This window comes from Dromaius novaehollandiae, chromosome 6, assembly GCF_036370855.1.
Source record: "Dromaius novaehollandiae isolate bDroNov1 chromosome 6, bDroNov1.hap1, whole genome shotgun sequence".
NCBI classification, from domain to species: domain Eukaryota; kingdom Metazoa; phylum Chordata; class Aves; order Casuariiformes; family Dromaiidae; genus Dromaius; species Dromaius novaehollandiae.
The window spans coordinates 30,807,890-31,096,247 of NC_088103.1; the positions used below are offsets into that span (position 1 = coordinate 30,807,890).

Genomic DNA, 288,358 nt, shown 5'->3' on the forward strand with positions numbered 1-288,358 from the left:
ATTTCTCCTCCCTCATTTTAATTCCCAGGAGCCTGCTTGCTTCCTATTTGTTATTGTAAGGGTCATCAGCAAAGGAGAATGAGCTTCACATTGCTTAATGTTAATATGAGGGTATGTGAACAAAGGTCCTTACCTGATCCGTAGTGCTGACTGAGTCTTTGTCCTCCAGATTCTTAATGAATCCAGAAGCTGGATTGAGCCTTCAGTGGGAGTGCCCTTAGCATATGGCACGTGATGTCCATATTAGCCCTTACATGCAATTTGACTGAGAGGTGAGGCAGTGTACAATTCACGTCTTCCCTTGTAGCTGATGGTGTCACCCTTCATGAAGCTCATGGGACATGTTCAAGGAAGAGCTCGAATAACTTTTTTATGGATATCATCACTGCAAGGTCAGATGGGAGATCTTGAGCTTGCAAAGAGTGCTGAGACTCATCTACATGGGTCAAGTAAGCATGCCAGGAAAGATGCTCTTATCTACACTCTACACTCTAAATTTTAAGTTTCTTATCTACCCTCTTATCTACACTCTAAATTTTCCCTTGGTGAAGAATGCAGGCAAGGGCTTTCCAAAGCCAGCTTTACAGATGTTCTGCAGGCAAATAGAGTTGGTAGTGGGTGTTCTGGATTTGCAGCTGAATGCTATGCTATGCAACAGCATAGGTGTCGTCATAGAGTTTTGCCTAAGTACTGGAAGATTACATCTTAGGTGTGTAAGTCAGCTTCCAAAAGTATCGATGGAAAAAAATTGTCAAAATTGAGTACTGGACGGGGAAAAGGCTGGGGCATTTAAATCACTGAGATTTTAGATTGTATGCAAGTCCAAGGGTAGTTCTCTGTGACTGTTTCCATAGTGTGAAAATGGAGCTTGACCTGCTATCAGTGAAGTAACTAGAAGTCCCTTAGGGATGTCACTGGGAACAGAATTAGATTCATGTTACATTTGGAAAAAAAGTGATAATGAAAATGATTTAAAAAAATACTTCAGTAGTTAGATACGCTTTTCTTGATGTGTCCATGGGCAGGGAGATGCATGCTAGCTCTGTAGTTAGAGAGCTACATATAGGAGTCACTAAGTACCTAAGCCAGTCAAGACAGCATAGTTTGGGGTGAATTAATACGCAGTTGGAGTGCTTTATATATCAAAATTGGCTCATTTTGTGCTCCAAAGTGTGCTTGAACTCTGACATGAGTCCTGACAGGAACTCTGAAGAAGACTAATATAGTGATGAGGAAGTTTGTTAGAAAAAACATGGAGAAGTGTTAAGCTTTTCGGGTTGAAAGGAACTATTGGCTTAACTTGACTTGCTCTCCTATAGATCCAGAAATGGAAGCCGTAAATCTCAGACACTGTAGTTGCCTTTTGTGGCAGAAATATCTGTGAAGCTTGTTGCTAAAACTTACCTACTCGGTACTGGTTTACGAAGGATGACAGATTTTTGTTACCAGTTACTTAGCACTGAGGTAGGAGTCTTGGTGTAGAGCTAGAGGGTTTTCTCTGTATTGATGAATCACGAGGGTGTCCACATACTGTCATTTCATTTTTTTTCACCACTTTGAATTTAAGAGCCTTATACAATACTGTGAAGAAGAACACTGTAAAATCAGGAAATGCTGAAATAAGGTTGCTTTATATGATCTTAATTCATTGTCATGTGTCACTTTATCCATGGATATCTCTCTCATTCAGTACAGAGAACTCTTGCTCACTAATGAGCAGTGATTTAATACTTTGTTTCCCCTCTCTTAACTATGTCCCTGTATTATTTAATGCACATTGCTCAAGTATTGTTCTGAATATAGAATTCCTTTTTTATTATGAGCTTTTGCATAATGCTTCATTTGAAGTCTTAAGAGTTTGGCACTGCTGTAGATCAGATTCCAAGGAATCGCAGGTCAGACTTCCATTAAATTAGGCATTAAAGATCACAGTTACAGATCATCAGTAGAAAGTTAGGCTTAAACAAACTGACCAGCATCACAGTGTGATGTTGTATGTATGATGTATGGATGTGTAAATGGTGCAGGAATGATACACAGTTCTTGCATGAAATGTTCAACTGCCTTAACTGTATGAAGCTACCTTTCTACAGGCAGACTCCTGCAGTGTTTCTTTACACCTTTCTCAGCTTCTTCAGTAAGTGGGCAAGGTACCCTACGAACAAAAGTCTGTCATTATACAACTACAGTTTATCCCCAAAGTATCACTTCTGAACTAAACTAAATTTAAATAATCTATATGGAAAAATAGTAAATGATCATATATTTAATGCCTGTATTGTAATAGATATCACTGATATGACAAATTAAGGTTGCACAGGTTTCTTGATTTGAAAACCGTTTGATTTTTGAGCATTTTTGATTTTGCAAATACAACATTTTACGATAGCTTGTAATATTGTGCAGATAGCAAGATAAAACTCTAACTTGGTTATTGTGTTTTGGGACATACAGAAATAGGTGTAAGCAGGGTCAACAAATATTTTTTCTATGGGAAAAAACATGTAAAGATAGATGTGGCCTAGTCCTTATTTGTACAGTGTTTGTGTGTTTCTGACTGTGCAAAGTGGCCTTAAAGCAGGCCTAAAATCTAGCCCATTGTGTATTCTCTATAACATCAGTAACTCATATTTTTTCTACTTCAGTAATTCCAACATTTTAACAAAAAAGTTGTGTTTAACATTTGTTCCAGAGCTGTGGTCATGTGGGATTTTTTTTTTTTTTTTTAACAACATTTCCTAAGAATCTCTGCCTGCTGCTGGTGACTTAGACTGAAGGAAGAATGTAGTTTTGTAACTTGCATGTCTGAAGACTTGAATTTCTGAGAATGCAAGTTCTTACTCCTTTCATGGAACAACATTGACAGGAATAATTTGCAATACTCATTGTGCTCTCACTTCTGTATAAGTAGGCAGAAAAGACTTCATCGCGTATATACCTTAGTAAGTGTGATACTTTGCCCTGAATTCTCAAACGAGAAAAGAAAAATTGTTCTAATTTCATTTTAAAGCCAAATTTCTAGTTGTAGAATTTATTTTACTCTTTCCTTTGTCTTTTTAGGTCTTCAGTTAATAACAGTTATCCAGACGATAAATGTATATAATAATAACAAAGCAATATGGGGGGAGAGGTGTTGCTATATCTGTCAGAGATCAGACTAAAATACCTGCTACCTGGTGAAAACCATCTCACAGCTTTAACTAGCGGCAGATGCTGGCACTGCAGCCATTGTAAGAAAGTTTCAGGTATACTATTTCATCAAGATACCATTCCTTTGATTCAGTATTGGCTGTCGAATCAATCTGGCCAGTATTTTTAACATAACATGCCCCAGCCTCAGTACTAGCGTATTTGAGGTTCTTGGAAAATGCAGAGCTTTTGCTCCTCCCACACCCAAAACTTCCTTCTTTCCAGCTTAGATCTTGTTTCAGAATGTGTCTACACTGCAGGCTGCCCAAATCGGTTATAAAACTGATTGGGTGTTGGAAGCAAAGTAACTAGTTTGCTTCCATACAACACCACGAGCATGTAAAAATGCGTCATTGCATCCTGTTTTGGTTTTTTTGCATGAGGCCTCATTTTGTGCCTAGGATGGTCTCATCTCAGGATGAATGGATTGTTTTGTGGAAGAAGGTATTGCCTGTAAAATCCTAGCCTCATTTTATTGATGAAATTGTACCCACGTAATAGGACAGAGAACTGCTAAAAGGAAAAGGGTTTTGGGATGAACATTTATCTGGAGCATATTGTGGTATCTGTAGATCAGCCACGAAGTAACACAGTGCTTGAGTGCTGAGTATACAAAGTGCTCAGTATTGCTAATCACTTTGAAAAGTCTGATACTTAGTCTTGCAAATGGAAGCCTATAGCTACACTTAAGTTTCACTTTTCCATGCCTTTTTCTCCCCAGTTGTAGAATGACGGTGATACCATACCTTTACTTCAGCGAAAATATATATGAAGAACCTAGATACTTACTTTTGTGAGGAGCATCATATAAAGACCAACAAGAAACAAGCAGGTGTCTTAAGAACAAAGGTTAAATGCTGTGGAATATATGAGTGAATAAGGCAAGGACTGTACGCGAATGGGAAGAAAGCTAAGTATGAAGTGGCTGCTTATTCATGGGCTATTGTCCACTGTGAGTATTGCGTGAAATGGTAACCTTCTGAAGAGGTATGTGATAAAATTAAAGGATATGAGAATACACATGGAGGATTAAATCAAGCTTGTAGAGGCAGCAGTAACTTTGCCTTTTGTTAATTTTGAGGCCTTGACATTGCAGTCTTTATGCTCCAAACCTTACATTAGTACTAAGCATAGTAATAGTATAATATTAATACCAATTGAATAACATATTAAACACAGAATTTATGCAATACTGTATATAGTATGTAATAAGGTTTGTGTAAAGTCTGTATGTACATACTTCCTTACCTGACAGCATCTTATTTGCTTCACATATGGAATAAGTATTAACTTGTATTGCACAGGGAAGAAACTGAGGCCTAGCAAGGTAGACAGCCATGTGCTGAACATCTTTCTTCTATTAGTAAGCAGTTAATTCTAGAAGACAGTTGCATTATTTTTAGAAGTAATTGCTCAAAATCACAAGGAAGTAGTTGCAGAATGCAGCTACAGGTGACTTGCTGAGACCTCTACCAACCTTACAGATCTGGGCCCAAGTTGGAGCCCAGTTTAAATGCTTTACTGACAATCCTAGAGAATACTGCCTGATCTAGAACAAAAAGAACAGAGCAGATGTATATAGAGTGTCGGTTTTGGAAAAAACCTTGATTGATGAGTTTTCAAATCCAATAAAATAAAATACCTTTTGAACAAATTAACAACAGTTCCTAAGGAGTTTTTCATTGGTGCAATTGATGTATGAAGACTATAGAGCGTAAATGTAAAATTTAGTGAATTGTGCTTTGTTGTACTGCATTTGTCTTCAGGTTTTAACAGCTGAGATTCCCTCCACTTAAACTGTTTATACAGCATCAATTTAATTTTCACTGCTTGCCCGAAACCTTTTTTGAATCTTTATCCTTTGTGGAAATGACTGAGTTTGTTCAAAGTAGTAGAATAATAAGTAAACTAGTGTGATAGAACAGGTTTCAAAAAGTTTTTTTTTGTCTGTTAAAACTGATTCTGCAAGAATTGAGTTGGTTTAGCAATGAAGCAATTTGCTCGGGCCTTCAATAGTAATAATTTGAAGATGACAGATTTTAAGAACTATTAAGCCAAAGGTGTATGCTAGAGATGTAAAAAAATGATAGGTTTCATAACCACAGATTCTGTGAACAAGCTTATACAAATGTATACATTAAAGACAAAACAGAGATGGTGAACTGACCCATTCTTGTTGGAAGGGTGCTAAATAGTGTTGGCTAGCAATACTTCCATACGTTACTGACTTTACAATATTTTTAATTTTATTTGCACATTGAAAAATACAAACAAAAATATTAACGAAGCACCGAGAGTAAAGCTGAGGAAAAGGACAATGCGTGTTCATTAATCTCAAAAATTCAGGCAGCTTTATTGCCACTAATCACATGAAGTACAGTCCTACTTTCAGCTTGTACACAGTGGTACCTTAGGTTTAGTTGCTTCTGGAGCTGTGCACTTTACAAGGAAATTTCTGAAAGCTGTGATCTTGGTAAATTTAACAAGTGGAATGAGTAGGTCCCTTTGAGTACTCTCACTTTTAAAGTGAGAATGTCCTACAGGAACTCTAAATAGCAGTCAAGGAGCGAGGCTGCGGTATGCAGTTGTTGTTGACGTGACTCTGAATACCCATGTTGTCATAGATGCAAACCACAGATAAGACTGTATCTGCTTTGGCTTCTTCTGTTAAATATGAATGCTTTTTTGATAAAATTACATGGGGTTGAACTTTATGAACTGCATCTCTTACTATGCAGTGGATGTTCTTAAAGAATATTTCCATCATTTTGGATGATCTTCTTTAATACCTGATCCACAAATTTTTGGATGTTGCAGGAAGTGATTAAGAAAATCTTGATCTTAGCAGTTCAGTTTGATTATGAAACTCTTACAATATATTTCAGTTTCGTTGAGTCTTTTGTGTTGTTTTGGCTGTCAATTAGAACGAGGGATGTACGCTGATGGTTCTCTACTATTTCAGCAACACTGTCAAAGCGCTGGATAGAGAAAACAAAACTTAATTAGTAGTGTTAGCTTCCTTTAATACTCTAACATTGACAGTAACTACTCTATTATCTTTTTCTCTTTGGTTCTCCCACCACTGAAGACGGTAGAACTGAGACTCATTATCAAGTGAGATGCTCTGCCTTTAAGTAGCGGCACTATTCCTGTCCTTAAGTCCTGATTCTAATCACACATTAAATTTGGACAGTGGAAGAGATTACTGCCACTAGCTGTCTCATCTCATGCTCCTTTCCCTTTGTGGTTGCTGCCTGCACAAACTGAACCATAAAATTTATAACCTGGCATATTAAACTGACACCACTTTCAGCTTTCCTTAATATACCAAGCTGCAAACTGTGGCAGTTTGGGATCTGCCTGATTTGTGATTTAGCCACTTGATAAAGGGCTGGTGATCTCTGGGAGTAAGACGATACAGACAGCTAGCAATGATAATTGTTTCAGCCATGCAGTTTTAATCCGTTTGTCACTGTGAATTAATACCCTGAATCTGCAAGGTCTGTTGCTTTTCCTTTTGCTCTTCACCCAAATACATATATGGGACTGGATCTTTCACTTTCTCCCTGAGGTCATTTTTGACCCTTTGTTGAGGACCAGATGAGCTCCAGGCTATTATTTGTTCTGTAGCCTCAAAATGTTGCCTGGGAGGCAGATAATTAGGCTCAGGGAAACCTTTCACTTTCCTGAAAAGCCTGCTCTATGCAGTGATAAAACCCAATTTTTATTGGTATTTGGGTTCCAAATCTCTGTGCAGCTGTCAGAACAATTATCTGTGTGGTATAATAGCCAAGCAGTGATTTTTATACTCTGGAACTAGAGTTTAACATTTTCTTTATGTGAAAATAGGATTGAAAGTACACTCATTCTCTTTTTGGTAGAGGTTTGAGGGAGGGAGCAGTGGGGCCTTTTTTTTTCTTTTTTGAAAGTTATTGGTGTGTAGCTGTTCTTCCTTTACAGTTTTCCAAGAAACTTAATTGGAGCCTAGGTAAAAGGTGAAGAGAGGACTAGAAATGGCTGGAGAATTTGTATCTAGTAACTGCAGTTCTGATCCTCATAACTGCTCAAAATGGTTATACGAGTATGTTTTAAACGAGATCTGTGCTTTTAATTAGTAACAGTGTGCAGCAGCTGATGTTACACTGGTTGAATTAGCCTGGTAAATCAGTTATCATATAGGGTATATTTTTATCCTGATGCATAAAGGATCCTTTTTACATACATTAATCCTTGCTTATAAAGCTACAGAACTGAAAAAAGTAAATGTGGAAAAACCACTCTCTCACCTCTTCACCATTTTTTTCTCTGCCCAGTGCATATTGTCGTGTTGATTCAATAAATCGTACAGGGATGTTGTATACTCTTCTGTTATAAAACACAACCAGTGTGTATGGTTGCCTTGAATCCTGTCCAGAACTCTTTCTTATTAGGAAAGAGCCATCCTGAAGAAGGAAAAGAAAATAAATGAGTGTATTCAGTTTATTTTTTCCAACAGCTTAGTCTGTTTTTAGCTTCATGATTGTATCTGTATTAGCATTAAACCCTTTTCTCCTATTAGGGAAACTTCATAGCAGGAGATAGGAAGTAGCATGTATTCCTGCTGTCCAAGATTAGCTTACAGACGTGTCCTTTAAGAGCCACCTTTGCTGCTGCTTCTGCCTGTTCTCTCTCAGCCAGAGAAAGGAAGAAGAAATAAACATGCAGTGTCAGCAGTCTGTTGGGGTCCACAGATGATTAGTAAATTAAATTACTATCAGTGGCAATAAGTAGGCAAGAAAGCAGTGAGAGGTAGAAATAGTTTCTACAGAGCTGTAAAAAGTGCCCTGATCATGATCAGCACCTAGTGTCACTGACAGTGTAGCCCAGTGCTCACTGGCTGGCAGTAGCCTATGCTGGTGATAACCCCAGGGCTCTGCCCCTCTCTCCTGCTCTGTGGAGCGATACAGAAGATAGCTCTCAAGAGTGGAAACGTACCTCGTGCTGAGGATGCAGTGCTACACGTGACTATTCCCTTTTGTGACATTAGTTTCACGTAGACAGACAAAATAGTTAAGGCAAGGACTCAAATTCTCCAAATATCTAAATGCATACTGTTGCTATTTCAAAATGTGTAGCACCATCAGCTTTTCTAAACAGTAATTGTTTTTACGTGAACCATTGGACACTGGTGGTTAATATTTGGGATGGAGGTCATTTAAAAGCCATGGGACTTTGCCTTTCATTTTAGAGAATGCATATGAACTATCAGATCTTCCTAAATTCTCAACTTTCTCTCCAGTACACTGATCTTTGCTCTGAGTTACACTGATACAACTTTGATTGTGTTGGGATGGAAAGTTAGAAGTTAAGAGTTTCACCACAGTAATTTCTTGTTTGACAGCATCTGCATGGGATAGCGTTCTGACCTCTTCAGTATACAACTCACATTCTTAGAATATATCTAGCTGTCTTTCCATTTTTTTATTTGAAAAATTTCCTAAAACAGACATTCTTTAAAAGTCTGATATACCTTATTTGATCGGTACAATGCATCTTCTGCTGTTTTTCGATCACAGGTAGCAGCATACCATGCTTTACTATGAACACCAGCATCCTAGAGAGAGAAAGAGAAAGTGTTACTTGCGTGACATCATTGGATATTACTATCAAACAACACTTGTAAAATAATAATAATAAAAAGAACTTGGCCTATAGGGGAGTTACTTCTAAATAATGATGACTGTGAAGAACTCAAATGCAGAACACTTCAGGAAACACAAAATTCAGACAAGTCTTTGCCAGGAGCTCATAGTTTTTGTTGGATAAAGGCAGTACAGAGAGAAACTATTGTGTCAGAACAGTGGTAATGGATGTATAATAGAAGGCTGATGTATGATAGAAGAAGGATACCCTGAGGAAAGTCTTCAGGTACAGCTGGAGGGTAGTACAGCATTTTTAAAAAGCAGGCGGCTATTCCAGTAGAATTTAAGGAGCACTTTCAGGAAATGTTGAAGAGTAGTATGACCATTAACAATTTAAATGCTGCTCAGTTGTGGCCTAGTTTATAAAATGTCCAGATTTGGTAGGTATCTAAGGTTTTGTGAAGGAAATTTTCCATATGCTTAATGCTATTTGTGAACATAACCAGGATTGCCTCCATCTGGATAGTATGCAGGTAGGCTAAGTGTGTCTTTGTTGTTATTGAATGAGGATAAATGGATGGTGTCCCACAAAACACAGGAAGCATTAATGTCTTCCCTCTACTTACCCAGCAGTTCAGCACACAGTACTTTCACCTGAGATGTATGAGATTTGGATTCAGTTGAGGTTCTCTTGTTGGAATGAGTCTGAATATATCTTCACATTTAAAACAGTATTCCTGACTAAAAGGCATAAGCTACCTCACGTTTACCACGGGTGCCATGAACAACGATTACATCTGTGACAGAATGCAGAGGGGCTGATATTTTATAACATACCTCTTGGGCACCTCATTTCTGTTGGTGTGCCCCTGTCAACACCTCACCAGGATTACCCTTCTCTCTGTTCATTGCATGCTTGGCAAGGCTCTGTACCGTGACTGGATTTGTCCAGTACCTGTTCTTCCAGGGAAAGGCATTGTACAAAGGACTTCATCATGGGGACACAGGGTTGGATAAACATAAAAACCCAAAGATAGGTGGATTCTGTTTTAGAAGATAAAAGATCTACTAGCATAAGAAGTGTAAAGATAAAGAGATGGGAGGAGGTGATGGCAGTTGGGAGTGCGTGTGGTAAGAGATTATGATTTGGGTATAATATGATGTGGTAGAAAACTGGGTAGTAAGATGATTTTTTTGGGTGTACATTTGGGAACAGGAGTGGAGTTTAGGCATACGGTGTGGAGGGTAAGATTAGAGAAGTACAGGAGAAAAGATACTCCATTAGACTATAAGGGAAGGACAGGAATGAGGGACTAGAAACAAAATGAAACCTATGCATTATCAGGCTCCAGTAGCTAGAACTAATAGTTTATAAAACCAGCAATCATAGAAAGTGAGCTCCGTGTGAGGAGGGTGATGCAAAAGCTAACCCCAGTGAACAGACGGGCTCTAGAGATAGTGCTGATAGTGTTTCCTAATGAATACTTCTGGGTACTGGCCTTCCTGCTCATTTGAATGGTTTGTTCCAACTCTAATAGAAAGATTATGATAAAATTCCTTTTCACAGAAGGTTTACGTCTGTCACCTTTGTACAAAACAGATTAAGGATGAAGTTGTGTATTATGGCCGAGCTGGTCATGGCAGAAAAGCATGTTATCTTTTTTTGTTTTTCTTGTTTTGTGTTTGACTGCCAGGTTGGTTTACTGTCAGTTTAATGAGTTGGCTCAGCTCACCGCAGGCTCAGAAGACTACCACAGCACATGGCTGGGAGTGGGGAGGCAGTGAGGAGAGAGCAGAGCCTCCTTTTTGTGGGCATGAAATTCTTGGATTGGCTCAAGCCATATCATATAACTTTACCCTCAAAGTCCTTCAGTGTGTCTCTCCAGTTGCACTATTAATCAGAAAAGGACAGGATGAGAGGAATTGCAAGCATGCAAGGTACTCAGCTGCTGTGGGAACGTGTGCAGTAAACCCACCTTTATTCAACTGAACAGGAAGGAATCAACTGCCCCAACCCCGTTTTTCTTCCTAGCACTATCTGTGGGGTATACTCCGGGAGCAGAGAGCTGCTGCCAGTGTTTGGATGGGAGCCAAAGAGGTAATGAACCTACAGTGGCAGGAATCAGGTCTGTGAGCACTTGGGTAGTACAGCAAATGGTAGTACTGCTGTGTATTGTAATTGGTGGGAAATAACACCAACTTCAACAGTTAATTTTCGTTTTCGTTAACAAAATGGATGTTTTAAGGCTGTGGGTTTGCCTGTGAGTGTTGCATAAAAGCTGTAAATATAATTGTTACAAGCCATTTATTTTAGTGTCTACTGGATTGTTTATTTTAAAGTGATTTTTATAATAATATCCAGGGTGACATACTGTTAAAATTGTTCCAGAACTTTGAGTCCTTTGTGTTCCTCACTGTTGTATTATCTTTGTCATGGCAGGCTTTAGAACATTTAGCGTTACTGGCTCTGCATAATAGAGCCTTTGTTTTGCATTCAACAGAACTATTTTTACCTTGTTTGTGACTACTAGGCTAATAAGGACTGCTTCCTGCATTTTGTGGTCTCCCTTCATCCAAAAGGCAAGTAAGGAGTATAGTGTGGAAATGAAAATAGCTTTGTGTTTGCTCAGGAGAATAATCTTAATGCTTAATGTTGGAAAAAAACAGAAAATAAAATGGTCATAAAACTACCTTAAGTATTAACTGTAACGAGAAGAGGTCCATTTAAGGGAGCAGAAAGGAGTAGACCAGTGTAGGAAGAGGCATCACAGAGTCCACAGAGAGGGGCAGCAGTGGCTTCCTTCTCAGCCCCCACAACTTTGCTGACACCCCAAACTACACTAAACAGGGCAGTGTTCCTAATGGCATCCTGCTGTGTTGGGCTATTCAGCTGAGCTGCTTCCTCTTTCTCCTATAAGTTTATGAAATTTCTTAGCACATCTCATCAGTGCAGGCTAATGCTGTAGCTGCAGATGGCTTCATTGTATCAGCTTGGTGCAAATTTTTTTTTTCAGGACCCTAGCAGGCAAAAAAAGTATAGCTATAAATTAGAAAAAAGGCAATTAAATCTCTTTATAATCAGCTGTATCAAGAGCTAGATTAAATACACTAAACTACAGATTTCCTTTTATCAAATGACATCTGAGTATTCTGAACTGGGGATTTGGTGTGAAACTTAACTGAACTGAGAAGCTTTTGGGGTTTTGTTTAAAATGACTGGTAGAGTGCTAAGTTTTGGTATAATGCTATTTAAGCATTTTTCTACGGTTTGTTGAAGCTCCCCTATGCTATGTGTTCTAAACATCTTGCATGAAAGCAGACATTTAGATTATTTGTGCCATAAATAAGATTTTCACTGCAGATGGGGCCAAAATCCTTATATAAAGGGAAAATGGAATGTGTGCGGCCTCAGCAAAGGAGTATGACTTAGAAATGGAAATACTACTTTAAGTAAACTAAAGGATTAGGAGACTTGTGTAACTTGAATTGCCTTTAGCTAATGTTATACCTGGTCTGCAGTACTTGAAACTGATGAAAAACTGCTGCGAGGGGAAGCACCCAGAGAACGGTTTGCAGCTTCTGGCACTTCTAGAAAAGAGAGAGAACAACACGTATAAGTTTTCAAAGTACATTTTGTTTTGTTATACAAAATTGTAGTGAGAAGTTTGGAAGATCTGGAAATGCTTGACCTGTGGTATCATTCAGGAAAGCGATCTACTTGTATGGACCCTATGTGAGTGCCTTGTCTGCTCACAAGAGGATCCTTGCATATAAAAACAGAGAAACAGTTTGGAAATAACTTGGCTAATAGCTAAAGCTATATTTAATACGCAAGGAAAAAACAATCCTAAGCAAATCAGAGTACAGTAACAAGTAAAGAAAAATCAGGAAGACAATGTGAAAAGTAATCTAATGTGAGAGGTAGTCATATAGGTGAAGGAGTCAGCAAAACTAATGTAGTTCAGAGATAATTTTTCACTTATTTCATCCAAATGAATTGTTTGCACATGTGTGCAAGAAGCCTAGGTAGCAAAATAGAGAGACAGAACTAGTAGGAAAGACTATGAAGTTTGAAAATAACAGAGCGTGGTAGAAAAATGTGATACTGTCTTGAGAAAACAGAGCATAGTAGAAAATAGCTATCATGGCTGAAACACAGATGTTGAAGAACTTGAGAAATCCAGAAGTTAAGAGGAAAATGGTTGAGTACTCTGTTGCATGCTAATGATATGACAGAAATATGGGAAATAAATATAGATAAATGGTTTTCTGGTAAAACAGAATCTTGGACATTAGAGAAATCTCTAATATTAAGAGAAGATGACTATAGAAAGTTGAGTGTTAGAATTGTCAAGATGAGAGGCTACATTTCCTGTTTATTTTACTTATTGGGAAAAAAAGCTACTAGTATTGTTAGTGCTCACCTATTCCTGGATAGGATACTTTGCAGACTGCTTTACCAAATAGTCACTAATATAATTCTGATTTAGATTTTGGTTTCAGAAAGTAGTAAGAATATGATAGTGGTTATGCAGTGATTCAGAGAATTAGAGAATACAGTTGGACTGAAGAGCTCAAAGACCTCTGTGTGAAGTAGATTTAGATTTTCTTTATAGTAAAGAGGCAGTTATCTGGAAGTTGCATTCCAAGTGTGTGGGGGGCGAAAGTTGTAAGGAGCAGTTCCAGCTCTTAGTGAATGAATAATCACCCAAAGGAGGCTATTAAAGATTAAGAATTTTGTTTTCCTGACAAATTTTGACTGACCGGCTGCAAAAGCTGTAGCTGACAATTCCATTGTATGAATAAAGAATTGCCAGAAGTCAGGCTGAATTAGATTTTACAGAGGAAATGAAAACAAATAAGAGGTTCCTTAGCCACGCAAAAAAGAAGAGAGAAAATGGGACTGTCTGCAATAAGAATTGTATTGAGTTTAAAGATAATCTAGGTAGTAAATTAATAGGAGTTCTGGTGCAGGAATGGAAATTTCCACAACCAAGTTGGAAGCAAAACTGTGGAAGCTAGTACATTTGAACTGGCAGGCCCAGATAATCTTTATCCCAGAAATCTGAAGAACTGGCACAAGAAATTACAGGGCTGGTAGCAATTACTGTAAATAAATTTCAAGTCAGGGTGGTACTGTATTACTGAAGAACACCAAACATAATAGCTATATTTAACAAAATGGAAAAAGTGACCTGAGCAACTACAGGCCTTTTTGTCTGACTCAACAGAACACAAGACCCTAGAAGAGAATTTGAAGGAAAGAATATTTTAAAATGTGGAGGTAAAGGGAAAAAAGGCAAAATAAAATCTGACATTTACCCAAATAGATCAAATCAGACTAACGTTATAGCTCTTTCATAAAATAACTAATTTCTGTGAAAAGAGAATATGATACTCTACTCACTGTGGACTTTGGTAGAGCATTTGATAATGTGACATATGGGAAATTAGTGCTTTTAAAGAAAATGAATGTTAGTGCAAGACTAGTGTGGTGATAAGGAAGACACAGCAGGTTGTGCTGAAAGGACATTGCAGATTGGGACCAATTGCATCTGTGATAAAGTTGCTAGGGACCTGGCACAAAACGAGTGTGTTAATGAAATTTGCTTATCAGAGCTTCGTTTAGTACCAGATGACCTCAAAGAACAGAGTAATAGAAATAGTACAAAATTTAATATACCAGTAGTTACACTTAAGAGATTAGCAAGAATTTATGCTACAAGTCGAAACACATCAGTTGCATGTGACAGGAGCAGACAAGCTTAGGAGCATCAGTCCATCACAAGAACATGAACCATTATTATGATTGCACAGTGTAAAAGGAGATGTAGTTGTGACATACATCAAGCAAACGTTTCCAGGAAATATGGGGAAGTATTAACAACAGTGTTCAAAGTATAAGCTAAACCACATTCAGACTTCTGTGTGCAATTCTCATCACCCATGTACATTATAGAAGATATGTTCAGACAGAAACAGATGCAGAAAAGGGCTGGTAGGAAGGTCAGACAAGTGTCTGTCTGCTAAGAAGAGACTAGAGAAATACTAGATCTAATTTACACTTCTCTATGAAAGTGAGTTCATATACAAATTACTTGGTTTGTTTTTAACTGTGAACTGAAAGTTTTCCAAGTGCCTCTTTGAAAGTATTATTTACAGAAGAGCTTTAGCATTTGCCATTATAAAAATACCTTTTTTTTCCCCGTGTAGAAAAAGAATAAATGGTTGAGCGCAACAAAAAATCTAACTTCCAGGCAAAAGAAGCTTGCAACAGCCCAGAAGACATTATATTTGGAGTTTTTCTGTGGCAAGGAAGATGTATGGAATCTTTATTTTGATGGAAATTGACACAAACTGCCTTTTGTAGAAATTTCTAGTAGTCATAAATGGGAATGAGGCACCTAATTCCCACTGATTTACAACATAATCCTAGCCCAGTCCCTTAATTTTACTAGCTGCATTACTAAATGTTATATAGCCCTTTGGATATTTAATGTCCTGTTTGTATGCATTACAGACAAATGTTAATTCCAAACTAACACATACACATGGCATCTGAAAATAATCTTAATTCAAAGATTAATTTGAATTTACAGATTAATCACATCTTAATTCAAAATCTGAACTATACTTACTTGGCAGAGTTGAGGGCTTTTGGAGCAAAGACCTGAAATAAATATCAAGAGATTACAGAAGTGTCTGAGGAGATCTACCTACTTTTGAAAACATTCGAATTGTGTATTTGGAAGCATGCAAGGATAGGACATGTTCCATCTCACCCATTTACCCATTGAGAGATAAGGACCAGATACAGATAATTTTTAAAAATCAGTTCCCACTAGTACAGGCAATTAGGAATTTAAACATCTGGCTTAAATCTTCTCCATCACCTACTTAGAGGTCATATCCACCCAAGCTTTTTGGTGGTGGTTGTAGTATTCGGATACATTTGCTAGGTTTTTATTTTTTGCTACTGTGAGGCTTCAAGAAATGTGACTTTTAAAAAACAGTAGCAGGCTACAGAGAAAACAGTGCTCCCCTTTGAACCTCCCACACCTGCATCCAGACTGAGGGGTAGGAGCTGCTACGCTGAACTATTCAAAAGAAAAGGAAAAGGGATTTTACTTTTGGACACCACTTGGAAAAGGTGGAAGAGGCGGCTCTTGGCTGGAACCTCGCCGTCGCTCTGGTGCTGTAGGTTTCTCTGCAATATGAGGAAACAAACTGTAGAGTCAAGATTTTTTCAGAAGTGTGCTGTCCCAAATATCACAGTCCCAGTACTTGAAGGATTTTTTTTTTTTTTTAAACATGGCAGTGTGCCATTCCGCTGCTTTCTTTATTGACTGATGGCATGCCACCAAATTTTAGGCAAGTAGCTGTGCCCTGACCGCCGTCAGGAATTCAGCGGGAGTTGGTGCCTTCCGAGAGGGGAGCTGTGAGAGCCGGGAAGACCCGTGGGGCCGGCTGCCTGCGGGAACTCAGCTGGAGGAGCTGCGGCCGCCGGGCTGCCTCTCGCCCTCTTGGTAGGCAGCGGCTCCCGCTGAGCGCTTGCCTGGGGGAGCTGCTGCCTCGCGCTGAGCAAGCCGAGTTTTCTGCCAGCGTGAGGGACCGGCTCTGGCCAGGAGCCGGCTCTGTGCGCGGTGGTTCTCTCTGAGTTCGGGATGATGCACTCGCACTTCCTCTCCCTGCTTTGAGCACTTTATGGCACATTGCTGGTACACTGTGTCGTACATTACCCTGCCAGTAACCTCAGTAGTTTTACTGTGGCTGTTTTTAGAGAACAGTGATATTCAGTGCAGCTATGGCTGGCCAGAGCGAGTTCTGTACTGCTAAAGCCAAAAACCTAGAATAAATTGAATGTGATGTTGTGTTTTATGTTTTTAATATGAGAAAATTAAGTTCTGATGAAAGTCAACTTTTTCACAGCAGTGGAGATGGTTTACCTTCATTTACAGTTAAGGCCTCTCTGGATGGTAAACTTGGTTTCTGCAATAAAACAAAAGGAAATCAAATATTAAATGGCATATTATTCATCCAGAATATGATTTTAATAGTTTTTGTTAACCAGTGTACATTTAGAATTGACAGCATCTCAGACAGATTAGGAGATAGAGGATAGTCACAGAATGGCCATGTCTCTAGTGGTATGATTGAGAAGCTTTGGATTTTGCAAAATAGATTTGGAATCCCAGTTTATATGTGTAAACAAGATGGACAAAAGTAAAATCTAGAGATGAATGCTTAATAAGATGAGTGCGTGGAGTCACCCCAGGAGTAAGTTTATGTTTTAACAAATGATTCATTCTGGTCTCAAGACGTCCAAAGATGAAAAGTCCATTCCAAATACTTATGAATCAAAATTTGAATATTCTCATCTTGGTAAAGCTACGCCCACTAAATGTCTGAACACTTCTCTTTACTGAAGTTTAAATTCAGTTCAGCTGACAATAAAAACTGTCCCAGCCTTTCAGTTTTTTTTCTTTTTTTTTTTTCCATTTTGGAACAATGAGAATAAACTGTCAGTTTCAAAACATTTTTTTCAAATGTATTGATTTGAAAACTTCAATTAGTTCTCCCACTTTTTCCCACAAGAGGTTTTGGGATATTTTTCTAATGATGAAATATTTATTGAAAAACTTCTTACTAATTAGTACGTAAAATCCTACATCTTCCTTGAGCTATCATTCTTAAAATATATCCATGTTCTCCATATGCAGACCCTGTAAGATTTCAGCTTATACTTCTGAATGGCCCATGCTCCCATTTATTTCTCATTTTACTCAGTCTTTGCACTGTGCATTTATTGTTATATCCTAGAGTATCATATCCAAACATCTATTTAATCTGTTCATTCTTCTACTTGAGCTTTCTTACTGCTGCTTCATTCATATGACTACACCCAAACGCCTGTAATTAGTTTACATTCTTTATTTCACTCCTTTTTCCCTATTCTTTTCATGCCTTTATGTTGTGCCCAAATTTATGATCAAATTGAGTCTTGCAAGAAAATTAAAAGTTACTTGTAAAATTATCACATAATTATACAATTATAAATCAACTTACTGCATTAGTTTTCTTTCTGCAGAGTGGAAAGAAAAAAGAGCGTGGTTACTCAACAGATGCATGGAATTCATTTAGCAACTGAGCATCAGGTTCAGATACCCAAGATATTTTTGGCAAAGGTGGCATGCAACTCTTTATTGGATAGTGGTAGCAGTAGTAAAAAAGATTAAGGGTATCCGATGTAATGTGGCTTCTCAGTAAAGGTACCTATGGTATGCAAGGAAACTATGTTCTATCCAAGGCCTAAGAAGGCAACTTGGGTGGGGCAGAAAAGTTTCAAGAAAAAGAAACCCAACTATCTTCATTTATAAGCATGCACATGCCATTGCTGCAGTATGTGACTAAATGAAGCAAGCCAGCTAACATCTGCCATCAGTGGCAGGCAGTGAAGGGCAATGGCACTATCATACAAACAGTATTGCAGAAATAATGAAGGATGGCATGGCAGCAGTGATCCTGGCTTGCTTTTACCCAGTCAGGATATGTTTCATGAAAAACAACAGAAGATTCTCCTGAATTCTGGTTGCCACAGGCAAGGATAGGATTCTGCTTCTAATACAGCTAGCAATTAACCCCATCCCCCTCCGAGCAGTAGTTGTATTGTTTTTTACTCACATGACTCTAGGTAATGGAGAAGGAGCTGCTCCAGTGGGAAATCTTGATTCCTGAGTGCTACTGAAGCTATGACCTAGAGATGCATATGATATATTTAGTATACAGTGTTGGCAGTATCTGAACCGTGGGTTTTCTAAAGGTCCACAATGCAATGGTACAGCCATTTCAGTGTTAAAGTAATACAAGTACAAAAAAGTATCCTTTGGTATAAGTTCTTTCTTGACATGTTTTCGTGCTGACTAAACTAGAAAACAGTTCAGTAGCCTTCCTCATTGCTGACTGATAAGGATAAAATTTACACTGATACACTCCACTGCATGGTATATTAAGGTCACCAATAACACTTACTACAACAAATCCCTCTCATATCACCATGTCTTCAAAACAGAATACTTACTTTCCTCATTATTGTTTGCTTCACGGTCCTGTAATGGAAAAAAACCATCAGATCTCACAAGGAACAATTAAAAAATAAATTATTATCTAATGGGAGGTGCATAAATAATCTGTTCTTGGCAAACTGCACTAATGTTTAAAAAGTATTGGTACAGAATGCATATAATATTCAGCATCCTTTTTAATCAGCTTTCATCAGGGAATTAAAAATATTTTAGAAAACAAATTATTTTTGAATAAGCTTGGGATTTCATGTAGCATAGAGAAAAGTGGCCCAAATTTTGCAGCAAGATCTTTTGGTACATGTTTAACTTTTGAGCTGGAATGTAGAAATTTTGCAGAAGACCCAAAAGTTTGGAGTAGGCTGGATAATTCCTTCCTAGGGTGGCTCTTGTGCCGAACTGCGTAACCGCAAGTACCCAGGGGCTGATTACACCCATTGTACAGATGCGAGTTTGTTTGGGAGCCCCATCCTTGGTTCTGTGACTAATCAGTGTGTGGCTCTGGCAAAATGTTCGTCTCTCTTGATTCTCTGTCTGCAAAGCTATGATATCTATTTCAGAGGTGTGCTGTGAGAGTGAACTAATGAGACGTTTCAGGTGCAATATGGCAATAGAGAGTGTTCTGAAACCGGAGTATTCTTGTTAGCACTGATCAGAGTGGAATTGCTGTGCAACGTTCTCCCTTCAGATGGGCTTTTTTAAAATCTTATATTGGTAAGAAGAGCTGAGAAATCAAACTATTTCATAAAAGAGAAGTCCTGGATTTGGCACCACTCAGGAATTGTTCGGCATCTTACAGGATATAGATCAAATTAATTGGAAGAATGTTGTGATCGAGTGCAAGGGAAACTAAAATGCTACTGCTGTTGTATTTAGTGTTGTGGGAAAAACACCCCCCTACGCCCCAAACCAGAAATACTTGGCATATCTAGAAATTTAAAGATTGAAAGTGAGACTATAAAGATGTTCTTATACCATCTGCATTATGTTGTTACCTCAGCATCCAACTTAGGTATGATTCCAAACTCCTAATTTTAAAAGCCTAATTTCTCTGTGTAGTCATTGCTAGAAAATGGTATTGCTTAAGGACGGTTCAGAGCACTGGGCTGGGACAGAATTCAATGCACATAGCTTTTGGCACTGATGCTGGTGCAGTTACTGTCACCTTGATTCTTGGTAATTTGCTCCTGATGTGCACTCTCTCTTGTGCTGGCACAAATGTTAGTGAAGCTATGGTGCAGAACAGTTTAAGGAACCAATCTGGCTGAAAAAGAACCTTTTCTGTATTTGCTTTTGCCCATTTGCTGCTCAGTTAGGTAAACTTCCAACTGGTTTGCTTCATAAAACCTTTGTTCTTGCACACTGAAGGGGACACACTGGGGACAAGGGTAGAGGTAAAAAAGAGATGACAAACACAGCCATAGGAAATCCAAAGCTTATAATTCCTGTCTTTGCAAGTGATATTGGTTACTCAGACTACCCAGTCTGAGATGTCATAGGAAGACTCCATTTTCCAAAAAATATTAATCCTTCATTATCTGAATATGAATGAGGCTGAAAGAAAGTGCTTCAGGTTGGGCAAAATCACTCATTACTACTGAAAATAAGGTTCTTGGAGTGGCACTGGCATTTTTTAGTATAAAAGGTTATTTTTGTGGACTTAGACTTATCCCTTAAGCCACTTAAAATTTTTCATAGACCAATACAGATGTCAAGTACGCTTCTCTTGTCCAAAAGATTAAAGAACACAATTACAATATTAGATCATTCTGAAATTCAAAGTCATCTGTTCCTGTTATCTAATCCAGATAATAAAAAGCATCCATATATAACACAGATACTGGAAAAACTTAACAGATTCTTTTATAGCGGCACATCAGTTACTCACTGCTTTTGGATGAAGACGATTTCTGGGAAGAGGCACAATATTTCTGGAAAATAAACAAAATAGGTTAAACTGAGCCTTTTTTTTCTTTTTTTTTTTTTAATTGCTTGGCTCAGATATGTGTTTCAAGATCTAGAGAGGATGAGGTCTGCAGTAAATGGATGTAGTCACAGCTAGCTACACTTGTGATAACTCATTGCCTGTAGCGAGGAACTCTTGTAGAAGAGCCTCTATCTTGGACCTTGGGTCCCCCATGACTGTGTACAGGGCCTCCCCAAACACCTTAACATAAAATGTTATGGATGCCACCTGCTCTTCCTAGGGCATGTGGCCTATTTTGTACAGTGATGTCCTAGAGATTAGACAGTATCTTGGTTACCTAGCAGCCACACTTCTGGAGTGAAATAGGCTGCGTACTCCACTTTCCTTTGCCTCTTTTCCTCCAGAGAGTTGTAATATAAATTGTTAATTTACTACCCATGTCCAGCTTCTTTACCAGCCCTCCTGTGCCTCATCCCCTGCAAGGGGGCAGGGGATGTTTGCAAGGGTGCAGAGACTGACAATAGGACTTGAGACTGGCTTGCAGAGAGGTTTTACTCCTGCACTGCATCCCTAAAGGTATATTCAAGAAAATAGCACTGATTCAGCAAACTGGCTCGAGTACAGAAGTTGACAAGGAAGCTGAAACTTTCGTTTTTAACTCGTCCCAACATCCCTAGCTTGTTCTGTGTACATGTCCTGACAATTGTTCATTGTCTGAAGGGCACAGAAGAGGGAGGAGAAGAGTTTGTCTCCATTAATATTTGTTACTGACATAAGCTGCTTTTGATTCACCTGGAAGTATCCAACTTGGGTGACATGCTGTGCATGTGGGAGTGCTCCGTATTCTGAGGAGGTGTAGAAGGAAGTGACTTGGTGAACCTAGCAAGAAAGCATTAATTCAGAAAGGAAAATTTTATTTAGAAATAATGAATAAAAAAGCATTTCTCCTCCCCATCCCCTCAAAATCCTAAAAATGCCCTTGAGAGATTTCTTTTCAATATATATTACTCTGGTGTTATTAAAATTAACAGAGAAATGAATTACATTATTTTTGTGAAGATATTCCAAAGACAGAAAGTTATTAAATGTATAGGTATCTAGATGAGAAAATGTATTTTCTGACAAATTTCAAGTAATGCACAAATATTCATAGCAATGGATTACCTGGTTACTGGTGGTGGTGATGGTTTTTCCTTTAAGAGAAAACACACTGAATTATTTGGTTATCTTTAGATTTCATAAAATACATCCGTATGATCATATTTTTGTTATCATAGCAATAACTCAGATTTACTTAGGGCTGACTTTCTGCCTGTCCCATCTTCGTGCAGATTACTGGGCAGAGTTGTAGAAATCTATACCTCAACACAAAAATGTGAAGCCTTAAGTATGCCGCTAGGCCATACGTCATGTCAGTAGCGGCAAGTAGGAAGAAAATGACTGTCAGAAGTGTCGTCATTCCTTTTGCTGCACTTCTGCTTCTAGAAAGCATTCCCTTAGGCTGCTGCTTCCCGGACTCACCACTATCACACAGGACTGGGAAACGTCAAACCTTCCCCATTTATTCTGCTCTCCCATCAAGTTCTAGGTGCAGACAGAGATTTGTTCCCATTTTTCCCCTTTGAGGGGCTAGTAATCTTCCTCCCCCCATCACATTTATGTTTGTCCTCATGGACAGAGGGCAACATGAGTCATAAAATACATAATGGCCTTACCTCTTCTTCAGGAACCTCATAGACTTCTATAGGATAGAGAGGGAAAAACATGTTCTTTGGTTAACAAAAATGCAGCACAGGTTGCCTTAGCAGAAAAACTGGTTAGAATTGTACTTTTGCTTCCAGAAAAATAATTTGGAGAAGTCACTTAAAGCCTGATTCTGCCTGCTTTGTTAAATTGAGCTGATCCTAAACTCTAAGGTAGCCACACACCTATTCTTTCAATGGGAACTTTAGAAAGAGTCCCAGGAAGGCTGCATAAACAGGCACTGTATAAATGAAACTCTCCTTCCCGCCCCCTTTTTGCAAAAAGCAAGATGAATGCTTGTGGTGACATTTAGGCTTTCTTGGACACTCAGGGAGGTCGAGATTAGGTGAATCATCAATCCAAACCCACTCATTTGTGTTGTTAGTGTCCATCCATGAGCTCTGTCTCAGAGATGTATTTTAACTCACGGATATTAAAAGCCAGAAATCACTAGCATCCTTATCTATGTCTAGTTTCTTCAATGAAAAATGAACTACATTTCAATAAATTTAACGTCAGGCTTTGGTGCTTTCATTGTACTGAAAAGTGTTTAGGTCCCCACTAGGGGGGGTTGTTTTATTTTTTTAGTGACAAATCTGTCAAGAGATGGTTGTTGGTCAAAAACTGATTTACAGAAAGGCCAAGATTGAAGAGGCATTAAAAATGTCTTAGAAGTTTGTGACAAAACTTTAAGTCAGTGATAAAAAGCTTTGTAGTTTATGACTTGAAAGTTAAACACATAACTAATGAATATGCACAGCCTTTTAAAGAACCCTGTTAACAGTTTGCAAAGGTTACTTTCCAAAGAAATTAGTATCACAATGAGGAAACAAAACAGCCCAGAGTTAGCACAGCTAAGGGAGATTAAGCAATTATATCTGCACTTTCAAAAAGCAAATGTGATCCCTCTCTTATTTGTTTCTGCTTTTCTTCCTTTTTCCAAATAACTGCTTTTTACAGAACTTACAAACTGGAACACTGTATCACAGGGTGTGCAAAACATCGGTTTATACAGAATTTCATAAAGATTGAATCTTGATGTGATTTTAAAATATTGAGTCTTGGTTTCTACAGGGTAATGAGATTAATAACATACTGAGTCTTGTAACTATTTTAGTTGTATTGATCTACTTGAGTTCTTCTACTAGAGCAGAAGACTAAAAATAAGTTAGTTTGGGGCAAATGGCTTGTTCCAATTTTAGTCATTCTTAAAACAGATTTGCTATTAAAGCTAGGCAAAAAAACCTGCTACAAAACAGAAATACCTGAGGGGAGCATACTTTTGTTTTGCAGAAGTATGTCATATGGTTTATATTTTGAATACATCACATGTAATTTAATATTGTTCATTGTTAGGTTATGCCATTTTAACATATTTTAACAGTGATACAAAATCCACATACCTTGTGTGTCAGAAGTAAGAGAAGGCTTTGCAGGAGTGGGGAAGGCTGACTTTGTTGTTGGTTTCATAAATCTGTTCACAGGAGCTAAAACCAGATATACATAGGTATAGGGGTGTGTGTGTATGTGTATTTTTAAAAAAGTAACATTTACGCAATAAGAATAAACATTAAAAAGGTCCTAGTGATAGCCTACTGTCTTCTTGTGTGACCTTGAACAAGTCAACCAAGGCAGAAAGAAGCTCTCATTTTAGAAGGGAAACATTATTCACAGTGTTCATGCCTCGCTGAATAGGTCTGATATTGTCAGTAATGTCAAAGAGCAGAACTACATACTCTTCTCTATTTGCTTTTCACCATAGAACTGTATTTTCAGTCACCAGCTAAATATACTTCAGATAGTGAGGTTAAAAAAATTAAAGTCTTTATTTACTGAAAGCCTAAAAAGGCTCAGAAAACAGAAGTTTAATGCTGTGGCTCTCTAGAATAACGAGAGAGATCTCATGCCATGAAAAGCTTTCTGGAGGTACCAGGGCTGGACTTTGAAATAGCTGAATGAGAGAGGCAGGAATTAAACATGCTTTCCAGCATACATAATTTGCCTTGGCCTTGTCATGGCCAAAGGAGACAAGTGCCCCTTGGAAGGTTGTATTCTTTTTAACAGCTGCACCTCCTCTCTTTGAACTCTAGAAATAGATAGTAGTTCAATCTGTTTTTCTCACTGTTGTTCCTAACAAGGTAATAAACAGTTATCAGCTTAAATGATTAAAACTCACGTCTTGTAGGTAGTGACGTGCTGCTTTCTGTGGGTTCGATATAGTTATCGTCATCGTTGTCCACTGGCACGATGTAATTGTCCTGTGAGAAAACTACCTGTTAAATCGGCATCACTTCAAAGAACTGTTGGGAATGAAGTCCTGGCAGCAGCCCACAGTAGTTCCCCTTTCACAGTGACTGCTATTTCAGACATTTATCATACTATATATGGATGGGATTCCCTGAGACTGAAAACCCTTCACTAAATAACTCCAGTTATAGACTGGTGGATAAAAGCCCTCCCTTCCCTTCTGTTTCTGGTGTAACGTTCAAAGTTGCTCTCTCTCTATTGCCTGCAGCTTGTTATGGATGAACAGAAACTATTCGGTGCTCTAAATGGCTTCCACGGATACTTGAAGTAAGCAGATATCCACTACAAATTAGCCTGGTACTCACAGATCATTGCTTGTGATGCACAGAATGATCTCAATTATAGACAGAGAGGCTGGTATGGAGACCAGCATGTTGAACTGCCTTGTGGTCTACCTCATGATTGCTGTAGGGCCATCATTCATTTAAACCGTCAAAACAAGTATATCTATGAACATTACCTCATCATCACTGCACTCCTTAGGCTTTGGTGGTACTTTTGGTTTTGGAACAGTAGATGGCAGTGGCAGAGATGGCTTGGATGGTTTCTTTGGTCTGGACGAGGCTGGACTGGGCATGGTTGGGAGGGGTTTGTTGATGGGAGGAGGCTGCTGGTGACTAGTGCGATTGTCTTTTAATGGAAAAAAAGAAAACAATTTTGGTAAAAACTACTTATTAGCCTCTGGATGCTCTTCTACCTATGCAAACAAATCTCTCTACTGTGGCTGCAACTTAAGTTAAAAAGCAGACCCGAGTGCCTGCAGGTCCTGATTTTGAGATATGTCTGCAAACTAGTCCTATGTCAGGGTAGCAACCCAGTCCTCTCAGTCAGGCCACAAAAGCTGCCTAGACACTTGACTTAGGCAAACAACTGTTTCTTAACTCCTCTGGAAGAAGATGGTGGCCAGATGGTGTAGTCCATTAGTTAGCATGCTCTGTGCCAGTGTGATCTTTGGTGATGGGAAGTGACAAAGAACGTATCTGTCATGTGAAAAAATAACTGTTATAGCATAAAGGGTGGGATTGAAATACAAATTATAGCAGGTGTCATTTTTAAAACTCCTCACCTATTCAGAAGACATGTAGGTGATGTGTTTATAAACATCTGTGAGTACATGTGTGGCACTACAGCACTTCAGTGGCTATTCTACAGTCCACAGTCTTACGTACTAACAGCTGGCATCATGCTGATGTTTCTTTTCAAGGCCCAAATCTTCATGTAACTGAAGCTAACTTTCTTTCACTCAAATGTGACCTGCTGAAAAGAATCACTGCAGCAAGAAAGAAGGCCCTTCTGTTGGACTGAAGTAAAATCTTTCTCCTGTCCTGTGTTTCAGTATATTTATCCTACTCACTACCAATTTTGAAGGACAATATGGATGTTTGGGCTGCTTTGGCCTCTGCTTTGGTGCTTTTGGAATAACAATTTGAGCTACAAACAGGATTAAGAAGGGACCCTTCAGAGTCTAGTCTTATGTGCTTAACCTTCAGTATGAATCCCTCATTAAAATACACGGATGAGGCCGGGGCCAGGTCAGTAATACTTCCCCACACCTTTGCTTGAATTTTATAGTTAGTGGATGACTGTCAAAGTCTGTAGGCCTTACAATTACATTAAAACCCTAAGCATTGCTAGGGTTAGCCATGCTAACCTGTTTTGTGCTATAACAACAAATCATACCCCAGAAAGTTGAGCACCCGATTGTCAGAATTAAAAGCAAACTCTTGAGGAAGGGACAGGTTAGTCCACTTGAGGCCATCTCTCTTTCGGTACTGATAAATAAGCAATTGTCAGGCTGACGTAACCAACTATTCCATATCTACCTGCGTATTCACCCCTAGAGATAGGGAATGCTGAGGGAATCTTCTTTTTCTCCTGCTCACTTGGAGGCGGTTCATAGCTGTCATCAGCGTTCTCTTCACTGGGGACCACGTACATCTCAGAGTCAGAGTGGTCATCTGGATTTTCATAATCACTGTCCTAGAAAGACAGAACTTCCTGTTTCTCACTTCATAACACTTATGGCTTCATAGCAGGGTATGACATTCAAATATCCTTGCAGGAGTACAATTAACAAAATTACAAAAACCCATTGAAAAGACAAGTAATGCTCCTCTTCGCTGTTCCCTCCCCAAACAAGTAGGAACTCCACCTGTCTCCCCTTCCCTTCTATTCCAAGTCCCTTCCTGGTCCCCTTCTCCTTGGCACCTCCAAGGACTCTGTCATACTAAGAGCTCAGTCTTCACATTATGGACCAACAGGTTGTTTTTCTTCACAGGACATGTCCTTCCTAGCTCCAGCCAAAACTCTTTATATGTCCTGCCACTTCTTCCTCTCCTATTAAAGAGAGCGCAAGAGCTAACTCCTGAAGGAAATAGGTCACTTCCTGCTGAAGGAAATAGGGTGATAGGTTGTACAGTGTGGCAATGAACTAGCTGTGGAAGACAGCTGGTCATGACTTGCTTCATTCTAATGTTGTCTAGAATCTCATCAGAAGTTTTTCATTTTTAAAAACAAATGTTCCCCCCCCCCAAAAAAAACAGAACTTCCTTGTTTTTGAAATTTTTGTTCAGTTTAAGAAGTCCCTCAAATTGATGTCACTTATTTACTTGTCCGAAGGGCTGAGCATTCATGGCTGCCGTTGACAGTGCTTCTCATGTGTACCTTTAAGTTGAATGTAAAAAACCTGAGGTTCCTAAAAGTCAGTGACCATTCGTAAATAATGGTAATGTCACAAACAAGATACGATTTCAGTGGTATAAGTTCAACTACAAGTAGGTAATTCAAAACTAAACATTCATTATTATCGTTTGTGCTGAACTCGTTGCTAGAGTAACTTCCTACTAGCCCCCCAAAATATACTTACAAAATCATCTGACCATTGTTCCTCTTCATTGTCTGCATGCTCTAAACCAAACAGAGTTATTTAAGGAGATGAAATAGCATAAATGTGCATCTTAAGCATAGATTCAAAAAAACCCTATCATATTCAGTTAAAAAATAAAAATAGTGAAATTTTCTTAAACAGGGGACAAACACATCTGGTTTTGACTGACTAGTAAACTCTCCTGCTTATTTGTTTTTCATAAATTGTTATAGAACTGTTGTAAAAGCAGTATAAAATGGTATAGTAGAATAGTAGAGTGTGCAGTTCACTGAGGTTGTCCTGCTAACGCATCTCATTTCTAAATAGGAGTAACAACTTCTTTGCAACAAAACTAGTTCTGACCTTTGGGTATTCAGTTTCTTTTTTCTCTGTTAAAAGTCCCAGGGTAGGAGGCTAATGAAGAGTGGCCACAATAACCATTGAACAGTGGGCTGATAACTTCCAGCAAGTGCCCTCTTCTGCTTCAGTATTTCATATTGTTTCCTTAACAAAACAACTGCTAACATATAAAGATGGGCATAAACAAATTTGTGGGCAGTGCTGTATACCTATACATATATACTACCTAAATATACACACACACATATATACATACATACTATCTATGTATATACACCTATATACATATACACACATACATATATATTATACCTATACCTATTCATGATGTCATCATTATTATGTTAACAGTATCAAGTGAGTCTGACTCCTATGGTATGGTGATTAATTCAGCTTTTCCCCCATATGTACTTTCACTTTCACTTCACAGTTCCTGGCAGAAAGGGACAAGATGTGAATTCTACTCCATCCTTAGAGCAGCCTACAATATAGCACCCTGGTAAATATTGTTTCTGAGGGAGCAGCTGCTTGCTACTGTTTGTTCATGGTGAGACAACTTGCTATGGTTTTCTTGCTTCACATTTCGTAAGTGAGAGTTATCTTCAGAGTAGCTGGTAACAGTACACTTGTCTTGCCAACAGGAAATTATGAGGAAATGCATAGCTGACCTAATCTTACGCATATAGGCATCAAATACACACAGACATGCACTTTAAATTTCTATTAATCCAGTCTTACCTGAAGCATAATCCCTTTGTGGTACACTTGGTGGTGGTTTTTTTTTTAGCCTGTAAACAATAATTATTAAATTTATGATCTAATATGTCATAATAGCTAGAAGGAAGCCTTACGCACATAAAACATTGATGACAAAAGATATCCGCAGCTGAAGAAATACAGATTATCATTGCAGATGCTTAGCAAATAGCTGTGAGAGAATGCTTTGAAAGGCTCGAAACACACAGGAAATTAGAATCTAACCTGAGTTTTTTTTTTTTTTTTTTTTTTTGGCTAAGAACCTATTTTGAAAGAACAGCTTCCTTGCCCACCCTCCTTTTCACTTTCAATACAGAATCTGATGATATAGGTGTCATCAAAGATAAATACACATCTATCTTAGGAAACCTCTTAAGACCGATCAGATTTTCTTAAGTCTGTAGCAAGAGAAAAGGGTTTGGCACTCTGGTTCTATTTTATAACTACTGTTTTGCATGCACTTTATTTTCTGACTAATGTTTAAATGTATAACAGGTCTCTCAAGGCCAGATTCTGTTTGCACTGGCTATTTTTTTATGGTATACTCTTTTTTTGGCAAGTACTATTATAACCACATTTTTAGTACTGAGTGAATCAAACGATTACTTGCAGAAATACTGACAGGATCTTTGCAGCTTTGTCTTCAATTATAGCTTCCTGTGCTATATCTATATATCTATCTATATATCTATATATATATTCCTGCTTGCTAAATTCAAACTGTCCAGAGAACATACTGAATTACATAGTCAGTTCATATATTATTTCATTAATGTTCTAACATTATCTTGTAAAAAAAGATAAAAATCTGTGTGTAAAGTCAAACCAAATGGTGCATGTGCGACATTACATGCCAGACTGACGTATCTGAAGACAAGAAAAATTTGCTTTTTGTAGCAATATAAAATATTAATACAATTTACATTAAAATGACTCTTTAAAGTGAGTTTTAGACATCATCTGACAGTTTCCCTGTAGCACTGATGGGACCTCACCATGGATCTGAACCGTTGCCACTGAATTGATGGCTTCGATCATTCTTCAGCCATGGAATTTCTTGATGTTATTCATTTGCAAAAATGAGCAAATTACTTACAAAGAATATTGTTCACTGAGAATTTAAAATATTTTCTTGTGATTCTCTGAGCAATAGTAATGTCTAGAAATTTTACTTTACAGAAAGAATTTGACACTTAATATTTAAGTCTTGAGCATACTGCTTCGCTGTTTTTGTTCAGGTAACAATGTAACTTGGGGTGGTGGCACTCTGGCACTAACACATCAACATACAAATTTTTTCAAGCCTGTTTTGAGAAATGCTTTGGTTACTCTTAAGTTGAATTCATAGAATTCAATTGCTCAGATATTCACAGAATATAAACATGCATGAATGAATTAGTGAATTGTAAAGGCACTGCTAAAGCTCAAAAAAAAAAAAAATTCCAGACACATTTTTTCAAAATATTTATCTAGCTTTGTTCATTATTAACAACACTAATGAAGGAGAGCTGCATCTTTCTAGTCTTTAGCTTCCTGCAGCATGAGCATAACTTAGTGTACAAACAGTAAATTAATAAGCATTCTTAACAGCACTGCTGTTGTGTTCTGCCCAGGTTAGCACAGGCATGTTAGAAAGAAAAACCCAGGGCTGCTGCCAGGAGAGATAGCAGCCTTAGATGTTAGGTCTAGAGAGGGCAGACCAAAATCTGTTCATGTACTTTGCAACAAGTCTGTCCTGAGATGTTCAGAGACAGCGGAGACTCGGAAAACAGTGGACTGAGGCAGGAGTCAGAGGCCTTCTGGGTCACAGGGCAAAACATGTGGCCCAGCCCACGTTACACATTTCCAAAGTGCTAAGCAGAAGATTTCAACACTTTGTCCCAGGCCCTGTAAATCCTGGCAGCGGCCCTGACAGAAAGTGTAAATACGTTACAACGAAAGCATACAAAGCACAGAACAGAGCTCTGTGTCTAAGCGACCTATCATGCCACTGTGCAGCTCTGAGGTAGCATACCGATCCCAAGTATCTTTCCCAGTTTTGCAAATTAAGGCCACTTGTTCATTTTGGAACCTGAATATCAATAGAAGAAAAGAAATCACGTTTCCATCACAAAGCTGAAACAGTTCATGGCCACATCTATATTTGCAAATACTTACTGCAAAATTTAAATCCACTTAAAGAAGATCTCACTGTACTGGCACAATTTATTGAGTGCTAGAACTAAAATTCAAGCTCTTTTGAAGTCAGTTGGAGCTTTGCTTTTCACTTTGCTAGAGCCAGAGTTTTACCCACCATGCAAACTGCAATGCAAGCTCAAAAGACCCGATCCCTATGCCAAGGAGTTACCTAGCTATTTCAGATATTGGTGTAATTATACACATAGATGCTTGCAGTGTGTCCGTTTGACTCATTCCTGTTCCCCTGACGTTAATGACAGAGGACTGAAAGAATCCAATCCCATCCAACTGAGGATACATATTTAAGTGGAAGACAGAATGATTTTGTAACTTATCTTTTAACTGAGTTATACAAAATTATAGCAAATGCAATTTCCAAGTAAAATATTCTAGTAATATTCAGTTCTGGACTTAAAGCTGGTGAAATATCTCTGTTCTAGCTCTAATGGAAAAAACCAACAAATAATTCAAGTTTCCATTGACTTTAATAAGATTAACATTTTTCTAAAATTTAATAGAAAATAAGTATTTTCTGGAGATTTTCAAATATCTCAGAGAAATTTCAATTCTAAAGGACTCATCCATAAAATCCAAATACGTTTTTGAGTGTATTTTCAGATTTTTAGAAGCAATGTAACACATCTTACTACATCATTACCTTTGACAAATAACCAGTTAACATTTGTGGCATTTCACGTAACAGGGCCTCATGCTGCTCACACAAGAGCACAATGCACCATGCAGAAACACAAAACAACCTTTAGGAGAACAAATTATTTCATTAAAAAGCCCTATACATTCTGAGATTTCCCCTCTACAGCATGCTGCAGTTGATCCAGCAAAGCATTTAGGCACGTTCTTAACTTTGGTCAGCTAACAAGTCCTATAGGAATTACAGGTATGCTTAAAGTTATGCTTGAACTTAATATCACATATGTGTTTTCCTGAACTATATGGAGAAATTGTAATGAACTGCAGCAGAGGTCTGGGTTTTCTGTTCTAGCAACACTTGTTTTTAAACAAACTGTACCAAGGAAGGCAATCACACTTCTGTAGTAGTGACCCTTTGTGTCTAGCACTTAATTCTTCTCAGATGCATTTCCTCACTAGTGTTTTTGCTCCCTCCCCTAGCTTTTAAGATGTGGCTAAAATCTCTTCATTTTCAAGAGCCCATCCTCTTCTTAAACATTTTTACTTAATAGGATTTACAAAAATTATGTTGACATCCTTACTGAGTTGAGTAATTATAGTATATATTACTCCTAAGTGCACTAAATCATCACACTTGTGATTAAAAGATGAATTAATTGAACTTTCTCCAAAAGCTTTTCAGAATTCCAAACACAAGCAATGTAGCTGGCAGATAAACTTTTTGAGCTGTGTTCTCATGACTCAGTGGAGTAGTTTGTTATAGCTTTGGAATTGCACAAAATTGGTGATTTGGGGGGGAAAATTTGGTGATTGCACAAAATTAATTTGCAGTTGTTTTTAATATTCTTGCTACCCTTTTACACATTTTCTTTACAACATGCTGTAGCATTGAAATGGCATATACTTGGGTTTTGATTTTTTTTTGTTTTACATTAATGAAATACTGTTCTACTAACAAAAATCTTCAGGTTATAACATAAAGATACTCAAACCATACTATTCAGCTACCTGTGGAAATTTATGTTTCTTCAGAATACAGTTAAAACTTACTTATTATACTTTCTCCTGATTTCTTTGCCTAAGTGTGCCACAGCTTGCTTTTAGTACTTTGCTCTCTTTATTTAGTGCATAAAATACCACTTTTCCCTCTGCCAAGGGTTTGATCACAGATATCTTGTGGCTGCAGCTATGCAGGTTGAAGAGACGTTTAGTGACACAACTGCCTGAAGTTACTCCCCCTCCAGCGTGCCGGCAGAGTGGGACTGCGTGAGCACTCCCAGCCCATTTCAGTCAAAGTGACCTGGGATGGTAACGCTCTGTTTAAATTAACTAAGCTAGCCACATTACATGAGCAAATCCGCCAGCAGACTGGACTGGGAGTAGGTTGCAAGTATCTGGGAAGTGATGGGAGAGTATACCTTCTTAAGCTGGTACAGCTCAGGGTGGAAGATGATGTCTGGTCAGGTTATAAGTAGTAAAAAAAAAATGGACTGGACAAATCTGAAGTCTTTCAGTTAGGTAAAGCAGATGAGATGAGGATGCATCTTCTTTCCATTCTTCAGGTCACATAGCCAATGTGATTTCAAGAAATGGACACATTTGGATTGTGTGCAGTTGAATAACAAATATGTGCCGAATTTCAGCTGTTTCTGATGGCTTTGCAAACAAAGTTTCAGTAGGATGTGATATTACACTAAGGTGAGTAACGTGAACTCCTAGTTTCTTATCCAGCACAGTAAGTCAGCATGTACTAAAACTTAAGGGTGAAATCCTGACTTTACTGTATATGCAATATAAATTTTAGCATTGACTTCAATGGAGTTATGAGTCCCCTGAACAAAGCCTCGAGGCTTAAAGCTTGTGATCTACAGATCAGTGCTACATCTTTACAGTAGGTTTCAAACACAGGCAGCCATCCTGCAGAGCGAAACTGTAATTTCTCCTTCTAATTTCCCTGTTTTGTATTACCAAGGATGTGGATATGGACTGCCTCCCCCCACCCATCCATCGGATTGTTTATACAACTTTGGCTATACCTATTGTTTCTTTTAAACCTGAATGCATAATCCTCTTTGAAATCATGATCTTCCTAGCAACCGGGACACCAGTGTTATAAACAATTATGCATGTGATTAAGGGCAAGCAGGTGAACGGCAGCCTGCAGTAGCCAATGGTTTTACTTTTACAATCAGAGAATTTTGAGTGAGGTTTTAAGAACCTTTAAGCAATGAAGAAACTACTCTAAATTTCTTTCCTGTTACCACCACTATTCAGGCTGTTTCCACAGAACTTTAAAAGCTATGTGTATGTTAGGCATACATACACAGCCCCAAAAATGAATTAGCTTGGAGAGTGATGCAGGAACTTTTCTTACTATTGTGTGTGGTTAAGAGCCAACTAGATTTTGGAAATGTCTTAACAAATACTCATAATAAGTCAAATGTATACTGTAAGCCTGAAATTGAAAGAATGATCATGAAATACATGTTGTTTGTGACAAATTAAGGCTTGGAATAAGCAGGTAAATTATTTGACTTCTAAGATTATTTCTACTTATAGTAGGTTCAAATCTGAGCCAAAATGTTTTATTTTTCTCCAGTGTATAGAAAAATTCCAAATCTGTGCTGCAGAAAGCCAAGTTTTTATACAATTTTTCTTGTTTCCATCATGTTTATGCCTTAGACATTACATAAAATAATCATGTAACTCAAGTAAAATGAGTGATCAACTGGATGACTTTTTTTTTTTTTTTTTTTTTTTTTTTAAAGAGAAAAAGCATTACTAACCCCCCCATCCCAAAAAGGGCAAATTCAGTGGAATACAGCCAGTTCTAATTTTGCAAAGCTTAGGATCTATTGTATATATCCTTCTCAAGGTTGTCAACTCAAAGCTTTCAAAGTCTTGCAAGACTCATTATGTTGTGGGCTAAAGATAGAGTTCTTTTTTTCCCATCATCTCATAATTTGTACTCTGATTTCATAGCTGGGAGAGGTCGAATGTGAGCTTTGTGCTGCAGTCACACATTAAGAAAGTTTTTCTAAGCCTGCTCTTTTTGTGGATTTTTTTTTAATCTTGCTAGAATGAAATAATTGCAGCATTATAGCAGCTATCTTGTATCTGACATTTAATGATGGCACCTCTGACCTTCCCAGCTTTAGCTACCTTTAGTTCCTGTTATTTTTGCCTTGTCTATCTTTCCCTTTGCTCTCAGGGAAGGGCATACAGTCAGAGCAATCCTGATTAACAGCAGACCTCACATCTAGGCAATCCTGGAAGACAATTTGTTGCCTCAACTTATAGACTTGAAATGCCTCTGTTGTTTCTGCCACCTGGTTTCCTCTCTGAGGCATTTGCACTGGGCCCATTAAAACATTATTAATATTAACTACACTTAAATTACTCTGACGTAGAAAGCCAAAACAGAAAAAACAAAACAAAACGAAAATCCCTCTACTTCCCACACCTGTCCCCAAACCATCTCCACCAAAAGCCGTGATTCTAGAAGCTAGTCCCTGTGAGCAGGTCCCGAGCGAAGCAAAGGTTTTTGCAGGTAGAAATCTGTCTGAACAGAGCGGGCTATATACACACACACAGTGTTAAAACCAAAAGTGTGCTTAAATTATATCAAAGATCTAAGTAGTTGAAATATAGTCACTTTAAGGGCAATTTTGCTTTTAAGCTTGTGTGGAAATAACAAACATATATAACACGTGACTATGATTTACTGTAAATTGCAAACTGCCTGCTTAAGGTTTATGGACAGAAACAGAGCTGTGATAGAGATGCCACAAGGGAGCTCTTGCCCTGCCTGGGGAATGCCAGCGATGGAGCGGTGGCTGCTGCTCCTGGAGGTGTTTGTCCCCTCTGCCCGCGACAGCAGCTGCCCCGCTGACACCAATGCCACCGGGCTGGCAGCGGGGCCGCGAGCTGTAGCCTGCCCGGGTTGCCACAGCTCTTGCACAGCCAGACTAGGGAGAGCCTTACTGCTGCTCCCACTGGTCTACTGACCGCCCCATAGATACCTAGCACTGGCTCTTGTTAAAATCATACTTTTCATTCTTGAATTGAGCCATCGTGATCGCACTTGTTTAAATACAGTTTTAAAAAATGTTTGCGTACATCTTTTATGTATGAGAGCTGTATTTGTAGAGTTCTTCGATTTGTTCCTCCTGGAAACATGGTAGATGCTGTCTACTAATTACCTTTTAAGAGTACTTGGTACTTTAGTAGTCAATGACCCATAAGTAAAGACATCTGAATGGGGGAATCACATCAAAATGGAAATGCAATGCAAATGAGCTATTTCATTAAAAAAAAAAAAAAAAAAAAAAAAAGCAGAGCACTAAATGGCTAATCGCTTTAAATAGGCATTTGACTGGAAACAGCAAATAGTGTATTCATTTGGGAAGGAGGTAGAACTACTGGAGTTTCACTCCACATATAAATATACAGTATGAATATTTTGTGATACTCCTATGCATGTGACATCAGTATTTATGCTGTTTTGCACTTCTTACTGGAATAAGGATGGTAGGTAATGCTGGGTTTTGTTTTATGGGGCTGAAACACAGGAGGATTTAACATTTTCATGGGAGTTCTGACTGTGATGTCTGACCAGTTGGCTCAAGGTAGGGTTCAAATTAAAATTTAATTGCAGCAGGTAGTCTAAACAGCAGCTTGAGTAAAAAGGCACACACTCAAACAGTAGGCGATGAGCATTGCCAAAGAATACGTAAGAAGGCATTCTACCCAAACAGTGTTTTTAAGTGCTCTAACACAACTCCCCTTTGCAGCCCAGTTCTGTAGCTACTTTGCGAGACTCATTATTATTGATGACAGTTCAGCATGTCAGCCTGGACTGAAGCTCTTAGTATACATTGAAGTACATCCCTCTAGAACGACATGGTTCTATCTTTAAAGTGCTATACGTTATGTTAGTCATCTGAGCTTTAAAAAACTAGGACTGATATTTCAAACTTACTTCTTGAACTTGTTTATTATTCCAGTTTCATTTTTCTTGATGTCATGCACCATCTTTTGAAGCTTCCTGTAAGATATTAAAGCAGGATTAAAATTACTATCTGATTAAACATTTCCTGTATTTTTCTTAATTTATATAAATGAATGTTCATAGTTGTTCTCCTTCCATAGTAAACACAAAAAACATACATTAAGCATTTTTAGTAAGTAGTTTAGTTGCTAAAATCATTTGTGCATGAAGTTTCCCTCCCTTTTTAACACAGCTCTTTGGCATGATATGTTTTATCCTTCTCTGTACTACAACTTGGTTTAAACAATTGAGCTAAGTTCCAGTGCATCAAGAAAGAACTTCATTGCCTAAATTAATAGTTTAGAATATTTTAAGATTAAAATTTTCTTCAGAACTGACTTTACAACCTCTCGCAGCTAGAGCGGGAATGCTATCTGATTTCTGACTTTGCGTGAGTCATTCCATCAGCAGACTGTTCACCTCATGCCCATGGTGTTTGTAGTTATCGGGGGGGATGCAGGGGGAGAGGAATGATACATTCCTGTCCTACTGTGCCCAGGCCATTAGAGGATCTGTGACTCTGAGCTGTAAAAACTCATCATTTCGTGACTCCAGTTACATAGACTGATAGCTGAAACCAAAGCTTGTTCTTACTTTTCAGTTAGTTGCCCTGACCTCATTAAAAATATACTTGTCATCAAGTCAATTTAAGTTGAGTAACTCATTCTTTAGTCCAGAAGTAGCATTTTAGAATCCCACTTCCCTTCGCATTTGAAAAACCCCACCAAAACCAAACCAATTTCAGGAACACAGATATAACATTGCAAAAATACTGATTTATAACAAATACTGTTAGAAGTTTGATCTTAATAGAAACTCCAAAAGATTGCATATATTTTTTTAGTTTCTTCCCACAGTTTATATTCTTCCTATACACCTAAATGAAACATCCTGTATTAGACTTGAGCTGAAGATTTTATCTAAACCAATAGAGAAAGTGATTTTTCAAAACGGGCTTTTAGAAATTCTGCCTTGCATTTGTCATTATAAATAGCCTATGTCATTTCATGTTTTAGTCTTGCCTATCTTATTGCTGAAGCAAGATCAGACTACCAAAAGGCTTTTTGAAGCTTTGCTTATAAAGACCAGTACAAAAAATCAAAGTATTCTTTTTCTTTTTAAAGGTTTCTTTAAACTTGCTACCTTAATATGCAGACGGTTGAGTAACGTGCAGAGCTTTATTAAAAAGAAACATATCTTCCAGCTTCATCATTAGTAACCGTGGTCCCTCTCAAACATTTAAATAACTTTTTCAAAGGAAATTGGAATTAGATGAGCATCAAATAACCAAAATTGGGAAATAATTGCATTAATAATATGTGTCTATTTCTCTGTGATGCATGGATCAGACTGAGCAGACAGGTAGCCACTCTAGGCATCAGATAGTGGTAGAATATTAGGTTTATGCTGAGAGGGCTCTTCCTACCTCCTACCTTCTTCTCAGATCTAGTATGATTTTGGTAATGACAGTTAATCCTTATTTTATGAGACTTGCTTAAAAAAAAGACATTGAGATAGCTTATTTTTCATCTTAACACTGTTTATTAACAGAGCAATCTGATCTTTTCACAGATGGTTGAGGTTGGAAGGGACCTCTGGAGACCATCTAGTCCAACTCCCCTCCTCAAGCAGGGTCACCTAGAGCATGTTGCCCAGGATTGTGTCCAGACAGCTTCTGAGCACCTCCGAGGAAGGAGACTCCACAACCTCTCTGGGTAACCTGTTCCAGCGCTCAGTCACCCTCACAGTAAAGAAGTTTTTCCTCATGTTCAGTCAGACCTTCCTGTGTTTCAGTTTGTGCCCATTGGCTCTCATCCTATTGCTGGGCACCACTGAAAAGAGTCTGGCCCCACCCTCTCTACGCCCTTCCTTAAGATATTTGCATACATTGATAATATCCTCCCTCAGTCTTCTCTTCTCCAGGCTGAACAGGCCCAGCCTTTCCTCATAAGAGAGATGCTCCAGTCCCTTAATCATCTTAGTAGCCCTTTTCATTATGTCAGCTGGAATTGAAGGGTATTTCTCACTTTCAGCAGCCCTGTCATGCATCAGTCCTGCTCTGTTACAATAGGTCATGTATCTGATACATAAGGACTATTCCTAGAGCCTAAATCTTTGCCCAGCTTTCCTTAGAGACCTTTTTAGGTTCTCCATTAAGCAAAGAAATCACAAGAATAACCTTCTGACAAATATTTCACAAGCAGATCTTTAACTTTTGCTCAAACCTCATACCATTAATTTATAGCAAAACAGTATAATGTAAACTGCTGATTCTAAATAAAGAAGGTTTACTTATAGATGTGAGAAACAAGTGAAAAAAATGCTTAGAGATTTGCTGCAACAATTGACTACATCTATCAGAAAAGCTTTATTGTCTAAACTAACCAGATCCATTAAATCTACAAGTCTGAGGTCAAGATCTCAAAAGAACTTCTGCTTTTGTGAGTTTTTCTAAAACGACATTTGGTTTCTGGTTATGCTTGAAAGATCATAAATAGCCATCTTTTGCACTTTACTGTTTCTGTTTTGTGCCCCAGCTGGCACCTGGCAGTACTTATAAATGAAAAGTAAGGAGGAATCAAAAGAATGAGAGGAGAATTAAATGGTTTTAGTTCTAGTTTGGGGAGAATGGTCGTTTGTAAGCATTTGCGTCCTTTTCAAAAAGGCTTGTCAGCCTTTAATTAAAATTGCACGTGAGCATTAGTTATTTTTGCTCCAGTATTGATTTATTGTTAGAGTTGGGGTCCAAAGCTCAATCCAACTTTGGATTTAGATCTGAATGTTGCACATGGCCCATCTCTGGCATTCATATATCTTTAAAATGGCGTGGCTGTATTTTGAAAAAAGTTGTTTCATTTTTCACATGACCGATTTTATTTTAGATAGCCACTTTGGTTTGCATCAGGTGGGGGGGGGGGGCAGGGCTTATAACTACAAGATCCCAGAACAGGTTGCTTTTCATCTGATCATATTTAGGTGAATTGATTAAACTGTCACTGTAATGTTTCATGTGCATTGAATAAGACTATAATTTAAAGTGGCATTTTAATTCAGATCTCTATTAAAAATAAATGGATGCATTTAATTTAGAAATAATTGCATGTGCTGCTGCAGATGCAGTTATTTTTTCCCATGCAGATGGACTGAAACCAAAACATTTCCATTTTTGCATAATTGAATTTCCTAAAAATCTTTGCCTGTTTTTTCCCTCATTGTTTTTCTGGACCCATTTCGTTTTATAATTACAAATTGTGATAAATTGGTGAGTATCCAATATGTTTTTGTGAATCTCCTCACTTTGAATGTGAAGTTGTTGCGTAGCTCTTGTATTAGTTGCTAGAATACTCAGTGTGTCGCCTGGAGACTGCTTAACTTGCAGCAAGCCCGTGCGAGTAGGCAGGTAACCAGTGTGTTGTGTAGCCGTGAGACTACTGCAGTCAGCAGCCAAGGGTGATCTCCAGGCCAAGTGTAATCCCCTTTGACCCATGAAGTTTAACAAGCTGTAAAAAGCAGTCTGTCCAGTTGGCTAACAAAGACTAAGATTTGTTAAGACGTCACCTGATAAAACAGGCTACAACAGGCAGGTTTAACAAAGGGCTGTCTGCCTGGTGGGTGATTTTAGAGAGAAGGTATAAAAGACGAAGAGCAGATAGCAAAGCTGGCCAAGAGAGGGACTCTGCAGATCCCAGGGGACCCTGACCCAAGCCCAAAGGCCCTTCCAGACTGATGAGCAAACTGAAGCATATTCGTACACTTAATATTTTGCCTGGACCTGAGCATCTCACATCTGGCTCTAAAATACTTCTCTTGATTTAGGACAATCTCCTCAGACCTCCTAAGTAGAGAGGATTGTTTGTGGGAGGAACTGAACAGAGCAGCAGCCTTGGGAGTATCTAGGAGCTGGAGTCTGCCGTGGTCCTTGTGGACGCTCCTTGCTTCAGACACTTAACTACAACCTTCTTCCTTCACAAGGCTGTGGAGTCAGGACCTCGCTACTGACTACTGCTTATGCTCTTGGAATGAGCAGATACTAAAAACATTCAAGGCTTTCAATCAGCTAGTACTGTAAATGAAAATAATCAAAGCATTGCTAGTTTTATCTTGCATTGCAGCTAGTTAAAGATAATTAAGAGGTCAAACTTAGGAGTTGTTTCTTAAGCACCAACTCTTCTTTCAACTTTGGTTGAGAGTTTTTGTTTGTTTTTTTTTTGTAGTCTAAAACCAGGCTTGCAGATAAAGGCACAGCCTGTGTTACTGTTAATCTTTTGAAACACTTCTCAGCAAGATAACTATTTTGGGATGCACTTCAGCTATGTGACTAGTGCACACTGGTTTGGACACTTGGATCAGGGACTGGCAGCAGATGGGACAGATTTTCAAACTGCTGCCTTCATTGCTGATAGTAAGCATGCAAATGAGAAGTTTGGAAATCCTGGCTGTAGGTGCTGCTTCTACGAAGTTTTAAGTTTCTAACAAATATGTTAGAAATTCTACAGGTTTTAGGGAATAACACAGAGATGGTTAAATGAATCCTCCCTCTGCATGCACTCTACACTTAATGCTCCATTTTACAGCAATGGATGGCCAGTTAGTTCAGTGGACTGGTCAGGCCTGTTATATAGGTAATAATTCCCTGATGACTGAAACCTTTTCTATTATAGCTACTGGATAGTGCCTCTCAAATTTTAGTTTCTCTCTTAAAACAGCTCTGTGCTGCCTTAGGTTATTAGCATGTTAAAGGCAGAGATCTTTGTTCTTTGTTGGAGCCCAACAAGAAGTGTTAATAATTGGTAGGAAGCTGTCAAGTGAAACAATAGGTATTTTGGAAGCAGTTAGCAGACCACAAGTCCACAACAATTAGTCACTTCTAGGAAAGGGCTTTTTACTAGCTGAAAAATGTGCAAGAAAGATTGCATTCAAATAAAGCTAGCCTATTCCACTGGTCTCATTTGGGACTTTATGAATATAGTTGAAGTATTACTTGCTAAAGGGGAGAAATTGGTCTAGCCTGGGTCTGTTCTTGATGTCTCAGCACTCTCCAAGTGCTCTGTGTGTTCAGAGAACTTCACCAACATACTGCTTTATACTTACTGCACTCTTCTGAGACAGGCAAACATTACTCCCATATTCGAGAAAAAATTGAGGTAGTCACTGGTTAACATGAGAACTAAGTGAAAGATAGCCCTAGGGAGATTAGATCCAGGTTTCTCATTTCTGAATTCCCTACAGACCAAACTGCGACATACGTGATTTTATCCTACCTAACTAAAGCAATGAAAATGCTGAGGAAGGAAGATTATTTTATTAGACAATGATCCAGCTTGGAGATAAGATCTGGAAAGAATGAGTTTAGTGAGCTAGAAAGTATATCTGGGAGAAGAGGAGAAAGAAGGACATCTTCCTTTGAGGTCCAAGGATAAGTATTTCTAAAAAAAGAGATGCCGTTTTGCTCTGTGTTGCCTATTTTCCATATCTTCACTTTTGACCTCCAGCAATTCAGGATTATCTGATATATGGAAAAGGAGGTCACTAGCTGTGATACATATGTAAAGAAAGCTGCAAAGGTTTGCCACCGCAAATACAATATACCTTGAAAGGAGGACTTGCCATGTCACAAAATAGCTGGCTGTGCTCAAGGACTGGCAGAGCTGCCTTGCGATAAAACAAAATGAAACAAAACCACCTCCTCTTTGATCTGGTCACAGCTCAGCATATGAGGAATGTAGGTAAAGTGAAGGAGAATGATTCCTTAGGGAAGAGGCTACCCTATGACATCTATACACTCAAAGATCAGCTGGAAACCTCTGAGTTCTTTGCATGCAAAATATCCCACAAAAGGTTTCCATAATTAAAATAGTAAAAAAGAAAATACAAATAACATTAAGAAGAAGAATAAAGTGTGTGTAAAAATGCTTTCAGCTCAGATGCGAGCTGAGGTACAGAGTCCACAGAATGCAGAAAGAGATCTGTCTTATTTTCAGACAGTTCTGTTTAATAAGAAATTCCCTCACCAGTTAAATGAGTTACTGAGAAATTGTATCTATTAGTATCATAACTCTGTGAGGACACTGAGAAATATATACTATGGCTAGAAAGACTGTAGGCTTGGTATGCATTTCCTAGGAATTCTTCGTTAGGGAATCCCCTGCTTACGCACCGAGCTTTGGTAATTCTGACCTTTGGTACCCAGATCACGTTTAGACTGCCAAGATCATTGGTGCAGTCCAAAGTCTGCTTTGTGCACTCCCTTTCGCAGGAGGGGACCTGTAAGGCCCTTGGTGTGACGTGTGCTCTGGGAACGCAGCTGCCACTGACCTTCCTCGCCCAGCCTTCAGCCCGCTCCCAAAGAGACGGCAGGGAGGAGGGCGCCTGACAGCAGTCGGCACGAGTTGCTCCTCAGCGGCTGCTGCCTCCCAGCGCTCCCGGGAGCGGAAAGGCATCTGTCTGCAAGCGCAGTATGTTAACTTATTCGTGCGCAGTGAATCCAGTACTTTGGACCATCACCACACACACTGGTTGACCGTACTCCAGCTGTGCAGCTGGCTTGGGCACGTGGCAAGGCCAGGCCCATGGCAAATGACACCCCTCTGCTGTAAGGATGTGTTTATACGGGCCTCTGGGTGGAAGGGCTGGGCACAGCTGCTTCCGCGCGTCTGGCTGTGCGCACAGATGTGTGCACTCAGGGTCGGGAGTGGTACTGATCATCGTGTTTTTGGGAACACTGCTGACTGCAGAGTAGTAGGGAGTGGCAGCAAACAAAAACCAGTTTTAAATGAATCACGGGAAGCTTTCTGTGTTACAAACATAGTTACTTCTGTTTACCCAGAGCACTTAAAATTATAACTCTTTACATTTCCGGCACTTACAAGACAGTCTGAATTATCTGTAGTGCCTCTTGAAAAATACCTGTCTGTGCTCTGGGACCCAGTTTCTCTGGGGGGACAAAGAAAAAGAAAGAAAAAAAAGACAGAATTTGAACAGGCTATATTCAGACAGAAATGATAGGCACCTATTCAAGCCTATAAGGGAAACTTGGTAAACAATACTGAGTTTAGTTATGAATCCACACACATTCGGTATGAAGTGACCTGCATGTTGCTTCTCCTCCTCTGAAGTTCAGTTAGATCTTTACTTTAACTGATAAACTTGAAATCGTTCCAAAAAAGGGATTGCAGTCTGGGTTCAGTTCTTGCACCTTTTTGGGTACAGCCTTCGCTCACTGACAAGGCACTGTTTAGTTCTGTGTTTAGAAAGTGTCGTATTCTGACGATAAAGTTACTGCCTCCAGTCACTTAAAAAAAGTAAGACAGTCACCCTTTGGGTGCAACCCTCATTTTCTGTCTTTGAGAAAGACTGCCTAACAGGTCAAGCAAAAAGAAAAAGTAATTATTTCCTCTTTTCCAGGCAAATGCAATGGTTTAGCATTGAGAACCTGGAAAAAGGGGACTTAACAGGTGCAAACTGAGAATTAAAACAAAGAAAGAAATGACCCCCCTCCCAAAGTCCCCCCACTTTTTTCTTTTTCCAGAAAGAAATCATAAAAAGAAAAAACAAGGAAGAATGTAATGGAATTTGGAGAATAAAACCTACGATAAAAACAAAAATTAAAGAACAGAATGTTAAAAATTACCACAACTGCTTCTGTTCTTAAAAATGTGAAGTTGTAAAGGAGGAACAGTGTACCCAGCCCCCTCTTTTACTGCTCCTCATAGCACAGTTATTCTAGCTAGTTCTAGTCCCAGCTGGTCTTTATTTTGTGTTTCTATTAGCTTTTAGTTTTATAAACAGGTGTGCAGGTGACAAAATTAAGAAAGAAGGTTATTGTTTCTGGACAAAGGGGAAGAATCCTGCTTGCTGGGGGGAAAACGTGCTCATCAAGAACGGGATTTGTAGAAGCACCACTTGAGGTTTTGAAAAGCCTGAAGCTCTTACCTTGGGCTATCTTCTCAAACTAAGTGAATGAACAAGATCTCCACCATAGGTACAACAGGCTTCCATCAGCACAGCAACCCTGACTTGCTCTTTGTGCAAGAATACTGATTTCAGTGAACTGGGCGAGAGTATCTTCCTAAGATGCAACTTTGTGATACCTGTGCATCTAGAACAACCCAATTAATTATTTAATACAAAAATTTTTTTTCCCCTGTTCCAGTTGCTCGGTAGGAAGCAAAATGAAACCCCCAAATATGGATGGCATCTAATTCCTTTCTTTGGGCCTACTGCAATTGCCTCAGAGCTCCCCACGCATGCACTGCTGTACTATATTCTACTGGAGCAGTGAGAAGGGAAATGCAGACTGGCATCATGATGGTGAGTTTTCTGTGACCTTTCTGTGACCGCTATATAATGTGGATGTGCAAAGTTGGATTCTTGGGGTGCAGTCAGATACTGGTTCAGTTGCTGCTGGCCTGGGATAGGAGGCTGCTGCCCCTCACGCTCTCTGGGGGCTTATGGCAGCCCACCCCCTGCAATGCTTTTTGTGGTGGGAAGGGAGGAAGTTTGGAGCTAGAGGTGGTAACTTGTGGCACCAAACCATCAGTTCACTGCAATGAGCCTTTGATCTTTATCTGTGAAGGCTATTGCGAAGCTATGAAGAAAGAAGTTGAAAGAGGCTTGCTATGGGGAGAAATCAATTACAGATGCCTATCTGAGAGGAAGCAGGCACAACAAATTGTCTTCTGCTGTGTTCATGAGATATATAAGAGGAGGTGACTATAAATATTTTAGTTTTGTCAAGAATATTGTTTCCTTAAAGTCTGAATAGCATCCTATTCTGCTCACTTTTCAATCATCCACTATTCTGTCTAGAGGCAAAAACCGTAACGGGAGCAGGTGTGTGTTTACATGGTATACACAGAGGCACAGAAAGGCTAAATATTGATTATACTTTTCATCTTCATATGCCCTCTAGGTAATCTTGACATACAAACTGTCAACCTCTCTTTCACTAGTAAGCATTAACACAGACAGAATAAATGAAAGTATGTAGCATGTAAAGGCATATTATATCCTTGGCACAAATTAGTCCTAACATGAAATTAGACAGTAAAAGGGACTTGAGGTGACTGGGAATTCTGCAAATTGAAAGACCTTTCATTTTAATTTGATCTTGACTTAGCCAGGGAGTCCCTATACTTGGCTAGGGCTCATAAGTAATAGGAATAATTATTAATTATATTACCTGTATAGGCATATGCAGATTTATCAATAGGTCTAAGACAACTGAAGCCCTATCAAAGACACTGACTGTTTGGTGCAACTGCTCCCTCATTTTAGATGAAGGCTGAGGCTCCTTCTGAATATGTATGAGCAGTAAATTAATACTAAATACTTCACTTGTTTAAACTGTATTAATTTTTTTTAAATTAATTTTTCTGTGATTTAGCAGAGAGTAGTAGATCTGGTTCCTGCTATCTTTCTTTACTACTTGTGGGGCCTTCACAGATGTTTTTGCCTATCCAAAGACCAGTGAGGGCCAGGCGCTTTTTAGTATAGCCTTTGAAAATAGAAATATCTAATACAGCTCTGAGGGCATTTCAGGTATGGACACCTCTTCCCTTTTATCCAACTTGTTACCCCATTTATCTCATAAAGGAGATGCCAAAAATGTCATCCTTATCCTTCACTGGATAGCAGTCACGCTGCAAGTAGTACAAAGAAGAATTAGCTATTATGATATGCTAAGTGAACATTGGAGGTCACTTTTGGACACAGTAAGTTTGGAGCTATCTTGTGTTCTGCAACTGACTTGCTCTGTTCTGACTCTTCTTGGTTAACTGATCGCTTGTATGCACCGGTTGTCTAGATACTGGATGATGCATTTAAAAAAATAAATGAACGAATAAATAAATCCCACACAGAAACTATATTCACAAAGCCTACTCCATTCTGAAAGGCTTGGAAGCAAAAGAGGGAAACTAAATGTATTAAGTTACTCTAAAATAGAATACAAATTAAAACTCACTGAGCTCCATGCCTCCCTGAAGGACTAGTACTCTACAGTCCTGTGGGTTATAGCAGAGCAAGGACAGAATTTTACAGTAGTGTTTTTTATACTTCACAAAAAAAGAGGAAGTGCAAAGTCATTACCGGGAAGTGAATAAAGACAGAACCTGGTATGGACCCAGAAAACGTCCATCTATCAGTGGTTACATTACTTTTAGTCACAGTTCTACCAGCATTTTTGAAAGCTGAAATAACATTTGTCACTCCTGCAGGCATGCAGGTTGAAAGCATGGCACAGTTGTATAGAAGAAATGAAGGTGAATGGAAAAGTAAGAAAACTGAGGAAAATAACACCTAAAAACATGAGTGAACTGAACATAGAAAGAGGAAAGCTCATCTTTGATTTGGGGTTGGAATAGAGTGAATTAATTTGTTTTTCCTTCTCCTATCTCTTCCACACTTCAGATCTGCCATTTTAGTTCTGGCCACCTACTGAAGATCAACTAAGAAAAAAAAATCCTATGTTAAGTTATGTAATGCTGTGACCAAGATCTAGCCAGATGTTTAAGCACATGCATAACTTCAACTGCCTTAAAGTCATATATTGAAATTTTGTGGTGAGGTCTTACTAGTATAGGCACATAAGAACTGGTATCAATAAATTCACTTCATGATCTGAATGCAGTCTTCATCAGTATCTATGTGTCATTTAAGATTGCTACTAAAATACATTTTCTAAAATAGTGGTTTTAATCCCCTGAGTTCATAGACTTTGAAGAATATAAAATGGTGTGCTTTTTCAATGGGCTGGAAAATTTTGTGGGCTTGATAGTATGAAGGCAGGGCTCCTTGTCTGTACTAGAGAAAAGGAGATCTTGCGCTTTTAAATCCACTTCTTACTCTTCTCCTCAAACCAAAAGTGCATTTTATTCATAATGGTCTGCACTTGCTCAACCAAATAGCACTCTGACAGCTGAATAGGAGAGAGTAGAGATTCTAGATATGGCATTAAACATTCCCATTAACCTGGTTCTAGAGATAAAATAACCCCAGATATCTCAACGCTACCCAATATTTGCAAGTCTGATATTGGTTCCAATGGAATAGCTTTTAGGTAAATAAGTGCTACACACTGAGTAGAAGATGCAAGAAATTAATTCTCTAATTTTAAGGTTTTTAGAAAAAGTTGTATTGCTTTCTGTTAGAGGCAAGATTTGTCTTAAAAAAAAACACAAACAAAAAAAGGAAAAACCTTACTGGTTCCATTCATACTTGCTCAGCATGAACAATAATAAAGGAAAAACCCCAAAACACGCAACTGGACTTTCAGCATACATTTTAAATTGTCCTTTACAGTCCAGTACCTCTTTTTCCCATTCGCTAACACGGTTTTCCTCTCTTAGGCAGTGTTTCTCTATGGGACCACCTGAGCTGGAAGGAGATTGGAATTCTCTCTGGTTCCTCTCTGAAGGATAATATTTTTTCCACTTTCAGTCTGTTCCTTACCAATTAGCAGCTCCAGTGTAGCGACTGATTTCCTTGGCATACTTTTGCTTGTTACATAATGTTTATAGCAAAAATTGCAGATTTTGCATTTTATGTCTTCAGCACTAACTTATAAATTATTAAATGTAATGCCTTTAGTATTAAATTGCCTTTAGCTCAAGTGACTTTACCACTTGTTTAGAATCAACAGAGGTGAGTAGGGAGGTGGACCTATTCTGACATATCTGACGGGGACTAGGAACACTTTCTGTACCTGGGCCACAAGTGTTTTTGCTCAACCTACAGAAGCAGCATATCCAGCACAGACTGCAGGGTGGAGTAGGGGCATCTGCACTGGTAGGGATCTAACAGCAGCTACTCATGGGTCTGTTTTGTTTATTTTGTACTGAAGCATAGCAAATTTTGCTAGAACTTCAGGAGAAGTATTTTGGTCCAGAGTTATATGGACACCTTAATGGAGCCTCCATAGGCTGCTACTGAAAGGGGAAACCCTGCCCTTCTCTGTCCACTTCGTTTTGACTTCAGTGCTTATCTAGCTATGATGGATGAGGGAACACATCCAGCTGAAAAACTAATTTCTTTTTCCTTTTGCCAGTATGGTATCAGCAAGATCAGATCTGGCCCATCGCATGGCTGCGGGAACCCTCCTGCCAGTGCGAGGGCGGCAACCAACGGTGGGGCAGCAGGGAGGGCGGGAGGGGGGCAGAAAGGGACCCGTTCTCTTGGCAGCAGCTCAGCCTTATGCCGAATTAAACTGGCCATGTAACTACAGCTTCAGTAGCGCTTAGCTGCCTCTATGCTTCTTGCACAGATGCCAGTGTCTGTATTTTAAGATGTGAAGGGATCATTTAGCTATGTAGTCTGACCGCTTTTATTCACAGCCCACTTCACCCAGTTACCCCTGTACTGAGCTTGAAAAATACATGCTCGTGTCTTTCATATTTTTGCCTCATGATGCATTATTTTAATTCTTGCTAAAATATTTACTATTTAGTATAGCATTTATGTTGAGCTCATAAACTTGTAGCATTGCACATCTGGCTTCACTTATATCTAGAAATTAAACTTTCCAAAATGTATATACGTATTAATGGATTAGGAACAAAGATACTGACAAAATTTTCAGGCTTCCTTTGCCCCTCAGTCATTTAGTATGGCTGTTACAAAACAAACTTATTTACACATTATATAAAGTCCTTTCACAGTCTACCAAAAAATCTAAGAGGGTTCCCTACAATCAAATAAGAAAACACGATCCCTTTTGGGCCTTGTTTTCTATCAGTTTTCCAATTCTCTGGTCTGCTGAACACATAAAACTGATGATATTTGCTTTTTAAAAGTGATATTTACTTATCTATCATATTGTAACATGCTTTAGGATACTTAGAATAGAAAGGATGTTATATAAAAACTAAAAATCTATCCTCTAATACAATAATCACTGACAACAACAAAATGTATAAGGAGGAAACTATGTAATGAGCACATATGTTTTCTTTTCTAGTGGTCAGGTCTTATAAATCATCTGCAGAAGTGAAGAGGGGTAAAAATGGCTTTCAACTGATTCATGCAGTCAGATTCTTACCTATGACAGAAATAGTTTTGAGGCACTTCCATTAGATATGTGAAATAGCAGGTCACAAATTTCCCTAATTGCAGTGTGCACCAAATATTCTTATTAGAAGGTTTTGTATATGAAATCTGCTTTGAGTGAAGAGGGCAGTATGGCAGACAGCGACAGAATTTGGTCCAGGCAGGATGAGGTAGTCAGGGAGAAGGATTGGGGGTGGGGGACATTTTAAAGGGACCGTTCTTATGAAATGCTTGTGCAGAGAGAACAATGGCAAAGAGAAAAACAATGGAAAGATTCAGTTGGGGAAGTCTTGCTGGGGGTGTAAGAGGAGATTCTCACAGTGGTATTTTGGGAAGTTTGGAATGGAATGAGATAAGTGCAAAGTCCAGAGGTGAGAAACATTCATGAACGGATTAAACTGGCAGAGAGCTAGAGGAAACAAATTATACAGCTTCATCATTTAATCACAACTCCTTGTTTTGTGTGGCAAGCTGGACTGAATAACCCCATAGGAAAAGCTCTTACTTGTACTCATCAGCATGGCAAATTTGGCTGGAGACCTCCTTTTCCCCATTCCTGTGTTCCTTTACTTGTTCCTTTTCAATGTGTAAAAACTATACAAGCAGCACCATGATTTAATGCGACTTTACAGCAGCTCTCGTCTTGTTGGGTTAAAATGCTGGTGTGCCACAGTAGCTGCTGTCATGACAGAAGATGACTGCGTAGTGGAAAGCTGTCAGGAGAAGCTGGAAGGTGAGGCGAATGGGTGCTGGAGGTGGGAACCCCATGGGTGAAGGCCCAGAGGACCGTCATTGCTGTTACTGCCTTTGGGCCTCAGGCTGGAGGCAGCTGAGGCTTTGGCTAGAAAACAGCGCGGGCAGAACAGCAGACGCGAAGGGGCCGCGACTTGTGCGGGAGAGGCAGTGATGAGCAACTAGAAGGGGTCACGCCGATAAATCTCTTAATGGGGAACATTTCCTCCGATTTGGGCTCTCAGGCCACTGAGCAGCACAGAATTAATTGTGTGCATTTGCATATCCTTTCCTCCGCAGCTCTGAAAGGGGAAAAATGTTAAAGCTGGATGTGGATTCTGGTGCCTGATTCTGTAGTGGGGAGCATTCTCCAACTTACTTTGAAACTTGAGTTTCTTTCCTGTCTGTTTATTTTGTTTTTTTTTGTCTTGTTCATTGCTGAGTTAAAATTTGAGTTTAAAAAACTAGAGTAAGTTGCAACTATTTACCATTAGCAGGAAAAAATTAGTAAGATTAGTGTAATAAAAATACTTACTTACAGTGCAAAACTAATATTCAATTATTCCCAATTCATTTTCTCAAAGAGGAAGTATTCCCTATAATAAGATATCCTATACAAAAGTCATCAGTTTACAGTTAAATGAACTTATGGACTTTCAGGAGGAATACCTTTGTAAAACAGAGAGGCAAAACTACAGTCTATAACTTGCAGCTGATATTGGAACTCAAAGAACTCTTAGACCTAGTTTCCACTCTAAAGTTTTGTCATCAGTTATATTGGTTAAAGTTAGGGGGAATATATTGTCAAAGTGCCCTAGAATAGATGAAAGAAGAAAAGACCCAGTAGTTACAATCAAGCTATCTGTATGAGCAGAAAATTAGCAAGGACCATAAATACCTTCAAATTTGATAGACATCTAGCTGACATCTAGCTAGGTCTTAGGGAAACTCCACTTGATTTTAACAGAATTAGGATTTAAGCCCTCCTGTTTAGCAGGTGATAATAAAACAAAAGGATTTGCTTTGTATTGCAGATAAACACACACTTGTCCAACTTCAGAAAAAAAATTAGTTGCTTTTCATAGATTTGGAAGTTACGGTTGGAGGCAGTGATTTTAAGGCTTTTTTAGGAAAAAGAAATTGCAACAAGTTGATGAAGTCATCTGAAGTGAACATGAAACTGTGCTCTTTAGAGTTGGAAAAGTGACCTGTTTTTAATCTAGAAGTTGTCATCTTTATGACCTTAGATAAATGAAAGCTTGTGGCAAGCTTCTGGTTTATGCCATGGTTTGTCTGTCTCTGCAGTGGGGATGGTAATGATGCCTTTGAAAATGGCTTTGTGATACACAGCTGAAAACAACTAAGAGCAAAGGGTCGTTATTAAGGTTTGTGGTCATAACAAAAAATGCAGCAAGCCTGAGGAGATGTTACAGGAGTCATATACAGCAGCTGGAAATTATTTAAAGAGTAGGAATCACAGAATCTTAGTTTAAGGAAGCTGTACCACAAAAGCTTCTGCAAGTTTGGTGCTATATCTTTTGAGTTGCTAACTTCATGTTACCTTTGCCAGCTATCATCCTTGATTACGAGTGCATCTATTTACGTATACATTTGTCTGAAGCATAAAATTATTTTCTGAAAGTTTAGGCTGAAATCAAGGCACACCAAAGCCTGCCCTGCTAACGTGGCTATTGCTCTTGTATTTCACGCCACACTTTAGAAAACTATTCTTTAAGAAGTACCCAGGAATACTTTGTCTGCACTACACAAATTAATTTATCTCCTAATAAATTAGCCTAGCCTTGGAATTCATGCTTTCCTGACTACATGGAAGCAATTAGAATACATAGCGTACTTGGAAGGAATATTTGTATAATACCACGCATACCTTATCACGCTACCTAAAAATAATTCTGGAATTCCATGAAGTCCCAGCATTCCTATCTGATACTCAAGTTAATTGTACGAGTTAATTGCAACTGCAAACAATGTCCGTAACCACAACATCGTAGTTAAAGAGGCACGTAAGACCACTTTTAGTTGTTATTGTTGAGATAAAAAAATAGGAATTGAATATGTTAGTAATTCAGATCTGATGCAAGACTTGCTAACGCAACAAAAAGCTAGGTCTGGTAGATTCAAATATACCCACAGAGAATGGTGAGAGAAAGATTGATATAAGATTATTAAAACCACTTAATACCTAGTTTTTCAGATCTACACTTGGGGAAAAAAACCCCACCTCTAAGCTCAGACACTGACTCAACAGCAATGCTAGTCTTTAGAAAAATATTTGAACTAGAATTATACCAAGTGAAATTTTGTTTTGTAGGAATACATCTTAACATATGGAGAAAGTCAGATTCTAATGTAGCCTTTTCATGCACATAACATTCAGTACAAACTCTGAACCAGCCAGGCATCTCCCATACACACGTGTGCACTGAGAATGCTCACAGATTTGAGCGACAAGTGTACTTCTACGTTCCTTGCAGAACCACAATGAACTGGCACAGAGGAGAAGAGAAAAAGTAGCCTTTGATACTTCAAGATAATAGAACAAAGTAGAGCTACCTGCTCCTCTTCCTTATTTTGCAACAATATTAAAACTTCAATCAAGATGAAGTGTCAGCCAACCTGAAGATGCAGCAGGGATGCAGTGGCATCCCTTTCCAATTTAGTAGTTCTGAATTGGTACACAAACAAGTTGCAGACCGTTACAACCCTGGCATATAGAACCTCCTAAGTATCGGAAAGTAATCCTGTTTTAACTTCTTGCAATGGTGCATCAGCTGCATCCTGGCTACCATTTTATCACAGAGGAGAGTGGGTGTTTTATTTCTTTATATATCAGTAACTGTTCTGATGGCATCAAGTTTTCCATCGCATCACTTGCTTATCATCTTGTGATAACTAGTTTATCCTAATAGTGAACCTTGACACCATTTAGAAATTATAAGGTGATACATTAGAGTCAGTGAAGATATTGACTGTATACTTTCCCAGTGTGTCCCCTATCCGTTGATCCTTCCCGAGAGTCCTTCCCAGGGACGTGGGATGCAGCCCACTAGGCTGCATGCAGTATGCTGTGCAGAGGAGGAGAAGGGCCACTGCAGCTCCGCAGGTGCCCTCCCTTCATCCCCCAGTATTTCAACAGTGTGGAAAGCGTAGCTGTCAAGAAGGGCTGTTCCAAGGGAATATTCTGATTTCCATGAGAGTTTCTGGGTAGAGGGAAGGAGGCTGAGAAAGGTGAGTGTTCAAATATGGGTTATTTTAGAAGATTTGTTTTCCAGCATTTCCTTCTTATTTGTGTGTGTGTAGTTCCTATTTCACTGTAATCTGAAATGAGACTTCTTTTCAACATTAAAAAAAAAACATCATATGATGAAGAAAAGCCTAGGGGAGCCAATTTCAGCACACCAGTCACACTAAAAATACTCCAGTAATGGTCAGCTTCTGCTTTTTCTCTCAAACACTGTATTTAAAGTTTTTCTCCTTCACTTAGGAAGATTTCCCGTTTTCCAGTTCCCTATATTCTGTCACTTCTTTCGAAGGCCGGGAAATATTAAAGGGCTTAACAGGTTCCTGAAGAACTTAGGAAAGCCGCCCTCGCAGGACCCCCACAGGTACGACTAAACCATTAAGCAGCTAATTCAATCCTAACTTACGCAGGGCTCATTCCCCCCCGCCCGCCGCGCTCCGCCGCCGCCTACCTGAGCTTCTCCCCGGCCGGCACGGCCAGCTTGTTCAGCCTCTCCATGCTCCGCGCTGCCGGCCCGCCGCTCCCCGCCGCGGCCTGGCCCGGCCCGGCCCCGGCCCCGGCGCCTCTCCGCCCCCTCGGGGCGCCCGAGCGGCTCCGCCGCCACCTGCCGCCGCTTCCTCCTCCCGCCGCCGCCGCGGCTGCAGCCAGGTGGCCGCGCGGGGGATCGCGCAGCGCGGCGCGGCGCGGCGGCCGCGGCCCCGCAGATAAAGGCTCCCCCGGCGCTGCACCGAGGGCGCCGCGGCCTCGCTGCTTCCCCGCGGCGCCGGCAGAGGAGGGACCCGCTGCTCCGGTCCGGCCCGGCCCGGCCCTCGGCGGCGCGGGGGCGGCCCCGCTGCCCGGGAGCCGCGGTTAATCCTTTCGCAATGGAAAAGCGAGGCCTCGTCCAACCCTCCGGACCCCCCGGTCCCTCCTTCAGAGCCCTCCGCCTCGGGGAGCCCTTGGGAGACGGTGTCCCCGGCGGATGGATGCTCCCCGGTTCTACACGGATAACCTTGGGGGCTGCGGTGGGGCCGGGTGGCCCACGGCCAGCCCCGGCCCCCAGCCCCAGTGTGCGCCCGGCCCTGCGCCCTGCGTGGTGCTCCCCCGGTTAGGATGCGCCGGCTCGCGACACGCTGCCGTGGGGACCTTCCCCTTCCCAAAGGGTCTCCGGCAAAAGTCAGAAAACTGCCCCGATGTCCCCGTCCTTTTGAATGCCGCTGTCAGAAACAGAAACGTTTCCTCACCCTCTTAAGCTAAGGCAGCAGCAAACCCTGATCCAGCCTGGGCAAGGCTGTTCCCACCCAAGGTGCAGGTGGCCGAGCAGTGTTTAACGGCTCTGTTTTATGTCCGAGCCTGGGATTTTTTGTCTAGTCTGGGGCTCAGCCATTTGTTTCTTTTTCAGGTCGATCTCTCTAGGCAGCTGCTTGTTTCTGAGGGGTGAATAAGCAGGGATTCACGGTCGGTCTTTATCCTGAAGTGCTGACTAACGGGCTTTTTGAATTATGTGGCTTCTGTTGTCTCTCCTTTCTATACCTGTGACTTGTCTGTGGCTTAGTTTATAAGCTAGGGCTGCTCTAGGTGGGAAATCTACTTTTTCTTTTTTTTTTTATAAATGTATATCTGAATCATGATAATAACCCTATGGTAAGTGCGATATGTTTTGAGGACATCAGGAGGTGTTTCTTGGGGAGATTCTCCAGCCACTTTGACTAGATTTCCACCTGGATGTGTTTCCTCCCTGAATGTACTGATTGTAGTTGTTTCTTTGTGAAAATGTTGTGGCCAAACACCCTTTCCTGGTTAGTGCAGAAGACTGTCTAGTGGGGAGACAGAGAGGATGCCACAAGATTTGTGTCTCTGATTTTGGCATGGCTAATGATTTTTGTCTCCGAGCTTTCAGCATGGTCGTCGCTGTGTATTTCCATACAGCATTTCTCTAGGGATGGCCGGTATTGAACAAATTGTACTATCTGGGGTATCTTAGAAAGTTCATGGGCTTTAAGGAATAGCATAATAATATCATTTACTATACACATTTCTGGAATTCCAGCTTGATTTATGAACTGGACACCTTCGCAAGTTTATTCTATAAAAGTTATCTTGATGATTAAGGTTGCACTCTTGCAGTGTGAAGAAGTGGGTGTAAATAATTTGCAGTGTCACTTTACTTTTTGCTTACATAATCTTGCTATATCTAAATTTATATCAGAATTTGGGATTTGCTCAGCAGGCCCATGCATTGATTTCTCTCAGACAAAACCTGGCTCTTGCCTGACTAGCAGAGAAATCCCAAATTGTTTCCCTCTGAGATCTTTGGTGGTAGCCTGTCATTCGCACTGCGTACTGCTTTCACCTCGTTTGCCCCTGACTCAACAGTTTACGGGTTTTAATGCGGGGCAGCGCGTGGTGCTGGTGCAGAGGGCTTTCGCCCTGGTCTGCAGAGCGCTGCCGCCTCGTCCTTGGGCTCTGCCCCCGAGAAGGCGTCCCCACGGCTGCCCTCTTCTTGGGGCGGGCCCTGAGGCCGGACTTGGCCTTGCGCCGTGCTTGGTAGCAGCACAGCTTCAGCCAGTTCCCTCCTGCCTGAGCACCACAGATCCCGGTGATCTGCCGGCTCAGGCGTCCACGTAGCTGTGCAGTGAAACAGACTGGGAAAGGAATCCATCCGCTACAAGTGATCTAGCACAGAGTAACCAAAAGTAAAAAAAAAAGAAGTTTCAACTTGGCAGGGTTCTTCGATTTGGTTGAGCGCACACATGCTTGCGAGAGCGCAGCCGGGAGAAACAGGGTGTGTGACTGCTTGAACTGGCACTGCTGCCCAAAGGTCGCTCCTGAGAAAGCTCCCACTGCGCAAGGCTTGCTCGTGGGAGTTTGTGGAAGCTGCCACAGGCCACAGCCTGCTTGTTTTTTCCAGGCACACATGTGGCCCAACGCACAGTCCTTCCTCACGTTAATATCCGCTAGCATCTTGTAGCAAAAAAAGCTTTTCCCACTGCTCCTGCAGGGCTTGTTTTTACCTGATCCTGGAAAGCTGTACAGGGGAAGGAGATAAGCACTTGTCTGAATGCTTGCACAGAGCACATCTTATTTCCCCTTATTTCCACCCCCATCAAGACACTCTGAGTCTTTGTCGGAGGGGAAGAGGCCTGGGCTAGAATTAGCGGAGGTCACTAGCACAGGGTTTGGCTCTCTTTGCTCACGCAGAACGTGGGCAAAGATATGTCGGCCCCGTCCTCCCCAGAAAGAATAGCACGTGCAGGGCCCAGCGTCCCTGCGTTATCTTAAATCTAAAGCATGTGACAGAGACTTTCTCCTGGCCACCTTAGCATATGCTATGCCTGGGAAACTAACAGAGTCGAGCACAGGGTGTCTAAGTCCTGAAATTAAGAGAAGGAACCCTCCATCTCCCAAATCAGATGATGTCAACCAAAGCCTCTCTGGTTATGATCCCACAGTGAAATCCCTCCTCTTCCCCAGTTTAAATGTGTGCCTGCACCTGGAGCATTGGGATCTAAACACTGCAGTCTCATCAGAAAAGACTACAGCCTGCTTAGTGCTTTCTGTTCTGCCTCCCAATCTGCATATGCAGTCATCTATCCCTGGTATTGACCAAGCTTGTCTGGGTAGGACAGGATAGGACAACCACTTAGCCTTAAATAAATAACACACCCAAATCCTGCCAAACGGCCCGAGGCCTCTACTTTTCCTAGCAGATGGTTTCAGAATCAAATTTCTGGCACACATTGGGACTGATCCTATCTGTGGTCAAGAAGGTTTTTGTGTAGCCCAAAATCAGTCTGTAAAAGCCTTTACTCAAACCATACGTGAGGAAAGCACAAAGATGAGCCGTGCTGGTCATCCAGCCGATGCACTCAACAGAGTGATGCGAGGTAGAAAGGGGGCAGCCGCAGTTTCTGGGGAGAAGGAGCCCTGCAGACCAGCGAAAGTGCAGGTAGGTGAAGGGACTCCCTCTCTCCTCGCCTTTCCTTGACCCCAGAAGTGATGTGTCTGGGGCCCTGGGCAGAGGAGATGGGGCAGGGCATCACTGAGCTCGGCTCCCAGCAGCGGCCTTCCTTCCTCTTTAGGAGGCCCGGGATGGTCTGGAGGCAGTTATAACGTCATCCTATTTTTGTAGTTGTTGTCGCCCCAGCAACTGCCCCTCTTTGACTTCATGTGCTCATAAGGAGAATGGCAAAGAGGAACTGGGATCCAGCTTCCTGAGTGGGTGGTATCCTGGCTGCAACCTTGGTTTGCGCAAAACTTTTTCCCAGCCACGAGCACCGCTCCTGACGGGGGGGAATTGTTTTGAGGAATGTGTCACCTGTGCCACCTCTGCACACCCTGGCATGTCCCGTAAGCGCGGCCACCCACTGAGCCCCGGCGCGGTGGCTGGGGCAGCCCGTGCTGCCCGGCGGAGGGGAGGGAGGGTGGCTGCCGCTGTGGCCTGGCAGGTATCCGCAGTGCTGGCGCGAGCGTGCTGGGCAGCTCGGGGACACGTGGTTGGGCAGCACGTGGGGGCTGGCGTGTCGCACAGGGCGGTGACCCGGGGGAATATATTTTCATGCCTTGAGTGCGGCTTTGTGCAGGGGCGTTCCTGCAGTACCGGTTTTCTGGAGCATCACCGTTCAAGCTCTTTACCTAAATAGTATTTGCATATCTTAACTTTTAAGGATCATGTGGAATCTGCTGGTTTTTGTAATTAGGTGGTAACTTTATTTTCCTGTGTGTGGCTATGAAAGATACAGGAAAAATTCCTGGCCCCACTACCTAATGCAGGTGATGGGGGGGGGTTGCCCGTTTGTCCAGGATGGTTCACAGAGTATTCATGCTCTTTTATTTTTGCTGCTCAAAATGCCATTGAAATTTTTGGCCTTAATAATACTTTGACAGATTATCTAACTGCTACTGAGTTTTGGAACATCATTTGCTCATCACCGCATGTGCTGTGGCTTGGTCTGGGTTTGTCTCCCGACCCTCTCCCAGTATGTCTGTCTAATTCTTCTCTTATGCTCATAAATAAGAAGATTTTGAAAAGATTTTTCTTTGTCTTGCATATTCAGAAACTAAGATTATTCTTACTCCTCTGCTATTATCTGCTGTTTCTTTCCCACTGGGTCATTCCTTGTACCTGCTTCCTCACGCCGGTGACTTGGTCTGGTTTCTATTCAGCAGTTGTGAAATAGTCAAGGCATGGTCAAAACAAGACTGTGCAACGAACTCTGTCTGAGGCTGTTAGTATCTTACCTTCATTAGATCAAAACTTGTTGTGATTTACTGCCAAATATTTCCTGTCTGCTCCAGTTTTCTATACCCTACAGTTAAGATCATTTATGATTTGACTTTGCTTCCCTTAGGAAATAGACAGCTCTTGTAACACAGAAACGAGCCATCAGAAGACTTGTCTGAAGCAATTTAGTCCTCGGTAAATGGTGTCCCTAGATCAGAACAAGTATCTTCATGCAGAGGCATTATTATAGAGCAACCATTAGGCAAAATCCAGCGTTTGGTTACTATCAGGGACGAGTCTGATGTTTTTTCTTGACTACAGGTTTCTGCCTGACTCCTTTGATGACTGCCTTTTCCAGTTAAATTAATGCTGTGTGGTTTAATACCTTGCAGTGTATAGTTTGTGTGATGATTTGGGGTTGGTCAGGGATTCCTGCTGAAGCTGCTAGTATTACTAATATTCATATTACAATGTTAAATATTACATAAAATATCAGTAGTACATATCTTCCTTTCAAATCCACAAACTTTAATGTTAGTGGCTTTTTATGGAGACCATCCATGTCACAGTTTTAATGTGGATTATGGATTTGAGTTGTGTTTACTCTAGGGAACCTGGGAGACGTCTGAGTTCCTGCTCTGGGTCTGCAGCCCCAGCCACGTCCCAGCCACGAAACGGGGAGACTCAGTGGTGCATCAGCATTGCCCCATAGCCTCATCTGCTGCCGAGGAAACCTAGGCACACGTCCCAGGCAGTAAAAAGAGGGCAACTGGGGAGCCAAGCTGCAGTGGATAGTATGATAGATCCAAGCCAGTACCTAGATGCAGCCTTGGCTTTTGGTTGTCATTTCTGAACATCGACGATTTTGCACAGCGAAAATAAAAAGCTGAGAATTGTAGACTGTATCATGTAGCATGAAAACTTAGCAATGAGGACGTGAATATAAAGAGCTGCGAGTGGATTAATTTAAAACATTATCAATTTACACTAAATCTTTTAAATGTTTTATTTTTAATGCTTTGAGGAGACAGTGCTGCATCAAAGAATCTCAATGAACTATGCATGGCTATTTCAAGAGGAAGCTATTTTTTACAGATTACATTAATGCTCATAGATACAGTCTAGTGCCTTCAATATACATAAAACAGCTGAGAAACTTGATTTGAAGTAAGCAATCACTTTGATAATAGGTTTCAATTTTATTTATGATATGACCATGTAAGGCTTGCCTTTTTTCTCAGTCATGTTAGAAAACCCAAATCTTAACACCTTATCAATTACTAAAGTTTTGTCTTCAACATTAACAGAGAAGATTGTGCCAAAAATGTTTTCAGAAATACTCAAAAGTGAAGAAGGCAACTGTTCTTTATAGGAAAAAATTCTTGAAATGGATTTCATGTAAAACCTGTCTTGCTGAGTAGCTAGTGTATTTATTCATTTTGACTTCTCTTCTGGGGAATTTGCGGAAACAGAAGATGAACGTTTTACTTTTTAAAGGACAGCTTCATGAGCTTTTGCTTGGCTTTTCCTTCCAAGTCATGACAAAAGAGCAGAAAATAAGCTTTCCTGAGTAATATGTAAAATGACTGAAAATTCACTTCAAAATATCTGTCTGCTCTTACTCTCTTGAGGTCGTGGTATTTCGCCTAACTCAGAAGTACTTCTCTCTACCTACCTCTACATGCAGTCTTAACTCTCTCTGACTCCAATAATTGCTTCAAAAGGGTATTTATTCCTACGTAAAGGTCTCCAAAATTTGAATCTACTGCTTGAGTTCTGACTTTCTGCTGCGGCAGGGATAGCACTAAAGGTGAGAGCTCTAGCCACTGAGACAGCGTAATGTGGATGGAAATGTAGCCAGTCAGTAGAAGGAATTTAGCTTGATCAGTCTGTGTTCACGTGAATGTCAGAAAATAGTTGCGACAGTTCTGTTTCTCAAGGCTGTGGAAGTGTTTGGAAATAGCAAAAAATGATACCACCAGAGTCTGAACTGGAATCTGTAACAATGTTGCAGGCCTTAATTTTTGCTAAAGCCTGTTATTTTAAAATATTTTGTGTATATTTGATCTCTTCTGCCTCAGACTATCCTCAGGAAGACAGGTCAGCAACACACCGTGGCGATGAAGGGAGGAGGGGAAATGGATAGTTACCACTAGACAGTCACATGCTGCCTGGATGGGTTTAGTGCATGGTGATGTGGGTCTGCATGCAAATTTGTGGTGCTTGATACCATGGCAAAAGACAGCTCGAACTCAATTGTTTCAAGCTATGTCAATTTAGACGTAGTTTTGTTTCCCCTCTATTTCTATTTCAGTTGATGCACTGCCTACTTAACTTACCGCTCAATGTCTCTGAACTGGTATTTGGAAACCATGAGTTTATGGAACATGACTCCTCATGACATTATATGTATTTATTACTTACTGATTGCTATAAACAGGCAAGACACTGCTGTATCTGTTGTTTAAAATAACACATCTCTCTTTTTTTTTCTTTCTTCCAGGCATCTCTGTTGGAGTCTCATTGACTAGTCTATTTGAATGGATCTTTCCATTTCCTGGATGCATATAAGCTGCTTTAAACTAGAAAACACTGCTTCTTGTTCAGAAAAAGCTACATGTGGGCACTCAGTTGTGTCTCAGCAGCTGAGAGGAAGGTACTCTCTTATTGCCTGTTCTGTGCTAAGTATTTTAAAGTAATACTCGTTTTCAGACATTTTAGTCTCATCATTGAGACCTGTCAAATAGCTTAATGCCACAGTAATGTTAATTTTGGAAGACTCCTAGCAACTGGCCTAGAAATCTTAAAGCTTAGTTGGTTATCACTCCAGGCACTAGATATCTTATTTAAAGTTGCTTAAATAGTAATAGTAGTAGACAAAAGATGCATTTGAAAATACAACTCTGGATTTAATTGAATGGGATTTGGGTTTTTTCTCTAGCTCACTGGAGGAAACAGGCAGTACATGTAGGCAGGAAACTAAACTACGGGGTAGGCAGAGATGTGAAAGCAGTAAATTTAGTAGGATTTTCTCATGAAGGGGCTTCTGAACAAACTCACTTTAGCACCTGCACAGCAAATGTGTTTTATTTCCCTGGGGACAAACCCGCTGTGTAAAAAGCTGCACTTCTGCTTTTCAGTTTTGCCGTCATCTGTTCCACATGCCCACAGAAACACAAAGTTTGCTCCTTCAGACAGCGTAGTTATTTAATGCTTAAGCTGAACGTGTTTGAGGCCAGATTGCCTTGGAGGCAGTGATTTGTGCTGGAGCCGGCAGGCAGCTACTGGGGAGAGACCTGGCTGCTGCCCTACCCTGAGGAGTGGTGCTGCTACTCGATTTGCAAGTCTTGTCCCCTTCCAGCAGGGAAGAGGGGCTGCAGCACGGAGATGCCTACCTGCCCAGCTTTAATCCAGCTAGCAATCGAACCAGCAGAAGTGAAGGCCCAGTGGCATGGGCTTCTTTGCAGACTGGCAGGCCAGGCTGGTTTCTGACATTTCTCTGGGGCTTGTACACCTTCGTCCCTTATTGCCAGGGCCCACTGGATTAAATCTTGGACAAATTTGCCTCCCTGTGCTGCAATCAGTCCTCCTGTTTGTGGTGTAGACCTACTCCAGAGGGGACCCAAAAAGACTCAGTGGAAGTGCTTAGGAGAGTGTGTTATTTGGCGCTGGCACTGAGAATAAGACTCGCAGAGGGACGGAGGAGGATGTGGGAGGAGAAAGTGTTTTATGTCCTTCCTTTCTGTGCCTACTCAAGCATCAGTCAGAATTCAGACCTACATATTTAATGGTCTAAACAGGGTTGTATCTCTGCTGTCAAAATCGCTGTGTATATTCACACTGAAAAAAAATTGCCCAAAGTTTCCAAATTTCAAAATGGAAAGGATGTCCTAAAATGAGGTTATTTTTGTGTAGCGCCAATACTGTTCACACATGCCATGGTGCCGTCAGCACCTGGAAGCAGCCAGAAAACCAACAAGCACTTCTCTCCTGCACTGCTCTGTAATACAGCCAAGGAAAATGGTTAGTATATCTTTTCTCTAGAATGACTTGGTAACCTGAACTGCTTCGGTGACCACAGTAATTCCTATCTGAGCATGCTTAGGAACAGGAAAACTACTTTTGTCTGTAGTCTTTCTTGTTTTCAGGTGTTTCTGCCTTCTTCAGCCTGCGCTGTTCTGTGTCTTGGATAACAGGAATTGCCCGACCCTGTGTTCTGGGAGCAGGAGTAACACTGCAAAGAAGCTCCCAAGGTCCTTCTACCTAAAAGTATAGTGGATTTGAAATACTGCCTTGAAAAACAAACAGTGCAGTGACCAGGGAGATGGGGGAATTTTGAAAGAAAAAAATCTCATTAAAGCTACAAGTAGCAAAGCACTATGTGAAATAATAACAAGAGTTTAATAAATTAAAGTGCTGTATGGATGTGGCTATGACATAAAATAAATACATGTAATAATCTCTTCTGTGGACAAAAATAATTCAGACTTATAACTATAGCCATGAAATTTGTCTGTTATCTTGGGCTGCAAACTTTGTGAATTGTTGCAAATGTTATGTTTACAGTTGCTAACTTTAATTGCATTAAGACCACAAAACTGTAGCAAATGAATAGGAGTGCCATACCATATCAGTGTGTTATTATTTTTTATGTATCCTATTTTGAAGCATTCATTGTCGCAGCATTTAAAAGAGTTATTTCATAAGTCTGAGGTCATAAAAGCCTGCATCTTTATACTCTGCGGGTTCAGTGAGAGAAGAAAAATCTACATTTAGTAGCAAACTCTGGGATTCAGAACAACTATTTCTACTTTTTGGTCATCCCTTCAGATTCAAAATATAAAAAGTAGCTAGGGAGAAGTGAAGGAAATAATAAAATGTGATAGAAGCCTACACTTAAGGACATGCGTATATCGGAGCTTTAATATTCACTGCATTGCAGTAGCACATAGTAGTCTCATTCATAAACTTTGATCCCTTTTTCAGTATATATTGTTCTAACAGAGAACAAGGAGACGGTTACTGCCTTGAGGAAGTTACGATATAAAAATGTTCTGGGATTAAAGAAAGTTTCTCTCTGGTAGTTTAGAAGTATATACGCAGGTGATAGTTTTTTTCCAGCGTCTGGAGCGTGGACTTGGACACTTAAACCTTCTCTATGTTGTAGAGATCTGACTGGGGTTTAAGAACGTTACATGTTTGAAGTTGTCCTGTTTGTTATGGCCAGATTACAGATTTTAAGGTATCTTTTCCCTAAGAGGTGTGGTTTCCTTCAAGCCTTACTCTTGGTCTGCTAGCTGACTTTCATCACCCTGTTCTCTGGTGGATTTCCCTTTTTATGAAAAAAACCCTCAAAGTATCATGAGCTTCTAAAGATGTTTTAGAAACTTTTTATTCTTGGTGGAACTGATACCACTAACGCTTCCCTGAGTATTTGTTCAGAGGGTCTCGGTGCAGGGTTGTGGATGAACAGTGTTTCGCATCTGTACAGAAAGTGGAGCTTTCTTCTCATTTTTCATTGTTATTAATGAAGGATCTGATACCATATCCACCTTGATGGTGATGGAGACATATTGCTGGCAAGGCATCATCTGTAAGGGCTCTGGTGCGTGATTTGAAATTGGCTACATTTGTTATTTTTTACTGGTTTCTTAGACTCAGTTTCTTTCCCTTGAAGAAAGCTAAAAATTAGTAGTACCAGTGAGATGGTGGTGTATGATACATATTTAGTACTGCTTTTGGTTAAAAGCTGAAATAGCTGAAATTTTGGTTTCATCTGTAATAACTGGAAAGGGATTAGCTAGCAGAGAATACCTGGAAGACTGTACGTGTGCCCTGAACTTGTATTTTATTAAAAAGATCAAATAATGACAGGAATTATTTGACTTTGCCATGTTTCTCAGAGTATATTTAAACCTATTCATTTGTGGGCTATATGTAGAAAGGAAAGAGATATATTTGCTGGGTAAATACCTAGTTATGAATCTTTTGCTAACTGTTTTTTGATACCAGCAATCTAAAAGGAGTGTATCTGATAATTCGTGATGACATTTCAGGCAATACAAACAATCCTGTTACGTCTGCGATCTTGAACTCTAATATCTATTCATTAAAGCAGTGGCATGGATGTTCCTCATACTTCCTTGCATTGCTTCAGAATATTATTGTTTGAAGGCAGAGGATTGAGATAAGGAAGATAATATACTGATAAAAGTAATTAACTATGTCAGATAGATCTGGGATTTAGAGGCAGAGCTGATGACTTTTATGAAGTGCACAGCATGGCAATGAAATGGAAAGGTATTTTTAGGTTATTCTCAATACTCTGAGATAGCGTCATAAAATAATAAAAAGCAGTGAAACTGGACAGTAAGGAACTAAATAGGAGAAATGACAGAGCTGTGGTAGCAGGTGACTGGGGAAACTGAAACATCAGAAATATGAAGAGGAAACCAATACTTAAAGCTCCATCAAGGATATCACCGGCAGCTACCGAAAATGTGGCAGTGGCACAGGGTGGAGGAGAAGAGAAAGCGAAAAAAATAGTATAGGGACTGTAAAAACGGTAAAATCTTTTTTTTTCCCCCAGGACTCTTGACTATTAGGAGCAGCAGGAGGTTGTCAGATCTTGAAGAATCAAGCATAGGTTGTGGAAGGGCAAAATAAAAGGTTTTAAAAAGCGGGTTCAGGCAGTACAGCTCCACTGTCATTTTTGAAAGTCGTCCCAGCCCAGACCAAGACAGCCTGGGGAGGGGGTGAGCTGCCTCCCCGTGCTGGGCAGTGTCCGTTCATCCTTCTCTCTTTTAGGCGGGTGGTAAAATAACCTGGGAGAGGGTCTCGGTAGTCCTAAACCGTCACATGCGGCAGGGAGGCTCATGCCACTGTCCGCGTGGCCAGATGTTGGCCATAGTCTAGCCTTAAATCATTTCACCTCTTCAAGAATTTTCAGCATATCTGAATTTTTTACTTCTAAGAACTGTAAACAAACGTCAAGTTTTTAAAGTCGCCGTGTGTTTACTCTGTGCAGCGGAGCGTGGTGCCGACCGAGCCGTCTCTGGGGCGATGCGCGGCGGAGCCGCACCAAGGGACGAGGCGTCTGAGCTGCGGTGCAGCGTCCCGCACCGCCGCTCTCCTGCCTTGGGCGGCTGAGCTACGGCTCTGCTCGGCGCTCGCTCGTCAGGCTCTACCCCGCGCCCCCGGCAAGTGTAAAGGTGCTTTGAAGTACTGAAAGCTGGAGAAAGCATGCACAGAAGTTGCCTGTGAATCTTAATTTGACTTCCAGAAATATGTGCATTACTTTAGGTGGTTACAGACAATCTTTCCACAGAGGCCCTGATGTTATGAATCAAGTATTGCAGGAGGGTTAATACCATCCCTTGCATAGGTGAGCACAGTGCCATCACGCCAGTGTCTGTGTGGTTACTCCGATGGTAATTCCTTACACTAGCACTGCTATCGGAAAGGGAGATTTATGAGGGAAGCGCTGCTAAACAGCTATTAATTTGCATGATTAACGCACTTTCTACCCTTGCTTGGGGCAAGTCTTTCAAATACATGTTTTCTGGCAAATGCAGTAATTCTCTGGGTTAGCACCTGCAGCTGGGCAGTCCGTTGGGTTTCGGCTCTCGGATGCTGTTGCAGCGTTCGTTGCGCACCGAAAGGGCGGCTGCGGCCGTCCTGCCCGCTGCAGCATGCCGTTTGCCGGGCCAGCTGCGTCGAGTGGCTCGCCTGAAGCTGCTGCAAGCGACTGGCTGCTGCGGGCACCAACCGTCTGGCCGGCAGCTGCGGCAAGGCCTCCTACCGCAGCCCCTCCACTTCTCCTTGCACCTCGTCTTCACGTGTTTTCTCCTCCCTGCCTGGCTGGCTGACCCCGTCTGTAAGTACTGCAGGCATATCATGGCTTAGATAGCTCTCGCTCTTCCACACGTATCTTATCTCAACTTTTTACCTGTTTTCTTCTCATTTCTGAATTCAAAAAGAGCTCAATGAAAGAGTTGAATACTTTCTTTTATTATCTTAGAAATACTGAACAGAATACCTGACATCACAGCAAAAGCATATGAACTAGTGAACGAAGCGCTGCAGGCTTATATAAAAGCAGAGGAGGGTTATGTTTTCACTCGTCACAGAGGCTAGTCTAAAGTGAGAAGAATGAAATGTCTCTCCTGCAGAGAGCAGAAGTATGTATTGATAACATACAGTAAATTAAACAGTATATTTCTTTCAAAAAATGAGAGGACTCCAATTAGGAAACCTGGAGCAGAGTGATCTGTCCTGGTTTTTGCACGGTGTGTGCTGGAGCTGGGACACATGTGGAATTCAGCTAAAGTGAGTTTATAAATTAATAGTGCTTCACACTTCATTGCTTGAATGAGCCAGAAGTTATTTTCTTTTGATTTTTGAGTCCCAGGTGCAGCACTTTCTGACTGCCAAATGTGATTTTCTAAAAGGGAAGAAAGACCAGTGAACTGAAACTACAACACCCGGCTCTCTGTGGGCTGCATACAGCCTTGTAATAGAGAAAAGCAAAGCAAATCAGCTGGCAGGGTGGAGGAAGAAGATCCTGTCAAGATACATGATGATGGTGAAGAACTGGTTTGTGAGTCAGGGAGCAGCTTCCACTCCCAATTCTGCTTCTGGCTTTGTGTTTAAACAGACACAGGTCATTTGAGCCTGTGTCTTAAAAAGTTGACCTCTAATTTTTCCTTTGTTTTTCAGTACCCAACTTGAGTCACCCTGGGACTGATTTTCTATTGATATTTAGGCTGGTCTACAATACTAAAGATAAATGTTTCTATTTTCACTAAAATTTTGTGAGATTAAGCTGACTGTTACAGACCTGGACTTTCCCTACAGCTGGACCAGCATACGGTTTTTCCTCAGAAGCTGATCTACACTTACTCTTGAAGGAGGTTTAATATATATCTAATATTATTCAGCACTAGTCCGTCATGCCAATATCAATAAGAGCCTGTGATTTAGCTTTCTTAATGTCCCTGAAAATGAGAATTGTGTTTCCAATATTAAAGAGAAACTTGTGTAATTATAGTGTCAAAATCACCTGGAACGGTATTCCACAGACGGCTGGGTATAGATAGGCTAACATGAAAGGAGCGTGGCCAAGGTTGACTCTAAGCCTAAAATTTTCTCATCAAGAAGTTGTCCTGAACAGAGCTCTAGAAGGGAGTAATGGAGGATCACAGCGGGTGGGAGATCTGGTCTGTGAAGGAGGAAAAATGAATATGGGGACCATGCTAATTTATATATTATTATTTATATTACCATTATATATTAGTTATACTGATGCGTGCTGGCTAACACTGCAACTGCTTATCTTCACCTCTTTCTGTATTTTCCTAACTGGTACTAGCAGGATGAAATGTGCCATGGGAGATGCCCAAAGAACTTGCAGCAGGTTTCCACTGCAGGCACTGAGGGTACTGGGAGGAAGAACTGGGTTTTCCTCTGACATCCTCATATCCTATCAGTTCTTGGGCAAACTCCAGATCATTCCAGGGGGTATCAGTTAGACTATGTTTATTAATTTAATTGGTTGAAAGTGGGATTATTTGCAGTAAGAAAGGATGGGAAAAAAGACAAAATTCTTTCATTTTGTTACACATTTTAGATGCAATTTCCATTAAAATGGGGAAAAAACCCAACCTTGACTTAAAATTAATACTTATTTTCTCCTTTGTATGTGGATCAATGTCTATGTCTGTAATGCTGAGGCATTCCTTATCACCGCAATAGCGATTATTCAGTGTAATAGCAGTATGTGCATACGGAAAACCTTCTGTTGTAGTTATATTCCTTCTACACAGCCTAGAGGCAAAATATGGTCCTTGGAATGGCAAAAACTAAAACATTGCCGAGGTAGTTTTCACTTTAACCACTGCTTCAGTATTGCAGCATGCTAACATTTGATTTGCTTCCATTGCTATTTGGAAAGTAGTAATATCCCAGAAAATATTTGGATATCAGGACTCAGTCAGAAAATACAAACTTGTGTATTCTCAACTTTTGAAGAAACTGCATTGCAACTAATTGTACCTGTTTTTCAAAGACCGAATCACTGTTTTATTTATTTGTAAATCTCTTGTGACTCCCAGTGATTCATGTAGATAGGTACCTGTTTTCTGTCTGCCACATGAAGCTTTTAGCTACGTATTTATTTTGGTAACAAATAAAGGCTTGTAATCATAGTCATTTCCTGTCAGCTTTTAAAAATATCCTTATACAACGGCAGCTGATGAAGCTGTGTAGTAAGAAAGGCCACTGAAGTAGGGGCTTAGTCATTGCGTTTGCTTAAAATGTTCTTCATTTAAAATTTTTAAGGGATGCTACAAGGAAACATGGAAGGTAACGCTGTTGCCTAAGCAATCAGCTCCAAGAGTTTGTCTTAATGGTGAGCTATAACAGATGCTGAGCTGGCAGGATGTGAGTCTGTCATGATCTAAAAGCCATACAGCACGGGATTGAACATAAGGTGATAAACGTTGCTCCTCAGCTGGACTCATTACTACCAGGCTAGCACCAAGCTAACTGAGCTTGAACGGTGTCTATATTAGGTTTGGGTTTTGTCCTGTCCAGAACACCATTTGGGTAATTCCAGCTTGCATCTTAAGGCATCAGCAGGAAAGAAAACAGTTTTTCTGAAGGTATCTTCCATGGGGTTGCAGTTACTGGAGAGTGTGACGTACAGAACTAGTTTTTTCCATGTACAGTTTTCCTTATACATTATTTTCAATATAAAAAAGAACCATAAAATACAAATTCACTATTCATCTATGGACAAGCATCACATATCATTGGACTTAAATACTGGAGAACATATTTTGCCAAGATGGACTATCACAAATTTTGGGCAAGTCTCAAAAAATGTTAAAATTTTGCTGAAGAGGGTTTGGATCTACTCTGTGCTAAAAACCCACCCAGTTATGGATTCACAGAATTGGAATGTGTCTGTCTGTCTGTCTGTGTGTTCTCCTGACTAGATACTTTTCGTGACGTAATCTGGGGAGCTGACATAGGGAAGGTGCCATGACTGTGGCCCAAGTTCAAATCCATGCTGTCTGTAATGGTGCCATGAGGCTTGTATGCCATGGTCTTAGTCTTTACCTTCTTTCAGTGCTAAGTTTTGTCAAGACACTTCTGAAATCATTTTAAAATAACAGTTTTGCCTGGCTTTGGATTCAAGATAGCATGGTGAGCAATCTGGTTACAAGAGCAGAGGTGGCCTTCCTGGAAGAGCTCGGGACAAAATGTGTGCTTAAGTTATGAGTGGGTCTTTCCTCCTCAGGTCACTCATGTCATGCAAAAATCTCAGTTGCTAATGGCAGGGTGTGAGAGAAACTGCTATAAAGAAAGTGTCTGTTGCCCCCTTTCTGCTGCGGGAGGAGTACAATTTCTCTGCTGCTGTAAGAGGAGGCAAGATGGTCTTGCTTCGCCAAACAGATATTCCCTAGATCCTCCTGTGAACTGGGGAATATCCCAAATTAATTCTAATCAGCAGGCAGTGACTGCCTCTGTAAATATTTGATGCCTGAGTAGACTTTTCTCACAGATAGGATATTTTGCCTTTTCATGCTAAAAATGAGTAAATAATACATAAGAATGTATTTTAAAGTCAAATTGATATATAAATATTTTTTATTTGGAGTGTATATTGCTTCCAAGAAAGTGCCCTGTAGTATGTTTCTGTGACACTGGAGTGGTTACGTACTGGAAACCTCTTTTGGTCTCTGTAAGGCATCATTTTTATTGCTTGGGAGGTTGCTGTATTAAGAGAGAGCTTCTAAGCTTGCTGCCCTGGCCTTTTTAAGATTTCTGAATAAGTGGAGATTTTTAAAGTGGCATTTCAGCTATACTGAGACCTAAGAAAAGCAAGGAATAAAATCTGCATATTTAGGCTTATAAAACCATCTTCCTGAGTCAGCACTGGTATTTAAAGGTAACAGCGTAATTTAAAATCCATTATGGATTATCCCAATGAGAGGGGCAAACCTTTCCTGCTTGCTAAATATCAGGATAGAAGTCATGTACTACTATTACTTTTTCAGCTTGAAACCTTTGCTGGGTTAGAATGACAAAAGATTTTGGTACTGCTGCACCTCACTGGCAGAGACAGCAAAAGCTCTGGGACAGTTGTCTTTCTTGCTTGTTAAGGAGCCAGTCCTCACAGAAAGCTCATTGCTTTTAGTAGTACTAGTCCCATGCTATTAAACTCTTTGATAACAGAAAGTGGTACACAGAAATAAAGCAAAGAAGCCAGAAATTAAAATATTACATAGTGAAACTGAAAATGTCCTGTTGCACACCCTACATTTATTAACTCAGAGTACCTTTAATCGTAAGAATATCTCTATAAAGCCCCCCTCCCCAAAACAGGATTAGCAAACTCTCTGCTTGTGAAATTTGAATGATGTTACAGTCATACAGTCTCAGCCTATTATTTTATTTCCTGACTTTTCCTTTGTTTGAGTCTTCAGTTGAACTATTGCTTTGATGTTTATGCATTTAATTTTCTTGTCTGTTTAAACATAAGGGAAGACAATGCATCACGCTCACAAGTAATTGGAACAATGATTCTATCTAGAAACGTGGGCAACGAGTTAAAAATGCACAAAAGGATGTGTGTAATTCGTGGTCAGGACTAGAATAGAATTAATTCTATTTAATTTATTTAATTTCATAATAAAGGGCCTCTTTGCCCTTTGAACCGTTGCCATCCTGGCCGCCTCCAAGGCTGACGCGGCCCCTGGCAGCGCAAGGGCTGCCTGGCAGCTGCAGCAGCGGCACTGTGGGCCGTTGCTTGGCCAGTAATCGCCACGATACTCTGCTGTCCTCGATGCAAGCATCTCCCATGTCCCTGCCGCCTCAAAGCTCGCGAGTGGGACCCTGGAAAGCAACTTTATGGCTTTAATTTACAGTGCGGTTTTACAGTTTTCTGTATTATTTGAAAAAAGGACTTCATAACTTCTGTCGTAAAGGTGGGGAAATACTATTAGTCCCATTCTGCAGCTGGGAAAGGAAGCATGGCATGCTACAATAATTTGCCCAAGTTTACTTGTGAAGTCTGTGGCAGAGCAAGGTCTCAACCCGATCTTTATCAAATCAATTTACTGACTATTAGACACCTTCACTCCAAAATATTTTGCCTTAAGAACTCTCCCCTGGCCAGCTACAAAGGCACTAAGAGGGATCCTGTCCTTAACACCTGATATATTGGCCTGGAGTAAGAGTGAATAACTTGTCCATGGCGTTTAAATGTTGATAGCTGTAGAAATGCTGAAGAGTGAATTTTCCAAATTAGGTTGTTTGCCTTGCTTAATGAAGGAATAAAAGGAAAAGGCGAGTGGAGGAGGAAAAATGAAAAATAAGTTAATGTATAATGTTTCTAGCTCTAGCAGTTTGAATTATGTGAGTGCATACATTTCAAGTGGAACATCTCTGCATTACATAGATACTTCTCTGATATGAAATGGCTCTTACAATTCAGAATTTATTCATATGTCTCAGGAAAAGCGATGTCTGTTGCTTAGAAGACAAGAATGAAAAATTTCAACCCAGAGTTATCTCATTAAAAAATTATGAACAAGTGAAAAATAGATGTTAGAAAGTAATCTAGAAATCAATCTCAACTACACAACATTTACTTGATTTATGAATAGCAATTTTTTTCTGCATGTACTATAAATTCTTCGCAAAATAAACTCATGGTATTTTTCACAGCGGCAAGAAGTGGTAGATGTTTATTTCAAGAGAAGGAATTCAGATGCTGCCCACACCATAATTAAACAAAGCTTGTAATTATGTACTCCTGTCACAATTCACCTATTATCCAGGGTCTTCCATAACTGCATCTCGCCATATACAAATGATAGATGCAAGATCTGACACTTCATATCTGATTTGAGGGTGCAGATTTCCTCTTTACCTGACAATCTGACACAGCTAGAACAGGCTTCTGACTTGGCACATGTGATAAAAAGAACTGATTTGTTTTGATTGTTTTGATTTTGGAAAATTGTCCCTAGAGCATATGGGCTGAGAGCAAAATTTATTTCAAGTTTGGTTTGGGATGCATTTCTAATTGTATTAGCTATAAAGAAGGCATTTTAATTTCATGGTCCCTTGGAAAGTGAAACTTGAGTAAGCTGAAAGTATTGTGAAATAATTTCTGCATAAACATCTGATGCTAAAGTCTTGAACTACCTATGCCAAGGAGATTGAGCTGTAATTACGTTTCTTTCTCAAGATGTGCTTCCAAATTATGAGCCTCTATCATTCGATTATAGCTTATATGTCAGGTTTGCTGCATACAGTTATAAATTCCAGTCTTATTTGCACAGCTTAGTAAAATGTTAAGTAAAGATACCAAGAGAGCATGTCTGGAAAGCACCTAAGTTCCAGTATTTGAAATATGTGTGGTATGAGGCTGATTCTGATATCTGCTCCCTCTTGAAGAGTGCTCCTGAATTTCATGTATTATTCTAGATAGTTTTCTTCCTGGAAAAAAAATTCGACACTGAATAAATCAGCCCATGGCTAATTTAAGTGAGATGTTTGAGACTTCTGCAGTGGGAAATACCTGGGAAACTCTGTTGTACTGCAGTTCTTGAGAGTGAACTTGTTCAGTGTTTGGGAGTTTTGGATGACCCCAGGCTATTGGGGAAGACTGTTTCAACCAAGTCTGATGTGCAGAGTGAAAAACAGAAAATGGTGCCTCTGTGGCACCTAGGAAGGACTTCTACACAAAACTCAAGGTTTCAACATGGTGTCAGAACTGTTGGAAACATGAAAATGCGAGAGCAGTCTGTTGCACAATCCTCACAGCCAGAGCTGGAGGACGAGTTTTGGGGTTTGTCCCTCAGGATGCTGCTGTCATCTGTTCAACAGCAGCACTTGCCCTCTTCTATTATTATTTTGGAGAGCGTGGAGGGAAATCTTTCATTATTGCATTTCACTAGCAGGCCACTAGGAAGAGATTGGTCATTGGTAATTTTGCTACTATATTGGCTAGCTGCTCGAAGCAATCTAGACAGCACTGTGGCTTTAAGTGTAGATGAGAAGTAGTTTACATTAGGCTGTCATTAGGCTGTCAAAGCCAGTGCTAATTGAATTAAAGAATATAATAAGAAACTTTTCTTAAAAAGTCTGCTGTGAAAAAAAGTTTATTTCAGAGTATTTCAAAACAGAATTACTACAAGAAGTGCTTCCCAAAGAAAACATTTTGTCTTTTTTTGCTTCTGTTAGCTTGCCCCACTAAAGAGTAGGTTTGGTACTGAGCCAGAGGGAAAAGTGCCTTCCACGGAGCGTGTGGGCATATTTAGTGCAAGAGTCAGGGTGGGAAACCCATACTTGGCTGCAGCTTGCTCCTGGTGCATCTGGGGGATCTTCTAGCAGAACGCAGAATAACTGCACGTTTTAGTTCACAAAGTATTTATAGCCTTCTACACTCAAAATCTTTCTAGTGGATAGTAGAACATGTAGTGTTTCACCAGTGAGAACCAGAATGGGAAAGGCAAAGAGCTTCTGAGGGAGGCGCTTCAGGGTAGCCAACTTCTGTCTAAGGAGATGCATGAAGAAACTTTTGCAACAGGCAGGGAACCTTGCACCTTACCTGGGGCACTGGCCACTGCCAGGAGAAAATGTGGGATTAGGCAGCTGCTCTCACCTTGTCTGGCAAGTGCCATGTTCCTGTTTATCTGTCCTTAGTGCTCTGATCCAGTGTGGACTGACCTGCTGTCTATACAGGCTGGAACAGGCCTATTCATCTGGCCTAGGTGGATCAATGTAGACCTTCTCCAGTGAAACCACACAACTGTTTGAGTGCTAGACACTTGGACAAATTTTGCAATAGCAAGTAGTAAGATGTAATAGAAACAGACCTGAGAGTGAAACAGTTGGTACTGGGGACCTTACATTGACATTGTGCATTTTAGGAGTTTATTACTTTGGACTGGCTCTAGTCTGGCCTTTTGTTTTCTACTTGACAACAGAATTCCTATTACAAAATTACAGAATTCCTGTTACAGAATTACAGAATTCCCATTAGAAAACATCTTTTGCTATTCCAATTTACTTTGTGAGAATTCAAGGACTAAATGTTCACACCAGTAGAAGCCCAACTCTTGGTCTCAACTCAGTAGACTTCTGTTGGCCCTAATTGTGTACTAGGTCAGATTCATATATATCACAGAAACAGAGGTCATATCCCTGCTTAACGTCACATTCAAGCTCTCTACATTTCCTGTCAAAATGATGTCCCATTAGACCTAATTACTTTGCAAGAAAGTCCTTTGGCATTTGACTTATTCATCTAGTTATTTATTAAAACGAACCTAGCAGAATATTAACTTACACTCTGATCAAATTCTTATCAATAGGAATATGATTTTGATGTGTAAAATGGCCCTCAAGTTCCTTCAGCTTCTTATGAATAGAGTGGGATTTGCAAAAAAATTCTGTTGTGGTAAAAAGATTTCAAGTTTTCCCAGATAGGAAAAAAAAATCTTACATGGAATAATAAAAGCTGTTGGGTGAAATAGAGCAGCTCACTCTATATTAAACTGTATTCTTCCTGGTTTTACTGTCTCACAGAGAAAACTCCTTGGTATTATTTTCTGTGCAAAGTAATACAAGCAAAATAATATATCTGAACATAAAGACTTTTTAAACCTTATCACTGAAATTTTGAGCCAGCTGATATTAAAGAAGGTATTCTGAACTGACAGCAGAGACTTCAGTGGTTTGGGGTTAGACCCTGATCTTTTTTAACTGCATGGGGTCTGAAGGGGTTTCGGTAAGCAGTTTGAGTTTTGGCCCTTTTCTGTAATATGTGGCAATCTGCGACACCCTTTCTGCGATATCCTTGTCATTTCATTGGGCTGATTTTTACCTCTCAAAAGCCCCAACATCCAGCGTTTTCACAGTAACATTTACATCCAGATATTCAACATAGCACTTCGATAGTCTGATCACTTAAATTGGCCCCTCAGCAGCAGATGAACCAGTTCTGATATTTTGGCCCCATACGCTGTACAGCAGAAGAGCTTTTACATTGCAGAAGAAAGTTGAGCTTGTGCTTTTCCTGATATTAAGGTTGTCCCTGACTGTCCTGAGGAAGCACGTTGCACGGGAGCTGGTGCAGAAGAGACTTTCTCGTCTCCTGACCTGAGCCACCGTTCTTGTAAACCTGCCAGGGTCTCTGTCCTGAGAAAGTCCCACCCTAATCAATCAATGCCCTTAACACGAACAGGTTACAAATCCCATTCTTCCTTATTTATTAACAGAGAAACTGGCAGCATACAACAGAACATCAGTCATTTCATGGGGAGGCAGAAAAGAATGGGAAACTTACGGCTGATGCATTATTTTGAATCGGTTCAGCTCATACTCTGATATATTCTGGAAAGAGAGAAAACAGGTTTTGTTATTTTAAATTATGATCAATTAAATTGAGACCAAGGCATTAAGTGAATTACATTGCACTTTTAATAGTGAACTAAGCAAAGACCTAAAAACAGTTTTTATTTTTGTAGCTCCATGGTGTCTCATCTCGGTTAATGGTTAACTGACTATTGGCGTTTTGTAACATTTCTGGAAGGCAGGGAGCACGCCCTGCATTGTTAAACTGGAATTTAACCTGGCATGTGACTGATTAAATTATGCTGGTTAATGAATCGTTCAAAAAGTGATAAGCAAGCCACTTTATATGCTCTCTTTCCAGCTCGCCACAGAATTTCTTTGGGGTTTTTTACTAAAATCAGCAGATCAGTGTAACAGTGGTTGAGTGAAATATTAGTTTAACAATGGTTAGGAGACTATTAATATTAAGTCACAGTTTGGTCTGTTACTGTGCTAGGCTTTTGCATAGCTCTTAAACCCATGAAAAACTGGGGATGAAGAAAGAAGACACAGAATTTTTAGTGTGTCGTCTTGGCACATGGAGTGCTGTGTAGAAACACATTATTGTGCCAAGCAAGCTAATTCTGGGACTGGAAGCAATTTAGCCAAATCATCTAAAAAATCTGAGTAGCTCAGTATACCTTTCCTCTCCATCATCATTAACATTAATTAGTCCATGCACTGCACTAAAGCAGGAAAAATAATACTTCTGATGTTCAAGCTAGTGCTGTACCTTGCAGCCAGACTTCTTAAGTCAGTCTTTTAAGCTCGTCTAAATTAAAGTTATATTTATTGTTGATTGCCTAGGGATTTTCCTTCAGTGCAAAATTTCCAGTAAAATCTCTGTGGATCGTACGCAGACCAAGGGTGTATCTATATAGGTAATTGCATGGCTTTAGTCCAGAAAGCTAAACGCCTTCTTTGTCACCACAGATTGCAACAGGGACAGGTCAGGCTGAAAGCGCGTCTGTGTGACAGACTGAATTCTAACCCTCTTTCTAGCTTTGTGTCAGGAAGAAGAAATTAATCTTCTCGTTTCCTGAGACTTCCTAGGCACAGCTATAGTGGATGTGAAATCTCTGAAACTGGTATTTTCCTGTGATTTAAGCCATGCTGAGCTAATTGTAATATGGTCGTCTTTAGTCCAGCTCTGTCTGTTTTTCTGAATAACACTCCACGCATCGGTCCCTTTCCAAACTATATTGCCTTTTCTCTCACCCTCTCATCAACATGACAGGTGAGTTTGTCTCAGGCATGCAAAATGAGACGCTAACAACAAGGATATGAGATGAGCAGATCAAGTGGAGAGCATGTAAGATCTCAAAGAAAACATTTCCTCAGCCTGTATTTAAATTCAAGTGAATCTTTGCATTTATTTAAGTTCTTCTATATTTTTGTTGTGAAAATATGTGATTTCAGACACTAGAGAACCCCCTATACTTAATACTTAGCCTGTCATTATACTGTAACAAAAAGCAGCTGCATATCTACATGTAGCATGTAGGATAATTAGCAGCTCATCTGGCAGATCTAGGAATTGCCAAATTCCTGAGGAAATTTAAAAACTATATTCAGCTATCTGATTGGTATATGGCCTTTCTGGGCTCGTTCAGACTTCATCACCCAATTGCCACTGCAATCAATGTTAGGACTATTTCCACCCCTGTTATACTATCTTCTAAATAAGAGGAGGAAGTTATGCCTTTTATTGTAAGGACTTGATTCTTGTTCACTCCCTTTTCTTTGCAAGATGGAATCTGTAAACATTACTTGTTTATATAAAGATTGCATAATTGCATAGTGATTGCAGTAAAATAACTTATGTAACTCTTGCTGCCGTTCCACACTGGTAGTCCCTGGCATGCCTTTCCTGAGCAGGGCTCTTCCGTAGGTATCCCTTTGGCATAGGCATGTGCTATGCACACAGCAAGATCAGACACCTTTTTTTACTGGCAATTAGCTTAGCAGAGGAGGAAACTATGGACTCAAACTTTTCCTATACTGGTGAATGTTTTAGATACAGAGTTTTATCTTGCTTCCATTTTTAGAGCTAGTATGTAATAGTAGGATTAAACTGTGAGTCTTCCTGAAGTTTGAGGAGATTACCATGTATGGGTCCAGCTGAAACTCATCTTTTCTTATTTAGTATGTTCATTTTTGCAGAAAATTGTACCATTAATTGTAACTAAGAGCTCCTGCTGCTTTTTAGCAAAAAAATCCTGGTCTTAGGAAAGAGTACAATTATATCATGCAAACGCAACATTTACAAAATTACATGGTAGCTTCTGGGGGAAGATGAGTAATTCTCCAAGTTTTCATTATCCGCTGTTTCTGTTGTTGCTTGTGATATACACTGTTAGTGATTCATATTGGCAAGAGTGGGATGTATTGCAAATGAACATATGTGATAAAGAAGAAGTTAAAGTAGTTTCTTTCCTGGAGGGATCTGAATTGCAGAACATAAAAAGAGGAACTAAAGGGACAGATTGGAGACTCTTTTTGTATTTACAGTTTCACGTTAGACTGCAATTCAGTAAGCATATAAAAATTATGTTCTCTTCAAACCAGCTGTTGATTTCCTGTCCTTTACTGGCCACTTCATTCGCCTGACAACAGCTTTCTTAGCAGCTCACTTAGCTGCAGTAACCCAAACTCATAGCTTGCAGATCAAGCCAGCCAGCTGTTTGGCAGATAGCATCATGGTCGGGGAGAAACGCTGCAGTGCTGCAGGTGTTCGAGGTGTGTCTCGCTCCCATACGTGCAGCGGCACGTCTTGGAGCTGAGCCTGTCCTGCTTATCAGCACGGATACTGAGCACTGGGAAGCTTTACGCCAAAAGCGAAGAGCAGCAAAATTTCTGGCCAGTCTGGAGCTGCAGAGGCAGGAGCCAGAAGCAGGCTTGTTTGTCAGGAAAGGCTGAGATAGACTCCTGCCCTGTGGACCATGCCGGCTGCGCACAGCGGAGCAAGGTGTCCGAGGCGCTGCGCAAATGGCCAGCACACGTGCATGCGGCTACGCGCCTTGCAGCGGGGAGCCCTGCTCCTCTACAGCCCGGCGTCATGCCGGGGATGACTGGTGGGTGGGTAGGAAACAGTCAGCATGGGAATAGCCAGTGGGGTCCTGGTTTGAGGAAACGGGAAATGTGGTGGGAAGGTAAGGGATATGCTGCTCTTAGACATGATAAAATGTTGTGACACAGTGTGCAGCATATGGGAGTTTTACCCTCCGCAGGCTTGACACATGCTCCCTCTAGTTGTTGGGAATAGGAATACATTTCATTTTTAAGGAAGGCTTCAAAGTGGTAGATCTAGTCAGAAGTCACGGGACCCAGCATGTTTTGGCCTCCACATTTGTTCCAGAGCTTTTGCCATGGTTTCACACTTCTTAGGTGAGACTGTGCTAAGGGATATTTTTAATATAGTCATTGCCTCAAAAAAATTATGAGATGTCTTTGAAGAAGGTTTTTGGTACAGATGATTGTATGACATGGTTTTATCAACTCTATTTTGGAGTACATACAAGCACTTCTCTTTCCCTTTCCTTACTTTTCAGCCCCTCCTTGTCGGTAAGCACCTGTCTAATACGGTTATGACTGCAGCTGCACGTGATGCTTCGAGCAAGCCAGGAGAGCCCTGAAGGATCGCTAGGAGTCAGATATTGATGTGAATGAGGATGGAAAGGCTCAGCTGACTTTATGATAAACAAACATACTGCGTTGCTAGGTGAGCTGTCAATATCTGGCCATTAAAGCTCCATGTACGGTGACAGTTTTACAGTAATGCAAGATGTAATGTAATAATGTCTTACAGTCTTACAAACATACTGAGCTACATTCTGCAACGATACTAGTTCTGAGTACGAATTAGTTTGGAGACGTTTGCTGTGAAGTAAGTTTGTAGTTTTTTCTGTATAACTATTCATGTATGTGAATATACTACAGTATAATGAATTTCCTTCCTCCTTATTTTCTTCATTTCTTCCAGGGAGGTAAAGCCCCAGACTGGTTTGATGTAAAGCAATTCGATGTTGTTTTGGCAAAGTAAATGCAAAATATCTTATAAAGGCTCTGTATTCAGTATGATGAACTTGTTTATGTTAAGACCATGATGGAATCTGCTTGATATTGAAACAAAGACCTGCAAGTATCCAAAACCAGGAAGAATGTATTTGTTGAACACCTATATTTTTCTTTTCTGAGAAGTAGAAACTTGGAGTGTAAATAGAACTGATCTATATTCAGGCATTCAGTGTGAGTAAAAATCTGAAAATCATAAAATTACAATAAATCATGGTAATGATATCCCCTATTAACTGGCAGTGTGGATTGTCCATAATTGGTCAGAGGAGATTTTGCAATTCTTAGTAAAACTGTCCTTATATAAAAATACTTTTATGGAATACAAATAAGATCTCAGTGCTGTCCTCTAGGAATACAATCTGAACTATAGAGTTTTGCCAGTGATATCTGGCAAAAACTGTCAGGGTATCTTAGACTGAGTAAATCATGGAATCAAATGTACAGTGGAAATTCTTTAGGTCTTTTCTATTAGGTAAAGGAAAACTGGTGCAACACAGGAAAAACAGCAAAAGAGAAGAATGAAAAAAAAAGCGTCATCCTTAAAAATAAAGCTTAGTCCAGCAAGCATGACATAGTTAAGAAATATGTTCATATTGTGAACGTAGTAGAATTACTATTTTTGGAGTATTTATCCATTTTAAAGTGTATAAAACTGACATCTAGTGGTAGCAAGAGCACTCTGTGTGCAACATAGCTTTACAGCAATACGAGTTTGCATAGCAGATTAACCAGCTGTAACTCTGTCACAGAAAATTGCAATCTCAATTAGCCTAATTCAAATCGTGTTTCTTTGTACTACAGAGCCTTTCAAATTAAATCTGCCTCCTGTAGTAGTATGTGATTTATGCAAAGCAAGATGGTGGTGTCTGTTCATCTTCATGTATGCAGAGAGTCCTATCAGATAAGTTTTGTCATCCTCATGGACAGTTTTATTAGAAAAGAAAAGGCTGGAAGAGATGTTAGGACTAAAATATATTCCCATCTGAGAAAGTGAGATAAGGGCTGAAGAATACCAGCAGGGAAGCCAGAGGAGCTTGTTCTGCAGCTACCAATTTTAGACCTGTTATAAATAACCAGGAAAACTGAGGCTTCAAAGCTGTGATGTGTTTCTCAAGTGTGACGTTACCCAAGTGTGTAAGATGCTCTGGGCTGGGAAGCAGGACTCAGGTCTCATGTGAATTCAGGCGAGATGTATGGGGTCTGAATCAGTAAAGCATTTGGGCATGTGAAGACAGTAAGAAATGTGGACTTGCAAAAGTCTGTGTTTAAGTGTTGTGCTGCGTCATGGTTGATATTGTCTTTGTTTCCATTTTTCAAGCATAATGTTACTGTAATAGCATTTTTCTTTTATATTTTCTTCTATATTTTGTCTGGATCACCATTTAGATTTTAGTGTCTTTGAAAAAAACTTTTGCACTCTGCAATGTCTACCTCAATGAGGCTTTAATTTTAGCTTTACCTCCAATGCTATTGTATACATAATGGATAAATGGCTAATAAACAGAAAAAATGAACAAAATGATGTAAAAATGAATTATTAAAAATATTAATTATTTCAAATTGTCCTTATGAGTGCAATACCTATAGTCAAGGGATGGAATTTGAACTAAGCATAGAAGAATTTAAAAGCACCAGTCAAGTCTGGTCTGTCTAATTTGTCTTCCAGATAATAAAATGAAAGGGATCATCAACAGAAGGCTGGGGAAAGGCACTGGGATGGAAGACTGGGACAAATCTGAAGGAATAATGAAAGGAAACGTTCTCTCATGGAAATGTAATTAGAAGTGCGCAAAAATAAAAATCATAGCTTATTTTTTCAGGATTGGAAGTTTCTGGCAACAATTGTCAAAATATAATGGTAAAAATTGTCATTGTAAATCTTTATTTTAAACTCTTCTCAGTTCACAATGCTAGCTTATGCAAATATTTGAGAGGTAAAAAATGCTGGTAGCATAACTCTAGTGAAACATGGTTCTGCTTGGTTTCAAGGTTGAGGTGAATCCTGTTACGCTGCTGCTTTCACTCCATCTCTCTGGTACTTTCAGAACATGGTAAATCAGATTTGTTGAACACAAATGTTAATATTCTGCAATGAAGCTAAAGTTGCAGTTAGGAAGTGCTATAAGAAACAGCTACTGTCATTTCAGAAGCAATGGTCATGTTTGTGCCAGAGCTGCTCTGTAAGGAGGAGATTGTGTGTTAGCGGTCCTGCCAGCCAGGGCTGGGCAACGGACCCTTACCTATTCTGAAGCTGTAACCCAGTGCAGGTGTTTAACAGTCCTAATATATTTTTGACCTTTCAAAACTGGCTGTGATGCTTTTCCAACATGGTGGGCATAAGGATAGGTCATGCTAGTAGCGTCACAGTTGTATCATATACATGAGATATTACAGATTTCATGGTAGTCATCTCTACGTTTGGCTTATGTAAGATCTCACATAGTACAAGGGAAGTTGCACTGGTAGCTATGATTGCAGCAAGGGAAGATATTCAGGAAAGGCTTAGTGTAAACAGGACTGTTGAGGATGGGAGTCCTCAGCTCCCTGTGGACCTGTCAGCCATCAGGAACTGCTGCTCATATTTTGTCCCCAGGCATGATTTTACTTAAACAAAACTTTTCATCTAACATTGTGTTACTGTCTAAGGGCTGTCTTCAAGGCATGACAGGAGTGCGAGCTCAAGATTGCCCTTGTGCTGGGTGGAGCAGTACAGCGTTTCACGGGTTTAGCACAAAAACAATTGTTTTAGCACTGTTGATGGAAATCTGTTCGTAGCATTGCTGAAGTATCTTTATCATTTTAAGTGAAAATCAAGCTTTTTCTGCATGATTTGATTAAGTTTAATATGCATTTGACTGCTGTATTGTTATGCCAGAACTCAAGGTTGAACGGTTTGTATTGCCTACCCTTTGACATTTATTTGAGTGGTGAGACATCAGAAGCTTTTTTCTTCTTCAAGAGAAAGATATTTTTCTGTGATAGTACCTCTATGAAACCTGTGGTTTATCTTATTTTGGGGAACTTCCTTCTGCAATACTACCTAAATTGCACACATTTGAAGTTAACCATTTTTACTTTGAGAGAGCTCCAATGAAAGATTAAACTAGTTTATCCTTTGTTCTGTTATCTGCTACCTTGGATTTCCTCTCCGTTCAGTCCCCCAGAAGGTGCTAGCTCCCACCTGCCTGTCCAAGCCTTTTTTGAATCTGTCCTATCTAATCTCACACACTGAATGAGTGGTTCCCTCCCTGAAAGCTGGCTGTAGAAACAGCCTAGGTCTAGGACAATAAAGCCTGATCTGCAGCAAAAATCTGTCTTTTGACTGCCTGAAATAGGAATCACAGAATGGTTGAGGTTGGAAGGGACCTCTGGAGACCATCTAGTCCAACTTCCCTCCTCAAGCAGGGTCACCTAGAGCATGTTGCTCAGGATTGTGTCCAGACAGCTTCTGAGCACCTCCGAGGAAGGAGACTCCACAGCCTCTCTGGGTAACCTGTTCCAGTGCTCAGTCACCCTCACAGTAAAGAAGTTTTTCCTCATGTTCAGTCAGACCTTCCTGTGTTTCAGTTTGTGTTCGTTGCCTCTCATCCTATCACTGGGCACCACTAAAAGAATCTGGCCCCATCCTCTCTACACCATCCTTTCAGATACTTATACGCATTGATAATATCCCCCCTCAGTCTTCTCTTCTCCAGGCTGAACAGGCCCATCTCTCTCAGCCTTTCTTCGTAAGAGAGATGCTCCAGTCCCTTCATCATCTTAGTAGCTTTTCACTGGACTCGCTCCAGTAGCTCCGTGTCTCTCTTGTACTGGGGAGCCCAGCACTGGACACAGCACTCCAGATGTGGCCTCACCAGGGCTGCATAGAGGGGGAAGATCACCTCCCTCAACGTGTTGGCAACGCTCTTTCTAATACAACCCAGGACACCACTGGCCTTCTTCGCCACAAGGGCACATTGGTGGCTCATGGTCAACTTGTTGTCCACCAGGACTCCCAGGTCCTTCTCCGCAGAGCTGCTTTCCAGCAGGTCAACCCCCAGCCTGTACTGGTGCATGGGGTTATTCCTCCCTACGTGCAGGACTCCGCACTTCCCTTTGTTGAACTTCTTGAGGTTCCTCTCTGCCCACCTCTCCAGCCTGTCCAGGTCCCTCTGAATGGCAGCACGGCCCTCTGGTGTATCAGCCACTCCTCCCAGTTTTGTATCATCAGCAAACTTGCTGAGGGTGTGCTCTGTCCCTTCATCCAGGTCACTGATGAGTAAGTCGAACAATACTAGACCCGGTATTGACCACTGCGGGACACTGCTAGCTACAGGCCTCCAACTGGACTTCGCGCTGCTGAGCGCAGCCCTCTGCGCTCTGCCTTTCAGCCAGTTCTCAATCCACCTCACTATCTTGCGCTTCCTGAGCTAGCCTATGAGGATGTTATGGGAGACAGTGTCAAAAGCCTTCCTGAAGTCAAGGTAGGCAACGTCCACTGCTCTCCCCTCATCTACCCAGCTGGCCGTCCCATTGTAGCAGGCTATCAGATTGGTTAAGCAGGATTTCCTCTTGGTGAATCAATGCTGGAAAGTTTATGCTATTTTTCCTAGAACAGGGTTGCCCTCATTAGTCTTAGGCTGACCTGGCAGAGAGACGGGAGAGATACTCCAAGGCTCTTTCAAAATGTTACCCTCCCTGACAGCATGATCTTCTGTGGGCTGAGCTCTATATTTGCATGTCCTTATTGAAAGGACGCTTACTGGAAGGCAGAAAATAAAACCACTTCCCATGTCTTTATAGTAACACACTGCTATATGCTTAAGCAAATTGAAATGGGCTTTGGTGTTTGAAAAAGGAAACGAGTCACCACGTATAGAAATAGCAACTATGACCAATAGGAATGCAGCCTCAGCAAAAAAAAAAAAAAAAAAAAAGGCAAAAAAAAGGCAAAAAAAAAAGGCAAAAAAAAAAAAAAAAGCAGAGCCTGCTGCTGATGTGGACTGCAAGATTAGGAAGTCCTGTTTTTTAAGAAAGAGACTTGAGAAGAGCCAGCTGAAAGTCTTCCAGCGGAGCCATTTATCTCTAAAAATGTTGCATCAATTAAAACAAATTGTTTTGCAGGACTCATTTCATCAAAGATTAAGAATATAGAAAAGCTTTTTGGCAAAGTCAAACCACTTTGTTTTGATACTTTCAATATAAGGTAAAAGGCCAAAATGAAGCATGTCAATACCACTGCTTTAGTGGTTCCAAAACATTTTATTTTTACTTCTATGGGAAATTTGCAGCTATTCATTCTGATTCAGAACAAAGGGAAATATTGAAATGTCAGGATTTTCCAAAGAACTGAAGTTTCATTTTGGGCCAGCTGTAAGAATTAAAGGCTTGGAAAAATATTTCTAGCCAGTAGACAAAAAGCCAGTGACCCAAGATCTCCAAGAAGCAGGACACACTGCAGCAACATCCTCAGCATGGGACTCTGCTGGAAGCAGCACTGGCACTTTAGGAAGTGACCTTTCCCGTACTGAACCCAGACACCAGCCTAGGGTGGCAAGGAGCTGTGCTGCTGGCAAGTTTGGGACCCAGTTTAATAGTGGCATCTCACGGGATTTACAGTGTTAGCTTCTCTTTCTAATCTTATCCTTGAGCAGGGCCACATCTGAGGCCAGCTGCAGCCTCCGGCCACCTAAGTCTCTTTCCAATAACTGCACCAGATTACCTGAGCCAAGCAGTGCCCTTTTCTTTGGGCCTAGCTTATTAAAACAATACAACAGTGCAGCTGTCAAAACAAGGCTTTCCCTTGGCCATGTGGTATGGGCAGCTCCTTTCTAGCTCATCTTTTCCTAATTAAACAATCTATTTTTGCTACTTGGTATTTCCTGAAATTAGCAGACCTCTTCACTATGGCTAAATCTACCCAGCTCCTGCTCAGGCAGGAGTACAGAGACTCATCCAGGGACCACCCTACCGCTGAGAGGGTCTCTTGTCCATAGATGACCTGAACTAGTTTTCCTTTAATTACCTCAGCTCCCTTCTTGGGCAGGTGCTCAACAAAACACAGCTGCTGTTGAGTTCTTTGGTTGCTTATTCCCTGACCCCAGCTGGGCTCATGGAGGGAGGCCTAAGGGGAAGCCTTACAAGGCAGCTGGATTGGCAGCTGCTGCTAGGGCCACCCCTACCTCCCCACTTCCCTTCCCCCTTTTCCCCTCACTCCTAAGCTGAAGTTATGTCTCATCCTCGCACTGACTCCAGGGCTCCCCTGACCTCTTTGTGAGCTGAACCAGCTGCAAATTATTAGGGCTTTTGGTGAGGTGGTTTTCTCATTGCTAAATGAGTTGGAGCTGCTTGCCAATAGCTCAGGTGGGCACTAAGAGAAGCCTCTGGCTATAAAAAGAGGAGGAGGGGAAGAGAAAGAAAATTGGTGGTGGGGTCAGTATTGCTGCTGGTGGCTGTGTCCTGGCTTCTATGAGGGCTCATACTGTATCTTCATGGTTGTTTTAAACCTCCTGAAGAGGTATATTCTCTGGGCAGCATACTTCCTCTGTCTCCTCCAGGCTGCTGCTAGCAATCATGTGGCAAACTGGATTAGGGAAGCTGAAAAATAACCCTCTGAAAGAAGAAAAGAAGTTTCCATCTAGATGAATGGAGTTCCTTTATAGTCAGGTGAATGGGAGCACAGGGAAAAGGTGGAAGGGGGGGCATTGGTCCTTTAAGCAGCTATGAAAGTGCCCTTTGGGTAATCTGATTTGCTTATTGAGGAAGACAAAAGTTATGTTGGTTGTGGTGGTGGTGTTTAAGTATTTGAATGTGGATTTAGTTGGAAGAGTGTTGTCTTGGGGAATGCCAGCAGAGGCATGTCTCAGTGGAAGATGTGTGCACTGTGTTTAAAAAAGATGTTCTCTCTATTTTCTGGGTGTTAATACTTTCCATCATGCTCTCATGAGGGAGGCTGAAAATAGCAGTGGGAAATAGTGTGGCAGGAATCAATTCCTGGGTCACTGATAGGTGAGGCTGGTGGGGACCCTTGTTACTTGGGGAAAGCTAAGCCGTAATCCTACTTAAATGCTGCTGTACAGGCCAAATAACTGAACACAGAGCCTCTGTAGGTGTCTGAAGCTGTTTGGATCAGTTTTGGAGAATCACAGAAAGCAGGGGACTTCAGGCTCCTCTCTCATGTGGCCAGTCCCTGCTGGCTGGGAGCCTGGGAACGGTGCAGAAATGCTCCCTGCTGACACTGCCTGTGAAGCAGCTGCCTTCTGCCTTCCTGCATCTGGGCAAGAATAATAATTATTATAACAAAAAATGCTAGGAAATAGCTTAGCTTGAAAAAAAAACTGTACAGAAAGTGTGTGAGAACTGTCTCACCTCTCAAAGGGAACGTTATGGCAGAAGTGGTCAGCGATCTTAAAATTGCAACAGCAGTCTTAAAACCAAAACTTATCCATAAGAGTCATCTTAAGATTAAGACTGACCAGATATGTCATTGTAAGTACACTAAAACTGGCTGAGGGAACTAGAAGCAGCTGAATTTAAGAATAAATGCCCTTGCTGAATCAGAAACTGGTGACTTTGCTCATATTTGGCAGCTCCAAACACTCCAATAGCTGTCTGCCCTTGGCTTGGAAATAGCGTTACAAGCACCTTACAGTATTCACATTAAACCACTAACTTTGTGTGCCCAAGCCCAAATCCACTGAGTTGTTTAATTTTTAAAGTACTCCCCTGGATTGTGGGATAGATTTGCCACATCTTCTTCCATACTGTCTTATGCTCTGGATGTAGTGCTTTAGTTCCACTGTTGGCTAGCTTTTAAACATCCCTCTGTTCCCCAATGTGGAAACTGGAAAGACAGCCTGTAAATTTAACATCTCCCCTGCCCTGGGATGCTGTTAGACTTGTTAGTGTGTTTAACTGGCTTAATTGAAGTCTTTTCTGGTCTAACACAATAGACAATTTCTTGTGTCAGTACAACAGATGCTAACGCTGCTGCTGGATGCTAGATTGTCATGGGGACAGCTGCAAAGGTGAAGAGTGACCGACTTTGAGGTGCAACTTCCTTTTGCTTTAAATACTCTATGCTAAAAATATAATGGCAGAAGCAAAAGAAGCTGCTTTGAAAATGTCTAGTCTTCTCTGTTCTGAGGTGGAAATTTAACAGTACAATGACCTGTTTGTCACCGTGTATCAATTTAGTACATGTTAAACTATCCTTGCATTTCAGTAGCAAAAAGGAGATCAAGTTTTGGCTAAGGGACTCATTATATTAGGCTAAACAAAATTCCTGATGTTCAAGGGTATATTTTTTCCTCTGTAAAATATTAGTGCAAAACTATATAATATGTCCTCCCTACTTCTATATTGCTGCTTGATCTTTAAACTCATATATTTTTTCTTTTGAAATTTGTGCTGACTCTGAGTGCTTATTCAAAGTCCTGGGGTGCCCCAATATATTTCTTATTCCCTTCCCTCTCAATATTATGAATATTTAAAAATGTAAATATTGGTCTTTTCTCTGTATCAGCTTCTGAATTTCGCAAAGCTCTCAAGTATTCAGGCTATACAAGCCTTACTCTTGGTGTGCTCTGTGGTGATTTTACAGCATGCTGTTTGGGAAGGGACACCAGGCAGATGCTCTTCTCACTTTTTTGAAGTGTCCTGCGTTATTTGTGAGCAGGGCAGTGAAGAGTGGGTTATTTATTTTTTTAAAAAAGTTGTTTCACTACATAGTGGTGTATATATAGAAACCTATATAAGTAGGTTTCATATAAACATATATGAATCTCTCAGAAAAACTATTTCTAGCAATTTTTAAAACTTATCCTATCACTTGGATTTTATTGCCTAGCTTGCCAAATTACAGTAGTTAGCAAGTGTGGTTCTTGATATGAAAGAAGTAGTAGGATATATATTCAAAATGTCTAAAGCAATGTCTATTTCAAGGCTTTACAAGTAGATGGTCCAGCAAGCTGTTGATAACCAAGGTTGAATTTTCAGTGAGGTACAGAAGTTGTCTTGTGTCCTGGCAGCTCATGAAACATTAAAGTTTAAATTTTGGTCAGGTATCACTTGACCATTTAGGAGCAGTATGTCTTTACATCTCTTATCCAGTTTGTTCAGAGTTTGGGGGGGAGGGGAAGGAATGGAGATGTGCTTTTTTGTGGTTTTTCTTTTGTTTTTTCCTTGTTGAGTGTTGAAAGCTATTGCAAGTTCTGGAATGTTAAAAGAGAAACCAGCTGAGATTCATGGGTGAAGAGCAAGAGAAGAGGTCAAAACTGGACAGACAAATGTTTTTTCACATGCTAGTAGCTTTTAGATTCACATGGCAAAAAAGCTCATTCTAGGGATACAATATGCATATTTGAAGTCTGTTCTAATATATTCTGTTGTTATGGTGGTATCTGAAAGCCAGTGATGGTATCTGTGCTAGCACAAAAGAGACTATTTGCATGTCCACTTTAAATTAGGCTCCAGCCTCAGTTGTCTTGTGGGAGTAATTCCTTTTTTGGGGGGAGTAACTATTCATTAACTTTTCTCTGCCTTTTTCACCTGCCAGCTTCTGGCTAATATTGAAATTTAATTTACAGTGAATATCTTTGTTTTTGCTTATGTGACATTATAAATCCTTTAATCAAGGGTTTCAAGCAACTTAAAGTGCAGATTGACTGTCATGTTCTATTATCTACATGCAAAAGCAAACTAAAAATTGAATGAGAATTGAGCACTAACATAAAAATCATATGCTGTATTCTCAATGACTCTATGGATCTCTTGGAAAATTGAGAGGCAATAATGGACAATGTATGACCATATGTTGTGTAGTAGCTATCCTTATGACCAGGTACCTATACTTGTAAAATAGAGAAAAAGAACAGAAAAAGGAGAAACATTTTGACTCTTGATGTGACTCGGTTAACCAAATGTTGACAAACTTGGTGTCTGTATTAGAAGTTAATTCACCACTGTGTTAAAAGCACTGCTAATGACTCATATCAAATTAAACCCTTTCTCTTTTCAGGTGACCACAAGCAAGATAAAATCACTGTAGTTGATAAACCAGTCAATTTAAATTACATCAGTTTCCTTGGTATTTTGACAAAAATGGCAAGTACTATTTGTCAACAAGCTTTCTCGCATTAGCTCTAGTGACATTAACTCTAGCAATGATTGTATCACCTCAATTACAGAATCCCGCTACTTGGAGCTATTTCTGGTACAATTAAAATATAAAGAACATAGGCCTACTCTCTGATTTAAGAAACTGGGCCAATAGAAGATGAGTCCTCCTATCTCACTGATAAATTAAGATGGCCATAGAATGATATTGTTAAATTTTTATTTTATATTCACTTATCTTTCTCAATACTGAGGGGGGAATTCAAGTTTTATCTTCATATGTGCAGACTTAGGTAAACAATCTATTTCAAAATTTCTCCTTAAATTATTTAAAAAAAACCCCATAATCTTATGCACTTGCTATATAAAGTTAAACAAAACTATTATTTCTATTCCAGAAAAATAAAATTAAGTTTAAAAAAAAAATTCAAAATTAAGAAAATGTCCTGTAGTACACTTAAACTCTACTTTCAACATGTGACTCTAATTCCCTGGCTATATAATGTGTCTGTATATTAAGATGAGATGCCACCTAAAATTATTAAATGTGTAATTTTTTTCTTATTTTCTGTTCCATCTGCCAGATAAAAGATCATGGTGTTTCCCTTGTTATATGTTTGCAAAATGAACACTGCTTCCCACTGTTACATATGAGGGAGAGTTAATGTGTAGCACATGCGTATGAGCATGTGGATGTTGTGTTGTATCACTGATGGCCATGTTTATGGTTAGTGTCTGTGGACTTGGAGTCAATTTAGCATGACAAAAGTGGCTCTATTTGGCTCTAGCTAACTAAAATTAATCTCCAATTTTTCATGAATATGGCTTACTTCAAACTGAAACTCAACAAAGGCAAAAACATTCCAGAAATTCTTGGCTTCAGAGCCATATTTCACACTTCTGTTATGGAAATACAGCTATTGTCTGTAAATGTCAGACTTCACCCATTTTATCTGTACTGCCCATATGATATTTCTACTATTTGGAATCAATGTGGTGTTTTGGGTTATGGTGAAGACTATAGGAAAACTTTAAAAAAAACAAAACAAAACAAAAACAAAAAAACAAACAAAAACAAAAAACCAAAAACCCTCCAGTGACCTAATTGCTGAGGTTCTCAGTTTCTTACACCCATGAACTTATTCATGAGCATAGTCACAAAAATCCTTCAAGACCCAACAGAAAATGTAGCACTACACTGTAAAGTTCAAGAATACTTAACTGGACAGGGAAAAAGAAGAAATGAGAACACTGTAAATAATGCATGACAAATGTGTAAAGAGACATGGGAAGTTTGCTGGTAGAGGACTTTCTGGTTGGGAAGTGCCTGTGTCAAGACTGAGCACAACCCAAAGCTTTGGGTACAATACCCTCATGCTTGCAGACTTTAATGTCTTTCCTCTTATTACCTCTTTAAAATTCAGTGCCCTGTTTGCACAAATACACAGCAGATACTCTGTACCAGCTGCACCAAAAGCACTGCGGTGAGTAAGACTGGGGGCTTTTGTTTCCTTTTGGAAGAAGGGTCAAGAGTCTCCTTTGCTTCCAGTGTGATGCTGGTGTGTGCAGACCCTTCTCTAATCTGCTGCTTATACTGCAGGAGCTGAGCAACCTACTGTGCAAATGAACTGTGGCAATATATACTTCCCTCTTCACAGGGAACTAGAGATTCAGGGCAAGCCACTGAAAATGGTGCTCATGTCAACATATTTCATGAGTATGAGTGAGTCAAGTAGGTTGTCAGCTATAAATATTGAACATTTGTAATCTAGGGTCTAACTTTAGCACCTACTCTGGACCATCTATATAGTTACTTATTCTTATTTTCATACATTCAGGTGGTTAAAACTGGATACTTGTATTACGCTGATCAAATCTTGTCTTAGTATACAGGAAAGTTAAATGGAAAATTGAGGTTTTTAATCTATGATCAGGGCAATACCATGACAAGCCAACCCAGGGCAGCTGCAAGGCCCTGGATATTTTTAATAGCCATCAATCTTATCCTTTTCAAATTATCTTTGTCATGCCTATGTTGCAATGGGTACAGAGAATGCAATCTACATTTTTAAAAAGATGTCCTTGGAGTATCAAGGGACAAAACAGTTGAACTGTTAAGCCAAAAAGTGCAACTGCATAGAAACTGTGGTGGAAATAGAAAAGCACAGCAACTAAGTAAAAGTGTTCTGCAGCAGGTCTCATAGATATTAATTAACAATTTAAAATACCTGTAGTGGGAATTTTGAGGCTTTTTCTTAAGGCAAACCCAAACACTGCAGGTAATATTACCTGGAGGAAACCAAGGTACCCTATGAGTACAAGATGTTTCTGCATTTGCCACAGTAATGGGAATTTTGTGTAGTTTTTATCCTTTGGTATTCCAGGGGCCTAAAATGTATGAAATGATTCAAATTCTTTTCCTCCGAAGGGCTGGTTTTGTGGGTGCTCTGGGAATTCTAATTTCTTTCCAACATGCCTCTCTGGGCATCAGTGTATGATGTGGTTTTTTAGCAATGCAAGCAGAACTTCAAGCCAGATTCTTCGATATTAAAGTCTGTGCTTTTGCACAGAACTGGCACTGGGAATACTTGCTAATGAAAGATCTCTCCAATTGTTTTCATACATCTTTTTAATGTGGGCAAATTCCATGATCTTTTAGATATGGGTAGACTGATAAATATTTTAATAAACTCTGAGCCATTCTAGGAATGGCTGCAGGCTTCTGTTGTAGTGTGTTGATAACTGACAGCCCATGCAAGCCATCTCCTGCTGATCGTTTTAAATTAAAATATTACATTGCTACTAATCAGTCACTAAACTTGTAGCAATCTTTCAAAAGTTCCTGTTTTCTATGCATCTTTTTTTCTGGCTATATGCTTATTCAGAGCAGATGATGTAATGTTGGGAGGAACCCAGGGTGGCTTCATTTTACTAAGGGAAACTCCCTGACACTTGGTAACTTGGTCTTTATCTGCCTTTGTGAAGGTTTTTTGTAATTTTGCTTTGCAAGTTCATGGATTTTCATTTTAGCTATGTTAAACACTTTAATATAGCCATAAAAGCTCAGTCAACATTAGCAAAATGTGCTCAGGTTACTGTGGCTACATCCAGCTCTTATGCTGTACGCATGTCTGAGGAACTTATCAGCAGAACTGTACTGGCATAATCGTCCTCATGTAACTACCCATGTGGGTGTTGTCTTGGGAATAACAGTGCAGTTTTTGCTTTAGTTTGTCATTTTCCATTTAGTAATTTTGTAGTAGCAGATAGTATCCAGACACATTTGGAAGGTGTTCCAGCAAAAATGTACTTCTGTTTTGTGGAGACTTAAGTTGCTTTTATTTTTTTTATGCCCATCTCTGACTTCTGTGATCAGGCCTCCAGTTAGTCTTGTTTTGATTCAACAGGCATAGCAGCTCAAAATGCATCTCCTTGGAAATTCTTCATCTCCTACTGGTGATGCTAGTGCCAGGATTATATCAATATGCAGCTTTCCCAGCCAAGCGGAGCCCTGAGAGTTGTCCTTGTCTGAGGGAAAAAATCCTTTACGACATTGGTTTAACCTTGTTTGTACTTCATAGGAATCATAGTATTCTGCTGGCTTTAGCTTTTGCTGAAGAAAAGTATTTCATCAGAAACCTTTAGAAATATCTTCCAGGCTAAGAGCACTATGGCCCCCCTTTCAGTGAGAAAATTAAATCACTGACTGCATTATCCTTGGGATCTCAGTGCTGGATTAGATCGAGCACTGCGTACTTGAACTGTGGTGCTCAACTTCCTTTCCTTTTTGTGATGCTAAGGAGCCACGGAGTTATGAGCCTCATTGCGTCAGTCAGATGGCCACGTGTGTAACCTGATGTCCTCACTGCTGCTCTTCAACCAAACAGTTATAAGACTTTGGGTATTTTTTTAATCTTAAAGAGCTACTTAGGGAAACTCCAGTCATCATAAATTAATATTGAGAGAGTAAATTAGACTTTCTAATATACCAGAATTTCTAATAAAACTGAGAAACAAATTAAACCCCCAAATGAATACAAGTTCCTTACTGTTTCCATGCTTGTATTAAGGAATTTGAGAACATCAAAATCAAATGGGCTCAGGCTTTCTTCCCTGCAGACACACCCGTTAGCTACTGATTTATTTTCATCTTTTCTTTCAGTTCTGTAGTTCCTGCAGTCACTGTTGTAACACACCCTTTCACAGAACCAGCATATTTCTAAAAGCCAACTGCTTCTGCAAAACTTGTGTTCATGAGCGCTATTTTTTTTTCCCCACTCCTCTGCCAGAAGGGCTGAATACCCATCTCGTACATGTGTCCTTATCTGAATATGTATCTTTGGGAAGTTCTCACTAGTTGTTCCAATCTAGTTCTTCATTAGTAGAAAAGCATGAAGTATCACTTCCTTAAATGCTTCTACAACAAGCTGCAATCTGCTAGTGCTTCCTAGCTGCTTCCTCTGAGGGAGGTTCAGGCAACCATAAGCATGATTTAGTTGTCCAGTTCGGTAGCTTTGCAGTGCTGAAGATGCAGAACAATCAATGTATAATGATGCATCTGTTCCATTCATATATATATACACACACACACACACACACACACACACACACACACACACATATATAAGAAGTATGAATCGAAAGAAAAGAGAACGTGCTGTCTGCTCTGCTTGAGATGTCTTGCTGACTTCCTGTGGAACTTGCTCACTGAAATTTAGGATTAATTCATTAAATAATCTTTATGCAACTTGCAGTATGTCATTGCCTAGTGATATTTTTCTGTCTCTTTTAATGTAAGATCAGAGTCTTGTACAGAGATAATGGAAAAAAGGAACTTGTCACTGTAGTATCAGCTTTCCACATTCATCTGCCTCCCAGCATAAAAGAAAGGAGACAATTAGGAATTTATAGCCCTGTGTTGGAAGCAGCTAAAGGAAAGTAGGAGGACTGAATTGTGATGTTTTAGGGACTCTAGGAGAACTTCTGAAATGGTTAGCAGCTGGTATTTAACAATGGGAGAGTGATTATAGTTTCTGACTAGATTTTTAAAAATGACTAATGATTTCAGGCACTAGTGTTATGAAGTTGCAACTTGTGTGCATTGTAAAAGCTCCTGATTTTTTCAGGAAGGAAGGAGTACAAGAGCACCAAAAAACGAAGATTCTTCAAATCTCATTGTCTCTAAAGACAAACTGGTCTTTTTCCTGAAAAGAGCTCTGAGGGGGAGCAATTATGCAACTGGGATGTTTGAATGAAGCAGAAACAGAAGGAAGCTCAAAACTGGAAATCCTGAAACTGGAGTTTTTCTATTTTTCAGCTCAGGGCTTACAAAGTCAAGGTTGGAAACTATGACAGAATGGTTTAAACTTCCACAACTTCTCATTCCTTTTTATGTTCTTTGAATCTGAAAGGTCCACAAAGCTTGAAGGATTTTTTCTATAACACTTAAAATTATCAGTAAACTCTAAGAACAAAGAACTGTACATCAAAAGATTCCTTTAATCTATATTTAATATAATTATGAATAATTTGACATTTAGCATTTGATTGTTTTGTGACAGAGCTTTAAGGACTGGAAAGCAGACAAGCACACTCACAGCTACTGCATAAAACAAACATTTATGTTCAAATCGCTTTTGGCAGCAGCATTTGGAATGTGAATAGAAACTTGCTTCTGTCTCCTTAAAAATTAAGGATCTAGTCCTGCGATGAATACTTTTGCATTGGCTTAGGATTTTTTTACAGCAGGATTGCATTTCTAGATCATGGCATTAGTTATATTAAATTACTCTTGAGATACTTGAAAATACTTAGCAGGAAAATGAATCAAAATGACTGCATTGGAATTTGATTTCTAAATTAACTTTCATAGTCTTCCGGTGGTAACAGTACTTGTAGACTCTGTACCTGAGCCTGAAATTGAGTGTTTTCTTTACTAATATTAGCTTAATATATTTTTATATTAGTAAATTGCTAAAATTGTGTTCTTATGTGGCTGAGATAACAATGCATAACTCTGTGGTGCCATATACTCCAGAAATAATATCTACATTCAGTAACCTGTCTTCATATTTATCCTTTTGGATGAATAAGGAGAAGTAAGCAGTTCTTGCTTTTGCTTTCCCAATGCCTTATGCTTTGTTTGAAAGTCCATGAATATGTATTGCCCTGGTACCTGACTATTTAATTGAAGATGACTGATAGTGGCAGATGCACTCAGCTGTAAAATGTCTCACTTTTAGCCCTGGTCTTAATCTCTTTAAAGTCATCCTTTGTTTCTGGTTACTTATGTTTAGCAACACTTTGCCTTTTTTCTATGGGATTTTTCTTACTGCTTTCCTCTTCTTGAAATGGCCATGATTCTGCTTTTAGCTTCCTATTTAGCAAGAAGCAGAAAACCCCCTTCCTTGCATACCGGATGGTGATGTTCAAAATGACCTAGAAAGCAGTCAGAGTTCAAGCTCTTCTCAGGGCCCCCAACTCCTACCGGTGTCTGGGCTCTCCATTGAAAAGGTGAGCCCAGAGCCTGGAGAAATGCCTGGAAATGGGGGCATTTCTGAAAGAGCACCTTTCATAGCTGAGCCAGCTCTGCTGCCCCAATGGGAGGCATCTATAGCCAAGAGGGACAGAAAGGAGGAAAACCTCCTCCTGAGTGGTGTCACCAGGAGAAATTTCCCTCTCTGCTCCACAGGAGCAAATGGAGAAGAGGGAAGGAGGGATCTGGCCTAACACAAAGCAGAAGTAAAGCCCTAGATGGCTGGAAAGCACACGAGGGGAGGAGGGAGCAGGGCTCAGCACAGGCCAAGTGTACTGGCAAAAGGGGAGGAGGGATGTGTGAAATGGTGGCTATATGCGAATGGGAGAAAAGCATCAGAGGAAGAGAAACTACAAAAAGGCAATGAACTTAATGCACCTGAATGGCCTTATGTTTTGCAGCTGGAAACATACATTTCTTATAACAGCACATTGTATGAATAATTGTTGCTTTTGCCTCAGGGACCTTGCATGCTTGCCAAAGGCAGTTCAGAGGGTGCCAAGATCAATTACATTTGCCCAAAACACTTGGGTACCCCAAAACTTTGGTACTGAGGTTCTATGTGATGGAAGAAAAGTCTTTATTTTTTATAACTTTCTGCAATAAGTAGAGTGCAGTTAAACAACACTGGCTATGGAATTACAGCATTTAGCTGTCATGAGCCAGCCTGAGATTTGCCACAGTATCTTCAGTGTTTGTGCTACTGGTGACCCACTTTGGTCATGTTTCTCCAGACCTCACCTATATGCCAGCTCTCTGTACTGGCCTGTGCTGCACCTTCACCTGGGTCTCAGACTTGGCAGTGATCTCCCATAGGCTTGCTGCCTGGGAAAAACACTGCAAGAGTTTCTCAGCCCTTGCCCAGGGCGTTGGGTCATAACTAAGGAGTTGGCAGGTTTCTAACAAGTTTCGTGTTTTGCTTGGTTAGGGAGAACCCTACATAGCATTGCTTTCCTCAGGAAACTCGGGATCCACACCTTATTTCCAAAGCTAGGCGTGCAGGGGTGGATGTCGGATCCAACTGAACAGAACTCCGTGCTGGTTAGCCCTTTCCTGATAGGTATCCAAGCAGCCCAAAGCCACTTTAATCTGTCCTTCTGCCTATCCCTCCCCCGTGCCACTGAAATATCACTCCTGGTACTGTGCCTGTGGGGAGGGGATGCTCCCTTTGCTGAAACTGGGGAGGTGGTTTAGGACTTGTGGGACTCTGGCATTCAGGTGCCTGCAAAGGAGCTGCAGGTCTGGTGTTTTTGGTCACTCCGGCTGGTAGAAAAAGGTGGTATCGTTCTTGCCCCCTTCCTCTCTGCTGCTGCCTCCCTGCAGGGAAGGGAAGGAGCATCCAAGTGAGGCAACTGTTTCTTTTTCTCAGGATTAATGCTGACACAAATGGATGTCAAAGTACAGCATCAGTGAGCTAAGCCTGGGAAGCACTGGGAGTGTTTGGCACTGGCAAGGGGGCACAAATCTCCTACAGGGAGACAAAGTTCAGTCCTTTAAAGATTACCTCCCCCATAACTAATGTACTGGTGAAGAAAATGGGCTTGGTGCTCCCCATATTCCAGCTATGCTATTAAAATGCCTTTTGAAATAGCAAAATGGTTGGACATTGATTCTAAACAACCTTTATGTATTATTTCTTGCTATGTTCAAGCTTGCTTTTAGCATATTTTTAATGTGCATATCCAATAAGAAAGTTTACTGTCTTTCAGTTCTCAAATTCAGCTCAAAATTCACTCATTTTTGTCTTTTCAGTCTGTCACTGAAAATATAAAAATTAAAAAATGAAACAAGCAACTCTTGAACAAAAGCAGATACAGTGTGGCAAATTCAGACCTTAAAAAGCTGGAGTGTAATATGCTCTGTGCAGTGCAGCTGTGGCTAAATGCTGATTTGCACATTAGGACCAGATTAGCATCATTCAAATGTGACCTGCATATTGAATAACTATCATAAGTATAGTACTATTGATAGAAAAGGAAAATGAAACTGCATGATACGCTTTAGATCTAATGCACCATCCTTTTGCATCTTTAGCCTATACAGAAGTGTAAAGGAAAAGTTATTTCTAAGTTTATGTAAAATGCATGTAATCTCTTTTCCTGTAAAAGATCAGTCTGAAACTCAGTATGTTTGTAAAACAAAATGTAATACTGCTATAAAAGTGGTTGTCCTTTAACCACTCAAAGATGAGAAATGTTCAAAGAGCGAGCCATCTAAATGTTGATTACTCAATTCTACTCTGAAACCAGTCAAAATCGATTGAAGGTGTTGTGGCCATCTTATCACAAATTATGTGGCATTATACTGCATGCCTTGAATAAACACTTTAAACTTCAGAAAGACCTTAGTATTAACAAATCCATCTGACTTATTTTCAAATGTAATTTGCATTTGGTATGAAGTACATGTTGCACAGGAAGCCCTCTCTAGGAAGTTTACATTAGTTATGTGGTAAGCTTTAGGATAACTATTTATTGCAGTCTTTCCTGGACTTCTGAAAGCATTCCTTCTCTGGGAGAGCTAAAAGGATCATGCTCTCGCTAAAGCCACACAGGAAACAGAGGCACAGCTGGTGTGTTGGTGGTTATATGCTGTGGTAAGTGTCACACAAAATTGCTCTCCAGGAATTGTACCTTCCAGCAAGGCCAGGGTGATGCCAGCCCCACAGGAGTGTGGTCTCTGATCCTGGCACATCCCACTACTGCCGAAAGCCTGTGCAGCAGATGCTGCAGATATCGATGCCACAGCAGGGAAGCAGAAGGTTTGGGGCAGGCCAAAGGAGTTTTGTGGTGAGAACAGGGGACCTGACAAGTCTGTGTTTTTGATGATGGTTAACAAAAGTGAAATGTGCACAGTGCTGTTGCAGATCCACCAAAATGAATAAGCCTGCCCTCCCCAGAGTGATTGCTTTGGTTCCCTGCAAGTGTGGGTCAGCATCACTGTACGAGTTAGACTGAGAGCTTGTGAAGAGTGTTTGCTTTTACTACAAAGGCAGAGGTTTTTAATGAATGTAGACCCAATGGAGGACAATGAACAGGTTTGTCTATACCCTGATTAGGAGGGAATCTTCTCTCCAGAGATTCTGACACCTACATATCTACCAGTAGATCCCTTACTGTCAGGGAACAGTGATCTTGTATACTAGGCCAGGAGCTTGGAATAGAAAAGTAGGTTATTGCTCTAATTACTTACAAGTTAGCTTACATATTAGCTTGTATGTAGAACAGTATCTTGTAGTTACTCAAATATTGCTATTAATGATACCAAAAACATCCTGACCTATAAGGTTCTTGAATCATTCTTTTTTCAGTATTGTCATAAGCTGTGCTTGAAACAGAATTAATTATTAGAGACCTAGCAGGCTGACAATGCTACTGAGCAATTCAATTAAAGAATACATGAAAGCTGTAAGAATCTTACTAGTGGTGTGAGACAAATCTCATTTTTTTTGTACAATGCCTTCAAAAATGGATGTTGCTCATTGCTACACACTGCCATGTTTTCTGCAGTGCAAAATAATCGTTAAAGCATTAAAAAGAATACATAGTTTGGAGAACATACTAGTAAATACTTTCAATTTTAAACATATTGCTTTTTGAGTATCTCCTGTCTCAGAGCATCTTACAAAGGTCACCCATGGTTCCTCTTTGCTTTTTCACTTATGTTTTATTAGGTTACCACTAGTGTCTGGATTTCTCACACCCTTTTCCACTGCTGTGGTATGGTGCTACTTGCAGCAGGTACAAGGAGCCAACACAAGCACCCTTAGCTTCACTCTTAACTTCACTCCCTCTTACCCAACATTAAAGATGCTGTGACTACAGTGTCTTTAGCAATTTATGATGCATGAACAGGACAGGAACTGGTCTATATTTCTGACTGCTTTATTAGCCCTGAGAAAGTACAAACAGTTATAAAGCCCAGTTTTACACTGTGGCCATGCAGTGTTAAACAAAGTAAACCTGAGTAACTGGTCTAATTAATCAGCTTGCAGGATGGGGGCCTCTGCTAACATAACCAGCAGATATAACTCCTACTGCACCCAGCAAACAGCTTCGAGTAACAAAGTGCCAAGCAAGCAGTTTCTCTGCAGGACATGAATACATCATAACAATTACTTTACCTTTAAAATAGGTCTTAGAGGTCCCTTAATTCAATAGCTTCATGAATGGAATTAGTGGTAGATGAGTTGCCCCAGTACCAGGAGTTATTTTATTCCTTTCTACTACCAAGTTGAGATCAATTTAATCACATCCTTATGCAAAAAACCCCTCTCATCTTCAATGGAAAGAAAACTGTAAGAACTTATTTTGGACCTTATTCCCTGTGTCTGTAAACTCAATGTAAAATTCATGTAGAATTCTGTATTAGCAAATGTTTTAAAACATGTAAGTTTTATGGTAAAGCTTTCCCATAAAGAAGAATGTCTATAAAATGACTTACAGTTTCTTCTTTAAAAGAAACTGTATATTTTTTGTAAGAGACTTTGCCTCCCATTTTTGTGTGCTAACACACGATTCTAGGATCTGTGCGCTTTCTGGATGGGGAGAAGGGCTGGCTGGGACCTCTGTGGTGTAGGAGGGGTTCCTTGAGTTGGATGTAAATAATGTGAAATCAGAGCAGTTGACTAATGTGTCTACAAAGGAAAATGTCACTGTTTCCTGCTGCTCTAAGGAATACAAGCCTTGCACTGAAATATGAATGACTGATATGTCTTAGGAAAGATTTGCTTACCAAGAATTGAGATCCAGTCATGCCCAGTTTTTCTATAACTGCAGCAGATTCGGGCATTCCAAACTGGGGGGGGACAAAAAAGTGGAATTAGTAAATGAGTATGCAACTTTTGTAAATGAACTCATCAATTTTTCCATATGGAAATACTTAAGGTTTCAGTAATCTTTATATATTGCATTTGGCATGGATTGCTAGGAGAAGAATATTGGACAGAGAAACAGTAGTGCTCAGAAATAGCCGGTAGCTTCCACAGAAGAGATAAGACAGAATAGTGCTTCTCTCTTTAGAGATTACAGGGAGCAAGGGCTGATAAAATCAGGAATGGAGTAGACAAGGTGAAAAGTGTAACATAAATTGAGCAGTGAGCACAACAGAAACACATTGGAAGTTTAATTGCCATTGAGTAAGAGGTGGCCAGAATTACAAACGGGTTGAAAAGGGAGCTTATGGAACAGGTCTGCTGGTGCCATCCTGTGCCATCACCCCAGGAAATGCCACACTACTTCTTGCTGGAAGCTGAAGGCCAGGTTAAAAGAAAGCCTGGTCTCTATGTGCCTGTTCACCAACTCTGTGTTGGCTACTGCCTGGTTTTAGGAGTAGACGTTGGGGCTACATGTGTCGTTAGTACCAGAAGGTAGGACAGGCCTTCAGTTCTCGTGGTGGATGAGCATTGTTAGAAACGATTCATGTTCAGAAACGGGATCTCTTCTTGGTAACGTGACTACTTTTTCCTAAGCAAGTTGGTGTTGATTATAAAGTAAAATGAAATGAGAATGGCCAGAGGCAGTATCTCCTCATAATGGAAACTAAATAGTAACTGGAAAAGTAGATGCATTGAATTTCCTTAATTAAAAAAAATAAAAAGTAGTAAAGAATAGAACTGGGCTGAAAAAGTCCTAGAAGTCTCACTGATTGCTGTGCTATATGCTTTAGCCTGGCTTGTTCAAAGAAGCTGTACTGCTATGCACAGAAAGTAGAAAGAAAATCTAGAACTGTTGTCATTAAGAACGTACAGCTCTTGCAATGAGTTTTAATATTCGTAATACTTAAAGTATTCCGTTCGTCTGTTTCAGCTCCATTAACAAAATGAATTTGAAAACCAGATCCTATAAATTCATTTCATTAGCTCAGATGTGAACCACTGAGCTCTGGAAAACTGTTAAACGTATGATCTTGATGCTCAGAAAGAAGGTGGGCGTCTGCTTCCCAGAGCTGTGCGAGATCTCCCTGCAATTCATAAGAGGCTCAGAGTGAGCATCCAGGGCTTGTCAGGATTGGATCAGCGATGGTTTAAACACTTGTTTGTTCAAAGCAAGTAAAATTAGAATTTAAGAAAATAGTGCGTCCTGGAATATAAACCATAGGGAAAATTTGTTACATGTCACATGTTTATCAGTCCTTGCTGACTGTCCCCTATATTATAGCTGTAAATTTCTGTAGCAGTAATGGCTAACTCGGAGACTAACAGAGGGACATTAGTGAAAATAAATTCTTCTCATAGAAGTAGCTATATGGGTTTTCTAAGGTAATTCTTTATTTCCAGAGTACTTTTCTTAAAACTGCTCTTAGAAAAGTGTAAAATGAAGTATTTTATCTACTTATTTTGATTCAAGCAAAAAATTTCAAAGTATAAATCTGCTTGGTTTTTAGTATTAGGATTTCTGAGCTATTTGGACAATTTGTTTGGCCTATATGCTAATATTTCTGCATTTGAGTTTATAAATTGTTCTTTTAGTCTATGACAGGAGGAGGGCTGCTTGCTTACAGTTCAACTGTGGCCTCAAGATATGATCACTGATCACACAACACGTGAGGGCTGCTGCAGCCATGGCTGTGGGGAGCGTTAACTTGCCACTAGTGCGGCTGTGCTGATGGAGGAAAGGAGAAGGCTTGAGATAACAAATAGCTTCTACTCTTGGCTTCTGCCCATCTGTCTGTTTAGAATCCAACAAGCTCCTTTTCTCTCCTGCTTAGCATTCTGCTATTAATCAAGCACGTAACTTTCATGTAAGGGAAAATCTGGTCTTTACATCATTAGTTTGTTAGACAAGTAGATGACAAGCTGATGTCTCACACTTGTGTTCAGTGATGGTCACTGATCCACCACCATTTTATTTCCAATATACTTCCAGAGGATGCAGCATCAGTCCGGGTGCACAAAAGCTGATGCGACTTTCATGAACTGCTGTTCAATACATCCCGGTCTGTTCAGTGCTGTCTGCTTACCTGCTCTCAGGTACCATGTAGTACTCAAACCTCCCTCCGAACCCAGACTAGTTCTTCATTCTGAGCTGTCCTTTAGCATGTTTTCTCATCTGAATGCTTCAGAAATATTAATTGCATTCTCTCAGACCACCTTGTGAGATCAAAACTGTAGTAATAACAGGAGCTGAGGTACATGGGGAAAATACTTTCTAAAGCATCAGGCTTCCAAAAAACCACCAAACTAAAATATCTAGGACCTGTTTTTTATACATATATATGTATGTGTGTGTATCACAGAATTGCACAGAATCACATATATGTGATTCTCTCTCTATGTGTGTACACACACAGGGGCATGTGTTACACCCCTGTCTGAGTATGTATATCGTACTCAGTAATTTGGCATTTTTATCTTCTGAGGAGAGCTCTCACTGACTTTCATTGCAATTCTCGGTTCTCACCACTTCTGCAAAGCAGAGCCTGGGATTTCACATCGGACACCCAGGCGATGGCAGGTTTTGTATGGGTGACTTGCAGAGCCCTAGGTGAGAGTGCTGGGCTGCGGCAGTGACAGCATCGGACATGTCAAGGCAGAAATTGGCTGATGTTACCATGAGCTCATCCTCCCTCTTCCAGCAAGTCCTGGCCTTGTGCCCTTTACAGTTTCCATATCAGCCTGGAGTAGGGGCACAAAACCTAAGGCTCTCTACATGGAAAGAGGCGGGTTTTTGTGAATGGAAAAAGCAGTGCATGAAGACGCAAGTACAGACTGTTGTAACGTGCATGTAGAGCAGAGTCTGGTTACAGAGGTAACCCCAGTTCTGGCACTTCTGAGTGCTTGATCCTGCAACCTTAAAGTTATTTTATGGTTCGTGTGTGTGTAAGCCCTGTGTTCGTGGTGCGATGCTCGCAGGCCCTGGCGCACAGGCCGACTGCAGAGCTGATGGCTGTACCCGGTGGTCAGGTCAGGCTCCTTTTGGGCTGCTGCTGCTGGTGGGAGCTGGCCGGAGCTGCACGGCTGCCAGCGCTATGCCTTGAGGCACAGAGTGGCTGGACACTTAATGCTGGTTATATTGCAGTCAATATATCACTTAGCTACTGCAAGCAGTGATGTGAGCACAGGCATTAATGACTTGATGTACACATGGAAGAGTAAGGTAATGACACTTCTCTTAAGAAGTATGAGCTCAGTAGTTAACCGCTTGCCTACTGAAACTTCCCTGGAAGTTTGAGCTGCTGAACAACTGTTAATTTTCTGTTTTATACTCCAGTGTAGAACTACAGGATACTTTAAAAATTTTCATATCTTCTATTAATTAATCTGCTTTCCTTTAAGATGAAAGGCTTTGAGCTAATTAATCCTCTGAGTAACTTTCCATGGCAGAGTTCACAGCTTAGCTGATACGTTACGATTAAGGTATGTATTAACTCCATGGGATGGGTTAACTTTTTCAGCCTGGTGACTGGTTTGCCTGTGATCCATCTGCATTGTAAAACTACTCAAAAATTACATGTGACAATAAGGTATTCATGCACAATGTAAAACTAGACAAAAATACAGGAACATTTTAAATTTTGGCCTACTTAGTGGTTATAAATGGAACCATTGCAGAAGCACTTCATAACACTATTTTTCCTCAAAAAAAAATTTGCATGCTCCTTTAAGAATGATCAGAAAGCTTGATAATAGATTAAATTTTCATGTTTGGCATAAAGCAGGCACTCAAAGATTGTGTACCACAGAAGTAGAAGGCACACAGGTCAGAAAATTTTACATCTAGAATTTATATTGAGAAACTTGCATTGAAAAAGCAAATGTAAAATGAGATTATATTTAAATGTTGTGAATAGGGTTATCTATCTTAAAGACACCTGTCTTATTTCAGTATGTAGGTTGCAGGTATCTGTCTATCTTATAGGTATCTATTATTTATCATATAGGTAAGTTGCAGTAAAACCTGACTCAATGTTCAGTAGGTTACAAGGAAAAAATCTGATATCCCCCAAAATAGAACATATCTTGGAGATTATTCAAGTAGTGAAGGGATGACTGAAGTCTGGAGTATTTTGCGCACTTCTCATTATCTGCATACACTTTGCATTGTAGACACTGCAGAAGTAGGAAAGGTACAAGCTGACAAAGGAATAATTAAAAAAGCTGACCCTCAGGTACCTTAAGCTTAAGGTTACATCTAGAAACTGCTGTGGCTGTGTGTGCATTGAGAAGAAAAGACAAAAAGTAGATTAAAATTTACAGCTTGTTAATAACAAAGTGATGGTCAAATAAAAAAAACTACACCCACTTCTAATGAAATGGTTACTTCTTCCCAGAAAGAAAAATTGTGGCATGAACTATTTTTTCTAAGAAATATCCCTGTTAGCAAACACTTTTATATGTTTTGCCATGTAGGAGAACTTAGCTAGCAGAATTAAATTTCTATAAAAACTGGGAGAACACCAAGAAACTCACAGAATATTAATACAAATGAGTCTTTAGGGGGTGGCAACTGCTGACTAATCTATCTTTGGTACTGGTTAATATCTATGTTATGTGTAGGATAGGATATCTTACAGGTTTTTACAAAGGTAAATAAATCCAGAAAGAGCTTCTGCCAGCTGAATAGAGATGAACTGTCAAATGTTATGTATACTTTCGGTACCTGTCTTAGGAGATCTGCAACTTGAAAAGCTGTCCAGCTCTCGCATTCCTCTTGCGACGGTAGTTCTGTGGCCATGTTGCTATGCAGTGAGAGGGGCTCGATCTATATGAATAACACTGAAGTGTTGCTTCACTGGTCTTTACTGAGCTGCTGTAGAAATCCTAAGAGGAAGTCCTTTTTGCAACTTTTTTCCTGTTTGCGCAGTTAAAGTACACGCCTTTTAAAAGTGACTTAGGAAGTATTGATATTCTTGTGTGTGACCCTTCAGAGTCTAAGGAATCTGTAAGTGTTGTTTTGTGTTAACATATGCAAACATCTGTCAGTAATGAAGCTGGCTAAGAGGGTCCTGCTGAAAAACAATGTGTAAAATATTTGAGTCATCAATATCTGATTTATTTATAGGTGCAACTATGGTGTGGCTATCTTTCATATCTATTATAAAACCTGTTAGTGATAGCTAAACCTGGCTTGCCTACCTTGAGCTCCTTTGTGCAGCTGCTTGGATCCTCCTTCAGACTGTGTCCGACTTGGTCCTGGGTTTTGACGTGCTGTGGTGTTATATAGAAGAAATAGAGCTTAGTTATGGAAGTTGTGCTTCCATACAGTCACATTAGTTAATGTCAGATTTCATGTCGAGTCTGGCACTGTCCTCTTGGGCTCAAGAAAGTCACTCAATTACTTAAAGGCAGCGAATGTTCTAAAGAAGTTCCCCCTCACGCAGTCTCTTAGCTCTGTTAAAGAGCAAATTCTTTCCAATACTATGTTACTCTTTAAAAAGGTAAGGCTAACATAAAATGCATGTACTGGGTCAGACCAGAAGTTCATGTAGCCCAATATCTTGCCTTGACTGTGGCTGGAAGTGGGATACCTAGGAAAGAGTATAGAAATGGGCCAAGCACGAAGGATATCCCTATACTCTTCCAGTCCCCAACTATTCTGAACTGGGGGGTGTCCTGGGCTGGATGCGGGTCTGTGTGTGGGGAGGCATGTTATCCTCTAGGGATAGATATACAACATCCTGGGTCCATGTGCAGCTGGGAAATGCTCCCGGCGGCAGGAGGAGGAACAAACAGCAGCTTGGCAGAGGCTGGGGCTTGGATAGAGGCAAGGCGAAGTAGTGCCAAAAAGGCTCAGCTTCTCTGCCCTCGCCACCCCTGTCCCCATCCAGCCAGCTCTGAACTGAATCCCCTGCCCTGCTCCTCCTGGTCCCTATCTGCCTCTAGCACAAAGCACGTTCCCAGTTTGAGATGAGCTGCATGTGCAATTCTTAAATTGGAGAAGGGGTCAGGGTGCATATTCTGAAGTGGAGCAATAAGGGAAAGTTTGAGAGCCATCGCTTTATGCACTGGGCAACAAAATTGTCAAGATGCAGCTGCAGCTGCTGAAACAAACCCAGATTATTTTGCTCAGCAGTTCTGAGTCACCATGACAGGAGAAATAGAAAAGCTTCCATAAAAGGCTGGAGACCAGCGAATGAATATTCTGCTTTCCAATTACTCTTCCTGTTTTGTTTCCCAAAGCAAAATGGATTTTGGGCACATTTCAAAGATTAAAATGGATTCCAACTAAGTTAAAATGTCTCATCTGTTATCCTTTAAATTTTCCTGCATGTATTTTTGCTGTTAGTGACTGACAAGTCAGATGTAGGTTGTTGTCACTGAATACTCTTAACTCTTTACTATGCCATGACTTTCCAGAACATTGAACCCAGCAAAACTCAAATCCTGGAACTTCAGAAATGCAGGATTAACACAGATGCCCTTGCAACTTAAACTTTGCCTTCTCAGACATGAAAGTAATCTCCAAGTGCCTAGCTGTGCATACTATAAGAAATAATATGTTGAAATTTGTAGAGTTTGGTCTTAAGTGGCTCCAAGGGGGCAACATACCTCTGGACAAGGGGAGGCAGCAATACCATCTTCCAGTGTGTGCAGAGGAAAGAGGCGCGTGTATCCTGTAAGGGATCTCTGTGCCTCGTTTCAGCACAGGAGCAATTGCATTAGCAGGTCCCTCGCGTTTTTGCCGGAGGCTAGCAGCAGCTGGGTGGGAGATGTGCGTGGGTGATAGGTTTAATGGTTGCTTAGGGGAAATGGCTAGGTAACAGATGCCATCAGGAGTGAAACATGAGTGAAGTTAAGTTGCAATGCTGTTATTTCTGTGACACAGGCTGTGTTTGGTTCCTGGATAGGTGTAAGCAGATCCAGTTCAGACATCTTAATGCCAGATTATGAAGTGTTTTATGGGCACTTTGCAGTGAAGTGCACGTTGCAGCACAGGCTCCCCTGCCTGCCGCAGCATTTCTAGAAAAGCTGGGTGCTGGAAGCTGCTCCTTGCTGCCAGCTGCCCTCCACTGTTGCACTTGTGCATGGTGTGGGCGCTGGGTCCGGCCCTGCCTGCGCACCCCCCTTTGCTGCCCCGGCCTCCCTCTTCCCTGCGTGGCTGCTCGGTCATTGCTCTCTGCCTGCTAACTTTTGGCTTATCATTGCTTGGGTTGACATCTCCTTAATTTTGTGCTCCTCGTTTTTGGGAGAGGGCCCTCTGGAGTCCAACATGACGCAGCTAGCTGGAAAAGCAGGATGCAACTAGGAAAGGTCCCCGGGATTAGGGTTCTCCTCCCTCCACCAAGCGAGATGTGTCACGCTCGAGTCTGCCCTCCCAGGAGTGGCCGACTGCAGGGGCTGTCATTTTGCTAGAAACTGTTTCTTTTGTGTTTCAGTCTGATTAGAGCATTGATCACAATGAAATAACTAAACCCAGGGATATGGGGCTGCTCACCTGGGATCCTGCAGTGGGTCCCTGATACTGACATTTATGCTGACTTCATCAGTGTCGTGGTTTTCTTTCCTCAAGTGTGTGCAACAAACTGGCAGCTCGTTAGCGTGTGTTTCCTCTTGCTTTTCACTGCTTCCAAGGGGAGTGTTTGAAAAACCCTTGCCTTGAAGGACCCTGGGCTTGGTTACTAATTCTTAGTTCCCTCATACTCCTAGTCACCCTATAGCAAAGTTCACAGCAGTCTGAGTAAATATGTGCCCTGAAACACAGTTGGCTGTGGGGATGTGTGGACTGCAGTGGGGGGAGGCCCCCAGCACCCCCCAGATAAGCAGGGATGAAGACGCTATTTCTTTGCAGACGGCCAGGCCCTGGCAGCCCCTGTTTGGGCAGGCTGCAGTGACTTGAACACGAACCAGCACCAGCCCGGGTGGGTTGTGCATGTAGCTACTGCATGTGCTCTTCCACTTCTTGATCTGGCATGGAAACTGGCGGGTTAAAATGTTTGGTGTGTCAAACCAGAGCCATTAACTGCTTTCATCAGTGCTGTTTACTATTGCACTCCCCCCAAAAGTGGCACTGGAACCAGTGCTGTGCCTCTGGTAGGGCAAATGTGAAACACTTGCGACAGCTTAGGGGGAAGATTTGAGCCTTGCAGCCCCCCAAACTATACAAAACTGATTCGTATAAATTAAGAAATCTAATTTTTCTGGAGCCCTTAGCAAAAAAGGACATCTAATGCTGTGCCCTATCTTGCTCTCCCTTGAGAAGCACCAAGTATCAGGGGAATCTTAGTTAATGTGCACGTTTTAGACAGCAGATAATTTGACCTTTAAATAAAAAGGAATTCTCATACATAACTCCCATACATAAAGCAGGGTTAACACACCATTATAGTGTATATTTGAATGAAATCATTTCCTACAGTTCGGACTGTGCAAGCCACATAAGAGACATTTTTACAGGCTACTGCTCCTTGGAGCTTCATAAAGCAAGTCCTCAATTTGCAATTTCATGGAAACCACTAATGAGTACAGAAACTGGTTCCTAGATCAAGCTGTTAACATTTCTTACAAAATGGGGCTGTATATTTTCATGAACATTGCCACTAAATGTGTTAAACTTGCTTGAAAACTTTCGAGTCAAACTCTGCTTTGCAAAAAGAAGGAAAAAGGCAGCTGCATGCAACATTTTATTGGATATAGCACTGGAATACTGCTCTCATTAGCAAAATATACTTGAGCAAAATCTTAGTTCTCTAAGGTATTACTTTATACAAAATATAATCTATTGGCACTGATATTTTTATCCCCATTTTATGCAAAAATTACAAAAAGAACATGACTTACCATATACTCGTTATTTTTCTTTTCCCAGGCGTGCATGTTGGAGTTGATTCCAAGTAAGTTGAAGGAGCAGTTTCTCATGTCTGCTCTCCCCCCTTAAACTCTCCCATATGTTTTTTGTTGTTGTTAGTGTGATTGACAGGCTTGGCATTCATGGTGGGTGGGAGAAAAACATTCTTAAAGTAAAAAAACTAGAATCAAGTGTCACAGTCTGAATAAGTTCAGAGGACATTGGAGAATGAAGGCTTACTCATGGCTGTCTAGAAGTTTGATAAAATTTTGCTAATTGTTTTTGTCTTCTTTCATTTAACAGGAAAACAAAATAACAGAAGCCTAAATATCGTAGGGCCTGGAAGGGACCTCGGGAGATCTAGGCAGTAGAGAGGCAGGATCACATATAACTAGAGCAAACTGGCTCAGTCTTGGAAGTCAGTTTGGTAAACCCCCCCCCCCCTTTTTTTTTTTTTTTTTTAAACTAAAAGATTTTGGGGGTAGCAGTAGGCTCACCATATCCTAATGTGGATGTGGCAGGAGGAATAAACATAAATTCTGTGCTAGGCTACTGGAGGAAGTGCCTCTTGGTAAAGCTCGTGTTTGCTGTCCAAGCACCAGCTGGCCTGGAGCTGGACCCTTGGCCATTAGTTTGAGCATGCTGCTCTAGGACATGATCAGAGATGTTTGTCCAACCTGATCTTAAAGCTTCTACTGAAGGAGACTGTTATAACACCTCTTACCTCCTGTCCCTGTACATCACTGTCCTCACATGCTTTTCTTTTTCATTGTTCCCTAACTTAACTCTTTTTCTCTCTGAAAACTAATTTGTTTTTTTGTTTCCTTTGCCTGCTGAATCTGATCACCTGCTATACTGCACCTTTGGGGTGTATATATTTCTCTCTCCTTCTCTCTTCTCACGTGTGTGTGTGTGTATATATATATGTATTTGTCTTCTCTTTCCTAAGGGGAAAAAAACAATTACTTCAGCTTTTCTTCCTAAGCAGTGATTTAATTTTCTTAGTCTCTTGTTCTCAGCACTCTTTTCAGTTTGGCTTTTCAATTTCAATATTTTCCCTTTATTGGAAGCTAGGGTGGCCAAACTGGTCCCTATATCATAGTCTTTTTCCTGCAGCATCTGTACCTATCTTGATGCACTTTAGAAGTGTGCTCTTTATTTCAACATCCATGTCGTTAACAAAATACTGAATGCAGTTAAGACCAGAACAAATCTCAATGGGACTCTACTTGAAATAACCTCTGAGTCTGAAAGTCAACCACAAGTATGTTCTGTGAGAGCCATCTGAGTGCTTACTTACGGTGCTTTGTCACACTTCTGTAGTTTGCTTATGATAATTTTATGTCGGGCCACAACAAAAGCCTTTATGATCATATATGCTTCATGCTCCTAATCCACTAGGCACTTATCCTCTTAAGGAAGGAAATGAGACAGGTTTGGCACAGATCGAGTCCAGTGCTGTTGTGATTAAACAATTTGTAAGCATATTGAGGATCATAGTTTGCTGTAGCATATTATCTGTGAGAATTGAAGTTGGCTTGGTTGTTGTATAGCTCCTTGTCCTCCTTTTCCCCTCATCTCGAAGGATGGATGGATATGTTTGCCCTTCTCCAGCTCCTTTGCTGGCCTGCAGTGTGCACAGTTACTTGTGCTCAGAGTCCAAGGACTGCGATGGCCAGGTCTTCACCTAATCCGTATGGCAAGTTTCACTATGCCGTTCCTCTTGGACTGTTCTAGTCTGCCTTGATGTAGGTAGTAAATATTCTGGTTCCTATCCCTTACTAAAATTAAGCATCTGGTCACAACTTTTCATGTGTAAAGACTGAATCCTTCAGTCTTCTCTGACATTTTATTCTCTTTTCCCACCAAGTAGTAGATCTGTAATTCCCTCTGTTTTCCTCTTACTAATATTCCAAGAGCCAAAGTGACTTGACTGGACTTTGGGTGAATTTGTGAGGTAAGTGTCATGGGCGTCTGCAACAGTGCTCACAGATAAGTGTTGAGGAAGGGGTTTCTTACAAAAATGTTTCTGCAAAATGTCTTTGGGTACTTAGGACAGCTTAGGTTAATCAGTCTAGCATGTGCCTGTGTCTTTGAATTGCTTCTCATTTTTCAACATCTGATTTCTGGAAATTCTTGCTGAAATTATGAAAATTACGCAACAAGAAATTCAAAACCACTTCTTTCTATACTGCTTAAAACTAACTCATTCCTTCAGTAACAAAAACTAATGCCAGTTAAATGGTATGCTGAATTCATAAAAACTCTGGTAGTGGTGTGACCTACCTCAGAATGTGACTTGCAATGTGGGGCAGTCAGAAAAAGCAAACAAAACCCCCTCCCCCCAAACCACACCCAAAACCTTCCTGGTTTTGCAGGACAAGTGGGGATTAGGAGCTGTAATCACTGGTTACATGTGACAGACAACATATGCTGTAACATGCACTACTGATTTTTTTTATTTTAAATTGTAGCTGCATTTTGGATTTTTCTGCTGGAACAGTTGCATATATGAGGCACAGAAATCAAGTTCAGGAGTTTTGGGTTCTGTTTCTGAAACACAGATTATTTTTTATGATTTAGATAAATCAATTAGGGAGCCTTTCAGAGGCCAAAGGGAGCTTGGCCTGTCTAAATACTTAATGGATCTTTGCAAATCTCCTTACTTTCTGTCCTGGTGTTTTTCTCCCTTCTTGTTTCCGTGAGGGGATTTAATGCTGTGTCAGGGAGAACCATAGGGAGACTTAATGTATCAATGATTTCCCCCAGGTTATGAGAGCTTTTATGTTATAAAAGGAGTACGAGTACTGTAACTTTGATTTTCCTGTTAGTTTAACACTGTTGTAATTGTGGTTACCTAGGTAAAGTTAAGCAGATAGTAAACATTGTCTTTCTAGTTCTATTAACTGAATATTACATTTATTATTTTTGTTCACTGTTTTAAGTTGTAATGCAAAGCTGGACTGTAGTCTATCTTTGGGTAGTTATCTCAAGTCAACATAAAATTTATTGGAGGATTTTGATATCTAGACTGTTACTGCAAGATAACTAAATGTACATTGTAAGAGTGAAGAGCATCTATTTTGCATTACTTAATTGAAGTGTCTATTTGCTTAGCCCTAAAAAGTCAAATGTTTCCCCCTTGTGATCAAAAAAAGACCAACACCAAAGAATCTTCAAATGGAAGAAACAAGCAAACAAAAAAACCCCATGTTAAGAATGATTAACAGCACTGCTGTGCCAGAGAGACAGTGCTTGAAAACTGATTTGAAAGCTGCCAGCTTTAAATCACTTCCACTCTATTCAGTTTGCTGCATAGATACTACCTCTTTCTTGTTTCACTTGTTCTTCAAACCATTCCTGGGACAGGTCCTTCCCTCATGTTACTTCAGCTAAATTCAAATTTTTGTCAAATGCTAGCTTGCTTCTGTTTTGTGTCACAGAGGCTGGGTATATAAAAAACATTGTCGGGGCAGTTGCTTGTTGTGTTATTGCTCAGCCTTCCAAAATCTTTTATATGGCGATGATTGGTTTCACCTTTTCTTTGAATCTAGTGACAGATATGTAAATTGTCCTAGAGATGTGTCCTCACACTAACTATGCATTAAAAATGTATTTATCCTCACAGGTATTTGTTTGGAAACTAAATTTGGTACCTAGCTTTCTTTATCTTTTTGGATACTCTTGTTTCTAACTAGTACAATAAATATAACATAAAAACCCAACCTGCTACAAAAGTGACATAATTCATTAGAAATTCTCTTTGATTTTTTTTGAAGGTTGCAATTGATGCTGAAGTGCTTGGTTGTGATATCGTTCACATATACTCTGTTCTTTGCCGTGTAACTGAGCCACTTTTTGAATTGTATTTATCTGAACACCTGGGCAGAACCTGTTGTCTCTTCCTCTGAAATCGTATGATGGCTTCTATAGCTTACACTTTTTCACTTTATATAATTTCTTTATAGAACTTTTCCTACTTTGAAATCCACCTGAGAGTCAAATATCCTGGTAAAATATAGGAAAGTGTAAGAACAGTTTTTCCTCTGGCAACACCTATATATGTTAAAATATAGTGAGTAATTTTAACAACAGAAGAACAATACTGTTTTATTGTCTTGCCATATTTAAATACATTCCTAGGCAGTTTAAATTTGAAAAGCTGCAGCTGATGCTGACTTTAAATTTTGGTATTTTGATGGATTTTGCTGGTAGAACTAATACAGAGTTAAACACTATTGATTTCTTTGTGCATTGATATGTGTAGGAGGTCTCTCACCATTTGCATGACACTGAGTTAAATAGAAAAATATCAAATTAATACCTAAGCTCCTAGTGAGCATACTAATGTATCATTGAATGGTACTTTTCAGTGGAAGATCTCAGCAAAAGGTTGACCCTGTAGGTGTTGAAGACCATGAAGTTAGTACAAGAAACAGAATGGTTTTATTTTGTGCTGCATCTGCTTCCCAGGTCCCAAGTTCTCAGTCCCTGCAATTAACTTGGCCAACTCTGGCAAATTGCGGTCAGAAAAGTCCAACTCTTCTTCCTAAGAAATCTGCCTCTGTATGACTTCCAGAAGAGAGTATTTATTGAAGTCTTAACTGAAAGTGTTAAGGATAACACTCATTCCTTTGGGTGTACAGGCACTGATGTACCTCTTGCTCCACCACTTGTCTTGCACTTTCACTTCTTATAGCCCTTGTAACCTTTACAACAGCCTTTGGTAGCTGGATGTACTGAAATATCAAACACCGGTTATGCTGACTGGCATAGAGAACTAGTATTACGTGGGTACCCTGTACTGTTAGCGACTTCATCCTGAAAAACTTCAGTCACAGCAGACCGATTCATAACCGAAGTATTTATTGCTGTGATTTCCTGTTAACAAGAAATTTAAGACACTTCATGCAAAGCAGAGTTGCTTCTGTTTTGAAGATGTATATCCTCCTTTTTAATGTACATGATCAGAGAGGAAGGAGAATGGTATTTCTCCCCTGCCCTTCACAAGCTCAGGGTCATACAGAGTGAAGCAGCGAGATAACTATGAGAGTGCGTCTCTGCTACTAGTATGCAAGGCTCATTTGAAAACACCAGGTGTCTGATTCACTGAATTCACAATGATCATAGCTGTAAATTTTTGAGATATATATATATATATATATATATATATATACATAGAACAACTGAGGTAGAACTGGTAAGGGAAAATAACTGGACAGGAGAAGAGCACATTGCAGATCCTGGACCTTTCTGCAGAACAGCAGAAGGTCTGGGGGGAAACTGGGACCAGTTCTTGTGTGAAGGAGGGAAGAACTGGGGCAGAAACTGAGGCACAGAGTTCTCTGGTCAAGGAAGGAAGCAAAAAGCGATGGTTTCCAGGAGCCTAGGAAATTCTGGGAAGTGTGCTATTTGCTTTTCTGGGTGAGAGGGACTGGGAGGTGTGTGTTAGCTGGTCAGCACCCAGATGTTGTTTGGACTGAAAATCAGCAGTGTTTCTGCCTCCTTTCAGTCAAAGGAAGAGACTAGGGATACAGGCATAGATGGGATTGGAACTTGACAGGACCCTGAAAAGAAAATTGGAAAAATTTTCAGACTGCTAAGAAAAGATGCAATGAATTTGAAAAGGGAAAGGGGGGGAGTTCAGAAATAGAGGAATTGGAGAGACTGACAAAGGCAAGGGATGGAGTTATAGAGTACAAAAGGCAAAAAAAAAGAAGGAAGTGATAGGGAGATGAGCTGTATAAATAGAGAATCTCTCTCAAGGTTTTTGGACTCATAGAGATATTAGAAGTCTTGTGCCCTTAACCTGCTGTCATAGATAATTTTATGAACAGGGATTATTTGGCAGTCAACACAAGAAACAATCTCAATAAATAAGAAAGATCTGAAGAGCCGAGATAGATCTATAGTTTTCCTGGATCTGACTGCAGTGTTTGGGCAGATCTGGACAAAGCTATTTCAAGAGATGTTATGTTTCTGGTGATGCTAATAAGTTTAAAGTGAAAGAACTATCAAGGAAAAATGACAATGACTTATTGGTTCTCATCTGAGCCACCATAAACGTGATCACTTTTTAACCTTTTGGTTGCTTTGTCTTATTAGTTTGTTTTTTGTTCATCAATTGTGCAGTGGTAATATCAGCAAACCTCTCTATCAGCATTGGTCCTAAGTGAAATTAAGTCTCAGATAAAATGATCTTAACAAGAAAGAAGGCACAAACATTCGATGACATGTTGATCCCTGTGCCAAATTTGGAGGAGAATTTTCTATTTTTACGTGCTGAATACAGTCAGAATTTGGTATGGTTACATCCATTCTCTTTCCATTTTTTCTTGTGAACTAACTTTTCTGCCACTCTTTCTTCATAGCTTTAACACTTCCAGTTTGGTTGCCATAGAGATATTCCAGGAAAGCCTCAATGTGAATATTCGCACAGCCGCTGCCTGTTCGCGGTGCCAGTGTCTCTTGCTGCAGTATGAATGGATGACAATGTAGAGCTGCTTAAATTTGTTCTTCTCTCTACCAGCCAAAGGCAGAAGCCAGGCTAGTCATGCTAGCTTATTTCCAAGGCAATATGTGAAAAAACACTGGGGCTTCTAAATATAATTAGGTAGAAAGTAAATAATGACATGGGATGTGCCAAAAGGCAAGTTTGTAGTACCAGCTGGAATTAGTGGGAATGGGGGATGTAACTGCTGCTCGTGCTTGTGTTGCATGACAAACACTGCCATTACAGTAGATCTCAAGATTTTTGCTGTTTCTAGGGAATATACTAGGCAATGCTTGGCTCAATATCCATTTATATTCCAACCCAGTGGAGAAAACTGCAGTGATAGCTGCTCTTGTGTGTTGCAAGAGTTTCACCCACTTTTTTAAGGATCTACATACAAAGCATTCAGTATGCATCCATCCACTGACAATATAATATTGTAATTCTGACCTTCATTCTCTCACTTGATCTATGGTTAAATGATAAATTTGCCATTTGACATTGCTGATACCATCTGCCTGCCTGGCGTAATACTGTTACACCATGATTCTTTGTGGTCTTGTTTGTTGTACAAAGCTCTGCTGAATGATGAATATGCTTTGACTGAAGCAACATGGGAAATAAATGCACTGTCCAAACCTCATTTACAACAAGGCTTTTCTTTGTCGAAGGCCTTCTTCACTGTCCAGTATAGGTAATTAGGTAGCCTCGATATATTTAAGAACACTGCTTTATCAGGCAGTATAAGGAATGGTGAGCTACTATTCAGGTGCGTGCCAGCTATCTCGAGTATAATTTTAGCCAGATTTTTCCCTTGTTTTTGTTTTCCCATGTATCTGATTCTGCATTATTGGGCTTTGCAAGACACTAAACTGAACACTAGTGGAAATAGAAGCTTTCTGTTTCGGTTAAGTGGTGGATGTTTCACTTCTCTAGTATCTAGACCATAAGAAATTGGAAGGAAATAAGTATATAAAAAATTTTACACTCTGGTATCTTTTCATATACTTGTTCCATGTTTTTGAACATGTCTCAGAAGCAGCCTTACCTTAGAAGTTTTCAAAAGCTGAGTGGATGTCTGATGTGAATGAGACTGATAATGTCACCTGCAGTCCTGATAAACTGAAATATGACTGTTTTGATTCAAGCATCTTATGAAAAGCCAGCAGGAGTTGTTTATGCAAAACCTTCCTGTCCTCATTCCCTTATTTAAAAAAATTAACAACTTCAAGAAAAATTTTCCACAATAAATGTCAGGCTGATAAAACGTCAGTGTTGACCTTCAAAACAGTGAGATTTGGCTGTGATTATCCTCAGAGGTCAGAAGTTACTAATCAGATGAAGCAGTAATGGCTTTAATCCTCAGCAACCTATATGTTCTGCATAACATCCCATGCCTCATTAGCGATATCTTTTCTGCTATCCTGAGCATCTCCTGCTGTTTCTGTGATTTCATCCCTCTCCATTATTGCTGGACTGCAGCAGGTAATGAATCTGCTAGTGATGCTCACCCTTTGGTCCACTGTGCCCTGGTTCATAACCAAAGCATTTAATGTCCTATACATGTCCTCTTGCCTGTTGACTTGGGTGGCTGACCTTAATTTAGTTTTCCAGGCACAGAAATGATTCTGTCAGACACAGTTAACACTGAATCACAGCGTGTGCTAGAGGTGTTGCGATCCAGTGTTTTCCCCATCATCGTACTGGGATCATGCCATCAGTGTTACTTACCTGGCCAGCCCTGCTTTTGGATTTCTGCTGACAGTTTGCAAAGTGCTTATATCAGCTTGTAGAGTCATGTTTTTTTCTCGTTTTAAAGAAAGCTCTATAATACATGAGGGACACAAACCTACCACACAGTTCTTGATTACAACCAGAAAGCAACACAATCACATGCCCATTATCTAATTTCCTTCCTTACTGGGGATCTTATTCATATTTTCCATAGAAATCTAGCAAAACTGCATATATGCACAGGGGGATATATGTACGGGGGAGCGTTGGTGGGAGCTGGTCAACAACTTCCCTGCTGCAATGGTAGCCTAAAGCAGGCTGCTCACGTGGCCGTGGCTATGGATCATGGAGGGGGCAGCCAACCCTGCCGTGCTCCCTGCAAGGCCGACTTCTGCCCTGCTGCTTGCAGAAAGCTGGCTTGGGGAGGGGGGAAACCCTCTGCTTCGTGTGAGGCAATGTATTCATAAGGACTGCCTTGTTGCTTCCCTCTTTCTGAGTTTCTGTCAATTTGTCTGCCCTTACATTGCAAACTGCCTGCGGGAGGGAGGAGGGGTTGTCCCTCTCTTGAGAGAGGAGAAGTGTTGTGAGGATGTTGAGGCTTTATCACAGACAAACTGCTAAAGAGAGGAGACAGGGAAAAGCTGCTCTCTTTATTTGCTTACTCTATCAAAAACACTGAGCCTTTATATATATGGCATTTAATCCTCTAACACAAACACCCTGCCTGCAAAATTTAAGTCCTAACAGTGACTAATAAGAATATCCTTTAACAATTAGTTTATACTATTAATTCCAGTTATAGAGATTCTTAAAAAAAATTCTGTGCAACTGCATGTAGAAAAATTGCAAGAGCGTGCATCCTACAAAAGTAGACACCGTGTTGCAATATAAGTAAGCTCAGAAAGAACAAAGTTGAAATGTAGCATTACATATACAATTTCTCAGTGATATCTGATAGTTTTGTACCAGGAGAAGAATTGAAAGGTGTAGACTATTTCATGGATGTTCTGAAAGATAAAGCAGGAGAAAAGCTGACAGGAATAAGGCTCTCTTACAGAAGACAGCCGCCTTTAAGAAGAGCTGTTTGCAAATTTGTACTTAAAAGAACTTGCGTTGCAAGCATGACCTTGTTCAGAAACTTAGAAAGCAAAATCAAATGAGCTTCTTGAATGGAGTTGACCCTCTAAATGTCAGAGCATGCTCCAAAGTGCTTTCAGATTCTTGTGCATCCACATGTACGGAGTGTCTTCAGATTCTCATTTGCTCCCAGAAGAGATTAAAATAGTATTAGGGACTATTTGTCAAATTACATATGGGAATAATCAGTACTGAGACTCAATTTTTGATGAGGGGATTTTAGTAGGTTTTTGCAGAGTTCCCCAATGTAATGTTAACCATAGGGTTGTTTGCATTCTCTGGATGTTTTAATAAATATTCTAAATCACTTTTTACTCAAAAATCTGCAGATAATTAAGCCTATTTTGTTTAGACATCTAAACTGCAAATCCATCATGGATAAACCCACTCATTTTTTATAAACTGAGTAAGCCAAGATAAAAGCACTATCAGAAAGGATGCCTTTGGTAAACTGTTTTATTGAAATGGCCCCAGAACTACCCAGTTAAAGTTCAGGGAGAAGAACTTGAATCAAGTGAATTGGTATTTATTTCTAGAGAGGATGTCTAATCTTCCATGTGCTTTGCTTAACATTATAGGATCTTCTGGGAGACTTTACTGCTTGCCTTTCTTTGAAGGTACCGACTGAATTTTGAACACTTCTCAGGAGGCCTGAGCACTTTGGCCTGACATGATATGAAGGTGGTAAAATTACATCACTGTTAATGTATGTTTTTTAGTTAACTCTGAGGAAAAGGAATTGGAGGTAACAAGCAGAGAAATGGACTGATGGTAACTACCTGTTTCATTGTTTCAACAGCATTTTGGGTAAAGATCTTCCTATGCTTTCTTCCCTTCTTCTGAAACATGATGGTGACAGAGTCACCGTAGACTAGTCAGTGCTGTCGTGCTCCCTGCTCTCCTCTAATGAGGAATAAGGTGTTACAGTTGGTTAGAGCAGGTGAGCTACCCTGTGCCTCTTCAGTCAGTGCTGTGAAGAAGTAGGAACAGCAGAGGACTTGCTGAATGGAGAAAGGCACTTTATGTTGAACAGCTTTTAAGCTAGTCCAGCTGGTTTTGTACAGTGTCTAAACAGTAAATCTTTCTTCTGAAAAGGTGTACTACAAGGAAGTTGAAATTGTTATGCATGCTGTGAAACTAATATTTTAAAACAGACCTCTTGATTTGAAGCAGTAGTGAACTGAGAGATGGGCTCATATATTCAGTGCTTGTGTAATTACAAGTTATTCTCATCACCAAGCTCGCTCTTTCCTGGAACAGAGTAAAGATGGTGCTGACTGCATATACATACTGGATATTTTTTCTGCTTCTACAGGAACCTTTATTGAATACTATTTTAATGATATTTCATTTGCCTATGCTATACTTGTTTTTTGCAGGAATTAGCAAATGCAGTTTCAAATAACTCCCTTCAACAGCTAGTCTTGTATTAACAATGCCTATTTGCAGTTACAGTCCAGAGTAAAATCCAACTAGAACAAGAGAGTAGTCAGCCAATCCTGTTTTAATCGATTTTTTTCTATATATTTTACTGAAATTTGACAAGTGATCAAAAATAAATTTCAAAGCAAGACAATTTGCAGCTGCAAGTATCTGTTGTCACAGATTTACTCCATGAACTAGTTTCTAGCACGGGTTGCAATGGTATAGGCCCCGTTTAATGCTGAGGAGGTGAGCGCAGCGCGTATGCGGGACGCTAGCACTTAGTCGGAAGGAGCAGGGAGCAGGATAACGCCATGTTGTAGCAGACCGTGAGGGGGAGCACTCAGCAACAACGTCCAACTGCTACAAGTCAAGAAGAGAGAAACTGAAAGCAGTGGTTTAACACAAGACACCTGAACATGGCTAATCTCTTTAACTCTTGTTGATAATGAAAATTGATTTCCAAAAAAAAAAAAAAATAATAAAAACACCTTTTTTGGATTTTTAGACTCACAACAATCAAGTCACCCAAAGATATAAGATAAAAAAACAAATGCTTTACTGAACCAGAACTGTTAAAATTAGTTTTCAAAAATGGGATGGTGGATTTTGATCCCTTGGAAAGGAGTTTGACAATTGCTTCGTTTATTTGACTGGATGCTCAATTCATTAACTTTATAAATGGGAATATTTACACATACAAAATTGCTGTTTCCTTTCTTTTGCCCTAGATAGTTGTGATGTACTTGTTTTTAAAATGGTGTTGTTTACTAAGAGAGCTTTTATTGTTACCCGTGTAGCCGAGATAGGCATCTAGCCCGCAGTACACTTTTGTGCAGGAGACGCTCACAGCTGCCAGAGCGCTGTCAGTTCATTGCCTTGTTTGGGGATCTGTGGATAAAAACCACTACAGATCGAAGCCAAGATACAGCACAGGGGCTGCTTTGTTTGTTTTTTAGCTGGCACTTGGCATCAAGAGGGCTTAAACGCTAGTTTAGTGTTAGTTTATCTTGGCAAACTTTGTTGGAGGCAACAGTAGAGTAACGGTTGCATAACGTTTTGCGTGGAGTTAGCATCTCTGTACGATGTGCTTTCTACGGAGAATTTTACGTTTTGTCTTTTATTTGAGAATCTTCATATTCTTAAATGCTATTTGGAAAACTTACTCAAGCAGAAATTACTGAAGTTGGATAGAATTGTGGCTTTTTCAACATTCCCTGGTTAATCTGTGTTAAAAAATAGGCACAACGTGTAGAAGAGCTTCACTCTATTGCAGTCTGCAACAGTCTCTCGCTGTATCTTGGTGAGGTACAGAGAGTGTTCTCAGTCAAGGGCATTTATTTATACCGTTTTTTCAAATGAACCTTTCATGAAGTTGCCATTCTCTCCCTTTCCCACCAAAAATACTGATTATGAAAATGTGGGAACTTAGCTGAGCTGTTTTTAGCATGGAATTTTCCTTATGTTCCTACTCATCCCTTTTTGTTGAAGTAATTCGTCTGAATGATTCGCTGAACAATTCTTCATCCATTTTGGTTTATTGTTCAAACATTTTCTGGATGAAATATTCCTGAATCTAACACTGAAATGTGGTTTAAAAGAAATGTCTTTTGCCTGCTTCTTTCCATTTTATGGACAGAATTAATAGGCTTATAAGCCTCAATTAAAAAGTGTGAGATTAGTTCCAGAAGAATTTATCTAGAGTGAATCCCTTAAAGAAAGCAATGAAACATATGAATAATATTGACATTGCTGTGATGTAAACAGACTGGAATTTAATTAATTGTGATGTCTGAAGAGCTTGGAACATGTTCAGCCATCAGCAAGAAATTATGGTATGATGTTTTTGCCTGGGTAGTATGGTAATAAATTGTTGGATAGAAAGCACAATGTGACCCAGATTAACATGCTCTGGACATCTTGGGATTCCTCTGGAAAAAGTTACTGTCCTGAATCCTCAGCTTTACAAGACTGCTGTCTCCTATGAAGCAGAACCAGCAGCACCATAAATATCTGCAACTTTAAGCATTTGATCCCCCCCCCACACACACACAGTCAAAGGATTATTAACCACATATAGGAGAAATGTAACATGCATACATGCATACCAATATGCAGATACAAAGCACTTTTTTCCTGCACCAGTTATGGAGTAGAGTGGCAGCACTCTCAACAGTCTTTTGTTGAGCTCTTGTTTACTTATTTAGACCTCTACAAAACTTAAATGAATCCCCCAAGGAAATATGAGGTATTTTTGGTATATATTCAAGATACAGTTGTATCAGCTGAAGCAGAAATAATCCAGAAGCTGCCCTTAAGCCAGGAATGAATTTGGTAACTACTCAGTGTAGAAATCACAGCACTCAACTTAGTTTTCTTTTGCCCAAAGTGTAGAAATAGAGACTTAGGAATTCATAGATTTTAAGGTTGCCAGTAATTTATAATAATTACAGAGTGTGACCTTCTGCATAACAGGTAGTATGATTTCTGAGAAAAAAATCCTGCTTTGTGTCCTTTAACTGCGACTGGACTAAAGCATATAGTTTGTTAAAATATCCACTCTTGATGAAAAGAATTTTCAGTGTTTGGAAACTTGCTGCAATCCACCTGCACGGAAACGGCTGTCTGCTCTGGTGAGAGCCTGTATTTTTTTCATGACAGCTACGTGTAACATCAGAGCAGTCTAAACCTTCATGGCTCAAATCCAAGTATGATATTCTGCCATCTGATCCTATCAGCAGTGTAGTTAGCCCAGCAGTTTGGTTAGCAATTGGGGTCTGTTGTCTTCTTAACCCAAAACAGATTAGTACGTATTACCAAGACATAGTTAATAGCTTGGAAAATGAATATAGGCTGTGTGCTCGTATGACCACAAAACCAATCCAGGTGGCTCCTGCAGAGCCACTCCGGTCTGTCAGACACTTAACCCAAACACAGCTGTTACCTCCTCACACCTAACGCAGCTATTAAAATAAGTAAATCTGTATTTGCAAAAATGTAAGCACAGGAATTTAGCCCTAAGCACATTTGGCAATGTGGATCAATGACTGCAGCAGCCCTGACACCTTCTACTCTTCTCTGTAAATCCTCAATTGCCCACCGCTGCTTTGGTTAGACAAATGTGTCTATTTTGAAGCTTGTGAAAGAGGGAGGAAGTTAACTACTTCTCAGGCACATTCAGCATGAAATAGTGTGAAAAGTGATATATCAGCTTTTGGGTTTGTTCAGTTCAATTATAGCTCACAGATAAAAGACTTTTAGCAAGGATCAAAGGTTTTTAATGTATCTGCTTAACTGGATATCTGCACAATGTGGCTGGCTGGGTAAGGGGTCTAGAGGAGACTTGCCATGAGTCGTTACTGGTACAGTCATTACTGAAAAATAAACAGCAAAATAATGGTGTCAGTTTTAAACTTAGTGCAACCCAGTTCTCATGTGTTAATGAGACCATACCAGTAAAAGCTGTGCAGAGAGCTGGGATGGCAGGAGCGCTGTGACAGCCCGAGGCCAGCGTGCAGGAGCTGGGCACTTCGAATCCGGGGGCTCCACTGCAATAGCTGCAATGCTGAGAGGACGGATTCTCGGGAAGGAAAGGAGGAGGACAGCTCTTCAGTCACTGCAGGAATGAGAAAAGTCTCAGATATTAACAAGATAAGAAATCGTGAGCAATTGCTTTTTAAAAGTATTGGAGGAATGGGGAGGCTGTTTAGCCTTTTTAATGAGTAAGTCGTAAAGCAACTGGCTCTGCTATCGTATTAAGTGCTTTTTAGGTGATTTTTCTAACCTTAGGCTGTTCAGAGCAAGGTTTTTTCAAGTTTTCCTCAGTGGTTTACAGCCAGGTGCGGTGGTTCATTTCCTTTGGCTCAGGCACTGTACAGTGAGGCTCAGCTGTAAGTTTTTGGAGCAGTACCAACACTGTCAAACGTACAGGAGTGGCTGCTCTGTGGGTGACAGGGCCATAACAAACTGGCTGTAGCTGTCTGATATACTTACACACGTGTGTGTGTGTTTTGCTTTTGTTTTGATCAGGGACTAGTCAAGACAATATATGATAAATGGTTGCTAAACAGTGTTTCCCCCAGTAAGTGCTACATCTCACTGTTTGAACTGCAACTTTAATACTTAATTCTGAAGTTTATATGGAACTAATAGATAAGAAATTATATTTATATGGATATACACACATAGGCATACATAATTTGCGATTAAATGCAGATATTCTAAAGATATTTTTGCTACCCTTGAACTTTTATTTGGCACTGTTTACTGGAGAACAGCTACTTAGTAGGTTTTGTTAATGGCCTATTTCAAACATTTTCCCTTGATATGTGCCTACATCCTCATCACCATCAAATCCTTCCTACTCAAACTTTTCTCCTAGCCAGAACCATCTTTTTCTGCTCACTTTACCAAAGTGAAGAGTATTCCTTCCTGTAACACTGTCCCTCAAATGTGAACTATTTTATTCCCTGTCAGAAACAACCTCTCACTGTTTAAGGTGGCCCCTTGAACTTCCTTTTATCAGTATTCCTCAAGGAATATTTATGTTCAGTTGCCTTTCTGGATACTGTGTGCAACCAGCACTGTAAAGACTACTGCAAAGTTGGTCTGAACACTTTCTTGCAACTCTGAGCTGATACCTATCACGTCCCCCCTGCTTGAGTGCTCAACACCTGCACAGTGAGGTGGAAAGGATCAAGAAGACATTTTAACTTGCATCAGCCACATGGCAGTGGGGAAAAAAATATATATAACCAGGAAGCCATCAAGCCTGCACAAAGGGAGGATTAAAACGACATGTAATTACTTGTGACAGAACTTGCTGCCTTTACTGATACGTGCAAATAAGCAGAGAGTCTCCATTGGGAGGTTATGCAATATGACACGTTTCGTAGCTTATTAGACTCCTGCATAACAGACTGACATGTGCAATGGATTGCCCAAATGTTCTGTGGACACAAAACCACATTGTTTTAGTAAATTATAATTTTATTGGTGCTAACTGAATGGTTCCATGATTACATTTATATACACAACTTATATACACTGCCTTGACTAAGGAATTAAGCTTTCTACAGTTCCCTACTATTCAAGTCTCTTTCTTCTCAGACCTGTTCTTAACACAATTTTAATATGCATTCACTTACAGCTGTCAAAGCTGCTCTCTTTGAATGTTGTTATGCCTGTGACTTCCTCCCTCTCTGAAGCTCGTTGTACCATGGCTTTGCAGGTTACTTTGAGGTGTTCAAGTGATCTGTGTGAAGACAGCATAGACTGATGGGTAGTAAGAGATTATAAGAGAAGTATTTTTTTCCTCAGTGCATCATGCAAATAATTCAGTGGCCTGGCCTAACTACAGGAGGTTTTCCCTAAATCTTCCTACTTTGTTGTATTGGACAGCAAAAGCTGGGTGGGAGTTTGATATCACTTCTATTGTGCTCGTATCAAGCCTGTAGAAGAGCAACCTGGAATAGCCAGGAATGAGCCTATTTGGTTTAGAAATTATGTATGTAGTAATATTGTAAATAATTGTTCTTGGGTATATATGGTAGGCGTTGAGCCTAATGGCACCTGCTCTCCGTAACTGTTAATGCAGTCTCAGGACTTGGGCCTTTAGCTACCTTGCCATGATTTTTACATCTTTGTAATTCCACATTTTTTAACACAGTCAAACAACAGAGGCTAAATTTGCCTGTATATTGTGCTTATATTCATCACATTTTGAGTTCCCATGTATGGTAAGCTTTGTAATACGCCAGCAGCAAAGGAAAATTATGGTGTTGAATTACGTGTCTGTAATAATGTCCTGAAAACCATGTTGTACAAAGTGACTAAATCAAAGTATCTTTAAATTATAAGTGTCAAGTACTTTTACTAAAATTTCAAGTGAACTGTTGTAACAGAAAAGCATTCACAAATAGATTTACTGGTTTTATATCCTTCCTGCTGTCATGCTTCATGATATATGGTAATTAGTTTAACCATAGGAATAGGAAACCATAAGACTATAGGAAGCCATAATGGGAGAAAGAAGTTGAAGCCCCTGATAAGCTCTTCAGTAGAGTGATCTTCTGATTTGTCACTTAGCTATTGAATCAATAGCGCCCTTCGTAGCTATGTGATAGTACCTTGAGTCTGACTTTTTGCATGGAACAAAATTAGCTTTCATTTCTTAAAAATGAATCCTCTCTCCAACAGTAAATGCAGGAAACGGGAGCAGAACTCATACTTTCTTACTATTTTGTGTTACTTCTCTATTAGATGGAATTATACTGTTTCTTTGAATAGTAAAAAATGTGTCAAAACTTGTGATGGAATTTCCTAACAAGTAGGTGTGCTTCATCAAACAATGGCAAGAGATTCACCTCCTTTATTTAAGAAGTCAAAAAGATGAATCGCACGCTTTTGATCTCAAAAACATCTAGGGAGAATGTGTGTTTTTTAACAAAGATCAATTAACATATGTTCACAGATAAATAAGTATGCAAGCCTGCACTGGGCCAGGGCTTGTAGGGGCTGTTTGCAGCTTTGAATTGACATAGTGTTGTTCACTTTTCTGTAAAATGAAGCCATGGAGCAAGTTTGAGATAGTCCGGAAAAGGAATTTCCAATGGTTTCAAGAGGTAAATTTTTATGCAGTTGAAAAAAGTTAGTTTTCACTGTAGCGAGAAGCAGAGCTATCAGATGCAAATTGCAAAACAAAAATATGTAAGAAAGACAACAGCCCCCCCCTTGTTACATTACAAGTGGTTGCCAAATTGTAGGCAAGGTTAGTATGAAACAAATGCTTTTGTGAAAACTGACAGAAGTGGCTTTGGATTAAAAAAAAAAAAAAATTCCAGCTGGATAAAGCAACGTCTTTCTTGCTATGAGTTAATCACTCAGCTAGGTTACTTCTGCTGTAATTAGTTCTGTATTAATGAAACTCAGCACCTCAGTAAATCAAAGAGGTGAGACTTCAGTGCCATTCCACTGTGCTTTCTGCCTTCCTTTAGCTCATATTTACAGAATTAAAAAAAGGTATCTAATTGATTTTTTTTTCCTTCACCTGCAAAATTCACAACATGTCACTCAGATGAACATCTGTTTTGTTTTCTCTCTAGAGATAACAAAGATGTGTAATCCTCATCAGCAATTCTTGCAGCTTCTCTGGTGCCAGCTCTGACTTTTCTGCAGCTTATTTCAGTGGAATGCGCAGGACAAGCTCCGTCAGAGCTCGCTGTAGTGTTAAGCATTGCCCATTGCTTTTGCTTGATAGCTAGAAAGTGAGATAAACTTTCTTATCTTCGTGATGTGAATAAATTTGAGGGAAACAAGGGGGAAGATACTGCGTAGTATTATTGCTAACTTTTTCTTCCCTTTGCAGCAGCATTGTCTTTTGGACTTATTTACTGATCTCTTTTATATTTTTTGGTCTGATTATATCCTTAGTTTAATGATATGGGAGCTGTAGGCCAAATAAGCATTGCTATACTATATTGCTGCTATACTGCTATATATATATGTATATTTGAAAATTGAGTATATAGTTGAAAGCGTTTTATGAAACATAGAACTAGTCTCTTCCAATTTTTCATTTTTTTGTTAAAGTGCCTTTATCTTTATTAAAGGCATCACATTTTCACTATCTGTAAGTACAGAAGGCATTAACCTCACAGATACTACAGTTTGCATATTTTGTGAAGTAAATAGTTCTAGAACTGCATTATTTACAGTGTTACTGCCAGATGCATCTGTTGTACCAACTAGTAACTGTTGGTAAATTAGTTCAAAGGAGATGCATGGTCAATATAGCTGCTATATTAGATCAAACAAAGCTGGCAGGATACGAATTTTTATATAAGTGTGCTTATTTCTAGCATTACCTTTTTATGTAAGAAGCTTCAGAAATGGCCATGGGAGTGCTATTTGGCTGTCATCACTGAGATAGAGAAATGACCTTTCCAGCAGGTTAAGCGTAGCCTACGCAGCACCATTTGTGTAGCCTCTCATCTCTGAAGGCTTGTTGCGTATTCACAGATCAACAGACGTGTTCTTAATATGAGCAGTGAGGTGAGTGTGAGCATCTAAATAAGCAGTGCTCGCTATCCGGAGATGTTTACCTTTGCAAACTCTCTTGGAGAGATGCAAAACTGTCCAAGGACCTGCCTGGTGCTGCGCGTTGATGGGATTATGCAGATGTGCCTCCATCTGTGGCTTGGGAGGCTGCAGTATTAAAAAAAAACCCCACTGATGCCCCCGCGCAGCCATCGAAGACTAGTCCAGTGACAATCACAGCGAGAAGCAGCGGTGCCGTTAGCGGAGTAACCGCAGGGTGCAGTTGCAAGGCTTGTACGCAGAGCAGTGGGACTGAAGGCAGAGGGAAAACAACCCTTTCCAGGGAATACAGGCGTATTGACACGGGTAGGCAGTAACTCCTGCTGGGTTTTGTCACTGGTTGTTTATCCCCTCTTTGTGAGTGCAGACCCTATTGCCCTCTCTTATGATTCAACACTGTCCCATTAATCTTTCTTAATTTCCTTGCAAGGGGCTTAGAAGAACAGGCACTTTCTGTAGTAGCCTGTGCGTAGCATCAGCTGAAGGAGCTCTCGGTATGATTTCTCTACGGGTAGGTGCTCAGTTTGAGAGAGGTTGCTAAATTTAATCTTCTCATTCAGGGTTTTCATCTCTATTTAAAACAAACAAACAAAAATAACGAGCAACTACTCTGACCATACACAGCAGAAATGTTACGCATTTGATGACAGCAGCTACAAGATTTCATCTTCTTTCTAAGCCTGCTTTATCTTATATACCAAATAGTATTATATAGCCAAATAAGTGCATTCAGAGCATGCTATCAATTCATCAGTTTCCCGAAGTTCTCGGTCATCCAGGTATTTTATGGAGTTTATCATTTCTAATGTGAACAACTCAAGCATGTATACTTCAAAGATGCCTGCTGAAAATATTCTTGCGAGTAATTCAAGGAATATGAACACTGAAGGGGATGAGGTAGAAATGATTTTTTTTTTAAATGTATCCAAACATTTCCAGAATATACTTTGTTTCCTTATCTTTAATGTTAATACATTTATTCTAAAAAGTTGGAATCAAATGCAACAGCATGGTGTTCTGTTTCTTTATTTTGAAGGCCAGCCAGATTGATTTACAATGCTCATTTTTATAAGAATTTATATTAAAAAATGGGGGGGGGGAAAGAGGGAGGGGAACTGAAGAAATAGATTCATGCAATATATGTTCAAAAAAGGTTTGTTGATGTAGGTAGCAGTGTCCAGAAATTCCAGATATTGAACCCTTTTGTCCAGCGGAATTGTGAGCTATTGCTGCAACTTGTTGATTACCTATTAACAACTAATTAATCTTCCTGTATAATTCTGAGTTACAGACAAACTCGAGACTTTAATGAGTTTGTATAGTTCCCTCATGATAAGTGAAGCAGATGAGTAAAGTAAAATAAATAAAAACCCACAAAGTCTGTAGTACTTGAGAGATAAAGGTTAACAAGAAAAGTTTCTTAAACACTTGACGTTTTGGTATATGTACATCTTCAAGTTTGTGCATTGGATAAGACAAGGCGGTACAAATATAGAGAAGTTCTATGTAACAAGTTCATTTTAAAATATAACTGGATTCCACAGTTTTTAGGAAGAACAGGAAAAATACCCTGACACATTATTTTTAAGCATTGACCGACTGGTAGAATAGTTATCAACAGCAAATGGGATGCTTCGCAGCCATGAAGGCCAGAATTCAAAAAAAAAAAAAAAAAAAAGAAAAAAAAAAAAAAGAAAAAAGTCAGTGATATCTGGAGAAAAATAAATATCAGGAAAATTTTAAAGTGTCCGTAACAATGTTCATTGAAAAATGCTGAATTCTTATCAAAGACTTTATATCAAAAAAGCGAAGAAAAATAAATCTTTGTGACAATACTGCATGAGACACTGGAAAGCCTGCATTAAATCTAAAAAGAGGAGTACAATCAGTTCTCTGGTTTTTCTTGATGGTGCCGAAGAGGTGCTTTTTCTGAAGGTTTAGTATACTGCAGCTAGGTAGTAAATCATCTGTCATCATTCTTCACAAGAAAGCTATATAAAATGGGCAAGTAACATGTTATAAAATATTTAAAAGGTAGTTCATATGAAAGCAGAGCACTAAAAAGATATCTGAAAATAACGGAGGAGGGGCGTGCTGGGGGCTGCTTGCTAGCACTGAGGTTCGGAGGAGCTGAGCTGCTCTCCAGCGGCTGCCTTCCCGCGCTTCGCCTCCCGGGGAAGCCCCCTCGGAGCTGGCTGAGCTCCCGTTGCTGCCGTTGGCACAACATCACAAGCTGGGAAAGACGGGTGCCTAAATGCCCACCCGTGTTTATGCACGTCTTAATCCATGCCCTGGGTTGTCCATGATGTTGGTGCACAGCGGTGATGGCAGAATAAGGAAAGGTGCTCCGGGTTTCCATCCGGGGCCTTTCCGAAGGCCGTTCGCCCGCTGGGGCAGCGACCTGCTGGGCACCCCACCAGCCTGGGCAGTGGTTTCTGTGGTTTCGGGCTGCCAGCTGTGTGGTGAAGAGTGAGATGTTACATGTGGTGCCACGACTCGGGTAACGGGATGCTCTTCCTTCGCCATAAACAACAGAGACACTTTTCTCTGCCGTGTTTGCTCTCCCACGTGCATATTCTGCTTTTAGTGTTACTGCCAAAAACGTTATAGCGTGATGTTGTGGGAGAGTAGACTTGTCGTTCTGCTGGGATAGGGAAATCCAGTTAACTTTAGAAGGTATGTTTAATAAAATTGAGTTGTGGCAGAGACCTTTCCATGGCATTATGCTGCGTTTATTAGGCAAAGCAAATCTCTCTGCATTGGGTTCAAAGGCAGAAATGGATCTCCAAAGGAGCTGGGTGCCTGACTTGCTTAGATGACTTTGACAATCCCCCTAGGCCTGTGTTTGCATCTATTTGGCACCTAAATGCACTTGAAAATCTGGCTTAAGAGTTATTAGAATAACACAAAGGAATAAGAACTTATGTTTTTCATGCCAGAAGGGTTTTACTGGCACTGAGCATCTTGATGTTACACTGGGGGAAATTATATTTGCATGTTTGAGAGCACTGAATTAATTATAACATAAAATAAGACTTTGTTTAACATATGTAAAGAATCTGTTCTCAAATGCATTATTCCTTGTAGGGCTTGAGATAAGTAAAGTGTCCTACCAAGCCTGGGAAGGCGGTAAGCAGGGAGATGGTCGGTGTTCAGTGGTTGATTAGTAGCCTGGAAAAACAGACACAGAGCAACCACAACAGATTGCTCAGTCTTAATGCCAGACCTATCATTATTAATTTTTTTCTTCCTTGCTGCTATTCTTTTGCTTAAACCTCTTAAAGTGTGCTTGTCCTTTTTCCAGTTCCTATGAAAATATCTCATATAACTTAATAGCCTTGAAATGATTTATTTTGATAAATTTAATGTTACAAATTGGAAAGAGGAATGGATATTTTGGCTCTTAGGTAAGCCTGAGGCAACGGAGGACATGAACTGAGTATAGTATATGTACTGAGCTCTGTGTGTGTGTGTGTATATATATATATATTTTTTTTTTTCATGGCCTCAGGAAGACCCCAGAGCTGAAAGCTCTATATTAATTTTTGATGGTTAGCTTCTATTCTGATAAGAACTATTTCTTTATACCTCTGATAATACATTGAAGAAGCAAGAGCTATAGGGCTTGGAAAAATGTCAGCAGTGCTTTTATGATTTAATTTTAAACTTCTGGCCATACTGGAGAAAACAGTTTTTGAGTCATTTTCCATAACTCATGTGTTATATTCATCTACAATGAAATGACTGAAAGTAAAACTGATTAGATGAGATTTTCCAGCTTGTTTCCTCTCCCAAACATGAGCACTGAGAAGTGCAAGATATAAAGTTTTTGAGCCATTCTGAAGAACTGACAAACGCTAAATTTGCCACTATACGAAAAGAATTTAAAAATCCAGATTGATGGGGTGTGAGGGGATATTCACCAGCAAACTACAGTTTTTGTGCCAAAATAGACACATGCTATAGACCTGGTTGTTTGCACTCTGGAAATTCAGAGTGATACAGAATTGGCCCAGCGTAATGAAGTCTGTTTGCAATAAGTTTTGGTGAAGTTGTCTGAATAATGTGCCATCCTCTGGGACAGTGTGGTGGCTGTGTAGCATCCATGATCTCCTCTGTAGTTGTTTGGAGGTCACCGGGTGCTGAAAGAGAGGAAGGTGGTTGCCTTTTCTCAGCTGCGTGTGCTGTAGATAACTCAGTGCATTCCAGGGCAAGGAGTGCAGAGCATCTCATGTTGGCGAGGCATGCTGGGGGTGTATTGAAGCTAGTCTCTAATGCTTTCTCTGTGTCCTTCATTGCCTTAATGCTAAAATAGCAGGGGATTTATTTTATTGCAAAACTAATTTCAAATGTTTATTCTTTCTTTGTTTTTTTTAAAAATACCCCCCTTTTAATCAACATTTTATTAAATAGGACAGCACCATATGAAAAATTGTGAAAAACTACATGAAGGAAAACAAGCCTTCAGAATTAATTACACAGAAGAAAGAAGTGCACAGAGTAGTCTGAAACAGAGTTGTGTATGGTCACTTAAATATGTGCTCAGACATGGTTCCTAGGTAACAATAGGAAGAATAATTTTCTTCATTTTTTTTAATCTACTGAAAATTAATATGCCCTGCAATATAGCGATATCTGAAAGCAGAAACTGATGGGCCTATGCCATTAAACCCGCTGAAGCCCTGGCTTGATTTGCTGAGCTAATTTTGCTATGTTCAGTGTTGTTTGGAAAAGACTTTATAAGCAATGGCTGTTTTAAGGAATTGAAATGTATTTGCACCTGTCTGGAGTAGTTCTGTGCAAGAGGTGCTATGTGCAAGGAGTGCTAGCTGGTAGAGAGCAAGCGATGTTTCTGCTTATGTAGCATCTGGTTTTGATTTCAGAAGAGAGACAGAGGAAAATGACTTCAAGGGGTGGTGACATTAAATACAGCTGTTTCCTGGCAGAGAGCCTGTGAGCTCCCTTTCACCCAAGTTAAAATACTTCCACCTTGCATCATGGATGGGATCCGAGCTCCAGCTGTGCTCTCCCAGAGGAAGAGGCAGAAGGGAATGCATTCCCCAAACCCTCCCTGCAGCTATGAAATCAAGTTCAATAAATTTGTCATTTTTATTATGCAGAGGAAGATGGGGATGACCAGAAGGACATTTCTGATGGAGCTGGCAAGAAGGAAAGGTTTCAGAGTAGAAAGTGAGCTAAGGTAGGAAAACCTTTGTATATGTAGAAATAAGATATAGTCATAATGCTTGAAGCATTCTAATTTAACAAATACAATCATACAGGTGATTGCAGTGGAAGTTTTTGTGTCTCTGGTGGATATACTTTGCTCTTCCCACTGTAATGATGTTTCAGGATTTTGACATGTTCTTATAGTGTGGCTCATTCCTATCCTCTTCTGGGAAGAAAACAGAGGATGGGCAGAACACAGACATTAGCAAAAATGCTAATTTTTTACCTTTGAAATCTATGTTTCTAATTTATCTTAGTCTGCCAATTTTAATGTGTTTGCACTTCTCAATGTGCTACTTCTCATGTGGTGGAAAATCAAACAAAGGTAAAGTCTGAACTTGTAAATTTTCTCACAGAATTTGTTTCTGTGCATTTGTGTAGTCTCATTGGCATCAATGAATCATGTCTTTAGCTGATGTAGATCAGTCATTGTTTGTTCCCCCAGTGAAATCAGGTTGGAATTGATCTAAATGTAATGGCCAATTCCTGAAATGAAAAAGATTAAATATACTGGTATGGAAAATGTGATGGGCCAACAGGCATATGTTTCTCTACAACGTTTCTGGCATTCTCATATTTTTCTTTGAAACTCACCAAATTGTGTAATTCAAAGTAGTGACTTTTTAAATAGAGAATTACTGGCATACTTTGCATACAGAAAAGCACTGCAGAAAAGGCCAAGGAATGAAATACCACAGATGTTGCATTTCAGGATGAAGGTGTACTCCAGCTGCAGATTTATGTGGTGGTGCTTGGGTAACATCAGCATGGTTTGAAGCAGGGCTTCCTCCAATTAGTGCTCTTCATGAGGACAAGTTACACCATTGTATAGTGTTCAGCAGGTTTTCTGAAAAGTTGGAAGAAACCCAAATATTGATCACTTCTCTGTGTCTGTATGCATACAGTATATCACTGGGTCTTCCTTGTAAATGCTCCTTTTCCACAGGTTTTTTCAATCCCATCGACTTTGAAAGGCTAAGGAAGGAAGAAGAAAGTTCGTGGGTAGAAATTGTATAGCAAGATTCCAGTAGGTGTTGTATAGAAGTAGGCAATTAGTCTAAAACAAAACTAATTGAATTCTTAGAAAAAAATGCATGGGACCATACTGAATCCTACATTAACAGTCCATTGAGGACTGAGTACAGGGTTTATGTGGGCTGGTTCGACAGAGGTATTTATTGCCACTATTTCAGGCTTTCTGTAAGTTGTATGCAAGCCAGACAGGTGTATGTTTAATTTCAGCTTAGCTGCTACTGGATAAAACAGAAGTATTTAACTGTTAATTTTTGTTTTTGAGAATGCTGGAGGAAACGCTGAATTTGTTACATTCTATGCCAAGAAAAAAGCACAGCTGTACAGGTACCAGAGGAAACTGGTGCACAGCAACTAAACTGCTGCTGCGAGCAGAGTGATGGCAAAGTTCCCAGATCTGCAGCTTGGTACAAATACATTATATATGAATAATTTATATAAAGTAAAATAAACCACAGGAAGCAGAACTTCTATGTGTCTAACTGAATTTTTTTTCTACTCAAGTGAAGATGTGACAGTTTAATTAAAGTAGAACCTAGCCAGGGTTAAATAATAAAAACAACAATATTTCATGGAGATTGACCCAACCTAGATTTGTCATCTTTTAGCTGGTCACTTTTTTCAATGGGCTCTCTCTACAAGTTGAACAATATAAAGAGAAGAAGACTGTGTTATATTGTGACATTTTTCGTATTTCTAAAATATAGCACATTCAATGCAAATTTTCAGCTTTCCAGAATATAGTAAATTGAATGCTTTGGAGGGCTATGCTACAACAGTTTTCTAGTGGATGACCTTACAGTATTTGTGTTTGTGATGAGGCAATTTAACTGACTGTAGGTGTGAATCAGGGCCACAGGGAGAGGTCCAGGGCCTTTGCTGGTCTCCTAGAAGGTGGTTTGCCTTGAAAGGTTGTGCATGATCTGTCTCCTCCAATGGTTAACACAGATTTTTCTTAAAGTCGACATTAGCCAGTCATCTTCCCCAGCGGTGCCCTGCCTTCCAGCTGGCCGCTTCACGTCTGGTGTTGGGGGAGGGCTGCAGAGTGACCTGTGCCATCCACCAGGATCAGACGGTGCCGTTGCCACTGTGGGCTGGTGGGGGGATGCGGTGGCTGGGAAATGGGTGCTGGTGCCATCAGGACAGTTCATGTCCAGATTCTGGGCTGTATTTCTATTAAAAATGGGGTGAAATAATCACACTGGATGCATGTGTGTTTTCCTCAGTAAGTTTAGGAATATGGTGGCTAATCTCGGTTAATTTTGACATAGATTTCAGGGCTATTGAGGTCCTGCACATTTCAAGAAAATGAGCAGTTAGGTAAAGAGGGAAATGCAGCAGATGACACAGGTAAGGGAGACCCGGGTAGGCGTGCGAGAACAACCTTGTACTTTATTAGGTTCCAGAGACTCCACGTGGGTGAGAGCCCTGATAAACGCTCCAAATGCTGAAGTACCATCAACTGGAGGTTGTTTCTGCTTGGCTTTCTCCCAAAGCCCATCAAATATGAAACACAGTACCTCAGTAAATCTGTTTGGGGGATGACTTGTTCTACCATCTATTTAAATGGGGTCCTTAGTTTCTTTCTTAATTAGTTATCGGCTTTGTGGGTGACTCTACAACACTGACAGGGGAGACGTGCTAGGAAGTTCACACTTAAAATTTCCTACTGTGTTGGTAGTTTTCTGAAATTCCTGAGGAATATCAATGGGCTGGGAAACTTACAGATCATGCCAAGTACATGTGTAGTTTCTTGAAACAAATGTCCCTGTCTATTCTTTACCTGGAGAAGATGCAAACCAGTAATTCTTTATAAAAATGAAGTATGAGGTGATCCTTTACCATGTTATTCTAATATATCAAACTGGCATTAGTATAGTAACCCCTGTGCTGCCATATTTCTAAGCAATGCACACAGAGCTAACACATAATCTATTGAACAATAACTCAAAGTAATCTGTAAATTTTGTGTCAACTAAACCAGGATATCAGTTTTCAGACTGGTATCTTAATAGTCAGGAAGGAGTGCATAATTCATAAGATTTAGATCATGATCACTTGCCAATGCCATATATAAAGAGCTTAATATAAATACAGAAGATATAAATTTACAAAAAAATATTAGTAGCTGTAGAGCTTTAGAGGATTATTGTTAACAGGCTCTCTAACACTATACAGCTTTCATTCATCGATCGGGAATTTCGAGGGAGGAGGGAGTTTGTCAGCCGTCATGAAACAGCCTCTTCGTTCTGCTACTGCTTGTACAAGCCAAATATTTTCAAGGCTGCAAAAAGATGTATAATAGCGTAGTGTCCTACAGAAGTTAAGTGATGCTGAAAGAAAGAGAAAGCTGCACTTACAAATGGTGTCAGGCTAAATTTTTTTCTTAAAGTAGATTTGCTGAATGTAAGAGCTATATTGTGATATGAAAATGCAACTTGCTTCCCACATCCTTACATATGATACGTACCACAATTCTGAGGAAATGAATGGTATTTAAGTGTGGTAATAGCAGCTACATAGTTGTCTACAGTTGGGGTCGGAAAAAAAGAAAACTTATTTTTGTGTATTTCTTGACAGTGACTCTGTCACTCACATTGTGGCGGAGAACAATTCCTACCTGGAGGTGCTGGACTGGCTGAGAGGGCAGGCGGTGGGGGACAGCTCCAGATTTGAGCTCCTGGATATCTCCTGGTTCACAGCCTGCATGGAAGCTGGGAGACCGGTTGCTTCAGAAGTGAAATATCGACTCATGGTAAGTGAGATACGTCAATGTGAATGCAATGTCATTCAAAATGAACGACGGCAATTTCTCCTGCCCCTGCCCCCCAAATATATATGTATTCATATAAAATTATGTTGTGAATCAGGTTTTGAATTTAAGTACACTTTTTCTGAAGCTTACATTGGTAACTCACACAGTTTCAATAAATTAAGGATACCTTCCAAACCGTTTCTAATAGGCTATATTGGTGTCTGCCAATATAAGTCATCATGTTCTTGCAAGTTACAAACTGAATAATATCTGTTGTTTATGCAAGATTAGTGCCATTAAAGGGGAAAGATCCCTCAATGAAATGTTTGCTTTTCTTGTGGTATTTGTGGTATGTCCACAAATGCTTGAACGTCATGGTAAATCTACCACTGAGAGGGATGCCCTTTAGTGAGCTTCTGGCGGAATACTTTCTCTCTTCAAACAATACAAAAATGTTAAAATCTTTGCTGTTCAGAAGCGACCGGCTGACTAGCAGGCTCTTGAAGAAGCTGTAAAATGCAGTCTGCTGCTGCCTGTGGCCAGACATTTGCAAACTTGGCACCAGCAAGCAGAACGGTGGTGAGAGCTAGAGGTTGTTATCTCACAGCGGGCTCTGCGAGTCCCAGGTGCAGGGCTGGTTATTCTGTGCACAGTGTTTGACCTCCAAGCAATGGGCGATGACATATTTCCCTCTGACCTGTAGCTGACAAAATTGTGCTAGTTTCTCAGGTTGGAGTATTGTAATGAAACGGTGGTATTTGATACACCCAGTACAGACTGTAAATAACAACTGTGCGGTGGTGATACCTGCACGCGCTGGGCACAGCGTGTCTACAGCATGTGCCTCTGGGCCAGGGAATAGACCCCGGGCTGCGGTGGGATTAGTGCATTCCCCCGGGCTGCGTGCACTTGATCCTCACCATGGTGGGTTTAATGTGGCCTGGTGAAGACAGCGATTCATATGTCAGGAGAATCGCAAGCCTGATCTAAAGTGCTCTGCGTGAAGTGCAGGGCTCCTCCCGGGCTCGAGGGCCTGAACGATGCCCCCGCTGCCAAACGGGATCTGGGGAACCTGTGAACGCTGGGACCACGGCAGGATCTGTGCTATGTGTCTCCCTGTTAGGTAGAGCATGTCTGAAAAATGAGCAGCAATAGCACAGTTTTCTTCCTCTTCTTTATCATCCAGATTTCTAGAATATGAAGAATGTTTCTGCAATAAAAGCTATTGCTTCTGATTCATTTTTCAGTCATCTTTCATTGCCAGAAACTATTTCCCCAGATTTTACACATAAAAATTGCTGTTTAATAACAATTTTAAAAGCAATGAATACAGCAGATGGAGCTGTCGCTCCCAGACTCGGCATAATTCTGTGACAGAATGTGTTTGTATTTGCAGTGCTTCTAGTGAAATGTTTCTGCAGTATTTTTGCAATATTTCCAGTGAACCTGCTGAAAGGAGAATACACTAAAGAAATGAAAGCAAAAGAGAAATAAAACTAAAGACCTTGTGACTACTATATTATATAATCTTATAGACAAACAGGTCATAAAAATATAAATCCTGTGATCGCAGAAAATTTCTCTAAACAGGAAACAAATCCCAAACAGCTGAGCTAATCTATAAACCCCGATAAACTATGCTGCTTTGCACCAGGATTAAAAAGTGAGCCAAATTACCTGTTATTCAACTTCTACTTAATTTCAGTGGTGCTGAAAAGCCTGTGGCTTCAGGGGTCTTGGAAATTATCTTTTCATAGACTGATTTTTCTTTTCAAAGCAAGAAATACCTTCGTCTCTCTCCCAGATGTCTCCAACTCTGCTGAAGCTTGCTTTTTCTTTTTTCTTTCCTGTCCTGTCCTCTGAAAATTAAACTCCTTAGGTTTTTTTTTATATATAATAAGTAGGTCTTTTTGGAATAATGCTAGAGCAGAAATTTCCCAAAAAAGCTGGCAGCGCTGTCATGGCATCACTACTATACGTCAAGGCTGGCTCTGTCAGCATGAGCTTCCATGTTTATTGAGGCACAGAGACTTCATGCTAGTAATTGTAGAGCATAGCACGCACACCAGCGATAGCTGTACTGTTACCTTTAAAACTTGTAGTGAAGACCAGTCTTTACATAGTGGTCTCCAAGTAATAAACATTTTTGAAGTAAAAGGATTCTAGAAATTCAGCAAATTTAAAATAATTTTATTATTGCTATGTCAGGAATGTTTTTGCCTTGAGAAATGAGGAAGGACTGGAATAAAGGGTAAATTTCCTTTTAAGTATTGGGCCAAATGTGTAAATAAGGTAAATTGGCATTTCACCGAAGACAAATTTGATCCGTTATGTCAGTCTTGTAAAATGTGAAATGAAAGTGAATTAATAAACCTTGAACTTGGGCTATATCATAAAGGTTTGGGGGTAAAAAGAATGGATGGCAGTGGGTGACTGTTTTGTGTGAAATCCCGTCTACAGTGGGTTAGTGACAAAATTCCCATTAATCTCAATAGCGACAAGATTTCATCTTTCAGGTCTCTCAGTAGTCTGGAAGCTTGTGCTTCCTTCAGGACATTTGTTTTAATGCATTGCTGAAATGTCCTTCATAGTGCAAAACAAGGGGAATAAGTCAGAGTTACAGACCATTAGGTAATGTACTAATTAAAATTGTCATTAAAGTACAGAATGCTCTGCAAGATGCTCGGATGTTAAAATGATTTATATAGCATGAAAGGTTGGGCAAGCAGGCCGAAGCTGGTCTGAATTCTCAGAGATTCATTCAGCGATAGTTGACTTTTATAGTTCATATAGGAACGTGCACGCGGATGCCGGGGCAGCCCCACGTGTTGGCTGGCACAGCACTCTCCTGCCTAAGGGGAAAGAGGCAGCGGGGAAGCTTGCAGAGGGATGGGAAGAGGGGAAAGGGACCGTAAGTGGGTTGGTGTCCTCGCCAGCCTTGTGCACCTTCCTTTCCACGCTAGGAAAGGGAAATCCCCCTGCTTTTGAGCCCCTGCGGTAGCATGTGACAGGCAATTCGTATTTAACATTTTGCGGAGTGTCTCACTCTCTTGCCTCGTGAAAGAGGGAGGCTTTAACTAATGGAAGAAATCTTTCATACAGACAGTTAGAGCTCCCCAGAAAATAAAATGAAACTTATAAACTAGCCAGGCTCTGTTCATAAAATGCTGGCTATCAGCAGACTTTATTATTTGATCAGTGCTGTCTGGACTTTACAAAGCTGCCGGCTGTTGAATAACGTGGCCTGACACGGTCCCTAGTATCTACCTACGCGCCTGCCTCACTACCGCCGCACGCGCTCTTTCTTCCTTATTTCCCTATGCCGTTATGCTGCTTTGTTTGTGCATTCAAAGACATATTTTGACGAAGAGCAAAGCAGACCCTTGCAGCATTGATTTTGCACCTAAGCACCTCTCCTGTGAAAGCTGGTGTTAGTGATGCAGGCTGCTTCTCCTGCTTATGCCCGGCTGAAAACGTCGTTGCGAGGGACTGCGAGTGGCGGTCGCAGCTCGGCACGTCGTTCCTGCAGCACAAAAGCGGGGTAAAAATTCTGCCTAGCGCTACCACCAGTGAAAGAAAAAAGTGGGCCAATAAGAGAAGTGTTAAACTGAACGCTTCAGGGACTAGAGCTCTCTCACTTTCCTACCATACCATTCATACAATACCAAATACAGCCATTTTGCTGTTTTTTTGTAGCAGCTCTACAGAACTAAGGCATGGGTTTTGTCAGAAGCAAGCAAGCAGCCTGCACTTCTGGATATTTTCGGTGCCAATCCCTGTGTAGTTTGCCATAATTTGGTTTTAATGTAATGGAGATGTTTGCAAAAGAGGGGTTTAAATGCTTACATTTTGCTCATGTTTGTAGCTCTTTCCTCCCAATACTATAAATTATTCTGGGGTTGTGTGAGTTTTGCAGGATTGCTTGTACTACGCTAATTGCCACTGGACAGACCTTTGTTTTGTCCCGTAATCTGTGCAAATTATATTCTCCCATCTGCTCTTCCCACCAAAAAGCAGTATAAATTCTGCTCTTATGTTTTCCTGATGATAGGAGAAGATCATTTCTGTAGTTCTCATGCAGACACTGTAATATTCCCTACAAATCAGACCGTAGCAATAGAGTTGCAATACGTTTTTGCTATTGATTTCTAGCCCAATTTTGTTCTGTTATTTGTATAACCCAGTCCTGCTAATTAAAAGCATAACTATGTGGATGCTGATTGAGGAAAAATGCTCAAATAATTTTGCTAAGGCGAAATGGTAAGTTTATGTGCCAGTCTATCACCCTCCTAAGTATGCTGAGTTTCTGCAGTAATTTTGCTCTCGCTGGGCTGATGCCAGGTAGTGCTAAGCATGGGGCTTTTGTTCCTAGATAGTGTGTCTATTTTCTAATGAAGATAATAGCTTATTGTGTATTCTATCCGGTAACACTGTGCTTGTTCAGTCTTCTCCGCTGGCACTATCATTTCAAGCAGTATATTAGCTATAATCAATCACAGTTTATATGATTTAAAATCAGTTTTAAAGTATCATTCATGAATGTGTGCAAGAGTGGATGAGCAGTGCTGTGGATCCTGACTGAAACCCATTTTGGTTATTCCCAAGAGTGGACTTACGCATAAAATAACTTCCTTCCTTTCAGCATATACTATGCAAACTGCCATATAATTCTCTGCTCTTTCAGCTGTGTAAGCAAATGCCTTTATTTTTTGTGAATACTATTATGTAACTACTCTGAATCAAATACAAAGGCAATTTAGTATGAAATTGTGGTATGTGCATGCGTCTCGCATGCACACACACACTCGCTGTCTGCTGCAGGTTTGCCGAGCACAGTTGCTATCTCTATGCCTGCGTTCCCTTTGGGAAAGGGACCCTTATTGCATTATTGGGGGGAAAATTTTCTCAGTGCACTGGTATGTTTTTTTTGTTGAACCATTTGCCTTTGGCTTTTGGATAGTGCAGCGTAATAGGTTTTTGACAGATCTGCCAAATGTTTTCAGGCAAAATGATAAATGGGGAAAAATACACAGGAACACTGGGAACGCTGTGGGTGTTTCCAAAGTATTTCAGACTTGGGCACTTTCAATGAAAGCGAAGGAATTAAAGGACTGGATGTACGAAGCAGTAGAACTGCTGGTGCCAGCTCCTCTGGTCCCAGTTGCTCACTGGTCAGGACACTGATGTGTTGAGGACTCATGGACTCGGGACTTCCTTCTGCTATGAATCGACATACCCCACCTCCTCGCTAGGCTAGAGAGACTCCTGGGGTCTGAGGTTGCCCTCAGGCTTCCTTGTCAGACTGGTGCCTTTTGCGTGGAACAAAATGAGAAGAAAAGAGAGCAATCACATATGTGGCCTGGTGCTTAGGATGCTCTCATTTAAGATTAAGCACCTGGCTCCTTTTCCTTGCTCCAGTGAACATTTATAAGTAATGTGCGAAGTGGATCAGCATCTGCAAGAGGAATTGAGTGAGAGACCAGATCATCAGGTGAGCACGGGCAGCTGGATGGAAGGATGGAGATGACGCTTTTATGGCTGTTTGTAAATGTTCCCTTTACTTCGTAATGACCCTGAAATAGAAGGTTCCCTTTTAGCTGAATCAATTCAATCAAAGCCAAAAATGTTTTCTCTTGTTTTGCCTAGCAGACGAGAGGGGGAAAAGTTTTAGAGTCACATAAATATTTTTTCTCTAGCACTAAATTCAGCTACAGACCCAAAAAGTCAGTTATGTGGGCAGCACTATTTTTCCTTCTCCATCTAACATCCCTGATTTTCTATTGAATCAGCTAGTGTTTTCTGGGGAAAAAAAACTGTCTATGTTCTTTCAACTTTATCCACTTTTAAGGCTTTATAGTTTTGGAGTCTTACTGCAATAACAACAAAAGCAATATTTTAAATAACAATGTCACTGAAATCTTTCTGCAAGAACTTTCTGCACAAAATGAATAACCCTGGTAGTCACCAGATAAACCAGTTTTGTCAGTAGAGCTAATGGGAAAGCAATTAATTTTCCTAGGAAGATAGTAGGGGCATTATTATTGTTATTACATTTAAAGGAACATATTTTGGGCTTGATGAATGTATTTTTGGTATTTTGAACTATTTAATAGATGCAATACCACTTCACCCCTACACTCCCCCCCTTTTCTTTTTTTTCTTTCTAGGAACAGCAAGATCAATTTCCTACTTTGAACACATCTGAACCAGAAGTGCCGTCATTTGCTGCAAACAAAGTATCTCAATATTCATGTCAGAGGAAGACGACTTTAAATAACTTCAACAAGAAATTCACGGTAATATGTATTCCATTCATGAAATAAAAGCTAGAACAAATAAAATAATAGAGTACTTGGGTCAACGCCATCCATGGTGCCCTCAGAAAATTAATGAATTAAACATTCAGCACAATGATAACAATCAAAAAAATTAGAAATCTGCCATATTTAAAATAAAACTGAGTGTAAACTTAATTGCATCTTTTATATATTGCTTCTGAAAGGTTAACACTGTATCTTTAAATATGCTAATAGCTTGCAAGCACATGATTTTTTGAAAACAAATGATAGAATAACATTCTGAAAATGTCTTTAGGCCTTTCATTACAGTCTTATTTGACAAGATGAAGGTAATAATAACCAAAAGTTTGGTATTGTTCAGCTGAAGACCCTTTACAATTGCTGTGCGCTCTATTCTTTTCCCCAGGTGTTCAGCTCTTCAAAAAGCTTTGTATTTTCACATTTGCTTAATTATAAAGACAGATTATGTGATCAATGTAATCACTTTAACATGATGAAAACCCACTTAAACTGTCCAATTAAATAGGTATCTCCAGAAACTGTCATACATCCTATTTAAAGCTCTTAACATTACAGACTTCAGTGGACATGAAAAGCCCAAGTCACCTGGTCTAAATTCCTCTTAAGTTCTTGTGCCTTATGTCTCCTCCTGGCTGGCTCTGGACAGTCGGCAGCAGCTGTCAGTGGGAAACATTTGACACAGATGCTCTAATGTAATTTAGTCTGAATCAGTCTGGCCTAGATACATTCAAACATTTTCAACTATAATATGGAACAACTCTGCATCTTCCTGAAGTTTGATTATTTATTTGGTTGTTACTTATTTTTATTAACTTTTACTTTTGGAGTGTGTGCGCCTATAAATCACAAATCTTACAGATCAATATTATTTGTGAGATCCATATAAAAAGAAAATGCTGTTCAGAGTAACAACACATACTAGTATTTTGGAAATAAAAAAACATTTACAAGAATGTAAATATTAAAAACCCTGGAAGGTCAGAGTTAATGCTAAACCTGACAGAAGTTTCAAAATGCTTTGGTCTGGAAATGCCCAGTTAAAAGTTGAACACCCTGGGTCGTGCCTTGTACTAATGCTCTGAAATCATCGGTTATGATGAATATATAATAGTGTTTATGGTACTCAAGTAGACGAAACTGGCTCTTTAGAAATTTCCCCTTTGTTACATAATCGCAGCATAGACAATTAAATTTAAGTGACATTTTTGTTCCTCACAACCAGAGCTCGTAGTTGGGTAGGATTTGAGCAATGTGTTACTGCCAGTATTGCATGGTGGCTAGAGGGCTGGAGCGCGTGACTGATGGGGGGCACCTGAGAAACTGGCCTTGTTTAGCATGGAGAGGAGATGGCTTCATGGGGACCTGATAGTAGGAACCAGGAGGCTCCCGGGTAGATGCAGCTGGGCTCTTTGAGGTCAGGACAGGAGAACAAGAGCCAGGGGTCATAAACTGAAACAGGGAAGGCTCCAAAGGGGGAGAAAGAAAAATTTTCCCTCTCAGAATAATTAAACTATGGAACAGGTTGTCCAGAGAGGCTGTGCAGTCTCCATCTTTACAGGTTTTCAAAATGTGATGGGACAAAACCCTGTTTTGAATCTGCTTTGAGCATGAGCTTGGGCCTCCTGAGCTCCCTTCCCTCCTGAATGATTCCATCACTCTAAAAACTGCTGCTTTCAAAATAGCTCCAGTGTCCCACTTTCTGCTAGAGAAGCAAAGCTACATATTATGTTTTCATTTAGCCTCTTGAAAATTGTTGTTTTTCATGATTCATAAAAACAAATTCAGGTTGCTGTAAAGGAAGATGTCAGACCCAATGCAGTATGGCCCAAAGATTCTGGAAAATACTGGCCTTCATGAAGAGGTTTGGAATAAGTATCTTAGTTTTACATTTGCTGAAAACAGTGGAATATGGTAGTCATTTGGAAAGTAAAAAGGGAAAAGCAAAAAGTAAGTGTGATGGAAAATGGCAAAAATACGACGACTACTCTTAGAAGGCATGATGTTGTCATGCTTTTTAATTATTAATAAGATACTGAGCACAGAAATATCCAAAATATTAATGATACATTTTTAAAATAGTCTTAACTTATTAAATAATTTATCTCTACTTGTAGATTTTCACAGTATTTTTCTATTTTTAAAGAGGGAGTACTATAATTTGGGGGAATATATAGCTTGTCTTCAAGTTGTTGCATTCCTGACTTTAGTCCAAGATTCGATTCAAACTTTACTGTAGAACTATAATAGCAGCCACATATTATTTATTGAGTGGTTTCTCAGTTGTACCTGCTTTTCATAGAGAGGCAGTCCCTAAATTATTTCCAGGTTTTTCATTGCAGCAGCCTTAGTGTCAGACTACAACTTGTACTTGATAAATTAGCTGAAAACGTTAGAAGGGATATAGTTCAATGACTGAAGTACTGGGGCTGTGTTCAGTTACCCTATATATCAAACATTTCTAAGTCTGTGCAGAAATTAGGTTTGGTAGTGACAACAGTGGCCATTTTTCATCCTCCTGCTTTGAGAGAAGCTCTTCCGAGCTCACGTTGTATTTTATTTCTGGAGGTGGTACTGGACAAACTGGTAATGCTTATGAGTCTATCCAGCATCTGTATCTTGAAACTTATAATGTATCTCCTTAAGGCTGTTTTTAATCCTCGTAACCAAAACTCGCAGTGACAGCTGAAGGCTTAGGTGTTTATGGACTGCAAATGTTGACCCATTTCCTGGAGGTCTGCCAGTCAGTCTGCCTCATGTCACAGGGGCTTGATTTTCAGTTTTGCTCTTGTTTTGTGGGTCTGGTATTAAACCTGTAATTCACGTTCTTGAATAAAAGTGTTCCAATGTATTTTTCAGTGCAAGCACTTAGCAAATGCAATGAAGTGCTGGTATAATTCAGTTGTGCATGCTGTGGGCAGCCAACTGTTAAATGATAGATTTTTCCCCGACTCAGTGTTGTGCATCCTGAAAATTAGGTCTAAACCATCTTGAATAATGGACTGATGATAATATTTTGTTATAACAACTTTATTCTATGAGACAGAGTAGTTCCTTTTTCTTACAGATGTTCTGTTTGCTTTGATTAGCTTGAAAATACTGAGTTTTGATCTTGCTTGTTACAGGGGCGCAGAGCTTTTATTTGCTTTTGTATTCTTGGACTCAGGGGTCCTTGATTTTACTAAAGGACCTGGACGCCTTGATAGCCTGTATCAAATTCCTCCCTTGCATGAACAGAAGTTGTATCTGCGAAGGAGTAGGTGTTACATTTGACATCTTTTGGTCTGTCCATAATAGCATGAAAACAGTCACTAAGATGGCAGTGATGTGAGTATAAGGAGGCTTTGAATCTCCTGCTTTCTAGAGACACTGTTGGGGACTTGATTATCTGGAGATCATATAACTGTAATTAGTCATCAGTTTTCATCTCGAGTTCTGTTCTGTATGTATTTTACAACGGAAAGACCATTTATTACAACCAAAGGGTAGAGAGATTTGATGAGAGATCATGAGGACAATGTGGAGGTCTAGTACATGCTAGATGCAATTTCTATGCTCAGATGTCCCATGTTTCCCTTATAGGGAAAGATTCAGGAAATGACTTATGGATAGGTGCAGCAAATCAGTTTTACATCATGAAAGAAGCTACAGAAAGGTTGGCAAAGACAATTCAAATGTGAAGTTTTCATGCCTATGTTCAATGAGGCAAATTCTAAAAAAAATCATTTTTTGCAGGCCACTGAGTAATAGGAGCACCTGTTGTTTGTACGGAGAATAAACTTAGTATGTCCAGTCACATGTCAAGGAAAAAATAGTGGCATTGTGTGGCAGCTTACAGAGGAGACATGCAACCCCTTCAGACCTGTGGGGCTTTCTGCAGTCTTTGGGATTTGTGTAATGGCAACTGTTCAAATGAGCAGAGATGCAAAACAAAAGGCCAAATCATTGCACCAGAGGCTGTACTTTAACATGTTTCCTTTGTTTGTCTTAACCATGAATGTTATGATAGAATATAATACTACAATATTGTTCTCTGACTCATTTGGAAATAGCTAGCCATCCTCCCCCTCTCCCATCAAAAATACACACTTGGGGGCTGCATTGGGTTTTCATGTGGTAAAATAAATGGAGTCATTCTGCTTTGCCCAAGAGGGACTGCTGGATCTGAATATTAATACCAGACTGCAATAAAATGCAGAAAGACTTTCTTGTTTGAGAAGGATACAATTTAATTCTTACAGAAGAAAGTAATTAAGTCAGCGGCAAATGGTTCTTTGATTCTGAGGCTTACTGCTAATGCTACTGGCTGTTGCTCTGCCTTGGCTGTTACTCATGGTAATGAGAGTGTGAATGTTTAGCCTGGGCAAGATGATGGGTTTTCTTCCCATTTGCTTAGTGAAAAAAATAGTTTGCTTTTTATTTTCTCTTCTTTTTGTACTTAGAGAAATATTTATCAGTTATGTGAGTGGCTCAAGCATTTATTATTCCATTTTAAAACCAGACCTCAGGAGTCCTCATTTTTAATTTTACAATGAACTTCAAGGCTCTGTAAGTAGAAAACCACTAACCGAAGTACTAACTGAATACAATGTATACTGTGTCTTACCGACATAGCTTATTTGAGTAAAATTCACCAGACAGTACATCAAAATTGCAGTGTGGAGTGTATATATAGCCAGAATGAACTGGCAGCTTGGTCTGAGGAGAAAATATGTCTTCTCACTTTTAAGACAATTAACAGGATGCCCCCTGAAACACAGGCAGAGTATAATACATTTGCACCTTTCCGCATCTCAAACTCTCACATATACCTCAAATCTATGCTGTTTTCTTTGAGCATATTAATACATGTAATATCTTTTAAAGATTTTATATTTCTCATTTCCCTGTCTATTTTAATCTGCTCAGGGGCAGCGGTACAGGATCGACACTATCTGCATTGCTGTCCTCTGCCAGTGAGTCTTCTCACAGTTGTTGTCTGGCTTTCTTTCATGTTATGTGGAAAGATAGGGAAACTCCTCGAGAACGCTATTCTGTTCAAAGAACCTAACCTGTTACTATTATTTAATGTGAGGAGTTAATAGATACTTATCTCTAATAAATATGAGATTGTGCACATCGTAGTAGTATTGTTATTCTCTCAGTTCCTCTATTCCTCTATCTGACTTAAGGTGACATGATAAAGTCTTTGGAGTTGAGCAAGGATTGGGCTTCTCAGTTCAGATCTGAAAAATCAGAAAAAAAATTGCTTCAGATTGAACCAAAATGGATCATTTTTTTTCCACTTGGAAACCACTTTAGTTAATACTACAAGTTGACTCAACATGCTTAATTATCTTTGAAATAAATGCTTGAAATTATATATTTTTTTTCTGTGTGCATGTGTGTGTGTGTGTGTGTATATATGTGTGGTAAATATATACTATATATATAAAGGTGTATATGTGCATGATGTCTCTTCTGGTTGACTCATGGAATTACTTAGAATTTACATTGGGGAAAGTGAGAAGAAAATTAAGCCTGTTCTATTTGAATGGATTGTTCATTTTAAATCTCTTTAAAATCCCTTTGGTCAGTTTTGAATGGACACTGACCATTGGCAACAGCGATATTATGAGAACTAACCTCCTTTTAGATGTGCATCTTACCAAACAAACTTCAAGTGGAAAAATGATTGAGAAGAAAAGCAATTTAACTCAAATTGCTATTTTTAGTGTAATAGTCCTTCACAGTCCTTCAACCAAGTCTCATGTGGTTTGGTTTCTTTCTCTCTCTTTTTTCTCTTTTCCTTGTTTAGCACACTTCAATATTTAGCTTTTTGGCTGATTAAGTTCACCTTTACAATGGTACAGTATTGTTATTTTTTTTATTTGTGTTGCAGTAGCATCTGAAGGCCCAAGTAAGAGAGTGTTTTTTTGTTTTTTGTTTTTTTTTTTATATGAGAGAGGCTGTACAAACACATCGTAAGAGACAATTCATGCCCTGGAGAGCTCAAAGCCCTACATGGCAGCAGAGGAAAGACAGCAGGGGAGATGATGACAGGGAGAGCTGGAGCAACTCTCCAAGGTCACACAACAGTAAAACAATGGATGTGGGCATGGAGCTAAGACAATGTCCTGTCCATGCAGATATAATTCTTCTTATTGTGACACTGTCCTTTGCAAAATAGAATAAGTTCAAAATATTTTCTTAATAACACAGTATTAGCGATGTCTGTCCTTGCAGAGTTTTAAACTGAGCTTATTAAAGACTATTTTGGAAGTAGCAATGGAATTTCCCTGGTAATCTTCTCGAATCATATTCTTCTCGAATCAGATTCTTATCGAATCACAGGCTGGGAGCGTTAGCTCCTTCTGCTCTTCTGAATGTGGTCTCTGCGCTCTGATATTCATGTTGCAAATCATGGGGTTAGTTCTTCAGCAGGCATAAACTGGCATAGCGCTATTGTGTTTTTCAGGAATCATTCTCATTATCTATTGAGGATCTTGTGTTTTGTGTTGATTTCAGTATTGTGATTTTTAGCAGTTATAATCTAATATTTTAGTGTGCATTTTTACACATGGAAAATGCTTACTAGTGGTTTTGCTGTGTTGATGTTTAACTTCATAAGTCTTCACTACCAAATATTAAATGAGCTTTGGCATTTCTGACAGTAATTCCATCCTATTCTTCATATAGTTCAGTAAAATCTGCGTGTACCTTTGTGTCTCAGAAGCTGGGCTCTCGAAGCCCAATCTGCCCCAGAATTTTTCCATAGCCCAGGTCTTGCCAAAGCACATTCTGCAGTTTTGGGCACAGTTAGAAATTTTGCAATCAAAACATTTCGAAAAGTGAAGAGCTGAAATGTAGCCCAGCTATCTTTTACATTTAATTAGAGCATCCTCTGGAGAATACTCTGGAGATTATGATAATCCCACATGTGTTGGAGAACTCTAGAAATTTAGTTTCCTGTTAAAGTATCTTTTAAACAGGCAATCTGAGTATTGATCTCATTGCTAAAGAAGATGGTAAGAAGTTTAATGTAAGAAATACCAAGGTTTAGCATAAAAGAGAGGTCAGCAACTTTCCTTCTTGTACCACCATAAATAGATTTCACCAGAGATCTAATAGACTGCAGGCTTTTTCTGAGTTAATATAGGAGTTTCATGTGCTTTTCCCCTCTGGAATATTATCCAGTATGGACTATAATATTGAATAGATAGCAACTCTGCTTGGAGATTAGTTGCTTTCTTTTTTTAAAGCAGAAAGACTTTATCAAAAAGAATGTCAAAAGCAGTTTTATGTAAAGAGACAGATCTGTAATTAATTGCAGCATTTGCAGGCCCTGTTTTCTACAGGGAATAATGCATATTCAATACCAGTTTAATTGTTTATTTAAAGTAGCTTAATGAGCTCTGTAGAGGCAGGAAAACACTGAATAATGCAAACTAGAATGATAAATATGCTTTGATAATATTTTCCTCATTGACTCAACAGCCTCCAAGTAAAATGCTCCATATGATTGTCTTTTTCAGTAATGGTGGTGACACAGCTTTTCTGAAAACTGTCCACCTTCTAGCAAAACAGGACTAACACCTCTCTAAAATAGCAATGGTACTGTTATACACAGACACATTTGTCCTGATGGCCAATTCTGCTGTCTAGAATACACCTATTTAAATGCCCATGTGAGGCTGCCTATCGGGACTGAAGATATCTCCCTAGAATTTTTTCAGTGTCTTTATCAAAACGATGACGACTTTGCTGGTCTATGTCATTACTACTTACTACTGAGTAGGTACTTACAAGAACTGTTTTCTTTGTGTCTGTCTATAGGTTATTTTAACAAGAAGGCAGAACTTGCACCTTTTTGTTTCCAACCTCTGATTAATTCTGCTAGTGTTAACCGGCAACAAGTGAGAAATTTCTCACCAAACACTCCTTTCTTTGAGTATTCATCTGCATGGATTATAAAGGGGGAAAAGGTAATCCTAATTTTGTGAGGTGAACTCCAAACCTCACTTGAAACAAAAAGTGCCTTTTTTTTCTTTAACTAAATAAGAGAATCTTTGAAGCTGATAATGAACATAAAGAGGAAGAACGTGGCAGAGCAACCTTTGGAGCTCATCTGCCCTGGACTGCCTGGGCACTGTGTCCATCCACGAAAGAGGGCTGCCATGGTCCCAGACCCCCTGCCAGGACACCACTGAATCAGGGCCATCCTTAAACTGCTTGAAGCAGAGGCTAGCTCGGGAGCTCACAGCAGTGTTTTGTATTTCCTTTAAAAAATGGAAACATTTGGCTCCCATCACCTCACTTGTAAAATGCCTTTGCCCATTGGCTTTGCAATACAGCGCGTGCTGGCTTTGTTCTTCCAGAAGGAAGCTGGGATGAATCCATGTTGCTTGTGACCTCAAATTGGTGGTTTCCCTCTCTTGGGCATTAATTTTCTTTCTAAATGGGAATTGCAATGTACACCCAACTGTAACCAAAAAGATGTGTAGTTAGGTACAACATAAATGAATCTGTCAAGCAAAGACCTCAAATAAAAAAAAAAAAAAAGTTGAATGAATCCAACAATTAGCTACTACGAGAGCTTTAAAGACAGTGGTAAGGAGGCTAAGGTTTTTTGCACTATTTTTATAAGTTTTGTTTTCTCTCAAAGGAGCATTCTCCCCCCCCCCCCCTTTTGAATTCTTATACCCAGGGGTTACTTGAATGTAAATAGTGGTAGAAACTTCCACATCAAGCATCTTGCTAAACAGCCCTCTATCTCAAGAGGTCTTTCATTAATTATTCTGAAAACAGAACGGCACAGCACTTACCAGCCTGGCGTAAGTTGATAAATAAGTATGCAGCGAAGAGTAGGATTTCTCTAGCGAGATGGACTACAGGTGACTGATCCTTAGAGGGAGCAAGGAGCAAAGTTGTGCTGGGGATATAGAACAAACCAAATTCTCTGCGATAAGCCCGAATCAGTTAGTTTTATGAGAAACTTACCCTTGAAAACAACAGAAGAAACAAAAATTTAAGATGGAACTGGTTCTAGACCTAGTTTAGCTCTATTTGAAGACTACAAGAAAGCAAGCAAAACATTAGCCCCACTTCAGTCTATAAGAAATACAGACCTACAGATTTTAACGCTGCAATAGTAGTAATTAGTATTAACTTTATCCTATATTTTTCATTTTATCTTTTTCCTTAATAGTAAGATTAACCATGCAGTTTTGCGAGGGTGGTTACTTAATCACTTAATGACTTAATTATTTCTTTGAAAATCCTAGTTATCGATACTTTGAATTTCTTCAGAATGCAGAACTCTGTTTCCGGGAAGTCCGTATGAGAGCTGATCCAGCTGAACAGACCTCAATGTCTGAGCTGTTTTTTGAAGATAAATTGGTTTGTTTGGGATTCTCTTCTTTTCCTAGAGAAGGAAAAAAGGAAGCATAATTTCAACTGGTTCAGTCTGGATCAGACCATCTTCTATATTAATGGCTGAAAAACAGATATCAGATAGATGTGCTGATAAATTGTATGTATAAGGTGTTGCAAGTTAACTAGATCTTAACTCTAAGTACAGAAAAAACTAGAGAACAGCAAGTGAAACTCCCTAAACCAGAACACAGCAAAACATCTGCTTCAATGTTCTCTCAGCAAAGTTTACAGGTGTGAGGAGAAAGATGCAAAACTCTTCAACATGGCACCATAGAGAAAGAGATAATGAAGTGTTTTTGATCACATAAGGTACCTATTCCTTCTAAAGGGATTCTGTCAAGCCAATTAAGCTGACATGTTTTTATTTTGTTAAAATGAAAGTTTTGCAAATCTTGGGGTCAGCAGAGACATTTTCTTCAAAGTTTTGATTAAAACCTTCATTTTGCCTCAATGAGACTGTAATGTTTATAATCTGAACAACAACATACCAGATGGTCTGTTTCTGTAGAACTGACCAAAATGAATGAAATTTAATATGTAAATAATCTACATTCTATGTGAAAGGCATATTTAATTTTTAAAAGTGTTTCTGTATTTTAATAATTTAAAGGATTGGTGCTCAAATAAGATTTTTGTGTGTGTATCAGACTATTTCACCAATGCAGCGTGACAGATGCTGTTTTCAATTCTATGGGCGTGTGAGAAAGGAGTGATTTCACTGGATTTGCAGTCATGTCAGTTAGTGGAATTGGGACCGACTCCAGTTCATCTTGAAATATTAAGTATATAGCATTTAGAATGTGCAAGGCCTGTTGGTTTTTATTTGGCTTTGCCTTCCAATACAGAACACCTTAATGCAGTGATAATAATCAAAGCAAAATCTAGAGTATTTTTTCTTTATTTAATTGTACATTTAATTACAAATGATATAAAATTTCAACCCTAAATACAAAGAGTGATCCCATAAATACTGAGGACAGGAAAAAGCTGTTTAATCTTAGTTTCTCCTACTATGAGTTGATGTCACTGTTCTGGTAAGTCGCTTCCAATGTCTTTGATATCTCTATTATTCCTGCTCTAATCTAATGAATGGCCAGACAGTGCCTTTAACCCTGCACGTAGGGTAAAGCAGAGGTAGGGTAAAGTAAGGAGGGCAGAGTTCAGTGGAAGGAGGGATGTGATAACATGAGTAGAAGGTTACTACCAGACGTACAGGGTGTTACTTCTCCTTATTCCTAAAAGACTTTCTGAACGGTGGATTATAGCTCAGGGAAGCGGCTCTGGCAGGCAGATGCCCGCCACTTCGGTGTTTCTAATGGCGAGGGTCAAAGAAGCAGCAGGAATGTGCTGGAAGACCAGCAAGATAAGCAACAAGTGATAAGTACAGCAAGACCCACTAAACAGGGCGCCTGGCACTTCCAAGGCCAAGATCCTGAGAGACTGCCTCAACAGTAAGAAATTGGAAAAAAGCACTTACCTTTGCAGACTTAGTAAATTTTGAGGTGTCATGTAAGGTTTTATTTCACTCAGTAAAATTGCTGTCTGCTCATCGGCAGCAAGTCTTCAAAAGTTTCTATCTTACTATTTTAGAGGTTATTCACATACTTCTTGCAGCATTTGTTTTCTCTCAAAAAGAAGTATTCTACACAAGGGAAGACAAAAACCTCCCTCTTCTTTTTACCCCTGTGGAATATATTCCCTGCTTTTCATTTCTTAAAATTGTTGCTATTGAGATATATATGTACTATGGGAAGGAGTGGGGCATGAGAGCTGCATAAATGACATGGGTAGTAAAAAAAAAAAGTACATCGTATTGGAAATCTGCAAGCAGTTTTGTGTGCAATATCTTCAATAAACCTAGCCATGGATAGATGAAGAACCATAAAATAAAATGTTTTTCTCATTGCATGGATCATACAACTGGAAAGTGAGAGAAAGTGAGTCTGTTGCTTAAATTATTAAATAGAAACATGGCTACAAGTTCAGAAAGGTGGTGGTTTCCAGTATTGGCACAGAATCCTCTTTGGTTTTGTCTGAAAATGAAGACATCACATACTGGCTTGCTGGATTAATTACATTTGGGCCTAACTCATGGAGTAACGTAAAATCACGGAGATATTTCATATCGTGAGGCTCGGGGCGTTTCCTCATTTTCAGAAGTGCTGAAAACATCTCTGTGTGTGAAACTGTTTATTAGATCTTCACAGAAGATTTAAAGTCAATCTCCTGAAAGATTTTAAACTTTGGCTTTATTCTAAATTAGAATCTTTTACCATTTTTGTCTCTAAAATAAAATTTTAATGAAACCTGGAAAATTTTAAGTGATTAGATAATGGCGCTGTTTTTTTTCTGGCGAGTTCTAGTTTTTCTCTCGCGCGTAAAGAAGTTATTTGTGATTAGGATACAAGCAGTAACTTTTCTAAGGAGCATGCTGAACACTTTAAGCATTTATTAACCTTTTCTATTTTCCCCTCACAGGATGCCTTTGAAATAATGGCTGAAAACTACGAGTTCAAAGAAAATGAAATATTCTGCCTGGAATTTCTGAGAGCAGCTTCTGTGCTGAAATTTCTTCCGTTCCCGGTGGTCAGAATGAAAGACATATGGGGGTTGCCTTGCATGGGAGACCAAGTCAGAGACATCATTGAGGTAGCCTAATTCTGGATTCTGTGCCGCTCGAGTCTTTCACAAATTTACTTTTGGAGGTCACAGGAAGCACTGATATTTATGTCTGTTTACACAATCTTACGTATCTTTTGCAATAACTTTATTTTATCCTTGTTACTAAGAATGCAATGATTTCTGGAAACCATCTGAAATAACATAAATTTCTGTGCTTTCCTTAAATCTGTACAGAAAGACCCCTTATGAATAAAGGTAATTCATGAATAAATACAAATAAGGAACATGGTGTGATCTGTGTGTGTCATTTTAATAGGCTCACTCTAATTTGGATGTGACAGGTTAACTGTTAATAGTTTTGCTCATGTGGCTTATTCTGCCCTTGGCAACATCATTTTTCTCAGTTGAATGCTTTATTGCAAATACTGTTTTTGCAAAACTGGTAAATATTTTAGTACTTTGTTAAATCCTACCTTGCCATGAATTATATCAGGCCCTTTTATCTAGGTGATGGACAAACTTTACATTCTTTTTGGAGCTTTGAATATCGCCTGCATTTTTCTTTAATTCTTGGCCTTTTCAGGACCCCACGTCTTAGTTACTGTTATTCGAACAGGCAGCTGATGGGAGCATCTTAACTGTCTGGGGAGGTCACTGCTGAGTGCTGTGATTCACTCCAGCTCCTCTTCTGCCTCATTCCACCAGTTAAAGCAGCCTCTGAAGTGCTCTGTGTACCTACTACCTAGGGACTGCGGATTCAATTACGGTGCCTCAGACAACATGATGGAGATTTTTGTTTTCTTTATCAGAAAGACTAAAGGGAGCATAACTCAACAAAAATAGATCTGCTCTTACAGTGCTCCTGTATTTTAAGAGAGGTAAACTCAAATAATGAAATTTAATTTTCTGGGAAACTCATTGATAGCTGAATTATTTTCTGGTTGTCCATTTATGAGTAAATAAATACTATGAAATATGGTCCCAGTTTTTACTTCATCCTTGAGTAAATGGCAGTTCTGTCTGAAAAAGGATTGCAGAATTTGATCCTAATGGAATAAAACAACATGCTTGCTAAGGGTACTCTCCGTGTTTGTACAGGTTGATAAGAGTTTTAGATAGACTATTTTATTACAGCTTTCTGTAATCTTGATTTTATAAAGTAACATGTTTTTCTTTGTTTAGGAGATTATTGAAGAAGGAGAGAGTTCTAGAGCTAAAGATGTGTTAAATGATGAACGATATAAATCATTTAAGGTAAATCTTTTAAGGTGTGCTACTGCTGCTTAAAACTGCATACAATTCTGCATTTAGTAGATCTTAGGCATAACCATCAATTTTATTATAAAGGAACATCATATATGAAATCTAAAGAAAGAGAAAAACTTGAATGAAGAGAAAGACAGAGAGACTGTGGTAGAGTGAGAAATAACCCTGACATCAGTTACCTTTTTTTAATTAGCATGATACATATACAATGACTGTTAAACTCTAACTAAACAACCTCTTTTTCCTGAAAGCTAACGTAAAGCATTACATCTTCCTTCCTGGAAGTTTAAACCAATATATTTTTCTCAGTTGGTTATCATTATAACACTGCACCTTCTTATTCTGACGACTCAAATCTCTTTTAATTCTGTTGTACGTTAGGAAAAAGGAGGAAGACTGAGGACATTTCTTTGTTAGGCATGTTCTAGATTCAGAAGCATATTCATGCTTCTGCATAGTTACAGGGAGTCTAGAACACACAGGAACTGCATTTCCCATTTCTTAATTATTTGTGAATTCTCTGCAGGAAAACATATTTTCAATTTTGTCTGCATTTTTAGCCCCTGAGAATATTCTGTTTGTGTCTTCAGAAAAATTTAAAATCTGAAAGATTTAAAGATTTTAAATCTGAAAGAGTAAAAGGAATTGGATTGTTTAATTGCCTTCTGTATTATTTGCTTCTACTTCAGCTATTCAAGGGCACTTTCATTCTCTCTGACTCATAATAGGGGTATGAAAGGACATTCAGTGATAGTTGTTGAGGGCATAATATTGGCAAGATTCAAAAAAAAGGTGCAGATTCACGTATATAGCAAGATTTAGGTACCAATCTTAGAATTAATGGCAACGAAGGTTGAGGAACAACCATAAAATATTATGCTTTAGGGTTTAAGAAAATCTCTGCGAGATGAGAATAAAACCTACTGGGGACAGATTATCTCAAATATGCTTTGTGCCACCTTTGACAAGTCAAATCACAACAAACCTATGTGGCTCTTCTGCTAGGTAAGAGCAGCTCTCAATGTTTTGGCTAAACTGGCTGTAGCCAGTTTTTCCAATGATTTTTCACGTGTATCTGAGAAAGCCAAGAAAAAGCCCATAATATAGTCACACAGAATTAGTGAATTCCTAAATTTTACTGTTTAACATGGTTCTGGTGACTGTTGCAAATCACTTACCATGACTTAAAAGATCACCACTGGTCCCAAAACCACAGTTATCAAACCACCGAAATAAATTATACAGTTTATGTTCTAGATGTAGGGTATATGAGTGGCATGGTCAATCCTCTTCCACGTGGAGGTAGATGCTACAGAGGAGGAGTTCATACTATTCACTTTCACCAGCTGAAGCCCGGCAGTGCTTGAATATGCAATCACGGAAACAGGCTATCTGTTCCACACAACGCCCTTGGCAGTGTCTCTAAATTGATGTCTCTAAATCTACTGAGTAATAATGGATCTTAGTATGGGAAGAATAAAAAGCTTTTTTTTCTAGAAATTCAGACAGTGGCATAGAATCTATTTTCTTTCGCTCTCCACGCATTGCACAATATCAGTAAAATTTCTTGAAATAGTTCTGAACCAAGTAATAGACTCTTTTGAAAATGTAGCACTAGCAAACATTAAAAGATAACAATCTGAGTGATTAAAAAATCACATTCTTTCACAAGCTCCCATGTCTCAGACAAAGAGTAGGTAATTTAATGCATTATATATAAAATGTTGGGTAATTTTCATCCTTCCATTTTCTTTATCATAATTATTTTCAAGGAATTAATCTCATTAGAAAAACACAAGATAAAACTAACAGGTTTGGAATTTAAAGGTTGTACATTCAATGCAAAAGGACAGTTATTTGTGTCATACATAGCTATTCTTTGAATTCAATAAAAGCGCAATGAAACTGTTGAGAGCTTCAGTATTGACAAAGTAAAGACAGAATGTGCTTTTGGAAGAGCATGAAGGTTTTCCCTCCTGCTTTCATATCACTATTTATCTGAGATATTGATCCAATGAATAATGCTTACATCCGTGGCATTTTTGCCTTACATCCTTTTTGGGGGAATAAGTTAATGTACAAAATGACTTTGTAATGACTGGAATATAACTGTAGCAAAACTTCAGAGAGTGGTTATTTTGGGGTGATTTTTTTTTCTAGTGGGCAAAATAGTGAATTCTGTATTCCGAATGAGCCTGACTGGAATTAAGGCTGGCTCACATAAGGACTGAAGGATTTTAAGACTGTGCTTATAATCAGGAAGGAAACGAAAATCACCGCTCTATTTGTGCTTGAAATTGAATCCCATTTTGGAAAACAATATTTGATATGTCTTCCAAACATTTAAATTTTATAAGATGTAGTACAAATTAGTACCACACGATTAGATGCCTTTATGTACTTATCATCTGTATCCATGCACCACTGAGACCCATTGCCCTCAATGTAGAATATAAAGAGCTACTGTCTTGCCACTGATCCCATCTCAGGGGAGTGCAGTGGCACCAACAACAGATTTAAAAGTGAGAGTTGATAGTGCATAAAATACAAACCCATGATGTCAGTCAAAATTAGTAGATTCTATTGAGTCATTTCTTAGACTTTGATGTCAGTGTATGGTGACCCACCTGCATAACAGAACGTTATTGTTTACGTCTCTTAATTACTTTGTGCGGTAAAAACAAAGACTGCTACCCTTATTTCAAATGTTTGTTGAAAGTGCAGAATTAGCTTAATCATACAAAGATGCTGGGGATACTATTGTATTATTGTTTAGATGTCTCTTTAGTGAGAACTGTCCATGTATAAAGACTACTGTCTGCTGGAGGTCGCTGTGCAAAGGGAGGAAGCTGTGTCTGTACGTCTATCTTACACTATTATTTATCTTCAGCAGAGGGTGAATTCTGCCCACTATTGTCATTGTTAAACCTGTTTGTTACCTGCTTATTGGGAACTCCTATAGAAAAACTGAAGTGTATGTTCTTTCACTGAATTTAGCAATTTACTTCAGTCTTTGGAGTGGGAGTGAAGACATCTGAGAAATGGTACAGAATGGGTTTACGGACTCTGGAGGAGGTAAAAGCTGAGAAGACCCTGAAGCTATCAAAAATGCAGAAAGTAGGTAAGATCCTGTTAAAAGTCCCACTAAAAACTCAGCATCTCTGTGCTCTAAGAACTTGAAAACAGAACTGGCATAGGGACAAAGTTCTTTTATACATCCTTTATCTTGCTGTGGTATCTTTTGAATATTAAATTATGTTAAAAATAATATTTGGGGGTATTGGGAACCTCACTTAAAAAACGTCACACCAAAAATACAGATATGCAATTTTTATTGCTTATGTAGATGCCCAACAAAATCTGCTCTCATACACAAAACTGTTAATGGGATATAATTACACAGGTTGTGGAAAAACTCCAAAGCTAGGACACGCCAGAACTATTTTTCAGAGGAGACTTGTCTCTTTTAAGACAGCCCTACTCTAGAGATGAATCAAGATTTGTAATAAAATATGGACACTTGTAGGATAACACCATAAGCCTAGCATATCTTAACTCATTGTCATTGGCAATGAGTATTAAACATCGTCAAATGAATAATGTTGCTTCACTTTTCTGTGCCATTTCCTTAAATAAAGGAACTCCTTTACACAAAGGAATCCATCACATCAAAAGAAGAGATTCTGTAGTGTGGTATTAGAATCACATAACTTTATTTTTGCATCCATGTGTTTTACACTGCCTTAGAATCCTTTAGATTAGCTTTACTACATTCATGCTCATTTCTCCTTTTTTCTTTACAAATCATATCCAAATGGGTTGAAGCCAGCTGCAGGACTGGGCTTTTTTAATACCAGGCAGACATAAAGATAGCTGGGATACTTTGCATGCCCAGTAATCCTCTGAGCCCCATACTTGGGTAGAATCCTGTCGTTTCAGGAAGAATGTTTTTCAAAGCTATACACCCGCAAATGCCACTGATGAGGACTGGGAGGCAAGCTAGAATGATTTATAAATAGTCAGGTTCTCAAAAAGTGGAAGGAGGTAATATTATTACTCTGACTTGATGTGCTATTATAAATTATAGCTGCTCTGGAAGGCTAGATCTTGTGCTCTTGTTCCCCAAATGACAGGCCCTGACCTTTGGATCAGTTTGAGCTGGCCTTTCTGAACAGCTGGATCTTCGTGGGACCCATAGTAGATCTAGTTCATTCCTCTAGCTGGCTCATGCAATATTTATGAAAAAGATGAGGAGGCAAGGAAGAGTTAGGTCTATAGCAGTGTAAAAAGATGGTGTTTACTTCAGTCAGAAAGGGAGAGCTAGGATGGATTAGGACAACAGGCTGGACTTCTGGTGCTCTCTGAGGGAGATGGGTAGGATCTGCTGTGTGAGGGTTTCTGTGGTGCTCTCATGGACAGCATGAGTGACGCATATGCTGTAAGGAGGCACTGCGATCCTCCAGAGGCAGAGTGGCTTGGCTTCTTAGTGGCTACTTATTTCACACCTGGCTTACATAATGCAATGTAGATTTTCATAATTTCACAGTGGTCACTCTTCTACCTTTGATGTTTAGGGCTTCTCCACTATGAAGACCTTGTTAGCTGTGTATCTAAGGAAGAAGCAGATGCAGTAGGCTTGATTGTCAAGAAGACCGTGTGTATGTTTCTACCAGATGCTTTAGTTACTGTAACTGGTGGTTTCAGAAGGTAAGTGAAAACTAATGAGATCGCTTGACATTTTTATTCATGCAAACCCCAATGATTTTTGCTTCTTGCAAAAATCAAAGAAACTCCATGGGAATATATCAAAGCTTATTTTTAATAGTTTCTTTAAATGGGAGAGCAATCCTAGGGCCATGTGATTCTTCTATGACATTCCCAGTTTACTCTTCTGTCTGGTTATTTTTCCTAAAGCTTTCAGCCTTGCTCTGTAAAATCATAACTGTAGCTCAGGACATACATGGTTAATTCTTCCAGCACTCACTTGAGAGCTTTCTTGAAGCCACAAAACAAAGTGTTAAGACTGGGAATAGTCTTCAGGAGTATTGGGTTCCCTGCTACATATTCAAGTCCACTGTTAAGTCACTACTTATACACCTCATGCTCAAAAAACCAAAACAGGTTAACACCTTAAGTCTGCTGCTTAATTTGTTTCTTTGTGAAACTTTGGCTGTATTTTGTTATAAAAAAAAATTTCAAGAATAGTTAAAATATTCTCCTAGGACTCGGGAAAAAATGCAGTTCTGTCAATCTCTTTCTTATGCAACTCAAATGGTATGGGAGGGAGAGAGAGAAGAACGAAACATTAATAATCAGCATCTCAGTTGTGTGATTTAATATTGTGTACTTGGATAGGATTTCACAGACTCGGTCCCATGCCATTAGTAGTAAAATTAGGACCTTACACGATTTATAATTGCAACTGTAATTGCACAGTGTTTGTGATGAATGTATTTCATCCCCTTTGTGCCACCTGGCAGTTCTCTGTAATTATTCTTTATATGTCCCATAATTACTGTAAAGACATTTGCAGCCACTGTCTACATATTTTCTACAAATATGTGAGGTCAACAAGAAGCATAAGGCTCAAATATGAACCCTGAGCAGAGACAGAGGAACAAGATGGGATTTTTATGTTTGGGAACCTCACGTGTTTTCATGCTGCCCCTCTCGGTTCAAGGGGAGCGGGATGCCAATCTGTTCACACGGATGCAAATCAGCCAGGGACCTTCTGTTTTTAGTAGCTTGGATATAACTGATTAGCACGTGCCTGGGGAGGTCAGAGAGTTGCAGGGACATAACTATCATCCCTCTCCAAACTCCCAGTTTCCTCTGATAAGACGCGTATGTGAGGCTTGTTGGCAGCATAGTTGTCTGCAATGTGTGAAAGTCAGAGGTTCAGATGTAAGCCTGTTGTGTTGCTTGTTTATTTCGGAGAGATGTGGTAGTTAGCCGTTCTTTTTTATATTGAGATTAAGCCTTTGTATTTCTAAATGGGCATGGCAAACCAGAAGTGGAAGTCCTTAAGTATTTAATGATGACTTTGAGTAATCTTATATATTAATTACATGCCTTTAAAATACACAGAGATTGCATTAAAAGCTCAAAATACACTCAATATACTCAACGTACTCAAAATCTCAGTTGAAATTTTACCAGCCCATGGAAAAGAAATGCTGCAGTGTAGAATTTGTAGAAAACTTGATTTTTAAGTGGATTGAAGTAACTTTATTAAGCAGACACATTTTAGTTACTGAATTAGAATAGGGGGTTATGATGACCATGTCTGTTCTTTTTTTACCTGTATGATATGGTAGCATTGTTCAACCGAGCTGTAACATGACATATGCATAATCTCACTAGCTCACAGTTTTCAATTAGCAAATCATTACTTGTTTCATTCTCTATTGTGTAAATATCTTAATAAAGAAGTAGGCAAATTTTATTCATCAAACAACAGGACTGGCATCCCCAAATACCACACTTGCTACTGATACTGCTAGCATAACAGAAGAATAAGCTCATGATTGTTCTGAATAATATATTCACTCCCCAGGACCCTGATTTACCTTGTTTTTCGTATTTGGTTTATAACTTTGGAAAAAAGCAGCAGTGATTGTCTTCCTCTGGGTTTGACTAGAGAGTTGAAAATGAGGAGTCTCAATTTGATTTGGCTGATAGATATGTCTGGAGGCTGTGTTAGGGCCCAGCTTGCTTTTTGTTTCAGGAAGCAGAGTTGCAGGATTAAGCCACTAGTTGTTTTTCATTTGCAGATTATGTAACATTGGAGACTATTACTTGTGTGTTTCTAATTCACAGTGGTAGAAGTAGAAAAAAAGGCCACAGACAGGAAAGAAAAATCAAATTACTCTTTTGGATATATGTGGTTTATCCAAATTGCAGGACTTTCAAGTGGTTCCTGTAAGGCGTGAAAACTGGAAAACGTGTGTTTCTTTGCCTGTCGAGAGTGTACCAAGACCTGTCTCTCTGACCAGTTACAGCTAGTTTCTTTCTTCTTCCACTCTCATGCCTTTTAGTCACAGCTCAGCCCCAAAATTCTCTGTTTCACCTCTTCTCAAGGGTCATATTGCCAGACTTCAGTATCTTCTACTTCCTTGGTGCCCTTTCTTTCTGCTCTTTTCATCTTCCTGCTACTCTTCATGAAACAATACCATGTGAAACATCTTTATTCAGAAGTACTTTCCATGCTTCTTTGCTTGGAAGTGGTGACAATACTATATTTGGCTGAAGGGTACTCTTTTTTCAGGTATCTGAATCCATAAAGGAACATAACGACTTTTTACAAGCCCCTGAAATAAAGGGTTGTGATGGCAACCCTTCACAGCTCCCAGTTTTCATGAGCCTTAATTAACCCTGTAACAACCCCTAATTTGAAATCATTCAGGAGCAGAAAAAAATGAATAAACTGATGAAGTCTGGATGATTTTATCCTTTCTAAGTCTCCAACAGAAACACTTGTGTAAGTATCTGTAAAACATATTCCTTGAGGGTTTGAGTTGGTATAGTCTGTTATAACAGATTGGGAGAATTTTTTTGGTCTATTTTCTTATCTTTTTCTGACACTTATCTGGGTCATTCTGAAACAGAAATTACAATGCTGAAATGCAAGGAAATACAGAAATGGAACAACTGTACTTATGAAATAAATCACTCTCCTACCCACACTGCCCATGTGAATGCATTTTAGTGCCTCTCTACTGAGGCCTAGCAGCTCCAGTGTGGAGAAGGAATTACTGAAGGTGTTGATGACGCAGTATCGAGCATCCCATGGACAACGTTATCAGAAAGACTCGAATCTGTCATGCAGTCTATTTGATTCAGGAACTGTCATGGCACTGTTTTCAGTGGTCAGCCTCTCTTATATCGTGTTGCTGAGTTTTAAGACTTTTTTCTTCTTAAAGCTAATGGGACAAATCCTGAGAGGTAAGGAATAGCATTTCTTAGTACAGGTTACAAAAGCTGTTGAGGGTCAAGTCTCCCTTCCAGCATTGAGTTAAAGTAGGTCCTTGGATGGGCAGAAAATAAAAATAATATATATAAAAAAATTGTCTCAAGTAACTCCAGTGAGGGAGTGTAGCATTATGACTTTCAAATGAGAGCAAAATTGAGGGCCCGATCATCTCTTCTAGGTATTAAAAATCTCATCCTATAAAGAGAATTAAGAGCTTTTCAGTGGTAATAGCATTATCTTGTATATATTACTGCATTTTGTATAAAATATGACTCCTATTAGCAGTAATGCTAATGCTACTAATAGTTAATGCTATTATTAGTAATTTTACCTTTATTACCAGATTGTTAGTAATGAGAAGCACACAGAGAAATTCATACTGGGTTTCCTGGAAGCGAAAACTCCCATAGCCTCTCCCTTAACTCCATGTCAGGACATGGCTCCACAGTGACTTCAAGCAAAGGTTGTCATGGGCAGAATCATTATCACCACATTCTGCAGCATCCTGGATTTTTGCTAACTTGATTTAGCTGCTGATATTTGATTTTACTACCAGAGGTGATGTAGATTGAAGGCTTCCTAAGAGCAAAAATGCTTGGAGGAAATTCCTAGAAATTTTTTTTTTAAGTGAAAAGGTCATATCAAATATAGTTTGTGGCTTCAGTCTTTAGATTGGTGATTCATATCCCAATACACAAAAAACCCTATTTTGACAGGAGAAGTTGAAGAAATAAGATCAGTTATATAAAATTATCCTGCTCATTTATTGTAGCTGCAGTATGGCTTTCTGTTAGCCCTTCTGTGTGCTTTGTCCATATGAATTCCCAGGGACTTAAAAGTTAAGTTTGAGTTTTCATGTATTCCATGTAGTATGCTCAAATAGTTGTGGTTAGATCTGCAGTGGCAGGAGGTTTGTATGTGTTCTGTAGGACATTCAATTCTGAAGACTGTTCTGAAGAAAATAAAAAAGCCATTGAATGTATTCTGTTCATAAAACTTCTATCAGCACAGATTATAGGCTGCATAGTCAGGGGCTATGGCAATTTAAAAAAAGTAAGGAAGGAGCCTGTGAAGAACAGTAGAAGATACCATTATTTCAAGATTTCTCAGCCTTCTCTAAAGTCAAGTTCTGAACTTAAGATCTCTGAGTTTTTCTTCTATGTTTATTTTTAACAATCTGGCAGCTGAGTTAAGTAAGTACTTTTTGTGTTGAGTAATTTGGTTATAGTTAAAGTGTCATTCTTAATGGATGACATCTAAACATTATTATTCTCCATTCCGTATCTATATCCTTTACACCCAGGAACCGTTAAGAGTATCTATGCTACTGGGAGAGCTTTGTGGACTCCATTAACTAAGAGTATCTACTTGCTCACTCTTAATTAGACTAGAGAATGAAATCTATGTGTAAATTACTCTCAACTTTGATATAAGTAACACTACACCTGTGCTAAAGCTCCACAGCACACAACAAAAATTAGTCCACAACTGGAAGACAGTAGGAGATGTGCAGATTTCCTGCGTGCACCGAGCTGCCAGGAAGCTTTGCTGTTTTAGCCAGCAGATGTCCCTGTTAACCTCAGGCAGCCTCTGCAAGAGGTGTGCACCAACTGCAAAGAATTTTAATTTACGTTGTTTCACTGTGATATTAAGTGACCTTGTCATTGTGTAAAAATCATTGAGTTTTTGCTTCTAAAACTCTCCAGAAATACTTCTAGACCTTTTAAATTATTTTTGTTCCCAAACATGCTATCGTTATTATTATTTCAGTTCTAAAATTCCTAAAAATAATTTGCTCATATAAACTTTTATTAACTTCTACTGGTGTTTGCCTTTAGACAGAACAAAGTGCATTAGGGAGACATTCTATTTTAAAAAATTTTTATATTGCAGTCTCTACCAAGATGTCCAAATGCCTCTGGCAATGCATCAAGCAGAATAACTAGTGTTTATCATGTACTATTTGTCTGGTGGGAGCTCCTCAGTCCTGGATTAGTCTTCAGGGAAGTTTTGTCTCAGATTCTGTTATTACTGAATTCTGCTCTAACAAGAGTCTGTGGATCACTATTTCCTTCCTTGAATTTTCTGTCGTCATACGGAAATCAGGATTTGAGGCCCTGTAGCATTTGAATATGAGACTTGTCTGAGGCAGGGCGATAAAGAGAGCCAAGGACAGGGTCAGGGTGTTCATCAGACAGCACCGCTGGGGAAACGTGCTTCTGTATTGCGCAGTGCAAAAGTTTCCTTCCTCTGTGAAATGAAGCCTCCTACGAGCTAAAGGAATGCATAAAGGAATGGCATGGCACGGGATGCTGGTGTTATTGCGTGTTTCAAGAAAATAGTTTAGATATTCCTTCCTTTCTTCCCAGAATATAAAGTAAAATGTAATAGCTGGGACAAAGAAATCTTCCAGAAATTATCTTAAAGGCTCACACATTAAAGAATAACTGATGTTACTGAGGGACTCTAGTTTCCGAAATGGGGCTTCTGTAAGGCCTCTGGGATCACAATTACCTCGCAGTATTGACACAATCTCATAAATGAAGGAATGTGAGATAGACTATATGAAAGATACCACACTTCCCGAGCTTTTGAAATATACTCAAGACTTTATGGTCTATTTAACCTCTAAGTGAATTCCTTGGTAAGTTTTGATAAAAAGCTTCATTTGACCTTGTCATATCGGGATACCCCTAATAAAAGTATTTAGCAGGAGACAGAGGCATTACAGCGAGGCTAAAACACTTGACACTACTCCAAATCTCTGTTAAGTCTTATTACACAAATTATTTACTTTCTGCTCAGATCTAGGATTCAAACAGTACCAGGCTTCAACCTAGTATAATTAATTCAGCAAAGCTTGCTTTTGTTAAGCTTTTAGACAAGCTCAGTATCAGAAGTTCCTTATTCTATTCACACGTTGGCATTATAGTAAATTTTGGAATTTACACTGTTCCTTAGGTGTAGTTATTTCTTTGCCTTTTTACTCCAAAGTATTAACTGCAATAAGAGAATATGTAACCAGATACTGAAGTCTGAGTAATTTCCACTAACTTTCTTCCACCACTGTTAGCGGAAGTACAATTTGTATCTGCTCTTGTTTGATTTTTTCAGGGAGAAAACTGCTATGAGGGAGCTGTGGGGCAGGCTGCACACTGAACGTTTGAGCTGATGTGGCAGGTTGCACGCTCTAATTTAAGCAGATCCCAGAAGAACCTGGTGGTTCGGCCGGCCACAAAGTGAAGAGGCAGGTTGGATCTCATTCATGAGTACGGGTTGGCCTCTGATAACCGACAGCCCGTCCAGCTACAGCCCGGATGATGCTTCCAACCCAGAGGTCTTGTGACCTGGTCTGTTGTGAAGCAGTGAAACGCCTTCCCCTCACAGGACTCCCTAAGATTAGAAGTGTTTGTCCTTGTGCTGCTGGGATGCTCTGAATAAAAATACTCTGTGGCAGGAGGTTAGAGGCACGACAGCTCAGCTGGAACAGAGGGCATCACTAGTTTCTGCTTCAAATTTTCCATAACCATTACAAAGTAACTTAGGGAAGGAGAAAATAGTTTTCATCCAACTTAATGGCTAGCTAAGTCAATTTAGAAGATAATCTATTGGACTAATTCAGGCACTTCCTTTGGTCATTAGTATTTTGATTATTTTTCCTGCTCATTTCATCTTCTATTAGCCATGATGAACCACGAGGTAGAAGCTGATGGAAAAGGTACTTGGGGGTCACAGACTAAAACAGCTCCATATGAATCCATGAGACAGCTGAGATCTCAGCAAAGCATATTGCCTCAAAGCCTTTCAGGACTCCAGGATTTTTAATATGTCTTACTCTATGTCCTTAATATGAAAGGAATCAAAATCCCCAAACCTTTCCCACTTTCACAGGTTTATCAGCTCATAAGAATGATGGCATTTAACTATAAATCTCTCTTCTCTCTAAAGCTATTCGAAGTAGTAGGTCCACAGTGGAGATGGCAATGCCACTGATTTCTGTGAAGCCATAAGCTTTACACCACATCTGTAGAGCCAGAAACTCCCTGGAGTAGCCTTACGGTTTTTATGGAAACCTTCACTTGTTTAACATCACCACTGCTGATGAATCTGCGTAAGTCAGCTAGAGCAATAAAAGCAGTATGTATACAGCAACATAAGAAACTGCAGATTATATTATTCTAGGATGATTACAATATAACCTTCTGTACTATCATACTACCATTTAAAAATATACATAACATGTAATTGAAAAAATAAGAATGTAAGCCAAAACAGGGAAGAAATATATTTCCTTGTCAGGCAGTGAATCTGAAATTTTAGTTCTTTACTGATACATGAACAGATTAGTAACTATTCTAATTCTAGACAGTGTTTTATATGAAACTTACAGTTGGCTAAAATCTTTCAAATTATGCCTTTGATGATGCTCTGTGTTATTTACAGTATTTGCTGTTTTACGTAAAGTATGAGAAATACTGGCAGTAGTATTTTCAAATCGTGAAGGCAAACTTGTAAAGGCAAAGCAGCATGTGACAAGTACGCGAAGGAGGAGTAAAATAAGGTATTGTCTTAAAATTAGTTTATTTCTTTAGAGTTCACATAAAAATAGTGTGCAGTCCATTTGATATCCAAAGCTGATATTCAATGTTAAAATGAAAAGCAGTGTGCAATTAATATAAAAATTCTAGAGTTTATAGTGAAGATGCCACTAGTTTTAGTGTAATAATAGGACCAAAATTCACAGGACTCTACCTGTTTTTGAGGACTCCAACTATTTTTGATCACAAATAGCGAATAGGTTGCTTTTTCTTATAAGAAGCTATTTTAAAATAGTGTGTGAAAGAAAGTTTCCAATTGATCTTAGGTTTTTAAGTTAACTACACAGATCAAATTGGCCATTATCAGAGGCAGAAATGCCCTGTTACAGAGAATTCTGCTGATAGTTGTGGTAAGATACAGAAGTTTAAAATCAGCAAGAATAAAAGAAAAGTGAGTCGGAATATGAGAGAGCTTGATGGTGAACAGATAATTAGTATATGCGACTATATGTGTTTGTACAATAATAGTACACTTACATATACAAAAACTGTATATATACAAAAAAAGAGCAGAATGACAGATAACCATGGTATCCAAAGAATTTTTTGGCTTTTGCTTTTTTTTCTTATTTGCCCTTTAAGGTCACTTTCAATCATTTTTGATACATAAGGGTGAGCCATTTGACAATTCAGGGTTTCTGAAATATATGAAAATATTTTTAGAATGCTTGCCACTGCATAAAACCAAAATGTTAATGGCCTCACTAAGTCAAATTAAATTTTAATGGCCATGGTTTAATTTTTCTTTTAGCCTGTTCCCATCCTTTAAATAGCATTAAATGTGATTCAGTTGTCTTCTAATATCACAGCTGACCTGAATAGCCTTTTCAATTAGCCTTTTAGATGAAGCAAATCTGATACATTTTAAATAAATAAAGATCTCTTTTTATTGGCTAAATGCTGATATTCACAGCTCATTTAGTCCATTTATTGAGATGCAATGTCAAAAGAACAACAGTTTCTTTGTGTAGTGTTGGTGAAGTATGTGTAGAGATGAGACAGAAAAAATTATAGTTTCTTTGCTTTGTAAATAAATGCAGTTTAAGGAAAAGGAACTGCAATAGACCTATTTAAGATTTTAGGATGTATTATTAAGAAATTAAGATTTTTTTTTTTTTGCCAAGAAATTGTGTAACTTTAAAACATTTTAGGAAGTGGTAAGTGGGAAAAGTAGTGAGCTAACAATGTGCAGTTCCCTCCTAAGTTTATTTGGACATCTTGCAAATAATCTAATCTCAAAACAGTATATGGATGTGCCGCGTTCTTTAAATCCGTTCATTCTATATTAATGTTGTATGATTTGATTTTTTCATAGATAATTTTAGTGTTTACAGTGTAATATGCCTATTACTTATACAAAAAGTAACTGAAATTTTTAGAAAGCTACTCTGGTTCATTCGGAAGCATCTTTAATGTTTCCGTAATTCTGTTTGATGTTTGTTCTCATTTTTGGACAACAGGTTCTCAATATCTTCCCTATATAACGGGGACTACCTACTGTGATAAAAACTTTCACAGTGTATGGGGGCAGAAGTGGGGAAGGATCCCTCTGGGTTGAATGCTCGGCATGGGATACAACAAAAGCAATCTGAGGTGTCTGCTTTGTAGAAGGGTTGGGAGGAGGAGGAGGTGCTGCCTAGATGTATCCCTTGCAGATGCTTTGGTCATCAAAGTGTAAGGGAGTGGTATTGCCATTAGCTAGAGAAGATTTCAGTACTGTCTTCGGTTTTGCCATTTTAGTTGCTTTCAGGAGCGTCAGATTATAAGCATGCCCACAAGTAACATGCTCTCTCCCGGTGTAAAGTCCCAGCTCTGAAATAAACACCCATTTATCCTGCTGGTTGGCTCCTTAGAATCACCTAAGTGGAAAGCAGCCGTGGCTGCTGTGGCTACGCGTGCCAAGCCCCAGCTGCTTGTGCAGTCGTGCTCTTTAAGATAATAGACTATTGGAGTTTGAAAACTTTGAGACAAAATTTGTATTATTTAGACAACTGCCTAGGCAAGTTTGCCAAAGTGAATGTTTTGTAAAATTATAAAAAAAGGTGTAATAATGCAGCTGTTTATAATCCCAATATATCAGTGAAACAATATACTTAGCAACCTATATTCTACTGACCATTCCCTTTCTCCTGTGGTTAGATACCAGAACAGTGATTTTTATTTAGAACAGTTAACATATGCAATACTGGTATTAGCATTCTGCAAATGAAGCATATGAGTGACTAAGGATGCCTTACACTGGAAACACTTCTCTGTTTTCTTGGAAGGGGAAATCCTTTGCCCTTCCTTTAAAAGGATTCTCCGCAATAGACTCATTTTTCAATATGCATAAAGCACATGTATTAAGTTAGCTTAAAAAAGGTTTGTTGCATGGGACATAGGCATAGTGCTAATACACTTTGTGCAGGAAAGCATTTCATCCAAAAAATCCAATCTCTTCTACACTAGATTGAACTCCAATGGACCCAGGCATTATTAGAAAATACAGCCTGGAGGAATGGGAGGCTGTGTGAGACAGAGCATGCCAGTTGTACTAAGACTGACTTACCAGTATAATTTTATAAACTGGAAAATCTGCTTCCTACAGTAAGGGTGAACTATTGCTCTTTGAATGCCTTAGTAATTTGGGAGTACATTAGTATGATGTGTCATGGGGGAATAAAAGCTGTTCTGATTAAAAGGAAATTGTACAGATAATTGGTACCTTATAATAACATGTAAGGAGAAGTATTCACACTGAATAAGCTTCGTTTTCAAAATCTGTAGAGAGAATGGCAAGTAACTTTACAAGAATGTCTCAGGCAAGATCAATAATAATAACCTTAGAACTATTCTGTAGCAGTTGTTATATGTGTTGCAGGTAATTTGAAGGGCATAAAACAGTGTTCATCTGCAGTTGTTTGCAGACTGATTCTTCTTCATCCTACTGATATCTGATTTTAATGGTAGGAATGGTTAATGATATTTAATGGTATCAATATGCTAAACATATGAATATGAATATGAACATCCCCCTCTAATTTTCAGTACATTTTGGATTTTATCACTTACATCCTTCGCTATGTGTAAGGAAGCCTAAAATCAGCAAAGATTTCATCAACTCTTTTTGAAATTTTTCTTTACAATAGTGGCTTTTGATTGATGGTTTTTTTCTGAGATATACTGGGGGACAGTAGATTACTATTTAGGAAGAGGTTTGATGAAGGGATGGTGGCAATGTGAAAATTGCAAGCAAAAATAAATCAGTGGTGTTATAAAACAGCTCATATACAGAAACTAAGATAGTGAATAAAGTAGATTATACATTTATATCTACATCTAGTTGGAAAATATCTGTGAAAATATTTATAAGAATTGTCTGTTTTCTGTGAAATTTTTCATTTTTTTCATTGAAAAACTGGACTGAAATATCATTTTCTTTCCTGGTAGGTGCTATAATTCAAGTGATTTGTACTCTTTTTGTGAAATGAGTTCTTTATTCAGAATTTCTCTTTTATGAAAAGCCTCAGCTGTAGAAGTCTTATACTATTTTGTCTCCTTTCACCTCAAGAAAAGAGTATGTGTATTGTGGAAGGTGTAGTCAGAGGCACAGAAACCTCTGAGAGAGGTGTTGCAGTGGTTTTTCAAGATCATTGAAATATTTTGATTCAGGCTTTCACCAAGAAATTGAGATGACAACATGAATTAAAACAGTTCTTGCTCATTTATATTGACCGTACATGCAAATTCTTCTGCTTTCCTACATTTTCCTGAGCAACTCTACTAAATCTTCATTGTTAGCAATAAATTCAGTGATTAGAGAGAGAGAGAGAATAAACTATCAGCTGTAATTATCACTAAGAGTTTGTAGTAAAATCAAGCACAAGCAAATATTCTCTGGTCATTAGTAATTTTTCATGGTTGGGTTTTTGGTATTCTGCATGGATATTCCTGGGAGGCATCAGATTTTCAAGTACTGCTTTGAACACCGTCAATAATCCAGGTGTCTCTTATAAACATTTAGCATGAAGGCAGCTAATATTATGCATTGATTTTGAAATGCTCAGCCACTGAATTTTAAGACTCAGACCAAGAAGTTTGGTAAAGTGGATATTTAAAAGACACTATGTGAAACTGTTTAAAGTATTTGCTGTAAATGAGTGCTAAGGATTTAGTGGACTGTCTCACAATACATAGCTGTAGAGTAAAATATATTCATGATGGCACATAAAACTGGTAAGTAAAAATCTTTTTCTAAAAGTTACAGAGCATTAGGTACAAGTATTAACATAGTGGAATACATAGAGGAAAAGATGAAGTAACAAGATAAAAAGAAGAATAGAAGGGAGATTTGAGATCAGGTGACAAGATAAAAGAAAAACATAAAGAAGAGCAGGTCAAATAAAGAAGTTACATGGCTTTGAATAGATGAGGTGCTTAGTTTGTTAGATCGTTCTCCTGTTGCTTAGATTTTTTTCTATAAAATAGTTTCATTGGAGTACACCTGCTAAAAAGAGGATGCCTTACAAAATCCCAGCAACTCAAAGTGGGAATGATATAAAAAGAGACAGATAGTAACCAAAAACTTGTTTAGAGCAATTGAATTTTTTCCTTCTCTTTCAAAGAGCTGCTCATGGTGCTTGGAGAAAATACAGTGCACACTTAAAAATCCTTAATGACCTCATCCTTGTCCCAAACAAAGGTGAGGGAGAAGGCTCTGTGTGACCTCATTATTGTCCCTGAGCTTTGCCTTCTCACTTAGCTCGGGAAGGTCAAAGTGCAAGTAAGACTTAAAAATTGTATTTCCTCATGTGAACATATGTGTGAAGAAACAGCAAGCTTCCTTTGAGACATGTCATTTGTCTTGTAGAATATCCTTTCCTGACTTCTATGGCCATGAAGTGTCTTTGGCACTGATTTCTGTTCAGCAGGTTCCTCTGAGGCTGTTTTCTTCCTTTACGACCGTCCCTAGATTCCTCTCTACATGCATCTACAAGGACATGGGTTACTGCTTAGGTGGGAAAGTAAAAGTTGCCACAGCATTTTCAGTGTCTCCATACCTAAGTGCAAAGCAGAGTCTTTGAGGAAGTCTGGCATGTCACTCAAACACTCAACGCATTTTTTTTCCTTCTTTGGCTTCATTAAAGGTGTGCTTAGTGCATGGGTTATGCCTCAATTTTCCTGCGCAAATGTGTCAGCAGCTGTAAGGATCCCTTTGAATTTTTTCTCTTCTCTAAGGGGTATGGATCTTTGTAACACTGAGAGAGCTGCAAAAGAAATTGGTACTTTTATCTAAGGCAAATCCAGTCAAAACTCTGCCAGCAGTCCTAAATGAAGTTTCCAACAGTAGGGTCAGTTGTAGCACTGACAGGCCAAGGTTAGTCCCCGCTTCTGATTAAGAGATACAATTAATATGTCAAGAAAGAACAATGTTAATGACTCCTAAGCAGCTTTCAGTCAGACACGTGTAGAAATACCAGAAAACAAGCATCTATTTCTTACTTTGGTTCAGACAGTTGCAGTTAAGCATCTCTCACTTATAAACTCTGTTGTCTGTCCTCAAGCAATTCAGGAGAGAAATAGAAATAATTCATTATGCTTTGTTTGCAGTTCTCTTCAAACGTGTGTTGCTTGGCCTGAGAACCTTTTGATGCCTAAAGTGTTTTCAAGGATATTTCATACTATTCATATAGCAAGATAATTTTGTTTGTTAGTATGCTTCACTCCTAAGTGTTTCAGGGCATCTACTCCAGAAATGAGGTTGTTTTGAATGTTTTACTATTAGTGAGCAGTTACTTAGCTGAAAAATATTCTTCTATGAGTCACTGTTTGCAAAAGATATTTTGCAGGCCCAGATACCAGACAGTTCACTGGGATTACTTAGCTGAAGAAAGTGATCTCAGTTTGCAGGATCAAGCACCGAACTGGTTGTTGTTTAGAGTCGGAAGACTAAAACGCAGTTCTAATTATAATATATATTACACAGCATTGCTTTTGCCATTTCTAGAAAGTTAGCTTGAAAACAAGATATTAATAGCAGAGTTTACTCATTGCTGCTATTTACTCTAGCAGAAGTCAACATTTATGATAGGCTAGCTAGTTGCTGTAAGTATGGTTGACAGCACGAGCAAAGAATGAGGTTTTCCTGGCAGATAATCGTGAGGAAAGTTGCAAGCACCAGTGACCTTGTATTGTGCTCAGAGCAACCACAGTTTGGATGAGGTTGTGTTGCAGATTGCTGTGAGCCAGAGCAGCCATAACATTTTAACTCAGTGTGGCATGATCATACTAGTAGCATGGGGAGATGATAATGAGGAGGTAACTGCTGACTGAATTTTGTTTTATTAGGATGTGATTCAGAAAGGACAAGTTTTACACGTCAAATAACACAGGGGAAAAAAAAGTTGTAGGAAACTTCCAAATTAAAAGATAGAGCTAGACTTCATCCTTATAGTTGCTTTTACTGCTTGGGGATGGCAGAATTTATCACAGATTGTTGCTATTCTGTAGGAGAGTTGGGGGAAACATTTCAAGCAATTTTTTTAAAGAAGGGAAAATCAACACTAAATAGAGAACAGCAAAACCTGATAGGATAGGCACAGTTATAATCATCAGATATGATAGCTGTCTTATCATACTGCAAGGGGTAACCTGGAGAAAACCACCAAAACCACTGAAACCTTATGGTCTCAGAGAGAACCTCTTCTCATGTGCAAGTTTTGTAAACTCATATTAGTTGATAAGCTAATAACCTTACATGCTGTATGTTATGCTAACAATCAAAGTCTGCAGAAAATTTGCCTTATATGTTGGCCTATCTTGTATTTAGACACAGTTCTAGTGGGTAAACACAGCTAAGTTTCCTGGTAATTTGATTCTGTTGCAGAGGTTACTGTGTCCAGTTGCACCTAGTTTGTTGCTTTAGTAATGATATCCTCATTAAACACTGCTGCTCATGAAATATCTCGTGTTTGATATTATAGTATGCATTCATATTACTATTAGTAGTACTACATCCAGACTTAGTAAAGGTAGGTCATGCCTCCACCACTCAAACATCATAAATGAAACATGAAAAAACTATTGGTATATTCTAGCTAAATGACCTGATGTCAGTGGGAGTCTTGACATTGATTTCAGCTGAATCATAACCAAATAGATGGGTGTTCTCATCTGATTGAGAATTTACACAGGTAAGAAATGGTGACCCAGGAAAGGTATCTTCACATTTCACCTAAATAAATAAAAATATGCAACTACCATGAGAGTATAAAGATGCCCTTAAAATACTCCCCAAATTCTGGGGAAATTACTTGAACTCACGTAACAATGCAAGTTGAAAAAGTCAGATTGTATTTGGAAAGAAGCCAGATCAAGAATATAGTATTCCAAGAAATGACATGGCTGGCTCTGAGAGGTTCTCTGAAAATGTACGGGTAGAACTCTGCAATATCTGGATCAGGAAAAAGGGCACAGAAAGAACATTCAAAAGTATTGTTCTCAAACAGAATGTCTTTTGCCATGCTTTGGGATTTAGGAAGTTGTTTAGTAATAACCCCAGAACTTTTCAATTTAGGATTAAATCAACTAAGTCTCCTTAATGAGCTCCTTAGACTGATGGAGGGACATGTCTTGAAGCAGAGCAAGGGAATTTGGTAAAGGAGGGTGATAAGATTTCAGCAAAGCCAATCTGCTATTGGACCTCTCTGGAGAGATTTACTTAGGGTAGAAGGTAGATTTAATGACAGGCCTGTCTATGCTTACAAGGGTTTTCTGGTGTGCTTATACTCATCGTGTACGTTGGCAGCCTTTCTCTGCGGAGATGCACTGTCCCTTTGCCAGTATAGTTTAAATGATTTTTTTTTAATGGAATAACCTATATTGGCCCAAATGTATAACTATTTCAGCTCCATGGAACTGCTGGTTTGTAGTGTGAGTTTTCACACAACACAGCTATCTTGGCAAAACAACGATGTAGACCAAGTGGACAAGTTTTGCTTTCCAGTTTATATTTGAAAACTGACTGCAAAAATGACATTTGTTCTATCTCAGTAATTTTGAAGTAAAAGATACTCACTTTAATAGTGAATACTATTTTCTGTGCAGCAGTCTGGTTTTATAAATGTATCCCATAGTTTAAGAGTAAACCGTTCTTCTCTTAGACAAAATTGGTAGATTATGCAGTTCAAATTAGGTCTCGGAAAGGGAGCAATCTCATTTTCTTCAGATTATGCCCTCTGAGAAATTCCCAACGACCTCACTTGCAGTAGGGGTATGCAAGTATAGTTATGCAAAATGTGAGCCCCATCCTGCTAATGCTTCCATGTAAAGCTACATGCCACAGTTCCATGTAAAAATTCAAGCAAGTGAGCAATGTCATTGAAGCTAAAGGGATTGTACCCACGCTTGGAGTTTAACCTGTGCATAATTTTTTTCAGAAGCACTTCAGTAAAACTTTAAATTCTCAAGGCTAGCCTTGGACTCAGCACCCTGCAGCTATAGGCTAGCAACCATAAAACTGTTTAAATTCTAAATTAGCAGATACCATACTCTGTTAGATGGAACAGATGAATAAAATGTCTTTAGATAATTACAACTGAAGTAGAACTATACATAGGAACTCCATTTTGCCACAAAATGCCAGAAAGGTCAACTTCATAACTCAGCTTCTCATGTCTTTGTGACTGACCCACATGCCTCCACAATTATCTGCTCCCCTCAGCTGCCACACCATCAGCTCAAACAAGTCTCGGTCCTATTTTATGTTAGAAATTGGGGTGCTTTTTTTTGTTGTTCCTTTTTTTGGCAGATGTGAGTAATCTATTTCTCAGTTCAAGGAAGTTTAATAGAAAAACTGTCATGTTTACATAACTTCCAGTACAGCTGAGCAAGAAGCAAATAGAAACCTTTCTTTTTATGGTAGGTTGATTCTATATATTGTCCGATCACTGTCAGATAAGTGAAACCCAGGCCAAGCATCTAATATCATTCAGACGTTCTGAAAATGTGCGTGTTTCCTTCCTTGTATGAGCATTGATAGTGTCTTTTAAATTGTTTAAAGGGAATGTTTTGATTTTTGGAAATGCCAAAGTAGACATATATGGAAAAGAACATTTTGATGGAAGTTTCTGTCGTAAATATGGCAAGGGAATAATCCACTTGCAACTCTCAAAGGAGTTAGCCGGAGAAAATTAAAATGGGCTGGGATTAAATGTGCATTTTAACTCTGCTACCAGAAAGCTTCAGCACAGCAAATATTGTTGCTATTAAGCTATTTGTTAATTTTATTATAGTGTCAGTATAGAAAAATATCTTTTCCTTTCTTCTTTCAAAATAAAATATCATCTCCTGAGTATTAGTTTATATATATTAATGAGATTCTGAGTAAGTAGAATAGAAATACAGTTCCAAACCAAACAATTCTCTTTTGGACAATAAAAATCTGAACTAGTAAATGGAAACTGCTCTAGTGGCAAAATCTTTTTTCCAGTGGTTAAAAAAATGTAAGTGCGATGAATAGCTTCATAAAAGCATTTTTTGAAATATACAGCTTTTGTAATTAATAATGCAGACTGTTGTCTACTTATTTCAGTAAATAATTTGAATGCCGCTGACCTTTCTATTTTCCCTGCTGCATTATTAATGATACTGAAGAGATCACCCAGTTATTGTTCTAGCAAATATATCCTGCTTAGCTGAGGTTCAGTTTTACCGCTAATGCTGTTTAAAATGTGTCACCTGAGTAGATTATGTACAAGCTGAGACAGAAGCAATAAGTTGGGCAGCTTCCTGACTGCACAAACTCAGAATGCCAATGTATTTCAACAGTTCAGTTCCAACTTCAGACATTTGGAGTAAAAGTATTATCTGTAGCCAGCTCTTAATTATCAACATCTAAATATGTCATGATGACAAACTTTGCTGGTGTTCTGACAAAAAGCAGAAATTGGAAACAGGACCTCAATTTGCCTTGATTCAAAGTGATCTATATACAATGGTTAATCCAGATCTGGAAGGATCTGTCTCTCCCACTTTGCAGGAGCCTGTCCTGAGAAGGGCTGATCACCAGCCACCTCCAAAGAAATCAGACAGTATAAATGTGTTCACCCCAGTCCATTAGTGGTTCTCCTGCAGGAAGACCAGATCAAATCCTGAAAACCATAACCCTCTTTTCATTATCTTATATGAATTTCTCATTGGAGAGAGGTTATTTTCTTTTCTTTTTACAAATTTCATCATAATCTCTGAGATATCTGGCATTTTTGAGTGCACTGATCTCTTTGTTGCATTCTTTATAAGCAGAGGCTGTTGAATTTCCTTGGCTTTCACTTTGAATAACTTTAATGTCTTTGTTAGGCCTTTGAATTAGGGACCAGGGATTTCAAGGTGTCTGAGTAGATTTAGTCCGAGATTATTGTTCTTATAATTAATAAAAGCATTGTACCTTTTCTCCAGTTAAGTCTGATTCTCCAGCACTTACTAAATATTGGAATGTGTTTTTTTTCCCCCTGCAGATTTCAGAATATTTAAAATTTTATAATTGTTGGTAACCAAATATACTGTACCAGTATCAGTGTTTTTTAAGAGTGAGAAAGTTTACTGCATGTTAGCATATAAAGTATGCTGACAGGAAAGTTTGCACATGCAAAACTAGATAGATGTTTTAAGACTAAAGTATCATCTTCATACTCTTATATTTCAGCTGAGTACATGAGATCCCAAAGCCACATCAATACTCATTGGAGTGTATTTCTTCTTCAAACAGCGTTGCAGGGATTTTGCTTCAGCATTGATTGGCACTCAGCAAAATTTATGTATGCAGGAAGTTTCTATGATGTCATTTGAAATGCTTGATTGGAAAAGAGTGTAATTTAAAGGATTTGCCAAGACAGCAAAAGCAAAACTTCAGCAATGTATTTTATGACTTTAAATAAAACTGTGACAGATTGGTATGGTACATTTCATAAGCTTTAAAAGCTTGAAATTATATGGACAGATTCCAGGTACAGTTGCATTATTTACAGGAAATTGAGACAGCCCTCCCAGGGATTCAAACCTTAGTTTTGTTTTGGATGGTAGAGTAGTGGATTTACTTCAGACATAGAAATCTGAGAGTCTAGAGCTGTTAGCAGTAAAAAGTGTTGTTATGCCCAAGCCAAAGCAGAATAAATCTTCAACATTAGGGTATAATCGAGGACAGCTAAGTTTATGTGCCTGAAAGCTAGAAAAGAATATTGCCTACACACAGGTAGCCATACTTTCTAATTAAGAAGTAGATGTCTAAATTCTTGTATTGCCAACATCTTACTTTCTCTTGGTAAAGGACTAGTTTTATAAACAATTTTAAAATTGCCTAATAAAATTAATTGAAATTTATTTTTAGTAACTGTTTTCATAGAAAAATTAACTTTCTATAAACTTAATTGATTTCAGATTTTGTATTCCTAAGTGAAGTTAACCTGGTCAGTCAGTAGTTTCCTTTGCTAAGGAAACTTCCTTCATTACTTATATGTGTAGATCGTCACTACATATATTAGTGGCATAGAAGGTTAATTTTGCCTTTGGTAACAAAATTTGATTAAAAAATACAGTTTAGAGCTATAATTCATAAAAATATATATTGAATTGAAGTAGCTGAGGAAAGAATATTCCTAATTTAACTTTGTATTCTAACAGCTCTGAAGTTAAGGCAGAAGGAAGTTAATTTCAACGTGAGTAAATATATGGTCCTCCTCAAGATAACGCATACAAAAAATAAGTCAATAAGATTGTATGTATGTGCTTGTGGAATACTTTTCTGTTTTCTGGTCAATTTTTCTCTGGCCAGGTCTTCAAATCTTGACGTCTGTTCAATTTTTCAGAAAGCTCCACAACATAATACCATTCTTATATATCCATATATGAAGGAATCCTCATATGGATTTGCTTTAAACTGAATATGCTATGAAACAAGCATTTGGCCAAGAGTCCAAAGAAGCCAATACATAAATCAATGACTCTGCATTCATTCCTTTCAGAAGACAGGGAAATAAATCTTTTCAAGCTTTTACATTATGATATTTTCAAACTGTTAAATAATTTTTAATGCAGATAATATGATGGAGCTTTACAAGATTAGTGGATAATTTATTTTTAATTTAGCTATGCTGCCAGTCATTTAAATTCTTTGGCGAATAAGCATTTCCTGATTTCTCTTTTTTTCTCATTGCATGAAAGAAACATCAAATATCTGCTAAAGCAAAACTTGAAAAAAGACATCAGCATGACATGAAGGGGAGTACCCAGGTGTCTTGTTCTCTGAGAAATGGTGTCTAGGTTTCATTTGGGTCATAAAAGTAAGAGACACACGTACAGTCAAGCATAGCATGCCATACACTTGGTCTTTGAAAGTGCATTTAATGAGAGACTAGGTGAATGGCATGCATTACTATACTTTTTTGAAGGAATGCAGTCACTGAGAGTGAAATTAGCTTTTAAGTAAGATTTAAGTGGTATTGCACAGGTCTTGCCCTGGTTCTCCACACTTCAGTGATTTTTACCCTCAGAGCATAATTCACATAAATATTCAGAGATGTGATCCCTTCTGCTGCAGTGGGTGACACTTTTATCCTGACTTGATAAAAGAAAGATAATCTTTCAAATAATATATTACTTTGTATTCTATTAGGTGCTTTCCTAAAATTCTCCTTGGATAGCAGCTACTGATGCTCAGTAGTGCTGCTATCCTGCTGAATAAATCGGAATGCAAAAGTGCTTGTTTTGTATATCCACTACTGAAGCTATATTCCCATCTACTGTATAAGTAAAGTTCCTGCTCCTAAAGGGAAAGGGATTTTTCTATTGCTACTTCAGCACAGAGTTGGATTAACTTCAAAAATAAAATAAATAGCTTCCACAGCTATGGAAAATGAGTTCTACCTTTGGTGAATTAGAATTAGTGTTCCACTGGGCAACAAAAGTAGGATTTTAATGAAGTCTCCACCTTCAAGCACCTCTCTGGAGAAGACACCTGTGACTCTTAGCCAAATACTTGTGTCGCTCAGCTGAGTTTATGTTGAATAACTTGACTGGGTAAAGAAGCTGCTTATATACTATCTTTGGCAACTCAAACCTTGGTAGAACAAAAGCCTAATTTATAGCTGCCCAGGAGAACACTGGCTCAGTTTTACTTTGTTTTCATTTCACAGACAGTCTAATCTAAAGCTATTTTATTCTTAAATCAGCGGAAGAAGTAATTCTGCAGACAAATCTACAACAGCATGGTTTTTCATCCACAAATTGTCTCAAAATGAGTCAGAGTCTCATAACTGTATGTTATCTTTTCAGTTAAATATATCATGAAGTCAATTTTTATTTTAATTATCTTTGCTGGTGGCAGAATTTATTTCAGTTAATTTAATTTGATTATTGCCATTTCAGACATTAATCAGCATCCTATTAAACCATTGCACAAATACTAATTATCCTGAAAAAAAGCCCCATGATGTACAGTTAGGAAAGAATAAGAGAGCCAGAAATTCCAGAATTTCCCGTGTTATGGAATATAAAACTTTACTCCGTTTGCATTTAGATTTCCAAAAATACTAAACTCACATATTTTTCATCAACTGTCCTGTGGTGTGCAAACTAAGTCTTCTAGTAGGCTAACTGAATTGCCAGAGGCTAAAAGCAGAGTCCAGTTTGAAAACGTTTGCACAAATACCTCCTTCCACTCCCCAGCATTTCTGATCTCAACAGGCATTTTATACAGCATCACCGTCTATCCCATGTTAGAAGGAAGTGAGTGAACCGTGACACTGACTGTGAACCAGACCATCAAAGGGAGCTAGGATCTAACTCCCAAAAACAAAGCACGAGAGCAGAAATTAGACGAGGAAGCCAGATGCCCTTCCTCTTCAACAGAGCCCTGATCAAATGCTCCAGTATTGTTTTCCTCATTATTTCAAGCACTTTATTCTTGAAAAGCAGGGACTGACTGTATGTGTGGAGTGTATTGGGATTCATTCACTTATGGTAAAATAACAAAGGACTCCTGCCCTAGATAATCAGAATGTCAGGTGGATATGTTCCTTCACAGTTACTCATTTTTTAATATCCTTGGGCAAAATTATGATCTTGGATCATAATGGATAATTGTAATTATCCATTGCATTAAATTAGCTGTCAGTCTCTACAGCTTTGTCTTCCTATTTACCATCCTAATCCCACAAAGGAAGGCTTTGATGAGTTACAGTTCTGGAATTAGCTCAATTTATGATTCCAGGAACTATAAAACTTAAGAAGTTTACTATATCTTTGCCATAATAAATGGTCTAAATGAGGCCTTCTGACTATACAATTTGATGAATTATAAAATGAAATCTTGCCTCCGAGTTGCTATTACTCAAACTATAAAGTCCTACAGTTTTTGATAAACTGCAAAGAGAAAAGGTGTCCTCATCAATGTTGTGTCTTTGTCATGTTTAGATGGAGGTATAAACATCATGAGATCTTTACAGAGAACAGGTGAAGTCGGTGGTAGTTTTGTATCTTCAAGTGCCCCTAGCTTATTCTAGCTGACCCTCCCTCTTTCACTCACTCTGTGTTCATGAAGGAAACAGAAAGTGCACAGTGTAAGTCAGACTTGAGAACAGTTACTTTCTGCATTCTGCTGTTTCCTCTGTGTCAGTGTTTTTTGGACTCTTAACTGTGGTTGAGCTGCTTTTGCAGTTCAGCAAACCTTTATTTTCTCACTACTTACTCTGTATGTATGTGAACGAACACTGGATTGACACTGTTGAATCTAAATGTTGTTTTGAAAATGTGGAGCTGACTTGAATATTAAGGACAACTGCCAAGCTAAAGCTGAAAGTGATTTGAAGAACAGCTCATGTGTGGTATCTGGGGTTTAGCTGGTCACGAATGATAGCAATGGACTGGTATAATATTTATGCTGCCTCCTAGGCTGTTAATATTCTTCATAGTATTGATCAGATTATATAGTTGAGAGGTTTTGAGGAAATGACCTCAAATAAATGTTTTAGTATTTTATTGTAATTTGGAGGACTGTTTTTGTCACTTACAAGAGATAATTTTCCAAATTCTGTTTTTATATATATTACCCAGTTCTCACTGTTTTAAATGCTGAGAAACATTCTTATTCCTTTCATTCAGCGGAATCTTTCAACATGTAATTGCCACCGCAGAAGCCGTTTTACAGATCTGGTTCTGTTCATTTCTTTGGAAAATGCCTTGTTCCTTGCTGTCAGTAAGGAGTACCGTACCTTGCTGTCCATAGGAAATGAGAGCGTACTTTTGAGTCAGTAAAGCCACCTACTCTAGGTCCAGTTTTCAGACCTGAAAAAAATCACAGAAGAGAGTGTGCTGAAATAATTAATTTCTGATTATATTCTGAATCTAGTAAATTCACTCGGGCAAAATTTTCTGGCAATTTCTTTTATTGCTTTGCATTTGTGTTCTATTAAACTGCTGGTAACTTTTACCTGAATATGAAACCTTAGCATAGTTATTTAAGAAATTTTAGGGAATTTGTAGTTTTACAACCAACAGGAATTTGTGGATGAAATCTCTGATCACTTCGCAAATGATGGATTTTTTTTCTTCTGGATGCTAAAGGGTCCAGGATTTTACCTTCTATGTGAAAGCTCTAGCACTGTTACACTCCAGTCCTTCCAGTTTAGACATCTTTCCTCTTCAGAGTTTATCAAAAACTGTAGGACTTTATAGTTTGAGTGTTAGTAGCTCAGAATTATTTTCATATCTGGATATAGGAAATGGTTCATCTTTAGTTCAAGGTCTCACCAAGGACTGCTTAGTAAGCAAATCCACAAGCATGCCAATTACCTGGAACTTAGGATAAAATTTTATATCCCTCTTCTTCTGGGAAGGCACATAATGGTGGGAGACAGTAGAAGTACCTTAATCAGGACTGCACATATTTGAGCGAGAATCCCATGCTATTTCTATTTGGCCCAACTCAGCTCATGTCAAATAATAGTTTTACTTTGGGAGCTAGATCAGATCCAGATAGAGGATACCTCCCTAGAATATGATGTGTACTGATGTGGCATCAGTAGGGCATCACAATAGTCAGAAAGAAATCTTAGAACTATATATGTGTTTGTGCACATGTTTGATTATAGGTGCAGTTATGTTTGACTATGTATGTACAGAGGCCCCTAGAATTTTCCCTCAGGAACATGCATTTTATAGTACCTATAAATTATTTGCTTGCTGTATCTAAAAAGAATGATCATCCTGCTTATCTAAGCTTTCTCTCTGCTGTTTAAAAAAAAAGTTCATTGGGCTGTATCTCAATTTGTCCATTCCTTCAGCTATGTGTAATGTTCTGCAACATTTAATCCCTTTTCTATTGCTGCACAATCATCACTTTAGCAATTGCATTTGGTCTTCCTAGACATTTATGCATATGGCTCATCTGTTTTTAAGGAAATATTCAAATGGCCTCACATGTTTTCAGATCACTTGGGGATGTCTGTCTAGAAGCTGTCCTCCCTGCATTGCCCAAAAGAACGCTTGGAAGATGGCACTTAATTTAACATGTAATGAATTTCCATATTTCTTTGCACAAATAAAGGACTTGTCATTTTTTTTTACATCAGCTTTCAGCATTTTAGCTAGTGTCCAGCTTGCTCTACAAACGACTTTCAGCTGGATTCCATTTAATCTAAGCTTTTTGGAAGGAAGGGAGAATTATATCCTGTGATATTTTGTTCACACTCTCCATGTGCTATCTAAATCCCTGCTCCATGTAGTTCTGGTCTGGGATTCTTTAACTGTTTATCCTAGATTTCTGTATCAAAATGTGATTAAATAATAAAACAGTAGAGAAAGGGAGAGTTTAAAAATCTTACCACTTTTACGGTGAATATTGGTTGCATAGCAATTCCTGATAGCCTGATTTTTTTCGCTGTCTTTCCTGATGGCAATCATTCTCTAGCAGCTATTTCACAGCAGTGGCTTATTTTTGCTTACTCAGTGTAAAGACTGCAAATGATATGGGTAAAACACCCATTAGCATTTCTAATACCATTTGAATCTGCTAAATCTGGATATTAATAATAGTGTAAATATACTGTTTTAGTAAATACAGTCCAGTTTCATCAAACAGATTAACTCAGAACATTAGCCAATATCCAATATTTAAGAGTTCATATGCCTTCCTCCACAATCAATATTTTCCCACAGTTTTAGCAAGAGCAAAATGTTCAATCAAAAAGCAAGAGCCTGAAATCTCTGTGCAAAATCTGTTTGTATTCTCCAGTATTTGTCCTCACTTTAGTATGTCATATTTTGTGGCAGTCGAATGAGTATATGACTTGAAGATTCATGTAATTAATTATAGGTAATTAACTTGCTTCATTCCATGAACCTTAGATGAACTTGGTTCTTTATTATTTTATATAATTCATCAGATATTAAAAATAAGCAACTGTTAGTCCTCCAGAATTTTACCTATGTGCTTGACTTCATGCATGTGATTAGTTCTTTTGGTATCAGTGGAAGTGTTCTCATGTGTAAAATTCAGTAGATGTGTAGCTCGAAGGACTTGGCCCACATGAACCTCATTCAACACTTAATAAATGGAGACTGTTAGAAAAGGAACATTTTTTAAAATGGAAGTTTTCCATCTGTTTTTCTGAGAAACAGAAATAAAAGTTGGTTGTCTTCTCTTTAATCCAAGCTCTGAGAATGCAAGTCAGTGGGCCAAAGTTGTTTCCGATGATCTTTCTGAGCAGTTTCTGGAAAACCTTTTTCTTTTTTTAAATATTAAGTGCCTTATTCCTCAGCAAGAGTTTTCAAGTGTCCTTCAAAAGATGCTTTTGAGAGCTGAATAAATTAAGGACTATGGCAGGTATTCCATCTGCCATGGAAAGTCTGATACTAAATCAGATTCCTGGTAAAAATTTCTAGCCAACGAAGCAAGGTTCACTTTGCATTTCTAATCAGAAGTCAGACAAATCACTTGTTATTTAGCAAACAAGAACAGAGCTGAGATGAATCATTCAATTGTCTTCACACACAAGTAAAGTTGGTCTTGCTTGAGAAGGACTTGTAAAAACTGTAATAATCCCACTTTGAATGAAGCATGAGCTTCTGAAAACACCTAAAATGTAGCCTGTAAAGGAAAAAAAACACAGTGATCCATTACCAAATAACATAAATAAACCAAAGACCTATCTAATACAGTATTCAAAGTTTTAAAGTCAGAAAGGATTGCTGTGATCATCTAGTACTGCAAGTAGACCATTACATTAATCACATAAGTGTTTTGAAGGACTGCATCGAAGCCTTTTATCCAAGGCCAGAGGAAGATTTATGCTACTCATTCTGGTTTATTCCACAGCATTGCAACAGTTTGATTGTCAAAGAAGAGAAAACTTTTATGTCTACCAGAATATTTCTGGCTTCTATGAACATGAAGAATAACAGGTACATTTTGAAGAGTTGTCAGGGAGAAAGAATAAGACAGTGCACCTAAGAAGAAAAATCTATTGCTACAGAGACAACAAAATTAAGCTAGGAAAGAATTCCAGGGCAACAAAAAGCACCCAGATCTGACTACTCCCCTTCGTCATTCCCCAGTCTCTGGATGCCAAGCACACAGATTGGATGAGACTGTCACAGCAGTACAGAATAGAATATTTCAAAAATAAGTGATTATTCAGGAAAGTATTGTGAAAAAAGGGGAAGAATCATATTCTAGGCCAAAATCATAGACTTAAAAGAAAACTGGAGACAGAGGATGCCAGTAAAGAAAAACATAGTATTGCAAGGTTAGCTGGAAAATACAGGGCTGTGTGAAAATAGTGAGTAACGACAGACGTGGATACCATCAGAGCATAGCTGAAGAAGTGGGCTGCCCTTGGATAAGGGCCCTCACAACTGAAGGGAGCTGACTGAGATAGTGGTGGTGAACAAACTTAAGATTCAGACTGCAACGATTCAAAGAAACTTCTTTTCCTTAGTTTGCAGGCAGAGCCCAATACACTGTGGCACCACTGAGAACGGAGCAATATTTCTATGCACAATGCAGTATCAATAGTAAGGTAATAAATCAGTGTTATGACAGATCTGTCCAAAGGTACTGTGCTGTCTCTGGTTTTACTTCGATGTTTATATTTCCTTGCCATATGCCTGGGCATGAGATGCAGTTATTCTTACAAACATAGGCTGTTGCTGTTCATTTTGCATTTCACATGCTTCAAGGGGCTAGAAAGTTAAGAAAAGCTTACAGTTTTACCTAATGCAAGCACACACATGGAAATACAGTATCTTCTTCCATATCCACTTGAACACTGTATAAGCACAAAGACTGCTAAATGGTTTTCAGGTTTTTACACATAACTCACCTCTGCAAAAAAGGTAGTTCAAGCTACTCTATTACTGAACCTTTGTAAGTGGTAGAGAAATGTCACTCCGTCTTTCCTCTACTTAATTTAATTTATCAGAACTGGTGTTGTTATGCATTAGTCATTAAATCAAATCCTGAGGTTTCAAAATACTCTTGGCATGGCACAATGTCTAATCTTGCATATGCTGCCCTTATAAGGTAAGTCAATGTGATTTCCTTTACTGTCTTTTGAACCATTTATTTAAGTCTCAGTCATAATGATAGTGAAGTTTAATGACTTAGAATCTAGATTCTGTATTAAAACAATAGCAGTAAAAAAGAAAACTCCAACAACTTTAGAGTTAATTAATTGACTACTCAGACACACTTATCAGCTTTGCACAAGTTCAGTCTGCCAAGAATTCAACGCAGTTAATTAGCAGTGTTCTGTCTTTTATGGTGTTCAGGCTTGAATAGATTATTAGGACAAAACCTAAGCTGCAAATTCAGTTCTGCAAGGTGCTGGTTTTCTTTTAGCTCCAGCTCAACGAGCACTTCAGATGAGATTTAAAGGAAAGTAAAAGGAGATGTAAATGGCTCTGAATAGCAAATCCAAAATTTGAATCCATGCCTTTCCTGTTCTTAGCCTCAGAAGCCTAAACTCCCTGGTCACATCCCTGATTGCACCGCACCTAGGGGCACATAGGCTTTTGCTTCTTTACAGCCCAACACTTCCTGGCACGAGCAGATCATTTCCCAGATCCTGTTTGTGCCCAGCTGGAATCTGGACACTCGTCTGAGTGTCACTGTCAACTCCTAGAAGGCCTAGAAAATAGACAAGCTCTGAACTAGTTTCATATGCATTAAGAGGGTGTATATAATTCTTTTCCTAAAATGTCATTGCAGCTGTTTCTATTTTTAAAATAGTATTCAACTTTTATAGTAAAGCCTTGTGATTAGCGGACTTGGGCAGTGGCATGCCAGAATCACATCCCTGCATCTCCCACCATCCATTAGCATGGTAGTATCACTACCCTGGGTGAATTTATGCCACCCTGCAGTATAAAATGCAAGATTTGTAGAGCTGGGAAGAAAGAGTGTGATGCAGTGTATGCAGTTAGCTTTTAATCTTCCAATGAACTGCTGATCTGCATATAGTGAAACATATGCTGAAGTAATTCCTGAACTGGAGACAGAGCGCCTTGGCACTATCAGATCCAGTGTGTCCTTTATGTGAGTTTATGAATATCCATGGTTGTATGCTTTTATGTATATATGAAATATATATATACACAAAGACATATACACATATATGTGTGTGTGTGTGCATGTGTGTAGAAATATACGTATGTATGTTCTGTGAAGAAAAATCCTACTCTGCTGAAATCAATGGCCACTTTCCCATTAACTTCAGAGGAATGAGGATTCAAAGCAACATGTGCACTTTCCTCTATCTTTTTGCATGATTCACAAGCTGTGAGCGCTATGTATTATATAGCTTTTGAGTTTACTAGATTATTTTTTCCATTTGAGAGAGGCAATAAATTTATCTAGGAATTATTTAGTAAGTAGTACTAGTGGAAATTGGACTAAATGTTCCAGTAACAGCCTAACAAATTCAGACAATTTAATCCAGTGAGAAATAGCTCAAAGATAAGTTGAAACATAACTCTGATGATAAGTATAATTTTATTTTTTGTGCTTTTATATCAGATCTAAGCACTCTAACTTCACATATAAACAGCATTTCAATAAATGCTCTCTCTCAAGAAACAGAGAGCCAGTGAAAATCTGAATTTCATGAGATTTTATGGCAGGACTGAGGCAGGAGACTGTTGATAGGGTTAACCTAAATACGCATGTGTTGAGTACTGGAGTAAGAATCGGGAATCGACTCCTGATTCCATCAACTTCCAAGTTCTTCCTCTGCTTAATTTTTTTATAACTTTAGGCAAGTTTTCTTACGCCATGTTCTGCACCTCTAAGGTAGGAATAGTAAATTCTTTCCCTTTGAAAAAATATTTTGAGACGTGTAAGTAAAAAGTGCTATGCAAGGGCTTTGCATTATTATGGTAATTTAAAAGATAATGAATGTCATCTTACAAAATAAGTTAAAAAGCGTTATGTGGAATACTAAATGTTTTTTAACTTCTTGAGTTTGAATTGCTATTCAGATTCTAAGTCCAGACTGATGCTTTGTTTGAAACTTCTTTTGAAATCATTTCCACCTGTTTAAGCAGTTTTGACTTTGCTGCAGACATGGCACAATAGTTGCAGTATACTAAGTTAGACTGCTTGTCAAATGTAAAACCTTGGTTTTCATTTCCTTATATCTTGCTGCTAACTCTGTTCCACTATCCATCAGCTAGATGATTTTTTGTCACACAAATAGCAGTTGGCATATCTGCTAGTCAGATCTATTCCTACAAATATCCAGGTTTAAGAAATCAGATTCACTATCATAAGAGAATGAAATATTTCATTAAATTAAAAAAGATTGCACATCCTTTGTTTTGGTCAATTCCAGTTTTAACTCCTTGTGTAACAATTCACATGTTCTCTGAACACTGGACGCAGTTTTGAACTGAAACACAAATGAACTAAAACACCACATACTCTTGTGACCATCACAAGGGTAGCTGTGCTGTGTCCTGCATGGCTTATATAGCGTGACTGTTAGGCACCGAGAGAAAAATGCTTGTGCCCTGTACGTGAATATGAGGGTTTCTGTGAAAGATATGCAGGGGGATTAGACTTTTCCCACCGACACAGAAGAAGGATTTGAAGATGTGCTACACCCAGGTGCTGCTACTCCAGATCGTAGGTGTTTACTCCAGGTGCTGCGTGCCACATGCACAAAGTTTGGGGCAGGGAGCATTGGATCTGCTGCAGAAATATCTCCTGTGCTCCTTTCCCCTCAGGCTGCCCAGACCTAGGCTGGCCTGATTAGAGCCAAGGAAGAGATGTGTGTGCAGTCCCTGTGGCAGTACTTTGACCACAATGAAAACCTCATATTGGTTCTGCAAACCTCACATGAGTTGCACACTAGGATAAATACTTATCTGTCCTCAAACATTTTATAATTCAGAAGAGAAACATTCCAGATAGCTTGCTTTTGCCCATTTATTCTAATGATAGCTATATCTTAATCTGATTTAGGTTTAATACACTTGCTAAGTGAATGAAAGGCAAGCCAAATGCTTAGATTTAAATGAACAAAACCAAGAGGTTATGACATCATTTTTCTTTAAGAACATTTACAATTAAACTTAGTGTATATGGGTTTAATTGTGAAATCCTTAGTGAGTGTAACAAACAAGTTTTAGTCACATTAAGGCTGAACTGTTCTTAAAAAAACTCTGGAAAAAAATTTTGAAAGAAAAGAAATGTAAAATATTCAGACATTTTATGTCTGCCATAAAAAGGAATAATAAAATAGTCCATAATCACACTTTTGTTCATTAAAATGTCCATCAAAAGCTAAAGAAGAATGTTTAAGCCTGCAGTAGTTAGACTGGCAAGTTTATCTGAAATGGATTCATAATATGTACTATGGTATTTTGATTATGATTTTTTTTCCAGAGATGACTGAAACCTTCTTTTCTGAGACTTAAGGGGAAGAAAGAGAGAGATTTAACATCACCAAATGGATCTGCACTATCTAGCTGAACAACAGAGAAAATACATCAAAAACTTTAAATTATTGCTTAACAAAGAACACTGAAAGACCTGATAAAAGAAATAGAAGATTCCGTTTTGATTACATTTCAAGAAATATTGCTATCACTTTATCCTGCAAACTTTTTATAATGCAGCAAAAAATATTCTCTTTGAAAGTAGTGTAAAATTCATCAGGAACTTAACTCTTTTAGTCTTCTTGTTATTTATTACTTGTAGGGGTAAGAAGATTGGACATGATATAGATTTTTTGATCACCAATCCAGGACCCAGAGAAGATGATGACCTTCTGCATAAAGTTGTTGACTTATGGAAAAAGCAGGTATGAAGTAAATAATATTTGGCTAAAAAAACCATATTCTAACAGCGCTGAATTAAGCCCGTGTAGTGTTGAAAGGATGCCAACTCCTTTTCACAGACAATGTTAAGATTTTGAAATCAGATATTTTTCCATTTGGTTATCAAGCATGATGATCCAAGTGCATCCTCCAGCTCTGAATGCTGACATTCAAGGTTATATCAGGGGAAGAGTAACCCTATACACACTCTGTCATATTTTCCCCTGAGAATTATCTTCTGGTCAGAGGTAGGAAATCAAGATAGATGGACTTTTGGGTGACCCACTATAGCTGTCACTATACTTTGAAACAAAACAATATGTGTTTAAATTCCCCTTGAGATCGGTTTAGAGTTTCCCCCAGTCCTCTAGGGAACTCCAGGCTAAGAGTAGCGGATTTCTGTGAACTCACACAGTGAAGTGAACAAGTCCACAAGCTTGGGTACCAAAAATCTGGAATTCTGGCTTCTTTTCAGCCCATAGATTAGCATTATTCCCAGTTTCCATTGGAATATTGTCAGAATTGACACAGTCCTCCATGATGTCTGGATTTTAATGAATGCACACATTTCAGAGTAATATTTCATTTAAGTTTTTTCTGTTCAGCTTTCTTCAGTTCTAACCAGCATTAAAGTTGGAAGATTCTGAATTGTAACAGGTGCAGGTACCTCAAAATATTCCTAAATGAGGAAGACAGTATGTTGGGACTAACAAGCTTTTGTTTCTTTTTCTACCCTTTTAGCCAGCTAAGATATCTTTCAACCTTTAAAACCTGTACTGTTCAAAGGAACTGACTACATTTCAACATGTAAAAGGGCAGCTCTCTGTCTGAGGTGAATCATCAAATGTCCCACTGCCAAGCAAAATCAGCTTTCATTTGAGATAGCCTGGAGACAATGCCTTTGAATTGGTTCTTGAACTATGTAATTAATGTGCAATGAGTTAACATGCAGAAGATATTTAAAAGATCCAAACAGACAAAAGCTTATCTGACTGTATGACGACGTGATATGACAAATTGATCTGTTCTGGATGTAGTCAAAACCTTTTTATTGACTTTAATGGAGAGGCATCAAACTTGCTCCTTCCTGGTAAAATACTACCTGAGCTGCATTTCTCTTTCTCCAGGTGACTTTCAGTCTTTAAAATGTTAAAAGATTGTTACCAATTTCTCAGATTTCTGTGACTTCCATCCTAATTCTGTACAGTAAGTGTATGTATTGAAGTAGATTGCTAGCAGATACAATTTATCAAACTCCACTGAAAAGCAATGAAGCTGTGGCTATTAATGAATGCTAAGGAGCTTTTTTATTTTTATTTTTTATTATATTATGTAAAGCTTCTTTCTCAGTGATTCTGTTCACTTTATTCTGAGCAAAGCTGCCTTTCTTATCGGAAGCCATCCTTTTGCCTTCTAAAGCAGACTCTAACCTTTGGGAAGACATGTGCAGGTCCTCCAAAAATCCTGTTTATTATCACACTGCAGAAAGGAAAAGTGATGACAAGTTGAGAGCAAGAGCCTGCCCCTGAGTGCAGCCTTTCATTCCTTCTCCCATTCCATCACACTCCACTTAGGCTAATGTGAGAACGATGGCTGTGATCTGAGAAGCCTGGCAACTGCTGAAGCTTTGCAGGTCACTCCGTGTTGCTTTCGTTAAATGGAATTGAAAGTGAAGAAATAGAAAATAAATTGTTCTTGCTGATTTTTTTAAGGACAAAATTTGGCAAAAGTGAGTGCAGAGAGAGTGAGGGAGGTCAAGGGTGGCCAAGAGTCTGATGAGAGTTTAGGATTCCTCTAGAGATCCCGGAATGAAGAAAATGTCTAAAGAGGAGATACACAATGGCACTAGGAACCAAACCCAAACAAGATGGGGATTCTTTAAGCTGATGGACAAAGATTTTTCTGTGTTCTGTGTTTGCTTTGGAATCCTTATGGCTTATAATACTAGTTATATGGCCTCTCAACTGTGGCAGTTGTAATATATTGGCTTTTACTGTCACTGCTAAAAAACTAGCTGCCAGCAAAACCAAAATGCAAAAACAAAGACAGGAATTATACTCCCCTTGCCTTCTTATTACCTTTGATTTCTAAGAGGAAAAAAGGAAAAAACCCCAAACCTAAAAGCACTTTTATACTTTTTGACAGTACACCTGTCGGCTGCTTCACAGCTTTCCACTTTTGTGCTACTGCTTCAAAGCCCAGATTCATCAAAGAATGTCAGTGAGGTCATGATTTTGACTTCCTTTCAGCAGCTCTTAGTGAAGGATTCTGCAGTGTTTAACTTGTAAACTATGAAAAAAACCCTAATTTAAATAATTTAAAAGGGCCTTTTTCTTAGCTGAAAAGTTTAATGTAACAAGATCCTACCACCGAAAGTTGTTGAAAACTAAGTGGTTAAATCAACACCATCATGCTCTTTGATGCAGCACCATCAGGGATAAATGGGCCGAGGAACAGAGAACACAGTCTCCACTGAGCTTCAAAGTGGAATGGAAAATGGAAAACCTGCAATGCAGTACACAGATTATAGTTTTAATGGTTTCAAGAAGCTTAATAAAGAAAGAAATTATGTCCTCTGTGGGTTAGAGCTTGCAACTCCGTGTGCTAACAGGCTGAGCCATCTGTGTCAATGCAGCCTCATGCACACACTTTGTAAGGAGATTTTTATTCTTTGCTAAAAACCTATATAGCTATATTTAGCACTGTCCATTTGTTACATATATACCATCAACAGAGGAAGAGATACTATTACTGTAGGCATTCCAGCACTCCTCATTTTTTTCCTTTGCATTTGTGCAAGTATAATGTTGCGTTAGCCCATATTGCCATTCCATTTTTCTTTTGGCTTTTAAGAAAATAGAGAATAGGGAAGCCTGCTTGTGATTACTCATTTTAGTACCTAAATGGTCCAGTTTAGATTCTGTCATTCATCCTTGCTGAGGTGCATGGATCAGGAAGGGGAAGGGTTGATGTCCCATTAAGGTGGACAGTAAGGAGCAAGTAACAGGACTGACTTTTCCATTGCTGGAAACAGTTTTTTGTAAAGAGGGTTCAAAGGACAGCAGCACAGTCATTATCCAGTGACAGCTGGAGTTTAGCAGTAACAAAATCTGTTTCTAAGACAAGATAGAGAAACAGTTATGAGGCTGGAACAAAGAGCTTATTTCTCTTAGATGAATGCCTTGCCCATAAGACTGTGGAGTTGTGTTCACATATATTTTCTCTCCTTTTGACTCATTGAATTCTGAATCCTTTATTGCATTTTGGCCCAGCTTCAGCAGGAGCTAAGGACATCCTTACCTAAAATAGACTATTGCTTTCTTTGTGGTTAGGGCACTAAAGTGCGAAGTGAGAGAAGTTGGCCTAAATCCCCTTAAGCAGAGGAGGGGGCTGAGTCTGAGTGTCTTGCTTCCAGGGTGTTGCATAAAGCAGGGAGAAGTCTTCCACTTCCTGCAGTGTTTTAAGTGAAGCTCCTGACAATGGTGGCCTTTCATATGATGTCTAATCTTGCTGATGTGTATTATATATCCATATGTGGGTGTGTATGTATATGTCACTATCTATCTGTCTGTCTGTCTTGCTCACCTGTGCAAATGCTCATGGCATGGAGAGAGGGAAACATCTTCATTCCTGGACTCCAGTGCTGGGTTGTGCATTCCTGTCAAAACCAGGTTTTTCAGGACTTGATTGGAATTAGACCATTCTGACACGTGGGGAACTTCAAGATGAAAAACTGTGATCAAAGGAAGCAAGACACTTGCACAGTTAGGCAGCAGCTGTGAAGTTTTGTATTACTGATCAAGCCTGGGATGCCGTTAGCTAATGATTCCTCGCTCTAGCAGGCCTAACTGCTCCCAGGCATCAGTTTCTCAAGCTGCTCCACTTTATAAAATTCCATTTGTCTTACCTAGGTAGGGATTTTTTTGGATTCAGATCTTGAACTAACATACCTACATCCTATTTTGGATTAGTCAGAGATATTTCACTGAAGAAAAATAGTTTCCCTTCTGTATGCCACCTTAGAAGAAATTTAGGAACAGCATGTATGCATTTCAGAACATACTGCAGTACATTTTCAAGTAGTATAAAATGGTCTTACTTAGCTTTAACAGAATTAATCCAGCCACCAATACTTAGGAATAATGACTGCTGGTAACATTACACATGGGATAGGATTTAATTTAATTAAATATTTTTTAAAAAGTGCTAATGACCGTATTTGGAATGATTCTTCAGCCACTGATTACATACTTCTCTAAAGCTTCATCACTCTTTTCCAGTTTGATCATGGATTTACTCCAGTATCAGTGCCACTGAGGTACCAACATTCGATCTATTTAAATAAAAGTGCAGAACCAATTTAAAAAGGGCAAATTGTTGTGGGTATTAACATACTTGCCCTATAAAAATACATTTGGTTTTGATGTATTGTAAAGCTGAGAAGTGATAATGCCCACGTCTTAAAACTTGATTTTTTTAAGGTCAACAACAATTTACGATGTGTAGCTCAAAATGATACTTGCAAAGAGCTGCAGATTCACTGGCAGAGTAATATGAAGGCCTCTGTTTCACAGCTAGCAGTAGCTGAAGCTTTACACGGTCTTCATAGCTGACTACCCCTTCAAGCAATCTTTTTTTAAAAAAATACACAGAAGTGCCATTTCAGTGTTATTTTAAGGGTGAGGGTGATGTCCGGTGCCTAATCAAATTAGGTTAATGAGAAACATTATCCCAATAGATATGACATATTTGTTTCCTATTTAAAGTTGGTTCCTATTCAAATTTGAATCAGATTTCAACTGCTTGTTGAAGTCAGCACTCATGTAATTGTTGCCTAATTGCATTCTTTTGAGGTTGAGGTAGATTTTTACAGTAGAGTACATCCTCTTATATTCTTCCTATTATATAAATTCCTATATAGATTGCCTAGCCAATTAACTATGGAAAAGCAGTAAAACATAACCTAGAGAAATACAGTCCTAAAATATCCTTCTAGTCACACTTGCTAACTACTGCCATCTGCAAATACTTAAAATGGATTCAAGTAGAAGACATGGCCTAGTCAGCAAGGAAAAACAGAATTCTGGAGAAAGGCTCCAATTCATTGCAACTGCTTTATAAGTGCCTGATGTTAAAGCTTAGGGGCACCAAGGAAATCATCGTTTTTTATCAAATTTAGAACTTGGAAAAAAGTTTGAAAGTTTAGGAAATAAACTTACTCTGACGAAGATGTGGTATCCAGGATGACTTCAGGTAAAGAGAATTTATTCATTTTTATTTTGGGCAACATGGCAATGTCTCACATGTCAAACTTACTCAGTTTTTATCTACTGCTATATATTCCTGTAATGAGAAGCAAGCTGGAAGAAATGAGTCTGAAACCTAAGTAAAGCTGGTACAGAAGAAATCATGCATAAGATAACTGCAGAGCTAAGTGTCAGAATGAAAATAAAGATGAAACAGAGGATACAATGTATGACTTAAAGTTAAAAATGAATGGCTCTTAAAAGGGTGAGCCTGAGCATTTCATATTAATGCCATTATATCTATTGCAGACACAGGTGACACGTAATCATAGCTTCTGAAGACCTTATATGTTAAAATTCCAAAGACAGGGCATTGGTGGCCATGTGCTACTGTCCACAGATCTCACTGAAAGATCACTTACTAGGGAGTTTTAAATACTTCTTTGGTGCTTGTCTATGAAGAGAGAAATCACCACAGTGTCCTCACCAAGACTGAGGAGATTTCAATTTCATTTGAACAGGCAAAGAGAATTCAAGTACTGATATAAACCATGGTAAATGTGTAAAACTGGTGATTGTGGTCTGAGTACACTATCTGCAAAAAGAATACAGCTACTGGAAATGTAGGTACTTGGAATGATAAAAGGACCAGTTTACTGAAACTTAAAGAAGCTGTTAGAATTCTGCCTAGAGAAATAAATTTTAAAATAGATTTGTTCAGGGATGTGCTATGTAATGCCCCACATCTCAAAAAGGAAAAAGAAGAAAAAGATGTAAAAGCATTGATGAAGCATCTAGAAGATGTGAATATCTATTCACAGAGAATGGGAAGAATGTCAGTGCCTCAATTCATCAATTAATAGTCAATGATTAATGAGATTAAGAGCATTTTTAGCATTAAAAGCAACAAAAATAACCTGTAGGCAGACATGGTTTTATCAGTAGAAGTGAAATTATAAGCAGTTACACGTTAACATTCAATAGCTATATTTGGAAATAGCAAGCACTAATCCCTTGTGATGTTGGGGTGAAATCAATAAAAAAAATACTATTTACTTTTAAAGAACAATGAGATAGAGCATTTGCTAAAATTAAGCACTTCCAAATCAGCAGACCTAGAAACTAGAGACCCAAGAGAAGGAGCTAAGTAAGGCGTTTTCTCGTATTAGTTTAAAATAAATCATCAAAATCAAGAAAAAGTCCATAGAAGTGAAGGAGTATCAGTACAAGTCAAATAGTTATTAGTAGGGCTGGTCCAGTGACCCATAAAACAGCCTGTGACTGATGCCCAGTAAAATAATGGGGTGGTTAATTTGGAACTATTGTCAACCAAAACCAGGAAACTAAAAACGTAATAATACCTATCAGTGTCACTTCATGGAAATCTTATCTTGTTAAATGTTCTTGTTACACTTTTTTTTGTCAGAATTATACCTCTGACTGATAAAAGTAATTTTATTTGCTGTAAAGTATTCTCTAAAGTATATGATACATTATCACATAAAATTGCCACACTTGCACTATATAAAAGAAATAATCACAATAACGTATTTTAAAATTTGGCGCTCAATGGGGAGACAACCTTCCAAAAATCAGGTAATTGCCCCCTGTGTTCAGAAGAGATCTGACTTGGAAACCATCACAGTTAACCATCAACAGCATCAAAGAAAACCACTTCTATATGTTTTCACTTCAATATAGCAAATTAAAAAAAAAAAACCCTAATATGATTCTTTATCATATGTTAAGGGATATATTAACTAAAAGGCAGGAAGCATTCTTGACCATACTTTTTATGATGAGACTAGTATAAAAATTGCTAGTCTAGTGGAAGGAGGATGTGTAAACATTTGAGGGACTTCAAAGGAGAGACTTTGGAGCACTTCAGAATTGATCCAAGGACCTAAAACAATCCTTACGACAGAAATTTCGAGAAACTCAGTCTATTCATCTCATCACAGAGAAATTTGAGAGGTGGATTTGGTCAATGTGTAGGCTTAAAGAAATGTAAAAGAAGATATGAAAAGACATCTGAGAGCTGCAGGCTTCTTGGTCTTGAAGATTAAGACAAAACTAACAAGCTCTTCTAGCTGGAGGATGAAGTTAGTAAGTTCAGCTTAGTAATAAGATGTAGTTTTCCTTCTAGTAATAATAATTAAACACTTAATAGCCTGTGAGGGAGGTGGTTAATGCAGTTGTTACAAGTCTTTATGACAAAGTTAAATTTATTTTGCAAAGCCAAATCTTGGAGATGTCTACTTTCTCTTTAATCAGGAGCTCAGATGAGGCAGTCACTGTGGTCTCCTCTACTTTATGAATTTATAAAAGCTAAAGTGAGGCTGAGAGTACCAGGACTTGGCACCTGAGTATTTTCATCATGTGGAACCACTCTCAAAATGTGCAGGCCAGCTGAGGCCTCCTGCTAGAAATGGCCTCAGTGATACTGAGTATCTTTATATAACTATATATCGAGTTCTAATTCTATTCTGAAGACCCAAGGATGACTGAAGGAGGTAGTGTGATAGTATCTGCTTTATTTCTGTGTTTATTGTCCGTGTGATGTTTTGTTCTTTAAAAAGGCTGTGCTGGGCAGCAGACAGAAGGAGGCTGCTCCTTGTCTTGTCCCCTGTTGTTGCTGTGCTTTGAGTAGGGAGAAGTCTGCTGGCAGGTGGGGGAAAACTGCACTTTACCTGAGGGTGACTGAGCCTGCTCAGGTGTAAGAAGCTTTGGGAGAAAAGGGCAAGTCCGAGATGCTCAGAAAGCCAGCAGCCTTGGAAACTGCTTAGAAGTACAGGCATGCAGACAGGCCTGAGGAAAGACAGAAAGGCACTTTTGCTAGGGATTTAGATGGGATAGTGCAGAGTTTATTGCAACCTCAGGAATCACTGAACAGTTGCTGGATATGGAGCAAGGCTGGCGGAAGGCATTGCCCTTTTCCACCCAGACCTCCCTACACTGCTGTATTGGAAGGAATTAAATTACAAGCCTCCACTAATTCTATTTTATTTCACTCTGAATTTTCTTTATTATAAAAAGAAAATAAAATCTATTAAAAAAATCTAATAAAATCTGACTCTTGTGGTTCAGGAGCTTTTTGGTGCACTCACTTCAAACAGAAAGCAGGGGCAAGGCCATCCCAACACTCTGGTGAGTCCAGGCCTTGTCACGAGGAAACCTCACGCAGCAGACACTGTCTGAATGCTCTGCTTGGAGGCTGTCAGCAAGACAATGCTCTGCACTAATCCGTTTTTCTAAATGTCTGCCATGTGGGAAAGAATCAATCCCTACTCAGAAATTTCTGTTGACTGTTGACATCCCCAACAAAAGGCTTAAACGGAAAGATGGGGGAGATGAACTGCAAATATTGTCCTCTGAGTACAGAGCAGGGCATTGCCACTCTCAGATGACTACCACTGCAGATTTCCCTCTCAGGATCTGCTAATATTTTTTCCAAAGGCTGCAGCTGTTTCATCTCTGAACTGAGCCCAGATTTAGCCCTGCTGTGCAGTTCTGTGTTTACCTAAACTATATTTTACATAAATTTTTAAGACAACTGTCTAGAAACTCTGAAATTACAATAAAACCAGTCCAGTCATTCAACATGAGCAATGTTTTCTCTTTAGGGCTTACTCCTATATTGTGATATCATTGAATCAACATTTGTAAAAGAGCAGCTACCAAGCAGAAAAGTTGATGCCATGGATAATTTTCAGAAGTGTTTTGCAATTTTAAAGTTGTATCAGCCAAGAGCAGACAACAGGAGTTACAACGCATCAAAAGAATTTGATATGGCAGAAGTCAAAGACTGGAAGGCAATCCGTGTGGATCTGGTCATCAGCCCCTTCGAGCAATATGCGTATGCTCTGTTAGGCTGGACAGGCTCCAGGGTAAGTAACCACAAGAGTGTATTTTTTCTTAGCACTGCTAGCCTATTTTTGCTCTTGTAGGAGCATTCAGAGTTCGTGGAACTTTTAAAAATGTTCCTTCTCTCCACAGGTCACATTGTGTACTGTCATAACCCCACGGTCAGAACTTAGAGCTGATGAACTCATCAGTGACATTTCTATATTGTGTCTAAGAGTTTGTTTTCCTTGAAGCTTTGTATTTAGCTACATGGAGTCAAAAGCTAGATTTTCAGTCTGCCACATTGTTTTTTTACATCACCCCGGTGTTCACATGCAACTTAAATGGTATTGAGTAGAGGGGTGTTTTGGAAGGGTGAAAGAATTATCACAGTGATACTATGGGAAATTAAACCTTTTGTGAAGAAATATTATTAATTATAATTCAATTTGCTTCATAGGAAATTGAAAACAGAATTTGAAATTTTTCTTTTTGCATTAATGAAAATATTTTGTTTCAATTTTATTTTACTTGAATATTGTGTTTATTCATTAGCTTTGAAGTAAAATAAAATGTTTTGATTGGTACTCTAATAGATAAAGAAGATTTTAAGTGATAGCTACTTTGGTAATAGATATTATTTGTGGGTAATTGCTATTTTTGTGGGTATAATATAAAATTTTTGTGGGCATAATATTTGCAAAATAAAAAGTTCTATCTAAATGTAAACTCAGAACTCAAATGATTAATATTTTTCCAGATAATTATTTTTTAATCTATTCTACATGCTTGCCCTCTGATGTTAATTTTTTTTTAGGGAATGATTACATGGTATGACAGAGTGCTCCTTGAAATTATCGGAGCTCACTTTGAATGAGCTTTTTGATGTGCCAGAAGCAGTACAGGTGCATTAGCACTCTATTCTACCTGGGTTAATTAGAAGCAGGATGTTTCAGACAAGGCAGAATGCTGCAATTGATGTGTTCTCCTGCTGTGCTGATGAGTTACTTCAGTCAATTTTCTGTTTTGAGATAATAAAATGTATTTATTTGCAATAAGTACTGCAGACTTTAGGGTCCTTTTTATCCTGGAAGTGTTTGGCTACTTAAAGGCTACCTCTCCTCTCCTCTCCTCTCCTCTCCTTTCCTCTCCTCTCCTCTCCTCTCCTCTCAACTCTGTAAGTGGATACCTCACTCTGTGAGGCCTTTTGGTTAAGTGGGTGAGGACTTCATCTTCCTCTGCTTTGCTCAGCTGCTGCTGTCTGAGATGATTCACCTACAAACTGTGGGTGCCCATAACAGGCCATACGTACTTCAGGCCGACTTTCTCTTGTAATAGCCAACTATTCTGAGGCTAGTTATAAATGATGGACTATTGCCTAGCAAAACCTGACCCTTCTGGATTATCCATATGTTCAGACTATAGTCTTCTAAAGAGGTAAGTTTTTCACATATTCATTTGTCATGTGATTTGGTGTTGGACCTCTTACACAAAGGATAACCATTTTGGTTTGTTAGAATCACTCATATTTGTTACACCTTTCACAGCAATTTGGACGTGATTTGCGGAGGTATGCCAATCATGAGAAGAAGATGATACTGGATAATCATGCCTTATATGATAAGAGAAAGGTACTGTTTGTTCTTTTAAATAAAACTATCATGTTTTTATTTCCGTGTATACATTTTCAGTTTATTCTTGATATCTAGGTATATGGTATATTTTGGCTCGAATATCTGTTATCTGGTAAAACAGTCCCATCTTCACAAAATTTAGTTTCATTGACAAAGCCTGATTCAATCTGAATTAATAAGTCTGGAAATCTTCTTTGTCATTGCTGTGGTAATTTCTGAAGTTTCTGAAGTAAGTGTCTGTTGGACAGTGGTGTTTGGAGTGAACTGTGAAACCTTCACAAAAATCAGAACACCTCGCCTACTAGCATCTGTAAGAAGTATTTCACTCTTCTGTTTTAGAATGAAATGTCCTTTCTGTTGCACAGGCACAATTTCAGGTGGGATTGTGCTGATATTTCAGAGAAAAAAGGGATCTTGCCTGGTACTGACTCAACTAAAAGGCCTGAGGAAATTTCTTTTGGGTAAGGTACTAAGTGGAGATCAGGGATCATCCTGCCTTTAAAGCCTTGGATTAGGAAGTCAGTCTACGTGAAATTCTGTTTAGCCAGGCTTACTAGTCATGGTCAAGCAGCAGTAATTCTGGTTTAAATGCTTTTGGCTGCAGGTACACTGATCTCTGCATTTATCTGGCTTAATGTCTACATTTATATCAGGCTGTTTTAATAAGAAGCAAAATCAATACTGAAGATGTTTATTGATGTCATTATAGAGAAAGGCAAAAGTACCAATTCAAGATTTTACATTAATCTTTCCTATAGGCTCTTTATAGAGTGGGGACTGCTTTATCATCTCTATTTACATGCAGCATTTTCTCATTGTTTGTGAGGCTCAGCAGTGATCTAATCCCTCACTCTATTTCAGCTGTCTCCATATGCGCTTGTCAGGCTTAGATGCTATAGAAACCTCAGACCACATAGAAACATGGGGAAATGATCAGACTAATGATTCATTTAGTTAAATGGCCTGTCTCCAGCAATTGTCAATAACAGATGCTTCCAAAAAAAAAAAAAAGTTAAATTCCATAATAGATAAATATGTAATTAAATGTCTATGGGAGAAGTTTCTCTGTGACCTCAGGTATGATATCACTGCCTTCCTTTCTTTCTTTTGAGAGGACATCCATTTTTTGTATGCTTTCAATATAAATATAAACTCTTTGCCTCAAGATGACATAGCAGAGGTTATTTTCTGCAGGTTATTTTATGCTGTGTTAAAGAATTCCCTGTGTGTAACAGATTCCTTCATTAGTGAAAAACAAAGAAGTTAAGAAATGCCAGAATTATTTTTGTGTGCAACAAAATTTGCTTGTATACATCCTTACATTTGCTTTTTTTACATGGATTTACATGGATTTACATGGAACCCTGATACGTTCAATGGTGCAAAAGGGGCACTGCTCATTCATGAGCAGCACGAGTCAGTATTCTATTTTTTCTTTATTGTGCTTAGACTTTATATCTCACCTACCATTCAAATACTTCTGGGAAAGGAAGTGTGAGTTTCCATGTCGCTTTTCACAGGTGCTAAACTGGATGTTTCACAGGTAAATGATGAGTTTATCTTCACAGTGCCCTCTGGGAAAAAATGGGCTCTTTTCATTCCAAATCTTCAAGTAAAGAACTGAGGCACAAAAAGATTTAAGGGCTAAAGTATCCATTGATTTGGAGGTCCCTCCTGTTTTGCACTGACTTGCTGAATTTTTTCCTACTGGATATCTGCCTCAGGACTTTGAGGAATATGTAGAATTTTATAGATGTCTGGCATGTTTCCCAAAGCTGTCAGCTGTAGCTGTAACTGAATCATCCAGAGCTGAGCAGAACTGAATCTCCATGCCTGAGTCTCAAGTTGCGTTGCCTCGCTGCACTGTCCAACAATGAAGAAACAGACCTAATTCCTGGCAGTGAGAAGGTGGATTTACTAAGTTTTCCTCCGTATCATGCAGGAATGCTCTGGCAAGGGCAAGGAAAAACATCCAAGCCTTCAGAGCAAATTCAGAGCAAATTACTAGAGAGCTTTCTCTCCCATAAAGTCCTTAACCTGGGACTTCCATATGTCAAATGAATTACATGAATGGGTCAAATATCCATTTTAGGTGGACTCTTTCTGTTTGCTTTGCTCCCCCACCCCTGAAGAAATAACAACTAAGTCTCTTTTTTCTTATTCTCCCAGACACAGTTATTTTTTTTCTCTGCTCCAAAACCACAAACATACTACAGATTTCCAAAGAAGAAGCCATCAAAATCTTTTGACATAGCTATTTCTGAGAATGCAACAAGAATAAAAACAGTATTCTGTTAACTTATATTAGCTTAAATTTTCCACAAAGAGAAAAAAGTCCTGTCTGAGGCAGATACCCAATATGAAGAATTTCAGACCAGGCAGCACTGAAGGCATAATCTGCTTAAAACAGGGTCTTCTATCAAGAAGTGTCATTCTAACCAAAAGCAGGGAGACCACCTCCATTGTCAGTATTCTTCCACTATTATGGTCTAATGTGTTAAATTCAAAGGAAGTTTTTCTTATTTTTCACCTTGCAATTTCACATGGAGCTACTTGCATAAAGGGCATTTTGAACAAAAAGCCTTCCACACTGCCACTCAGTGTGTAATGACGTCTGGAGTGTGCATGATACAGCCATGGTGTCTGTAACTGTGACGGCTGAGATGATAACCCGTGGTGGAGGAGGAGAAATTTGCAGTAACCTATGTGGCCTGGATGCATGCTTGGCAAGGCTGATTCATTTTTAAGGTCATCAGGTTAGCAAGTCAAAGGTAAGCTAGCTTCAAATCGATGATGAAAAATAATTAATAACTTGAGTGCTCTTTCAGGGAGCACATGCTCAAATCAAGAAATAGTCTTTTTTATTTAGTTATGAAGACTAGAGAATATTTCCTTCTGTAGTTCTAGTACTTTTCTTTCAAAACTATTTGACTGGGATAAGCACTCAAAAGTGTGGATGTCTTATTTGTACTGTTTTATCTAATTTAGACCGGAGCATGAACATATGTGCTTCATAGAGACACTTTTTCCTGTGGTAAGAGATCTTTCCCTGACAGGGAAAGCTAAAACCCATCAGAAAGTCGTGCAGGCTGCTCAAGATCCCACAACGCAGCCCTAAATTAAGGTTAATTGGAGACCACAGGTGAAAACTGAATCACATCATCTTTTCCGTGTTATACTGCTGTTTGCAGAAGAGAGGTTATCTGATGTCACTGGTTCTGTCCAGACAGACTGACTTTCATGAACGTCTCTGTAACAGTCAATGGAATATAGCTGAAAAGCTGGGCCAAATCCTTTCTGCTTCTTTTTTTGTATTTTTATTACATTAATTATTACATTATTATTATTACAGAGTGTGTGTGTGTGTAAAGCAAAAGGGATAGAAAGGTCAGGGAGAGTCAGGTTTATTTATTTATTTATTTTTAACACTTGCCTGTGATCATTTAAAATTTTGCAAGCTGGTATAAGAAGTTAATAAACCATCCTAAAGCAAATATATATATATATTTTTGTTTGTTTGTTTTTGATAGAATGTAACAGTGCCCAGAAGAGAGTGAGATTTTTCTAAATCATTTTTGTTATAAAAGACAACAGTTTCCTGGTTTACTCTACGTTCTAATTTAATTTGGTATATTTTATTCTTCTTCTATATTAATATTTATCAGCCCTTTGGCACTGGAGCTTCCACTGTGGCTCACTGCCTGAAACGTGATGTGTGTCAGAGAATCCCAGACTCCAGTATTGAAGGGATTGCATCAGGAGAGGACCCTGGATACTTCAACATATTTCCAAAGGGACTCTGACAGGAGTAGGGAGCATCAACACAGCAGTTAGGAATCAATTACATAGCTTTGCAGAGGGGAAACAAAGGAACAGATATTTCCTCCAGGGACTCGTTACAAAGTCACGCTGTGAAATTATTCCTCAACCTTGATTTTTTTTTTCTCCTTATGTGCATCACTTTCATATATCTGTAGCTTTTGGAAGATACTGTGCATCAAACTAATAAGATTTTTTTTTCAGTTCTATTATAGAAAGGGCATTTTATAAATCTTCCTTTCGTATGAAAATTGCCACAATAGAAATTGAAAATTTACTATCAATTAACTGACAGCTCTCCTTTTCATAAAAAGATTATTGGCCTTTCAAATCTGCATCTCTGTAGAGTTGTACCCTAAAGTTATGGAAATCAGCATATTTCAGTCAACTTGTATGTACCAACTTGAAGTAAAAAGTTGCTGTGATATACATCAGCTGGAATTTAAACCTTATGATGATTCCCCTGCTTGGGGAAGGAAGGAGTTAATTGATCAGCCATCAGGAAGAAAAAGAAATTGTGTGTTCCCGGTGTCTTTCAGTATTATTGCTGTTGCGCGGGTGGCAAATGGCATGATATATTTATGAACCAGGCTGATAAAATTCTCAGTGTAAATTTTTCCTGGTTTATGAATGAATCCTACACTACATAAAATAGGTCAAAAAATTTTATTTTTATGTGTAAATCATAGATCAGGTTAGGTGAACAATAGGGTCTTCCTTAGCAAAATTCAGATGTTTAGGACGAAAGCTATGGTATCTTTAGTTGCTATGATATTCCTCCATGTCATTCATACATAAACCACTATAAAGAGTTTTTGGTTACTACATGCCTTCTGTCTAGACTTAATCAGAACCTAATAAGAATATGCACTGATCTCCATTATGTATTTATGTAATGTGGTCATCATTTCAGTGTCTGAACTGTAGTTTTCGGTGTGCGTGTATATATATATATATATAGTTTGCCACATACTGAGATTTGGAGGGCATTTTCTTTGCAATGAACGAAAAAAATTTTGCTGTGCTAGGCCAGTCATTAGTGAGTTCTGACAGCATCCTGATGGTTTTTTAGCTGGGTGAAAAGGAGAAAGAGCTATATCTTCCTAAGTTAAATCCAATAGGCTCTAAGTCTTGTTTTCTTATATTTCTAAACACTTATCTAAGCCGAATAACTGTCATCTGCTCTTGCATCAGAGGGTAATAAATGTATGATTTAATTTCACTTTAATATTTGCTTATTTTTTTTAAAGTGATTTTAGACTGGCTGGTGAATGCCAGGCTTTCTATCCTGAAAGGAGTAGCTGTTCATGAAGTGCAGGTGCTTCTCTACTTTTACAGTGTCAGCAACCTAGAATAAGAGTCAGGACTGCAAAGTTTGTGGGTTGCTCCTTCATGGTTGTGTTAGCTAGAGCATCCTTGTCATACAGCACGGCATCGAGGAGATTATCTGGAGCTGGCTTTGTAGAACTGGATTTTTGCACTCTTCATCAAAATACTGGGATTGTGCAGGACTCTTAAATGTGGCATTGGAATTATTAGTCTTCCATAAAATGGCTCTGAGACTGAAGTGTGTGCTTTTTTTGGATAAAGAATAATCCTTAAGGAAAAAAGTCATTCTCATTCTTCAGAATATGAAATGCTACTGCCATGTCTGCCTATAAACTTAGCATCGTCTTTAACTTTGGAGTTTGCTTCACCATATACATAACGTGTCGTGTTAAATGTCTGTCCCCTCTACACTATCTTGACTTTGTCTCTATGATTAGTCTCGCCCAAGCCTCCATTTCTTCTTAACTTGACTCTATATCATTCAGTTTTACAGACTCCAACATGTGCCCAGTGTTGCCATCTACTTTCCCATATGTACTATTAATACTACTGCAAATTCCAGAGAATAATAATATAGTTGTCAACACCTTAGAGGTGTAAAAGGTCAGGTCACAAAGCTGTTTTCCTTGCCCCAAAGGATCTGTCTGACCTTGTGAGTTAGCGAGAGAGCTGCTGTAGCTCTGGAAGACATAGCTTGGTGAAATTAAAATTAAACAGTTTTAAATATAGTCAAGTCAGATTCCAGACTGTAAGCATTAAATTGAAATTCAAGCCCCACAAAAGATTTCCTCATCAAGAAAAGATTTTTTCTTTTTAAGCTGATTTTGTTTTAATTTCTGGTACTCCATGGCACAGGTATTCTTTTTTTATTTTTTGATAATATGCCTGTCATTGGTATCTGATGTGTTTTATGTTGATGACTGAAGACAGTTGTCCCACAAACTTCCATTTCTGTGTGAGGAAAACATAGCCTACATAAATTCTGGCATCTAAAGGAAAGCTTATATGAGCAGGTTGAACACAGTGTGGGCTTTTATCAGTTTGAGTCTTCAGGGCTGTGCACTGTCCAAGCTCTGAACTCAGAAATGTCACAAAAATGCACAGCCAAGCCACTCTGAAACTTATGTGTAAAACTTTGCACATACTGCTGGTATTTTTGGCTCAAGAAAGAAAGTATTCAAGAATAACTCTTAACATGTGGGAAGGCATTCATATGCAGACTGGAAATAACGTCTGGATGTGATCTACCTTATTTGTGCCTTTTCTTACTCTGCAGTAAATCCACTCTTGCCTAGTATATATGCCTTTTCTCAGGTCAGTTTGTAACGGTACGCTGTGTCAGGCTGGTAGACTGCCATGATTATAGTCAGCCAAAAGATCATGTATCTGTTTCAGACATGTGACATTGGAGGGCATATTCAAACAATTTTCAGGTTTTCATGTTCCCTGTAGGTTTTCTGATCCACCTTTTAAGCCTGAGTTGGCTCTCAAAAAAAAGCAACAAGAGAAGGAAAAAGCATTTTGACACATGGTGACAATTATGTGAACTAAAGAGAGTATAAATTGTTGTAGTATGGCCTGAGGTGGTAGGATGGTCCAGAGGTTTGAGTGTTAGCCTGCAGGTTGGGTCCCAGATATAGCCAGATTTCCTCTCTAGTTTTAACAGAACCACTTAACCTTCCCTGATCTCACTTCTCAACAGAAAATCTAATTCCCACAATGCAGATGTTCAGTAAGGATATGTCATTAACCACTGTGGCAAAAACTAGTTCAGTTTAATGAAGGTTTTTGATCATTCAGCATTTTGCCTTTCCCTCAAAGTAGAAGAAAGAGCAAATACTTAATGAAGAATTTTGATCATTCAAAATTTGTTTTTTCTTTTCTGATTGTAGAGAAAGTCAAAATGGTGACATTTTCTCTAAAGAGAAATGCTTTTTGAATCTCAGCTTTGGAAACCATCCACACATCAGTACATCCACGTATTGTTACCAAACACTTCAGACCCCATTCTCAGAAAGTAAGCTGCTTTTTGGCTGTTCTGGATTTTGCTGGAAACTGTTCCTTGTAGCTACAGAAAAGAAGGATGTTTAAGATTTCTCCTCTGTACTTCGCACATTCACCCAGTTGCACCTGTAGTGGGATTCTTAATTGCTTTTTTCTTTTATTCAAGGTGTATTTAATGTTCTTGACACCACTTGCTGTTCAGTAGTTTCTCAGAGCCAAAGAACCTGGCAGAACTCTGCTGCATTGAATTTCTGAGATGTAATATTTTTCCACCTCATAAGACAGGTCTCTGCATAAAATAGTTTCACCTGGTTGGTGCCGGAAGTTCTTAATGATACATTTCCTCAAATCATTATCTTTTGAGTACACCAAGCACCATGTAAAAGTTGGGATGAATGAGAGGTGGGGTAAAAGGAGGATGGGATAGAAGAAATAAGATGCTGCAGATACTTCTCTATCCCTGTTTCTGAGGGAGAATTTTGGGGATGAAATGGGGAACAACTCCTCAGGTGGATCATGGTGTTGTGGAAAGTATCTTTTTCCTTCAGCTTGATAACCACTATTCAGCTGAGATCCTCCAGCTGATTATGGAAGCTGAGGACTGGGTTTATCTTGTAGTATTTAGACTTTTATCTTCTATAAATCCATATATTTTCACAATGATGTTTCAAAAAATCACTTTTAACTGCAATTATTACTTTTGGCAGTTCAAGACAGTGAAATAAAATTATGTAAATAATTAGTATTGCTTTTCTGTAAAAGAGCAGCTGGTGTTCCTAGTGTACAATAAATTGATTAAATTATTAGCATATGAATGTTCTTACGCTAACATTGTCAGTTGTTGGGTTTTTGTAAGGATAAGGTTACAGCTCAGAGTTACTTTGAAAAGTCATTGGAGTAGAAACCAGTTATTAGTCTTATGTTCTATGAAAATTTAAGATGTGAAATAGCTGCCGTAATGTTTTTCTATTGTTAAAGAAATATTGGAAAAAATATGACACTCTATGCAGAAGACTGTATATGATTGATGACAGTTTTGCATTTAAAAACCTTTGTGTGAATTTGAATGGCATTAAATGCTTTTTTGTTGTTCAATAGCTAGAGAGGTGGTTTACATAACTATTCTGAATAGCAAATTCAAAAGATGCCCTGAAAACTTCTTAATGGGATCCAGCTTTGCAAAACATTAATTGCCCTACAGTTGCAATGAAAACAGTAAAACCCTACCCTGACAACCTTTTTTACGAGAATACTTGGTTTTCTTCAGGAAACTAGTACAAATATGAAAGGCAAAAGTTTTGCTGGGATTTCTTAGTACCACACTGTGAAGATGGCATGCATGCAGTAATCACCATCAGGACTGCACAAATCACTTGCCTTCAGAAAGCATTCCTATCTGGGAAAATTCTTAACTAACTCTTGAAGCAGGGGTTGCCTGTCTTCCTTTGCATATATCTGTAAAGCCAAATGATGGTGTGATTGCAGCCTAGGTAAACATTTCCATGTTGAATTTAAGCTAACTAGCACAAATACAAATAGAATTTATCATAGACTAAAAACTGGAGAATATATCAAGGTCCCCAGAGGACTTTAACTGGCCCAGAATTTCTTACTACTGTTTTTGCTAGCTTTCTATACTGCCCAGCTGTTCTTACTGTTTGTGATAGAATGAAACTAGTTTAGGAAGAATGTTTTCATCCTGAGATCTCCATTTGAATTTGTTGTGTAAATACATCCTTTATCCTGATCTGCTTGTAGGGATTTAAAGGTTACGGTAGCCACAAAAATGCAATGAGTATAATCCATCTGCATAAAAGGTGTCCAAAGTAAGACAAAAGATAGCTTAGCTCTACTAGAATGAATTCTGAAAGAATTTAAGAACACAAGTAACCAATGTATTGCCAGAAAGCATTTAATGAAACAGACTGTTTGCTTATTGCTTCAAGTAATCTCTCTGTAATGAGACCTGCAACAGAGAGAGGCTGGAAGAGCTATGATGTGATAAATTCTCTGTCCTTTTCTCCTCCTATTCCAGACCAGTCCTTGTGTGCTGGTGCCTGGAGGCCTCTTGTGGAACTGAGCGCTGCACAGATGTGGTCTCAAGTTCCTCTGCCAGGCATTGCCCTGGTCTGCAGGGCTGGGGAGGATTTGTCTCTTGCAGAGCGAGTTGACAAAGGCAAAACTTAGATACAGTTGCAGAGCAAGAACTATGTGCTGCCTTCCTTGTTATTAGCTTAGTGTGTAGAATCAGAAGCTCCTGCAAAAATAGAGAAGTTATGCTCCAGTACTCAAACAGTGGAAAATTTAATATAAATGCAGTCAGTGTTTCTCTGCAACATTCTCTGGTGCCTTATGTCTCAAGCTTTTTTTTTTTCTTTTTTTTTTAAACAAAAACTTGAAAACTAAGTGCTTGAAAAGACGTGGTAAGTCATTGAGGAAATCAGCCTGTTATTTTAATTCTTCATATATGGCTCTTGTGAGTCATCTTTCTTATTCAGAAGTTCTCATAAATCACTATTACTGTTTTAAGAAATTAACATAAAGAAATACTTTCAATAGTAGCACATGTTGAAATTCAATCTCTGTAAAAGAAGAGCCCATAACTATCGATCTAAAATTGATGCAGACTCCTGCATCATAAACAAGTATGGTTGAAGAGCAAAGGTACTTTTGGCTCGGCCCAGTGAAGTGGTGCATTGGCCCTCATTATTGACTACAGGCACTCTTCTGCTTTTGCGAAGAGATTCACGTCAAAAGCAGCACTGACGAGTAAGATTCATAATCTCATCTTCTGCAGGCAGTTAACGTGACAGAAATTTCTTAAAAGCACTTCCAGTCATTTTTTAGAGGAAAGGACACTTTAAACAAACCTGCATGGGGCTCTGGGCTACTACAATTAACTATTTCTGTTTCTTGCACTGGTTTGTTAAACTGAATCCCCATGCTGCAACCACCCTTTCAGGGAACAAATTTCAGAGGTTGTAATATCTGAGGATAACAAGTTCTCAAAAGAAGTGGTTACCTGCTCTGTGACTCTAAACGATCCACAGATTTTTCAGACACCGCAGAAGCAGCCTACCAGTCATTCAACTGTTGTGCTTCTGACAGTGCTGTCAAATCAATGACTGATTTGATTCTAGCTGGCTTGTTAAACTTTCTGCAGTATAAAACAGGCAATATGGATAAATAGCAGTATTAGGCTGGAGAAATGTGATGCTACATAATAAAAATATTCTAATGCTAGTGGAGAAATTCAGGCTGTCAATAGGAAACCAAACAGGAGATGCTATCGTGTGGAGTTACATAAACTGGTGAACAGAAAGGACCACACACTGCTGGGCTCTGCATCAGAGATTCTCTTAGTCTGGGAAACCTTCAAAGAAAGGAGGAGGCAAAGGTAAAATCAGGAGTGGTTGGGTTGTAAGCAGCAAGTATCACAGGAGATTATCCCCTGTTATCTGATGAGGAGGGAGACAGGCACTCTCAAAGGCAGAATGCTTTTGTAAACAGAAGTAAATGAGGATCATAGCAAACTGAAGAGCTGATATTATAAACTCTGCATGTCACAACTTGTGATGAAATAAGCTTGAGACAAACCTGTGAGACATCCAGCGATGTGGCAAAACTGTAATGGTGTGAGAGTGTGTAGTGTACGAAATCAGGAAACTCTTCAGTCCTAACCCATTGTGTGGAAAAGTCAGAACACAGCTGACCTCTTCGAATGATGGGCTGTGAGTGCCCACAACCAAAGATCTGCTTGTGAGAAGGCGAGTGCACTGCAGCAGAGCAGAAGAATAGACTCTACATAGATGCTGTCAATGCAAAGCCAAATGAAGTAGGCAACTACAGTGACTAGGGAGTAAGAACTGAAAATCATGAGGAAAAAAACTCACTTTTCAGAATAAAAGGCAGCCAGTCAGTTGTAGTTAAGTACAAGTCATATGACAAGAATGGGGATGAAACAAAAGCAAAAGTACTGGCAGTGAAGGCCATGGCCAAGACTCACTAATACAATTTTAGAAAAGTCTCTGATGTAGTGGAGTCAGAAGAAAGGAGGTGCATGAGTAGCAAGTCATCAGCAAGATGCGGACAAGCACAACAAAATGTGGTAACAGGCTAGACTAGATAAACTGAGTAAGTTTAGGGATTAATAGGCTCTAATGACAGTGTTTGTGTTGTGGGAAAAGTTATGTCCATATGTTGGATTGGTTAGTACATTCATATGCAAAATTAAAAGCAACAGTAAAAATACTTAAAAGAAAAGCTATAGCTGCACAGGACTTGGTACAATACAGGGTAGAAGCAGCTCTGAGGAAGCCAGATTGCAGATGGCTGGATTGTCACCTGCACGTCCTCCTTCTTTGTAAACAGGTCCCTTCATAAAAAGCCAGTTTTGTTTTTCAAGCATTGGTTCTCTTCTATCTCTACCCAATATGTGACAGCTCAAAAACGTACATGACTGGGAAGAAGAGCTGGCTATGATTCTATGCCTTGACTTTATTGCATAAAGACATGTAGTATTCATATGTGTGTTTAACTGTGTGTTCAATAGTTATAGTCTCAAAATTAGTTTTCTTGTGTCATCTGAGAATGTTTATTCCACAGTCTTTCACTGAAATAAGATACCTGCAGAAGTTTACCATGCAGAGTTGAGACATTTTTTAAGATTCTTTAAAAACTGAGTGTTATAGTCTTATTTTGGCAGATGCTGCTCTAAAATTATGAAGTTATAACAGAGAGACAGTCAGCCTTGAACGTCTTGATGAATTAAACATGCTGCAGCTGCAGAGTTTGCTTTAGATGGCTGCAATAATGACTGGATTAAAACTAAAGTAAACATAAAGATCCAAAGTTTTTAATATTGATTTCCAATGTGATCAGAGTTTTTCACATAATCATTACTATGACTAAACACTGAGTCACTGCAAACAGATGCACATACTTTCATTTTCTTTCCAATTCTTTTATCTTTTTCAGCAAAGTGGCAATTGCATGTGGGTTTTGGGGGATTTGTTCTTTTTGCACCTGGTCTGTTTTTAAAAATTAAGAATTAAAATAATGTACTTTTTACCCTCGATAAATAAAAAATGATTATGCATTTTCTTCTAAAGTGTGCTTCTCCCCAGTGTTCTCTTAGCAGTTTAGATGTCTCACAAATCACATACGATAGGTCATTTTTACAAAGCCTTGATGTAATTCATGTATATATTTATCTAAATTTAATCCCTTTGTAATAGCAAGTTAAACATACCTAATTGCTTTTTCCTTTGCATGGTGTGTTCAGTGAAACCTGGATTGCTAGTGAAAAGAGAGAGCTCTCAAAATGTATAAATATGTGCAGATCCAAAATATTTTGACTATTTTAGTTTCTAGGGCAGTACAGAGCAAATCATTTTCAAGTCTTTCATTTCACATGTGCTCCAGAATATTATTGAATGTGGACAAGTAATGTAGTCTCAGATTTCCTGTTAAAAGTGAAGAGAAGAAAACAATTAAGAAGCTGGGTAAAGAGGAAACTGGAAAACGTAGGTACCAAGGGCTGGAGATAGAAATGGGATATGGAGTGGGAGTGAGAATGGAAGTTTGGAGTGGATGCACAGATTTGATGAGGAAGTGCAGAGCTTCAGAGTGGCTGCACAAAGCAATGGGGAATGAGTCTCCCCAGCATATGGGGAGAAAGGGTATGTCTGATTAGCAATTGCAGTGTGGAGAAGAAGCTGGGTTCGTTCAACAAAGAGAGTGAGTCGAAAAGGGACAGGTAAAAGAATGACTGGGCAGAGATGTGAGTAGAGGTTTGGTAGACTAAAAAAACTGATAAATCCATCAGGCTAATGCTCTAAGTTGGATGCAAGAACTGGGTAAACTTTTGGTTATCCCCAATAACTCAGTAAACTGAGTTTTATCTTGGTTTACTCTGGATATGGCCTGGTAGAGCCTGAAGTTACATGAGGCATCTGAGGGGAGAGACCAAGGCTAGACTCAATATAGATAAGCAGGGAAGAGATGGAGATCTCTCCCAGTTGGTCCCACATTAGTCTGCAGCCCAAGATTCCCATCAGTGCCATCATGAAATAATTGTGAGCCCTGTGACACAGTATATTGCCTGTCTAGTGAAAAAGGACTAAATATGTTACAAGAATTGAAGTAAGAAGGATTCCTTTGGAGAACAAGAACTCTGTGTCTCAATGCATATACATTAGAAAACTGAATTAAGGTTAAAATGCAATCAACCACATTCTGGGTTTTCTTAAATTGCAGATCTTGACTTTGCAATCTTAACAATGTTCTTTTGAAGTAGTTTGTTTATAATAATCCTATATGAATTACACCCAACTGTGCTTCGTAAAATCTGAGGTGCTGTGCATTTTTCTCGTTTCAATAATTCCTATGAAGCTTTATAAAGACAAATAGAATGAGCCAGCTAAACAGTATTTGCAAGGTAAAGCTACTGTAAATATCATAGTCTTCAAGCAAAACAGAAATACAGCTAACCTGGAAAAGCAAGTAGTCCATGTTAATCATTTCAATGACTTCATGATAGGATGTAGATTGTCAGAGAACTATAGGGGACAAAAAATACAGTATTCTTATTATTTGCAAGGAAGCTCTGTTCTTTGTGTATACCAATTTGCTATTTAATATGTTAAAACTTAGCCTGGCTGTCAGATAGGAAGTTTCAAGTTCTTCTTGCCTTTGTGTGCCCAAAACTGAAAATATGTTCTCCTATACTGAATGGTAACATATTATTGTCTTTATTGTGGAATATTTTTAAATGTTAAAATCGTACTGGGAGATGGATACATAGCCATTTAGTGTCCTGCAAAAAAACAAACCATGAATCTGTCATTTTAAACAGAGAATAGTTCTATTTTGTGTTTACAAATTAATTTTACCAAATGAAAAAAGTGCTTCTTCAGTTCAGTCAAAAGTTAATATTAATGTTATTTAATATTTTATTTTTCAAAGTACCAAATGTCAGCTCTTCAGCACTGGTCTTTTTGTTTCTCCTTCATCAAATCTACTTGGAATAAGTACTTTGATTGTATGTGGGAAGGTGAAGGATTACCTTAAGCCTGAAGGTGTTTTGTTAGCATAGCTGCCTAGGATATCTTAATATGAGCCTGATTAATCTATTTTATTCAGTGAATTGACTTGTGGTTGTTCAGAAATTTAATATGAACAAATCTATAACTAAAGTTATAGAGTAGTTACAGAGTGAAACATTCAACTATGGTATTTTTGATTAAAAGCACAGGACATGTCCAGTCATAAAATGAAATGAGAATTTATGATTCTGGCTTCTATTACATTCAAAATTCATTTATGTCCAGAATTACTAGAATAAATTCCACTGCACTATTTTGCATCAGTATCATTACATGTGATTTTGCCTGGGGGTATTGAGTCAATGGGTAATGCCTGTAATACTCTTTTTCAATCATGGTTTGTTATAATGTCATTTCAAAGAGTCATTTTTTCCCTCTGACTTATTTGTCATCTTATTTGTAGCTGGATTAGGAACTGATTAAAGCAGGCATGGTAATGTGACTATTACTACAGAAAATACCAGTTAAACATGAAATTTACATTTGGAGCATAATAAAATGTCAGAGGCACTTCAGATTATTTGCTGCTGAAAGCCGTTATGATATCATCAAAGAGAAAGTGCACAGCGCATACACAGTGCTGTGGCATATTACTATTGAACTTGATGAAATACTTCACATTGCTAGCACAATTAGTACTTCAGGATTTATAGTCTGTAATTATCATGAAATTGTTTGTACTGTTGATAGTCTCATTCATAAACATAGCATAAATGTTTAGCAAAATGTCGAATTACAAGCAAAGTGAAAATCGCCAACACCCAGTCTCAAAACAAAACCTCTCCAAAAACAAACAAGAAAAGGTTGGGAAAAAAGACGGAAGGAAAAACACCTGACGGTTGTTAGTTGTATTGCTTAGGGAGGTAATGGAAGATGCTCAGATATTACAGTAATCAACAAAATGTAAAAAATGTGTTGATCATAATGAAGATAAATACTATTCCGAGTAAAAGACATTAATATGTAATTATTGACTAATTTCTTAGGGCTTGATTCTGTCTCCTTTTCTCATCATGCAGTACCTTATTGTGAGAATATTGTCTCACTGACTACTGATGGAATAAAATGTTGTCCCTCAGGCTGGCTACTAGTATGAATATCAGGACCAGTGAGAATTTTGTTTTTTCCATGTTACTTTCTGACAAAGGTCATACTACACAACATAATCACTGAATACATTGATTCTAAACCCCTTCTGTAATGACAGAATTGTGCGCATTTTTCTCTGGAAATGGCTTTGCTTAGGTTTTTTCCTTTTCTTGCTGTCACCCTCCATAATTGGAAAATCATTCAGCTAGCTTAGCTTACTGATTACAGTGATCCTTGTTACCATTCTGTCTAGCTTAATGAGTCAGCTAACGATTTCAAAGATGTAGCCACCATTTTATGGATTGATGGTACACTGTATTCCCATACTTTCATTGTAGATTGAAGGCGCTCAGCCTCATATTGCTCAGTGCATTGCAGGAATTTATGGATCTGCTGTAACTCTTTCTCTACAGTTGCTTTACATAATTCTGGGGCTGTAACCGGAGTAAAACTGTAAAGGTATTTGCTAAACTGAAGCTCTGAGCAGATTTGTTTTCCACCGAAGAAGTACAACCTTTTCTCTTGTGAAGTTAACAGTAGCATAGAAAAGGAAGAGAAAATAGGTGGCTATCTGCACGCTGTTTGCAAAGTATGCCTTCATTTCAGGTAAAATCTGTCAGTAAAGTGGGAGTAGAGCTGGTGGTGATGCTGAATGTAGGCTGCAGAGCCTACAGAGCACGGTGGACTTGCGTGGCAGAAGGAGATGCTCATGCAGGGGCATCACCCTTTCGTGCAAGTGCGTCAATACATAGAACTTGAGCTGGCTCACATCAATCTGCTGAAAGAAAATACACTCATAGACCCTGTGGGCAAACAGCCATATCTCCAAATTCTGCCAATGAAGCCAAGAATTTTTAAGGTGTTGACGGCAGGACTGGGTTCCTGTCAGTTATTTCTGTAAAAATTTGTATATAGTACCATAAGAATTTTTGGGGGCATAGAAAATAAAATCACAGTTCCTGTCCTCATTAGGGTGGTACTCAATGATTCAAATTATACGTGGCAGGGTGTAGAAAACAGCATGGAGCTGGATAGTCAGAGAAGATTTGAAAGAAATATGCTTGAGAGAAGCTAGCTTCCACTTACACCTGTTGTATTATAGATCATACTAACCAAGTAATATTCCTCACCTTTAAGCTAGGAAATTCAAATACAGGTGCAAGCACATGGTAACAACCTGAACAAAATGGTTTTTTTCTTTGAAATATGTTCCTTCTCATGCTGCAGAGAGTTTTTATGTATTTTCTCATAGATATCTTTAAACTGTGTGGATAGTATCTTTCAGGGCTGCTGGCTGGCCCAGTCAGCCATGCACAAGCTTCGTCTGCAAGTGATTACTGCTGCAATGAGCAGGAAGCGATTGCTTTTGATAACGGGCAAGGTGGAGTGCATAGGGAATCTCTTTTTGCTAGTAAACTACTTTTGAACAGAAAGTGATTGAAATACTGTAAAATTGCAACATCTTTCCTCACCTTCCCCCCCCCCCCCCCCGGGAGCTATTTTTGCTGAGTCAGTTAGCAGTTTGCGGAAACCCATTCTCGCAGAAATCCATTAAGATGAAACAAAAATTGGTTACCTTTTTTTTCATTCAATCTGTTTCAGGACTTTATTAAGATTTGAAAAAGTTTAGCTAGATATTGCTTCACCGCATCTTCTCTTCCTAATGATTTCTGTTCCAGGCAACCTTTCATTCTTGCTTTTTGGCTGGTGGTTGGAGTAAATTTGTTATGTTGCCTTGATACAGTACCAAAGGCTCCCCTGGACAGGCAGGTGCGATTAAAGTTGTTAGCAAGCTGGCAATGCTCTAGCCAGTCTTCAGTGTTCCCATTCTCAACTTCAGTGTTTTTTGTTAGGACACTGATTTATTCCACATAAGGACTTGTGCTTCGGTTCAAACAGCAGCACGGCTTTTATATGAGAATTGTAGGTCGCGATATATTGATTATGATTACATATATATATTAACTAAATGATTACATTTACAGCTATTTATATTTTTTCATGGGGTTCAGATGTTGTTTGAGCAAATAGCATCAGAGGAAAAGAGACTGTGAACAACTTCACAGCTTTGCACTTTTAATGTAATAAACCTCTGTCAGTACGCTCTGTAAGCTGCAGGTCTCTGACGGTATGAGTGCACTGCTCCACCGAATGCACTGGCCTTTCATATCTAAAGATGTGGTTTCATATCTTGGAAGATACTGCAAGCAACATAAGTAGCATCATCTCTGCATTAGTCCTAACTAGTTATTTAAAAAAGTCTTTAATTGACTGCCCATCACTGAGCACTTCACTGAAGTGAGAAATAGATGTGTAAGATACATTTAAGATGCGTTGTGGTATCTTTAACTGTGGTTTGTTAAGCAAGTGCTGCTGTTACCAGCTTTCATCTAGAACTGACTTTACCCACAAAACTGATTTTTAAAATGGACTGTGTCCAAGCACAGTGGACAGTTAAGTTCCAGGTTTTCAAATGACAGTCGGTCCTCTTTTTTTTCCTTTGTTTATTTGTCATTGTCATGCTTACTGCCCCTGTGATAATTCCAGACATGTAAAGTGATGGGGGCTTAGCCTGTTTGGTATTTATCATTCAGTATACTGAAAATATTACAAATCATTATGCTGCCACTTCTATCTCCATTTTAATAATTTAAAAATGAGAAGCAAATAGTAAGGTAATTAAGCTAATGCAGATAGATGTCATATGCCACACTCCACATAAAAAAAATAGTGAGGGCAGACCAAATTTAAATGAGAAAATCACTAACTATCCTATGTAAGACTTTGCCATTTTAAAGCATGCAACATTATTGGGATACAAAGGAAAGGTTAGACTGAATGTGTATGTTAATGGCATTCCCAAAAACTTGTCCAGAGGCCACGCCTTATCAAACACTGCCTTTCTACTTTGTTAAGAAAATATTGTTGGCAATACTCTGTGTTTCTACCACTCCCATTTTATTTGATGAAACAGTATGTCAGAAAGAGTCCAGAGGGACCTTAATGATTATGGCCTTCAGGGTCTCTTGCAAAAGAGGGAGGTTTACCTCCTCCACGATGTCATAGGTTTCCGAAGGATAATGAAATCCACTGGGGTATGACTGCATTCTTTCTGAATTACTGCTGTACAGCAACGAAGAAGTTCGTACTATGAAAATGGTATGAAAAATGGAAGGAAATTCTTTGGTCTTTGAAAGGGCTTGATTTTGCTATGCTTTATTCAAGAATGAACTCTCAAATAATATACATATGTATGTATGTATATATGTGTGTGTGTGTGCGTGTGTATAAAAAAAATGAGTTAGGCCATCAATGATATAGGAAACTTCATAGCTAGAGCTAGCTTCTTGGCTAATACAAAGGATGACAAGGATTTAAATAAAGAATTGAATCACTGAAGTTTCCACCATGTGTCTCACCTTCAAAAGTGAGGAATGAACACAAAAGTGAGGAATGAACACATAATACTTTGTACATACCAACTTCCAGGAGTTTGCATTCTAGCAGATGCTGGTTCAGAAGCACTAAATCCACTTTCATCAGTGATATTGCCTATGCGGTCAACCTGGCTATTATTTTGGGGTACCTGCTTTCAAAGGCTAACTTCCAAAGTTCATCTTGAGGTTGGGAAAAATAGGTAATAAAATGCTACAGTAACAGGCTGAGAGTTATTTATACTATTAGCCAGTTATAATAGATTACTCAATTTGGTATTTTGCAATATACTATTATTACCAAGCTGTTTGGTAATAATGGTAGAGTATCAGTCTGTGTGGAATCTGATTAAAAGTGTGCCTTTCCAGAATGGTGAGTTAATATTGAGGAAGAGCATGAGTAGGCCTGGTTTCAGGAGCATACACAAACCTGGCAGAGCAGTTACTGGCAGAGTCAGTGAATTCAACAGCTTCTGTGTCTCCTGAGTAAGCAAGCTCAGCAGAGCAGTCTCTTGGTTGGTGCAGTGTCAGGAGGCTGATATTTTTCCTTCCCAAGCAAGCAGTGGAAAGGAAGATGGATGGCCACAATAGAGGCGAGTGTGGGCTGAGTGTGCAAGCTGTAAAATTTCATTTTAACCGCTTAAAGAATTTATCTAGGTTCAGTGAAAGTGAAGGTACAGGTTGTTCAATAAAGTAGAACAGTGTGTATCTAGTGGCCTCAATTTTCATAGACCAGCAGGATCCTGTGTGTTTCATGTGAAAATCAAGAATTTCTACACAGAAATTTCCAGTAATCTCAGATTTTTGGGGATATCTTTTCTTCTGTGTCTTTATAGGACAAATTGCTAACTACATTTTAAGGGTGTATTAGTGTTTTTTCCTGTCTTGCTATGTAGGTTTAACCTATGTAGGTTAAAGAGACGCTCTCAATATGGAAGAAGGGAAGAGGTTCAGGGTGTTCCTTGGTGCTTTCAACTTTTTATATTATTTAAATGATATCTACACAAAATCAGTAAAATCAGTATTTGGCCCTCAAAAGAAAGATGCACTGTTGGCCTATCCTGATCTATGTGTCTAAAAGAAGAAATCTACTCTCTTGATTAATAGTTTTGTTTAGCTGGTTCACTGTATTAAAATGTGAAATGAAACCAAATGACAATAAAAGCAGTACAACAGCTGTTTGAACTCTGGCAGTGCTAGTTATGAAATCTTCACGTAGTGCTAGCTCTGTGTCTTCGCTCTCTGGCTCTTTTTTATCAAAAATATTATTGATCATTAATGCCAAAATGAAAAATAAGAAGTAGCGGTTCACATAAGAAAACATTTGGATGGCAGCTATTCTACATTGTGTAGTTAATGGTCATGTTTACAACCATAAATATGATATTTACATCCATTGAAATAACAGAATTCATTAAGTGGGATAAGAGCAGAGTGATACCAGCTGCTCCAGAGTATTTTTGTGTAAGTTTGATTGATGTTGATTGGGCATGTCTTGGCTCTGTTGAATATCAGTAAGAAGCTGCAAAAATTTCACAACTGGGCAGACAGTTCATTATTTACTTCTTCTCCTGAGCAAAAAGGAAAAAGAAGAGAAAAAGGAAGAAAGAACAGTACTGAGAGCAATAATCAAATTTGCATCACTGTATAAGCTCTGCATAGATTGACAAAGAGGCAAAACAATAAGTTATGATTAACATTAATAACACTTATATTACTAAAGCTGTTGGCAGATATCAACTAGAGATTCATTCAGAAACATGGCTTATAGCTACCAAGAATGGTATTCAGCATCAGCTACTCTGTATTAGAAATTTTTCCTGTCAAGCAAATGAAATGAGTTTTGCTTGCAGAAAAATACAAAGTGACAGAACAAAAAATATGGGATGTAATTTAGAGTCCCAGGGATATGAAGTGCTTCTATTAAACAGAATCTATACCATATGTCTACAAGTGTAAGATCTTTTTTCCTGTTTTACTTTTTTGCAATAATTTATGTATGGATTGCCCTCCCTTCTTCATAGAGATAGTTTAAAAAAAAAAAAAACTAAAATCCAAGTCCTGTCCTCCCAGGACGTGCTCTAGGCAAGAAATATGTCTGGTAAAGCTACCTGAAGGGCAGTGTTCAATCTTTTCTTTCTTTCTTTCTTTTTCTTTTTTCTTTTTTTTTTACCCTGTTCAGTTCTTCTATTCTACCATTTTTCTGGTCCTTTCTATATGAAAAAGGATCAATTTTTCCCCTACCGAGTCTCTTCTGTAGGTACTTTTTATTCTAGAATTTGCCATTCAAACTTCCTAGAGAAAAGAACGTAATTTATTTATGTTTTAAAAGCAATTTTTACTATTACAGGCAAAATTTTGAACCAGAAATTCATTATGGCTGTATGATTATTTTCAGCTTTCCATGCTCTAGCAATACTTGGTAGGCTAAATATTTATACACTGAGAACTTCATGCAGGAGGATAAAATATCTTAAAAAGAAAGGAGCCTGCTTTTACTCTACAGGTGTCAAAGCAAAAAGCCACATCATGTTTGTCCTGATTTGTTTAAAAAAAAAAAAAAAATCCCTGAAACAATGCGCCAAATTTTTCCCTCAAATTTCTGATATGGCATGTTTGCATATGGAAATTATCTTACAAAAGCAGAGTTCATTATGGAAAAGTGGAAACAACTTCATATAGCTTGTTAAGCACTTTTACTACGCACTGTAGTGAAAAATGTCTAATCCATGTGGTGCGTATTACTGCTTGAAATCAATGCCTTTATAGTAGGTCTTAATGCAATGCCATTGACCACAGTGTGAAAGACTTCGTTTCAGTGGGGGGGGGGGGGGGGGGTTTGGCCCCTGGTGGAGTACAATTGATACACAACAGCGCTAAATCCCTATTATTTCACTATATGGAAATAATTTTCTAAGAAATAGAAAAGACTTAGTAACTTAGGATGGATTCAAGAGGATATCAGCCAGAATTGCTCTTAAATACTTATTTATCTGGATGGGAACTTGGAAAGAGCAGAATTGGTACCTCGTATCATATCCTCCCAAGCTCAACAGAGCTTCAAAGTCTTCTAGCTCAATTCACTCAGGAGCATCTGACCTCTACCATTCAACTTTGCTTTCTAGTCTTCTAGCCTTTCTAGCACAATTAATCTGGCTTTCATTCTGCCTTGTGACACTGAAAAATGGCTGTTAGGAAAGCTGCCAGCTTGACTACCTTGGCTATTGGAATAATCAGCATCAATGAAAGATGCTGAACTCTGCCTTTACAGCAGAGTTGGATTTAGACCTTCATTTTGAATACTCCTACAGTGAAGCGGAAACAGGTTTCTGATTTGGTTGAACCCTTGATAAAGTTTGAATTCAGCTGACTGAGAGTCATGTTTCACTTTGGGAGTTCAAATCTTCATTATGCCCAGGCAAAACTGTAGGTCCCGACAGGACTGAGATATGGAAATCATGGGGCTGATGGAGAATATCAATAAGCCAGTGGGTCCAAAATGGTGAGGCAGATTTCACTCATGATGCCCAAGTATATTTCAAGGGCAGAATGAGGCTATCCTGAGGTCAGTGGTTTTGCTTAATCTTTTTGGCTTATTGTTCTTTTCCGCTTTCCTTCCATTGTGGCAGCAGTTTAGACAGCACTATGTAACCTGCACACTCCCTGATGCCCTGTAACTTGGCCAAGCTGCATCACCAAGTCTTTCCTACCAGTGTTGATACTCTTCTCTGGTGACTAATTAGGAGGTTTGACAGGGAATTTGAAAGGAGAAAGAGAGAAGCAGCAGCAACCAGAAGCAGAGTCTGTCTGTTCCAGTAATCTGCTGTCTCCCCTGCCCACTGCTTACCAAGACCCTTGAGTTGTGGAGTCACAGTGGGAGTAAGAAACAGAGAAGCACCATCCAGGTCAGGGAGTGAAGGAGGGCAAGAAGGAGAGCACAGAGAGGAGAAAGAAGGAAAGACTGGTAATTTGCAGTGCCAGAACTTGTTTCGCCGTACCATGGGCTTGCTCTGATCTAGTTCTGGACTCCTCTTGCTGTCCACTCCCAGGGGTATTCAGGACAGCATAGTCCTCCTGGAGGCAGTGCTCAGCAGCCAAGAAAGCAGTGGTGGCAGCATAGGTGTGCCCTAGACTGTACAGGAGCCAGAGATTCTCCAGACTCAGGGGGATTCATCAGTGGGTAATTCTCCAGTCAGCTTCTCCTCTCTCACAGCAGAAAGTAAATCTAGAAGATTATGAAACCTAACTCTGAAGTTTTGGTGATCCTGGAGCTTGAGGTTGTTCAGAACTGGACAACAGTTGAGACTTATCTTCAAACAATTCAGGAGTTGCTGAAACTTCAGTATCATTATTCAACAGAAATTATTTCTTTCTTCCTTCCAAACTCCTCCAAATAGTGAGGTTCATCCTATTTTAATGTTTATCTACCCTACCAGCTTTTAAAATCGATGTTGTACTTCAGCGATGAAAGGAATGTACAAGGAAATGTACTCTTCTATATCAGTTGTCTTAATGAAGGTAGGGCTTCTCTGTGGTTCCTGTACAAGAATGCTATACTGTGTTATAAGGAGCCCAGATATGAAGAAATAAAACTGAATTTTACTATAAAAGATTTATTCAGGGTATGTGTGTAAAAAAAACAACTGTAGTTGCTGTTCTCTTGTTTGCAGCCTGCTTTTCTAGATGGAATATTTTGTCTTTTCAGATGAACCTTCTGTATTAGAAATTTGGAAAGGTTTGCCACTTTTAATGTTTAGTTACACATACCTAGTGTAACCGTGGAATCATCTTCAATGCATCTATAGAGAACATTACTATAGTAATTTATATAACACTGATGACCTAAGTCAAACTTTTTACCCTCATGGCAGGGAAATGTAGGTTTTACTTTAGTTCTTATACTTACGCACAGAGAATTGAAAAAGTAAATCAAAATAAAGAGTTGCAAATTAGTCACTAGTAGTGAAAGGATCAGCAGCATTAGAAGTATTTTTTAACTTGCTTTCACACTTCAAGGTCATCCTTGAGCATAGCGATGAAAAGAATGTATTCACTTGAGGATAGCATGGGTAGAACTGTCAAAAATTAACCCCTGTTTTAAACAGCAAAAACATCAATTGAAAGTTTCTTCTAAAATCCCTTATTGACTTTTTTTTTTTTTTTTTTTTTTTTAATTCTTTCACAGAGGATCTTTCTCAAAGCTGGAAGTGAGGAAGAAATCTTTGCACATCTTGGCTTGGATTATGTTGAACCATGGGAAAGGAATGCATAAAACAATTTGCCAGTGTACATTCATCAGTAGATAGGAATGATCTTTGTGCCTATCTCTCTGTCTGAATTGGAAATATATGCTACATGTATCTCTATGGCAACTAAAAAAATTTAAAAATATATTAGTTACAAGCCACTATACATGCTGACGTTCCTAGAAAAGAAGAGCTTAAATTCTTCAGAATCCTTTTCAGTTTTTTCAGTTTGAATCTCTGAAGTTTCTACATTGGAGTCACAAACTAGGGTAGAACTTGAAGATTATTTTCAGGGATAACTTCAAACTGGTGAGATTTTTTTTGCTTGTGATAGGAATTTTAAATTATCGTAAATAATACTTGCTTGTTAAAATACTGTCAGCTAAGACAATACTTAAATAATACAAGATATTTGGGATAAAATTCACAAAAATACTGAAATACATGCTTAACTTTAACCGAATTTCCTAAGTATTTTGCTGAATCCATATATAAAATTGCTACTGCATATAAGACTTAAAGATCTAGGAAGCAATTACTCTGGCATTCTCAGCAAGACGAGACTTCAGCTGTAGTATTTGTCTAGGTTGATGCACCATGCTACAAAAACTGCAAAGAAGTTGGAAAGAATTCTGAGAGAGTTAGAAAACATGACATCTGAAGGGATTTTGGAAAGAATAAGTGGAATAACTTAGTAGCAGTTTGCAACTGTGTGGAATTTTTTTTTATAAACTTGAGGTACTAATTTGGACTAAAGAAGATTCAGGTTGTGATGGTCTTTGATCAAAGATTTGAATCATGACCTACATCAAAACAACTGCTTTAACTGTGAGGCTGCCTGTGGTCAATGCTTTTAATTGTCTGTGCTCAAATTAGGTAACTGGAAATTTAGTTATTTATTAATAGCTAAACATGCATTGGAATGGGAAATTTAACTGAGACATTTGGCTGTTCTGGAATGGTATTTCCTCTTTTTGATCAGAAATTAATCTTGGATGTGAGACACTTTTTCTGATGAGAGTACTCCAGTGAGATGTTCTGGTTTCAGAAAATTTCCAAGTAGCTCTTGTGACAGCGATGATAATGACCAATTTGTAATACATTTATCCTTCAATGAACAAGGGCATTTATTGTTTTAATACATAGTTATTTACTGACCATTCATTTGTCATTTGTAGAATAAAGGTGATTGGGAATACCATGACTGGTCAACTAATTTTATTTCTTAAGTGACTGACCTTTTTTCCCTGTTAAGGCTGATTTCACATATTGGTGAGATAGGGGGAGAATGGCAGAATGACAAGGCCGTGCACAGCAATTATTACTGAGAGTAACGGCTTCCCATATTCAAACAATGGCAATTTTCACCTCAAGGTTCCATATATGTATAAGATATGCCAAGGTTTAGAAATACAGTGCTTAATTACAGGATAAATGACATTAAATAGGAAGTTCTGAGAAGCTGCTCCCCCAAAGTACTATTGCATTGTTTGTACAGTAAGTAATATAGTACAAGTATTAACAAAAGTTCCAGTGTACATTTTTACATGCAACTCCTCCTTTCTGGTTATTAAAATAGGTAGTAGCTGCATTTCTGTGAAATGAGTATGTTATCATGGATTTTGGACTCAGAACTATAAAAACCTTCTGAATATATCAGTGCATATCAAATTCTATATACTCAATGCCTAAATTTTGTAGGATACAGTTTATGCATCCTGCACTCTATCTCCTCTACTCTATGCATTAAAATATCCTCATTCAGTTTAGTGGAGTTATTCATCTGAGTAAAGTGTTACAGGATCAGGCCCAAAAGTGACTGTGGAAAAATGAAGGCTATTTCCAAACAAAGGGTCAGTTTGTGAAGTAAAGGTCTTGCACTGTTCAACACACACAACTATCTGGCTCACAGGTAATAGGGAGATTTCCAAAGTTTAGGAAAAAAACTGAAATGAAAGCTAAATAAGAATGGCTCTACCATGCTTACAGCAAGAAATTCATGCTATGCTATGAATCCATTCTATAATTTGTGGTAATCCTAATTTTATAGTACATGCAATTCAAATTCTAGAAATTAAGCATAATATGCTGCTGTTAGTATAAAAATAGGCAAGACTGTTTTTACAAATATAGTTACATGAAAATTTTGAAACCAAGAATATGATTTATTTTTTTACTCATTCTATTCAACTGGGGAATGGTTATTTAAAAGGACTGAATCGTAAGCCATTCTAAAACCTAATCCAGGGAAGTAGAAAAATGTGAGAACAGCATGGAATTTTATTCTTGCCTATGCCAATAAACTCATCCTTTTTAAGTACAGCTTTGCTAACTGAGCTGAAAATATAACACTATTTTCTAAATTGCTCTCACTAGAAAGCACTGGCATTGCTTCCTGCTTTATCATGCTGATACATGAAGCACCTTCTCTGTGTTTTGCATCAGGATGCTGACACTTAAGCAGCAATGTGATTTTTCAGTCTTAATGCAAGAGAACAAAAGCTATAGTACTTTATTTGAAAACACTTCTTACTTGGCCAACATTTATCAGAAATTATACATTCCAATTGTGCTGTTTCTGCACACTTCATACCACAAAAGAACTATTAAACATTCTGATTTCCATATAAAGAAATGTTTGAAATGTGTAACTTGCATCTTGCCTGCCTACGCATTACTTATAACTGTGCAACTCATGAGGGAGAAGATACCAAACAGAAGTTCTATCAGCTCCTTCAAGATTAGAAAAAAACAGCATATCAGTTTATTCTTTTCTTTCACTCTTTTTTCTAAACTTTCTTTAGAATATATTTTACTGAGAATGAAAAACTGGATTACTAACTGGACCATGAATGACCAAAAATTACGGTTATCATTAAGCAAGGATTTAGACAGGAGGTCAAATTAGATGATCAGGATGGTCTGATTCTGAAGATGGTAGCTTCTGTTATGAGCGCCTTTCCTGAAGAAACTACTGTCCCACATGCCACTGTGCGCAGGATCATCTCTGATAGCACTAGCCAAACTCACTGTAAGGGCAGAGTCAGGAAGCACAGGGGATGCTACTGGCAACAGCTACGCACAGGAATAAGGAAAATTCTATGACTCAAGAAAAAAATGTATGTACATTTTTCACCAGAGAAGAAACATAAGGTAATAAGAACATCCAAAAAGCATAAACTTTACAGTTTTTAGTAAATAAATTCTGAATGATAATTTGATGCTTCTCGCAACAATTAAATCCAATCCTACAGTGCTGTACAGTCTCAGCTCTGCAATGATTTCAGTGGTGGTAGTAGCAGTGTTAAGCAACTGGGACAATAATTAGAAAAGACAGAAGTCATATAGGAGAAATGGGATGGGAGAGGGTAAAGAAAATAAAACCTGTATCAATTGTACATATCCTGATCCATAAAAGTACTGAAATCTCCTTACAGTGTGGTGGAACTGTTGGAATTGATGGTAGTACTGCTTCTGAACTCGTGAAGCACAGGTGAGGCCTGGGGGACTGGAAAAGGGCAAACACCTGTAGAAAGAGCAGACTGGTGTTTGTGAAGGGAGGAGGGAAAGAGAGAATTTCGGATGAGTACACTTAATACCTATTATATTGCCAGAATGATTAATAGACTTTATTTTTTAAGCACCTGGAGGAAAATAAAATGATAAATTATAGGAAACATGGGTTCATCAGAAACAAATCAGACCAAACTAATACAGTTCTAAAGTCCCTGGAGGTTAATTTTTAAAATGTCTGTCCCTCCTCACCTGCTCCTACGCCAAGGCAATTTGGCAAGCAGTAAGAAGAGAAGGATCATTGGTTTTATAAGCATCTACATACTAACTCTCTAAAAATTGATCAGTGACTCCACACCCAGAAAAAACAGACGTAAAAGTTAAAATAATAAGAAAACCACTAAATTTCTTTCACAATTTGCAGTAATTTCTGATTGTCAAATACCCTGAATCATGTTTTCCAGTGACAAATATGGTATAATATGCATTGTGTGGGCAATGTGATATACCCCTAAAAAATCCCAAACCCAAATGTGAAATCACACTATTTCCAAACTCTTTTCTACAAATCCTTTAAAGCAAAAGCAATGTATTTAGATTGGTGGGTAATAATGTAGTTAATGTCATCAGTGAATCTAGGTGGTGTAACATGTTATGGGAAGAGCTTATTGTGTCTACACAACTCCACAGAATTGCAAATCTAGGCAACCTAAATATTGATGTGGCTGGCATTATAAACTCAAATCCACCCAAACTTTCTGACACTGAGGTAGTAAATTACTGGAAACCTGAGAACTGCTGCTATTTTACTCCAGAATTAAACAAACAAACAAACAAAAACAAAAAACCCCAAAGATCTGCAAACCTTGTTGTCCAAATGAAATGTGGTTTTTACAGTTCTTGGCCAGAACTGTTTGGATTTCTTATGTGAGGACATCTTATTCCTTAGTGTGAAACGGAGTATTTCACCTGTTAAACAGCTATTTCTTCCTGTGATACAGTTTCCTGCAGCAACTGCAGTTAAAAGAATGAGGTCCTAGGGCTAAAAGGTTAATTGAAGAAAGTGAAAAGTCACATAAACAAATGAAGACAGGGAGCTCTGAAAACCTGCCACAGAGGTAAGCTTCTGCTTGAATGGCTGTCAATCTAGCTAGGAGACAATGCCCATAGTTTTGCCTTTAAGGGCCCCATAGGGGCCATATCCATAAAAAGTGTCATGTGTATGCATGATGCATATGGCTGAATCAGAGCTTAAGAGCTCTCCACTTCTAAATTCAGCTAATTAGCTGGTGTGTGTGTGTGTGCACACTTGAAGCTTTTTTTTTTTTTTAATGTGTCATTTTACTAAGAGGACCAAGCAATCTTTACTCCTGCTGTGTAGGTATGTTAAGTGCCTTTTATTTTAATCAGGATGCACCAGATGTAACTTGTTTTAGCTGATGATGTTTCCTTAGAAAAACAGAAGACCAGTTCATAGTTGCTGTTAGAATTCCACTTTTAAGATCTAATTTACTTAGGATGAATTGTCTCATATCCATATGCAGCTTCTTTTCCATATTTTGTGATATTCTGCATTAGCTCTGTCAAATTCTAATTCTGGATTGGGTCTATTTATTTTTAACTGAAAGTTTCAATCTTTGACTTTGGAAATTAAGTGCCTTCAGGTGGCCCATATTTCTGAAGATATGAGAAGAACGCCCTCCTGGGCAGATGTGGCCATATTACACCGGATGCAATTTGATTCAGAAACATATTAATTAACAAATAGTCTGTTTGGATGCAAAAATGCATACAGGATTAAGTTGGAGTCCTTCTAATGACATTAGAGTGTATTGTCTATCGTGATAGATGAATCTTTATGTCATCTTCACCCGCTCCAGCCCATTTCTGCATCATACCTTATAGCTCTCATCAAAGTTGCATATTCCCTAGACGTTCCCCGCAGTGTGACATTAAGTCTGCACCATCTAAATGAGAATGCTTCTAGCGACTGGTCTGTAAACTACCTGTTGAGGCTGTGGATTGAGAAAGGAGTGCACAGGAATAAGGAGTGACTGCTTTTGGTGGACTTCTCTGCGCTAGTCCTGAAGCACATGGGTTGGTGTCAAATGTGGTGGCAGATAAGAGAGAAGCTGAGGGACTTACAGTGCAGTTACTCTGCATGCTTATACTTCAGCTAACCCTAAGTATTACCCTGACTGTGTGAACATTGCCTGGTGGACAGGTCTGAATGCAACATGGAGCTCCTTTAGCTGTCCCTGCTCCTTCCCTACTCCCTCTGCCAAGGAGGAGACTTCTCAGCCATTTTGAGCTTCCAGACAGACCACGGAAGCTAATGTGGAGTGCTGTCTAGCTCTATTTCTAAAATGTCTTCAACTCCCACATGAAGAAATGCAGTTTCATAAGTCAGTCCTTGCTGGCCTGGAGAAAATTGTTCACTCACTGATTTTCATACTTGGCAATTGCTAACACAAGCCTCTTCAGAAGAAACAGGAACCTTCTCACCTCCTCCCCTCAATAATTTTACAGTTGTGGCAATGTAAGTAGTAGTAAGAAGCTAATAGTTACCAGCCCTGTGGATCTGCAATGGTTAACAATAATAGTAAAAACGATTGTAAGTCTTAAATTTAAAGTAACAAAACGGACAAAGTCTGTCTTCATAGCTCAAGGGAGTTTTCTCATCATTCAAAATACAGATCAATTTATAATACTTCCTGGCCTAAGGCATTCTGCTAAAGCCAAATATTCTCTGTTCCAGTATCACCTCACACAATGTCAAATCATAACTAGAACAGGGTTCCCCCCACCAACCCTGTTCAAACCTCATTCAAATTTTTGATTTAAAAATATACTTAGAAGCTTCTTCAATCAATGTGTATGACAGGCAACCTATGAAACCTAACACAATTTTTCAGCCAAACAAATAGTACTCTCTGATACCACTGTCTAACAGAGACAAGCTCTGTGGGGTGCAGTGCTGTGGCTCAGAACTACAAACCCCAGAATCCCAGGGGCCAGGGCCGAGGCTCGGAGCACCTGGTTTAGCCGGGGCGCTGCTGCTGCCGCTGGTGATGGACCATGAGGAGGGTGGTCATGTGCTGGGTGAGTGCGGAGGCTCCTGGGTCGCTGCGTTGCAGTAAGCAAGTGCACTTATTTGCAAAGCAAGCTGCCTTTTTTGATTGTTTCAGGCAGTAGGCTCTGGTCCCTGTGTCACTGTACAGCAAAAAATACTGCTCCGTGTTATATTGCTTATTGCATTCTGTTCTCCACAAGCAGCGCACTGGTTCAGAGGGGAGTCCAGAAATGGCTAAGCTTCCAGGTGCCTTTGTCATTAACGTTTAAGTTAAAAGGGAAAAACATTAATATGAAACCAGCTCAGAAGCATGTCTGTTAAGTAAGCAAAGACCTTCTACAGGAGTAATGTCATTTCATGTATTTTTTGATAGATGTGCATATACTATATGTAAACTGTCCTAAGTTTCCTGTCTGCTTCAATGCCTTTTTCTCTCCAGGAGGCTATTCATTAACACCTAATAGAAAATAGCAAGGAGGGTCATTTTGAATGAATAGATGAGTTGCCTGCCGGGGGGATGGTGGACTATATTCCAGAAATTGGTAGATGCAATATCTTAACGAAGGGGGGGAGGGGTGGAGAGGAGGAATTTACCTTACCCCAGCACTTTGAAGATAAAAATAGTAACCTTTGTATATTTTTAGTCACCAAAAGCAAGATGGTTTGGAATTGTCTTCACAGCTGGGTAAAGAGAGTGAGGACTCTGTAGTTTCAAAACTGATTTTGTCAAGGTTATGTAATGTGCAACTAGGTAGGAGTGGTTCTGCAGTTGGAAATTACTGCTTATGATACAAGTCTGAAAGTGTTCAGTTTTGGGGTAGCCTATGTGGATGGGTTGAAAGACCATATGGTTGTTGGCGTCCAAGTCTGTGCTCTATGAATCCCACAGTCGAGAGCATCTAATGGTCACATGCATTGTCCAGGAAATTTTGCTTTTACATTTCTCTGAAACAGAGAAGATCAAAGGGACAATGTTGAGCAGGGCTTCCAGTGATCCTGAAATCCTGCTGTTCCTGCTTTAAGGTATACGTGTTATCAGAGATTCTCCCTTCAGTCTTATTGCTGGGTCAGATGTTACTCTGTTTCATAGTGTTTCGTGTGATCTTCTTAAATTCATTTGGGTGTTTGCATCTAACAAATTCCAGCTGTTATAATAGCTTAAAATATTGGTGATGCCTTTGATATTTTATCTCTTTGTGACAAACTATAAATTTGATGCCTTTTGGTCTTTTTGTACCAAGCTCCTAAGTGCGTTAAAGGTTGCTAGAAAGTATTTTGTGTGTTGGTGCTATGCGAGTGGGAGCAGTTGTTCTGGAAACCCTTCCAATCTAGTTGCACGACTGTAGCTGTTGCAGGGGGCCTGACAAATGATGGATGGTATCATTTGAATCTTTCAGAATACCAATACCAAAAAAAAGGATCCAAATACCACAAATATCAGGATTACAGTAGAAGTGTGGGCATTTGCCTCCCATCCTGCCTTTACACCCTGCCTTGCCCCCAGTTTGATCTTTCCTCATTAGGCGGCCAGGGCATGTGTCTGGGGAGATCTGCTGGCAGCTACAGCACAAGGGCTCTGCTTCTCCTGCCCTTTGATAAATGGGACTCACAACCCCCTTCGCTTTACTTACTTGCCCCAAGGACCCAGATGTCCCCTTTGGCATCATATGAATGGAATGTGGGATATCATTGAATAACATTAAGCAAATTTTTGTCAGGTGCAAATAATGAGGCCCTAACAAACTAGATATTTTAAAAATAATGCTGCAAGCTACTCTGGTACATGTCTGTGCACAGGGAAAGACTTTCAAAAGCACCCAAGTGAGAAAGAAAATGTAGATGAGTGGGCCACTCCACTGCAAATGTTAGTGACAGATGGTGCTTTGACAGTCCTGACTTGATGATAAAGTAGTATATTTTAATGCCTACAAACCACAAATACACACAAAAAAGTGCCTCCAAGAAACATTTGGACTGAACCTTATTGATCACACACAATTATTAGCAAATCAGGAATTACAAGCTCTTAAAAAAAAAAAAAAGATAAACCTAGAATAAATATTCTACTAACTTGAGGTGGAGGCAGACAGGTATGAGGACTTGTGAGAGCTATTAGTGGTGAGCTTAATATTGCAGTGGTTCCTGTCCCTGAGAAATTAAAAGAAGAATCTCGATGAGATGTGGCAAGCCCCCCTAAAAGCAAGCACTTCTCACGCCTGATAACGTAGGCACAGACTAAATGCTGCAAAATCAAACTGACTTTGATGTATGGGGTGAGACAAGTTAGCCACAGACAGATGGGCAAAAATAGTGAAAATGAGGGATGATGAGCTATTATGAGTTGCAAATTTTAAGATAAGGATGTAATATTTGTAAAACAATACTTGAGGCCCACTTGAGAGCTCAAGTGAATCACATTATATTAATAGAGTTCAAGAAAAATAAATGGCATAAAACCTCATAGTATGATGAACAGCTATCTCAATGGGCTAGTTGTGACAAATCACCATTATGGGTAATTATTTTACTGGCAGGTAAAAGGAATAGTTGCTTCAGAGGTACCTAACTTCCAGATTCTATAAACTTGGTAATTGCTTATAAAACAAGGAAATAACATTGACAGTTAAAGTTATTCTTACTGCAACACGTGAACTTGATTGGAAAGTCTGTGTTGTAAGAAGTTATGTTAAAAGACAGATGAATTTCATAAGAAAAGAGCATAGAGAATGATTTCTAAAGCAGAGGATATAGGCAGAGGTTTACCATATGGAAAAGAACAATGTTGCAGATAATTCTTTCCTGTAACAAGCCCTTCCATTCTCCACCAACCACCCCCCCCCCCCAAACTTCTACTGATCCTAAAATCTAAAGAGCTATGAATTGTAGACAACTGTTAAGTCTGGAGAGGTTTTGATTGAAATAACAGAGCAAGAAAGTTGTAAATTTACTTTAGAAGACATTGGATTGGTATCAACAGAGAGATGTGCTCAATAATTTGTATGCAAGGCCATGTTAAATGTGATTCAGACTGGATGAAGAAGAAAATTACATCACCATATTAAATTACCCACCCATGACATCTTTACTTTTTTTTGGAAGCATGTTTTTTCTGAAACTTTTTTCTCCAAATTTCTTGCTGGTGCAGGGGGAAAAATGTTCATTTTCTCATTTCATCTCTTCAAGGAAGATCACACAAACAGGCTTACAGTGTTGAATACTAGTTGAATTTCATTGCAAATAGCAGGTTATCTAAAAACAGACAAAGAAGAGGCAATGTAATTGCAAATCATTATGCTGATATATCAGTCACGAGTTTAGATTATTTGAATACCATCAGGCTCTCCATGGGAACAGAAATTTATGCGTGAAATTCTTAGCCTTCTATATGTGTGATTCATATTGTTGCTGTTGCATGGATTCCTTATTGTAAAACTCAAAAGTCACGTTTTTATCTTTTGGTCTTCATACAAAGCTGATGAAGGAAGTGCTATCAGGAACTGCAGTGCCACATCTCATCAGTGGCCCCCCCAGTGCTGTGCTTTCTGTCTGACCTGGGTTGTTTCACAAATTGTACAGGACTTGCTGAATCCATGGTGCTTCATTAAGCATGACACAGTCATTTCTGTGTAAAAACAAACAAATTCAGTTTTAGGACACCAAGCAGCAGCATAGCGTTGGGCAATGATTGAGCTATGTCTTTGAGAAGATTTTTGTTCTCACCCAGCACAAACCAGGCTCCAGGTTTCTGAATCAGAAGACCTGATTCTGCTCCCATTGTGCTGATTTTAAACTGATGAAAGGCCGTTGTCTTTAAAGCAGGCTGTGCTTATGTATACCACATAAGAGCTGCTTTATACTCAGAATGTCTATGTGGGATGAAATTGATGGAAAAAAAAATCTGACAGTAAGAAATTTGTTTGAATCAAGAAAAATCTGTAATAATATTCAGGAAGTCAGCAAACACAGCTCAGTTGCATGAAAATATATCTTGGATACTGTAAAAACAGAATACTGCTGAGACCTGCATAGGCTATTCAATATATCCCCTCCCAGAAAGTTACTTACCACGGTATTCTGGATACTTCTTAGAGGCAACCTAGATTCTAGGATCCCAAACTAATGAAAAAACTAATGTGACTTAAGAATAAAATCCAAAATTATATGGAATTTTTATATTCAAGCAGGACTATCATCATGCCCAAGAAAAGTGAAGTTCCTGACGTTATCTAGCAGCATATTACTCAACTTGCAGTTATTTCACTCTGTTTATGCCTGTGCGTACTGCATGAGGTAAACTGATCAAATTGTCTTTCTAGGAAGTTATTTTTTAGAAATTGTTCATAGCTTAGAAAATAAGAAAGTAATTCCATCTTGGAAGTCGAATATTCAACAACCACAAATGGAATAAGTATGCATATGTGAAAAAAAGGTAATAATTCTGTTGCCCATTTTTAAAATTCTTATTTTTTGGTAAATCTCGCCCTTAGGTGTGCCTCTGCAACTGAGAAAAAAATTTGGTTCCCTGATTGTATTATCAAACTAAATGATTTTTACAAAGATGCTATGGCTATTAAAAATGTCTTAGCAAAACACAAAGCTCTGCTTATGGAATGCATTAGCATTCATGACTGATAATGCAAATGTGAATTATGTCACAGTGCACTCAATAAACCATCTGCTCCAAAAAGAAAAACAGCTGTTGGTAAATGTAAACTGCAGAGCTTACGTGGTATGCAATATGTTCAGATACTGTATGGAATAAATAAATTGGATGTTGACAATCTATTGTATAAGAAGCATTCAACTACTTTCTTAAGTCGGAAAAAGGAAGAGCTCAGCTGCAAATATTTTTGAGATCGTGGAGGAAGTTATTGTGCCATGTCCCATCCAGATGGCTTTTGCTGAAGCCAGCCACTGACAAGCTGCTGTAGTTATCATCTGCAGTTATGACATGCTTTAACATAGCATGGACATAGATGAATGTGTTCCTCTCTGTGGTAGAAGTTTCTGTACTTGAGTTTTCATGAAGGTGATGACACCGCAATTTGTGATGTTGTTGGAAATGGCTGGAATGGGATGTATTTGCTTGCTTAACAAGTAAAAATCATGATCATGAAACATGAATGTTAGTAAGTATGAATGATAAAGAATGTTTCATCTTTTAATAATGATAAGTAGCATCAGTACGTGTATACAGACTCGTATATCTTCAATGTATTGCACTAATATAAAAATATATATATAAAGCTTGTGAAAAATGGGCAGTAGTTTTAGAACACAAAGGGCCATGCCAGCTTGTTGAATTTAATGCTTTTTTTCCCTTCTAATTTAGAATATCCAGTTTTCAGATTCATTTGTTCAACTGGTTTTAAGCACTTACACAAAAAATTTCATTCTCTTACAATTGTATGGGAGAGCTCTGGCAGAGGCAAAAGTCTCAGGGGACATCACTGTTCTGCATCTGTATGTTGCCCTAGAGAGGGGTGGCACCAACAGTACTTCAGAAATTTCTTTGACATTTCTTCATCCATTCTTTCTCAGCTCATGGAGAGCACAAAGTGGTAAAACTGTTAAATATGCAGAAATGCATATTTAAATGTATATTTAAAAATGCAGAAAACTTAAAATTCTTGAGGTTTTTTTTATTTTAAACTTTTTAACACTGTAAGGAGAAGTTTACTATAATCTGTTGCTAAATAAGTCATCTAACTTTTGACGGTGATGGTTTGCATGTTTTGCTTACTTAAGCATCTAAGACTGTTACTTTTATTCCCAGGCAATTAAATATTAATTCTGTAATAGGTACAATGCTGGTGTTCCTCCATTGTGGAGTAATCCAGAACATTTGTGAACCCCTGCTCAGGAGGGGATATTTGGACTTCAGTAATTTTCCTCTGCAAAAACCCTTTTATGCTTTCAAGCTCAGTCTCCACATAACCTTTAAACAGCTCTTAAGCATTTTACTCTGCTGTCCTCCTTGCATGTCACTGTGTGTTTTTTTTTTTTTTTCCTTCCCGAACTTTCCAGCATGTTCACATTCATTTTCAGGCCATCAGTAGCAATGGAAGAATGCTGCAGACAAAATATGTTTAACCTATTTGTTCAAATCAAACTCGTGAGTTGACTCTTTGTGGTACTCCTCATACCGGTGGTACTCCTGATTCCATTTATATGTTATCTGAGAGAGCTTTTTATTCTTAAGGATGGCAGTTGAAGCGAGTTTCACAAACTTTTGTGCCATCGTAAGTTGTTAGTATTAGTCCGACAGCAGATTTAATCACGTGCAACAGAACTGATTGACCAAACATGGGATGAAAAGCCTTTTTTTAAAAAATACTAAGGAAAAAAAAAAGGCAGCAAATTGTTTTCTTAAAAACTGTGTGTTAGATTATTTCCAAATATTGCTAGGTTGTAAGAAGTACATCGTATGGATTGATTTTTTTTTTTCCCTACAATAGTAAAAGGGATCAATGTGTGGACAAAATTATTTGCTACCTATATTTGCTCAGCTGTACTTCCCATGCTCTAAGGAGAGTCCCTACTTTTAGTCTGTTATCTGTGACACAATTATTGTGCCACACGTCTTCTCTTAGTGCTTCCAGCTTTAAGTATTATTTCTGAGGTAATTTCCTGGGACTTGGGGTTTATTCTGTATAGTCCCTCCCTTTTAAAAAAACTGGGGCTGAAATATTTATTTCAGGTCTCCTGTGTACAAACAGAGATTAATGGTTGAACATAAATGGTTTACAAAACATCCGAGCAGACAAAGGTAGCAGTGTTTTTGATAAACTCAAATTTGTCAGCAAATAGATCAGGAAATATGGCTAACTTTACAGCTATCTTGCTGGAAGAAATAAAAGCATAGACCAGGATATCAATATCTAGATAACAAAAGAGTGGTCTATCTTTCTTAGATGAAATAAAGTTAAGTTGATAGAATGGTCGTGAGCCTTAAGTATCAATCACCAGACTAGAAGTTCTCTTTTCTTTTTCATACTTGGGCTGAATGTTAAATATAGGAATGGCTATGCACTAAAGCAAAAAATAACAGCTAAACAACTGTCAGCCAGTAAGAATAGCCTGCTTTTTTTGTCAAATGTAGATGCAAAATGTTACAACACGTCCAATAGCAGAGATCAGACAAAGAGTGTAAGAACAATAAAAATGCCTAAGGGACAGAAGGTGTTGAAGAAAGATATAGCTGAGTATCAGCATCCATTTAGGGATGCGCACACACATTGCCAGAGAATTTGGCCTCTAAGTGCCAGCATATAGATGGGGAACAGTGCTGGGCCAAGGATGAAATGCTCTGAGGGACATCAGAGCTGAGCTTCTGCTCTGTAAGAAAGAAAAAGCCCACAACAGCCCAAGGTCACGAACTGACCACCAGTCTGCAAATGACAGCTAGGCAAGACTAATATAGGCACTGTAGGAGAAAGACGGTACTTCAGATCTCATTAGAGTCCTATGGTGCAGTGATGACTGAAGAAACACAAAGACATGCATAAGGAATTGAAAGTATTTTTAAATTTTTATATGTATGCTCAGTCACATAATTCTGAAATAATTCATAGCAGATCTAAGGAGCTATTTGGATGCAAAAGAGAACTGGTTAAAAGCTTACAAGACAAAGGAGATTTTTTAATTGAACAAATGTGTCAACAGCAAATCAAAGCAAAATGTCAGTCCACAAAATCCAAAGAGACAAATATTAGCAAAGTATAGAAGAGTAATCAGCTACAATTTTTTTTATAAATGATTACTGCAATATTTCAGCTTGAAAAAAAAAAGAAAAAACTATAACTGTGAAAACAATAGTTTTCATACCACTTTATGTTGCCTTCTGTAAATCTGGGGGCCTTCTTAAACAGGTGTTTTCATTTGGCAGCAAACAGGGAAGTGTGTGTAGCAGTTGGTGACTGCAGTGGAGATGTAAAATAGAACCCAGTCACTGCGAATTTGTAGAATCCGTTAGAAATCTTGTTTGGCAGCCTTTAAAATAAAGGAGAATCATCTGAGAAAACAGACAGGGCAGTGAAATCTAAGAAGCAAAGGGGATTTGGGGAGTGAGGCAGTAATAGCAGTCACAAGAAGCTGATCTCTCCTGGGAGAGAGTGCAGGTGCTGGCAGTTGACAGGCCAAGATAAAGTGCTGTCTTACGTGCTTGACAGCAATGGAAAAAGGACATGGAAAACCTGAAGGAAGGTAAGTTTGAAAAATAATGCTTTAGTAATGCCTGAAAAGAGCAAGTCACTACAAAGTTAGGTACATAGGAAAAAGTGTTAAGTAAATGAAAGGCACGTAAGGAATCAAAGCAATGGCTGTGACTCTCCAGATCTCCCTTCCCCAAGTGGGCAGCCTGCCCTTTGCAGGGCTGCTCTAGGCATGGCAATGGGGGTTCTCATCCATCACAGGCTCCGATTTAGGTATGTCTCAAGATTGTTATATGTCTCTGACAGCTGAGCTCCTCCTATGTCATCACAAAAATCCTTCTCTTTTCTGAATCTTTTTTAAGATAAAAATGCCACACTGCAGAGTCAAAATAGATCTGAGGCTCATAAGAGCCCTCCATTGCAAATACCGGTTTCACTGGTTAAAGTGGGATCAGAAAAATTAATAAGCGTTATGCAATTTACCTCTGCTTATGGAGAATGATTTTCTGTAGCTTTCATGTTAGTTACATCCTGCAGTTGAAAATGCTGCATTATTTATAGCGTGTATAAAACCTGATTCTTTAAGGTCTGTGAAGAGCTTTTTTATTAAAATGATCTGGCAGCATTTTGTGTTTCTTGATATCACACCAACAGCAAACACTAAACTCAGGAGTGCTGCTACCTACCTTGACTTGTATCAAGGGCATATCTAGGATTTATGGTGATTTTCTTCAGAGGATTGTAGTTTTAATGGACTATTGGATATTTAAAATGGGGAAGATGGCAGGATGATTAGTTTTTGTTTGTAAAACTTTTAAAGCTAAAAATGTAACATAAATAATACAGTGTTACTTTTCAACTGGTGGAAAAACAGAGCAACAGCAGTTGCAGCAGAACATCAACTCCTGTTTATCACCAAGGTATTTTGGAGGAACTGTGTTACTGTGGTGAAAACAACTATATTGCATGCAGATTCCAACCGGACGTTTGATAAAGCCAGTAAAAATTACCTTATTATGAGTTATTTGACATTCTAAATATGGGAAATACCATGGTTTCTGGTTTTAACTGTTAAGGGGACTATGGTTCTAATAAGGATAGATCTTGCACTGTGGAAAATTACCATTTTGCAGTTGGTGTCCACAAGATATGGTAACAGTATACTGTTCACCCAACTGTTACACACATTTTGGTTCTCATTTACATTTTGGCTCTCATTTCCGCTCTTCTTATATTCTGCTTCTTCCTACTCATCTATCAATTAGAGGCGTTCTCAGGTCAACCCTCATTGCATTTTCTTCAACATTGTCATTTTCGAAGAAGTATTTAATATGAAATAAGTTTGGTTTTCTTATTGCTAGAACTCAAAAGATGGCCAGCTTATGGATTAGATGCTGGTTACAGTCCCCCACCTCACCCTGGTATCTCAAAGTCTGCAAAATACCTTCCAGCTCAATATGCACTGATGATCCTAGAGTGGGTCTAATGCAGGGAGGAGAACTGGAAGCTGTGATAGTGATGAGAGGCAGTTACCAGTAAGATGAGAGAGACTGGAAACAGCTGAAGCAAAGGTCTGGAAAGAGGAATGAGAGATTGTAAGGTGTGGGGGGAGGTTAAAATAGGAGGCTGAGAGAAATAGAGGTAACACTGCGAAATGTGCTATGTTTCTCTATTTCTGGTCCTCTTCTGTATACTAGTCCTAGTAGTGTTGCTTTCATCTGGCCCTTAGTGGCTCCTTAAAAATGCGTGTGGTCTGATCAGCTAAAAAAAGTAGAAGCTTCTGATTTATATTTTTCTAATGATTTACAGCTGCTTGTTCTGTGTTACCAATCTTTGTTCCCCTCTTCAAAGGCTTTGCTACAGTGATGGCTCTGTGTTCCTCATAGTTCTGCAGAGCCAGTTTCTCTGCTAAACTGATTGTGCTGAGGACCATAGAATGGTGCTAGTAGAGAATTTGGCCCCAAAGGCAACCTGTGTTACACAATTTTTGAGTACTTAAAAGCCATCGTATTGGCTGCTTCAAAGGAGCTTTCTGTCAGTACTCTGTAACAGCTGCTGCAGGAACAAAAAGCCAAGGGTTGCCCTCATCAAAAGTTCCAAATTCGCTGATCCTTTTACTGTAAGATTAAGGGATTTGTTCCCTGACACTTTTAATGGGTTAAAAGATCAAAGTTATGAGCAGGCGTGAGCTTTTTTTTTATCCCCAGAATCTGTTTTGTTCTTGTAGAAGGGCCTCCTGAGAGGTAACTAGATTCCACTTATGGAAGTCGGATGAAAGTCTAACTGGGATTTACGTGGACTAACACAGGTGAAGAATGTTAACTAATGGATTATTCTAAAAGGACAAGCAGTCTTGGAGAGTGATGTCTCAAACACCTGAGTCACCATGAATTAAATCCTACACTAGAGTTTTCTGTGAGACAAAAAGATTCTAGTTTTCCCTCTCAAAAACACTTTTGATGCCCAGAGGAGAAATGTATGCAGGCAGTGAAGACAACTTTGACCATGCTGTGTGTTCTCGGTTCGCAAATCCTTCTCCACTGGGATGAGTATGGACAAATCCAAGCTCTGGTAGCTTCAAACAGCTGACACTTCTTTAAAACATTCCACAGTAATGTTCCTCCCTAACCTCCTTCTAGGGAAAATTATGCTTGTCCACTGATGGCATAGTGAATATTCAGGCTTGAATTAGTTTAAAGTCTGTGACAGCTTTGAAGGCTAAAAGCTTGTGGAGTATCAGGGTTAGAAATGGATGACTGCAAGACTCCTGGGACTTTCCTATTTCCAGTGGTAACCAACTTTTGTTCGTTGTCTCTGATCCATGCAAGGTATTGAATAAAACATGAAAATGGTCTTAGATTAAAGGATTTTCTGATCTTTAACATATTATTTAGTGTTTTTATTCATGAAACCTCTATGTTCAGATTTACCAGACAAACAGAACATGGCTTTTGCAGGTGAAGAGATTTCTATGAAATTAGTAAGTTGAGCAGTTATTTCTTGGCCTTCTTATAGACTGTGCTTAGATATACTGAGGATCATTAAAATGAATGCATCATCAGTATAATCCTAAAAATAACAAAATAATAGAATCAGCGACTTTTTTTTTTAAGTACAGCGTAAAACAGTAAAAAGCACACCACTGCCAACTGCTTAAATATGTAAGAAGACTTATCTTCATAAATATTTAAATAAACATTAAAGTGACCTCTCCAGTTTTGTACAATAGTGTGAATTGGCAAGGATTATAGTTCTAAAACTGCTGCTTTTTCAGTTCTGTAATCAATGCAGGGATAGAATGGGCTTTGTTTTTAAAGAGGATTCACCCAAGTGAATTGTCTGTTTTCTTGGTTCTGTAAGACATGAATTGGATGCTTTCTAATGCATTTTTAAGGAAAAGTATCATTTTTTTGAAGACATATACCACTGGGAGCTAAGTAAACCTGGGATCTTTTTTGTACTTTTTTTTGGCTTGGTAGCAGATAGTACTTGCTGAAAAGAATCATGTTTCACCATTCCCCCTTTTGCTTGGACTGATACGCTGATCAGTAGTCAGCCTCTGCAATGGATGCTGACCTTTCTGAGGGCGTGTTGTATCTTAGCCAAGGTCACACATCACCACGCTGACTTAGAAGCAGGCCAGTGACAGTGGCACTGTTTGCTCCTTTTTTCTGCTGCAGCAAGATGAAATAATGTGTGCCCATGCTGTGTGTCTATCCATGTTTCACTGCTATATGCGGGAAAAGCTTTGCAGAAGCTATGCTTTCTCCGTGATGCTGCTAGACTGTGCCAAGCAGCCAGGAGTTATCCTAGGCCTTCTGTATGTGAGGAAATATCCCACACACAGCTATTTTACACAAGTTTTGTGTTGGACACACTTATTTCCTGTAAAGAATGTATTTTTTAAACTCACACTAAACTTATTTTACAAATGCTTTCTGATACAAATGAGTCCTGAAACTAAAGCTTTCAAGGAGCATGAACACAATACAAAATAGTGAAGAACAGCTGGAAAGGAGGTAAAAAAAAGATTCAATTTGATACTGCTGTTTTACTAAAAATGTTTTTAAAAATCCACATAAACAATTGCTAGAATACTGTTTTGCTTTAAAAATGTATTTTTATCTTGTGATTCATGTTTCACACCAGATGTGGGATGTGCTCTTCAGTGATGAGAGAAGTAAATATGTCCAGGGTTGCAGGATGTGCTGGTACTGCATTCTACCTTCAGTTCTTACTGCCCCTAGCAATGGGTGTATTTCTCCTTGGTTTGGTGCCCTTTCTGCCCTATTCTGCCAAATATCTGAATGAGAGCATGGAACATGCCTGAACCATTAATATTGGGCATACGGTCAGTATATGAGTATATCATTTTATTTTCTCTGAAAGTAGCACTGGCTAATCCTGTTGATTATTGAGAGTGATAACTCCTTGGAATACACTTAAATGAGAATGAGAGATGACAATATACCATAGAGCTACCCCCAGTCTTCCACTCCTTGCTCACATTCCATTACAGTGATCTCTGGTAAAGCAAGACCCTTGAGAGTAATGTTTTTACAGTCTCATTACTATCTAGTGTATTAGAGCATGGCAAAAACATAGCTTAATGGAAGATACATCCTTTTATAGTGAATGATCACTTGGCAGCATTGGTTATTTTAAAATTTAAGGCCTTTAAACTAAGCATCACCATCTGTTCTACCTTCTAATTATAACTGCAAAAGAACATAATTCACAAGTATATTATAAAAGAGGATAATGTAATTGATTAAATGATATTGCTGCGTGTATGTGTATGGTTATTCAGCCTCTCTGTTTTCCTTTTTAGCTCATAAATCAGTCAGAATGCATTGAACAGTGACTTTTTGCTGGCAAACATACGAGTGATGTACTCTTTCACGTGGGGGGGGGGGGGGGGGGGCCAGCGGCAATGAATTGATGCCAATGATGGATGGAAGGAGAATACCAGAGAGGTACAAATACTGTCCAACATGAAGTGTGTATGCTTCGGTTCTTTGAACAAGTTGGACCAACCTGCTCTCTTGCAGTACTTCAGAACATAAGGACCTACTTAGCAACTGCCTTACGCTAAATAAAGAGCAAGGAAGAATTTACTTGCTTAAGTGGAGTTTGGCAGTCTGCGCATAACCTTTCGCATGACACTGCAATGTGTGTGCATTGCTGTGAATGGAAATATTGGAGCTTTGTTCTGGAGTGTCATCCAGGTGCTTGCATTACCTTCCAAGATGCTGAAACAAATTACATTTCTCTTACATGCTAAGGTTAAGTTCAACTTGTCTTGGGCCCTAGAAAAAGAAAAAAAAGGCACTTGTACAGTAACAACTAGGAAAAAAGGAAGATCAACAGTAAGTGAGAAGAAAAAATGTTTTATTTGTGTTACTGAAAACAACTAGTAAAAATAGCAAATTAACTGAGTTCACAGATTTCAGACAATAATAAAACATGGAGAACAGTGTAGCCTTTACAGTACTTAATTCCCTTGTCACTAGAGTTTTAGTGAATCCATAGAAAACTCTGGGTGAGAGCTGATACCCTAGCCCGAAGTCTCTCTTGATGAGAACTTACTGAGGCAGGATGAAGTAGAAATTTGAAGTGCCTATGGCAAAGCTCTAATAAAATTGTAGATTCCCTCAGTGTCACCTGTTTGAAGATGTAGTTACATATTAACTGCAATTTCATTTCATTTTTGTTGTTTGTGCAGTAACTTTTCTATCTTTATATGTTTTATGTGTATTTTGCTACACAAAGCCCGTCCTACGTGTGTGCATAAAAGCGCACTGCATGATAATGCATTTGTCTGAACAGATGACAGAAAACAATCACGCAGAAATCTGTTTTGAAAGATGCTTAAAATTAAGCAGAAAAAAATTTCATTCCAAATTTTTAGCAGATAGATTTTTCCAGTACCAGTTTATCCATTGGAGTCCATTTATGCTGTAATTTCTGTGGTTCTCAAGCATTTTTAGCATACTTCCTCTCAAACAGCTCTTCCCTATTATTACCTTTGTCCCTTGATTTAAGAGATAAGGAGAGAGTGACATTAATGTATATTTAATCGAGATCATTACTTCTGCAGTTTGGCCTCAATCTTCTTCCAAGACGATAGAACACACCCTAGTCATGTCCTGTCACATCTTTTGCTCTTTCTCTAATGTTTCCTTCCCTCATTCTGACAGGTAATTTAGAAAGCTTGTCACATACCTTCCTTGCATCTGATTCTGCTCGTGGTGAATGGATTGAAAGATGGAAGGTAATGGAACAAAACAATCTGTAGCATGTTTGAATATTTTTATAAATCTCTAAGAACATTTGTTTTGACTTTGCAAGGATTTCCTGAGTATTGTCGATGCAATCCAAGTAGAGGCGAAACATAAGTTTGGCAGGAGATAACATATGGCTATTTCCTCAAGAGATTTTTTTTTTATATTGCTTTACAGGACTTTTTATTGTGCTAATATACAAAAACCTTATTCTTAACATATATTTGCTTGGAGGCACAACGTATATATGAGGGAGTCTTAAAAAGCAAATAAAGATGAAACACGGTGAAGTTTAAAATCCCTGCTAAATCCCTAAATGAGTGCATAACAAACTCCTTGTCATAATGCCAATATCCCTATTAGTTGTGACTTCCTCTGCAATGGTATATTGCTCAGAACTGCAGACAAAACTGGCAGGTCTCAAACTTGGCTCCTAAATAAATCAAGAAAACCTATAAATTAGGCCCTAATACCTCACCTTACAATGTATGGGCATATGCAAGTCTCATTTATTTCACAGGGCTGAGCCAGAGCACTTGCGGGTGGAGGGGAGGACCAAGCACAGATTGTAAATGGCAGGATTAGAGCCTCAGGACTGGAGCCAAAGCCACTTGGATCAGTGGGAGTTCTTATGCCAACTTTCAGCAGACTGTTAATTGGTCCCTGAATCACTTATGCTGAAAGCTGAACAGATATTTCTTAATCCATCCAACCTGTTGTTCATGAATATGTAATTTTTGCAACTAGACAGTTCTCTGCCATTGGAATACTGGCACGTTGTCTCAAAATCAGCTTCACAAAAGAAACTCTGTATTACCTGAAACCAGAAAATACCTAATTGTACTGAGTTCAGAGCAGGTTGTTATTTTGGGGGTACACTAAGCTAGTGCAAGTTGATGAACGGTTTATGTTTGCTGCTAGAATGTGCATATTCTCCCAGAGGTGAATGGCAAGTGAGCAGTTTTTTAGTAAAAAGGGAATTATATCATCTGAGAGGCAGACCTCCCATCTACTAGTGGGTGATCTGTATATGTAAAATCTAATTTATCTGCTTTTTCCCCACTTCTTCCAAGCCTTTATTCACCTTTCACACCGTCTCTGTTCTGCTGTTACACTAGAATCAGACTTTAATTTTCAAAATCACATTTTCCTCTTCAGTTTGAAAATGGGCAAAGCATTTCTTTTTTTCCTTGTTTATTACACTCAATATTTGAAAATCTTGGGAGGCCCAGAAAGGCAATTTCCAAGGATTCAGTATATTAAAAAAAAAAAAAAAAAAAAAAAGTGATTCTTTTTCCAATGCAATGATTTAATATGGCAGATCTTTTTCAGTTTTTCTGTTACCAAAGATCACTCTTCTTTACTTCCCAGTAAGGAACAACCACTGAGATACTGACTCAGCCTGACAATGTGAATAGTAGGCACTACTTAAACTATAATATAAATGATTTTGAGATATGAGGTCAGTTGCATAAAGACTCTAAGAGACGCTCTTAGCAGTGATGAGAAATTGTTCAGTAGATGACTGTAATTTATACGGCTATCTGTGGAACAGAGCTGTTTTGGCCAGCCGCCCAAATTCACTTAATCACATGCTTAAGTTTAATTAGACTTTATAGACTGACAGATTATAAAGCCAAAGGGGGCTGTGGGGAGGGTAGGCTGACCTCCTTTGCCGCACGGGCTGTAGAACTTTCCAGAATAAATTCCCATTGCAAGTACAAATGTCTGCTTAGTCAAGCATCTGCTTTTTGGTTGGTCGTGGGCGTTCATGGCAGCTTGTGGCTTAGATCAGGGGCTCGCGTGGCGGTTTGGGGGTCGGGTCGGGCTGGCGGGGCTCACTGTGGTTTTCGGAGGAGAAACGAATGCCCACTCCGCGCTCCGGCGGCCGCCCAGCGCCCACCTGAACCGCCCTGCGGCCGGCTGCCGCACCTGCCTGCCACGAGGGGATTAACCCCCCAGCAAGGTACTCTTCTTCTTTGTTTCCCCCCACCCCAAAATTAAGGTTTTAAAAAACCTACCTTCCGTCTGGGAGCAGACCAGCTGACTGGAGCCATTGGGCCACCCAGCGGGGCCGCGTGCTGCCGCGTGCGGAGCTGGCCGGGACGGCAAGCAGTCCCTGTCAGGGCACCGGCAGCCATGATAAATGTAGTCGAGGAGATGTCACTTGTGTTAAAACAATTGTAATATTTTTGCTTGATACTTTCTTTTTTCTTCTCAGGATATGGTTTAGCATATAGTTCATTCCCCCATCCTCCACCAAATCTCTTCTTCCCTCATCATTAATACGAAATTTTGGATTAGGAAATGGCGGTCAATCACCTCTTAGAAAAAGCAGAGGTGTTTTAGATCTGATGGCAGGGACGGCCACATCACTCCCTCGGATCCAGGTGCCTCCCAGCACAGCATAGAGCCAGTGACCTCCTCCTTCAGGGGAAGCTTTCCAAACTGTGGAGGTCTGGTTATTTTAGGGGCTGGCAAAAAGAAGCCAGTTCTGGCCCTCTGCCTCTTGCCAAGAGAAAACAACAAAAAACTTGAGCAAGCAAAGGGATGCCATGTATTAGGTTGTCTGTTGATAGTCACACTTGCCGTAGTTACCAAAAGGAAGTGTCAAATGACTGTTATTAAATGGTTAACTTCCAATGGCGACCAGCATAGATGTTTGGAAATCCAATGACCCATACTAAAGGTGGTGTGGTTAGCATGCTGGGAGCGCCCCGTGCCTCGATTCTTCCTCTTGGATGTGTACAAGTTCATAATTAATTGAAAAGGGTATTCAGTTTTAGGATGAAGAAATCTGTAAAAACTGAATGAACTGCTCTGAGGAGAAAAAAAAAAAGAAATAGAGATCTTGGTTAACAAAATGAAAGAAGTTTCTCTTTTTTCCGCATAAGCAATAAGTAATAGAATGTAATTTTTTATTTTGCGTGCTTGTACTTTGCATTACATTCAGGAGAAAATTGTCTCACTTAGGCTTAAAATGACTGTGGATACAGTCTGTCCTGTGTCTGTGCTTGAGCCTCATAAACGTTTACGCTGTGCAATGGAGGTCAGCAGAACTCGGCTGTAGCTTAAAGTTCGATGGGGTCACGCTGGCCAGTTTCTCAGTCTGATAATATATGAATAACCTTCTTAGACTAATACTAATTAACTTTGTACAGTTTCTCCTGTAAATTATTTTCCAAGCCCCTTAGGGTTGCTCTCAGCCAATTGCATACGTGGCAAAAGGTTAATTGTTTGTGAAAGACAGAGAAAAGAGCACCTCTGTGACTCCCAGTAGAAATTAAGGAAATAATAAAGTCTTTCACTGGGAATTCACCTGCTTCATGTGTGATGTGCCAACTGCAAAATTCCTTCTGTAATATGCTAATGCATATCTTCAAGAGCAATATTTGACAGAGTGTGAATGAATATAAAGTAATGGCATAGATTGCCGCTTTGGTCAGAAATCTGGCTAGCACTTGATGTTGTGATCATTGAAGCTGGTCTGTTTTGAGAGGGAGATATATATATTAAAAAAACCATATATTTCCATGCTGTTCATGGCATGCTGGTTTGTTCAAAACAAGTCTACAGAATATGGGGAAAATAGTACTGTACAATACATACATGGTAACCACTGTCAGAAAAATAGGGACTGCCTGGTTATTGTGGTGTGAGATATTTTGGGGACCTACCATTACCAGAAGAGGCATGAGGGAATCATGCCAATTGCACCCAACAAATGATAAAAGAAACTTGCATGTGATGCCACACAATGATGTTGAGTTATTTAGAGCTTATTTAGAGTTATTTAGAGCTTATTTAGAGCGTATGTATGATGAAGAATTTATAGACAAGTCTTCATTTAAAATGTGTTTAGGGTTTGTAATGTATTCTTTCTTTTTCTGACTTCTTTATAAAGAAACTCATTACAGAGGGGTTGGTTGGGGAATTCTGAAAATCAAATAAAAATTATTCCATTTTGTAAAAGAGAGAGAAGTACAGAAATAATGTGACCTTGTCAAGAAATTATTCCTTTTCCTGCCTCCTTCACTTAAATTACTTTCCTTCTGCTCAAGGAAGAGTTGTTTCCTTCTCTCTCATGCTACTCAGTGGGCCTATATTTCCTCCTCAGGTTGGTCTTCTAGAGCTGATTCTGTTAACAAAGCTTAGTTAATAGACGGGGTCAGGATTTCTGTAGATGAGTCTTGCATGTGTTAAGACTTTACACATGGAGAAAAAAGGGTGGAAAGTTATTTCTTTCTGATTTTCAATGGTAGGTTTTTGGATCTAGAATTCTAGAACATTGTGGTTTTATTTTTTTTGTATTTGTACATATTGTTCTGTAAAAATAACTAACACTTTGTGAACCCCAGTGTTTGATCTGAAAAGTGTAAAGTGTAACAAAAATCAGAAAAAAAAAAATTTCTACTAAGAAAATTCATAAGGGTAAGGAAATAAGCTCAAATGCTAGAAAGTGAGCACATGGGAAACCTGATGGTAAAAGTGAGATAGAGGTAAAGTTCTGAGCTTTTGATGCTAAAGGATTTGTTGATGATTTGGTTTTGCTTAGCTGAAATGATTGGGCAGGTTAAAACCCGGGCCCTGACTGATATTTGAGGAACAGTGTATATTTATTTTGTAAGAGATTGTGCAAAGAAATGTTATCGTTGATGTCTACCTGGTTTCTTGCCATGTTTGGGTATATGCTATACTTGTCTCTGTATAGCTTATCACTGATTCACTTTTTTGGGCATCTGTGTATAATCATGTCCTGGGTGAAATGTCAGCTTCACTGAATTCAGGAGGGTGTTTTGTCATTTTCAAGCATTTCATGCTTGTATTTATTTACTCCTTACTAATGCTGATCAAGCATGAGAAGGTAGGCAGTTTATAATGGAAAATTCCTCTCTCTCTCTCTGCAGTTACCATTTCCAGCTACTTGCAGATTCTCTAAGTGGGTGGACATGGTATTTCAAAGTATGATATGGCAGCAGATCCTACCCTCACCAGCAACAGTAGAACTTACCAGCAAAACTGAACCAGCAACACTGACAACTAGAAGAACTTGCATTGATTCTAAAGCATCTTAATATGTGAGTAACATTTGAGTAGACATTATTATCCCTGGTGCACAGATGCAGAAAATGAAGTGTAGAGCAGTGTTTAAAAATAAAAAAAGGTTTTTTCACATAGATCTTTTTCACAGTTCTTCCTTGTTTGGAAGAAAATGAATCACTGATAAGCTAGAGCCAGTGGAGAGAAGCTGCAAAAATAATGATTTTTTACTGAAAATTTGACAAGGAGTCATGTCATACCAGTCTGAATTGATCTGAATTGACACTGACAAAGGGATTACTTTCTGAATAAGGTTTCAGTTGAAAAACTGATTGAGAGAGAGAATGAGAACCAAAATGAGGGAACCTCTTAGGATCTAGAATGGGCTGGCTGATTTTGTGGGCATTACCTGTACAAACACCAGTCTGAAAGGCAATTTTACTCCTTTAGTTTACTGATTATTTTCCATGGTGGAGCTCAATAAATGACAGTTCTATTACTATATGTTCTGAAGCTTGTTTCTCACCGTATGAGAAAGTATAATGTTTTCAGGAATGAGGGATCATCTGAATATCATTACAGAATATTTAGAATTCTCTGAGAAAAAGCTGGGGAAAAATCACTCCTTAAGGAAATGATATCTACCAACCACTCATTGGAGCTGAAGGTTGGGTTCTTTGGTAATTTGGATCTGTGGAGTCATTAAATGGAGGGGAGATTGACCAGAGGGTTGGTTTTGGTCCCACATAAATAAAAAGGAAATATATAATAATGGTTGCAGTGGATTGTCATGATTGTCATGCGTTTCTTTTATAGTCAGTTTTATGCTGGAGAGCAAAACCAAAATAGATCTCTGTGATATGTTGTAACACTTGAGACTGGATTTAAATTTTTCTACAGCCGTCTGTTGAAACATTCAGGTTACACAGAAATAGTGAATTTGGCAAACTGACAGCACTTGGCCTTTTTGGCAGATGGGTATCAGTCACACAGTTGTTTTCTTGTCTTCTGCAGACAGGTCTGACTGAGGAAGCATTACACTGGCAGGTGTACTCAACTACCACTCTTTTGAGATTTGATGTGTCAAAAACTTTAAGCTTTGGAGTAGAATACAGGTTGTACGATGATATAGTGTTTTGATTTTTGGCATGTAAATTTACACAGCTTGGCAGGGGCTAAAACTGAAGAGAAGGAAAAAGTTGCATGTAAATACCTTGGAGGAAGCAGCCCTGTAGAAATCTGCAAGCATGGATGGATATGTGGTAGCTTATGCGGTAAAGATGATTTCTGTAGAAGTCAAAGGCAGAATAAGCAAAAATTGACGATAAAGGATTCCAGTATCCGACTATTACTACTCTAAAAGATTAGGCAAACACAAATGTGTCATTAAGAACACTTGCTTCATCTATTTTTTTTTTTTATTGTTCTTAATGATGGGTTGCTGACATATTAAAGCTTTCAGCTCTTTGCTTCATAGTTAGCTCTGAAAATTCCAGAAACATGAAGCCCACAAATTTGTCTTCTTTTTAAAAAATGTTTTGTTTTGGGTTGTTAGGATTCTAGGAGAGTGGACTCCTTCTGCAGCTCGATACCATTTTGCTTTAGTTTGTTTTTCACTCTACTGTCTCACATGTTCCTTGAGTCCAATAAAAGCAAGTCTAGAAGCTTTTACTCTTCTTTTTGATACTTTATATCTAGTAATAATCAGGTATTTGTTTACTATGGAGAAGAGTGGATTGTTATATTCCATTGTCACAGAGACCTAATTTTATTTTTCTGCTATTGGAGAACAAAAATATGAATGTATGAACTACCTTCTTTAATACTACTTAATTGATGGTGAGCATTTGATTTAGTTGCTTGTAACACCGTTTATATTTTAGGCTTACTAAGTATTACTCTGTGATTATTTTAAACTAGTAGTTGCATATTTTAGTGTATCCTACTGTGTTTTTAGATACAGAGTTATTAGGAACATTGCTTCTTTTTGTTTTCTTAAGACTCTTTAACAAGAAAGGTGATTTTAGGAATACGTACTTGCCTTCAGATCTATTCTAGATTGGCTTTTACAGCTCAGTACCACAAATTTCATGTGATTTCATATTATTTCATCTATTTCTCAGGTTAAGACTTGAGAAATATTTACAGAATCTGTTTGGCTTAGCTTTAGCAGAACTAATTTGGAAATTCAGTTTATTTTAGCATGTACCACTCTTTATTTAACAGTGTTCATTCTTTAATCTATATTTTGATTAACAATAAGAAGATGGCCCTTTAGGTTTTCTGCTTAACAAACCAGCTTACAATTCTTTGTTACGATCAGAGTGCAGCTGGGCCACATAACAGTGCATTATATTCTTATTGTTATTGTTGTCAAAAACAATAGTAATTTAAAATGTGTTTATATTGATATGATTGTGATATTTTTATTCATGTTTGAAAATGTCTGGACAACCTGACTGAGTGAGAGGTCACTATTATTAATGCTGTGGTGTTCTGTGTTAGGCTGAAGCAATTGTAATAAGGGCAGGATAAGGGAAAAGAAGAGGAACTTTTTCCGGGAGTTGTTGGGGTGTGTTGAGATAGGCAGGTTCAGTGTGCCACTGAGTCCTCTCCAAGAGCTGAAGCACTGCAGGGATCTCAGCAAGAGGAGGCCTAGGAGATGAGGACAAAGTTTGTAGTAATAGTGACAAGCGGCAACTGTTTGGCTAAAAGAGTAAGCCCATTGGAAGCCTCCAAACATCAGCAGAGCTGTGATCGCTTCAGCTGGATAAGAAGGTAGAGTTTGCAGTTATAGGTCTGTTCTAGTTTTGTCCAATGTCACTTGCTTGTAGGAGGGGTAACAACCAACCACTCAGCTCATTCGGCCGTACTACTCAGTGGCCTGAAATGTTCTGCCAGCTTCAAGGGATACAAAAAATATTGGAAGAAGTAATTCTGTAGGTGTTTTTACAGAATTTTACAGAGGCTTCAACAAAGTTTTGTGGTCTAATGGGTCAATTTCTGTAGTTGCTTTCTCTAATGCACTGTAAATATAATATTCTTCTTTTACCACAGATATTACATGGACTGTAAATTGGTGAATAACTGATACCAATCCACTTCGTAAAGTTATATCCCTCGTCCTACTTGTCCATCAAATCAGTTTTATATCACTCCTTTAGAAGTCAGACTTTAAAAGAGAATCTAATATTCCATGCAAACTTTCTGCTTATAATATTTGAAGGGCGGGGGGGAAGAAAATACACATTTGTCCTCTGCTGGTTAACTTTAAGTGTATGAAAAAGATTATATGTATCCATGAAGCAAGTAAAAGATCTTCCTTGAAAACCCAGTGAGCAGCAGAAAAGCAAGCAGTAATGTACGTAGACCTTGATCATTCCAGGATGCTGGAGAATTTTATCATGTTTTAAGTTACTAATAAAAAAAATTAGGATGGAGATGATCTCAATCCTGTAACTAACATTTTATAGTGTAGAATACTACTTATTTGGATTAACTACAATATCTGCTTAAAGAACAACATATGACAAACCAGTTTTGAACAAAACACATACCTTTAGTGCTAGTGATTGTTAAAATCTGCTGGAATGCTCAAACATTTTGTTAAATGTAGCAACCCGACTGTCAACCCATCAAGCTCTCTATGGGAGACTTGTTACTTGTTGGAAGCTGTATGACAATGTTTATGCATCTGAAATGCTTATACAATAATCAACATGATGGTATATTTACCTCTGCCTTTGAATACTCATCCTCAGTGTTTGATTCAGATACAGGAATGCCATTATTCTGAAAATAAAATAAAAGTACCCCAAAATGGTTTCAGCAGGTCCTTCAGATTTCTTCTGGAGATATTTGGAGATGTATATGTGAAGAAGATTACTCTTAACTGATTTTCTTCCTCAAAGTTAGATGTCTGATGAGAAATCGGTTGGTTTGGAGTACAGCAGCAGATGTTGTATTTGTTTTTCAAGGCAGGAAAAGTGCTGATATTCTTGGTAAATTGTTCATATTACAATCCTATAAATTTCTAGTAGTAAATACTTCTACTGTGGGCTCAAGCAGATGGGAGCATTGCTAATCATCCATTTAATTAGATGTATTTTATTCTTTGCAATTTGCAGGTATAAAAACCACATTATTCAAAACCTCTAAGCATTAAGTCTTCTCACTAGAAATGGCAAATATAGTGGCAGAAATCACTTGTACTTGGCCAGATGTCTCCGAGTTCACTTATTGTTAGTAGTAAAAATACTTTAGGTTCTTTCTGTAATACTATAGATAGCAAAGTGTTACAGACTTATTAAGTTTCAAAACAGAGCCATTTGCTGCTAAACATGCTGAAAAAATCACAGCTTTGATCACAAAATGTGGAGAGACAAATGCTGCAATTTTCAGTAACTCGTTTATAGTTTGTTTGTGACTAGAGATTTTCACACATTGCAGCTTTTATAATACTTCACATGTGTTTCCGACATTTTTTAGCTAGTGTTCCATATTTTAATCTGAACATAAACAGGGTAATCCTAAATAGGAGTTGATGCGTGTGTATGTGTGTTTGGATATAAGAAATTTCATAATTCTGTATATTATCGATTAATCTATATCACAGTATATTAAATGATATGCAAAATATCTCATCTGTTTTCTTTACAAACATATGGCTCTTCTACAGAAGTTAAAACAGTAAGGTTAGAAATGTAAGAGTTATAATGCTTTACAAATCCACATGAACTTTATTCTCAGAACAATAAGATGTATTTGAGTTCAGGCGAAGATTTGAAAATAGTAACCTGATTGTTTATTTCCGTTGGTTTCATGAGATTTTATTTCTAATGGCAGAATGAAGTTGCCTTGTAATTTTAGGCTATGCTCAAAATAAAACTGAATGCTAGAGTTTTAGTTCTGAGTCTCATATAGAAGCAAACTATAAGAGTAACTTTTGATCTGCAGACTTGAATTTTTACATATCCCCATCTTTGTGATCCCTGTAATTAATGAATTGCATACATTTCTATGACCCACACTTTTTAAAATCTACCTGTGTCTACAGACTGCTAAGAGGAAAGCAAGGCAGAACAATTACAGGCCATAGGACCTGTTCTGCTTTGATATTTGGTAAGGAAATTGCTTACTGACAGCCAGAATAGATGATTAGTTGATTGGTAACACCTAGAGAAGCCTAACAAGTACAGTTTCTATACCATATCTACAGGGAAAACGACTGTAGTACTAAAGAGACCCAGAAAGCTTGAAAGACCAGGGAAAATAGACTATGTGCACATTGGTAAGAGGCTGAGAAAAAAAATGAAGTGTTAATCAAAACCCATCTCTCTCTGGTTGATCAAAAGGAAGAAGAGAATTTTTGAAACAGGTTTTGAAAAGCTGGCTTCTCAAGAGGGCCTGTCCTTCTCCTTGACCTGTCCACCACCTCTGGTTTGGTTTTCTAACTAGTGAAATAAGCAGTTGACAGTGTAGGTTGAAGTTATATATTAAACCGCTTAAAATTATTTTATATATTATTAATACATAAATTTATAAGCTTAGGTTTTACATATTTTTTGTATTCATATATTCAGTGAACCCTTTTGTCTGTATCATTGAACTAAAGCAAATTATTACAGTGAAGTCTTCATTAAACAAAGTTGATTACATAACACTTAAACTCAATCATGTCTGTTAGAAACTTCATTTTTTTCCTGCCTCTGAAACACTTGTAAAATAGAGGCTTTATGGACAAATAATTAATTGCACTTTCATTAAGAAATAAGACTATAATAGAAGAAAGAGGTGCTTGAAATTTGTCACCAAGAGGCGTTAAGAGGAAGGCTAAAATAATAGCATGAAGTCAAGTATGATTTGAAAACAAACTTGATCTTTCAAGGAAGAATACTCCTCACTCTCTTTTTATTATTTCCCATATAAAAACAATCAATTTATGCAGGCTAGAGAAGAAATGGTAATCAGTTCTCCCAAGCTAGGATCATAATTTGAAAACATTTCAGAAACAAAAATGATAGGGAGATTTTTTTTTCCAAGTTCAGGATACTTGAAGCAATGCTCTTTGTGCACTTTGTCTGAATCAGTGAATGTTGGAGAGAAAGTTTTCCCTATATAAAAGCAGAAACTGCTTATCCGGCTTGTGAGGAAAGTCTGTGCCTCAAATATAAATGAGTAAGTAAACTGACTTCTGAAGAAAGCTTCCCCGTCTTTGTAGCCAAGCTGAGCTTGGAGGAATACTGTCATTTGCTCCAGGCTTGTGAGGGGTGTTGTTCTAAAACCCTTTCTTCCCCTTCATTTACAGTGCAGATGGTGCAAACATTTAATTTAACAGAATGTATTGTTAGAATAATCTAGAGAAGCTATGATCAAGAGACCACAAATGGGAACAATTTGGTTTTGAAAACTTTTTATCTGATTACAGGGATAATGACTTGAAAATCAACCTGGCAATTTTGCATGATTAGGAAAGTAATATTCATGTCGATTTCTCATCATGTTTCCAAATGGAATCAGATTTCTACCACATCTTACGTATCATTTATCTCGTAAGATGACTCAGTGCCTCTCAGTTTCAATCCCTGAACAGTCTCAGCTGCTCCATGCATGGAGCCATTCTGCTGTTTTGACAGACAGAGACGTATCAAAATCGTGCATTAGCCAGTTTTCCACGCTACTGAGTATAAAGAGCTTTGGAGACTAGAAGGCAGAGAATGATATTTAATCTTTAAAATTTTCAAATAATATCAAGTTTGATATTTATGCAAAAGTCGACTCCTTAGAGAGCACTTTTATATTGACCTAAAAACACTTGTATTTCTTTCACACATCTGAATGACCATTTCATTTTGAATCCTTTATTCTATCATTGTGCAATTGCATTTAAACTCATAGATGTGCTTCTGGCTCTAGTTAGACACTGTTTTACTGAAATGAAATAGGTAGAGACAGTGCAGCTGATCTCTTTTCATCTCTTTGGCTGATCTTCTTACAGAGCATTGTTGTTGTGACATCTGTGTGACTCAGAATTTAATGTGGTATGTTATAAATAAAAACTTTCCCCACTTTTTGCTTTTTCCACAGTCTCTGTTTATAAATCACTTGATGCTGTTCTTACACATTTGGTTAAAGCTTTATACCATAGGGAAAATAAGAGTTCATCGTCATCCAAGTCCTTTCTGTGAGTGAATTTCAGTCATGGATTTGTCTCCATAACACTCATTTGTATCTTGGTCTCATGAATGGTGAATATAATAATTCTTTTTTCCCCCCTTGCATGAAGTAGTTGCTCAGATAACTTGCAATGAGAACTGTGTCTTTGAAAATAAGAATGAAGCCATGAGTGTGATAGCAAAGCTGACTGTTGATGACAAAGCTGATTGATGTGACAGACATATGGTGAGCTCTTAAAGTTCATTTCTTCTGCTTACAAATTTCAGCCTGGACTTCAGTCAGTATCCATTTGAAAATTCACATGCAGGATAAAAATTACTGAAACTACTCCACTGGAGATGTTCTGACAGTTGAGGCAGGTCACCAGTGGAATTCTTCAGGGATCTGCACTGGGACCAGTGATCTTCAAATATTCACAAATGAACTTGTGAAAAGGGATGAACAATGAGATGAAAAAGTTTTGGTTTAGTTTCTGGTTATCCAGGGTAATAAAAAAGGTGAACTATTTGAATTTTGGAAGGATATAACAAGACAGAAGACTAATGATAAAAAGGCAGATCAAATGCAATGCAGATGAATGCAAAATCATATAAGAAAGGCAAAAATCCTAATGTCACAAATGAAGTGATGGGCTCTGAGCTGGCCATTACTATGGAGGAGTGAGAATTTGGGATTATGGTAGTTCCATGAAAATGTCAGCTCAGTAGTGCCAACAAAATTGCTACGAATTACTAGGAAAGAAATAAGAACAAACAACATAATGATGCTAGAGTATGAATCCATGGTTTACCTCAGTAACTGTGGGCAGTTTGCTCCTCCTATTTCAAAAAATGGAACAGCTTCCAAATGAGTAAGGTTAGAGAATTTAAAACGGGTAGATTTAGAAATTCGGTACTGGAAAATGATGTACTCACTGTCCCTTACACTTGGATTGTTCTCCATAGTATAAAGCTAATGTATTTCCTGTGGTATCGATCAGTATATCTGCAAGAAGTTATCATAGCTTCCTTTGGGATACTCTTTCTCTTACTGTTGGATTTCATTTTCAGGTGTGTACAACCTTCAAATGTTTGAGGAAGGTTGTTGTTCATGCTTGTTATTTAACTAGGGAGGTATACTTATTTGTTTCAATTTCATTTTGTGTTTCTTCTGCTTTTATTTTTCCTTATTGTGTTACTTTTCTCTGCTAATTTATGCAGAGGAGAGGTAGTATTGTTATGGAACTGAAGGCTGTTGAAGTGGTGTACAGAAAACATAAATTAGGAGGAAAACTGGGTTCAAGCAAATAGCATTCATCAAGTCAAGATGGAAGAGACTTCAAGTGAATACAAACAATAAATTGACTCATTCATGTTATTTTTAGTTCTGAATTTTCTCTGATACTGAACTCTTCTGTTCCGTGTGCCCATAAATTCGTTGATCACCAGTGTGTAACACTGCCCATTTTGACCACTGCCTGAACTCTTTTACGAAAGCCTATAACTCACGTCCTCTTCTGGTTTTGGTTAAATTCACATCGAGGGCTTCTTTCTTTCATCTTCTGATTCTTGCTCTCCTCATACTTGGAAGTTTTTATAAATGTTTTGTATATATCTCTGACTTGTGTGAGCCTCTGTTTAAACATTACGTTCTTTGTTCTCCACTTAGAGTCATTCGATCTACAATCTTATCACAGTGTCAGAGAAGCCAGAAGGTCCAATTAGTTCATTTGGTTCAGGAAATTCTCACAAGACATTTAATCTTACCCACCTATTCTTATTTTAAAGCTGGTATGTTGGACTAGCTGAACTGTTCCTATCCTCTGAAAATTGAGTTGTTCCACACCAAAGATAAAGAATAGGAGATGAGAGAAAGCCATGTAAGTGACTAAGGTATTTCAGGAGGGAAATGTAGCAAATGTCATAGGTGAAAGCAAAACTTCCAGTTACCTTTCTCTTGCATAAGGAGATGATCTTTTTTACAGTTCAGATCAGAGGAGCAGTTTAACCCTGGGTTTGAGAGCAAGATATGCCAGACAAACAGCTGAGAAACAATATACTTTGTTTTTAACTGTTTTTAAAAACTCAACTCAAGACTTCTCTGAAACAGCAGTGCTATTCAGAAACATCTCTACATGTGCAGAGGTCTTCTTACATGGAAAAAACAAAATCACTTCCCATCTTCATTCAAATTAAGTCTTACATTTTATCTTTCATTTCTTGTCTATAGCTTTTAGTCGTTCCCTCCCTCCTACTGACTATTTGAATACATTCATCACCCCAACAGCCTTCCTCCTTCTCTTTCTGTAGCTTGTGTCATAAACTGCCTACTGTATTTTTTTTGTGGAGATTTCTAGATATAGTTTATATGATTAACAGCCAATGCATCAATCTGTATTGTATCCTTATCAACAACAGCTTTGATTGCTGTTAGTTATTGAGGTCTTAATCAATGTGATAGGGGAATTCTTTTTTCTAAGATTTTCCAGGTCACACTTGATCTTATGTTCAGTTCCCTGAATTGTGGCTTTAAGCTCCAATTCATAGGGGATTTCCCTATTACTGGGTAAGGCTTATGGTCTGTAAAAGATCTAAAAATTCAGTGAAGAAAACTTTTTGGTAGTTGAAAGAGATATTCACTGCATGGATGATATTTAATCTGAACTATACATGTCACCAAAAAAGAGGTCACCCTTTTAGTGTTTGTCTGTTAACTCCAGAAATTCAAATTGCATTTGATTTCCTAGATACTGCAAAATGTTTCTAGACAATACATGGCATATATAGGAAACGGGCAAGAACTGGGAAGTGGTCAGAATAATCAGTAATCAAAGCTTTCATTTTTTCTAGTGAAAAGCTTTCTCCAAGGCTGCTTTCATACAGAGGCTCAAACATATCAAAATCATGATCTTTTTTTGTTTTGTTTTTTGTCTTTCCTCACACGAATGAACATATTTGAAAGGAAGGAAGCTGTAAAGCACCAGGTAAAGCACCAAATAGCAATGCCAGTCTTTGGAAAACAGCAATTACAACATTATCAGCCATTCACATTATTTAACATTACCCCTCTTTCTAATCTTAATTAGCCATACATTTGCAGCTTGGAGAATTTCAGAGCTCTTGTGACTGTCTAGTTCAGAGCTAGTGGAATGAAAGACCTGTCTCTCCTTCTTTCACTCAGATAACCAGTGCTGAGCCGGGCAGCACATCTTTTGCATCAGCTCCTCGTAGACTGCTGATGCTTTGCCTTCTGAGGATGAGAATTACCGGAAGTATTCATAATATGTCAAAAGGCTGCTGTTCATCAGGCAAAGGAGCAAGCTGGAAAGGATGTGGCCAGCCCTATTTCCATGGGACCTGTGCCTATTTCAGTGGTGCATTTCTTCCACCACTGTAAATCTTATGTCTGAAAAAGTATGTTTGTCCAGTTATGATTCTTGTGCCATGAGGGGTTTTTTTCTGCTATTTCTAATAAAGGTCACCACTAGGAATGGTGAAGTCTAGAGCTTAGGACAAGACCTATAAAGTCAGAAGACCAGTTTGAATTATATTTTTACACAGCAGAGAGTATGCTGAGTTAAAAATACTGCTAGCAGAATCATTCAGTGGCAAAAAGGATTGACTACTCACCATAGACAGATTCTGATGAAAGAAAGCAAAAGCTGAATGTGATCTGTCAGTAATTTACAATGAAGAAATCAACATTCACAGTCATTTTGCTAACTTTGCTTGTGGTGAAGATGGTCAAGTGCTTGAATTTACTAAGAAATTGCTTTATGCTTTCTCAACCATTGCAAACTGGAGTAAAGAATCTGCAAGGCTCTCATCATCTCCCTGTCTTAAAGAGTATGCTTGCCCTGTTTTACTTGTTGTTCTAGCCAGTTTCAAAAATACCATTAGAATGATGTCAGTATGCGGGTCAAATACTTTGTTTTATTTATTCTCTGTTTCATATCACTGCTAATCCTTATGCAAGGACACAGAGCCAACTCGTATGGCTGTATTATTAATATGTGTTTTCAGTTTTCCTTAGGATACTTTCTCACTTGGAAATTGGTGCATGCTTGTTATTAATTCCAGTCTTTAAGTTTCATATATTCACTTCGTAGCAATATTTCTCCCTTCCGTGGTACTTGTCTTTTCCTTGAAATCAAGTCTCTCTTTGCATAGAAAGTCAGTCTCTTATGTCTATATGGTAAGGACTGTCAGGCTGTTAGGTTATTTTTTATTTGTTATACTTTATTTTGGTACACCAACTACTTCAGACAACTTGTCAGTACCTTAAAACAGCTGTGCAGGAATCTGCCTCTCCATTGGGAAAAAAAGAAAAAAAAAATGAGGGGCTGCAAACTGAAAAAGGCTGAAAACCTTGGTGTAAATTCACAAGATTGTTTCAGTAGTAAAAATTCGATCTTTTTTTCCCTGAACTTTTTTATGTCTAGAAAATAATTGCATAGTTTTTCACTGCCTATGTTGAGTTGAGAATGAAGTGAAAAAGCCTATATATTCTTTTTCCATCTTTTGAAAAATAATAATTTTACAGTTGTTAGAATCCATCTTCTTTCAAAGATATAATGACATGTTTTCCTCTTATCTGTCCTTAAAACATTAAATCTTTTATATGAATTGGTTGACAGGTTTTGAAGGATAACCTTTTCAACATCATAAAATAAATGAAAGTGGTGAAGGATTTAGATTCAAAATGCTTTACCAGTGCACTAATAACTTGATGAGCACTGCTGTCATTTTTCTAAAATGGCATTAGATTAAATCTTATTATTCCAGCAAATTCTTTTGAAGATACTCACCTTTAAAAGTTGGTGACACGAACCGGTTTGAAAATGTGATTGTGGTATTTGAAATGCCCTGTCTCTAGAGTCAGTTATTAGTGATGCATGATAAATATTTTGTATGTTTCTTTACAAGATTTGTTACCTTAGTATTATTATTTTAAAGCTAAACTTGCAAGGACATGATATAGTTCCCTCTCTGTAGTAAGATCTTGTCTCTGGTAACAGCCATTTTTCCTCAGGCATTCTTGTCAGCAGCACACGACCATGATGTGAAAGGAAATTGCTTCCAACGCCTCCAAAATTGCTTGCTTGGCTTGAATTAATCTTAATCGAATTTCTGTCTGAGACATTTAAAAACCTTACAGAATCTCATCGTTTGAGCACAACTTTGCTAATTTGATTCCACCTTCCAAAGTGACGGCAGAGTCCGAGGCCCTGCAGGGCTGCTCTTGCTGATGATGTTTCTGTGCGGGTGGCATGAACCACGCTGTTCATTAATGTGACATACCTTGGTAATGAATGTCCTCATGTAATAGTTATGGATGCAAGTTCATTGTTTTCCTATTTAAATGTGTTGCCTCCTTGTCTGAAGGACCAACATGCATTCAACCTTGAGAAAGAAATGGTAAGCAAGATACTGTGTATTTATCTTTAGACGTTGAAATTAGGAAGAAAGTCAAATTACTAACCTTATAAATGTGATTACTTTTTAATCAAAATTATGTCAAAAAATAGAGGTTAAATACAGAGGGCAGAATGAACCATATGATACTACCCAATGACTTAGAGCTAACTTTGAGCTTGTAACACTCCAGATAAGTTTCATATATCTGATAAATTGAGTTGAGTTTCTTTCTAAATGAGGAACCACATCAGAGCTTCCAATTACTGAACTGAGTGTGGTTAATTCTCTCAGGTATTTCTAAATTTAAAATGTTATTTAACTGTACAACATTTATTTTAACTTCATGTCCAAGATGTTCCTGAATATACTTTGAAAAAACTTTAGCTTCTGATTTGTAAGAAAAATTGCTCCTATTGATACCAAGTTGGTCAGACTGAGCTCCAAATAGTGAATGCTCCTTTTTACAAATAAATAAAAAAATGGTTAAAATAGTTAGTAATCTGTCTGGCTAGAGTTTGCGGAAAAAACTTGCTTAAATAGTATGGTGTTTAAAATAAGAGTTGCCTAAGTGGGCTTCCTAGTAATAAAGCATATAGAATCATCCATAAAGAAGGAAGGTAGATACTGAGAAAAGAGGTGCCAGGTGTTAATTTGGATAAACTATTCTGCGCTGATTGTTTGTTCGACCAGCAGCAGAGCTTCTGTAGCGTTCTTTCTGTGAAGCAGCTTTGACTTTCTGCCATATCTAATATGGAACAAAGCTGGCAGGCAGCAGCGAGCATCTTTTCCTTGGCTTTGCTTCACGTTTTGTCACCTATGGTATATCCTGTCACAGATTAACATGATGTACTGTAGGCATCCTAATGCAGCCAGGAAAAGTCAGACGTGCAGTAGTAGCTGGCGACACATTTTATTTCTGATTCTAAGTGATACTTACTGCATTTAGGCCTAGCTCTTTTAAGCTACCTACATGTAATACATGAACTTTTCAGCTTTGCAGATTGAATCAAAATCAGTCATTCAGTGCTACTGAATCACTATCAGTCATACATATTTCTAAGGGGGGGAAAAAACCTTATTTTTGTGGATTCTTTTCCTTCTAAATGTCAAACTCACCTGCAATACATTATTCTTCATTGTGTTTACATTGTTTTGATAGTCATGTTGTAAATAACAATACTTTTCATTAGAAGAGTTGGTTTATAGCTTTGCTACATAGTCAAAATACCGAACAATAACTTTTTCATTCTGATGGTTTTAGAGTGGACCAGGCTTTAAACGAGGCAACTACCTGGCTTCCTTGTACACATCTGTATGCACACATATGTATTTTAGAATCACAGAAGACATCTGTGCTATTTAAAGGCAGACTTACTCTTTGATGGATGTTTTCTCAGTGAAATTGCTGAAAGGCCTCCCTGGTTTCGACAATCATATAGGGGTGAGAGTTCCTGAAGGATTAATACTTCCCGTTTTCTCCAGTGTGCTGGTTCCTTCTGCGTTCAGCAACCAGTTTTCCACCTGCTATGCTATACTGTATTGTCTTCAGTGCCACACATTGTTGCAATGAGATTTTCTTTGTAGAGCAATATCCAGTCTCCTCTTATTATGTGCTCCACAGGGATTTCCTTAATTTTGACAAGCCCATTATTTTGCTGTTATCTTCACTTGTTCAGTTTGTTACTAATGTTTCTCTGAGTGGGTGAGAAAAATGCTGCTTATGTTTTATGACTTTATTATTTTTTATGTAATCTGTTCTGCACAATTTCTTTTTTAACTACATTCCTCTTGACCCTGCAAAGATAGATTTAGCACCATACAGTTTGACGGCTGTAGTACTGTCTGGTAGTTTTTCAGTAAGATAGTTACTTAGTAGCTTGCAGTGACTTCAGTAACCTGCTTTGACCCCTGTATCTGCAGAAAATGAATTGAGGAGAAAATACTCAGTGAGTAAATCTCTACTTGGCTTATCACACTCGATTCTCAGACTTGAGAGAAATGTTTTGAAAGCTATGAAGTGATGTCTTGAGAAGAGGTGACCTTTGAGGACTTGGAAAGCAAAAGGCCAGGAAAACCAGTATGTTTTCTCTCTTTTTTGTGCCTGGTAGATCCAACAGGGAATTTGCACTGATATATGCTGATTGGTGGTACCAACTCCTGGGTGACAATTTTTTGTGCGTTAAAACCCTGTTACAAGAACTAGGAGAAAGCAGTGGTAGCTGCCAGCTGTGTGCTCTTGATCTGGATATGGAATAAAGGGCATTGTAGGCCCCTCCTGGACCTCAAAAGAGGTGTTCTGCAAGCTGGTGCTATTACAATAATTTGTGGAAAGCCCTCATTTTCTGTTCCTTTGGGGGTTTTGCCACTTTGGAAAATGTTCCAGGTCTCCCCTGCAGCTGGAAGAACACACGTCAGCTAGGAGAGCAAGGAAGTATTATTGTGTTTGATTTGAATTACTGGAGTTGTCCCACCTGCCTAGGACAGAATGATCCAGAGCAGAAGCAGCCTAAACTACAGAAAGAGTCAGATGTAAACATCATTTGATTTCTTAGTGAGACAAGCCTATGTGATGAAGGTTCTCTCAGAAGACCCAGTCCATCTTATGCTATGGTGTTTGAAACGGCTGAGCATTTACGTAAGCCCTCATCCGCTAAATTATCCGAGCTGAGTGAAGAGATGCAACTGCAAAGCTTGTTTCTGACTGCATTTGAATTCACTGCTAAACCATTCTCCTGAAGTTAGCTTTGTGCTTCTTGATTCACAAATCGGCCAAATATGGCTCCTTATTAGTAATCCGCTTCTGTGCTTGGCAGCAATGACAAAATAATTTCACATATCGGCTAATACAGGAAGCCTCTCTATAAGACAGAAGGGGAATGTACAAAAGTAATACCTCATAAAACCGAGCAGTGAGGAGCAGGTTGTAGTTCTCCATTTCATATTTTTCCTGCTGTTCTAGATGTGCCAAGGGGCAGTAGCAAAAGTGTGCTTTCGGTTAAATACTTGCAGGAGTAATTTGATTTTCCATGGCATCCAGGCTGGGATTATAAAGCCAATTCCTAATCTGAATAAGGTAAAATGCAGTTCTTGTATCTTAGGGAGTATGTGTCATCTTTTAGGTAGTTTTTTGCAACCTTGTGCTTTGAAAAACTTACCTGAATGAGAATCTTTGACTGAACTAAAACCCTACGGATCACTTCCCTAGATCACCAGAACTAACTTCAGCCCACTGGCCACAAAGTGACTCCTGTCTGTAAGAGTATTCAGAAATAGGAATGACTTATTAGAGGATCACATTGCCTAAAGTAGAGAGTTAACTTTATTTTAAAGATTGCTCTGAATGCCAGAATGTGGCTGGATGGCTCCAGAAACAGCACAAAATAAATCGTGTCTTAGAATCAGAATATCAGTGCTAGTTCCCTTTTCCTCAGTGTGGGAGTGGGTTTACAGGCTGGTCTAGCCTCTTTAGTGAAGGAGATTGGATACCATTTTTAGGTCTGTTTTCTTGTGATCCATTAGATGGAGAGGCTTTTTAATCCAAATAGCTGGCTGTGAGCCAGCTGGAGCTATTTGGTTCTTGGGCTACATGTCCTTTTCAAACAGCAGCCTCTGCCGCCTCCGTCAAGGCAATGGTGGCAGGCCAGAGAGCAGTGTCTTGGAGACTGTCAGGGGATTCCCACTTGCGCCACAATGAGATGCACCATGTGTTTTTATACAGCAGTTGTGTTTTATTGCATTTTTGCATGTATGTTCTTGGTCTTTTTCTACTTACCTCATTCACTGTGCAGCTTCTGTGACATGATCTGGGTGAGGGAAAGTGTGAATTCTGGTCCTTCCTTCTCCCCGGGCTCCCCAGGTAATTAGGCTCTGTGACAATCTTACCTGTGAAGATGTGAAAACTGCTTCTAAGTTCATTTGAAATAAATAAATGAATGTTTTCAATATTGAAAATTGGAGTAGCATCACCTGTTGTTAGTTTCTGGTTATTTAGAAAGATTCAGATGGCAGCCTAGTGTTCTGCTTGTGTATTGTGAAACATTTATTTCGATTTTTTTGTTACACACTTCCTTTTACAGAGGGAAAAAATACTTCTTTAATCCTGTTGCTAGACTCCTTAAGTTGCAGTCTTTATAAGCAGAAATAGAATAGGTATTGTATTCTATAACCCAGAATACCTGAGTTTGCTGCCCCATTCTATTATCTTAAGGCTGTAAAATCTAACCCCTCCCTGTCCCCCCCCCCCCCCCAAAAAAAAAAGACTTCAATCTAAAATTTTCTTCTGTTTGGATCCTGATTCAGGAACAATTCAGGGTCTTATGTTTGTCCAGTTGTCAATGCTAGCTCAGTTATAACAAAACATTTATTGCCCTGCTTTTCAGAACAAATGCACATACTTAAGTGTAGTTTGTTCTGTGAATTCTACCAGTCTGTGGAAATCAGTAGAGATTTTACTGTAAAAAGCTTTACTGGCAAGACTATCTTCAGGTCAAAGCAGAGGTTCTTCTTGGGGAGAACAAAACACTGCTGAAGTCAGTGCAACGAAGCTCACTTTGGTTACTGGATTTCTGCTGCTTGGCATATCAATTTATAAATTAAGAGGAATGTATAAATAAAAATATGCATCTGTAGTACTCAAAAATGCAACAAAAACAGTCTGGGTAATTATGCACTCTTAGTCAGATTTTTTTAACCCAGTAAAATTGTGGAGAAGTATTTATGTGACTTGACCCTGCTAAATAGCCTTTCGGGCAAAACAAGACAGAAGATACCTGGCAGTTTCTATTTGTTACTGCCATTCAGAAGAGAAAAACTAAGCGCAGGCTATTGCTCTCCCTCCATTTGTAATGCCTTGTCTTTTTCCTCTTTGCAAATACTCTAATGCATTTGCTGCTCACGGGGAACGGCTGCCATTCTGCACTGCCACTGAAAGCGGAGAAAACTGGGAAAGGTAGAAAAGATTCCCTTCTCATCATACCATTTTCCTGAAACATCTTTCTTCTATTCTGATATATTTGAGCAAAGTGGATAGGCACAAAAGGTATTTCTGATATCAAACAAACAATAACTGCATGGGCCTTCCTCTGTGACTTTATGGTCAGAGATATAAGGGTGAGTGAGATAAAGGGGTTTTTTGATTTTTTGTTTTTTTGTGGGTTTTTTTGAATCTTCTTCCATCCTAATGGAAGATGTTCTGATCTAAAAACAATGTGATTGTAGCTATGAATAAAGGTATTAAAGTACAGCCAGTATCATGACACTTCTGTAAACTAGACTAGTTTGACAGTGTAAGTGGACGATGAAATCCAGAAGGAACCAGCAGGCGAAGAATGTTACATCACAGAGATGTGGCAGTTCAATCCCCAAATTACTCGGCTGCCTGGCACAACCAGTACAAACAAAAGGTGAGGATGCATGCCACCCACACCTCTCAGGTTAGTGTCTGCGAGTGGCCACATGTTCTGAAAATGTTACGTACGACTTTAACTTCTTAAAAAAGATTTGCAGGGATGCTGTGCTCCATGTTGATAACACCTTTTTCAAACCACAGCGCTGTGTTAACTCAGCTGCACTAGCTCACTTGTCTTTGAAAACTGGCTATATTGTTTGCTGTGATGCAAACAATATGTTTGCTGGTTGGACCATGACAAATGTGCTTGCGCCCCTGTGCTGTGAATGAGTGCTTTGAAGCTCCTTACATTCTTTTAAAGCTGACAGACCTGATTAAAAATAAATAAATAAATAAGGGGGAAGGCTGGATTTTGTAATATTTTGCCTTAGCTCTAAATGCTCTCAACCTACTCACGTCTCACACTTCTCACAAAACTTTATCTGGTTCAGACTCTCCAAAATTTCAACGAGCTGCTGCCGGCTTCAGTTTTATACAGCAGCTTCCTCCGTGTTCTGAGTCTCTACAGACACTCTTTCAATTTTAACTTTTGTTGATTATATAACTACTTTTTATCTCCTAACTGCCAGATCTTAGCTGAAATCTCTGCCTGCTCACATGATGAATAAAACTTGGAACGCTCTAGGAGTAGTCCCATCAGTTGGGCAGTAAATTTCTTTTCATCGTGTGTTACAGGTGAGAGAAGCTGACCTTCTGAATTTGGCCTACTATCTTTTGACAATAAGTGCTCTCTTGCATTTATTATAGAATTTTACGGAGGTATAACCAGCACAGTTGTTCACGCTATCTTCCACAGTCCTGGGGATGACAAACAGCTTATTTATATAGCAGTAGCAGTCCAGTGTGCAAGTGGGAAAAGGGTCAGGCTCGTGAGTTAGCCCCTTTATAATCCTTTTTCAGTCTACTTCTCCTCCTTTCCCTTCTTATTCGGCACTGGTGCTTTTGCTACTTCTCTCAAAAATAGGAGGGAACAGAACAGACAGGAAAGCAGCCTAGCAGTGAAATAGTAATGGCTAGAGATTTTGGAGAGTATAGCTGGTACTATCATGCACTCATCTAAAGCCTGCGCTGATCTAAATATCAAGTGTGGGCAGTCTGCACCTTCTCTCAGAAAAAGTACAGCTGGGAGGATTCCAGGAATCACAGTCTCCTTCTCAGGAGCCAGTACAACAGCAGACTGCTCCCTGTGTTAGTCAAGAGATTGTCCATAAAATACACCCTATTGTCTAGGTAGAGAGACCTTGTTTCTCGAAACTGTTGCTTGTGCAAGGCAGCACAAAGCACATTCCACAAACTGTACAATTCAGAGTACTGTGTTGTTTAAGGCAGTGTATGAAGAAGCAGAAAGATTCAAAATATTTTCTCAATCAGGCGAATATTCCCATATGCTCGCTCTCGCAGCTCCTGCAGGGTTTTTGCATACTTGGTAGCAGTAAAGTCTGCTGCAACTTAGAATCATAGAAAAACTTAGGTTGGAAGAGATACATGGAGGTCATCTAGTCCAAATCCCAAATCAAAGCTGGGCCAGCTTGCCAGGTCACATTGCTCAGCCCCTTATCTAGTTGAGTTTTTGAGTGTCTCCAGGAGTAGGGATTCTCCAGCCTCTCTTTGCAACTGTTCCAGTGCTTAAACACTCCGGCTGTGATTTTTTTTTTTTGCCCCCCTGCCCCTTATATCCAACTAGAACTTATCTCGAAGCTTGGAACTGTTTCTTTTTGTCCTTTCTGAGAAGAGTTTGTTTCCCTCTTCTCCAAACCCCTCCTTTACTTAGTTGAAGAAGGCAATTAGATCCCCCTTTAGCCTTTTCTTCTGCAGCCCCCCAACTGCGGTTTTCTGAAGCTCTCCTTGCTAACTGTCTTTGATTCCCTTTACCTGTTCAGTTATGCAATGTGTAGTCAGAAAAATAAAATCAAATCAGTCTGTATTTGCAGATCTAGTATGATAGCTACACAAAGTCTGCTGTAGGTTTTTCTTTAGTATTTTAAGTGAGGTAGGAGGCTATAAAATGAGTCTTGACCTATCTTGGGATAAAACCTAGGCTTCTGGGTACTGACTAAAGTGTTCTGACAGCTGAGCTGAGTCCAGCTACATTTTAATGCCCAGTTAATCACTGTGTAGAAAATTGTTTTTTTGATTTAACAGCAAGTATCGATCACTGAGCCTGGGCAGCTAAAGGAGCCGTTCTTGCCATTGGGTATCTGTGCTGCAAAGTTTTGATCCTATCGTATTCTGCCATAACGTGGGGTAGCCAAAGCACTCTCGTGTTCCCGGCTTTAGAAAAGAAAAGGGGCATGATTTGCTGAAAAGAGAAAGGGAATAACTGTGGTACTCTCTCAAAGTGCTCTTCACGCTGCAAACTAGTCTTTTTTTGATTGCTGAGTCAGTCTTATTTTTCAGGGATGACTTGTTCTCTCCTGAAGAAGCTTCTGGATTAGTCACTGGCTGTTTCCAAATGCGATTGTGAGAGCGGTGTAGCTTTGCTCCAGTATCAGAGCTAAGGATCATGTGTGACCGAGGGACTGTTGTAGGTACTGTACGTTCCTTTGGTCGTTTGCTTCCCTTATTTTTTTTTTTAAACTATCCTTCCTCCTTTTCAAGCTTTTTTCTTGGTATTAACTGGGAACTGATCACTTTTTGACTGATGGGATGCTTCGCCTGCATCAGATCTTAATTTCAGATAAGTGATGTACGTGAGGTCTTTGGTTCTTTATATTGATTTTAAGTCTCATACTTGTTTTACTACACTGTGGTTTGTGCCTCTCTTGGAATTCACTGTTTACAGGTTAATTCTGATGTACAAGCTTTCACCTCACCCTTGTACTTGACTAAAAAAGTTGCATAGTTAAAAATCTCAAAAATCAAAAAGTTAGGAAAAGGCAGGGAGGTGACAGTAATAGCCTTAGAACATCCTGGGCATATTATTGTGTGCATTTTATGACACAGAATCATATGCTAAAATGCACCTATAATAAAGCAGAAATATGAAAGAGGATTTTTGTTCAGCTTGGCCAGGTTAATTTTGGTTTTGAAACCTTGAGGTTTGCATTGGTAAAAATGTGGGTTTTTCACTCTCCCATTCTTCAGTAATGGCTAAAACTATTTAGTTCAGAGAGTGTAGAAGGAAAATGTTATCCCAAAGGTGAATATTTCTGTCATTTCTACAGCTATCAAAACAAGGTTTTTTGGGGGCAGGAAGGGGGGCAGGATTTGTCATATTCTTACATAGATACATATATATATGAGTATATGTATACATATATGTAGTGTTTTCCCCAAGACTATCCTAGAACTAAATGAGATGAATTACATTGTCGAAGTCTCATTCAGGATCAGTCTAATCCACTTGTTCAGGCCATGGACCAGACTTGTACTCTAAGTGGCAGTAATATTCTATATCTTAGACATTTGTGGGGTTTGTTGTTAGTTTTTTTTCAGGGAAAGCTAAAACCTTCAGTGCTCTGCTTTTCTTAAACAAGATTTCTTAGTTCTCTGACTTTTAATTTTCCACAAAAAAATACTTGTTGTCATAGAATGAAGCTTTTAAAGAAATTAATCTGTTGAGTTATTGCAAAGGACTCTACTGTAAAAAGAATTAGTGATTAGAGATACTGTTTTTCATATATATTATGCTGTTAATATACAGTGTCACAAACAAATTCTGGAGAAGCTAACCTAGCCAGAGATTTTACAGAGTGACATCTAAAGCCAGTGTGACTGGCTTTAGTGTGATATACTAATCATTTTGTTCTGCTCTTGGATACATGTGTCCTGTTTTCATTTGAATCAATACGAATGAGCTTATTAGTATGCCTCTTATTAGAATGCATATTATTAGTACTGAAAAGATTTTTTTAAAAAAAATGCTCTCACAAAATTAAAAGTTCAAAATTTGTACATACTGACTTTTTCTGTTGCTGGAAAATACAGATTACATTGAATTGTCTTTTGAATTTTTTTCAATGACAATACAATTTCTGTCCCAAAGTTTCTAGTTACTCAGAAAACTAACTTTAATATTAAAGATAAAGAACTTCTATCACAACTTATTCTAGTTTTAACAGGAAGAAAGGTGCTTTCTGAACAGAGTTGAAAGAATAAAGGAAGTGAGCTTGGGGTTGCAGGCTTACTTGTTTTATGTTCTCTTCTGGTCTGTGATCAGAGAAGCTGCTTCACTTTTGCTCAGCTGCTTGTCCAGCTTAGAAGTTTAAGTGATAACACACAAATCGGCAAATCAGCAAATCTGCTGATGGATTAATTTATGTCTGTAAGCAGATTAAAATAGTACATTTTACTGTATACTATGCTATATGCTATTTATTCTTGACAGCTGTATAGTCACAGCCATGAAATGTGAATTTTCTTTAAAAAAAAATAAGTCCTATGCTAGTAGTTGAAGAATTTTAACCAAAAGGTATGCAAATGAACTAGTTTGCTGAGTTACAGTAAATGTCAGAATCTAATTGTCCAATAATAAGTTGTCTTGATGTAAAAAGTGTGTTTAGGAGTATCCTGAAATGACTACCTCTTATTTTTTAGTAAGATTATTCTGGAAGATGACAGCAATATAGGAAATTAGAGCAATTAGAATTTTTTAAATTCTTTTTGGAGGTTTTTTTTCAGACTTACCCATTCTGTAAAGTCACACAAATAACATAACCCACATGAATGACATAATGTAGGTTTCCTTCATATGAAAACATAATCAGCAGCTCATCACCTTCAATATTACTGAGAAAATTCACTACAGAGTAGGTGCTAAAAGTTCTTTTTAACTTTAACACCTACAGCAATTTGATATTGTTTGTTCATCATGATACATCCTTAATGGGGTCTTTCAATTTAAAGTATCTTTGCGCCTGTTTATATCTTTCATTTCAATCTTTGTGTGTATATTTTTTTCATGTACCTAGCAAATTCCTGACATTTATTGCTATTTTCTAGGAATGGTGGGAACTTTTAAAGTTCTACATATGGTGACTCAGATGACCTTCCCCTGTCTACTTCACCTGCCATCATTTTCTTGTTTATATGCTTCAGCTCAGTCAACCCAAAATTGTCTGCTAAACCACTGTTTTGATTCTTATTTGTGGTATCTCTTCCAGTCTATGTTTTCTTGAAATTAAGACAATCGTGATGGAAGATCATAGGCTGTGAATGCTGAGGGAAAATTGATGTTTCTGAGGGATTCTTACTTCTGTGTTGTTGCTATTAATGGAGCCCAAGTTAATAACAGCTAAGATTCATAATAATCTGAGCATCGTCAAATATTCTCCTGCCAATAGAAGGTATGAAGGGCAGATAGTCAGTTTAATGTAGGTCCTGATTCTTTTGCAATAAGGCAGATTGTATTTACAGTACACTTTACAAAAACTTTTAGTTGCTATTTCTGTTAGCCTGCTGTAAGCAAAAATTAAATTGTTTTGAAACAGCTTGGTAGCAATAGCATAGGGAGAATTAGTTAGGAATAAGAGGAAGAACTTACCATACACATCAAAAGACCGAGATAAATGTTTAGTGTAAAAATCTGGTTATTTATTACAGCACCAAAAATCCCGTGTGAATGACAGTAGTTAATGAAGATGGATTCTGAGGGATGGGTGGATTCATCTTGCCTAACTGTCGCCTTGTACGAGCCATGTGGCAAGCCAAACCACTCACTCAGAGTCCCTCTTTACTTGGGGAGAGAGCTGGGCATCCCAAAGAGTGATTCATCCCCTCTGTTTTTGACCCTTCAGATGATATGTGTCCCTGTCCATAGATTTCTGTCTTCCACTGACTAGAAAGGGAGTTCAGTAATGAACTTAAGCTAGATGCCTACCTTTTATGCAGCTAACTGTAAATCTGGTAATGACATAGAGCTAAACAAAACTGCATGATTAGAGAGGCATGCTTGGTATGCCTTCGTACGACCTTTAAGCTTTAAGTTAACGAACAAACAGTAAGTGCAATCTGGGTGAAACTGCATACATACAGGGGCCCTTTTTCCTTTAATTTCTGATTGCAGAATTGCTTTTCTCAGATTTTGACCAAAAGTACAGTTGCCATAGCAGCAAGTTTCTGCTTGTGAAGAGAAGGAAAGGGTAGTGCACCGCATAATAAGCATAAACTTGTTTGGGTGGGGGGAGGATACAAGAGGTAAAGACCTTATAAGAAGTATAAGAAGTATGATTACGAATTTCCCTGTATTGTTTACCTGCTGCCAAAGACATTCGTAACAGCGCTAGGAGTCTGGGTTTTCTGCTGGAGACAGGACAACTTTGGCCTGTCATACCTGAGACAGTGGGCTCTCATGGAGAGCTCCCACTGCTCCCTGAGTGAGGGGATAGCTCCTGAAAAGAAGAATTGAGTAAAATTGATGCCAGGGTTAGCACAGTGGAATAAATGTTAAAATACAACTCCATTCTTTGTTCTCCCGTGGCTTGTTCCTGGTGTTTGTAGGCCTGCTCATCCTCTACTGTGCTCTTATTTTCGCACCATCTGTCTCTTGCAGTGGATGACAGGTACAGAGGATTAAGTGGCTGAGCATTTGATGGGTATAATGGAAAAGGGACATGAAAAATGGAAGATCTGTTCTTGATCTAGAAGAAGAAATCTATTTTAGATTATCTGGGTTTTATGGGAAAAGCCAGTTTTCTAAAATGGGCAATTCCAATGCAGGTGAAAGGTTGGGAATGAAATTTGGGACATCTGGGGAAATGGAAGAGCCAAGTTGCCATAGGAAACTCTTGGAAGCTGCTAACTTGAAATTCAGGTGATAGTTAGACAGTTGCTACGCCTGTTACTGCATGCCCCTGTTAGTCTTACAGGACCTATCTTGTGCTTATTTGCTGTTCTCCATATGTTGCGGTGATCCTCAACCTTTTTAGTAAAGTTGCAGTAAATAACAACAATACTAAAATAAATCCCCAGAACAATTTATATCCCGTCCTCAAAATCCGTAAGCTATTCAAAACATTTTCTTCTTTTGCACTTGTTACTGTAGCTACCCTGTTAGCTCTTTTGTTAGTGATGTTGGTTTGCAGCACTTACCTCTGTGTTGATTCCATCAATCATGCTTTAATTTCCTCTCAGTACATGCTTACCTTGTTGCTCTATAACCTGCCTCACACAGTGTGAAACTTAGGAAAAAAAAAAAAAAAAAGAAAGAAAAAACAGAAAAAGTAGAATAGGAGAAACCTATCATTAACAAGGGGAACTGTATTAGCAAGTGCTAGTGTATAGCTTTGCCTGTTTCAGTTCTCAAACTATAACTTGTCAAATGGAGCCTCACATGCCCAGCTCCTACAAAATATTCAGGCACCCTGTTCTTTCTTAGTCTCCTAATGCTTATGTGAACAGAACATATGCACAAATCAATCTTGATTTTGTTCCTGTGCCCTGCATTGGCAACATTTCTATATGCTGAAGTTTAGGAATAATAGGTTGCCTGTCCAGTTGTGCATAGTATTGCTGAGGTCCTTGGCGTCTTTACAGTTGTTAAATTTTTAATCTATGCTGCATGTACGCACTCTGCAGAATTGCAAGCAGAGACGAAAGGTCCTATATTACTGATTCTAGTCACTACATGTTTTGCTTAAAATCTTTTGAGTCTTCCCAGTATGCAAGTAATCACCCTGTTCACTTGGGACTGTGTTCTTGTCTACCCACGTGACCCAAGGGAGCACGAGATGTGTTGAATCAGTGTGGATCAGTGTTTGCAGGGAGCCTGCACTGAAGTAAACGTTGCTTGTGGGAACAGTGAGTTCCTCTCTCTCTCTGAGAAGGCTGGCATTTTAGAAAAGTGTTTGTATTGTGAAAGTTGTCTGCTTGTCCTATGTGAACAACTTGGAACTCACCATTATGGTCGCCTAAAACTTGCAGCAACGTGATGCAAGATCACTAGAATGCACCAAGAAACTGCATAGCGTGTATATATGGGCGAGCTTTTCAAATCTGTTATTTGTGTGCTTGATTACCCAGCCCTGCATGACTTGTGGTGTGCATGCTGCTGCATCAGCAAGCCATCATCGTAGGCTTTGTAACTCGTCTTAGGCCTTCTTAACTGACAGCTGAGCTTTTGTTGGGTCATTGCTACTTTCTCTTCTAAGGGCATCTCTCACAGGCTGGTTGATACTGTAGGTTTGAGACCAGCTCCCTAAGAAAAACTTTTCTTATTCTGGTAGTCTGCTTCTCATCATTGAAAGCTTTGGAAATCATTATCCTGTTCTGACAAAACATTTCCCGTCATGGGTCAGAAGCATTTCTGTTGCTTAAAGTTAATGAATAGGTCACTTTTTCCAGGAGACATGAATATGAGCATCCCTCAGTGGTTAGCATAATAATTTCATTACCTACTTGTTTAATTTTAAATTGTCTGCAAGTATTTTGGGAAGAGACTTCAGATCTTTTGGATGCCATCTAAAATGGCTGGTTTTTTTCAGGTATTCTCCTAGAAAAATGACCATTCTAGCAAACCACAAGCTCTGCTTAGTTGTCTTTGTCTTTGTCTTGGAATTTTTCCTCTGAGATAACTGGATTTTCCAGAGAGTTCTGGGAATTTAACCACTTCTCCCAACTGCCCCCCACCCCGTGTTGCCTAGAAGGCTTTCCCCAGGCCCTTGCTTCAGGAGCTCTGCAAGGATTCTGTGTTAAAGATTTAGAAAGTTATGAGCGATTCTCTTCCCTGAGTTTGAACAGAGCAGGTTTTGGAAAATGGAACCAGCCGTCGGTGGGCTACAGTGTTCCTTCTGAATAAACGTATTATTTGAGCCACAATCAGTTAAGTCCTCTACTGTCTGCAAAGCTTGATCATATATATATGTATATATATATTTTATCTGACCGATGTTTCTGCACTAGTTTTCGGGGAGGGTGACTGATTTACGCTGGCAAGAATGACAGGAGAACCAAGGCTGTCTGAATAAAAGCTTATCACTATTTTTTCAGGTATTCTTCTACTGAGTTTGATAGCAGCTCTGCTTCTCAGTCATGTTCATTTCTAATTGTAAACAAAGATATAGCTTCCCATTTCGCATCCCGTAACTGTGATTCATTAATATTTGGGAACGGGAAGGGGGTGTGGATGAACGCCACAGCTAAAGAATGTTTAACAGTCTGTTTCTGCTCCTCTGTCACCTTATGGTGTTTTTATAGAATTAAGACAATCCTATGATTTTCAGCGACAGCAGACTTTCTATCTTGTCAAATTTATGCTGCTGCTCAGCGGGAATCTTTGCAAATTCTCTCCAGCTGAAGCAAACAGATTTAGGTACATTTGTGCAGATCTATAAATTGCCTTCTTACCATCACACAGTTTAGCTAATACCATTTATTTTCCCATTCAAAATTGATTAGCATTCCTTTAGAACATGCAAGAGAGAAAATACATGATTAAATGTGGGTAAATTTAACAAAAAAAAAGTCTTTGTCTTAGGGTTGGTTTTTTTTGAAAGCATATATGAAAAGCAAAGAGGAAGGAGAGCCTTTCTTGCAGTAATTTTCAGAGAAGTGTATGGGTAACAATTCTGCCTATGTAATGAAACCTGTGATTTTTCCCTACCAGTGCCAAGCAGAAGTGAAAATGACTAAACAACACCTAAATACAGTTCCACTAAACACAAATACGAGGACTAAATAGCAGATGAGTGGTCAATAACCTAAAATGAGAGTTGATGTAGTTCAGTATATGCCTAATGGAGTATGTACCTGTCAGAAAGAACTGTAGTAAGTTTTTCAGCAGCTAATAACCTACTTCTTAGACTGCAAGAAATAAGACCAACAAAAAAAATTGTACCCTTTGGTACTCTCTCCTAGTGTACTTCCTGAGGACAATTAAAAATAATAGATGATGAATTAAATTTCAAATTGATTGGACATGAGCAAGAATATCTAACAATAAATTTATTTTGGTGTGCTCCTAATTCATTTTCATAACACAGTGTTTCAGTCAGCTGTCTGAAATTGGATAGCAATATGAGACTGGAAGGAGAGGAAGATGGCAAGGAGGACTTTCCTGGCCATTCTTTGATGGTCTTACATTGCCAAGTTATTTGCTTTGCTTTATTTTCTCCTGTGTATACTGCTTAGGGACTAGGACACGTACAATTATTTAAAATGTGGTGCCAGACCATATCTATCTGAAAGCATTTTGTGCATAATTGTAATTTGTTTGTCTACAAGTCGAATGGTCTTACTATTTAAGAATCTTGAGAATGCTTGCAGGATAATATTGTTAAAGGCTAAAAATATTCACTCTGAAATTACTGTAATGAAATAACTTATATGAATATTATCAAAGTCACAGTAAAAATATGCTAAATAAAAACAGTATTATTAGCAAAATTTATAGGACCTTATTAGTTCATGGTAATGGTGTATTTCTTATCTGTTGGAAGTGCAAAGCATATTCTGAAGCTATTCTTTCATATCATCTAAAATAATGGACAGTTTATCCTCTACTCTTTAGCATAAAATCTTGTATTATTTCTGATGATCTGAGATATAGCTCCATCTAACATCCTTGCTGTTTGTAGGGTGGCAAATATAATACCTTTCTCTTGTGATTTTCCACTTTTACATTTCTGCAAAGCCTGACATTATTGATTTCCAGTTTTCAGCCAGCTCCTGCAGAAAGAACCTGAATTTCTTCAGGGTTACTCCAGTTCATGGGTAAAATTTCAAGGCCTCTTAAAACAGGCTATTCAGTATATTCAGGAGCAAGAAATGTATTTACAGTAGTAATTAATTTTTATTTATGTGCTTCTCATTAATTTGAGGTTTGATAGTCCAATATTTTTTTAAAATATAAGTTCACAAGGTTGTATCTGCCAGTTTCTTGGGCGGTAACTTTACATATTGGGAAGTCCTGCCTTTTATGAGGCTTCCTAATTAGGAGTTTCTACTTAAGTGAAATACATACTATGTGTATAGCTACTACTACTAGAGCAAGGTTTTTCAGTTTGTTGTCCACGAACTCCCTGTAGGGCAGTGGACTACTTCTAAGGAATTCACAAAAGTAAATAAGAAAAACAGTCTTACTTATGCTAACTGGCAATCTATATGATACAAAATTATAAAATGGAAAGCTACTGGAAAAACATGGAAGGTAGTGTGCGTGTAAAATAAAAGGATTTTAAAAGCATTGTATTCCTCTGGTGTATTGTGTGACTTTCCTTCCAGTGAAGGGAATTCTGAACTTGCAGGAGTCTGCTTGAGATCCCAAGGAGATCAGAATAATTCCCCTGCACCATGCTAAATCTCTTAAAATTCAACTTCTTTTTAATTCACATACCTCAATAATATGCTCTTAGAAGGATCTCCTGAAAAAGGTAGAGTTGTCATCGTATAAAAATTTGCAGAAAAGTTTCTCAGTTCCTACTGAACGTCCTTGTTTCATTTTTCTTTTTTCTCTCCTTTTTTTATAGCTAGCAAGAACCTATTCATCATCATAGACAAAGAATGACATTTTGTCCAAATACTTTGTATAACCATGGAGAAATTTCTCTTTTGCTTTATTGAATATGTCATAGAGGATTTGTCCTATATTGTAAAGCATTTTTAGTGCTATTTTTTCTTCCTCAAAATGCTATTGCATGGTTCACTGATGCCAGCAATCTCTGTGTGCGTGTGTGTGTGTAGACCAGTTTTCAGGTGTATTGTTTGAGTGTATTTCTGAAGATTCCCTTCACACTTTGGCTACTCACCTGAATCCATACTGTGTATTCATTTCCTGAATGGTTTTTAGACATAATTTCAACATGCTCAGAGAGTAATATGATTTAATAGAGTTCTGCCTGGTATGGGGTATTCATTCATATTTTTTCTCTTCATATTTTATTGTGTTCTGTGCACTGCCATATATTTAAAGACACTCTTTAGATCTGCAGGATGTTAGTTTGTGGGGGTGGGGGGGTTGGGGGATTTTTTTTTTTTTTGAATTGTATTGCCCAAGTACTTACTTCCCTACACCTTACATAATTATTTCCTTATGCCTTAAAAAACTCATCTGAGGTTTATTTCATGCTTAATTAGGCAGTCCACACTCACGTTGCACGTTGCATTTCATTTCCCAGTTTACTTTTTCAACCCTGTCTCCAGATTCTGACTGCCCAGTCAAGGCAATTAAGGCAGATAAAATATATTTATATAGCACATCTTGTAAAAGTAATCCTTTTTCTCTATTAAGTATTTGTAATTTTCTCATAATGTCTCAATCTGATGTGATTGATTGTGGTCTGGAGTATCTATTCAGTAAATAATGGTAGTAGGGATGAACAGCTTTCAGCCAAAGATTGTTTGGATGCTCACTTTAAATGTTTTCTGTGTAATGTTTAATGGATCACTTACATATTTCTTTTTCTGTTACATGAATGAAAGCCTTCAAACAAAAGGACAACAAAGAATGAATAGCAAATACTGTTTGTTTGTTTATTACCCTTGCTTTCAATATACTTTACAAAGAATAAGTGCTAAGGGGAGTATTCATGCTGTCTAACTTCAGGCATTTAACTCTAATGCCTGTGTTAGGAACTGTTCTTCTTGTTGTCAAATAAGAGGGGGAAACATAGGTCTTCATAATTGTGTTGTGGACTTTTTATTGGAACTGTTACACAAACACTTACCCTAAATACAGCAAAGGAGAAAACACAGAGCTTTTACAATAATCTTGAAGAGAAATCTTCAGTAAACTACCAGTACATTGTTATTGAATTTAACAAGCTGGATCAAAACCCTTTGTCTTCAGTGTATAAAACACTCAAATTTCACAGGCTGCTTACAAGCTTAGAAAGTATTATTCACTTCTGCAGTAGATATCAGTAGCCTTTAAGCAAGATTTTAATCAATGTCAACAGCCTTTCACAACATTCAGAAGAGAAGAAAACTAACCAAGGAGACATCTACCTGAAACTAGAGTGCAAAATATAATTACACTTACCATGTTTTATGGCACTGCCATTGAAAAAATAGCACAGAATTTTCAGTAACCATAGCCAATCAGTAATTTGAATTTATTGGTGTTTTGGTAATATAATGGATCCAGTAGCAGACTAGTCCCATTTTAAATAGCTATTTCTATATTATGGACTTAAACAAAGGAATGTCACCTTTTGAATTGCCATCATCTCTTCTTATAGCACGCAGAATTTCCTTCAGTACATCTCCCCTGGGTCCTGATGAGATCTAGTGTCGTTTACGTAAGCTTTGAGTGGCCCCACAATCTGAGATGCTTTGGCTGTTGGAAGCTTTTGCTGGAATGCAGAAAGTGGGTAGGAATTTCAGAGAAAACAGCAAAATTAATGAAGAGGTCAGAAGTGTTAATGAACTTTGCTATATGAGTCAGTAATGGTGGGGTGGGGAGGCCCATGGGAAAGATGACAGTCAGGAGTGCGTGGTGGTTGCTGAACAGTTCATGAGGCCGACATCTGGCCACGTGCCTTTCCTGTGGCCTTTCAGACGAGGACGGGAATCAGGGATTTACCTGAGTGGGAAGAGTTGGTTGTACTGGGTGTGCTCATTAGGTGCGGTGGTTCTGGGCAGTGTCACACCTACTATAATATGCTTTGCGTATGCAATAGGTGCAATGTCTGCAGGGAGGGCTGCAGTGCATGGCCTTTGAGTGCCAGCGCTAGCACTGCAAAGGCACTGCAAGAGCAATGTGATTTGCTGTAGCGGGAAAATAGGGCACCATTACTGTAAAGAGTAAAGATGCTAACATTTGCACTGTAATTTCCTTTTGCAACTTGAGGGTTCATAGGTGAGTTGGTGGACAGACCTGCAATTTCTCCACTCCCGATAGAATAAACATTATCATTGAAACATAATTTCAAGTTTTTTGACATGTACTTCTTATGTTTCTGTTACTGACTTCAAGCAACCACCCTGTACTTTTACTCTTATGGTAGTGTCTAGTTCAGCTGGAGCAAACACCTTAACTATTTCTGCCAAGTCTTCAGATAACTGGTTATTAAGATATTAAGACAATATAGTGACCATGAACTGAGATTAAGAGATTCAGATCTCATCTGTAAAACACTGAAGTTCTTCAGTACCTGGAAAAGTTCATTTGAATTTATTCTAACATCAAAACCTACCTCTGTTGTAATTCTTTCATGGACACCCTTTGGAGAGAAGCACAAAGGTAATGTACTACAGTCTCATAAATAACAAATTCTCTTTGTAGTGACATCAATACAATCAGTTATCATTTAAAAAAAATCTATAAAAAGTGGTTTGATGCACTTCATCGAAAACCCAGTATGGTTTTAAGAGCTCTGCATACTTTTTTAAATTACATTTTATCGCCTGGACCACAGCTGTCAACAGTCATGATTAATTTTGTAGCACCTAAAAAACTTAGAAATATTTTTGAAATGTTTTTAATCTGCCCTATCTGATATCCTGCCATGTCTTATATCCCATTTGTAACTTAGGCCACTGACTTTGAAAAATTGCCAGTCCTGCACTTCACTAGTAATTGATTGTTAATATATTACTAATAACAGTTTTTACTCTGTCAGATGGTTGCTTCTGTAAATAGCAAACTTTTTGTGTAAGTGGAGCTTCCTAACTGTACAAAAGTAAACCAATTTCACTAAGCCTATTTCCTTTCAGTTACATTAGTAGAAGATACTGGAGTTCATTGGCCTCCGTCCTCTAGGTGTCCTGTTCCAAGGAATGAGGGAGGGCCTGGCGGATTTGCTCACATGAATATCTGTCTCTGTGCCCCTCCTCTGGGCACCTCCAGGACTTGAGGTGGTGTTGGCTTAGTGTCCCTGTGCTGCTTGGAAGCAGAGAAGAGAACCCACAGGGAGCGGACAAGTTTTCTGCTTGTATTAGATCCCTGCTGGATTTCAGCAGGAGATCATTCTGCTCATGTTTATCCCTTCAAGTCTGCCAATTAAGAATTCCAGCTTATGAAAATAGTTAGCTATTTTCTTAGGCTAGAATTTTTAGGCATGAAAGGCCCTCCAATATTTCAAGTCAGCCTCCTCCTGGGTTTATTTTAAGATTTATAAATATACCTACAAGCTTTTCAGACTTTCTTTTTCATCAGTTTCATAGGGGATAGCCAATTTATTTCAAAAGAAAGTTAACCCTTTCAAAGCTTTTTCCTCTACCTACCAATTAGTAATGTGTATTTCTCCATTCTTAACAGCTCTCTTTCATTTTTTAACAATGATGACTATTAATACCTAGTAGTCAGTGTATACCATTTCACAGACAGCATCCCACTTTCCAAACTGTTTACAGTCTTTCAATTAAAAACTCTATCATAAAGGCAGTAGCCTGTTATTGTCCACCTCCATAGCATGTTATGCAATGCACATTATTCAAAGAGAA

At 38.7% G+C, this 288,358-nt stretch overlaps 2 protein-coding genes across 8 annotated transcripts; one reads left to right on the plus strand and one right to left on the minus strand.

Moving 5' to 3' along the window:
- Positions 1 to 5,413: 5,413 nt before the first annotated feature.
- BLNK (B cell linker) lies at positions 5,414 to 110,920 on the minus strand. Of its 5 annotated transcripts, XM_026094156.2 has the most exons (26): positions 110,805 to 110,920; positions 107,163 to 107,234; positions 101,822 to 101,884; positions 76,334 to 76,380; positions 36,659 to 36,724; positions 30,863 to 30,919; positions 28,831 to 28,880; positions 27,733 to 27,773; positions 26,690 to 26,846; positions 25,327 to 25,496; positions 24,736 to 24,817; positions 23,963 to 24,046; positions 22,532 to 22,557; positions 21,981 to 22,009; positions 21,609 to 21,695; positions 20,778 to 20,820; positions 18,889 to 18,916; positions 18,492 to 18,564; positions 17,877 to 17,892; positions 16,757 to 16,799; positions 15,939 to 16,017; positions 15,449 to 15,480; positions 12,319 to 12,398; positions 8,699 to 8,782; positions 7,476 to 7,631; positions 5,414 to 6,167 (listed from the first exon to the last, which is right to left on the minus strand). In XM_026094156.2, the coding sequence occupies exons 1-26, from the start codon at positions 110,880 to 110,882 to the stop codon at positions 6,048 to 6,050; spliced, it is 1,863 nt and encodes a 620-aa protein (XP_025949941.2). In that variant the 5' UTR covers positions 110,883 to 110,920; the 3' UTR covers positions 5,414 to 6,047. The 5 variants fall into 5 exon arrangements, with proteins under 5 accessions (XP_025949941.2, XP_025949942.2, XP_025949943.1 ...); XM_026094157.2 differs by lacking the exon at positions 30,863 to 30,919; XM_026094158.2 differs by lacking the exons at positions 107,163 to 107,234; positions 110,805 to 110,920 and adding an exon at positions 106,687 to 106,822.
- On the plus strand, positions 60,786 to 230,202 carry DNTT (DNA nucleotidylexotransferase). Of its 3 annotated transcripts, none has more exons than XM_064514068.1 (13): positions 60,786 to 61,624; positions 79,932 to 80,266; positions 134,815 to 134,894; positions 138,536 to 138,710; positions 144,878 to 145,006; positions 156,920 to 157,090; positions 158,246 to 158,317; positions 161,327 to 161,450; positions 162,904 to 163,036; positions 194,130 to 194,232; positions 203,118 to 203,381; positions 204,885 to 204,968; positions 228,938 to 230,202. In XM_064514068.1, the coding sequence occupies exons 3-13, from the start codon at positions 134,821 to 134,823 to the stop codon at positions 229,022 to 229,024; spliced, it is 1,416 nt and encodes a 471-aa protein (XP_064370138.1). In that variant the 5' UTR covers positions 60,786 to 61,624; positions 79,932 to 80,266; positions 134,815 to 134,820; the 3' UTR covers positions 229,025 to 230,202. The 3 variants fall into 3 exon arrangements, with proteins under 3 accessions (XP_064370138.1, XP_064370137.1, XP_025949945.2); XM_064514067.1 differs by lacking the exon at positions 60,786 to 61,624 and adding an exon at positions 66,546 to 66,844; XM_026094160.2 differs by lacking the exons at positions 60,786 to 61,624; positions 79,932 to 80,266 and having other exon boundaries at positions 134,692 to 134,894.
- Positions 230,203 to 288,358: the final 58,156 nt, after the last annotated feature.

Excerpts from the sequence above, each read along its gene's own strand:
- BLNK (XM_026094156.2), bottom strand. The coding sequence starts at position 110,882 with ATGAGAAACTGCTCCTTCAACTTACTTGGAATCAACTCCAACATGCAC. Across the intron at positions 18,917-20,777 it reads ATCGTCTTCATCCAAAAGCA|GACCGTGAAGCAAACAATAA; the intron begins GTGAGTAACTGA and ends TTTCCATTACAG. Across the intron at positions 7,632-8,698 it reads CATTGTACCGATCAAATAAG|GATGGCTCTTTCCTAATAAG; the intron begins GTATATCAGACT and ends TTCCTTCTTCAG.
- DNTT (XM_026094160.2), top strand. The coding sequence starts at position 134,692 with ATGGATGGGATCCGAGCTCCAGCTGTGCTCTCCCAGAGGAAGAGGCAG. Across the intron at positions 158,318-161,326 it reads AACGATATAAATCATTTAAG|CAATTTACTTCAGTCTTTGG; the intron begins GTAAATCTTTTA and ends CACTGAATTTAG. Across the intron at positions 161,451-162,903 it reads ATCAAAAATGCAGAAAGTAG|GGCTTCTCCACTATGAAGAC; the intron begins GTAAGATCCTGT and ends TTTGATGTTTAG.